This window comes from Pipistrellus kuhlii, unplaced genomic scaffold (assembly GCF_014108245.1).
Source record: "Pipistrellus kuhlii isolate mPipKuh1 unplaced genomic scaffold, mPipKuh1.p scaffold_m20_p_34, whole genome shotgun sequence".
In the NCBI taxonomy this organism is placed as follows: domain Eukaryota; kingdom Metazoa; phylum Chordata; class Mammalia; order Chiroptera; family Vespertilionidae; genus Pipistrellus; species Pipistrellus kuhlii.
This window is the reverse complement of record NW_023425534.1, coordinates 4,194,245-4,413,436: the sequence shown is the minus strand read 5'-3', so window position 1 is coordinate 4,413,436 and position 219,192 is coordinate 4,194,245. Positions and strand designations below refer to the sequence as shown.

General features: G+C 44.4%; 5 protein-coding genes, 1 long non-coding RNA gene, 2 other non-coding genes and 2 pseudogenes across 21 annotated transcripts in view; 3 read left to right on the top strand and 7 right to left on the bottom strand.

Annotated features, from left to right (window-relative positions):
* Positions 1-8,548, bottom strand: part of PEX14 (peroxisomal biogenesis factor 14) — a 128,955-nt gene extending 120,407 nt beyond the window's left edge. For 2 of the 4 annotated variants that reach the window (XM_036461075.2, XM_036461078.2), the window contains exon 1: positions 8,458-8,548. In XM_036461075.2, the coding sequence (XP_036316968.1) occupies positions 8,458-8,493 (36 nt within the window). In that variant the 5' untranslated portion in view covers positions 8,494-8,548. Of the gene's footprint in view, positions 1-7,451; positions 7,471-8,457 lie in introns of those variants that run through there. The other 2 variants (XM_036461077.2, XM_045570610.1) reach the window with 2 other exon arrangements.
* Positions 8,549-10,895: 2,347 nt separating this feature from the next.
* On the top strand, positions 10,896-22,429 carry DFFA (DNA fragmentation factor subunit alpha). The gene is made up of 6 exons (XM_036461082.2): positions 10,896-11,110; positions 13,184-13,345; positions 16,351-16,493; positions 20,002-20,191; positions 20,394-20,545; positions 21,171-22,429. The coding sequence occupies exons 1-6, from the start codon at positions 10,975-10,977 to the stop codon at positions 21,381-21,383; spliced, it is 996 nt and encodes a 331-aa protein (XP_036316975.1). The 5' UTR covers positions 10,896-10,974; the 3' UTR covers positions 21,384-22,429.
* A 4,661-nt stretch (positions 22,430-27,090) lies between these two features.
* On the bottom strand, positions 27,091-28,967 carry LOC118732069 (annotated as a pseudogene).
* Positions 28,968-31,325: 2,358 nt separating this feature from the next.
* Positions 31,326-40,779, bottom strand: LOC118732068 (centromere protein S-like). Its single transcript, XM_036461102.2, has 5 exons — positions 40,637-40,779; positions 37,426-37,549; positions 36,763-36,796; positions 33,261-33,327; positions 31,326-31,554 (listed from the first exon to the last, which is right to left on the bottom strand). Exons 1-5 carry the CDS (start codon positions 40,688-40,690, stop codon positions 31,414-31,416), a joined length of 420 nt encoding a protein of 139 aa, XP_036316995.1. The 5' UTR covers positions 40,691-40,779; the 3' UTR covers positions 31,326-31,413.
* Positions 31,554-32,118, top strand: LOC118732072. Its single transcript, XR_004992040.2, has 2 exons — positions 31,554-31,939; positions 32,043-32,118. It is a non-coding gene; the product is annotated as an uncharacterized LOC118732072 (long non-coding RNA).
* Positions 40,780-47,063: 6,284 nt separating the features above from the next.
* On the bottom strand, positions 47,064-61,139 carry PGD (phosphogluconate dehydrogenase). The gene is made up of 13 exons (XM_036461072.2): positions 61,020-61,139; positions 60,307-60,382; positions 58,907-59,086; positions 56,796-56,861; positions 56,086-56,204; positions 54,775-54,844; positions 52,511-52,645; positions 51,560-51,749; positions 49,168-49,298; positions 48,853-48,986; positions 47,955-48,054; positions 47,739-47,861; positions 47,064-47,543 (listed from the first exon to the last, which is right to left on the bottom strand). The coding sequence occupies exons 1-13, from the start codon at positions 61,025-61,027 to the stop codon at positions 47,424-47,426; spliced, it is 1,452 nt and encodes a 483-aa protein (XP_036316965.1). The 5' UTR covers positions 61,028-61,139; the 3' UTR covers positions 47,064-47,423.
* Positions 48,113-48,255, bottom strand: LOC118732095. The gene has a single exon (XR_004992049.1). It is a non-coding gene; the product is annotated as a small nucleolar RNA SNORA79 (small nucleolar RNA).
* A 9,040-nt stretch (positions 61,140-70,179) lies between the features above and the next one.
* Positions 70,180-201,596, bottom strand: KIF1B (kinesin family member 1B). 11 transcript variants are annotated; one of them, XM_045570604.1, is made up of 49 exons: positions 201,254-201,588; positions 186,740-186,920; positions 167,400-167,476; positions 166,460-166,639; positions 163,851-163,916; positions 159,984-160,162; positions 159,341-159,452; positions 155,882-155,959; positions 154,479-154,544; positions 153,783-153,800; positions 150,888-150,963; positions 150,203-150,281; positions 149,111-149,253; positions 147,925-147,966; positions 144,852-145,063; positions 138,053-138,132; positions 136,943-137,018; positions 133,552-133,631; positions 132,951-133,057; positions 132,093-132,176; positions 131,425-131,605; positions 131,223-131,295; positions 117,262-117,355; positions 116,156-116,304; positions 114,405-114,583; positions 112,865-113,002; positions 111,416-111,664; positions 106,095-106,213; positions 104,784-104,869; positions 104,085-104,214; positions 103,738-103,900; positions 100,902-100,992; positions 98,300-98,418; positions 97,649-97,704; positions 95,195-95,303; positions 93,815-93,881; positions 91,634-91,718; positions 90,352-90,457; positions 83,634-83,748; positions 82,643-82,776; positions 81,943-82,004; positions 79,875-80,020; positions 79,468-79,707; positions 78,585-78,656; positions 77,076-77,197; positions 75,569-75,718; positions 75,058-75,250; positions 74,758-74,876; positions 70,180-74,230 (listed from the first exon to the last, which is right to left on the bottom strand). In XM_045570604.1, the coding sequence occupies exons 2-49, from the start codon at positions 186,843-186,845 to the stop codon at positions 74,188-74,190; spliced, it is 5,451 nt and encodes a 1,816-aa protein (XP_045426560.1). In that variant the 5' UTR covers positions 186,846-186,920; positions 201,254-201,588; the 3' UTR covers positions 70,180-74,187. The 11 variants fall into 11 exon arrangements, with proteins under 11 accessions (XP_045426560.1, XP_045426561.1, XP_036316938.1 ...); XM_045570605.1 differs by having other exon boundaries at positions 97,649-97,701; XM_036461045.2 differs by having other exon boundaries at positions 144,852-144,985; positions 201,254-201,587.
* Positions 135,983-136,110, bottom strand: LOC118732091 (annotated as a pseudogene).
* Positions 169,683-169,787, top strand: LOC118732096. The gene has a single exon (XR_004992050.1). It is a non-coding gene; the product is annotated as a U6 spliceosomal RNA (small nuclear RNA).
* Positions 201,597-219,192: the final 17,596 nt, after the last annotated feature.

The window sequence follows — 219,192 nt, the reverse complement described above, 5'->3', positions numbered from 1 at the left end:
CTAAAGCTAAAACAATTCAGAAAATGAATCAGAAGACTTGACCTGATTTCAAGATTATTTAATTTGCATTAGGACAGACAAATGGAACAAAACAGAGTCCAGAACTTGATCTATGAGTACACAATGTTTTTACATTTTTGACAAAGGTGGCAGGATGATCCAATGCGGAAAGGGTAATCTGTTCAACAAATGATAATGAGCTGCTATCCATGCGGGGGAAAGGGACCTCAGCCTTTACCAACAAGCAGGAAAAGATGCTCAGCATTAGCCATCAGAGAAATGTAAACTCAAACCACAATGCCACCGCACACGCGCTAGAACAGCTAAAATTAAAGACGGACAACACCAAGTACTGGTGAGAATATGGAGAAAATGAAAACTAGCACAACTTTGCAAACTCTTAGGCAATTTATTATAAAACCAAACATGCAACTACATGACCCAGCAATTGCACTCATAGATATTTATCAAGAAAAATGAGAACATATATCCTCACAAACACTTACACATGAATATGTATCGTAGCCCCAAACCAGAAACAGGCATGTGGGAAGACTCTGATGGAAGGTGACTCTGATGATCCCACCTCCTGGCATTCATGGTTGGTTTTGTCCCCTTGAGTATGGGTGTACCTGTGACTTGCTTCTGGCAAAGACGACAGGATGCATGTAATTACATGTACATGGTTACGATGCGTATGACAGTAATGTCCAATTTGCTAAGAGATTCTGCCCCTTGAGGAAGCGAGTGGCCATGGTGGGAAGACCTCAGTCTGCAATCCACAAGGAACTGAGTCCACAACCACATGAGCTGGAAACAGATCCCTCCCCCGGCCAGACTCAGATTACAGCCCGCCCACACCTCCATGGCTGCCGTGAGACTCAGCTAATCTGTCCTGATCCTGACCCCGGGGATCGGAGACAATAGATACAGGCTGTTTTAAACTGCAGGTTTGTGGTAACGCCGTGATGCAGCAAAAGGTAATTAATATAACCCATCAGCTGATGAACAGGTCAACGAATGTTGGTTATCTGTGAAGGGAAACACCGCTCACTAATAAAAATTAATTACTGGCACGCACAACAATATAAATTTCACAAACATTAAGCAAAAGAAATGAAATAAAAGAATACATACATAAGTTTAATAGCCTTATGTCTACTTTAAAATACAATTAAATAACTTAAAACAAAAAAGAAATAAAACTATAAATCAATATCCCTCATAAACATAAATGTAAAAATCCTTAACAAAATATTGACAAAACAAATGCAGCAATATATAAAAAGGACAATAATACATTATGACCAAGTGGAACTTATCCAACAAATGCAAGATTGGTTTAACATTTGAAAAATCAATCAACATAAATTCCAAGAGAGGAAGGGAGAGGGAGAAATAGAAATGACATTTTTATTTTTTATGAAATTCTAGGAAAGACATTATAAACTACAGTGTTAAAAAGCAGTTCAGATTTCCTGAGAGGCCAAAGGCTGAAATTTCTAGGAAGCAGCATGAGGGAACATTTAGGAATACTGGAATTGTTTTGATTTAATTGTGGTGGTGGTTACACAGATATATAAATATACAGACAGTCCTCGGGTTAAGTCGAACGTACATCCTTTTGTGGTTATGTCAGCATCTCCCATCCGATCTAATAAAAGAGTAATATGCAGATTGACCATCACTCCAACACACAGGATGGCTACCCCCATGTGGACACAAAATGGCCACCACAAGATGGCCAGCAGGGGAGGGCAGTTGGGAGGCACCTGGTCTGCAAGGGAGAGCAGTTGAGAGGGATTTAGAGGGTGGTGGGATCGGGTCTAAACAGGCAGTTGAACACCCCTCGAGGGGTCCCAGATTGGAGAGGGTGCAGGCCGGGCTGGGGGACACTCCCCCACCCCGTGCACGGATTTCGTGCACCGGGCCTCTAGCTTTTTTTTTTTTTTTAGTTCCATCATTTTGACATCTGTACATATATGCTTTGTTTTTTATTATTTATTTACCACAAGTAAAGGTCAGAAATTGTTCTTTCAAATTATTTTTACTGTTTCACTTCATTACTGCTGTGTCTGTGCCCCATGTGAGTGACGTAGCTGCTTATGTAGTTGGGTTCTGACTTACGGCGAAAACTGCATTATGTCGTGCATAGGAAAGGATGTCTGACGTAACCCAAGGACCTACTGTGTGTGTGTGTGTGTGTGTGTGCACACATATGTATGTATGTATATTTATCAACACTCACTAAACTGACCACAACATACCTATTGAATTCCACAGTAAAGTTTTTGGCCACAAGAACTCTATAACTCAGTAAAATATCTGTATCTATAAATCTATATCTATATACAATTTGCCTAATATGCAAATTATTCCCTGGGGATTTCAACTGGGAGTTCAATCACTTGCTATGATGTGCGCTGACCACCAGGGAGCGGCATGGAATGAAGGAAGGCCCTGGCCAGCAACCTGAAGGAAGGCCCCTGGCTGGCAGCCAGAAGGTCTCAGTAAGCCCTGATCCCTGGCCAGACCCTACCCTATCCATTACGGATTGCGTGCACCTCGGTAATACAAGTATTACAAATATTAGCCAAGTGGCAAGGAAAGTGACTAGTTTAGAAAAAGTCATCTTCACAATGGAGAAATATGATAGACCACTCAACAAGCAATCAAACACACACTCAATAATGGGACAAACTGGTAGCATATGCCTCCTGATGTGACTCACTGAGGGCAGCTATACAGTATTCTCACAAAAAAATGTTTAACCTGGATCTAATTTTTTATTTTTTTAATATATTTTATTGATTTTTTACAGAGAGGAAGGGAGAGAGATAGAGAGCTAGAAACGTCGATGAGAGAGAAACATCGACCAGCTGCCTCTTGCACACCCCCCACCAGGGATGTGCCTGCAACCAAGGTACATGCCCTTGACCAGAATTGAACCCGGGACCTTTCAGTCCACAGGCCGACGCTCGAACACTGAGCCAAACCGCTTTCAGCTAACCTGGATGTAAACATGAGGAAACAAATCGGAGAAATCCAGATAGCAGACACTAAAGAACAAAGGTCCGGACTCTCCTCAGTCAGTATCATGGAATACAAAAAGGCAGATGAACTCACCAGAAATGCATACTATACCTTCACAAAAGGCATGTAACATTTTCACAGAAGCACTAACTGTAATAACCCAAAAGGCAAACAACCTACCTGACCATTAAGAGCAGAATGGTTAATAACAAATGGACAAGTATGTTCACACAATGTAAGAACTACATATAGCAGTAAAAATGAACTGTCCCTGTTCACAACATGGATAATCTTAGACATGTAATGAGTGAAAGCAGCCACTGAGCCAACGGATTTTAAGTCAGAATAGGGACAACCTTTGGGGGGAGGGACCCTGGGAGGACTTCTGAGGTCCTAGAAATGTCTGTATTACTGAGCTGGGTGCTGTTTACAATTCACCAAACTGGACACATAATTTGTGTGTTTTCTGGATATATGTTAAACTTCAGCAAAAGTTGTGGGGGTTTTTTTAATGTTAAAGGTTAGGGAATCATTCTATTGTACATTAAAGCAGACTACAGAGATAAATCAATAGAATCTCTGTTTCTTGATTGGATCCTGATATTTTTAACTGAAAAAAATTGAATTTTGACTGTATTAATATTTTGTCAATACTAAATTTTTTATGTGATAATATTGTAGTTGTGTAACCTTACTCTTATGAAAGACAAGGTGAAGTATTACAGGATGAATATTGTGATGCCTGTTACTATCAAAGCTTTTTAAAAAGATAAATAAGGGCCCTAGCTGGTTTGGCTCAGCCTGCGGACAGAGGGGTCCCAGGTTCGATTCCAGCCAAGGGCACATGCCCGGGTTTAGGGCTCGATCCCCAATAGGTGGTATGCAGGAGGCAACTGATCAATGATTCTCTCTCAACATTGATGTTTCTATCTCACTCTCACTCTCCCTTCCTCTCTAAAATCAATAAATATATATGTATTTTTAAAGATATATAAAGAGCCCTCATACCAGTTCGATTCCTGGTCAGGGGCACATGCCCAACTGCAGACTCAATCCCCAACCCCCAGTGTGGGACGTGCAGGAGGGGCCAATCAATGATTCTCTCTCATTATTGATGCTTCTATCTCACTCACTCTCTCTTCCTCCTAAAAATCAATTAAAAAAAAAAAGTTGAGGGGAAAAGCTCTTGTTTGCGATCATTCAAGAGTTCTTAGCCTTCTAAAGCTGCATGGGGAGACTTGGAGAAGAAAACTCATTGGGCACTCGGTATGCACAACATGTTTTTTTATTTCTATTATTATTTATTGACTTTAGTGAGGGGGAGGAAAGGAAAAGGAGGGAAACACTCATTTGTTGTTCCAATTATAAATGCATTCATTGGTTGAAATTTTTTTATTAATCCTCACCCAAGGATGTTTTTCCACTGATTTTTAGAAGAGTAGAAGAGAGAGGGGAAGACAGAGAGAAACATCGATGTGAGAGAAACACATCGACTGGTTGCCTTCTGCAACCAAGGTCCACGCCCTTGACCGGAAATGAACTCTGACCCTTTGGTCCGCAGGCTGATGCTCTATCCATTGAGCCAAACCAACTAGGGCCATTGGTTGAATCTTGTATGTAGCCTGGCCAAGAGATCAAAACCATTAACCTTAACGTATCCGGATGATGCTCTACACCACATGTGTCAAACACAAGGCCCGAGGGCCAAATCCGTCCCGCCAGGCCTTGCAATGTGGCCCGCACCGCGCTGTCATCACTGCACTCCGCTGCGTTTCCATCACAATGACAGTTTATGACTGTTCAGTAAACCATTCGGCCCGTGATTTAGGCTGGATTTTAGATTTTGGCCCCTTCTCTGATTGAGTTTGACACCCCTACTCTACACAGTGGTTGCTAACCTTTCAGATTCACGATCGCTGCTACAAAGGCTTCTTTAAACCGTCGGTTGCCAGCCTCTCAGACCTCACGGACCACCAGCTGGCGACCACTGCTCTAACTAACCAAGCCACCTGGCCAGGCCACGACATGCTCTTTACATCTGTGATTCCAGGGTAACTGCCATGACTCATTTCACGGAGGAGAAAACGGATGCTCGGAGAGGTGGAGGGACAAGTCCGGTAGTGAGACAGCGCTAGGGTTCACACCGGTGTGACAGACTCCGGTGTGACAGACACATTCCACTCCATGATGTCTTCCCTGGGCTCATCTCCTTTCCCTGCTTCTGTGTTTTTTCAATCCAAAATTTACTAGCCGCAAAATTCGAAATTTATGCTCTGTAATAATACTCAACATTCAATAACCTTCAGATTGAACTAGCCTCTCTCTCCACTGAAGACTGAAAAGCTGGTGGGAAAGTATGGAAACAGGGATAGAACTTCCTCTTCCTTTGGGCCATGGCATGTGACAGGCACAGACTAGACGGGACTTTGATCAGAGATCAGACAGTAACATGGGGAAAACAGAACAAGGAAATGAAGCAATAAATGCAATTCCAACAGACTATCTTGGAGACAGGCTAAAATGACTATGCTATTATGAAAAAGCAAGTTTGTCACTGAAATCTAAGTCACAAAGATAAGATAAACACCAGCATTTGGAGTGTGGCTTTAAATTCCAAGGAAATTACTTCAGAATAAATAAAAGAACTTTAGTGGACAACATGAAAAATCACACCCTAGCCAAAACCGGTTTGGCTCAGCGGTACAGCGTCGGTCTGCGGACTGAAAGGTCCCGGGTTCGATTCCGGTCAAGGGCATGTACATTGGTTGCGGGCACATCCCCAGTAGGGGGTGTGCAAGAGGCAGCTGGTCAATGTTTCTCTCTCATCGACGTTTCTAGCTCTCTATCTCTCTCCCTTTCTCTCTGTAAAAAATCAATAAAATATATATTAAATAAAAATAAAATCACACCCTAAAAGACATAATAGGGCTTGAGGAAAACTTTAGATCACTTGTGAATGAAAATGCAGTTTATTGAATGGAAAATAATAGATAAGAAACTAGGTCAGGCAGTGTTATAAAATAACTTACTTAATCCTCAAGGACAACCCATGCCATAGGCACTAGTTCATTCCCATTTTACAGATGGAGGATCTAAGGCCGGAAAAATTAAGTAAATTATCTGAGGTCACCCAGCTGCTAATTGTGGAGCTAAGATTCTAAGCCAGTGCGGACGGCTTCAGAGCTCACACTTTTAACCGCTGCTCTCCACTGCCTGTTCAGGAAGAAATAGTTGGTCCTTCACTCCTCTTCTTTCTAAATGAGATGCTGATTCCACAAAGACAAGTAACCAACTTTCTAGGAGACAAAACACTGGCTCCGCCCACAGGGGTAATGCCCCTCTGCCGGTGGACAGAGCAGTCCGAGGACAGAGCAGTCTGGGGGACTCCACACGTTCTTTCAATCGCACTGCTTTGACTAGAGAAAAAGAAAACAGGTTGATCAGGACTTAAAAACGAAATGGCGCCTGCAGCCTGGTCACTCACTGGGCGTGTCCCGGGCACCAAAGACTTGCTGGTTTGGTTCCGATCAGGGCTTTTGCCCAGAGTGAAGGCTTGGCCCCAGGTCATGAAGGAGGCAACTGCCAGGTGGTATGCTCTCACATCGAGGTTTCTCTCTTCTCTCTTCCTCTCTCTAATCAAATAAATGATTTAAAAAAAAAAAAAAGGTTGGTTCGCTTAAAAAGTGTGCTTTTGCAGCTTATTGTTGGTGAGAGAATTTGGCACGAAGAGTTCAAGTTTCTCTCCAGGCTGCCAGCACATTCTGATGCAACCCCAACTCTAGCGACTTTGGAAAAGAGGGCAAAGGAGAAGCAGAGCTGAAAACCAAACAAGCCGGGCCACGTGCCCTCACAGGACCTTAGCGCCCTCCCACGCGGACAGAGGGGCAATTTCCGAACCCAGGAAACCCGGGGCCCCACAACGGCTCCACGTGGCAAGAGCTTCAGTCACGCCGAAACCGGGTTGGCTCAGTGGATAGAGCGTCAGCCTGCGGACTGAAGGGTCCGGGCTCGATTCCGGTCAAGGGCATGTACCTTGGTTGCGGGCACATCCCCAGTAGGGAGAGTGCAGGAGGCAGCTGGTCGATGTATCTCTCTCATCGATGTTTCTAACTCTCTATCTCCCTCCCTTCCTCTCTGTAAAAAATCAATAAAATATATTTAAAATAAAAAGGAATTTCAGTCATGTTCACAGCTCTCGGAAACAGATGTTCAGGGCTGAAGGTACCCTTCCATGCCAGCCTGGGGGCACCCCTAACATGTAACAGTTCCGAGAAGCCCAGGTTCCGGGGAGCCTGGGCAGTTCAGTGAGCTGGATGGGGGAAGGTAAGGAGGGCCCGTCTCTCAGGACACGCCTCACACTTCCAGAATTCTGACCGTGAGAAAACCAGAACCAGCCTTCCTTACTTCCCATGTTTTACCATCCCGACATCTCTCTGACCACTCACTCCTCTCACGGGAGCGGGACGGGGAACCCTCAACTCCTTTAGGTGCAACTCCTATCGTCAACTTCTGGCGAAGAATAAAACTAAGAAACTCAGGGGTGTCGTTCTGCCTAGGAAGGAGCGGGATACCAGCAGGCTGCAGGGGAGTCCACAGGTGTTTGGAGGTGAGAGAGGAGTGAGTTCCGGGCTGAAACCGTTTCCTTCTTCCTCTAATTCCAACCACACTCACGCCGGGCTGTGTCCAGGCTCCATCAGGCAGGCGACAAGGTCCCGTTACTGACCCTGAGGCTCCCCTTCTGCAAGATGGTGGCGAACGGCCTGAACTTCATAGGGTTCTCATGACAGCGACCCCGGCATGGGCGCTGGCCCTCGGGGTCCCCTCCCGGGGGCCGTGTGGCCGGACCCTTGGCCGAACAGCCAGCCCGGAGCTCTGGGTGGAGAAACCAAAACTCCGGGAAGCGCGGCGGCGTCTGTTGTTGACATGGCGTCACCCCCTTCCCACCAACGCACCGACCGGGTCCGACCCCCCCAACTGGCGAGCGGAGCGCAAAGGCGGCTACGACGAAGCGGCGGCCGCGGGCCGCCCGGAGGCGGGGGCGGGGTGCGGGCCCTGAGGGCGGCGGGCGGCTCCCCCGGGACCAGCCGGGACCCCGCGCCTCTCCCTCCTCCGGCGGGAGTCCCCCGCCCGAGGCCGGGGCCGCCCGGGGGCCGCCACCGGCCCGCCCAGCGCAAGCGAGACCCCGGGGCCGGCAGGCGGGGGGGCACCTGCGGGCCCCGAGCCCGGCTCGGGATGGTGGTCACAGAGGGGTCACGGGGTAGGGGCCGGCGGCGAGGACCCGGGAGGGCGGGGAGGAGGGGGCCAGCGAGGTCTGCCCCCCGGTTTCCGAAGCGCGGGGTCCCCACCCGACTCCCAGCCGCACCCAGAGCGCCCCCCTCCAGCGGGGCCCCCGACACCACGGCCGGGCAGCCCCACTCCCCTCACCTGGCTCGGCTGCTCTGCCTGCTCCGAGGACGCCATCTTGCTGAGGCCTGACTAATCGATCGCCGCGGGGCGAGGCTTCTCCCAGGCGCCCTCGCTCTCGCTCTCCCGCCCAGACCAAAGCAGCCGAACCGAGCTTATCGATGGTGGCCACCCGGGGAGGAGGGGGAAGCTCCCACGTCGAATCACCTCGCACAATTTTCGTCAGGTTTCTGCTTTCCAGAAAGAGCCGACGTCTGTCCTTTTTTTTTTTTTTTTTAAGATTTTTTTTAAATATATTTTATTGATTTATTACAGAGAGGAAGGGAGAGGGATAGAGAGCTAGAAACATCGATGGGAGAGGAACATCGATCAGCTGCCTCCTGCACAGCCCCTACTGGGGATGTGCCTGCAACCAACGTACATGCCCCTGACCGGAATCGAACCCAGGACCTTCCAGTCCGCAGACCGACGCTCCATCCACTGACCCAAACTGGTTCCGGCCGACGTCTGTCCTTTTTGCATTCACGTATACATATTCATATATCTGCATATATATGGGTGTATGTAAGTATTATTCTTATTGAACTAAACCTCTGCCCATCCCCACAAGGGCATTGGACTCATGTAGGGTCTCGCTAAGTATTTAATAAATGAATGAATGAGAAGAAACTTGGAAATTAATGGGTCAGTTCAGTGCCATTTGTTGAGTGCCTGCTTTTGCCAGGCACTTTGGTAGGCACTAGAAATAAAAAGATCCAAGACTCAACCCCTACTCCAAAGTACAGGCCAAGCATGCGCGCGCGCGCGCACACACACACACACACACACACACACACATTACAGCATCTTGGAGGTGCGAGTCTGATGACATTGTGCAGATCTATTAGGACATCTATTAGGCTTCTTGGAGAGGAGAGTGTAAATGTAAAATTTACCTGAAATGGTGGCAGACATTGGAATTATCAGTTCATGTAGCTGTGCTTTATGTGTCGTGACATACTCCAATGCGTTGCCTCGTCATCCCGTACACTAAAAGGTTGAGTTTTTGATTCAGTCAGGGCACATTCCTGGTTTTCAGGTTTGATCCCGGTCCAGGTGCCTATGGGAGGCAACCGATAGATATGAGCCTCTCTCTCTCTCTCTCTCCCCCCTCTCCTCTCTTCTCTCTTCTCTCTTCTCTCTTCTCTCTTCTCTTTTCCTCTCTGAAAAAATCAATGAAAACATCCTCAGGTGAGGGTTTTTTTTAAAGTGTAGTCTCAATCAACAGTTCCTTCTAACAAACACTTTTAAATAGCTAACCTTATTAGATAATATTTCATTTTCCTTTCGTAAACAAAATATGAGACTGACCCTGAATAAATGAGCTAATAAGTACTTCTTGTTTACATAAAAGGACCCCTTTGTTGTTGTATAATAGTTGTTAATCCTCACTTTTTTTTCTATTGATCTTTTCTAGAGAGTGGAAGGGAGGGAGAGGGGGAACGAGAGGGGGGGGGGAGAAAAACATCACTGTGAGAGAGACACATCATTGGTTACCTCCAGCTTGCCCACTGGTGCCAGAAATTGAATGCAACCTAGGTACATGCCCTGTTTCGGGAATGGAATCCATGACCCTTTGGTGCACAGGCCAACGTTCTAACCACTGAGAAACACCAGCCCAGGCTAAAAGGACCCCTTTTAAGCAAGGAACAGTTTTTGATAAATCTTTATTATTTCCATCTTAAAGATTATGTTTTCGTGGGGGAAACACACAGACTTCCGTAAATAGCAGGATTAGAACCAGGACAAATATATTGTCAAGCAGCATCTGGACAATCTCAGTGCTGTGGCTGGTATTTCCACTTTCCTGTCTGATTTCATTTAGACCTTAATATTTACCTGTTTACTTTTTGTTATGAGTCCAACCCAACTTGCACAGCTGAAGTAGTGAGCTGAACAGAAATATGTGATTATCTTATGCTTCTCTGTTATGTTTTTCAGCAAAACTGAAACTGCCTCATCAATTTTATTTTTTTGCCTCATCAACTTTTAAATTTTACTTCCTTCAGATCAGCCTGAAAGATGGGGCATCTTCTAGAACTCTTCGGGTTAGAAAGGGAGAACAAATTAACACAGGGCAATGACAGACTCAAAGAATTCATATTATACATGTATACATGCAAATAGACGTGCTCTAACAATTCAAGGGAGTATGCGTGCGTATCGTCCATAATGCAAAACAAACCCCTGCTGACCTCTTCTGGATCGCGCGATTGCTACTACTAAATACTATAAGGCAGGAAAACACTCTTCCCAGGTCGAATTGGGAGACGTAACCGAGTGGGCTTTGCACCCAGGTACTACAGCTCCCGGCATGGCCCGGGCGCCGCACGCGATTAGCATCCATGAGAACTACATCTCCCGGCGTCCCTTTGGGCCCGTGCGTGGTTTGCTACAGAAAGAACTACAACTCCCGGCATGCCAGGGGAGTAGGTGGAGGACGCCGGTAACGAGCCTCAGCGACTTCCCGGAGTCTATCAGGTCCCGCTCCGGCCGAGGATGGAGGAGTCTTGGGGCGCCGGTGGCCCGGAGCCCGGCGATAATCAGGCTCTGAAGCCGTGTCTGCTGCGCCGCAACCACAGCCGCGAGCAGTACGGCGTGGCGGCCTCCTGCCTCGAGGATCTGCGGAGCAAAGGTGGGCGGGGACCGGGGACCGGGGGACCGGGGGCCGGGGGACCGGGGGCCGGGGGACCGGGGACCGGGGGCCGGGGGACCGGGGGCCGGGGACCGGGGACCGGGGGGCGAGGCCTGGGGGGCCGGGCTGAGGGAACCCGGGGTCGGGGAGGATGGCGGCGGGGGCCAGGCGGGGTGGAGAGGCGACTTGGGGTTCTTGAAGCTCTCGGAGGAGCCTGGAGACCGCAGTGACTCCCGTGGAAACAACGATTTACAAGTTTCGAAGCGTTTGCCGAAACCGGTTTGGCTCAATGGATAGAGCGTCGGCTTGGGGACGGAAAGTCCCGGGTTCGATTCCGGTCAAGGGCATGTACATTGGTTGCGGGCACATCCCCAGTGGAGGGTGTGCAAGAGGCAGCTGATCGATGACTCACTCTATCGATGTTTCTAACTCTATCTCTCTCCCTTCCTCTCTGTACAAAATCAATAAAGTATATTAAAAAAAAAAAAAGTTTTGAAGCGTTTACAAGCGCTTGAACTTACCCCGGGCGAAACTCATGGTGGTGGAAAGGTGGACGGGAAGCTTTGTGCAAGTTAAAACAGACCCGATTTAGGTACCGTGCCTAAAATCACTTGGATTTTGGACCGATCCCAGCCTCGTTCACTGGGCTCTCCAAGGTGAGCCCAGGGCGGGGCTGCGGGTTCCGCCCTGGCTCTGGCTGGCACCTGTGCGATAAGAGGGAGCTGCTCGCTACCATCGTTCTGGGCCCCAGACAGAAGCCGCAGGTTGTGATGAGTTGACAGAAGCCCTGAGCCCGGCCCCATGGTGTTACTAGCTGTTTGATCTTGCACGAACCCACCATCTCTGTACCCTCGGCTTTCTCGTTGGCAGTGGATATAATATTCCAGCCCTGCTTCCCGGCATTGTCAGGACTCTCAGAGGATACATGCAAATAACGTACAAGCCTTATTAGTCCGTAGGAATAAATGGTTTAAAGAAATTCTAGCAGCTAAATGTCTGAGTGGTCCCAGGCATGTAGTCCCCGTGTGTGCGGGGTTCAGTGCTTCCTCACCCCCATCCCACCCGGTGGTCATCCAGCCCCAGAGAAGGCAGGCCCCAGGAGCGGCCACGGTAGTATACATGCTTTAGTGGCGTGGCTTTTGCCATATGTCTTCACATGTATGTATTTACTTTTGGCGTTAGGGTAAAGCTCGGGGCCTTTCACTGCCTGGTGGCAGTTGGCACAGAGGCCCAGTAAGTGCTGTGTTCTCGGGAGCGTCCCCTCCACTGGGGAGGGAGACAGCATTGCCTTGAGGATATTTATAGTCTTGGCTACTTTTTGTCTTACTCGAGTTCATTAGCATCTTAGGCTACTGATACAAGTTCCTGCTGCTTTATACTCTTCCACAGGTTAAAAACGCTGCAAAGGAAGATTCTACAGAGAACAAAAAGCATAACTTTTACTTTTTTACATTTGACACGCAAGAATTTAAGATGATCACTGTGTAAATGAATGAAAGACTGCTTGTTTACAAGGAGTTGAGCCAGGTTCTGCCGGTGTAAATGCCAGTTCTGACATTTAATGTGTGGTCTTGGACAAGTTGCTTAACTTCTCCGAGCCTTGGGTTTTTGTTTCTTGTTTTTGTTTTTTAAATATATTTTATTGATTTTTTACAGAGAGGAAGGGAGAGGGATAGAACATTAGAAACATCCATCAGCTGCCTCCTGCACACCCCCCACTGGGGATGCGCCTGAACCAAGGTACATGCCCTTGACTGGAATCGAACCTGGGACCCTTGAGTCCACAGACTGACACTCTATCCACTGAGCCAAACCGGCAAGGGCTCCGAGCCTTGGGTTTGATGTCTGTAGAATGGCAGTGACAATAGTATCTACCTTCTAGGATTGTCATGAGATGCCAAGCACTTAGAACCGTCCCCGGCACACGAAATGCTGTATCCGTGCTACTGAAGCTGTAGTTATCGTAATTATCATTACCTACCAGGAATGCTGCTAGGCCCTAGGGGCATACAATTGGAGAATGAAAGGATACATGTCATTTCCTTATGTTAATCACCAAATGTTTCCTTTCAGCCTATGACGTCCTGGCCATTGATAAGTCCCTGGCACCCGTCACCTTGGTCCTGGCAGAGGACGGCACCATCGTGGATGACGGCGATTACTTCCTGTGTCTGCCTTCCAATACGAAGTTTGTGGCCTTGGCTGGTAATGAGAAGTGGGCGTACAACAACTCAGGTGAGAAATGCTGGCCGTGTGCAGGTGATCTGTGCAGCTCAGTTCCCATCCTGATTCATGTTCATGCCCAGGCTCCTGGCTACTGCTTGTCTGGCGGTCTAGGAATGCCGCATATGGTGCTGAGTCTGGGGGTGAAGATGGGCCCATTCTCAAGTGACTCACAGACCAGCAGCCACTGAAATGCAGTGTGGCAGAGCGGCCGGCGCCAAAGGAAGTCAGGCCGCCCCATCTGAATCCAGGCTCTGCCCTTCATTAGCCGTGTGACCTTGGCCAAATTACCTAACTCCCCCGCACCTAATTGAGGTGATAATTATGGTGCCTGTCTCCTAGAATTGTTTTAAGGAGAATAGGACACAGGACATGTCAAACCAGGGTTTCTCAATCCTACTACTGACCTTTGGGCTGGAGAATTCTTTGTTGTGGGGCTGTCCTGTGCGTTGTAGAAAGTCTGCCCTCTATATGCCAGCAGCACCTCCTCACCCCGGTCATGACCATCAAAAATGTCTCCTGGGGAGCAAAATCACTACCAGTTGATACCCTCTGACAGAAACCTGTTAGATCTTTTTTTTTTTTTTTTCAGAGAGAAAAAGAGAGGGATACAGAGTTAGAAACATCGATGAGAGAAAAAACATGGATCAGCTGCCTCCTGCGGGGATGTGCCCGCAACCAAGGTACATGCCCTTGACCGGAATCCAACCTGGGACCTTTCAGTCCGCAGGCCGACGCTCTATCCACTGAGCCAAACCGGTTTCGGCAAGCTGTTAGATCTTACCTGTCACACAGGAAGGGCTCCATAAACGTTACCTGTGGTGACGCAAAGGGAACTATTAGGTCTAGTAATAATTAATATTGTTTTCTAATACTTTTTAAATGGAATTTATTTAAACAATACAACAAAATTTAATCAACAATATAGTTGCCGTTGTTTTCTACTACTTGTGCCCAACGCTCAGGAAGCATTTTAATCCCTCTGTTGTAAAATTCTTGTGATTTTGATGCAAAAAATTAGGTCAATGCATTTTTGAGGCATTCTTCATTATTAAATTTTTTTCCAAGAAGAAAGTTTTGCAAAGAACGAAACAAATGGTAATCGGAAGGGGCGATATCAGGAGAATATGCAGGTTGAGGGAGAACTTCCCATTCCAACTGGCGCAGTTTTTCAGCAGTGATTCTTGCAGTATGCGGTCGTGCGTTATCGTGGTGAAGAATTACGCCCTTCCGATTAATCAGTGCGGGTTCTTTTCTCTTAAAGCTTGGGCTAACCTTTCCAATTGGGCACTATACACTGCACTTGTAATGGTTTGGTTAGATGGTAAAAGTTCATAATGAAGAATTCCTTTAAAATTCCACCAAACACACAACATCACTTTTTTCGCATGCAAGTCAGGTTTTGGCGTGGGCTGCGGAGCCTCATTTTTGTCCAACCATTGAGGCCGCCTTTTCAAATTAACATACAGCACACATTTTTCATCTCCGGTAACAATTTGCTCTAAAAACGGCAAACGGTTTTGACGAGAGAGGAGCGAACTGCAAATTGTGACTCTTTGATTACGGTTGTTGTCGTTGTCGGTCAACTCATGAGGAACCCATTTTCCAAACTTTTGGACTTTGCCAAGTGCACGCAATTGATTGGAAATTGTTTTCTGTGAACAATTTAAAGTTGTCGCAAGCTCTTGTTGGGTAATTTGAGGATTTTGCACCAAAAGAGCTTGAAGAGCTTCTTGATCAAAATTGGACACACGGCCTCGACCACTCTTGTCATCTAACGAAAAATTTCCCTCGCGAAATTTCTCAAACCAACGCTGGCATTTTCTGGCACTAACTGCATCTTGACCAAGAGCACTACAGATGTTTTTTGCAGCCTCACTTGCTTTTCTTCCTAATTGGAACTCGTAAAGCATGCAGTGCCGAATATGCTCTTCATCCGCCATCTTCTTAGCCCTAGTTTTGCAACAAAAACCAAACCAAACACAAACTTTTTCAAGCAAAACTTGTTAATTGCACTTCACACGTTCTGTAGATACCACGTGTTTGAAGGTTATGTCAATACAAGTCAACGCCAAGCAAGATTTTAAACGAATGTTAAAAACGACATTAATTATGACTAGACCCGATAACATGGATGAGCAAGGATCAAAGAGCTAGAGAAGCGCCTTAAGGAAAGTCCTCAGGCAACTGCATTGAGGAACTAACCTTCCGCAATGGCTCTACCAGCCAACTTTGTCCCCCAGGGACAGCAGTACCCACAGCTCCTCCGATCAGGGCAAGACCAGTCCACAAGCACAGGGAGAATGAATGTCTCGTGTACTCAGAGACACTAAACGAACCTAACGGGAAGTGTGGTAGGATCCTGAGTGTGCGTGAGCACATTTGGGAATGTAAGTAGCTACTTTCCATAAAAAAATAAAGGGCAGAAATAAAGTGAAGCCTGGCCCGTACGGCTCTGTGGTTGAGCATCTACCCTTGACCAAGAGGTCACTAGTTCAGTTCCCAGTCAGAGCTCATGCCTGGGTTTCAGGCTCGATCCTCAGAAGGGGGCATGCAGGAGGTAGTCAGTCAATGACTTTCTCTCATCATTGATGTTTCTCTCTCTCTCACCCTCTCCCTTCCTCTCTGAAATCAATTTAAAAAATTTTTAAATATGGAAGAAAAGGGAAAATTAGTTGGAGATTGGCTTTCCCATAACCTTGAGGAAAGGTGCTTTCTTCTGCATTGAAATTATTCTAAACTAGAGATCCAATGCACAAAATTTGTGCAAGGGACTTGGCCCCACCACCACCCCATCCCCATCCCCATCCCCATCCCACCACCACTGCTACCTCTGCCTCGGCCCTCACAGCTTCCGCTTCACCCAGAAGGTCTTCAGGTCTAATTAGCATATTACAATGTTATTATTGCAGATGGTCAGTCAGAAGGACGGGCAGACGTGCTGGAGGGCATGCTGGGGGGCAGGGTGAAACATCACTCTGTCATCTGACTGACTGGCCTTTCCCCCCACATGGCAGACGGAGGTACCGCTTGGATTTCCCAGGAGTCCGTGGAGGTAGATGAGACGGACAGCGGGGCAGAGCTGAAGTGGAAGAATGTGGCCAGGCGGCTGAAAGAAGACCTGGCCAGCATCGTCCTCCTGTCAGAGGAGGACCTCCAGGTAAGCCTCCTCCAAGCTCACTGCCATGCGTCTGGCCTCTGCTGCCCACAGCAATCTCTTAGTTTCCATGGGTCTTGCCATAATACTTTTATTATTTATTAATGAGGGAGAAAGGAAGAGGGGAAGAGATTCAGAAACATCGATTAGAAACATCACTGATCGGCTGCCTCCTGCACGCCCCCTGCTGGGGATTGAGCTGCATCCCAGGCATGTGCCCTGGCCGGGAATTGAACTGGTGACCTCTTGGTTCATGGGTCGATGCTCAGCCACTGAGCCACACCAGCTGGGCTTATTTATTTATTTAAATATATATATATGTATGTATAAAAACAACATTTATTTATTTATTTATTAAATATATTTTATTGATTTTACACAGAGAGGAATTGAGAGGGATAGAGAATTAGAAACGTCGATGAGAGAGAAACATCGACCGCTGCCTCATGTACACCCTCCCACTGGGGATGTGCCCGCAACCGAGGTACGTGCCCTTGACCGGAATCGAACCCAGGACCTTTCAGTCCGCAGGCCGAGGCTCTATCCACTGAGCCAAACCGGTTTCGGCTATTTAAATATATTTTTATAGATTTCAGAGAAGAAGGGAGAGAGAGAGGGAGAGAGAGAGAGAAATATCAGTGATGAGAAAGAATTATTGATAGGCTGCCTCCTGCACGCCCTGTATTGGAGATCAAGCCCAAAACTCAGGCCTGTGCCCTTGACTGGAATCGAACCTGAGATTTTTCAGTCTGCAGGCCGATACTCTATCCACTGAGCCAAACCAGCTAGGGCTGGGCTTATTTATTAATTTTTAAATATTTCTTAAATGACAACCAAGATTCTTCATTTTCTAACTTGCTCACCTAGAATAGGAATTTTTCAACCCTCACCCTGCATCAGAATTGCCTGTGGAACTTTTTAAAAATACCGATGCTCAGGCCCCACCCAGACCTATTAGGCCCACTCTGGGGCCTAGGATGTTCTGCTACAGAATGTAGAGGTGCAAAAGCTCGGTTAAAACAACTCCGTCACTGACTTGGAGCCAGTAACTTAGCTTCTCTGCCGGCATTACCTCCAGGAAAGTTGAGATAAAATTGTGTGTGTGAATTCAGAAAACTGTTGATTGAGCCCCTGCCCAGGGTCTGGCATGCCTCTGTATGCTGGCGTCCAGTAGTGAGCAAGGCAGCCACGGTCGCTGTTCTAACGGAACTTGAATTCTGGGGAAGGGAGGCAGACAAAACAAGAAATGAATGGTACGGGGTGACGTGCTGAGAATGAGGGGGTGACTCTAGATTGGGAGGTCAAGGAAGGCTGCCTTCCAGGAGGTGACCCTTGGTTAATTTGTAAACGTATATGTTTATTTTGAATAAATAATACGTTCACATGTTTAAAGACCCGAGGTATAGATGGATATCCAGGTGGCTAAAAAGGGACAAGAGCCCATGTCCTCCAGCTGATGAACAAGTAATTACGTGACATTCCCACCGGATGGAGCGTTCTTCAGCCATGAGAAGGAGTGTTGTCAATACACACCGCAACGCAGATAAATCCTGGAAACTCTGCTAAGGGAAAGAAGCCAGCCATGAGAGGCCACGTATTTTATGATAGCAATTATAAAGAAAAAGGATACACAAACCTGTAGCGACAGAAAGTAGGTTAGTGGTTGCCTAGGGCTGGGGTTGGTAGGGATCTTTGAGGAGAAATAGGGAGTGACCCCTAACAGGTATGGGGTTCCTTTTTGGGGGGAATGAAAATGTTCTAAAATGACTGTGCTGATGATTGCAGAATCCTGTGACTATTCCAAACCCCACTGAATTATACAATAGAGGGTGAATTGTATGGTGTGCAATGATCTCTCGGTAAAACTGCTGTGGGGAGAGGGGTGTACACCAGACAGTGTGGCTTCTGCCTCTGTGACCCAGACTTCGCTTCCTGGAGACAGCCAGCCTGTCAGCTTCCTCCGATCCCAGAGGCGTTTCACATACAGATTGTAGGGAGCGGCTGTATCCGAGACCTGACCCTGAGCCGCTCCCCACAACAAATAGATGCATTTTCTCCTCCTCCCCTATGTTACACAAACAGAAGCATATCTACTGTTTTTAAAGACTATTTGGAGAGTATCCAGATCAGCATATAAAAGGCACCATGTTCTTTTTACCACTGCAGTATTGTGTGTCACGCATGTACCGTGATTTGTTTAACGAGTCTCCCACTGTTGGACGTTCCGGTCGTTATCAGACAATGCTGCCAAAAACTCACACCAGCCACATTTTGCACGTTCCCACGCACGAACGTAGAAGCATAGTTGGTAAACGCTGGCAGGTTTCCAGGAACTGAGGACTAAATGAGAGCTGAAGGACAGGGTGGAGCCGCCGGGAAAGCTGGGGCCAGAGTGTTCCGGGCAGGTGGAAGGCAGGAGCAAGCTTGAGTTTGGTTTTTTTGTGGTTGTTGTTGTTTTTTAATATTTTTATTGATTTCAAAGAGGAAGGAAGAGGAAAAGATAGATGGAAAAATCAATGATGAAAAAGAACCACTGATCGCCGAAACCGGTTTGGCTCAGTGGATAGAGCGTCAGTCTGCGGACTGAAAGGTCCCAGGTTCAATTCCGGTCAAGGGCATGTACCTTGGTTGCGGGCACATCCCCTACTGGGGATGTGCAAGAGGCAGCTGGTCGATGTTTCTCTCTCATCGATGTTTCTAGCTCTCTATCTCTCTCCCTTGCTCCTCTCTGTAAAATATCAATAAAATATATTAAAAAAGAAAAAAAACCATTGATCAGCTGCCTCCTGCACGCCCCCTACTGGGGGTCCAGCCCATAACTCGGGCATTTGCCCTTGACCAGAATCGAACCTGGGACCTTTCAGTCCCCAGTCCTACGCTCTATCCACTGAGCCAAACCAGCTAGGGCTAAAATAGTCTTTTAAAGCCATGAACATGTTTAAGGTTTAAATGATTAGAAAAAGTTTTGCTTAAAACAACCCGAGATCGATTCATTATGTAAATAATCATATACCTCCTTTATATTCTGTACAATTGGGTTTTTTAATATCAGGATTTTATTTCTTTTTTCATGAGGCATTAGGGTGTCATTTTCTGAGTTTTTTCACCAGAGGAAAACTGCAAACATTGCATGCTTCTCTCTTGACCCCTAAGCAGCCATTAGGTAACTTTGGAAAACAGATTAAAAGAGTCTGTGAAACTGATGAATTTGAGAGAGCTAAGAGCATGCTTAGGAAGCACTTGTAGCCCCGTCCGGTGTGATTCAGTTGGCATCGTCTTTTGCACCAAAGGCTTGCCAGTTCGATTCCCAGCCAGGGTGCATGCCTCGGTGGCAGGCTGGATCCCTGGGGGAGGGCATGCAGGAGGCAGCTGATCAATGTTGCATTCTCACATCAATGTTTCTCTCTCCCTCTCCCCTCCCTCCCTCTCTCTCTAAAAAAGCAATCAACTATTCTTTTTAAAAAGAAAGGAAGTGCTTGTAGGTTTCTTAGAGTCTGTGTTTGTCTGTTAGGTGCTCATCGACGTTCCCTGTGCAGACCTGGCTCAGGAGCTGGGCCAAAGCTGCGTCACGGTCCAGGGGCTGCAGAACACCCTCCAGCAGGTGCTGGACCAGCGGGAGGAGGCCCGCCAGTCCAAGCAGCTCCTGGAGCTCTACCTCCAGGCTCTGGAGAAGGAGGGCATCATCCTGTCCAGGCAGCCAGGTGGGATCACCGCGGGGGAGTTACGCCGGGAGCTGGGTGCCGGGGCCTTTCCTGGAGAGAGAACCGATTGTGGCAGCCCCCGCAGGGAGCCCGTGGGAGCTGGCATCGTGAAACGTTTCCTTCCTGCCCTGATTCCTCTGGCTGGGGTTCGTGGGCTGCGCTCACGCACAGTGCTGATCTCCATCTCACATCTGCTTTGCAGGGTCCCACACTGGCTTCGGTGACGAGGGGGATGCCGTGGACACGGGTCTGAGCAGAGAGTGCTCCTCTGAAACTGCCCTTTCGAGCCAGGTCCTCACCACGCTGAAGGAGAAGCCTGCTCCCGAGCTGAGCTTGTCTAGCCAGGATTTGGAGGTGGGCGAGAAGCTGGGAGCCTGAACCGCAGGGCACGGCTCCCCCTGGAGGTGTAGTGTAGCCCTGCAGAGGCTTGTGGGGATGTTTTTCACCTCTGCAGACAGTCTTAGCTGCCTGTTTGCCTATTATATGCCAGGGCTTTTGCAAACATCGCATGTAATCCAAATCAGAATGGCTTGCACAAAATGGACGCCCTCCCACAGGTCATCAAACATGACTTTCTGACCCAAGGTGGGCAGTGAGGTGAGGAAGCCGGATGGGGGACAGCAGGGAACTGGAAGCTGGACGAGGAGAACCATCACGGGGGCTGCTGCTCACTCTCACCTTTGTCCCTGTCCCGCTACCTCCGCCTTGGAGCCGGAGGGGAGGAAGCGGGATTGGCTTGAACGTGGCTACATTTCCTGTGAGTGGGGGATTTTTGTAGTTGCTCCAAGTACGCTTTCCAAAGAGCCTTCCTGTTGGTGTTGTGGGAAGAGAAGGCCCGGGACAGCTGACTGAGAGGAGACCTGGCATTCCCGCAGGGACATGACCAACCCGAATCGCCCACCTGACCCCTAAAGCAGCCGTGGGAGCAGCAGGACGGGGCAGAGGGCGTGGCTCTCAGTGGCTCTTGTTCTTGCCGCAGCTGGTCACCAAGGAGGACCCCCAGGCCCTGGCTGTGGCTCTGCACTGGGACGTGAAGAAGACGGAAGCTGTGCAGCAGGCCTGCGAGCAGGAGCTGAGCCTGCGCCTCCAGCAGGTACAGAGCCTGCACTCCCTCAGGAGCCTTGCAGTGCGGAGGGACTCGCTGCCCGGGAACCCGCAGAATTCCAAACGAGCCAGGCAGGACCCCGCATAGTGTGCCGCACACACGCCCAAGAGAGCCGCGGACCTCGGTTTTGTTACCGGTAAATCCCTTCAGCCTTAACAGCGACCTGTGTCCCGCTCCCCCCGCCGTGGCACACCATCTCCTGGGAGAAGCTGGAAGACTGTTCCAGATCTCAGCGTCTGCCCTCCTGCCCGCTTTGATGTAGCTGCACCAGTATGCCCACCTCCTCAACACGTTCCTATGTCCTGTTTTAAGTGGCGAAGGACAGTGAAAAGAAACGGTCATACTTGGTTGTTTTTTTTAATTGTCATACTTCAGACTCATCATCCTGTTCTAAAGCTAGAAATGCAGAATTTAAACGAATAACGGTAAAGAAGGTGGCACAATAGTGTTGATGATGGCCACAAACTTGTTTCTCAAATTAATGAACTTCCTTGTTTGTTCAAAGGCACATATTAAGTCCGCAGACCTTGGGACACGGAGAGTCTCGTGATTTCTAATGTCCAGTTCAGTATTGTCTAGCCGTATCTGCAACCTCAGTTTTCCAATATGTTTTATCAGCGGGGGTGAGAGGTCATTGAGTCGATTTCCACGCGACATGACTGAGGCTGTCTGGGTGCAAAGCAGACTTTCACTCTTCAGGTTTTGTGCCTCTCCTTGCGGGGAAAGGTTATCAGGGATTTCATTTTTTTAAGCATGCTTAGAGGAAGTAGAATGCTGTTAGGAGATACAGTGGCTAGTTATTATTTTAGGCTAATTATTCAGTGACAAAATACAACAACGAGTCCGGGGCCTGGGTGGTGCGGCACACGCAGAACAGAGAGCCTCTCCCTCTGACCTCTGAGGAGGGCTCCGCTGCTCTCAGCACCTTCCCTGAGGCCTCACAGCCTGCTTCTCAGCCCCGTCGCCTTCTCGGTAGCACATTTGTTTTGCTTCCTTCATTGTCCTTAAATGACAGCCAGGGCTGATGGCCCGCCTACCTGTGTGCTTGCTACCGCACTGACAGCATACCCCAAATGTGATATTTCGTAAGAAACAAAAGCAGCGTTTCCAATAAAAAGACATGTGTCTCGGGATTCTGGTCTCTGTCTGGATGTGACTATACCGACGGCACACTGACACTGTGAGATGCTTGTCCTTCGACACTGGCTCACCGTGAACTTGACAGGCAGCCCGGCCTGGGTGTGGAGTGATTGTCAGCTCTAATACCACGAGCAGCATTGCCCTTTGTATTGGGACTTCCCCTGTCAGTGACCTTCTGAACAAACAACATCTGTTCTTTTCTTTTACAGGGTAGTTGCATGCTTGAAAGATCCAGGGAACATCAAAACTGGGGGAAATACTTTTACTTTCCATGTAAAACAGAATTCCATTTCAGGCTAGGATAATTTAGAACAGGTTTTCATCCATTGACTGCCCAGCATGGCGATCAGGTCACATGGACGTGGGACAATTCTCCATTGCGTGGAATTGTCCTATAACCTGCTGGAAGACCCACATCCCACCTCCCACCCCCACCCACTCGATGCCAGTAGCAATCTTCAGTTACTGAGATAACCAAAAGCTTCCCCACACGTTTTCCAAATGCCCCCAATGGGGCAGTAATGACAGCTGCACCTACCCCATTGGTGCCTCACCAAACTGCTGAGCTGAGCAAGGTGTGGCTGGGCGCCTCTCATTTCATGCGTGAGCAGAGCTGTGCTCAGAGAGGCTGACTGGCCTCATGTCACAGTCGGGGGGGCCGGGATTCAGAGGCAGGTCCTGTGGTTCTAATTCCCTTGCTCTTCCCACTTGCATTTTCTTTTAGGTCCACTCTTCAGTTCCACATCCAGGTCACTGGTTTGGCTCTCCTAACGTAGCAAGGCCCAAAATGTCTGCAACATAATTGCCAAAAGGTGTCTAGCTGTGGCCTGGGGAGGGTGGGATGAGTAGCGAAAGCTGAAGATGCCATCTCCTCACCAGCTCTACCAGCATCTCATTGTTGTCACATTCAGAGGAGCTTTGTCTGCAATTCTGTACTTCAAACAAAGTCACCAAGCATCTCAGCTGCACAGGATGAAGGAAAAAGTACTGGGGTTTGGAGTGAGACAAGCCCATGTTGAGTCTAACCTTCTGGGACCTTAGTTGCCAAAAATGTAAGGTTGGTATAAGGCCCCGAGACTGAAAGAGTTCAAAGATGTGTGAGGACGTGCAGTGTCTAGCAGTGGACTAGAGCGGCTCCCTCTCATTTCCCAGCGCAGAGATGGCGGGTGGAGCAGACAGGGCTTGTCTGACCTCAGGAGGCGCCCATCTATGGTTCTCTAGGGAAAGGGCCTCAGGCTGCAAGCTCGGGCCATGTGTAGGGAGAGCCCAGGTGTAGTGAGAGCGGTTGCCAACTTGTACTGCCCTGGTCACCATTTACCTTCGTGCACCTCTGTGCCCCCAGGCCTTCTCAATCAGAAACACAGTGGCACATCCGTCTCTCTAAAAATAGGAGGAAAGACATGGGAGGAGGGCGGAGGGGAAAGAATGTCAGCGAAAGCAGCTGGGGCTAAGAACTCATCAGCCATGTTCCGTTCTTTCCACCCCAGGCAAGTGTCGGTCCCCATTAGGCAACCGGCTTTGACAAGAGCTGTGCTAATTACCCTTACGAACCTTTCATTTCTGGGTAAAAGCAAAAAGAAAAAAACTAATGGATTTTTCATTTTCCAGAAAGGAATAAAATAGTTGTCTGAACAAAACACACACACACACACACACACACACAGTTCATACAAGAACTATTAATGTGCCTTTGCTAACCAGATTATTTAGCTGTTCAATTTTTTCTTTTTTTGCCTTCAGGGTTTTTCAACATTTGTAGGGTTTTGCCTTATTCTGGTTGTGTCTTTTACTATGTGAGGGTTTGAGGTTTAATTCTGTATTGTTTAAAGTATTACATGTCTCCTTCCCCCCACCCCATAGACCTCTCCCCGGCTGTTCCCACACCCACAACACATGCCCTCACCTGCCCCTACTATCTGGTCCATGGGTTCTGCTTATATGCAAGCTGAGGTTGGTCTGTTCGATGTTTCTATGTCGCTGGGTCTATTTTAGTTCCATTAGTTTATGTCCTTCTATTACCTGAGGGCTTTTAAGGACCTTGAAATGATCTAGTCTGAACACCAGCCACTGCCCCAGCCCCCTACACGGCTGATGGTGGGGCTTGTCCTGCGTGGAAGACACCATGGAGGGCCTGGACTCACTCCCCAGGAGGCCACTGGGTTTTCAGACTGCAGAATGTTGGGTATTTGCTTGAATAAAATTGCAACTTATGCAATTACAAGGAAGTAAACCAACAGGTTAAGGCAGATATTGACTGGGTTTTCCCTCAATATTTTCTAATACCATGTTACAAGAACTTCAACCAAAAAAATTCTAGCTTTTTTCCAGCTTGTAATTATTTTAATAAGACAAGCATATGTATTCTTGACCACTTAACTACTTAATTATAAAGGAAAAGGGTAAATCGGGGTTTTCATTAGGGTTCTGAGAAACAAAATAGTGGATTGCTCAGCTGTCCTTTGCCTCTTACTAGTTTAGAAACAGAAAACTTGTTTCTTTTCCTGCCTACATGACTTCTCCTCTCCTGGTTTGTTCAACAAGGAATCCGTATCTCACTGAAGCAGCTACTACGGTTAACACTTCGGTGACCCCGGCAGCAGGTGCTGTTAAGTCAAGCTAAGTGTCTCCCATGAGCTTACTGGCTTGAGCTCCCGAAAGCCTGGAAGGTTTGCTGTCAGCCCTGAAATGTGAGTAGTGGGAAGGGATTGCTGTCAAGTGCTTATGTCACAATTCCCACTCCGCCGTTAGGGATCTACTCTGTGATGAATGCTGGACAGAACGGAAGAGGATGAATGAGAAGTTGTGCAGGCGCTGATGATCCAACTACGGAAAGGTGGACTGTAGGAAAAGTCTACCAGAAACCTGAAGGCAGGAAATCACCCTAATTACCCATTTTACCCGACTTTATTAATCAAGAGCATATTAATCGAGTCTAACACGCAGTGGGTGCCAGCGCACATTTTATTAATCCCCCTGAAGTCAGGTAGGCCTGGGCTTGATGGATTGCCTGGCAGTCTCATTAGTTGAGCCTCATTATCCTTCAGGTATCACTTAGTTCAAAGTTAAAATCCCAATCTTAAGGACTGTGTGTGTATGACCTCAATTGAAACTGAAAAACAATGGCCATGCTTTCCTCCTGGAAAAACCTTCCCAGACAAAGCTCTGAAGGTTAGCCGGTCTTTCGGGCACACGCCGTCACCAGCGCTGACCCAGTTCCTGTCTCCTAAAGCTGCTGTGTTTGGAAATGCGGATGCCACTAAGGCTCTTCGATCACATTATACTTCTATCGGCGAGTAATTATGAATATGAGCTCAGCTCTGCGCAAAACAGAACAGAACGGTCAGCAGTCAGACCCCCGCGCACCTACCCCCCCTCCGGGTGTCAGAGGAGCTGGTGTTCTCCATTCAGCCTGTAGGCCCGACCCTCCGAAACGCCCTCCCTCCAGGGATGAATCTCTAAGGCTAGCGGTCAAGTTTAACATCTAAAAACCTCACCCTGGAAGCTTTCTTTAGAATCTGTGACTCAAGAGTTATAAATATGTATAATCAAGCGAGGATTTCAGAGCTGTGGGAAAATTAAAAATCTGATGAGGGTTTTGAAACTGAGCAACTTGTTTGTTTACACCTCACTTCTCTTGAGCCGACCACAATCCCAGTCCTCACGGGCTCAACGCTGCTCTGCGTTACATCCCAGAAAAGGAGTCGCCCTCCCTGAGCAACCATTCATGTCGCTTCTGCGGGAACCGCCAAGGAATGGGGCAATGTAACAATTATAATACATCCCAACACAGCACTGTCTCCAAACCAGGTCTGGGCCCTGGGACTGCCGGCCCTGCATTAGGAGTGAAGACGAGCAGGCTGCACCGACGGGCAGCAGCACGGCTCACTGTTTAGGGTTTGAAAAAAGCCAAAGCACTCATCCATGAAAAGAATATTCTAACAAATGATTTACTTACTCATTAAAACGAGTAAGTGTGCAACGGCAGGTTCCAATGTAACTTTTATGAACATGTCAGCATAATGTCTGTTTAATATCATGACATTTGTTTCTAAGTAAATTTTTCCTAAATCATGAATAATAACCATTTTGCTCTTTGAGCAGTGTTAAAAATTTGCTTTTAACATGAGGGCAATATTGTTTTTAATTAGACAATTTATTTCAATAGAAACTGAAATAAGGTATTATTCTGAACCCTTAATTTTTTGCCCTTAGCTATTTTATTTTTTAAAATATATATTTTATTGATTTTTTACAGAGAGGAAGGGAAAGAGACAGAGAGCCAGAAACGTCGATGAGCTGCCTCCTGCATACCCCCCACCGGGGATGTGCCCGCAACCAATGTACATGCCCTTGACAGGAATCGAACCTGGGACCCTTCAGTCCGCAGATCGACGCTCTACCACTGTGCCAAACCGGCTTCGGCTGCCCTTAGCTATTTTAAATCAAAGAGATAATGAAGGTGGAGGGAAAGGCCCGTGGCTGCACTGAGCACAATGCAGCAAACCCACAAAAATCTACCAGAAGTATTCACTTTGGGTTCCAGGTTACTCAAGACACTCAGAACTGGGCATCCCTAGAGTTTAAAGTAAAAATACTTTTCAAATTACCCAGAAACAAGATGACAACTGCATAAAGAAGAAAGGTCTTAGCTACTTAAAACATTTTATTGGGTCCACGGCTGCACTTCCTTGCAGAGTAACGGGAGGAGCTTTACTTGCAGGAGGAGAAGGTCTTCCAGAAGAAGTTCTTGCAGGGCACTGGCTCCGGGCGCGGGGCCTGCCGCGGGGGCGGGCCCTCCTGCCGCAGGGCCACCTCCCCGGGAGCCCCGCCCAGGAAGGGCGCGGCTCTGGCCTGGGAGGTCCCCGCGGACCACCACGCGAGGAAAGTCAGCAGGCTGCTCTTCTTCATGTCTGCCACCTCCTGCAGGTGCTTTAAAAGAAAGCAGAGGACAAAGGAAAATCAACCATCTGGCTCAGCCAGCAACTGAAGGTAAATACTGCCATTCTTCCTTCAAAAAAATAAAATTGCTCCAGAATAAATCACATATCCATTTAAAGGGTGAGGAAGTTGAGACCACCTTAGCAGCATTGCTCTCATTAAAGAAAAGGTAAAGTTGAGAATTCCCAATCATGCAAAGAAAAAAGACTGCTAGTTTCGCCCATAATCTTTGCTGAGGTCCTTAATTCGAAGAGGTCAGGAGATGTGCCATTTTCCGATAAGTGACTGGCAGCTAAGAAGCCCGAGGGGGGTCAGGTCATTAGAGGAGCAGGTTTTCCCTCTCTGGCCTCCCTCCTGGCTGTCCACAAATTGCTCTGCAAGACAGACCAGACTGAGATGCTGTATCCTGGTCCTTCAAACTCCCTAGAAAGCTTCCAGGAGTAATCCGATGATAAATGACTTGTCCGAGTCTCATCTGGTAATTTCAGAGAAAAATCCATTTTTAATGGTCAACTTTATGTACTCTCCTTGGAACTTTTTCAAAATGGAAAAGAGAGAAAAATAAATCACCCCATGAAGTTGCAAGTTCTCACAAGGAAGAATGTAACGATGTCAATTCATCTGAGCCAGTGAGAACATGTGCCGGTGTATGAATTAAGACTCTAGAGAGAGAGAGTGTGTGTGAGAGAGAGAGAGAGAGACTAACAGTGCGGTGAGCACCTGCTCGCCGTACAGCAGACTGGTCCAATCGCTGAGCCTGCAGACACCGCAGCGGGAGGCCGCTAGCATGAAGCATGAGGAAGCCCGCGGGCTTCAGAACTTCCCACCTGCCTCGGCTCCCTGGTCAGCGAGACTCCGTGGTCTGTGTGACATCACAGGACCCCAGGGCAGAGGGAGCACCATGAAGCTCAGCCCCTCGGCCTGTCCTACGCTCTCGGCCATGAGGATGCTGGGGAGTCACAGGCATGGCCAAACGGGCCAGGTAGCGAGACAGCCAGAACGGGGGCTAGCATGTGGCCAAGTCAGGGACTACTCACCCCACTGTCGCTGTGGTGGCCGGCAAGGCCGCCCTCCAGAGGCAGGGCCGCGGCGGCCGTGGGGAGCAGCAGCAGCAGCAGCAGCAGCAGGCAGAGGGGTGGCGGCATCCTGCAGGCTGACAGGCGATCCTTCCAGCTCTGTGGCTGCCCGTCTCTCTGGGCAGCCCTGAAACCGGTGTTTTGTGGACGTGGGTCTCTCTGAGACGGGGGGTATTTTTAGCTCAACCTGCAGCTGGTTTTTTGTGTACATACCTGTGCACAGCCTGCACCCTTCCTCCCGCACTCAGGCAGTGACGCATATGCCAGAGCAATCAGTGCCACGAAGGCGCTTCCGGATGGGACTGAACCCTTCATTAAAGACGCGGGTCTGCCGTGTTCAGAGCGGATTTGCTCTCGCTTTGCAATTCATGCACACTTCTTCTAAAGAAGTCCCCTAATCATGCCCACAGCAAGCAGGAGGCGGCGAGGACAAAACCAAGTCATTCGACACAGTATGCATTCGCCTTGGGCGAGGAGCCCACAGCCTGCGATTCTGCCCAGAGAGAAGGGCTGACTGCTGCGGGCAGAAGAAACAAGGAGCAATGAGGGCCCAGGGAGCTGCTTGGAGCATCTGCTCCCCGGCCAGCAGGCCAGACGCTGTCCTCCTGCCCAGGCCTTCTCACTGTGATGTGAACCCAAACCGCCTAAATGAAAATTAGAATGCAGATTCTGATGTTTTGCAAGGAGAAGCAAAAGTCCCACAATTCTAAGGAGCACCCGGGTGATGCTGACAGATGCAAGTGCAGTGTTTTTCAAACTGCTGCTGACCACCCATTAGCGGGTCATAAAATAGCATTTTTTTGAATGAACAGAAATGAGAGCGTATCACAGAGAGTAAGGGTAAATTGTTTCGTGTGTCAGGTGTAAAACATCTTCTACTGAATGACCTGCACTTGGGCTCCTGGGCTCACTCTCCGCCTGAGGACGGAGCCACCACGGAGAAGCGCAGGCTGGGAGGTCCTCTGTGCCACCCCCGGCTTTCCTCACTGTGAAGGCAGGAAACCCTGGGTAGAGCCAAGTAACCTAAGCCAGGGCTCCAACTTATCCCATGGCACATCCTGGGCCCCACGGAATCAGCCTCCACAGCGTGCCTACCGTGCCAGGCACCACACAAGCACCAAGCGGTCACGGTTCACCACCCAAAGTCTGCCTCCGGGCGGCTGATCATCCAATGTTTGATGCAAGAAGGTGTTTCTGAAAAGAGGAACGACGAGAACCTTGATGAACAGGAAAAACAAAGGCTGCTCATTCTAAAGGGTAGAACAGACCCAGAGAGGAGGAGGAAGAGGTGGGAGAGTTTTCTCATCAACAGAAGAACCTCGGAATTAGTGTCCAGTAAGAGAGGGCTCTCGTTGCTGGAGCTCAGCAGAGCCCGGGGAGCCACACCCCAGGAATGCTGTAGAAGGGTTCCCAGCTGGTGGGAAGAGGGACTAAGTGACCCTAGGGGTTCTTTCTGGACTCCAGTTCAGTAGAGGGAGCAGGCGTGTCCGGTTAACTCTTCCTGGACATCACTGCGTACGAGGCGGAGCGGCCCTCCCCGTTTCCTCTTCCGTCACACACACCTCCCTGCGAGGTGCTTCTAGCCCTGGTCACTGTTAAGAACAGTTTCAGAAAGTCATACAGCTACTGGCGTGGCAAAAGCAGGGTGCAAATCTAGGCTTGTCACCCTTTGGAAAGTCCATCGTACTTAGTCTCTAGATTCTCGCTGGTGAGGAGTTTTAAGAGAGTTTATCTGAAAATGAAACTAATACACAGATCTCTGGTGGGAGTGTCCTGTAAAGATGGAAGGCTCCTTGATTTCCTTTTCCTTCACTGATGTGACACACATGTGTTCCAATTAACATCTGAGATTAGTTATTTGAGGAGCCAAAACTAAAGTTTGAATTCAATGCTTTACTATGATCACAGCTTAGCATCTCTCTTTGATTGCTGGGCTTTGGGATGTCTTTTGCTAATCACATCTGGGCACGGATGGTAAAAATCCTTTCCAAAATGCATGCCCTTTTTTCTCTTGCCCCCTCAAATCTAACCCCAAATGTACGTAGTCTCTACTGGTCAGTAGCTGGTTAACCTCTCCACGCTTCAGCTTGCCCATCAGTAAAACGGGAATAACCAGATACACCCGAACAAGCTGTGAGGATCCAGTGAGGCACACCGGGAGCGCCCAGGGCGGGCCTGGCACACGGACAGGCTCGGTAAATGCCAGTCCCTTCTCTTGACCCTCCTGGCCCTGTAGGGGAAAGGCACAGCCTGGACCTCTAAGCACCCCCAAAAGAAGACAGAACGGGGGCTCCTGGAAGCATCACCTCACCAAAAAGACAGAGGACAACACACTGTGTTTGGAATCAGAGGCCAGGTTTTCCTCTCAAGCAAAACTTCTCCCCAGCAGAACCAGTTTAATTACAAAATAGCCCGAGGAAAATCACAAAAACTGTGTTTCTGGAGAAAATGACATTTAAAAGATAAAAAGGAACATTTCCCAAACCTTTTTACCTTGTGATCACAAGCGACATGGGTTTAAAACATGGGTAAGCAAAAGAACTACGTAAATATAGCTTATTCATTTTCAGGAATTGCCAGCCTAAAAAATTATGTAAAAGAATTAAGCAGTAACTATGATTTTTGCTTGAGAAAAATCAACCATATTGAACTGCCAACACAATTTTATTAATTGCAATAGACACCACTTCCCATATCCACCACGGAAAGACGAGCCTTGTCGTGTGCTTCAGGGAGACACGGAGGGAGCATTCTGCTGGAGTTTCTATTCTACTCCCCCGCTCCCCCATCCTCTTTAAAGTGCTGTTGCGTCACTGACTTGGAGAACACGGCACAAAAGGCTCCCTCGCCTCTTTTTTGTGTGTGTGTTTTAATCTCTCCTCCCTTTAAGTTCCCTTTGTGGCAATATACGTTTTCGGTGGCTCTCCCTGCTCAGGGCTGCTTTGTCCAAGTGGTGACAGAGTTTAATTCTCATTTCCCCCTCCGCCAGCCTCTGCTGGCTCCAACGAATCTTTGTTTTCATCCTCTGATTTCTTTTTCTTCTTTGTTTTTCGTTCTGCATTGGTCCGAGTGATCTCTTCACTTTTCTCTGTGATGTATTTTAGCTACAAAAAAATTTTTTTAGTTATATTTTTATCTGGTTGCAAAGCCATTTTGTAAGTCTAAGGGGATAAATCTACACCGTCTCCCCACCACTCCCACGGAAAGAATTCGGGTGGAAGAGCCGGGGTCACATTCCTCAGAGTCAGACAGAGCTTCACATTTTTCCTGTAGCCGGAATCAACTACAAGTCAACTCACTGCTGCTCTTTATGCTACCAAACAGGAAGGAGCTCCCTGAGTAATCAATGAATTAAAACTTGAAGCTTGCAGAAGGCATGCCAATCACAAATATACTTTACAAAACACAAATTTGGTCAACCCCCCTGCCAAATTTATCCAACTAAAATTGTTCAGCAACTACTAAGTACCACACACCAGGGATTCTACGGTGTTTCCCCGAAAATAAGACATCCCTGAAAATAAGACCTAGCGCAACTATGGGAGAAAAAATTAATATAAGACACTGTCTTATTTTCGGGGAAACAGGGTAGGTAAGTGCCTTTAAGGAGAATTTAATCAAATGCACAAACTTAGCTGCATGTCTTCATTAATAAGCTCTGTCAGATGGAAAAAATTAAGAGTCCAAAATCAAAACCGTATTCTGACATAAATAAGCAAGCAATAGCGAGTTATACTCTAAGAGGGCTTACACTGACCGTTCCTTTGCAAAAGACAGAAACTGCTCCCTGCAGTTGACCAAGTTAGTTAGGACTCAGAATTCATTTCCACTGGTTCACTTCACCTACTTTACCTGGAAATCATATCATCCTCAACCTTGACTTAAACTCTGGAGAAAGAATGTTAGAAGGGCAAAGCCAAAAAGAGCCCAGCAGAAACAGCACTATTCAGGTTAGAAAGTCAAGGTTCAGCTGTCACCAGAGAGTTTCCTATTGAACTGCGGAAAATTACCAACTCGTTGGCTGGCTTGTAAAATGGGCTAATGACTTGTGTTAACCCTCATAGGGTGGTTGTGAAGCTTAGAGGGTATGTTAAATATTTATTTCTTAAAAACCTATAAACAGTCAACTGCTGCAGAAATTCATTCAACAACTACTTATTGAGCACCTACTGTGTGCCCGTCTTTGTTTTTGGCACAGCAGATGGAGCAGAGAAGAAAGAGGCAGAAATCCCTGTCTCGTGGAGCTCACATTATGGGAGGAACAGAAAGCATTTTAACTGCGAAGATCAGACTGCAGTCAGGGACCCTCAGAGGGTGTCCTGGACCTGCGTCAGCACAGCCCCTGGGCTGGGATGATCACAGTCTCCCCTGGAAAACACGGACATGGTCAAGAGACTTAGGACTTCTCTGAAAAGACAGACTCTCCTGCCCATCCTGGCTAAACAGATCCTCCTTCCATACCTGGCCGCTCGGAAAACTGTGGGCACCATAAACTATCCCCATTCACTCCAGCCTGTGACCCATCTCTGACATCATGCTGTGAATGAAACATGGGACCAAAGTTTTGAGATATTACTAAAAGGCAAACTATGAAATCCAGAGAGTGCTGATTAGAAAATTTCAAATTGGCTTGGCAAGATCCATCTTAATGAAAAAAAGACTATAAATTACAGGCAGGTCTGAACGGTTCAACCGTCTCTCGTTTTTAATGCAAGGTGCCCTGGGGAATCACTTCATGGCTGCAAGTGATTAATTGGGAATAATGTATTCTGATGGGAAAGGGGAGTGAGGGAAGAAATTCATCTCTCACCAGTGAATTACTCCTCCTGGCTAAGAGCTTCACATCTTCCGTGTTAATTGTGCTTCTTTTCGCATGTCTGTAGAAAGGGCAGAAACAATTCACCAAAATGTTTGGTATTATCTAAAGTTTTGATGAAACACCAAAGTTCATGGTCAGACTTCAGGCTAGCAAGGATCTCTAAGTAGCCCATCTTTTCAGATTAAGGTCATTAAGCAACAGAGACACAAAATGAGTGAGGTGACCAGCCAAGATGCCAATTCAATAGAGACCAAGAGGAAGCACAGCCCATCTGCCCACCTCCCCTGCAGCCACGGTGCCTGAGGAACACAGCATGGCAAGGAGCCCCAGGCATCCCCCTTCCGAGGGGAGCTGGGTCACCATGGTCACAGAAAACAGCACAGGAAAAGCAAGGTCGCTGCGCACCCCCAGTGAACAGAGGGAACGGCAGTCTCACAACACAAAGGTCGCCTCTGCTCAGGAGACATTACTAGTGAACAGGAGCATCAAGAGAATTTCCGTAATAAAAAAAATTGGAGAGAGAGAGAGAGAGAGAGGGAGAGAGAGAGAGAGAGGAAATTTCCGTGAGAATCAAGATCTGGAAGCTCTTCTCCGAGGACTGACTGACAGCAAGAAGCCCGGGCAGTTGCCTCCTAACAACCATGCCCCCTCAAGGAGGTAAAGTGCTCGCTCCCTTGACAAGAGCTGGTCAGAAAAAAGATCATCCTTTAAATGGGGGTCTGTGTCTTGCTTATAACTTGGATTCAAATTCTCAACCCAGGCCCCTTATCTTTGCTTTGAAAGGTAACGTGAGCCTGGCCAGGTAACGCAGTAGGTTAGAACATCGTCCTGATGCGCCAAGGTGCAGGGTTCACACTGGGTGAGGGCACAGACAAGCAACCAGTGAGTGCACAATGGAGCAAACAGATGTCTCCTTCCCTCACGCCCGTTTCTCCCTCCCCCCCTCCCTCCCTCCCTCCCTCCCTCTCTCTCTCTCTCTCTCTGTCTAAAATCAATAAATTAAAAAAAGTTTAAGTAATTAGATAAGCTCTATGCAATAATTTATAACTCTACACCCTTTCTTGCCATTTCTAACTTCCTTCAAGAGCAAATAGGAACTTTGTACATAGGAAAAGACTGGAATCTTTGTACTCCTAAGTGGCCAGCAACCAATAATCAATACTAAATATCTGTTGAATTAAGATAAACCCACACAGAAATTATACTCCATAACTTGGCCAAATTATTCCTTCCCACCCTGCTAAATGTGAAAGCATTTCGTGTCATCTTCTCATGACGGACACTATCTGCCTGTCCTGAGGTAATGTCCATTTCGGGAGGTGACTGCCAATGAGCCACCTGCAAGGGCCACGACAGAGGGGAAAGTCAGCCAGGTGACACACACAGCCACTCCGTGTGAGGCCATCCACTGATGTCCTGGGTGAGGATGTCATGTGCCACGGACACAGTGTGGCCTCACCTCAATCACCCATCAGGCTGCTCTGTCAGTATTTTATTCTGGGTGAAGTGCAGTGAAAGGAAGCAGCACCCTGAACTAGTTACAGTTAGGTTAGTTTATCTCTTCACAAAGAATTGTTTAGGGGACCACGAAGGCCTCTCTACCACTCAGCTCACCGAATGTGTCTGCCACGTGTGGTGGTTTGATACTTTTCCTCTATGCCGGCCATTATACACCAGAGTCTCCTAATTCAAACCCCTGGCTCCAAAAAATTTCTAGGGAAAAGAACAAAGCCATTTTTCCTATAACACTTTTTAGGTTTTAAAGATTATCAAAACTAGAGGCCTGGTGCACAAAATCCGTGCACAGGTAGGTCCCTGGCTGGAGATCAGGGCCAACCGGGGCCTTCCTTCCTCTGGCTGCCAGCAGGCCAGGGCCTTCCTTCATTCAGCGCCACCCTCTGGTGGTCAGTGCACATCATAGCAAGTGGCTGAACTCTCAGTTGGTGGAACTCCCAAGGGGACAACTTGCATATCAGCCGTTAGTATATAAGATGTTCCTAGAATTTACTTACTATAGAGTATCTTCTTCAAAACATTTCATCTTTAAACACATGAACAATACTAGGTGACCAGAGATTTCAAAGCTAGATAAGAGAAATTCATAACTTAAATTGAGATGATTTTCCAACGTTATAGGTGAATTGACTATTTAGAATTTAAATGAATTTCTCATATAAACAATGGTTAGTTCCCATCCAGCCTACAAAGATTGCTGAATACTTGTAGAACACTCAGTGATTACAACGCTAAATATTTCTAGCTTCATTTTCATTTCTAATACTTTTGCAGAAGCATCTAAAAATGTGGGCACATGAGTGGCGGGCAACGGGCAGAGCCGCTAGTGCACACCCTCCAGTGCACGGCTGTCCCGCACCCAGCACTCGTGCTGTCCGAGGGCAGCGTGCTGTCCAAGGACACGTGCTGCAGTGGAGAAAGCTTCATGTGCAAATCAAATCTGCCTACTCGTTTAGACTTTCGTGTCTCCCTTTCAAATAAATAGTTTTATTTAAAAATTTTTTTAAAGGAGAGAAAAGAAATAGCAAGTAATGGTGTTAAGAGTATTGCGCGCGCGCGCGCGCGCACACACACACACACACACACACACACAGAGTATTGCACAGGAGACACAGGGTTGGGGATAATGGGCCACACATATGGGGCCACTGCCTGAATTAACAATGAATAAACCATAGGAGCTATCAGTATCCCATATCATCTTGTCCCTTTTGGCCAAGTTGAAGATGCTAAGCAGTTTTTAGGGACTCATATATACAGGAATAGGAAAGATTTAGAGCCTGCCCTCTGAGAACCTATGCTTTAATTCATTCAAAATACTCACCCGAGAAGCAAAGAGCTACTGGAGCAAGGTGAAAAGTATGGGGTGTGAGAGGCTGGCACCAAATCAGAAGTGGCAGCAAATTAGAAAGCTCTGGCCCTTTCAAGCCTTAGTCATTCAAATTGCTTCATAAAAGCAATTCGTTGCAATTGTTTTCAATTACTTGAGGTGCTAATTGAAGAGATGAGCATAAATCACCTGTAAAAGCTAAAGCTTTACCAGCTGAAAGCAAGTCACCCTCTTTTCAAGGAGCGTACAGCTCACTCGGAACAAACGTGGCAAATGCAGCCTGCGTGGCCGCGTGCCGTCACCATCCGGCCAGCTGCCAGCAATCACCGCCTGGCCTGGCGCAGGGACCGGACCCTCCTGCGGAAATGATTTTAAAAGCCCCGCACATTCAGAGTCCTAGAGACATCATTCATGCCTTTTTAACCTAGAACTGATCAAAACGTACTTGGAAAACTTCAAAAAAAAATGCAAAATCAAGCCTGAATGGACGTGATTAAAGCAGATGTTACATTCCTGTGGAATCGTGATTGGAGACCAGTCTCCACAAAATGCAACAACAAAAAAGCTCTCCTGAAATATACCACCAGCTGGAGAGTTTCAACAGTATGTAAACAAACACAGTAGCAGATAATCAAGCTCTGTACCCACCTTGCAAACATTTCAAGGTCTTTGGCAAAACTTTCTGAAAAAGAAAAAGAGATGCTTCAGCTACCCTTATCTCAATCTTATTTCGGGAGAAAAGGTGAAATCTCCCCACGTCTGCAGGAAGTACAGTCACTGACGACAAACCCCTCCAAGGCGAGAGGGACACTGCGGCAGCCCCACTGCACGGGCGCCGTCAGCCACTGGCTCATGACCTGTCCTTCGAGCACCTTGATTACCGGCTTCCTGGTAACTGTGGCTACACCCTCCATCCCTAGACACCATCCCTTAACCTTACATTTCGCTACAAGTTAGGGCTTGGGGGACATTAATTTCCTGTGAAGTCAAGCAAATACCTGTCAAATAAACTATGGGCGATATAAAAATGTTATAAAGCCAGGAAATAAAAGATTTAATGTCTAAAAAAAATTTAATGTTTAATGTTCCAGGCAGTTTAAAACACAGTAAAATCAAGGTGCTAATGCCCCAGTGTTAGTGTAATAGAAAAAAATAGTTCCTCCATAAACTATCTAATCTGACAGCTCCAGGTACAGTGTCAGCGATAAGGTGCCGTCGGGTGGTGACACCCTGGCACCCACCCACATGTTCTCCCGGCAAACCCCCCCGGGGGCCCCGGTACGCGTGCAGGGAGGCGGGAGGGCTCCGTACCGCACTGTCGGAAGGTCACCTCCGAAATCGCCGCGATGGTCTGCTTGCTGAGCTGCACCTCCTTGTCCGAGGCCACCTCCTCGCACAGACAGCCCACGGTGTAGTGGACCGCAGCCTTCAGCCTCTGAAGCAAAAACCAAACACCTCATGGCCGGCTGCAAACAAGACCTTTTCCACCTTAAAAATGAAGACCAGGAGGGGCCTGCTCGGCCAATTCCTGCAGCACGTCCCATGACGGCTCAGTGGCTTTCCGAGCGGACTAATAAATTAATGGGGGCCTCTGGGGTGTGACTTGTAGAAACATTACTTCCTGGTTAATGGCTCTGATTTAGGTCAAGTAAAGACAAGGAATCAATGGCAGGTCAGCGCGGAGAGAAGTCAGGTGGCACTTCAACGGATCTGGGTGACGACTCATCCACAAACACACGCCAGGTCCCCGCTGAGCGAGGCCCATGCTGGTGCTTGGGGACACAAAGGACACCAGGCGGGTTTCCTGGCCGGATGGGGGTGAATCACGTAAGGCAAAAGGACCCCCTCCCTCTGCTGCAAGTTTCCGCCCCCCACGCCTGCAGGTAATGAGGGAGGCATGATCAGGAAAACACCGGAAAGATTCCTGAGGGCACGTGACCCTCCTTTGAGTGTTGGTCTGCGAGCCCGCCCCGGCAGGATGCTCAGCTCCTGAGCAACCTTTCGGATGCTGGAGGACCCTCTTCCGCAGGCAGAGGAGGAGAGGACCAAACAAGCTGAGCCACGGCGCATCCTCCTGTCAACAAACTACGCTCCATCTCTGTGCTGGAGACAGTGACAGGACATGGTGACCGCTGCACCGACAGCAAGTGCTCACAGCAGAGGCAAGCCCAGCTAGCCGGTTTGGCTCAGTGGATGGATGCTGGCCTGCGGACTGAAGGGTCCCAGGTTCCATCCCAGTCAGGGCACATGCCTGGGTTACGGGCTTAATCCCTGGTGTGGGGCGTGCAGGAGGCAGCCGATCAATGACTCTCTCATCATTGATATTTCTCTCTCCCTCCCTCTCTGCAATCAAATAAATAAATAAATAGAACACAAGGCCGGACCGGAGAAGGGACAGGCAGTAGGCAAGGCGCCTGCCTTCCTTAGCGTTAGACTTTAAAGGCTGGTCGCTGAGGCTCCGGTCCAGGAGACAAAGGGGCCACAGCCAGAAGGAATACAGGCCCTCTCAGGCCATCTTTTTAAAGAACACGTGGGTGGGTCAGGGTGAGAGAACGGGCAGGGTCCTCGGATCCAGGCATGTTCTGGACCCTCCTCCTGGGCTGGGCTGAGCCCTCCGATGCCACAGACGCTGGAGGGCTAAGTCGCCGCACTCCCAGCGCCGGGGGCGGCCCCGCAGCTCGTTCTCCGAGCCAGGACGGCTGCGGGAACGAAGGGTGCTCGACACGCTCACTCACCCTGCACAGAGGACGAGGCTGCCTTCTCGGCCCAGAGAGATGGGGTGGGAAAGGGGTCACTTATGGTGACGGGAGATTTGAATTTGGGTGGCGGGCACACAACGCAACGTACAGATAAAGTACCATCTAATTCTACACTGAAACCTACATAATTTTATTAACCAATGTTAATAAAATAAAAACCATTTAGTTCCCAGCCCATCTGGGCAGCCTTCCTCATTGCATCAGCACGTGCTTGTTTACTGGAGGCCAGGCTGGGAACCAGGGGCTGAGAACACAAATGAAAAGGCAGCTCCTGCCGTCCCAGCGTTCACCTCCCACTACCCCTCCGCCAGGAATGGACTCTCCCTGACCATCAGGGTCAGGAAAGGGGCTGGAGAGGGGCTCCAGGGAAGACCAGAGGGACAGGACTCCTGAACTGAGGCATGATCCTCGCCGGGGGCCTGCAGGAAGGAACACGCCGCTGCCAGACACAGCTCTGGGACACTGGGGAGGTGTGACTATGGACTGAACATCATCTAACAACAACAGAACCTTATCGATATTAAACGTCCTGAGCGTAATAATTGAGATGCTGTGGTTGGGAGAGGCATGCTCAAGTATTAAAATGCCAAGGTAATGTGTCAAGCTATTTGCCATTAATTCTTTTTTAAAAAATTATTTTGTTGATTTTTTTACAGGGAGAGGGATAGAGAAACATCGATGAGAGAGAAACATCGATCAGCTGCCTCCTGCACACCGGATGGTTTCAGGGGATGTGCCTGAAACCAAGACACATGCCCTTGACGAGAATCGAACCTGGGACCCTCCAGTCCGCAGACCGACGTTCTATCCACTGAGCCAAACTGGTCAGGGCTGCCATTAATTCTTAAATAATTCAGAAGAAAAAAAAAGAGGAGGAAAAAGTTAACGGGCGAATGGAGGGGATGGGTATGTGGGTGTTGGGTACATGAATTCTGCAGCCTTTTCTGAAGGCTCCTCAGAAGAAAGGGGCCGGGAAACAGTTTCTGAACCCCCCCCCCACCCCCACTTCACAGGAGGGAACCGCGCATGCGCGGGCCCGGCCCGCAGGTGACCCTCCGAGGCTGTCCCTGCCGCTAACCGCGCATGCGCGGGCCCGGGTCCCAGGTGACCCTCCGAGGCCTCGGCCTCGCTGCTCGCCTCTCCCCGCGCCGCTCCGCTCCCAGCCTCCCCTCACCCTCACTCCCCGGCGATGGATGGACGGTGGACGGACGGGCTGGTCACCCGCCGCCGCCCCGCCGGGCGGGGCCCTGACCACCGTCTCCCCGTCAGGAGCCGGGGCCTGGCCAAGCCACCGCCGCCCTGGAGGAGCCGGCCGCGATGCGAGCGCACCCGGGCGGCGGCCTCTGCAACCCGACGGCGCGGGTTCGCGTCCAGCCCCGCGGCCGGCTCCTCCGCGGCGGGAGGGCGCGGGCGCCGCTCACGGGGCCAGCACGCAGGGCTCGACCTCTGCCCGGTCCCTTCGGCGCGCACAGCCCACCCTCCCGCCGCCGTCTGAGGAGGGAGCCCGAGGCCTCACGGCCCAGGCCCGCGCCCGCCGCCTCCCCCGGGGGCGCGCCGCCCACACTCCGCGTCCCCACGGAGACCGTCTCCCCGCGCCTTTCCCCGGGCAGCCCCGCAGGCCCCCGCGCCGCCGCCGGCCGGGCGAGCCCGGTCCCCGGAGGCGGACCCCGAGGCCGGGCCGGGCCGAGGCCTCCGAGGGCTTCTCGTCTCCAGAAAGCCCGCGCCGGCCCCCCCGGCCCAGCCGGGACGCGGCTCCCCTGTACCTGTCGGTAGAAGAGTCCCTGCTGCTCCTCGGCGCCCTCCCCCGCCTCCTCCATCACGGCGGCGGCCGGGCCGGCGCAGGGGGCGCCACGCCGGCGCAGTCGGATTTTCCCGCCGCGGCCCCGGCGACCGGCCGCGCGGAGGGACAAAGCGCGAAGCTCCGCGGCGCCGCGCGCGCGCCCCCTGGCGGCCGCTCCGGGAAGGGCCCTTCGCAGTTCATCCCCAGCCCCTCCTGGGCCGCCCGGCCAGGCTCCCTGTGCACCCCACACCAGCTCAGGGCCTGGCACCGTGGGTAACACCAGCGCTGGGAAAGCAAGTGAGTGTTTCCCCAACATTCCTTTTATAAGAGAGAGAAAGGGAGAGAGAGAGTGAGAAACGCCCATGTGAGACTGAGACACCCATCGGCCAGGGATGGAGCCCACTCCCTGGGCATGTGCCCTGACCCAGAATCAAACCAGCAAACTTTCAGGGATGATGCCAAACCCACTGGGAACACCGGCCAGGGCTGTTCCACAACTTTTTTTTTTATTATTTAAAGGAACCAGCCTTTCTGATATCTTTATTTTGAACTTCTGGTCTCCTGAACTGTGAGAGAATCAATTTCTGGTTTTCTTTTTTTTAAATATATTTTATTGCCGAAACCGGTTTGGCTCAGTGGTAGAGCATCGATCTGCGGACTGAAAGGTCCCTGGTTCGATTCCCGTCAGGGGCATGTACCTTGGTTGCGGGCACATCCCCGGTGGGGGGTGTGCAGGAGGCAGCTGGTCAGTTTCTCTCTCATCAACATTTCTGGCTCCCTGTCTCTCTCCCTTCCTCTCTGTAAAAAATTAATAAAATATATTTAAAAAATAAATAAAACATATTTTATTGATTTTTTACAGAGAGGAAGGGAGAGGAATAGAGAGTTAGAAACATCGATCAGGTGCCTCCTGCACACCTTCTACTGGGGATGTGCCCACAACCAAGGTACATGCCCTTGACCAGAATTGAACCCGAGACCCTTCAGTCTGCAGGCTGACCCTCTATCCACTGAGCCACACCAGTTAGGGAGTTCCGCAACATTCTTTACGGTAACTCGGTAACTACCATGCAGCTCTAACTTCCATGAGCCTTGCAAAATCCAATTTGTTTTTATAATTCAGCCACCAACAATAGTGTCAAAATCAGACCACGGATAAATGTTTGGTCACCAAACATTTATTTTCTCAATGTTTTGTGCTATTCACAGTGTAAAGGCTCCAGACAAGGTGCACTTTAACAGTCAACAACAAATCCAACTCTGATTTGTAGCACTTGCCGTTTTCCACGGTGTAAAAACTCATTGTCAATTCCAGACTCCTATGGCTCAGTAGTTAGAGCATTGTCCTGTCACCAAAAAGGTCTTGGGCTCAGTTCCCAGTCAGGGCACATGCATGGCCTGCAGATCCAACACAGGGCCCCTGGGGAGTGTGTGCAGGAGACAATCCATGTTTCTCTCTTTCTCCCCCCCTCTCTCCCTCCCTCCCTCTTTCTCTGAAATCCTTGAGGACAAAGATCCTCAGGTGATTTAAAAAAACAAAAACAAAGCAGAAATCGCACTGGGCTTCCATGCCGGCAGTTACCCCCATCCCGGCTGCATTGTAAGCAGCGGGGCTGAGGAGGCAGAGCTGCAACATACGGAGACATTAGGGTTGATTGGTCACTAACCTACGGGTGTTTCCTGCGGAATACTCTGTAGAGTAGGGGTGTCGAACTCAGAGAAGGGGCCAAAATCTAAAATCCAGCCTAAATCGCGGGCCGAATGGTTTACTGAACAGTCATAAACTGTCATTGTGATGGAAACGCAGCGGAGTGCAGTGATGACAGTGCGGTGCGGGCCACATTGCAAGGCCTGGCGGGACGGATTTGGCCCGCGGGCCTTGTGTTTGACACATGTGCTGTAGAGGGTTCTTGGAAACACAAGGCACTGATGCATGTAAATTGCCAGCTTTAGGATGACGTCCTCCATGACACTGAGCGAAAACAACTTGCAGACCGGTGTAACCAAATAATCTTATTTCTGTTTAAGGGAAAAAGCGTACAGATCTCGGGGGGGGGGGGGGGGGGGGTATTTGAAAGGAAGAAAAAAACAGCAGAAAGAATAGATGACCAACACAGTTAACTTCTGAACAGTGGGTCCAGAAGGCAGATAAGGGCTCTCAAATTTTTCACTTTATACATTTCTGTAATCTGCATTTTAAAACAAGCTCGGATTTCTTTTATAATTAAAGGTAAACACATAAGCCGCTCCTCATCCTCTTCATCCTCGTAAACCACCCTCCCCCCCCCCCCCAAGTGTGCAAAGGGCTGAAAACGAAAGAACCTCTTTCTGGAGGAATCAGCCTTCTGATTAATTTCCACTCCCTCTGAGAGGCGCCCCGCCCGTGGCCTCTCCCCCCACCACTCGCCGGGGAATCCCCTCTCCAGGGTCCTCAGTGCCACGGTGAGGGGGGGACACACACACACCTCTGGCAGGAGTTCCCTCATCCGTGCCCCTGCCTCAGCAGGCCCACTCTGCCCTCCCGTGGCCACCCTGCTCCCTCACCCTGAGCTGGGAGGACAGCAGGGGGCTGGGAGGACAGCAGGGGTGGGAGGACAGCAGGGGGTGGGAGGGGTGCAGTGAGGAGGCGGGAGGAGCTCCTGTCCTGGGGCCAGGCCTTGGGTCAGAGCCAGCGTCTTTCACCAGCTTTGTGACCCTGAGCAAGTCACTGACCTCTCCAGGCCTCCGTCCCCTCCTCCTGAGAGTGGGGGTCACAGTGCCAACCTCAGAGCGGCTGTGAGGTTGAAATTGCTCACGTAAGTGCTCAGCAAATATAACAACCTCTACCGGCCGTGTCTGTGCTTTGTGCCTTGCGTGTGATCTCGTTGTCAAGCAGTTGCTCTCCAGGGCAAAAGAGCAGCATTCCAGCGGCTCTGGGAGAGGAAGTGTCCAGGCACTTCAGACTGAAGAATGCCCAGGGCTGAGCCATCACATTGAGGGAAGGACCGGATTCGGTTGGAAGTCCGTCCTCTTCTTGGATGAAGAGTTCTGTATGCTGGCCACCAGGTGTCAGCACCGAACCGCACCATGAACAGGGCTCTGGTGAACTACCTGGCTTTGGAAGGCGCTCACTCTGGACCTCAGCTGCCTTCAGAAGAAGGTACCCTCACCCCCTTTTATATATGAGGGAGCCGGGCAGCCGGCGAAAGGCCTTGGCCGGAGGTAAAACTGCCAGGAAGCGGCAGAGCCCAAATCTGATTATGAGCAGTCTGGCTGGAGCCTCTGCTCTCACCATGAATAAGACAAAGGCATTGCGGCTTCCTGAATCCTTTTGGCTCATTAAAGAGGGACCACCACTCATTTTCCCTGACGCTGCTCTGCAAAGACGCCGCTTCCCTGGTCAATTTCCACGAGCTGTTCTCTGTGCTTTGTAAGCTCTGAAGTCAGAACTTCAGACGCTTCTTTCTCACCATCAGACAATGGCACCCAGCACAGTGTTTTGCTGGACAGGTAGTAGGTGCACAATAAAGATGTCGATGAATTTGCACACATTGAGCACGGGACCCTGGCACCAGACTGCCGGGTTCAAACACCAGTTCTCCAGGAGCTGCGTGACCTGGGACAAGTTGCTGAACACCCAGGTCTCCATCTGTACGTTGGGGATAATAATGACAGTACCTGTGTCCGAGGGTGTGGAATGAAATGAGTGAATTTAGAACAGTGCCTGGCATACACTTTGATAGATACTACATTCCTTTTTAGAAATATTTTTAATTGATCTTTTTAGAGAGAAAAATCGATGTGAGGACATTGATCAACTGCACACCCCTGACTGGGGATGAAGCCCACAACCTGGGCTTTGGTGCCCAGGATGACACGCAACCAACTGCACCACAACGGCCAGGGGCCACTATAGTCTTTTTATTGTTGATTTTTTAGAGATGAAGGGAGAGGGAGAGAGTTAGAAACATCAATGAGAGAGAAACATCAATCAGCTGCCTCCTGCACAACCCAGGTTGTGGGCTTCATCCCCAGTCAGGGGTGTTGTGCTGGCAACCAAGGTACATGCCCTTGACCGGATCAGAATCGAACCTGGAACCCTTGAGTCCGCAGGCCAACACTCTATCCACTGAGCCACACCGGTCAAAGCCAATGTAGTCTTATGTATGTTGTTCATACCGTCTGAGATCCTCAATGGGGCCAAGGTCCCCAACCTCCCCATTCAGCCAATTATCCTTTCCAAGGGAAGCGGATGTGGCAGGTTTAAAAAACAAACCAACCTAAAACAGCGTCTCCAATCCACTTCTCCTCCTCTAGAACCTTGCCAGCTCAGAGAGGAAGTCTAACCTCCTCGCCTTGAACCTGGGGCCTGTCCCCTGATGTAATGCGGCTGAAGCAACTCTGTGACCTCCCTGCCTGGGTCTTAAAGGGCAGTGTGTCCCCTTTGTCCGCTGGAACACACCCCTTCGGAGCCCTGAACCTCCGAGCTAGAAGCCTGCTGAGCCTGAGGCCACACGCACAGCGAGACTGACAGTCCTGAGCTCCCGGCCAACAGCCAGCAGGTGCCACCAGGTGAAGACAGACACTTCCAAGTGATCCGAGCCGCGGAATCGGGCCCAGCTTTCACAGCCAAGGCCCAGACATTGTGGGACAGAGATGAGCCCTCACCCTACTCCCTGCCCCTCACTATTCCTAACCTAGGTCTAGCCGGTGTGGCTCAGTGGATAGAGCGTGGGCCTGCAGACTGAAGGGTCCCGGTTTAGTTCCCGTCAAGGGCATGTACCTTGGTTGCAGGATCCTCCCCAGCCTGGGCCCTGGTTTATCTCACATCAATGTTTCTGTCTTCCCCTCTCACACTCTAAAAAAAAAAATCAATGGAAAAATATCCTCTGGTGAGGATTAACAACAAAAAATTCCTAACCCAGCCGAAACCGGTTTGGCTCAGTGGTAGAGCATCGGTTTGCGGACTGAAAGGTCCCAGGTTCGATTCCGGTCAGGGGCATGTACATTGGTTGCGGGCACATCCCCAGTAGGGGGTGTGCAAGAGGCAGCTGGTCGATATTTCTCTCTCATCGACGTTTCTAGCTCTCTCTCTCCCTTCCTCTCTGTAAAAAATCAATAAAATATATTTTAAAAAAAAATTCCTAACCCAGAGAATTAGAATATAGTGGCAGCTATATTATGCCACTGAGTTTGGTTATGTGCAAATAAGATTACTAGATTGTAAACATATCACATACTATTCACACATGTGCGCCACTTAGCCATGGGGATACATTCTGAGAAATGTGTTGTCAGGCGACCTCACTGCTGTGCGAACATCACAGAGGCCCTTCCACAAACTTGGTGGCACAGCCCCCACAGGGCATGTGGGGTACCACGGACATGCGGGCCGTCTGTCATCCACCCAGACGTCGCCATTACACGTGACTGTGTACACGTCCTGACTGTCTCTGTCCCTCCTGAAAGAACGGCTCCACGTCTGCCTCCAAGGATGTGAGCCCTGACTGGCTGAGATCAGCTGTGGTTCCCGGTGCGGGCACACCCCCAGGCTGGGTGCGGGCACACCCCCAGGCTGCGGGCTCGATCCCATGTTCAGCACGTGGGAGGAAGTCAGTGATTCTCTTAGCATTATGTTTCTCTCACCCTTCCTCTCTAAAATCATTTTTTTAAAGTGTATTTAAAAAAAGCTGATCATTTCCTGAAAAGAACTGTCTCCCAGGTCAGCCCCCGCCCTGCATCCCTGAGATCGGGGTCAGACGGACACCAGCGGCTGAAGTGCAGAAGCTGCTGCCGTCTCGGCCTCTGTGGCTCCAGCGCCCCAGGGAAGCTGCCCGGAGTGCAGCTGCGAGAAAAACCACCAAGTGGGCCCAGGCCAGCCAGCATGCTACCTTCCTGTGAGATGAGGGACTAGGCCTGATTGTAGGGCTGGCTTGGGCTGCTAAAAACCCCACCTCAGACCCCTGGGCCCATGAAGGATTGAACAGTCAGGCCTAGGAATGAGACTGAACCAGACCAAGCTGAGCCCATCACTTAAATGTCATCCTCCAAAATGTTCATCATGAGATATGATGGCATAAAAAATGTTACAATGAGCCCTCACTAGTTTGGCTCAGTGGATAGAGCGTCGGTCTGCAGACTGAAAGGTCCCAGGTTCGATTCCGGTCAAGGGCATGTACCTTGGTTGCGGGCACATCTCCAGTAGGGGGTGTGCAAAAGGCAGCTGGTGGATGTTTCTCTCTCATCAACGTTCCTAACTCTCTCTCCCTCTCTGTAAAAAACCAATAAAATACATTTAAAACAAAAACAAACAACAACAAAAAAACAAATCAAAGAGGAGACAAAGTTAGAAGAAAACAAACTGGATTCAAACATCAGGCAGCGGCCCCAGACCTTTCTGTATGTGGTGCGGTGTGGACAGCACAGAGTTAGAGAAAGAAGAGCTTTATTAAGGGGGGAAGGGAGCTCAGCTGCATGATACAAAGGTCCCAGCAGACCCCACAGGCCTCTTCCCTTCTGTGACCTGGCAGGGCACAGTCGGGCCTCGTGTGGACCACGTGGACAGTGACGGCATCAAGGGGCTGGCTCCTCCGGCCAAGCACGTGGCAACCCGTCAGCCCAGAGGGCAGGGGCAGGAGCAGGGGCGCGGCTGTTCCCACAGAACTACCCACCGGGAGCGGGTGGTTCCCTTTCAGGAGCCTCGTACGACACTTTATTAGAAGATCGGAGCGGAAGCAGTGTTGAGGCGAATGGAATGTGCCTGACTGGGGAGTCGGGTGGCAAGGGACTGGTTAGGCGTTGTACGAAGATGAGGACACGCTGCCGCCATGGCCGGTCCAGTTGGTGTGGATAAACTTCCCCGGGCTGGCTCGGAGTTCGTAGGTGTGGGCCCCAAAGTAATCCCGCTGAGCCTGGGAACGAGAAGCGAGGCTGTTTAGGACCACACGCAGCCCCGGACATCAGTTCCCGGCCCGCAACCCCAGCCCGCGGGCTCCGACACACAGGCCCCAACCCGCAGGTCCCAACCCCCAGGCCCGGCCCGCAGGCCCTGACACGCAGGCTCCGGCTCACAGGCCCGGCCGTGTGCTGCCCTCCCCCAGCCTCACCTGGATCAGGTTGGCCGGCAGCGTGTCGTGTCTGTAGCCGTCGTAGAAGGAGAGCGCGGTGGTGAAGCAGGGCAAGGGGATGCCAGCCTGGACCCCGGTGCTGATGGCCCGCCGCCAGGAGTCCTGCACGGGAGAGACCCAGCGCCCACGGACAGGTCACTGACGCCCAGAGCAAAGGCCCCGAACGGAACGCCCGAGCCCCCGCCCGCGGCCCACCTGGCAGCGCTCCACGGCTGACTGGAAGAAGTCGTCCAGCAGCAGGTTCTGGAGTCCCGGGTGCCGGTCAAACGCCTCTTTTATCTTTCCCAGGAACACGCTGAAATAATCGAGAGGTGAAGTCAATGAATCTTTTTTTCCTTCTTCTTTTTCCCCTTAAGTGTTTGATTCCGCAAAGTTCAGAGAACAAACAGATAATCCCATTATCCTGATATTCTCTGAGTGAAGAAAATCACTTTTAATTTCCGATGACCTGAAATCCCAGTGCCAGGCCTGCAGGCAGGAGGAGGAACGGTCATCGAGGTCTGAGTCTGAACCGCACAGACCGAGTGCCCAGCAGAGAGTGGGGAGGGAAGCTGGGGGCGGACACACACCCTGGAGGGGTGCAAAGGGACATTTCTCAGCCGGAGAACTAGCTGTCAGCTCCATGAAAACAGAGCAAAGTCCCAGGAGGAAGGCCAGAGGGCAGGACGGTGCTCACAGAACTATTTTAAAAAACGTAGTGTAGCCCGGCTGGTGTGGCTCAGCGGTTGAGCATCAACCTATGAACCAGGAGGTCACGGTTTGATTCCTGTCAAGGGCAAATGCCTAAGTTGTGGGCTCGATTCCCAGTAGGGGGCCTGCAGGAGGCAGCCAATCAATGATTCTCTCTCATCATCGATGTTTCTCTCTCTCTCCCTCTCCCTTCCTCTCTGAAATCAATAAAAACATATAACATATATAAGAAAAGGCATCGTGTGGACAACCTAGTTAGAACTGCCGTCCAGGAAAAAGTGACGTGACCATCTACACTGGTCTGTGGCCAGTGCCCCCGAGGGGACAAAGTGCCGGTTTCACGGACGCCGATCACAGCCAGACCTCCCTTCTCCGCCGGCAGCCGTGTCCCGCCCCCACGGACCTGCGGATGATGCAGCCGCCCCTCCACATCAGGGCGATGCCGCCGTAGTTGAGGGTCCAGCCGAATTCGGTGGCCGCCTGTCTCAGCAGCATGAAGCCTTGAGCGTAAGAGATGATCTTGGAGGCATAGAGGGCCTAGAGGACACGGAGGTCAGAGTTGCGATTAGCAAAGCAGCCACCTGCTGGCCTTCCCCAGAGCAGCGCAGGTCCCAGGACCAGCTGGACTGAGCCCACCCCCACCCCGTGGCCTCACTGAGTCTCCTCTCCCACACCCGCCTCCCGAGGGACAAACAGCCACTGCCAGGGACAGGCCCACCTTCCGAATGTCCTCCAGGAACGACTCCTTATCCCCGCTGAACTGGGTCTTCTGAGGGCCCTTCAGCTTTTTGCTGGCCTGAACCCGCTCGTCCTTCAGGGAGGACAGGCACCGGGCAAAGACTGCTTCTCCTGCGGGGGGGAGGGCACAGGGTCTGACCACGCCCGCCCCACCCGCGGACACAGGACCCAGAGGGGGAGCAAGAGTTTCAACTGTAACGAGCCGGAAGCCTCAACCTGAGGCCACAACGTATCAGCTGGATCAGAAAGAACTCTTACTAAAAGCTCCCAACAGTCCATTTCTTCAAAACCTCCAACTGGATCTTCCAACATAAATACAGTTTTCAACCACCAAGACCAACATGGAATTCAAAGGGGTGCTTTCAGGAGGAAAAAAGAGGTAAAACCATTATTATTCAAAATTACTGAGAATTGGTCCATGAGTAAAATTTCAATTTTACTTATATATATTGGACTTATATATATTCTTATTGATTTCAGAGAGAGGGAGGGGGAGAGAGAGAAATATCAGTGATGAGAGAGAATCATTGATTGGCTGCCTCCTGCACGCCCCACACTGGGGACGGAGCCCACAACTCAGGCCTGTATCCTGACCAGGAATCGAACTGTGACCTCCTGGTTCATAGTCAATGCTCTGCCACTGAGCCACGCCGGTCCGGGCAAGGACTTTAATTTTTAAATGCTCACCAAAGACTCTATTTTGAAGTACTAACTAACATCAGTTTGAAACAACTACGACTTTAAGAAGTAATTCTCAGACTCACCCTTTAAAAAACTCCGTTTTCTAATTCCTACACAGGCAGACCTCAGAGACCCCAGACGGCCGCAACGCGGCGAGCACTGCAATCAAGTGCGGCGGGATCTTTTTGCTGGGGAGGGTCTGCCGTCCATTTGTGAAAATGCAACCTCTGCCCGGGCCAGTGCTGCGGTTGTTTGCAGTGTTGTCCCGTGCACCAAAGGTTGCAGGTTCGATTCTCGGTCAGGGCATATATTTGAGTTGTGGTTAGGGCGCATATAGCAAGCAACCAATGGATGTTTCTCTCTCTCCCTTCCTTTCTCTCTAAGATCAATGAGCATATTCTCAGATGAGGATTAAAAACACACAACATCTGCCGAAACCGGTTTGGCTCAATGGATAGAGCATCGGCTTGGGGACTGAAAGGTCCTGGGTTCGATTCCGGTCAAGGGCATGTATCTTGGTTGCGGGCATATCCCCAGTAGGGGGTGTGCAAGAGGCAGCTGATCGATGACTCTCTCTCATTGATGTTTCTAACTCTCTATCTCTCTCCCTTCCTCTCTGTACAAAATCAATAAAATATATTTAAAATAAAAATAAAAAAACACAACATCTGAAGCGCAGTAAAAGGAGGTGTGCCTATAGTTCGGTGTATCCATGGTAACCACCAACGTTTCACAATGCTACTTCATTGGCCTGAGAAACGTTTCAAAATAGCATTTCAGTATTAAGACATTGAAAAGCTTCCAACATCAGCCCTTCTAAAAAACAACTTGCTCAACGGACAACTTATGCACACTGAGAGGAAGGTGTCCGCGCAGCTGCCCTGCAGTGCCACGATGAGCTGGCACTTGTGGGCGGAAGGAAGCTTTGTAAGAACTGGCACAAGGAGGCGAGTGTGGCGACACCCCTCAGGGAGCCCAGGGCTGGCGGAGGACCGGCGCCCCCTCAGGGATGGGCCCCAGCCTGCCTTCAACTGCAGGAGGTGCAGTCCCTACAGCGAGGAGGGTTCCTTCTGAGACCTAACACTCATACGTTTGAGTCAGCCATCACTAAACGGCTCCCAGCTACTGCCCTCTGAGTGTTCCCGCCTCTGGTGTCACTCAGAGGAGCTAAAAGCAGCCAACTTCCTCTTCCCTTTTTTAATACATTTTATTGTTTTTACAGAGGAAGGGAGAGGGACAGAGTTAGAAACATTCAGCTGCCTCCTGCACACCCCCTACGGGGGACCAAGCTCGCAACCAAGGTGCATGCCCTTGACCAGAATCAAACCCCGGGACCTTCAGTCCATGGGCCGACGCTCTACCCACTGGCCAAACCGGTTAGGGCTCCTCTTCCTTCAGTGCGGAGCGGAGCCGAGCAACCTGCATTCCTCCTTAACCGAGGGTCTAACCACCACACGGTGCGTGGTAACCAAGTGGGAAAAGCCGGGGAATCAAGAGGAAGGCGGTGAGCAGGGAGGGAAAGACAGCCGGTCCACCAGGTGTCTGCGCCCGTCCCTCCTCAGAAGCCATCCTGATCGCCCCATCCAGACTGGCCTTCATTCACACGCCGACATGCCGGCATGCTGGCACCGAGGCCCCCAGGGCCATCGCGTTACCAGGTGAGACCAGGGGCCGGGCGAAGGCGCACGTACCGATGAGGGTGACGGGCACGCCGTACTCCAGCGCCGAGATGGCGGTCCACTTCCCCGTGCCCTTCTGCCCCGCGCTGTCCCGGATCTTGGGCAGCAGGTGGGTGCCGTCGCTGTCTCGGAACTTGAGGATGTCGGCTGTGATTTCAATCAGGAACGAGTCCAGCTCTGTCTTATTCCACTTCTCAAACGCCTGGAGCAAGACGTGAGAGAAGAGAAGATCAGACGGGAGGCTCCCTGGCAGGTCATGCTTTCCCCAGGGCAGTACTGGCCGAGGCCCTCCACCTGCTCACAGGCTCCTGCATGGCTGGTGCGGCCCCACGCCTGCGCTCCCACTGAGGCGGGAGCTGACCTGTGATGCCACATTCTGCTCACCTGGTCCTCCCCTCGGAGCGAGTGCTCCCTCCTCTCGCTCAGGTGTCTGTACTGTCACCTCCTCAGAAGCCTTCCCTGGCTGCGCCTAGGCCTGCCTCTCCTTATCACACGCTCGGAGCTAGTCTACCGGTCCGAGGCTAACCATGCTGCCTGCCTGCCAGCTGCAGAGGGCAGGACCCATGTGGTTCTCTCACTGTCACACCCCAGCACTCAGCACAGCGCCTGGCGTACAGAGAGAACTCAGCACATATCCTGAAGGAACACTCTAATATGTAAGCCAATTAAATATGAGCATGAAAAGAAGAGCACTGTTTCTATGGAAACTAAGTTACATTGTTTTGGAAAGAATAGTAAGGCCAAGTCTGTGAGGGCGACACAAATTTAAAAATTAGATGTACCTCCCACCTGGGACAGCGGGAGGAGCAGGGAAACGGGCATGAAACAGCAGAGCTCCGGCTCAGGGAGAACACCTTGTTTTATAGCCCTTAACCCAGGGCTGCCCTTCAATCAGTCCAGCCAGGCCGCCAGGACCGGCGAGGAGCACAAGCACGCTGGCTGCCGGCGGAGCGGCGCACGCACCTCTGCCATCTCGCTGTGCTCCATGCCCAGGACGTCCTTCATCAGGTGGTAGGCCTCGCAGATCAGCTGCATGTCCCCGTACTCGATCCCGTTGTGCACCATCTTCACAAAGTGGCCAGCTCCCTCCTCTCCCACCTGCGGGGCCAAGCACCGGCCGTCAGAGACAGAGGACAGACCAGAAAAGCCAACATCCAGCTCTTCACAAGCCTCCCTCCCCTCACAGAGAACAAGTGGGAGCAAATATTTATGGCAGCCTACATCATAAAAGGCTAATATGCAAAGAGACCGAACAGCGGAATGACTGGCCGCTATGATACACACTGACCACCAGGGGGAGCACCGCTGTCAGTCGGACACCCCCTGAGGGCTCCCAGACTGTGAGGGTGCAGGCCGGACTGAGGGACCCCTCCCCCACAGTGTGTGCATCTTGTGCACGGGGCCTCTAGTTTAAAATAAGAATCAGTATATAACCACTCAATGCAAGCTTCAATCCAGTCCAATGCTAATGTAGACTGACTCCAAATTCATTCCTCTAAAGAGTTTTCAAAATCCCAAAATTCACTGAAAGCACCTCGAGCTCTTTAGCCTGCCTTTCTGTTCTTTCTCAACGTTATGAAAAGCAACCCCCGGCCCCCAGTCCTCCTTCCCCTGAGGTGACCACTCTCCTAACAGCTGGAGGCTACAACTTGGCCATGGAATCACGTACTTTTAAAAAAACACGTGCATGCACTGTAGCTGTTTCTAACGGCTGAGAGATAAAAACAACCATAGATCCCAGGTCTGGCCCTCGGCCTGTAAGCACAGGCGTGTGCTCCTGCCGGGGTCTCACAGCTGACAAGACAGGTTTTATAACAAAGCTGGGAAGAGGTGTAACATCACAACCCAGTCTCTGGATTTACGATGAGAACTTCAACTATGGTCCCCGTGGTCACCAGTGACAGCCCCATCCACACTCTGTCCCTGCAGACAAGCTACTGGGAAGCCCCATCACCAGAACTACTTAGTGGGCAAGGAACCAGACAGAGGGAGGGTCAGGGTCAAACACTGAACGGCTTACTCTGCCGCCGCACGCACCCATTGCCACGCCAGGCGGCCTGCCCCGGGACCAGGCGCCTGGGTGACCGAGCAGCCTCCGCTTGGAGGACTTCCGCTGTCTGGTTCCACTGCTGGCCTCCCCCTCTCATTTGGACACTTTGTGGCCGTGAAGCAACATGGCTGATAACACCTTGCTTCACCCCATCCTTCCTGTAACTTCAAAAGTGAAGGGGAGTCCCTGCCCGGTGTGCACACCCGCCGCCAACACCCTGAGGCTGAGCCACGGAATGAAGATCCGTGAGGGCAACTGCTGCTTTTTGTTCCTGATCTTCTGTGTCCAATGCAGTTACTGTCACTGCACTTGTATTGTGAGCACTCGCTCTGTGGCCAAGGAACGAAAGCTCCTTCCCAATCCTTCGCACTAAGGAGAAAACGAGTCAACACTCCAAATCGCAGCCCTGGCTCTCCCGCTCCTACTCAGAACGTGGTTACGTCCAATGAGCACTGGCTAGTCTGTGAGGACCAGTTCCGTGCTTGGCTGAGGTCACCGGCACGGCCGGCCCAGGGGTCAGATTTCCCTCCTTCCTCACCGGCCTCAGACCTCGTTCCGCCTCTACCTTCAGGCACATACAATAACCTATGCAGGGCCAGCGGGCTCAGTGGTTGCATGTCGACCTAGGAGCCAAGTGGTCACCGGTTCGATTCCTGATCAAGGCACATGCCCAGGTTGAGGGCTCGATCCCAGTGGGGAGAGCAGGAGGCAGCCGATTGATGATGTTTCTCTCGCTGGGGTCTCAGGCCTCCTGTTTCCTCATCCACATGGATGACACGCAGGAAGGGACACAGAGCACAGCCGGAGGGGAGGGGGGCGCCCAGCGCTGCACCCTTGGGGTGGAAGGCCGGCTGCTGCACAATGCAGAACACCCACAGGGCGAGCCCGCCTCGCTCTGATTTTGACACCTTTCCTCAGCCATGACGAAACACGGCTAAGAAATCTACTTCACCCCTTTCTTCCTGCCCTTTCTAAGGAACCGTCTCTGGGTGACTCGGGGAGGGCTGCTTGTATTATGACCTCAGGTTATGAATGGCCCGTGAGATACAAGGTCACGTGCAGCAGACATGCCTTCAGGCATCAGCTGTGCCAGCGGCTCAGGACCGGGCTTCCCCGCAAAGCCAGCCGCTGGGACCCCGGTGCCCAGGCCCGGCGGCGTGGAGGGACCCGCACTTGCCCAGTCACAGCAGGGCTCTCCGGTTCCCACTTTGGCGGCGATGCCCTGGAAGATGGTCTTGATGTGGGGCCTGTGGAGAGAGAGCGGGTCAGCTGCTGGGGAGGGGCTGAGGCCCACATTAAACACTCGAGGTGCGCCATCCCCACCCTCTCTCTCTCTACCGGGCGGTGGGAGCCCCCGAGAAAGGAACCGAGTGCCCAGCGCTCCAGGTAAACCGGCCGGAGGCTGCGGCCACAGGGGCTGCCCGGAGACCCTGTGAGGGTCAGGGGGCACAGGGACCCCGCGGTGTTCCCAGGAGCCTGTCACCCTTCGTCCAGGAAAGGCGGGGCTCCTCACGCCTCCCACGTCACCAGTCCGTTCCGCTCACCAGCGGCCGGCAAAGGGTTTGGCAAAGACACAAAGGGACAGGCGAGGACATTAACACCCGGGGTGAGAGGCGTGGGCCTCACTGATGGCTCCCCGTTGGAGGTGAAAGCGCCCTCTCTGCCCCGCCAGCGTGAGGTGGGCCTGCGCCGGGGCCTCTGCTGTCACGTGCCCTGCGTGCTGTCCTGTCTGCACCCCGATGGCCGCTGAGCCCAGAGAAGGGCGTTCAAGCTTCTGAGAAGCAGGAAGCCTCCGCGTCTAGATCTCACACAGAGAACCTGCGAGTTCCTGAGCCGAGAGGAACTTACAGACCATCGTCCCCGGAAAGCCTTCCCCTTAGTGCCTGGCACAGCTCTGGGGTCTCTGGACACAAACGAAGGCACATTCCGGTCTAAGGCACGTAGAATTGGTTACCGCACCGCTTCACACCGCCCCCACCCCATGTCTTAATCTCCCTTCTCTTCCGTCCCGAGATCCCCCCTTCGTGGCCGCCCCTACCTCTCCTACCCAGCTCAGTGAACAGCGTAAAACCTGTTTTTTCCGAGTCAGAGAAAACACTCCCACTCCATTCCCGGGGACAAGAGAGGCCCGGCAGATTTTTCCATCCCTCGCTATTATTAAATCAAGTTATTTTAGGAGCGTCCATCAGTTAAGGAGGCAGATCAGACCCTAAATCCATACAGTGCACAGGAATTCCACCTAGCGGCTTCCTTAAAGCCTCTGGCCCTTTAAGCCTACTTAGAACCTCACGGTCAGTCTTAGCGGGAATAACGGGGAGAAAAGGGCAAAGGAGGAATGTGCACACATGTTTTGTCAAAGCAACAGAATGTGTACACGAGGAATTGGCAGCATCTCCCAGCGCCGAGCGCGGTCCCCAGAGGGGCCAGGGCTCCGCAGGCCCCACGTCCAGCCCCCTGTATGGAACGCGGCCGGCGGCTGGGCACTCACCAGGCGTCTTTGTTCCCTCCGGGCATGAGCGAGGGGCCGTGCCGGGCGCCGTCCTCTCCGCCACTGACGCCGCTCCCCACAAACAGGATCCCCTTGGCCTTGAGCTGTTGGCATCGCCTCTAGATGAAAAACAACTTCTTACGCTTCCTTAGAGCGAGATTCTCCCGAAGAGGGAGAGGAGGGTGACAGGTAAGGAGACCCAGCATCTGACGTGAAATGACGCCCCGATCCGAGCATCACCTGGTCGTCAGAGAAAGGCGACCCACTCCGTTTGGGAATCAAAAGAAAACCCATGGAAGGGGACAGCTACCCTCTCCCCAAAGGGGGAACCAAGCCCGACACACGTTCATGGTCCTGGGAAATCCTGACAGGATCAGACCAGTCAAGCACTGGTTTAGGGCAAGCAGGACCAGGGCTGGGCGGACTGCGCCTGCACGGCATCAGCGCTGGTCCTCGCCCTCGCTCCATGATGGCGGTCACGTGCAGGATGGGGAGGGGGACGCTAACTGTGAACCCTGACCGGCTGCATCTAAGCAGCAGCATCGAGTGACACGTGTGGCCGAGGAGAGCCTCTGCCACCAAGCACGTCTGAGCAGAAACAGGCTGACGACGCACAGAGCCGGCACCCGGAGGACAGCTGCCCTCGGGGGCAGTGCTGGCACCTTTCCCAGAAGGCCCCGGGCCTGGGAGGCTGCACTGAGGGTACTTACCGTGGTGTCCCTGTATTCGGAGTTCCCCCCGTCGATGATGATGTCACCAGGGTCCAACAGCGGGACCTGTAACCAGGCACCAGCGTTAGGGGAACCACAGACAGGAAGACAAAAGCAGCAGGGCACCTTAGCCAACTCAAACCCGCCAGGACTTACCCCAATTCCCGCCTGAAAGTATGACTATTTACTCTCAATAACGCTCCTCTGGCTAGAGCCTGGTAAAAGCTGAGGGCTAGCCTAGCCGATTTGGCTCAGTGGATAGAGCCTGTGGACTGAAGGGTCCCCGGTTGGATTCAGGTCAAGGGCACATGCCCAGGTTGTGGCCTCAATCCCCAGTAGGGGGCGAGCAGGAGACAGCAGATTGATGATTCTCTCTCATCACTGATGTTTCTAACTCTCCCTCTCCCTTCCTCTCTGAAATCAATAAAAATATATTAAAAGAGAGAAGAAAAAAAGAAGCAGAGGGCAAGCAAACCTGCCAGAATTCCCTTGGCTTCCTCAGGGCTGTAACTGCAGAACTGGTTTTCAGTATCTGAATAAATTCTTCCACCAGTTTCCCTTCATCCGGGAGTTTTGAGGGAAAAGCAGGCTCTGGCAGGGCACTGGCAGTGAGGCTGTCTCCGTTTATTGTGGGAGGAAAACCCCCCTTAGTACAAGGTGCTCTTTTCCCAGAGGGGGGCTGAAGGAAGGAGCCCTGGGGGATCCCACAAACAGCTCAGAGACAGGGCTTCGAGCAAGAGCTGCTGGTGCCCCGTCAGCTCCTCTGCCACCGGCTCCAGGGAGGCAGCGGCCGTCAGTCCTTCGGGGGGAACAGCCAGCCAGCATGACACAGACGGTGATGACCAGCCACAGGTATGCCCACTTCCCAGCCCTGGGGGCGGGTGGAGGAAAGCCCCCATGAGGCATCAGATTAAGGTACCAGGCGTATCTGACACCCACCTCCTCGGCAGATGCCCAGGGACCAGAGCCAGAGCTGAGGCCTGCCTCCCGCCCCTGGGGCCTCAGCAAGAGGCAGCACCCACCTGCCTAGCACGGCCATCAGGCAGATGCAACCTGTTTTTCTCCAAAAAGGATACACTTCCTAGAGCTAACCAACTGTTTGTACAAAAATAAGAACCAAGGTGCAGTTCCTAGGACCCCAGGGGGTCTCCTGTCACTTACATTAAATCTTAATACAACAACTTAGAAACACGGAGAAACATAAAATCTAGTTCTAAATGTGGACACTAGGGCTTCTTGGTGAATAGCACTAAACATTCATAATACACAATCAAAACTAAGTGTTTTTGAATATCAAAGACAGAACCCAGCGCCATCACCACAGCCCGCACTGCACACTGCCACTTCGGTCAGACAGACTGCTTCCACTCCACATACATTACGGTGGTCCCATAAGATGATGACGGAGTGGAAAACGCCTGGTGATGTCGAAGCCGTCCTGACATCATACACAACTCGTTACTCACGTGTTTGTGCTGAAGCTGCTGTAAACAGATGTGGGCTGCGGCCGTATAAAAGTACAGCACATGCAATTATGGGTACAGTACATATTTGATAATGATAATGAGCGACTATGTTACTGGTGTGTATACTTATTGTACCACACTATCATTATTTTTATAGTTTACTCTTTCTACTTATTAAAAATGTTTGCTGTAAAAAAAAGAGTATGCTGTTACACCAGCAGCCTCAGTCCCTCCTGTCTCCGATGGCAGCCTGGTCTCTTGTGCTTGACTTAACCCCAGGCCTGGAGCTCGGAGCACGAGGCCGGCTCACAGCACTGCCGTGTGGTGGACTGCCCAGCTCGGTTTGTGAAAGCGCACTGTCATGTTTGCACAAGGATGAGACTGCCTAACGACGCATTTCTCAGAACGTGCCCCGTCGTGAAGTGGCACATGGCTGCATGCATGGCTTCTCTTGTCCATGGGCTTTATCCGTCTCTCGTCCTCAGAATTTTACATTCTTAGTGCCAATCAAGCTAACCAACACGGAGACGTTTAAGCAATCATTTGTCAGAACTGAGCAGCTCATAGTCAGAACCTGAACGGGGGTGGGGATCTCTTAAGTAAAACGTGAAGCCGCTAAAGGAAAGAGGGAGAGGCCGGCCTCACCAGTTTCTCAATGAAGTCGTCCACCGCCAGGCCGGCCTTCACCAGCATCAGGACCCGCCGCGGCTTCTTCAGTTTGGACACCATCTCCTCCAGGGAGTGCGCGCCGATCACCTTGGTTCCCTTCGCCTCTTTGGCCAGGAAGTCATCCACCTTGGAGACCGTCCTGTTAAACGCACACACCTGGGGGCACAAAAAGCTGATGAGGAGACCGAGGGCGGGCAAGGCCTGCGTTCAGAGCGGGGACCAAGTGACCCCGAGATCTCTATTCAGCCCGAGGTTCTGGGAAGCTGAGACCCCGCCTTTGCTTTTCCTTGCCCAAGTTCATCTCAGTGGATGGAATGGCAGAGACCTGAATACGGGTGTGGCAGAAGTAGGTTTATAGTTCTCCCTATGGAAAGTAATACAGTAATTAACAAAATAATAACACAAGAGTGTGGTGCACTCACAGCTGTAAACCTACTTTTGCCACACCCTGTACAAGTAAAAGTCAACCACTCATGGCATCTCAGGCTAGAGTCTAGCTCCGTGGTCGGCAAACTGTGGCTCTTGAGCCATATGCAGCTCTTTGGCCCCTTGAGTGTGGCTCTTCCACAAAATACCAACAGCCTGAGTGAGGCTATTTTGAAGAAGTGGTGTTAGAAGAAGCGTAAGTTTAAAAAATTGGGCTCTCTTGCCGAAACCGGTTTGGCTCAGTGGTAGAGCGTCGGTCTGTGGACTGAAGGGTCCCAGGTTCGATTCCGGTCAAGGGCATGTACATTGGTTGTGGGCACATCCCCGGTGGGGGGTGTACAAGAGGCAGCTGGTCGATGTTTCTCTCTCATCGACATTTCTAGCTCTCTATTGCTCTCCCTTCCTCTCTGTAAAAAATCAACAAAATATATATATTTTTAAAAATTGGCTCTCAAAAGAAATTTCAATCATTGTACTGTTGATATTTGGCTCTGTTGACTATTGAGTTTGCCCACCACTGGTCTAGCTGGTTAGAATGCAAATCTAAGAACCAGCTGGTTCCAGACTGACAGCTTTGGTCACTGATAATCCTTGTGATTAAGTCCGTTTAATATTTGCACCTGAACTTTTCACTATCCCGACCTCCTTAGGTGCCAAAGTTAGAGCTCTACACAGCCAGCAGGTTTCTCCTCCCTGAGACACTGGCAGGATTACCCGGGTTGCAAACCTTCCAGAACTGACGGAATCATTGCGCAGGACGGTTCTTCCTCAGGGACTAGGGGAACTGGCCCTCCCACACCCCCGTGTAAAGCGGTGCCTCCGCAGCCACAGAGCGGACAGAAGGAGAGACAGGCACCGGCTGCCAGGGGGCCTTTGCCATCGGCAGGTCCCCAGGGCTCAGGCTAATGCACACCCAGAACCCACAGGAGAGAGCGTCCCTGGTGGCTTACCACAAAGCCGTGGTCGTTCATGTTCAGAATGAGGTTCTGGCCCATGACGGCCAGTCCGATCAGTGCAATGTCCGCTCTGAAAGGCCAGGGGAAGGAACGAGAAAAATGTGTCAGCTCCACTCAACCCACTCCGACTCCGGGACCCCGAGATCTCAGCTCCGCTGTCCCCCAAGGAACTCCCTTTTGCACTTTAGAACCCGGGCGCGCAATGGGCCAGGAAGCCAGGCCACCACGCCCACCCCGGCTCAGCGAGGGGCCTCGGGTCCGCGGAGATCGCCCAACGGGGCACGGAGGAGGGTGCCAGCACGTGAGCCCCAGTCAGTCTGTAAGGGCCGCCCAGGGCCCCGCCTCCCAGAGGGAAGAGCCCCGCGAGCAGAGCCGCGGGCCGCCAGCCCCCTCGCTCCCCTCCGGCCGGGCCCCGGGCCCCGGGCCCCTCGGCCATGCCTGCCGCCCTCCGCCCCCTCTTCCAGCATCGCGGACCCTCCCGCGCCCGCGCCATGCCCAGGAGCGGAGCGCCGGGTCCGAGGGAAAGGCAGCTGCGGGGCGGGCCCGGGAGTTCGGGGCCCACACCGGAGGGCTGGGACCCCGGCGGCCTGGGCTCCGGGCGCCACGAGGCGGCCTCAGGCGACCCCCGGTGCCGAGGCGACGTCGGGGCGGCTCCGCCCGCCGAGCGGCTCCCGGCCCGCTCCCCGGCCCCCGGGCCCGCCACTCACTGAGCCATGGCGGCGCGGGCCCGCGGCGGAGAGGCGGGGAGAGCACAGGGACGTGCGGCTCCGGCGACCGAGTGAGCTCCGCAGGGGCTGCATCCCGAGGCTGCCTCCCGAGGCCAGGGCGCGGCTTCCGGAACTGGCCAATCGGAAGGAAGGGGCGGGGCTATACAGACACGCCATTGGCCCTCGCAGGCGCCTGTTACACCACCTGAGGCGGCGGCCACGCCCACTCCCGGGCAGACTCCGGAGAGCGCCGAGCGCATCGATGGCGCCCCGGGTGCGCCCCGCCGGGCAGAGGGCTGGGTGTGTCCGCAGGCGGGGGGCGGAAGGCGGTGTGGGGGGCTGGGCGCGGGCCGGGGTGAGGGTGCGGGGACAGGGCAGGTGGAGGGGCTGCGCGGAGCCGCCCGCGGTAGACAACAGCAGAGCCTGCGTGCAGGATGGTGGGTCAGGTTGGGCCGCGCTTTCCAGTGTCCCAGGCACTTGGACGCCTGTTGCCCGGATGTCCATCGCTCCTTCCTCCCATCGCTTATGCTTCCTATCGCTCACCTCCGGGCAGGGACCGAGGTCTCACTCACTGGGCTTTTGAGCCAGTGACATGGGTGCCAGGAAAGGCTGGTCCTGCCCGCAGCCCCTTTTGCAGGTGCGCAGAGCCTGCGGGGACGTGCTCGGTGGGGGTGATGGGCCAGGTCCTTGAACCAGAGGCCAGGGGAGGCGAGCAGCCAGCCCAGGGCATTGTGAAGACCACGTCCCGCAGGCCCTCTCACTAGTCCCCGGTGCCAGGCACCTTGACCCCAGCCCGGAACCGAAGGCCCCCAACTTCAGGCTTGGGAAGGAGGCTTGGCTCCACCAGTACTTTTTAGGGTTTTGTTTTTCTTCCTATCGCCTGACAGGTGCTTGCACAGGAGCGCTCAACGGATGTTTAATTGCAGAAGCCACACAGTTAGTTCAGGGCTGGTGAAGGGCCCCGTGGTGACTGACCGAGTAACCCGTGCAGTTGCTACTGTTTCCATCACACCAACGCACAGGCTGCTGTGTAATACAGGTTTTAACATGTACACGTTAGCAAATGTCACCACTTAGCAGTTTTGTCCTGTTGGAAGTCAGGGGGTGAAACACAGTAACAATATTTTTTAATACAATAATGGAATGTTATTCTGAGATTTTACGATGATACCACAATCTACCTTGTAAATATTTTACGTTCGATCTTCTTCACTAGAGATTCTTTACATAAGCTTGTTCTTTCCCTTGTGTTGCTTCCACATTTGCCTGTTTGGTACCAGCCACGCCTCACACTTCGTTTCTTTTTTATAACCCCTCCCCCATGTCCTGATTTGGGATCATGGACTGTGGTTGACTCACTGAAGGGACAGCCAAGGGGGCCAATGAGAGGGCAGAACTTCCTCCTGGGGGGGGAGGCGGGGGGGAGCAGTCCCTTTAGTTTGGGTCCTTTTCTTCATTCTGCTTGAATGAAGATTTTTACTGGATACAGAAATGGAGAGCTGTGAGCAAACCCAGAAATTATTTTTAAAGGTATATACAAGGCGCCTGGCTGCCCTGCGTGCTTCTCAGAGCGGCGAGAGGAGTGAACAGAAGATGGTGAACAGGTAAGAGCAGGTCAGCCAGGCAAACCGGCGGGAGGAGGCAGCTTCATCACTGCCCTGGTTCCTGGTCTTAAGCCCAGCTCTGCCACGACAGGTGCCAGTGCCCAGGCTCAGGTGAACCAGGCCGGCAGGAACCTAACTCTCCCAAACAGGCCCTAGCTCCAGTGTGCCAGGAAATGCCTCCAATGCGAACTCAGGTCTGGGACAAGCCAGGAGACGCACATGTTAGCAGGCCCCTCCGGTGTTAGTAGGCCCCTAGGGTGGTTCTGATTTGGGTGTCGATGTACCACCTTTTAAAACAGTTCTCCAAGGATGGTCTGGAACCCCTCTGAAGGTCCCTGAGACCCTTTTAGGGGGAAGAGGGGACAATGTTGTTTCCAGTTTTCATTCCTCTCTGCCTTTCTCCTTCCCGTTCCCTCACAAGTGCACAGGGTTCCCCAGAGACTCCGTGATCGGGAAGAGGTTAAATGTGGAGGCAGGTGTGGGAGCCCAGCCTACGTAAGCTCCGTGAAGCCGACATTCATTAGATTTGCAAAATTGTCAAAAATGCCACTGATCTCACTGAATTTCCCTTTGTTTTGGAAAACTTATTCAAAAGGGTATCGACCTGCAGAATGAAGGGTCCTAGGTTCAATTCTGGTCAAGGTCACTGTACCTCTCTCATTGATGTTTCTCTCTACTCCTTTCCCTTCCTCTCTGTTAAAAAATCAGTTTTGATTTTTTTAAATCAAAGCAACTGTTGATAGGTATAACTTACATAAGCAAAAGCCCTTTGGGCCGCAGCCATCTTTAAGTGCGTGCAGGGTGCTGAGCCGCACCCAGTGAGAGCGGCTGACCTAGGCCAGCGCTCGGTGTTAGAGCCGAGGAGACGGCTCTGTGGGCCGAGGCTTGCTGAGTCACAGGCTGAGACACCAGAACCGCCCTCCGGGACGGATTAGGTGCTGGCCAAAGTCCCTCTCAATAAAACGTGGGGTCCAGCCCGCCTCGGTGCTAGGGCAGCTGGTTATCGGAGTCGGATCAGATGGCTTCGCAAACGATCCAGAATGCCTTTCCCGGAAGCTGCCTGGTGGACAGGGAAGGGAGTGGGCTTTGCTGTGGCTCTGACAGCTGGCTCCAGCCTCATGTCTTTCTAGCTGTGCGGTTTGGGGCAAGTTATCGAATCTCAGTTTCCTGGTCTGTAAAACAGGAATGACAAACCTCACAGGGTAGCTCTGGGGTTCAAGGAAACAGAAACTTGCTTGGTACTTAGTACCCACATACTAGTTTCTGTCTTTAAATATATATATATATATATATATATATATATATATATATATATATATATATATGTATATTTTATTGACTTCAGAGATAGGGAGAGGGAGAGAGAGAAATATCAGTGATGAGAGAAAATTATGGATCGGCTGCTTCCTGCTCGGTCCCCACTCGGGATGGGGCCTGCAACCCAGCCATGTGCCCTGACCTTGTGGTTCATGGGTCAATGCTCAACTGCTGAGCCACACTGGCAGGACTAGTTTCTCTCTTTTTCATGGAAAGGAATCAGAAAGGAGAGACGTAACTGTGGTGGAAATTAGGATTGAACCCAATGGCTCCTAGGCTTCCCTGTGGAACCTGGAGGGGGACGAGGACTCTGCAGCCTCCTGCCCAGCCTGAGTGGTTACTATCATCCCCGCTAAGACTGGTGAGGAAAACGGCCCATGAATTGGATTGTTTGCTGTAGAAAATACTCCTATTTGACAATGACGTAGCCATGAATTTTGCTGTCTTTCTAATCCAAACACAATCATCCCATGTCTTATCCTCTTCCCCCTGGCCATTACCTTCTGTGCTGCACCCCTTCAGAGTGCCCTAAATGGGGGCACTAGCACATCCTATTAAAAATTGTACACTACCCCCCCCCCCCCTTCGCCCCCGTGCATTCAATACAATGTCTGCGAACATTCGCTTCAGTAGGAGCTTGAGTCCATGGAGGTTGCCCAGGTGTGAATTGTAGTATTTCTTGTAAGGCAGGTTTGCTAGCACTATTTCTCTCAATGTTTTTGTTTGTTTGTTTGTTTGTTTGTTTTTTGTTATTGTTGTAAATCAGGGAATGCCTTTATCTTGCCCTTGTTTCTGAAGTATGGTTTTGCTGGATAGAAAACCCCTTGGTTGACAGTTTTTTCTTTCAGCACCTTGTGTATCTCCTGTCAGTGGTGATGGCTTTCTGTTTCTGTTGAGTAGTCAACCAATTACACTGTCATTCTTTGATACGAGATGCATTGTTCTTCTCTTGCTGTTTTGGAAACTTTCCCTTTGGTTTCCAGCAGTTTCTGATGGCTGTGTCTAGGTGTGGATCTCTTTGTAGTTACCCTATTGGGATTCATAGAGTTAGAACTGTAATGTCCTGCAACCCATTTAGAAATTTTTAGCCATTAATTCTTCAAATAATTTTTCTGGCCTTTCTCTCCTCTTGAACGCCCACTTCACATGTTGGCACTCAGTTCAGACACTTTATTGTCATGTGTGTTTTTAGCTTGGCTTCCTGAGAGGTGCCTGGTGTCTCCTTAACTTAGCTGCCTCCGCCTGTGTCTGTGTGCGCTGGCAGCCGCACTCTCAGCTCCCCCACATGTCTGGTTCCCTGGCTGTCTTCCGGCTGCGCTTTCTGGAACATCCCAGGCACACGTAGTTTCCCGTCGGCCAGGAGAGCTCCTCGAGTCCTCCCGTGCTCTCTCGTTTCCAGTCTCCCTGTAAGATTTCTGACTAGTCTGCTGCTGGCCCAACTGAGACCCCAGGTGAGCAAGCTGGGGGGTTTCTTTTTTCTTTTTTTTAATATATTTTTATTGATTTCAGAGAGGAAGAGAGAGGGAGAGATAGAAACATCAATGATGAGAATCATGGATCGGTTGCCTCCTGCACACCCCCTACTGGGAATCGAGCCCATAACCCGGGCATGTGCCCTTGACTGGAATAGAACCCGGGACCCTTCAGTCTGCAGGCCAAAGCTCTATCCACTGAGCCACAGCGGTTAGGGCTACGCTTCTTTTTTGCAGCGAGCCTTCCCTATCCCCTTCCTACTGCCGTAGCCAGCACGCCCTCCCTGGCACCGTCCTTTTGTCTGCAATGAGGCCGTCAGTGCACCTGGGAGTGAGTGGTCAGAGGCTGGGGCTTCTCGGAAGGCACTGACCAGGGGCCACACAGACACAGATTCTGAGCTGGGGGCTGCCTCCTCTGGCACTGATTCCTCTTCCACAAGCCGATCCGGCACAGCCCATTAGCCAGTGAGAGGCCCGGAAGCAGACAGAGCAGGAGAAAGTTCAGGAAGGACAGGTGGATGGAACCACCCAAGCCCCGCCATTCTCTAGTCTAGAGGTAAGCCTGCAGGCTCCGTGATGCAGGGATTCCGCCTCCCTCCTTCCTCCCATCAAAAAGAGCTACCGCCTGTAAACTTCAGATTGCTGTATCATCCTGAGGTGTCACTATTCACATGACCTAAGGTGACAAGGAAACGCAGCTCGGGCAAGTCGACACTCCCAGCCGGTGAGCGGCAGCACCGAACTTGAACCCAGGTCTGCCAGGGCCAGCCCAGCACCTCCCAATCGGGTCAGCAGGCCCTGATCATGCATACTCAGGCGTGTTCCCCGTGAGGCTGGGGCCGGCGTACGTTAGATGTTTAGTTGGCTTTAAGTGGAAAGCGAACTGGAATGAACTCCCAATGACCAGCTTCGGAGAAGGAGCAGCCGTAGTGGAAATCTGACAGATTCAACCTGACACAATAGCTCCCTTCCAGAGGCCCGGGCCTCCCACGCCTCTCCACTCTGTGGCCAGGGCTTCCTCCCTCTGTGGGCTGGGTTACCAGGGAAGCCGACCAGCACATTTGTTGCAGAACGAGTTGATTGCTCTCGCCTGAGATTTGTCAAGGGAGAAGTTATGCTGAGTCAAGGTGACTAAACATCTGGACACACCCGAGTTCCTACTAATAGGCTTCTCTTACGGCGGACGTGTACGTCTCTCATCAAACAGCCCAGGGTTTTTGTTCTCTTTTTGCTGATGTTACACGCCACACAGTCTCTTCTTTCTTTGCTAACAACCGGCAGCAAATACAGCTTCCCAGGGTTGCTGGGAAACTACAGCAGCCTGGCCTGGCTCAGGGGAGCAGGGCCGGGACGGAGCAAGCCCCCCGCCCCCGCCCAGAGATGGACACGGGGAAGCCAAGGCTGGCTGGAGTGAGAGCTGACCTTGCAGGCTGACATTTAGTTTTTAGAAAATCCTCAAATGTTTGGCTGAGATGGATGCTTAAGAAGTCAACTCACATGACTGTTCACAATAACCACCTTTGGCCTCGCCTTCGCTCCCCAAGTCCCAACTCAAAGCAGAGGCAGGAATTCCACAGAAACAGCCCTCCTCTGCAAACACCCAGGGCTGGAGCCTTTGTTTGACTTACGTAAGAGGGTGTGGAACATACTAGTTGGGGCAGATTTGAAAATCCCGACTCCGCCACTCACTTGGTGTGTAAATCCTACGATTGAACTCCAATGCCTTGTTCCCATGCTAGGTAGAAAGAGCAACTTAGTAAAAACCCAGAGACCATAGATTCCAAAGCCAGGTAAGCATGTGTTGTGCTCAGGAAAGCTGAACAGTTCGGATTGTGCAGACACAAAGGAGGAGTTCCTGAGGGAAAGTGGGGAAACTCTGCCCAAGCTGAAGTGGCATGGCCAGGAAATCAGACAGGAAAGCAATGCATGGACTGGGCTCCGTTCCCTTCAACCTCCTAACATTCTACAGCATCAGTTTTGGGACATGGTGACTCACACAGAATGACCCTAAGTGAGGGACCAAACCTTTGTGACCCTGGATGGGGTCTAGCTATAGAGGACAAACAGCTTCATTAGAAACTAATTCAGTTTAGGCGCTGGCCAGGTAGGTTGGTTGGAGCATCTTCCCAATATGCCAAGGTTGCAGGTTCGATCCCCAGTCAGGGTACTAGCGAATCAACCAATGAATGAATACGTAAGTGGAACAACAAATTGATGGCTCTCTTTCTCTCTCCTTTCCTCTCTCTCTAAAAATCAATTAAAAAGAAACAGAACTGCCCTAACCGGTTTGGCTCAGTGAATAGAGCATCGGCCTGCAGAATGAAGGGTCCCAGGATCAATTCCGGTCAAGGGCATGTACCTCTCTCATCTATGTTTCTAACTCTCTATCCTTCTCCCTTCCTCTCAAAAAAATAAAAAAATAAAAAAATAAAAATAAAAAATATATATATATATATATATAAATGAAATATATATATATGTTTTTAAAAAGAAGAAACAGAACTTCAATTCGGTTTAAATGAAAAGCCCTCTAGTTCTGAGGTCCAGTGTTAGGAAATCCATTCATCCATACATATGAGCCAATTCTCCAATCACATTTTTTTGATTTTAAGAGAAGCAATATTTTCCCATTGATTTTTGTGATTTTAAGAATATTTTCCCATTGATTTTTAGAAAGAGTGGGAGAGAGAGGGAAATACAGAAATATCAACATGAGAGAAACACATCAACTGGTTGCTTCCTGCATGAGCCCAGACCAGGGCCTGGTCCAGGGAGGAGCCTGCAACCCAGGTATATGCCCTTGACCGGAATGGAACCCAGGACCCTTGGGTCTGCAGGCCAATGCTCTATCCAACTGGCTAGGACTCCACTCACATCATTAACAGTGAAAAAGGTGGTATTTTGATTTCCCACCTGCCTTGTCTCTGAATTTGGGTAAAGTGGTATTCACTGGCTCCCTCCAACTTCCTAGACCTCCCAGTCCTCCAAACCTGTGGTCAATGCTCTTATTTAAACTCTCGGTGCACTGGGCAGTACCACTTCCTCCACCTCCAAACACTTAACTGGTGCCCAAGTGTCATTCTCTCTTCACGGGTCACTCGTCTTCGCTGGACTGGCCTCTCTCCCTGACCCCTCCCAGTCGCAGTGCTCCCAGACACAACCCCTGGTCCTCACCAGCTACCCTCCCTCGCCGGGTCTACGCACCTGCTGCCTTCATGCTGACAACTCCCAATGTCTGCAGCCCCCCGAATCCTAGTATATATCCATTTGCCTCTCTGACTACAATGTGGCTGGAGATGTTGATCTCAAAGGGAACCTGACCCAAGTCAATTCTTAATTCCGTCCCACCCCTTCGGAGTCCTCCCCGGCTTCTCCACCTCGGGAGACGCCACATGGTCCCTCTGCTCAGCACACTCCCCGAGTCACCTGTCTTTCTCTCCGGCTCACAGGCAGCCCTCCGCCCACTGTTCGCTCTGACATGAAACGCATCCCGACTCCGCCCACTCCTCCCTGCCTCTGCGGCCTGCTCCCACTGGGTCCACGCTGCATCCTCTGTGGAACGTCGGAGTAACCATGTCCTACTTTGTTTCCCTTCTCCCACCTGTCCCCAGCCTCCTCCAGCCCCCCACCCCCCCAGAAGTTTTCCACTCTGCAGTCAGCATGGTCTTTCAGAAACATGCATGCAGTCATACACGGCACATGCAGGCCAATGACGGGCACATAGGACAGTGGTCGGCCACGCAGCTGGGTGTGCAGGGGCCGCACCATCGAGCTTGTGGAAGGCACACTACGAGGTTCGCACGATGGGATCGCCTGATGCCGCATTTCTCAGTCTGCATCCAGATTGTTAATCCACCCGAGACTGTAAGATCTTGTGGCTCCTTTTCTCAAAACCTTCACTGGCTTCCTACTGCTCTAAGGAAATGAGCTACCTGGGCCCTCCGCCACCCGAGCCCTGGCCCTTCTGCCGCTAGGACTCCCGCGCTCCCCCCACGCTGGCCTCCTGGCCACCAGGAACCCGCGGGCACTGCTGCCCACGGGCTTAGTGTCTCTGCTTGGAAACGTCTCCGCCGGGACTGTGCATGGCTTACCTGTTCCTTCCCTCTGGTCAGTGCGACGTCTTCTCCGGAGAAAGGCCTTCCCTGACCACACGACCTGAAAGGACCCTCCTCACACCCCCTCATCGCTTACTCAGCTTTATTCTGCTCTGTGACATGTACCACTTGCCAACGTGTGTCGTGGACGGCCTCCCGCTGGCACAGGAGGGGGCACGTCTGCACCGGGCAGCACGGGGACCGGTGGCTCGCGGATGTGTGCTGTGCGCATGGCGGCTTTTGCCTGGATGCTGCCGCTCCTCCCTTCTCGTTTCTCCCCCAACTCCTAGGACAGCGGCCCCCTGCTCGTGGTCTGCCCACAGAGGAAACTGTAAGTACACTAAGGTGACCTGCTGAAGTTTTCAGCCCTCTTCCTCCCCCAATACCACAAACACTACAGAATCACTGGCAGTGTATAGAGAGGCTTCGGGCTGAGGGAGGGGGGAGACACATTTACCTAAATCAGCCACCTGGGAGGGAGGTATTTTCAGAGAAACGGCACCTCCCTGGCTTTCCTGGTTACAAGAGGGCCGCTCTTCTGAATGACCAGAGAGGAACACCAAGGTCAGAGCATCGTGACTCCTGTCCTAGGAGAGCAGTGTCTTCGGGAGTCAGAAGTTTCTGTAAACACCACCCTGAGCGTGAACAACGAACGCACACGAGAGCCCTCTGGTGCACTGGGTGTACCTTTATTATGATCACTAATAGTTCCGTGATGCAAGGTTACCATACACAGTTAGATAATGTCTGCATTGCACACCTAAGGCTATACAGCAACAGAACCAGAATTAGTACAAATACAAGAACTATATTTACATTCTGTATACCCACGCTCCAAACATCAGATAGTATTTACATAATAAAACATGAACATGAACATCGGAAATTAATAATGTACATACATTGTTGCTGATGTGCTCAACTCCTTCACTGGGGAGAGATCAGTTTGCAAAGTCCGGTTCAGAAAGGCCACTTATGTTCATGGGTTTGTTTAATGCACAAGGAAGGTGACGTGAGGATTGAAATCTCAATGGACAGACACTTTGGAGCCACGAAGTCTAAGACGGTGCCTTCCACGTGAGAAGGCCGATGGAGCCCTCAGGCCAACGGATGCCAAACACGCAGCGTCAAATAACTCGGAGACATGAAAGGACACACGACAGCCAGGTTCGGCGAGACCAACCTCAGCTCGGACTTCCATCTGAGCACAGCGATCTGGCTGTGGGTTTTTAACATGAAATTTGTACCGACTCTAATTGCTTCCTTTAAATGATTTAGCAGCTTTCAGATTTTATGGGGCTCGAATAGGAATTTCATAAATGGCCTTTTGAACAACAAAAGCAGATCAGCTCTCAGACAACTCAGTGCATTCCTATCGCACGCAGTAAGGGTTTGGCCACGCACGTGGCTGAGTCACCCAGGGTGGGCGCTGCAGTCCACGCGTCAGAGTCCCGTTTCGAGTACAGTCAGCACGGCTTCTGAGAGCAGCAGCAGGATTAGAACTCTCTTTAAGGAGCAGGTTAACAATCACATTTAAAAAAGGACCCAAAGGAAAGATGAAGGACCCCCGTCAAACGAACCAACAACAAGCCCTGACACTGCCCAGGGGAACCGAGGGGCGTGCCACACGCGAGGTCAGCCTTTCTTTTCCAGTCCAATGTGCAATTAATTACAGCTGTATAAATATACAAATACCTTACAGAATTTAATTTAATTAAATAATTAGAGAACAAGCAGCAGGCAACCAAGTCTTTGCTTTGATATATGTGCCAGGAGAAGTCATTTTACTTTTAGATCCCAAAAGGCCTTTCGCAATGATTTATCTTTTCCTCTTAAAAGAGCTAGAAAATATCCAGCAAAACTATGAGTGTCTGTGTAAGTTCTGCAGAGCTGAAGGGAAAGAGATACATAAAGCAGGGGTTTCCTGGTTGGGAAGGTCATTGGTTAACGGTGTGCAGGAATTTGGGACCCGCCCAGCTGCCAGAGCCAGTCCTGGCCGTGTGTGTGCAGGGGCTGGCTGGCCCCGCACAGCCGGTCTGAGGGCTGGCTGACCCCCAGGCCGGCACAGGAGCACTGGCTTGGTGAGGGCTGGTTTGGTGCGGGCTGTGAGGCCGGATTTTGCTTTGGCAGGAGAGAGGATTGGGAACGCGGGGACCAGAGGGTTACTTTTAACTAGCATTCATGCTTCCTTCATTTGTGTAAGAGTTTTCTTTCTTGCCTTTTTTTTTTTTTTTGCTTGTTTCAAGGAGTGATTTGGAAAAAAAGAAATTAAAAACCCTCAAAAGGTGGTTTCCTTAAAAGGTCAAGTCCATTCCTCAACTTTCCTGGCCCCAGGCTTCAGCCAAGGCCTCAGAAGAGGTCCGGTCTGAAAGCCTCTCAGGACTTCAAAGTGGGGGAGAACCTTCTGGAAAGGGAACATCAACCCTGAAACGTCCAACTCGTTTGAAGATGGGCCCCAGAGAAAGGGGGGGTGCCAAAAGGGGCTGCTGTAACCGTCAGCCACGCCAGAGGCCCCGCGGACGGGAGCGCACAGGAGATGCCGCGCCCTCACGTGGGCACGTGACGAACAATCCGGTGCCGCCTGTTCTGAGAGCCGACACTCCAAAGCAGAGACTTTCCCACCAGTTGTGTTTGTTAGAAGGAGAAACCCGTCATTTCAGTGTCTCCCACGATTCCTCAGCCTCCCCACCTGCTGCCACACAGACGTGGGCCTTCCATCAACCTTCCTCCCGGCAGCAGCATCCATGATTTGATTCTAACAGTAACCTTCCAATGTCACTTCCCTGAAGTTGTGTTTAATTCCGGCCCAGGAAGCAGTCACACGGACAGATCCTAGGTCGGGGTATACGCCAGAAGGCCATGTTGTGTCCATTAGATAATGCCGAAACCTCTAACTACATTAAAAATGTCGCTTAGAAAAACTAGTAACATTAGTGTTAGTGACCTATGTTTTAAGGAGAAGTTTAAAAAATCGATAGTTTTACTGACCACTTTTCAGGTGAGGTCACAGCCTGCGGTTCTGTCCTTTCTCTTAGTACCTCTCCCTGCCTCACCACCGCCCCTTGGCAAGGCAATAGTCCCTGTTGTGAGATGAGCCCAAGCGGGGAGGGCGGAAGCAGGGGCTGAGCCTGCCAGCAGAGTGCGTGACCCCTGCCCTTGGCCACTGAGGCAAAGCCACCCAGTTCCCAGCACTGAGAGTGAGCAACCCCCAGGCTGAGACCCGACATCTCCACAAAGCGGGAACCAGCAGAGACTGTCCCGAGTGCCCACGGGGTGGTCAAGCAGAGAAGTCTGAGCAAGGGAGTGAAGGATGGGATAAACAACCCAAGCCGACCAATGGCGAAGCTGCTCAAGGAAGCGGGCCTTTCTCCCTCCAGGTCACTCTGAAACCCTGCAGGCCTCTGAGAAGAGCTGGCCCTGTCCCGTCAGGGCCTATCAGCTTCCTCCTTCCTCCTCTGGCACCGCCTCCATGCCCGATGGCGAAGCCAGGCGAGGTCACCCTGGGGTCTGGCTCAGGCGGGTCTTTCCTGCCCCCAGATGTCCTTTCGCTTTGTTCTTAGCAGTGGAGCGGCTGAATTTGATCCTGGGGTCCAGCACGCAGTCTGCCAGGCCTGCTTATTTATGAGGATAGGGACAGGCATCATTGACAGTCTTTCCAGTCCGACAGAGGTTACTGAAAACAACCACTGGTTCAGAGGAGACTTCCAGGTTCATACGTGAAAGCTACATTTCTTTGATAAACGGGAGCTACAATCACAAGGTCATTTACTCAGCATTACAAAGACCATCAGGTTCCTCATGAGAAAGCGAAGCACTCCCCCTGGTGGGACATCTGTGTATGACATCACAGACTCCAAACCCATCACCGCCAATGCCAAGAACAGAACAGAGAGGAGGCTCCCTCCCAGACCAGAAGCAAGTTCACAGGAACCCTACTGACCGTCCACCCACCCATGGCCCACCCCCACTCTACGCTCTTCCCTTCTGACAAGTCAGCAGCAGCCACTGCCTCGGGGGTTAGAGGCCCTCTCCTCTCTTCTCTTCCACTAACTGAAAACTGCATACCCATGTTCTAAGCAAGCCCGGCTTCAGAGAACATACCTGCCCCGTTGCTGAGCTCACCACAGCCTTCTCCCTGAATGGAAACGCAGGGACCAGTGAGGGAAGAAAGCAACAGAGGGAAAAAGGCAAGCTTTTCCCTCTCAGCTTCCCAAAAGGCCAATGTCTCCTTGCTTTGTCTCTAAGCCACCAAAGAAAAATTAAAGTGAGAGCACAAACAGAGAAAAGAAAAATGTAGTATGTTGTCTTCAAAAAAGACAGATATCCAAAGACAGCGGGACAGACATCAGGTAGTCACAGGGGGAGCTCTCATACAAAAGGAAGCCGAGATATACCAAAATAATCTGAGAGTCACTGGATTTCCCGCTCTGTGTTTTTGTTTGTTTTGTTGTATGTGTTTTCCCCCGTTTGTTAGGCCACATGCTACCAACAAGATTCTCAGCACAGGAAAAAAGAAAAAGGGTACAGAGCAATGGAGATGGGGAACAGGAGCTAGAGAAGTGCTGGACGAGAGGGAAAGTAGTTAAGCCACAGGATTACATACAAGAGCAACCGTCAAGAATCACAAAGAGAAACAGAGGTAACTTCTTCCTTTATCTCTGGGAAGGCAGGGGCGCAGCGCTCAGTACTTCGGCTGGCTTGAGCCTCTGCGGGAGAGCTTTGACCTGTGGGTGGCACACAGAGAGGCCTGTTAGGGAACCGCATCGGGCCTTTCTCCTCACAGGCCTCTTCTCCCACGGGCCCCTCCTTGGACTTCTTCCCAAACTGCTGCAGACCCAGGTCGCAGGCTCTCTGAGCAAGCAGGCTGGGCTGTGGGCTTCCCGCTAGGGGCCCCTGCAACACGGCCTCTCATGGGCTGGGAGGCGGGTCACAGTGCTGCATAATGACTGGCAGACTGCTAAGGGCCTCCCAATCTTCCCTTTGCTCAGCCCTGCAGACCTGGCTGCAGAGCCCTTGAGAAGAAAAAGTCAAAGCAGATCGGTTAAATGCAAACGTGACCAGCGCCTCCTTAGCTTCTCGGGACACCAGGGGATCGCTTCTGAGAAGCTGAGGCCTTGTCAGCACCCACAACCGCACTTACACCCCTGCCCTTCCCTATTTTAAGTCTGTCTGCAACAAGCCTTCCTTCCCTATTCATGCTGATGTTCCGGGGACCAAAAGCCAAGGAAGGGAACGCAGGACAGCTTCTCACCGTATTGTGCCAGCAAGGAGAGGATTGAAGGCATATAACCAGTCGCTCATGTCCTTGTCGTTGAGGGCCTGCAAAAGGACCCCACGGTGCTTCGTGCACACAGCGAAGATGTTAGGACTCTGAAAGAGATGCAGGCAGGCGAGAAAGTTACGTGGGCTGAGCAATGGAACACCGGCCATGTTCACAGGGCATACGGCACGTGGCACTGGCACTCCAGGAGCCAGATATGTCACACAACAGAACCCAGACCTCAGAGGGAAGGCATGCTTGGCGATGAGAAGCCGAGAGAGGGGGACTGACCTTCACCATGGCCTGCTGGTCCTCGCTGTATTCCACCTGCGCTGTGGACAGGTTAATGATGCCACGTTCCACCGGGTCCTTGTCACTGTTATAGATGAAGACGTAAGGGCGACGGACCACAACAAAATGCTTAGCCCAGTTGCTGGAAAATGGCTCCTTGAAATGCAGGTATCCTTTCTTGGAAACCACTGAGCTGAAAGGGACAATAAAGACAGCCTTGTTTCTCACAGAAAAAGAAAGTGATTATGAGCTGAAGACCATCAACATATGTCTCACCTAGGCCAAGTCCCTCGAGTGAACAAAGCAGGACAATGGTCTATTTGGCCTAGGACCTTATCTGCCAAAGCAATAAGCGAGAGGAGACAGCACCACAGCATGCTGAGCAGGTGGTGCGCGATGGCACAGCTGGGCGGAAACCCAGCCGGAGCTTCCACCCGGACCCATGTGCATCACACTGCAACAGAGACCACATGCTGCTTTAATACCCAGCACCTCTGGGGAGAGGACTCACCCTGGTCTAATTTCTTCAATATCTGGAACAAGGTTGAGAAATTCATTTTTCCCTGCTCGGGCCAAATACGGTGTTTCCACAGTTGGGACAATCTGAAACTGTTCAAATTCTGGGCAGGGACTAGAGGCCCGGGAATTGGCTTCTGGAGTCCTTTAAAAGAGAGGTGAGAGGTCAGGGATAACAAGAGCTTCAGTGAGGAACGTGGACGTGTACAACCATCCCACCAGCAGGAACGAGGCCTGTCCGCCCAGCAGGGCCCTGCAGACATCAGGCTCAGAGAGCGGCCTGGGTGGACAGGCTGGCCCGAACGGTCATCCCACAGGCCGCTGGCTCCTCCTCCAGAGGCCGACAGGAGGCTGCTCACCGATGAGCACATGTCACTCAGACCACCTCCTATCCTGAGGCCCTGATCAGAAGTGTCTGGAACATGACTCCATCCCTCTGTTTCAATTTAGTCCCACGGTCACCTAGCACAGCGGCTCTCACAGTGAGGACCCCTGCCCAGCAGCGTCGGCTGTTCCTGGAAACACGTTAGAAATTCAAATTCTCAGGCTCCAGCCCAGACCTAGAGGACCAGGAACTCCCTCTGGGTGGGTCTAGCCACGGGGGCTCGAACAAGCCTCCCTGGATGCACTGATGTCTGAGAACCACAGCCTGGGGGCCGAGAGAAAGCAGATCAATGGGGGAGGGGTGTCTCTGAATGCCCATGAGGTGCCCAGCGGCACCCGCCCCGGACCAGTCCCGGATGTCCGGGAGCGGTCACTGCTCTGCTCTGCAGGGAGAGTCCTCTTCGGACAGCAGCCTAGCCTAATTAACTGTACTTCACCCATTACAAAAAGCCCATCTGCAAATGCCTTCCCATCCCTCAAATTGGATGCGTCTTACACTCCACAGTGTGTCACATTTAGTTGGCAGTGCTTTGTCTTTCTTAGTGGCACATTAAATAAATGTCTGACGCCAATGCGGCCTAGAATTAATTAGACTGCTCTTTGTTATTTCCTCCAGCCACATTCAATTGTGCGAGTGCTGGTCCAGTCAGATAGACAGCTGGCTGATAATGAGGTGGGCTCTGACAGGGGAGCGGAATGAATGGAGACAGGGCAAAGGAGTTTGAGGTGTCCTGTACTGATGAGTTCACATTAAAGTTGTCTCCATCAGTCTTATCTATTCATTTTTTTTTATATCATTAAAATATTTTCCTCCAACTTCATTTTAAAATATTTTCCCCAAGATGGGGCTTCCTGTGTCGGATATGACTGAGGAGAGAAGCAGGGTGGGAGCGGAAGGACAAGTGAGCGGAACGGGACTAAGAGGAGCCAATGACTTGGTGCAGGAAGTTAGGGAGACGTGATATTGAAAGATGTCGGTAGCATCTTTCCAGACTTGTGACATCTAGAGAAGGCTTCCCATATTTCCGGGTGCTGCCTGGGGGGTGGCTGAGCTAGAGGAAGACTGGCACTTCCCCCAGTTCTTAGATTAGCTTCTCGCGGAAAAACCTGGCACCTACTTCTGATCCAGAGAGCTGCTCCTAGAGTCTACCAGAGAGGGGCAGGTGGAGGAGGGAGTGAGGGTCGAGCTGCTGAAACTGGACACAGAGGGATCCCGTCCAATCGGAGAGATGTCCGACAGCTGGAAGAAAAGAACAGGGCGAGTGAGATTCAGGTGGAAGAAACTGCCTGTGCAATGAGCAGCTTTGACAACCAGTGACCTCGCTTTAAAAAATATCCTGCTTCAGGTCATTAAAGAAAACAAGCCTTACAAATACCTATTTTATGGCCCTAGTGTCCTGGTAGGTATCATGACATTTACAAAAGAGGCAAGGCTGGCTTTTTCTTTCTTTTTTTTTTTTTTTTAAATATATTTTTTATTGATTTTATACAGAGAGGAAGGGAGAGAGATAGAGAGCCAGAAACATCGATGAGAGAGTCATCGATCAGCTGCCTCTTACATACCCCGCACTGGAGATATGCCCGCAACCAAGGTACATGCCCTTGACCGGAATCGAACCCGGGACCTTTCAGTCCCCAAGCCGACGCTCTATCCATTGAGCCAAACCGGTCCTGGTAGGTATCATGACATTTACAAAAGAGGCAAGGCTGGCTTTTTCTATTGCCACTGCCCTCCTGCATTCATGAAATGAGCCAAGCACCTAGCACAGCAGACAAAATTCTAAGAATATGGCAGAGGACCTGTCCTACTGCAACTTATACTCTAAGTGAAGAAGGTGGACAATAAGCCAGTCAACACACCCATCAGGCTCCGGCTGGTTGGAGCGTCACATACACCAAAGGGTGAGGGTTCAATTCCCAGTCAGGGAACATACCTAGGTTTCAGGTTCGATCCCAGGTCAGGGCATGTATGGGAAGCGACCAATCGGTTTTTTGTTTTTCTCTCCCTTCCTCTCTCTCTCAAATCAGTAAGAACATAGTCTCGGGTGAGGATTAGAAGAAATGTCAGCGAGTGGTAAGAGCAATAGCAAAATATGAGCCAGGGAAAGAGACGTTTCAGGGAGTTGTTGGCCTTACAATGTATGGTTTACAATATTTAAACTAAAAAGGAAACATCTGTGAGCCAATCTTGGAAACATCTGGAAGAAGACCATTCTGGGCAAAGGAATGGCAAAGGTGCAAAGACCCCGCTTGGCGGAATAAGCCAAAAAGGTCCTGACTAGAACTGAGCGAATGACCCAGAAGTTCTTTAACGTGTCCACCTCACTCTGTGTGGAAGGCAACAAAATCTCATGCCACCAAGAACCTCAGGCCTTCTGTGCCCTGTCACACATGACAAATCACCCCCTACAGAATATTCTCCAAGCGGTTCAGGGGAAAGCCAAAATAGTTCCCATGTGATAATCCCTCTAAGAGACACAGAGACATACTTTCACCTCAGAAGTCAGTACTGCGGGAAAATCAGAAACAAGAGCAGATATGTCATGCATCCTCAAATACTATGCTCTGCCCACGTCAAGCCACCTAAAAGCAGCATGAGCTGGGGACAGGAAATGGGAGCGGCTCACCTTACAGTCACTGATGCTGCTGTGCACCTGGCTGAACTCTCGGTTGAAAGTGTGGGTGAGAAGTTGCAGACACTAGGGAAAAGAAAGGGAGCATTAAATTTTTTTATTTTATTTTTTTATTTTTTAATGTGTTTTTTATTGATTTTTTTACAGAGTGGAAGGGAGAGCTAGAAATGTCGATGAGAGAGAAACATTGACCAGTTGCCTCTTGTACACCCCCTACCGGGGATGTGCCCGCAACCAAGGTACATGCCCTTGACCGGAATCGAACCCAGGACCTTTCAGTCTGCAGACCGACGTTCTACCACTGAGCCAAACTGATTTCGGCTAAATTTTTTTTTTTTTTTGAAATAATTCTTTATTGTTGACTCCCTCCAGCCCACCCCCACCCCCTCCACCCCAGGCCTTCAGCACCTATTGTCTGTGTCCATGGGTAATGCATATGTGTGTATACAAGGTCTTCGGCTGATTACCTCCCACCTACCTACACTCTCCCATCTTCCCTGAGATTTCGCACTCTGTTCCATACTTTGATGCCTCTGGATCCACTCTGTTCATCGCTTTATTTTGTAACTTAGATTCCACATGAGTGCGATCATGTGATACTGGTCTTTCTGACTGACTGACTTGCACCCTCCTAGGCCAGTTCATGATGCTCTCCAGTGGAGGCCTCACCTCTGGCTCCCACGGCACCTAGACATACACCTCTATTAAATGCTTGTCACCATGTGCATGGAAGCTAACTAAGAGTAGAACTGAGCCCTTTGTTTCTATTTCACAGTGTTGGTGCAGCCTGGAAACAGGCGCTCAAAGAAGGAAGATGGAACGGAAACTGACTGATTAGTCTCACGGCAAATGCCCAGCCGAGGGAAGGGAGTCACACCTTGGTGGCCAGCTCTTTCTCGCGGTCCACCAGGCTTTCAATGTCTGTGGAGTCGTAGCCACTGCTCTCGCTGGGCGTGATGGCACTTTCAAAGGTGGTGGTTGAGATCTGAGAGGAGATGCTGGTGGAGGTGCTGAGGGTGCCACTGCTCAGGCTGGGGGACAACGAGTCGCTCAGGGATTTGGGGGTGCTGTCACCAAGTCTCTCACGCAGAAGCAGGAAGTGGCGGGTTTTCTCCACCTAAGAAGAGCAAACACAAAGCTCATTATGATTTTAGTAAGTACAGTATAATGCCTCATGGTGATGGAACCTGGAGAGCCAGGATCACACAGAAGTGGTGACGGAGAGTCTCCGGCCCGAGCTTTCATCTGAGCACCTTCTCCTCCCCCCCACCCCCCATCCCATACCTCATGGATGAGCTCCAGCTTCTCCAGCTCCCACTGGTGCTCCAGGATGAGGCTGTCCCCACGGGGCCGCCAGCCAGCCAAGTTCTCCTCCCCCCGCACATAGGCCACTGATGTGTCCAAGACTTTTCTCCTCCTCCTCTGCATGCCTGAGGCAAGAGGAAATAACTCTTTTTGAGAAAAATCCCATTCCAACGTTACCTCAAAATGAATGGATAATTCATATACATGATGAACTGGTCTGTAGATACATGGGATTTTGTTAATAATTCAATCCCTTTGAATTCAAAGAACTCTTTAAATTCCTTTTAAAAGTGAGATTTATATTATTTGATAATTATAAAGACTGCAATGCAACTTGAGAAAAAGGTATTATGTTAAGTGAAAATATAGAGGTGATTACATAGTCTGTACATGATGGTCCCCAAAATATTAAAATACACCTGTACATACATACACCAACATTCAGTAGTTCAGATGACAGATGGCTTTACCCCATCATCTCCCATTAATTTTGTAAAACGTTAAACTGTTTTTATTATACATATAAAAGACATAAATTCATGTTAATTAGATAATCCTCAAGGAACTCTCTGGACACTATAATTAGCTGCTATTGGGTCTTAGAATCATAATCAAAGTCTTTTTTTTTTTTAAAATATATTTTATTGATATTTTTTTACAGAGAGGAAGGGAGAGAGATAGAGAGCTAGAAACGTCAATGAGAGAGAAACATCGACCAGCTGCCTCTTGCACACCCCTCACCGGGGATGTGCCCCGCAACCAATGTACGTGCCCTTGACCGGAATCGAACCTGGGACCTTTCAGTCTGCAGACCGACGCTCTACCACTGAGCCAAACCGGTATCGGCAAAGTCTTCTTTTTTTAAATCTAAATCTTACCTGTGAGCCCTGACCTCTTCCACATATGTTCTCTAAAATGATTCAGACTCATATTAACCAAATTTTTTTTTAAAAGTCCTGACTTTTATGCCTTGGTTGCAGGCTTGATCCCAGTAAGGGGGTAATGCAGGAAGCAGCCAATAGATGTTTTGCTCTCATATAGATGTTTCTCTTTCTCTCTAAAAATCAGTAAAAATATTTTTAAAAGAATGACTAATATTAAAAGCAAAAACCTTTTGTCTATGTTCCAGTTTACAAACATACAAATCCAAAGTGCTGCTTAAGACCACCGAGCTGAAGGATCAGAGCCCAATGAGACATCAAAAAGGACACAAACAAGTTCAATTAGATTTGTCTTCTCGAGCACAGGAAGTTCAAATTCTAGTTTGACAGAATTCATTCTAATACACTTGACTATTTTATTTTATTTTATTATTATTTTTATTTTATTTTTTTATTTTTTTAAAATATATTTTATTGATTTATTTTATTTTTTTTACAGAGAGGAAGGAAGAGGGATAGAGCGCTAGAAACATCAATGAGAGAGAAACATCGATCAGCTGCCTCCTGGGGATGTGCCCGCAACCAAGGTACATGCCCTCGACCGGAATGGAATCTGGGACCCTTCAGACCTCAGGCCAATGAAAGCTCTATACATTGAGCCAAACAGGTTAGGGCCACTTGACTATTTTATAATATTACATATCCTAGGAACATTTTGTTCGGTAAAGTTTTTGTTTGTTTGTTTTAAAATATATTTTATTGATTTTTCACAGAGAGGAAGGGAGAGGGATAGATAGCTAGAAACATCGATGAGAGAGAATCATCGACCAGCTGCCTCCTGCACAACCCCTACTGGGAATGTGCCTGCAACCAATGTACATGCCCTTGACTGGAATCGAACCTGGGACCTTTCAGTCTGCAGACCGACGCTCTATCCACTGAGCCAAACCAGCCTCAGCTCGGTAAAGTTTTTATAACTGTATTGCACGTCACAAAACAAAGTGATGTAACTGAGAAAAATATAGCACCAAAAACCTGGCTTGTAAAATATGCTTGGTTTCTAATAAAGTTTCTCTCTCTTCTACATGGGTAAGGTAGATTTTTTACATGATACACTCTAAACAGATGCAAAGACAACTATCACCTCCCCATCCATTAGCTCTTACCTGGACTACCTGTGTCTGCCATTTTGCATAAACTGAGTTCATAAATTCCAGTGACTCGATTGCTATTTAAATTAAAACAAACAATTACTTAATATCTTATATCACAGAAACAGGAAAATCTGAATTCTCTCTACTTAAAGCACTGTTTCCTCTGTAGGGACTGCAACCCACCCTCAGATATAAGTATCTTATTTCTTTTCCTATTCGGAACTTAATTTTTTCATACAAGGAATCTGTTTTCATTGCAATCTTTTGAACATTTTTATTTTAATAGGACGAATAAAGTTGAATGATAAAGTTTACAATATGAATATAAAAATTAAAAATGTGTCTTTTCTTATTGCAAGAGAGAAAAGTTGGAGGAAGTCTGACTAGAATGACCATCAAATTCTGGGGAGTGTGACTAGGGAGTGGTACTGACCCTTCTATTATATCTTATGCTGGGTGGTGATGCGTAAGATATATTTTTGTATATCTTAACTATGAACAAATCTTTAAAAGAGAAAAATTCCAATGGTACTCTGTTAGAATAATGTTGACACTTTATGCCAACATTCAAGTCACTGCATCCCAGGTGTCAGTACCATAATGGCTTCCAGGTTGTGAACTACCTTGAAACACCAAGCAAGGGCTACCTAGAGCTCTGCTGGTCCTGTACTGGGCAAAACAACTGGAAGCTAAACTTGTCTCAAAAACTTACGAGTCTGGTGACTTCGAGTAGCCGCTGCCAAAGAGGCTGCGCAGAGAGCGTGGGGGTGAGATCTTGGCGTCCCGAGAGTAGAAGACCATGCACACATCCTTGGTGATGACAGCGGGCTGGATGCAATGATCCAGCTGAAAGCAGACAGGAAGGGACCCATTAGATACAGACGGAGCATCTGCGACAGAGTCTGTGCCCTGCATTTAGAATGCTGGTCCCGGATGTGGGGCTGGAGGATTCCAGGTCTACCAACTATTTCAGCAGCAACCCAGCCCATAATATGTGGTGGTGTCCCTTGCAGATGCATTTATTTTCAAATAATGGCTAACATGTGTTGTTCTAAATCCTTTTATATAGCATCTTAACGTTCGGAGGTAAATGCTACTGTTCCAGCTTAAGAAAGGAGGAAGTCAAGGCACAGAGAGGTGAAGTCACTTGACCAGAGACATGCAGACAGCAGTGGCAGCACAGGGATTTAACTCAGACAGGCTGTTTCCAGAGTCTGCTGTTAGCCACCACTCGGCTCTGTCCATGACTGTAAAAGCAGGAGGCGAAGTTTTCTTAAAATCATACATTCTTTGAAGAATGATGATGAGGGTACTAATGCTGAAGCTATAAGAAAAATAGATTGATTAAATAGAGATTAGGAACAGAAACTAATATAATCAGAACAGTTAGCAAAGCATAATCAAATAAATAACTTGTCCTGGCCGGTGTAACTGTTTGCAGAGCAGCGACCTGTAAGATGTGTTCGATTCCCGGTCAGGACAAGTTTGGGAGGCAACCAATTGCGCTCGCTCGCGCTCTCTCCCTCTCTCTCCCTCTCTCTCAAATGAATGTTTTAAAAAGCTTATCTTTTAACAAAGCAATTAACTTCAGATGTGGAGGGAAAAAGGACCTTAGTGGAATCTTTCCTCCTCGTTTCCTTCTCTAGCCCGTCCACTGTTCCGGGCTGCCTGTTCATAGAAACTCAAGATTTGGGTCTCCTCACCTCTAGGTAGGCCGACAAGGTCATGTAGATCTTTTCCCCGTAGGGTGTCACTCGGTTGAGAAGGAGGGAGTTGTGGAGGGAGCTGTCCCACACGGCCTCAAAACGGTAGAAGGTCCTAAGGGCAGAAAGGCAAGAGAAAGTCATCTGACAGAAGCTGAAGTCACCTTAGCCCAGGCCTGTCCCTGTCATACATCACAGAACCCAGGCCAAGCAGCCCTCAGTTCACTGATGTCTAGCAGCAGAGTGGGACCTTCACTCCGGGAGGAAAGGTCAGGACTCCTTTGTCCCCGCCCACCATCAAGGGGCAGCTAGCTATACTCTTTTTTTAATTTTTATTTTGATGAGCCTGCTTCTCCTCTGCCTAAAACAGAAACAGTGAGATCAGCCACAGGGACTAAGATGAAAGGATAAGTGAGTATGGACAGAAAGAGAAAGAAGAAAGAAAGACTAAGCATGATCCTCTGCTGATCGAGAAAAGGAAGCAAATACTTGGTCATGTGTGGGCTGCAGTCTTCATGTCACAGCCCCCTTCTGCTGGCCTCACAGATGTCACAAACGTATCTGGGAGAATCACTGGAGGAAACAGTACAGAAAGCCTAGCTTTGAATAAAAGAACAAGAGGTTCTTCTTAGCTGATGTGTCAGTAAAATGATTTTTAACACCTGAGATAGCCAACTACTGTGTGTCAATTAAAAAACACACACAACTCACTTGAAAGTCAATCTTACATTTAATAACTAGAAGTGTGATTTAATGACTTTTTATTTATTTATTTATTTATTTAAAGAACATAGATTTGGCTCTTTGTTTGTTTGTTTGTTTGTTTATTTATTTATTTATTTAATTGATTTTTGCCAAAACCGGTGTGGCTCAGTGGATAGAGCGTCAGCCTGCGGACTGAAAGGTCCCGGGTTCGGTTCCGGTCAAGGGCATGTACCTTAGTTGTGGGCACATCCCCAGTAGGGGGTGTGCAGGAGGCAGCTGATCGATGTTTCTCATCAATGTTTCTAATTCTCTATCCCTATCCCTTCCTCTCTGTAAAGAAAAAAAAATCAAAAAAATATTAAAAAAATATATATATATATATTTTATTGGTTTTTTACACAGAGGAAGAGAGAGGGATAGAGAGTTAGAAACATCGACGAGAGAGAAACATCGATCAGCTGCCTCTTGCACACCCCCTACTGGGGATGTGCCCACAACTAAGGTACATGCCTTTGACCGGGAACCGAACCCGGGACCTTTCAGTCCGCAGGCTGACGCTCTATCCAATGAGTTAAACCGGTTTCGGCTGATTTAATGACTTTTTAAAAAAATTAAATTTATTGGGGTGACATTGGTCAGCATGAACATATAGGTTTCAGTTATAAGGTTTGTATATTGTACCATGTGGGAGGAGTAGGGGGTTCTAATATATGGTGACAGGAGATGTGACTTTGAGTGGGTGCCATGATTTTTTAAAAGTTGTTCTAGTACCGTTTCCCCGAAAATAAGATAGTGTCTTATATTAATTTTTGCTCCCAAAGATGCTCTAGGTCTTATTTTCAGGGGATGTCTTATTTTTCCATGAAGAAGAATACAGTACACATTTACTGTTAAATGAAAATAAAGGAAATTTATTACCTGTATACGATATGGTAGTATGGTAGTTGTCAACATAAACCAGACAAACTGTGAATCCTGCAGTATCAAGAATTTACTCATTTATTCAATGACAATCATGTCATCATCTTCTGGAACATCATCATAACAATCCAATTCCTGAATTTCCTGGTGAATTTCTTGTGACTCCATTTCTTTCAGAATCAGTGGACCAAATCTCTCATGTTTAGCCTAGGGGAGGCCTTATTTTCGGGGGGAAGCCTTATATTTCACTCAGAAGGAAACCTCTAAGTAGGTCTTATTTTCGGAGGATGTCTTATTTTTGGGGAAACACGGTAGCTTTCTTTTTCTACGGGTGAAACACCATAGACCCTAACTGGCATTAACCCTCCAGTCCAGCACGTCTCCTCTGAAGCACTGGACAGGAATGTAGTTACATAGCAGCTCCTAATGCTACGGCAGTCTCCCTTCTCAGACCCCATAACGAGCGTGCGGGAAGACACCCGTCTACCCAGCAGAGTGGATTTCCCTTGCCATTAGCTCTCTGCATGTGCAATACACCTCACCCGGCTCAACAGAAGTTTTTATTTTTAAAATTATATGTTCATTGATTTCAGAGAGGAAGGGAGAGGAAGAGAGAGATAGAAACATCAATGATGAGAATCATTGTTCAGCTGCCTCCTGCATGATCCCCACTGGAGATTGAGCCCCAAACCTGGGCATATGCCCTTGACCAGAATCGAACCCAGGACCCTTCAGTCCGCAGGCCGATGCTCTATCCACTGAGCCAAAACAGCCAGGGCTCAACGAAAGTTTTTAGACACTTTGTTCCCTGTCCAATACATTCCTCCTGCCTCCTTCCCCAATGGTGACCTCACTGTTGGTGGTATTCTTCTCTCTAAATATGTTCCCATGCTTCTTCCTTTAGAAACGACCACAGAGAAAACAAACACACTTCTGACAGCACTCCCTAACCACCCGTCCTCCAAGTGCCTGTCTTTTCCATTTGTAGCTTCTAGATCCAAGTCTTCTTTTCTTTCTTTCTTTTTTTTTTTAAATATATTTTTTAATTGATTTTTTACAAAGAGGAAGGGAGAGGATAGACAGAAACATCGATGCGAGAGAATCATCGATTGGCTGCCTCTTGCACACCCCCCACTGGGGATGTGCCTGCAACCAAGGTACATGCCCTTGACTGGAATCAAACCTGGGACCTTTCAGTCCGCAGGCTGATGCTCTATCCACTGAGCCAAACCGGCTTCGGCTCTTCTTTTCTTTTTTGATGGTTTCTTTTCTTTTCTTTATTGATTAAGGTATACATATGTGCCTTTATTCCTCAATTACCCCTGCCCACATCCCTACTCATGCCCTCACCCCCCTGGTGTCTGTGTCCATTGGTTAGGCTTATATGCATGCATACAAGTCCTTTGGCTGATCTCTCTCCCTTAACCTCACCCTCTCCTACCTTCCCTCTGATTTTTGACGGCCTGATCAATGCTTCTCTGTCTCTGGATCCTGTGTTTGTTCATCAGTTTATGTTGTTCATTATATTCCACAAATAAGTGAAATCATGTGATGTTTATCTTTCCCTGACTGGCTTATTTCGCTTAGCATAATACTTTCCATGCTATTGCAAATGGTAAGAATTCCTTCTTTTTTACAGTAGCATAGTATTCCATTCTGTAGATGTAACACATTTTTTTATCCACTCATTTGCTGATGGGCACTTAGGTTGTTTCCAAATCTTAGCTATGGTAAATTGTGCTGTTATGAACATAGGGGTGAATATATCCTTTCTGATTGGTGTTTCTAGTTTCTTGGGATATAGAAGTACTCCTTACTCTCTCACAAGCTAGTTAGTAGGATCAAGAAAAGTCTTTACAAGGCCACCAAAGGAATGTAGACACAATTAACAAGACAAAGACGGAGATAACAAGGAGACAAAAATAGGATGGAAGCCTGTGCCACTATTTGGGTTTCATGACTTTTTCAACAGAGGCTAAAGATTCCAATTTGTGTAAGAAAGCTTCTTCACATTTTTGTTTTCAGGTTGTTTTCATTTAACCTAAAGAGAACATTTCACTGGTAGCAACTTGGCTAACATAAAGGAATTTTTGACTCCACCTAAATCTTCGGGTATCGGGGAGGGTGGTTTTGGTGTGTAGGAGTTACTGCAGTACATTCTTTTGGAATACCCACCAGAGATGGCAGTTCTTGAGAGGTGGTGGTAAGAAATACAACCAACACTAGTAATGTCAACTGAATCAAGCTAATAAGAGAATTCAGAGTTAGAAACAAGGCTGAATCTTGAGACATATTTTCCTGTATGGCTCCTACAGTGGCTAGGAAATGATTTCAAGTGGATTTCCAGAAATGTCTGAATAAAGGCCTCGTGTGTGTGTGTGTGTGTGTGTGTGTGTGCGCGTGCGCGCGTCTCTTTTTTAAAAAAAACATTGAAACGTTTTAGGCTATACTGTCATGTATCATTTTTCTCTTCTCTAAATCAGAGAGAGAGAGAGAGAGAGAGAGAGAGAGAGAGAGAGAGAGAGAAAGAAAGGAAAAATTTCATTCACTATTGATTCAGGATTTTTTCTATTCCAAAAGAGAAAATAAACAGATGAGATAAGCAGCCCTGACAGGAGAAAGAGAAAAGTTTAAAAATAAACAAAATATTTCTCACAGACTCAGCTACCCAAATGGTTAAATAGACCTCTACCCCCACACAGGACAAACACAAAGAAAAAAGTGAACGATTATGCAAAGCTACACACAGAGCAGCAAACCTTTCAAGCTTCTAAGAGAGAGAAGACAAAGAGGAAAAACACAAAGCTTGAGGTTCTCTATGAAGTGAGGGGAGTGACATTCTATTCTGCAATGGAGGAGGGGACCTCGTGGGCATAAGAATAAAACGGACAGGCTTAATAAATGGAATAGAAAATAATGAAAGACTACACAGCGTTGAGGAAGCTGTATGTGGAAGTGCACACACATCAGAAAGCCCTGGGCAAGATAGGCAGCACAGTCTCTCTCTATTCCAGGTTTGCTTAGGTTTGGGTGGGGAAAACACAAAATTAAAATAGCAGTCAAAGCAACAGAAGACATCAAGCATCCTGATAAACTAGAATCTCTATGCGCAAAAAAGCAAACAGAAAATACCTAGGAATATCCTTATCAAGAAAGAGCCTGAAGAAACATAGGAAAAGCTTTTGTTAGTGCAGCAAAAGAAAAAGAAAAAAAAAGGGGTGAGGGGGAAAGGGGGAAAAAAAGGAGAGAAAAGCAGAAGAAAGAAAATAAATATATAAAAAAATAAAAAAGACAAATTTGCTGTTTAGCAAAGTGAATTCAAGTGGACAGACAATTAACAGAGAACTCCATGGGACACAATTTATAGAGGGGTTATAATGATACTAGGGGCCCGATGCACAAAATTTGTGCACTCAGGGTGGTACTCCATCAGTCTGGCCTATGCCCTCTCACAGTCCGGGAGCCCTCGGGGATGTCCGACTACTGCAGAGGGGGGAAGGCGTGCCAGCCATGAGCTCAGCTTATAGCTGAGTGGCACTCCCCCTGTGGAAGCACACTGACCACCAGGGGCAGCTCCTGCATTGAGCGTCTGGCCCCTGGTGGTCAGTGCACATTATAGCGACTGGTCATTCCCCTATTTGGTCAATTTGCATATTAACCTTTTATTATATAGAATGGGTCCCTCTCCCAGGCATTCCATTGCAGAAAATGCTGGGCAGAGGAGGGAATGTGGAGACTACCTCCATTAACACCCCTCTCGGAGGTGACTGAGTATAGGAATGGTAGGAGTTACTGTGGGAATCAAGTCAATTATGTAATAAATGTAGGACTTGAAAGGAAATGAGCCATGGCCTTTGTGAGTCACACTCCACTACCAATGTATCAGAAGAGCCCTCAAACGTGCACACATGATAACACCCAAATTGGAGTTCTGTAAGTTCAACTGTAAACATGAAATAGAAGCTCTTAACCAAACTCCATTTAGTAACTTACCGCATGACTTACATTTTCATGTCCCTAAAGTATAAAGACTGATGCCCTTTTCTCATTGACCATTTGAAACTAGAGATATCTCTCATCTGTCCAGACCACCTGCTCCAGAGAGGTGAGCTGCAAACTTATCAAATGTCAGTAATATCTGGTCCCAAACCTATTTATGTAGCTACCTTAATGTAATCATATAATTTAATCAATTGATAGGCAAATCAGTGAGACATTAGGACAAAGAGAATTTCTGTTTATTGTAAGTCAAAACTAAGTGTAAAAACTCAGTGGACTGTTTTGATAATGGTGAGTTGTGTAAAAAAACAGTTGTAAAATTAAGTGTGGGTGAGTTCAATGTGAAAGAGAGGGGAAATGACAAGATTTTACTGCTAAATGATAAAAAGTTTAAAAGATATGGCTCTTATATTTTCTTTATAGGTTTCTAGATCTTGCTCCACGAAAGTAAAAGTCACAGATGATGAATTATGGATATGGTTTTGCAAGAAAGACAACCAGACATCCAATAAATGATCCTACAACAAATGAAAAGGCTTTTGGCTTTATAGTAAGTGCTTGACAAATCAATGTACATTTATGTAGTTTAAAACAAAAATGTTTAAAGTGTGTATCTTTTCATTATTTTTGACTTCAGTCAACTTTTCAAGCTTCTATTGTGAAAGGTAAGCTGCTTGGACAAAACCTAATCCGTCTCCTCCAGCATCTGACTTGCTGCGGGGCCCTGTCTTCCCCACAGCCCCTGCCAGCGGCTCTCACAGGCAATAGCAGAGGCTGGTTTCCTTTTCTCCCTCCTATGCAAACTGCAGCTCAAGGAAACAATGGGAAATTAATTCTGGCCCAAACTTTTAATCCCACTTTTTCCTATTGTCTTATTTTCCTTCTCCCTCTTCTAACATAGCTGTGAGCAAGTTTTCCAGGAACACACAAACACAGAGAAATCCTCTGCTTATTTGGGGGGAGCAGGGTGGATAGGGGATGAAGTGAGAAGAGAATTAGTTTCTTCAGCTAAATAGAGTCACTAATGAATGAAGAATCTAACAGTGTACCACTCAGTCCCCCGGGGGACTCAGCACCCCCTGTAGGTGCCCACCTGCTGGAGTTGTGGGAAGACTTCAGGTACTTGGCAGAGATGATATTTAGGGAGAGGATGGCGTCAATCGCAGCTTCATCCACCTCAGCCTTATTCCTAATCCGCCCTAAAAGAAATAAAGACACCAGAGCATGGGTATATTTGAAAAAGAAAGCATCACTCTGTTCTATGTAATAATATTCCACAGAAAAATTAATTCTGAAAAAGCTTATCAACCACTGTCCCAGATAAGAGAGTATAATCTTCCTTCCAGGGGTTCTTAATCTCATCCACAGACACCAAAGGGGAGGGCCTATGAATAGAATTCAAAATGTCCATGAACTTCACCAGGGAAAAAATGACAATTTTATTTTCATGAACCTCTAACTGAAATTTGGGATTTTCTTCCATTATGAAGGGAGGGTACAAACCACAGAGGAATCAGCAGTACTATGAATTCACCCTCAGCAGAGATCACAGATGTTTTCATATCACACTAATGTAAAATATCTAGATATTCATCACTACTTTGGAATAGAAATTCAACCTGCTGCTTATTTAATGTATCAATAAAGAAGAGCTTAGGTTACACATTTTTTTTTAAGTAGTTTAACAACTGGATTTCAATATTATATAGTTCCCCTTGTAAGCCCAAGTACTTTCTACATTTAAAAACCTAATTCTGAGGCTTCACTACTGCCAATGGGTCTTAGGCAATAGAAGGCTCAGAACCCCTGCCATGCATTCTAAAATTCATACTATTTGGCGAGTTTTCCCTTCTCACTATACCTTAGTTCAGTTTCTCTCCTCTGCCTATGGGGTGCTGGCCATGTGCATATTACCCAGATTCCAGACTATCGTACTAAAATGTTTCCTTGTGTGGAAAACAGAACAAAGCCCCTCTAATCGCTCTGGAACCTATTCTAGCCCTCTCTCACAAAGCTAACCCAGCCCTCTCGGATTCTTGTGTTGTGAGCTCTCTTATCACTGTCTGTTCTCTTTTTGGCATTTATTTATTGAACTGCTTTGTACATTTATATGTTGTCTCTTCAAGTGAAGGGCAAGCTCACAATGAGCAGAGACTTCCGGCACAGAACCATTCCATGGTACCCGAGTAAAACAATGGTTAATCACGAATCCCTGGCGGTGGAGCTGAGAGAAAGAGTAGCTTCAGGGTCGAGGCGTCTGCATTCTCCGTGGGCCACACGCTGAGGCCAGCCTCCCACCCAGTCCCTGTGGGCCACCAGGAACGATGGGTCTCCACAAAGCCCGGCTCCGTCCCCAGCCAATGCAGCGTACTCACCTACCACCAGCTCACGCACATCTTTCCAGTGGAGCTCGCTTCCCTTCTCATGGACGATGGTCATTGTGATCCTTCGCTGGATGCCCTAGGGAATGGAGCAGGACTGGGATTTAGCTGGGACAAACTATTATTTCCTCCTGTTTCTGGAATGTTTGGTGTGGCAGAGGGCAGGAAGGAGAGGTACGGAGAAAGAATGGAAATGCTACCAACACAGTTATTCTATGATAAACAATGGGACACAGGTCAGGGACCCAGAAAGAGCCAGGTTCTGATATGGCTTTAAGAATAGATGCTTAGCCGAAACCGGTTTGGCTCAATGGATAGTGTCGGCTTGGGGACTGAAAGGTTCCGGGTTCGATTCCAGTCAAGGACATGTACCTTGGTTGCGGGCATATCCCCAGTGGGGGGTGTGCAAGAGGCAGCTGATCGATGACTCTTTCTCATCAATGTTTCTCTCTATCTCTCTCCCTTCCTCTCTGTACAAAATCAATAAAAAAAAAAATATTAAAAAAAAAAGATTGAAAAAAAAAGAAAAAAAAAAGAATAGATGCTTAGACCTAGTCAGTTTTGCTCAGTGGTTAGACAACCACTGTCTCTCTCTTCTTAAAAAATATATTTGTATTGATTTCAGAGAGGAAGAGAAACATCAATGATGAGAGAGAATCATTGATCAATTGCCCTTGCATGTCCCTTATTGAGGATTGAGACCACAACCTTGACAAACCTGGGACATTTTAGTCCGCAGGCTGATACTAACCACCGAGCCAAACCAGCTAGGGCAATGATTCTCTCTCATCACTGATGCTTCCCTCTCTCTTACCCTCTCCCTTCCTTTCTAAAATTAACATATATACACATACATATACATATACATATACATATACATATACATATACATACACACATATATAGAATGGATGCTTGGAATGTATGTCCCAAAATATGAGATTCCCAGCTCCTCTGCCCATAGGGGTCAACCTACATTTCATGGCCAGGTTTTTCTCTCACTGAAACCTTTATCCTCTATCTCCATTAAGAACTTTTCGCTGTTGCCGAAACCGGTTTGGCTCAGTGGTGGAGCGTCGGTCTGTGGACTGAAAGGTCCCAGGTTTGATTCCGGTCAAGGGCATGTACCTTGGTTGCGGGCACATCCCCGGTGGGGGGTGTGCAAGAGGCAGCTGGTCGATGTTTCTCTCTCATCGACGTTTCTAGCTCTCCATCTCTCTCCCTTCCTCTCTGTAAAATATCAAAATATATTTAAAAAAACAAAAAAACAAAAAAAACTTTTCGCTGTGGAAGCAGTTTCCAAACATCATGAAATAAAAATTGTATAAAATGACATTGATGTTGCATGAATTATAATAATTCAATGAAGCAAAATCTTTTAATAATATAGCTCTTCTATTATTTATTTATTTATTTATTTGAAGCCCAGTGCACAAAATTGTACGGGTGGGGTCCAGCTGGCAGGCCCAATGGGGCCAATTGAGCTGAGTCAGCTGGGGGAGGGGATGAGGGAGGTTAGCTGGCCAGCCAGCTCCCAATAGGTGGGGAGAGGCTGACTGGGTACAGGGCTGGCTAGGGGAGGGGCCGCAGGCAGCTGGTGAGCCAACCCCACTCTCTGGTTGAACTCCCCAGTAGAACTCCCTGTCAAGGGGACAATTTGCGTATTAACTTTTTATTATATAGGATTATTTTTTTTAATGTATTTTTATTTTTATTGATTTCAGAGAGGAAGGGAAAGGGAGAGAGAGAGAGTGCAACATCAGTGATGAGAGAGAACCACTGATTGGCTACATCCTGCACACCCGCAATGCAGGCATGTGTCCTTGACCAGAATTGAACCCAGGACCTTTCAGTACGCAGGCCGACACTCTATCCACTGAGTCAAACCGGCTAGGGTTGTATAATATATTTATATGTAAAAGCTTATATATATATATTTACAACCCTAGCCGGTTTGACTCAATGGATAGATATATATAAGCCAAAGTCTGAGGAAGAAATTAAAAAGCATATAAAAAAGAAAAATAAGAAAGAACAGGACAATGTCCTGCCACCTCCACATCCCTTAGAAATGGAGAGGAAAAGCAGAAAACCAGAGTTATGGTTCTTCTTCTAACTTTTATTTTGTGTGTGTGTGTGTTTCCTCCTAGGTCTCCTTTGCCCCCTCATTAGTACCTGGTGAAGCAGGAATGTCCCCTGGCAGGGCAAGCCTGCTGTGTGGTCCACCACAGCTGGGATATACCTGTAACAACAGAAACGCACGGCAAAGAGTGAGACAGACGCTCAAGCTGACGAGTGCTACTTCACCACAGGTCTTCCCTGGCTGCTGTCCCCTGCTGGTCTTTGCTTTACTAAACTCTGATCCATGTTTTCTCACCGTTCAGGCATTTAATCGCACGGTCATTCACATCCAATAAATGTTTCCACATGTCTACGTCTTTTTATCCTTACTAGACTTAAGTGCTCACAGGATAGTAATGTCTTTTGGCTCCATCCTAGCCCCTTGCATAACAGATATTCCATAAATAATGTATACTACAATAGGGAGTACAAGGAGAGAGGAGATCATTTCAGAGTCTACATCATGTTCCAAGAATCAGAAAGAAATTAACTCAGTCGAAAAAATTACTGTAACTACCTCTCCCTCACAATGCAAGCCATAATCACATGATGGATCTGTCTATGGGAAGTCACATTCCTTAAAGCGATGTCTCCACTGACAATTGCAAATAGAATCGACAGCTGCAGACCTCACACATAGTGGGAACTCAGTAACTGTTTCATGGAGATGAACATGATGGTGGTGGTACTCAGCATTACACACAGAGGGTCATCAGGACAGCATTCATCCCCTACCCTCTACATTAATAACACAGCCCCTTGCCTCTATTTCAGGAGGGGGATCTTTTTGGTGTGTTTTTCCAAAAGCATTTTAGAGAAAATGATAACTGGTACATTTACCACTTGCTCTAACAGCTCATACAGAGAAAGTAGGCTGATGCCCATCATTCTAACCTAGGACAATGGTCCTCAACTGGAGGTGGTTTTGGTCCCCCGGGGACGTTTGGCAATGTGCTACTGGCATTTAGTGGTTAGAAGCCAGGGTTGCGGCTAAATATCCTACAACACACAGGGCAGCCCCTGACATCAGAGAATTAACTGGCCCCAAATAGTGCCGTGGTTGAAAAATTCTGGTCTAGGGAAACACCGCCCTCACTCCCCTCGCTGAGATTATTAATGCAAGTCTTGACCATATCAGCAAAATGCTTCTCTCTTTGCTGCTGATAAAACTCACTATGTAGGCTGTCTTCCCTCCTAACTAAGTGCTAGGCGCTATGATCTTGCTGTTGCTAATAAGAAGGTAAGTTATTACACTAAGTAGTCAGTTCTCTGACAAACATTCGATTCAAAGGATAATAGCAAGACTACCAACATTCAATTCGATACTGGAATTTGAAAGTGATGATGATTCATGAACAGCAATAGAGACTCAAAATTACATTTTCTCATTTTGAAAAAAGTGACCTTATTTAAAGTTTAGAAAGTTGGACTTACTCTCCTGTAGGCTCCAGTTCGCTGATCTCAAACCAAACCAGAAGATCATACTTGCTCATGCTCTGGCCAAGGCTGGTTTTGCTCATGGTGTTTAACTTGGTGGCTGGAACTTTTAAAAAAGTTTTAGAAACAGTCAAAATCTGATCCAAGTCTACTTAGTAAAGTATAAGCTTCTCTAATGTCAGGCTTCAAGGACACACTTGGGAAGGGCAATAAGAGTCGGGATAGATTTCAATGTGGAAGACCCAGAAAAACGCCGACACCAACTATGTCAGGACCTCTAAATTCAGAGGACAAGGAAAGGAAGAGTCAGCATCTTTCTCCCTCTCAAATTATCCAACGATAAGAAAACAAGTTTCACCGAAACAGGTTTGGCTCAGTGGTAGAGCGTAGGTCTGCGGACTGAAAGGTCCCGGGTTCGATCCTGGTCAAGGGCATGTATGTTGGTTGTGGGCACATCCCCGGAAGGGGGTGTGCAAGAGGCAGCCAGTCGATGTTTCTCTCTCATCGACGTTTCTAGCTCTCTATCTCTCTCCCTTCCTCTCTGTAAAAAATCAATAAAATATATAAAAAAAAAAAAAAAAAAAAAAAGAAAAGAAAAGAAAGAAAACAAGTTTCGCCCTGGCTCGTCGCTCATTGGTTAGAACACTGGCCCTTGGACTGAAGGGTCAAGGGTTCAATTCTCCATCAAGGGCATGTACCTTGGCTGCAGGTTTAATCCCTGCCCCAGTAGGGGCATGAGTAGGAGGCAACCAATTGATGTTTCTCTCTTACCAAGACGCTTGTGCTTTGTGGCAGGCAGAGCAGCGGCATCACGGGAGACAGACCCATCCTCCAATGCAGTGGCTCCTGAACCTCCCTGTCCATGAGTCACCCGGGGTTCTCAAAGGTGCAGAGCCCAGGCCCCCCAGGCCATGGAAACCACTCTCTCTCGGGGCGGGACCCGGTCCTCTGAGAGGTTTGAAACTCCCCAGGTGATTACAATGTGCAGACAAGTTTGGGAAGCACTGGTCTGATCTCTAAACACAGGATTCTGTAACTCTCTTGTTACACATTTTCTTCAGATTTAAATTTCATACTCTTAATTATACTGATGAAATACATTAACCAAAATCCAGTATTTCCAAGAATTTTAGATTCTACATAATGGGCATTTTGAGACACTGTGTAGAAACTCTAAACTCTGGCCATACAAAGAGAGTCCTCTGCTCAGAACATGGGAGCACTGGAGTGAGAGTCCAGTGACTGGGGCTCGAATCATTGCCCAATCACTAAAGAGCCATGTGGCTGTGGCTGAGTCACTTAATCTCTGTGAGTCTGTCCCCTCATCTATAAAATGTAGATCAAAATATTCCGCCTGCTATCTCAGAAAGGCATTATGAGGATTCACGACAATGGATCAGAAGGGGCTTTCTGAGTAGCACAGCGCTGTTCATACAGGTAGCCTGTTGGCACTGTCCACCCCGTTGACTGAGTTGGTGACGTGAGTAAAGAGGAAAATAGGGTTAATGCTTCTGACAGTCATCCAAGGGTCAGGAAGCAAAACCAGAAGCATTAAAAATCCAACCCAAAAACATGTAGTAGTAAAAATCTTTACAAATACTCTCATTGCAAAGACACCAAACAAACAAATATAAGGAGCCCTACCCCTAGGGTGAAGTGAAAAAGGTACAAGTAGACAGGGTGCTTCCTGAAATCTCTCGTCAGTCAGTTCAAGTAGCAGAGAGGTCGGTGTCTCACACAGAAAGCCAGGCTCTAGGACAAGCCCCTGAGCTATTACATCTAGGCAGAGCTAATTTACCTACTAACCATCTTGTTTAGGTACCCTCTCGCTCTGGCAGCTGGGAACTGGCAGAAAGAGAAGAGGCGGCAGGGGGTCCGCCCCATCCTGGAAGGTGGCAGCAGCAGAGGAGGCAAGCACACTGGCGTGCTCAGAAAATGTGTCCAACGCATGCACATTCACATAGCCAGACACGAGAAATCGAATCAGCTCGATCTTTCTCTCATGGTCTGAAGGCAGGATGGAGATGAGGAGGACAGGGGAGGAGAATGAGCACAGGGAGGGGTGGGAATGTGGGCAATGAGGAAAAAAAATGAAAATAAACAAAGAAAAGTCAAAACATGATAAGTGAACATGCAAGATAAATTTAGTATGCAAATGCCCAGGCCCGACAGTTACGGGGAGTTACGTACAAAGCGGAGAGATTTGGGAACAGGGAGCTTATGAAAACTGACAATAAGACCAGAGAACTGGCAGGAATAGAGTCCTATTGTTTCTCACTGCTAATTTTAAGTCAGGAGCTAAGAATTCCAGTTCTGGCTAGATACAAGAATATGTAAGGATACACAGAAAAGGAGCAGGAATTTGAATCTGATCTTTGTCGGAGGAGTCATTCAGAGTAAGAGATGTACTCACACACAGAACATCATGCAGAGCACGCAGCTAGAGCTCACCTGGCTTGGAGAGCGGCATGGGCGGAGGGAAGAATCGTCGAGATGGCTGAGGAGGACTGTGAAAAAAGGAAGACCACATTCTTAAGATAAAAAGAGTCCCTTGTAGCTAATAATGGCATCTTTAAGTACCCTCTAGACACAGATGGCTTGTACTTTCAGCTCCAGCATAGTATCAGATACCACACATAACTCCACAGTGTAAACTGAGGCTAAGACATTTTAATAAAAGTCCCCTTCTAAGTCTTAGCTAATAAATGAAGCAGGGAAGTTGTTCTGTTACCACTGATACTCTGCCATCATCCTAGAGTCCCCATTTAGAACTTTTTGCTTCATAGAGTTTTGGGCCTTTAGGGACAATTATACACAATTTCATGGTATAGCCTGTCACGTCAACTTTCAGTCCTATTCAAATCTCTCCTACAAAAAGATGGTACTCAAGACCACCTGGGCAAAATTCAATGTGCTCTGCCTACAACTAGTGATTAGGTGGGTAGGGAAAAAGGTGGTGAAGTTTCTAAAAGAGAAAACATCAAGTAACATAAAACTGTTATTATCTTAACCCCTCAAAAGATTTCCTCCTTTCCAGCAAGTGATAACAACAACGATGATGATAATAATATCAACAGAAATATGTGCTCATCTGGCCCAAACCTGTTCAGATCCTGTCCTTGCAGGTGAAGTGGGTGCTGCTGATAATGCCCGAAGACTTCAAATACTATCGGCTTGGTTTTGATGTACTCCACAAACGACTCAGTGACCTCCACTGCAATCTAGTAAGGAAGAAAGCCAAACCAGGTTAGGGAAAGATTTGTTATAAGACGAGACATTTTGGCTGCAATCGGAACTTGAGCACTTTAGAGCTGGGTATGTGCTGCGTATCTCACTCTGCACGCTTCCCACAAGAGAAGCTGGGGCTCCTCTCTGTTTTCATTCTGGGGTAACTGTACTGAGCTGCAGGCATATGAGACCCTCCGCCATCTGCCTGAACCATCTCTGCCCCCGGCTGCTCTCCATACCCTTGTTTCCTCTTAATCCAACTCAACCGCTCTCTCCTGTTCCGCCCTTAGCTGGCCCGGCTGCAGCCCTGCCTGGAGGCCTCCCACACCTCCATGCCGCTAAGTCATTCCTAGACTTCGAGGCTCAGCCCAAACAGTGACAACAGGAAGGAAACAGGGCTGTTCCCCATGTGCCAGGTACAATGCCAAGTCTGACCCACCTTTCCTTTTTTATACTCCATTCTCCAGAAGTGCCCTCACCTCCTTTCCACACCCAAACATCCACACCCAACAAAAAAAGTAACTCCAAGTATCTCTCCGTTCATGGAAATAACTTTGCCTTCTCTGGACTCCACTGCATTTAGTAAGTGCCTTTCTGATGTCTCTAGATCGTGTTACTTAAATAAGCATCTATTTCCCTATCGGAATTGTGAGCTCTTCAGGAACGGCTCATCTGTGATTCTCCTGTGCATCCCCCAGAGTGCCAGGCACAGTCCTGTGCGCAGCAGCCAATGTTTACTGGATACATGCATGCTCATGTTCTACAGATAAACAAAAAAAGAAAAGTGTTTTGTGTTTGCTTGTTCCACTTCTGGAGCTGTTGTTTCCCTCCGTACTTTAGAAAGTAGGTATGCCAACAAGATAATGAGAGGCTGTCTCGTGTAGTAGTGAAGACCCTGGAGCCAGAGCAACGTTTCTGTGTGTTCAAACCCCATCTCCACCTCTCCCTAGCTTTGGAGCCTAGGTCAGCGTTTTTCAACCGCTGTTCCGCGGCACACTAGTGTGCCACGAGATGTTGCCTGGTGTGCCGTTGGTGCAGACAAGACAAGAATTTTATAATTTTTCACTATTTTGTTTACTTAATATTTCATAATAAAGTAATTATAAAATACTTTCTTTGTGTTTATTTGATTCCTATTCAAGAGAATTACTTTATATATAGTCAATATAGGCACAGAGTTAAATTTTTTAACATTTTCTAATGGTGGTGTGCCTCGTGATTTTTTTCATGAAACAAGTGTGCCTTTGCCCAAAAAAGGTTGAAAAACACTGGCCTAGGTGAGTGGCTTTAACTGCTCTGCGCCTCAGTTATCACAGCTCTAACACGGGGATTATGACCATCTATGGCAGAAAGGTGAGGATTAGGTGAATTAAGACATGAAAAAGCACTCTCAACAGAGACTGACACAAAATAAGCTCTCAAGGAATGCTGGCTATAATGAAGAGGATGATGCCTTGTGAACAGTTATAGTGAATCTTCCTAGAGGAGATGGAAGGTCTATTCTCTCTCTCTCTCTCTCTCTCTCTCTCTCTCTCTCTCTCTGTCTTTTAATTGCTCATTTTATTTTTAATTTTTAAAAATCTAATAAATCTTTATTATTCAGATTATTACAATTGTTCCTCTTTTTCCCCACACAGCTCCCCTCCACCCGGTTCCCACCCCACTCTCTGCCCTTACCCCCCACCCCAGTGTCCTCATCCATAGGTGTATGATTTTTGTGCAGTGAAGATCTATTCCCTTACTCCACATATGAAAGAGCTGTAAGGGGCATTAATGGATCATCACAGTATCAATTGCAAGGAATACAATCTGAATCTTAGTTACAAAGGTATTGAATAGTTTTTATCTTATTTGCAACTGAACAATGTTAAGTACCTTACAGTTTAAGGACAATAAATATATCAGCTTTAACAAAACTCATACTAAAATGCTTACTTTTCTATGAAAGAAACACTAAAAACTACATTCCCAGTGATGGAAGTTTTTTTTTTTTTTTTAATTTTTAAAAAAATATATATTTTATTGATTTTGTACAGAGAGGAAGGGAGAGAGAGCTAGAAACATCGATGGGAGAGAGTCATTGATCAGTTGCCTCTTGCACACCCCCTACTGGGGATATGCCCGCAACCAAGGTACATGCCCTTGACCGGAATCGAACCCGGGACCCTTCAGTCCCCAAGCTGATGCTCTATCCATTGAGCCAAACCGGTTTTGGCATGATGGATGGTTTTATTGGCAGATGAACCTGGGCAGGACTCCCGGCCCTCGGTAACTCTCAGAAGGCCAGCTGCTCCGTCCTGGAGGAGGGCTCACTGCACTGGCCACTCCCTCCACTGTCTATTCTCTCAGATTCCCTCGCACAGCCGCACAGCCGCTCTGAGAAAGCCCAAGGGAGCCCATACATGCCTGCCTCACACCAGCCAGTTCAAGGTACCACACACCCGCAATACATCTGGCAAAAAGTCACGTCACTTACATTCTGCACATGGTAAAAGCCCAGAGGACTTCCTCTGCCGTTGTTTTTGAGGGGTTCAGTGGAGAATGCTTCATCATGGCGATGCAAAAAGCTTAATGGAAAGATAAGAACGAGAATGTTTCATTAGTGGTTTCATCAGGATCTATGTGGTAACAGCTCGACTTGGATGGTATGGAAACAGCCTACTTAAGCAGAGTTTAAATTGAGCGAGTTATTTACATATCCTTGTCAGACATTTTCCATATCAATCAGATAATATTTTACACTTTATTTCAAAAATGATTAAAAATTATCTGACCCTGATCACGTAGCTAAGTGGATGCATATGCAAGAATGCATTAGAGAGCAGGGAGAGTGAATTCAGTGAACTCCTGTTCCTTTGTGGTTTTTCACTGAGAATAAAAATTATGAAGTTGTTTTGTGTAGAAAAGATTTGGCAGGTTGAAGCTTCTACATGGTAATACTACAGCCTGTGGAGGGCGTACTAGCCTAGGAGACTCTCTCAGACCAGCTATGAGTAGATGCAAATGCCACCTCTTGCAAAGAGTCTGTCCTGACTCATGGAAATAGTTCTGTGTCCCCACAGCACTAGAAATGTATGTTCTCAATAGTGATGATTTCACTGTTTGTAATAATGTATTGATATGCCTGTCTGCCCAAAAGACAGTGAGTGTCTCCCGCAGGGCTTGAGATATATAAGATACTCCTGAAATATCTGTTGAATCAGCAGGCTATGTTTATTTGTTCTCACAAATAGTGAGGTTTTATTTTTCTCTCTCCCTCCCTATTATAAGTCTGAAATAAAAATAGAAGAACTAAAGCATCCTCAATACAAGGATTTAGTGCGGGACAGAAATATGCATCAAAAGGACATCCCACATTGTCCTAGCCCAGCGGCTCACAAACCACAATTTGCCACTCTGCTGACTAATGAGTTTGCTGACCCCTGGGATAGGGGCTTAATCACAAGGAACAACAGCCTGTAATTAATGGAATCAAGAGTCGGTTTGGTTCAGAGGATAGAGCGTCGACCCATGGACTGAAGGATTTGGGGCTTAATTCCTCGGTTGCAGGCTTGATCCCCAGCTTTGGTGGGGGCTCATGTGGGAGGCAACCAGTCAAGGTGTCTCTCTCACTTTGATGCTTCTCTCTCTGTCTCGTGTCCTCCCTTCCACTCTCTCTAAAAATCAATGAAAAATATCCTCGAGTGAGGATTAGAGAAAAAAGAACATCTCACACTCTCCCAAGAAAAAAGGGAAAAAGAATGCTGTGAATAGGGGTAGAGAGAGGAGGACAAGGAACTCCTTGCTTCCCACATTAGTTCACTGAGCCTGAGGACTATGCATGGTACCCACCAGAGGTGGGTGACCTCTGATCTGTACTCATCCGCTGCTCTGCTTGGAGCAGGTGCAACCATCCTGGGGCTCCTCATGAGCGACAGGTGAAGCCCACAGCTGTGTCTTCCCTATGCAGCCAAGTGAGAGTTCATAGAAACTCAAAAAGGATCTGCGTCTTCTCTCAACGTGAGTTCATCTGCCCTTTCCCCCAGAGCTAACGCCAGGTGCACATGCTGCTCTTTCTAGTAGGTTTTAGGACAAAAGTCAACATTCCACTGTCATATCAGACATCCATTAACCAAGTAGGTTTTTTCCATAAAATACATCAGTTGCCTAATTAGAATAGTGAAAGTTCAAAAGAATTGATTCATGTAGGCAATGCCATCCTACTCCAAATTTGTGGCTGTTAGTGAAAATATGTTGTTAAGTGGGCAAAACCAATACTAGATGGATAATATTTTAAAGATTATTGGAGACTTAATATGTAGTAGCCACATTTAATCCAGGACTTGGCTAAATGCTATGTAAAAGCAATGCTTTGTAACTGCATCAGGGACCCTGGGAAGGCCACAGAATGCGGGATGGCAGGCTCTGAGGTGGCCTTTTGGTGGCACCTGGGCTTCATTCTCGAGTGGCCCTTCCACATACCGCAAAGATACATTGATGCTTTGCGATATTAAAACTTAAGATTCTCAAAAAAAGTGTTTTCCTAGGGAGGTTGTGAGAAGAAAGCACTTAGAATATAGACTTAAGAGGGTTAAGGAGAGAAAAAGCTTGTAAGTGGAAGAGAAATGAAACCTGTCACATTATCTCTACATACTATCTTTTCTTTTTCAATTGATGTAAAATATTACTGTTCATTATGTTACTTAAATTTTCTTTCCCCCAAATATTAAATAGGCATAATTGGTGACTAAATTATTCATTGCTTTAAGGGAGAGGGAATGGGGACAGAGAAAGGGAGGGACAGAGGCAGAAAGAGGAGAGAAACACTGATGTGAGAGAGACACATTTATTGGTTGCCTTCCACATGCATCCAGACCGTGGCCACGGATCAAACCTGCAATCCAGATATGTGCCCTTGACCAGGAATAGAACCTGTGACTCTCTGGTCCACAGTTCAACGCTGTAACCACCGAGCAATGCGGGTCAGGGTGAGATTTGTTTATTAATACATTTCAGCATGAAGAGCATTAAAAAGACTAACAAATAGGTGTGTCTGGATCAGACCCTATGTTCCTAGCAGAGAGCGATGGCCCACAATAGAATCTTTTAGCGGGAGGCGTGGCCACACCCCTTCCCACAATGAACTCTGTTTCATTCCATTGTAGGTTCCTGGTTCTTACTCCCATCTTGAGGGAAGCAAGCATTTTATTTCAGAGACCGGTAGTTGTCATTTCTCAGGAGTGTCAGGGTCTCACAAACGTAAAACAGTCTACAGAGCACAAAGGACGGCATCGGGTGGACAGCTGAGTAGGCAGAGCGAAGGGACGGCTTACTTGAACTGACAGAAGATGTCTGCGTACTCCGGGAGGATCCCGCTGGCCTGCAACACGGTCACACGGAAAGTGAAGGCACTGCCCAGTTTCAGGTGGTTGCCAATCTCTTCAGAAAACCCTTCCATGACCATCTTCCCATCCAGCAAAGTACTCGACTTCAAATCTAGAGGGTCAAACACACACATACCTGGCTCAAACAATGCACAGACCACCCTTCAATGAGGAGAGAGCAGGATATTCTTTCCATTCCTAGTGAATGACAGTGACTATCACATTGGTCAATGCAACTGTCAATATGTTCCCCTCTTTGAAAATGTCCCCAATCACAGTAAACTGTGTCTACATACCCAAGTCATTCATTCGATTGATTTCTTCTGGAGGACTGATGACCTCAGAACTCTGACCCTGTCCTTCCACAATCCTCAGCTCTTCCAAGGACAGGCCAGAACGAGTCATTGCAACGGAAGAAAAGTCACTCTGAAATCAAGGCAGGGGGGTTAGATGAAGTACTGCCATAATGCATTTCCCCCAGTTTCCTTTCTTTTGTTTATTTGCCTAATGACTAATAGTGACTGTAAAATTATGTGGATTAGAGCTGCCTTTATTTTATTTTATTTTTTAATATATTTTATTGATTTTTTACAGAGAGGAAGGGAGAGATATAGAGAGCTAGAAACGTCAATGAGAGAGAAACACCAACCAGCTGCCTCCCGCACACCCCCCACCGGGGACGTGCCCGCAACCCAGGCACATGCCCTTGACAGGAACCGAACCCAGGACCCTTCAGTCCGCAGACCAACGCTCTACCACTGAGCCAAACCAGTTTCGGCTAGAGCTGCCTTTAAAAAGGCAATATAAATATTGGGCCTTTACCCTTACCGTTGTAATTTTTAGACATGTCCCATATCCTAACAAACACCCTGTGGTTACCTATACTTTTTAGTTGTAGGTAAAAGAACTGCTCTTCTCCCATGCTGAACATCCTTTTTATAAACCTGACTACTTCTCCTTCCATTAGATTTTCCTCTTCCGGAAAGGTTTCTCACCTGATTAAAGTACTCGTTATCAAAAGATATTTTAGCAGTTCCTGACTGTCGAATTCCAGAGCCATAATCAGGAGCTTCTTCATCCGCTAGGTAGAGAAAAATAAAAAGAAAGAAAGAGAAAAGCAAAGACTACATATGAGGCAGAGGGGGACGACTCTTACTGGATTATAAAATAAATAATGAAGTAGTGGAGCCTTAGGTTCTGAGAACTTTGATATAAGAGGAGATGCCAAAGGACATGTCCTTTTGCTTAAGAAGGAGAAAATGAGACCTAAGCAGTAAAGTCACAAGGGCTGCTTCCAACTCTACTCAGGTAACCTTACCGATCCCCTTAGCTCAAATGAGCAAAAAATCAGCTTTATTCTTGGTATTGTTTACATGCCATATCTAAAATACTGATCTCTTCACTTGGCAAGGTTATATTCAATAATACTCAATACATATTTCAAAATACTACACTGTACTTGTCAAGACTTCAACAATAGTGAATATGTCACAGATTTCCACGGGTAAAGGTGAAAGGTCACAGCATAGCATTTAGAAATTAAAACAGAAAAATTACAAGAAATGGCCACATTCTTCCTCAGAAGGAAGGCTGGATCATGGAGAAGCATCAGATTTTCAATCCATGTCTCTCTATATATAAAAGCTTAAGCGATCAGTTGACTGGCCAACCACAAGGGGGCAGATGCTCAACATAGAAGTTGTTGAGTTGTGGTAACTTGGCAGCTGCGGTTCTTGAGTGATGCACCCAGAACCAGAGAGGAGGGAGCCCGATTTTGGGATGCGTTACCCAAGAGCTATCCTCTTGCTTTGGCACCCCTTTGGGGGATGTTGGAGGTGGTTTTGGCCCAATCCCTGCAGGCCAGGCCAAGGGACCCCACCAGTGCACGAATCCATGCACCGGGCCTCTAGTTACAAATAATAGCCGAAGGACAGAAAGGCCTAGAAGTACTCTTAGAGAAAATTAGGCAAAAAAAAAGTACTGAAAGTCCTTAGTTACTTCTGGGGCGGTTAATATACATTATTTAAATGCAAATGGCTTTTATAAAGTTAATCCAAGAGTTGTCTTTCATGTTAAAGAAAATCCCTTTATCCCATTATTCCAAAATAGCAGTAGCTCAGACTAAATAGAATCTATTTTTGATACTTAGTAACAACAGTTAGAAAGGAAGCAATAAAGGCTTTCTCCAAGACAAACAAAACCGCACTGCAGTCTGTATGTGCAGCTGCAGCGTGACCCTGCAGAACGGGCCTGCTCCATTTCCAAGCACAGAGTCCACAGCTCTGTTTCAGAAGAGGGTCACCTACCTGCAATGGCCTGGACCGCCACCCGCAGAAATCCCCGCACTTCACCCTTCTCGCTAACAATGGCCACCCTGTGGATCAGGGGCACGGGATACAGCAGATTGCTCAGGTATACAAATGCCCTAGAGAATGAAACCGGAGACACATCTGAGCATCCCACCGAGAGACAAGCTGGCTGTCAGATTTATTGAAAATACCTTTGTGAAACTGAGCTGGCTTTTAGGCTCTGTCTGAAGGGTACCTTTCTCTGCTCTGCATTCTCAGGCTACCTCTAATTCTTTCTTAGCACAGATAATACCTAAACCAATGCAAATGCTTGGTAACAGCTGACAGAGACCAATTTACACCAAATTAGTCAGGCCCTATAAAAATCACTACTGTAGGTAGAAGAGTAACAATTGGAAGCAGACTTTTAAGATACTAGTCTATCAATAGTGCTAAGGGTGGGGACAAGGGAGCCCAGTAAAGAGATAAGCCTTTTAATGTAAGGAATTATAAAGAGGTTTGTTTTGTTTTTCCTGATATAACAGAAACCAGGAGACGAAAAAGATAGAAGAATGTGACTGAAATACAGTTAATAGGTCTAAAATAGATTTCAAGTCACAGTGTTATGGGTCTTTATCTTTACTCTAAGAAATGACTGTTATCTTTAGGCAGGGTTACAACACATATGGGTGGAAAGGCTATGTAGCCAAAAGTTTTTGAGTAGCCAGCTTATAGGAAACTCTGAATGGGAATCAAGATAAATGGCCAGGTGGAAGGCAGCTAAAGGCTGCTTTTTTACTCCCAGGTCCAAAACCTAATTCAGAAATGCATATACAAAAGGTAAGTTACAGATCTAACATTTTCTATTTCAAAGAAACTGGCAAAGTCCGATTTGTATTCTTTTTCCTTTTTTCATCATTTTGTATCTACTGATTTTATTTTCATGTACTAAAAACTGGTGACCACAAAACTTGAGAGTGTTTATTTCCATTAGTGAATGGAAAATAGCATCTAGTTCCTACTGTTACTCCTGCCTTCCCACTTGGTACATGCTGATCTTTGAACATAAGACAAGACAAAGAGTAAACATTTGCATCAAGAAATGAAACAACTAAACGTGACACATATGTCTGCTTGCTTTTATTTCTGCTCTGAAAAATCTACTTTAAAACAAAGAGAAAAGGAAGATGAGTGTATTTGTGGGATTTCAACTCAAAGTAATGAAAACAATTCTGAAAATAGAAAAAATACAACACAGAAAAACAAATGTTAAAACTTTAAGAGCATAAATGAAATATGAATGAAAAGTATAACAAAATAACAGCAAGTGAACATTAAACCAGATCTAATGATGTCTACTTCCCTTTCAGTCTGCTCCAAAGGTGGGGGAGGGCAAAGCTAAGAAACAGAGGGTTAAAGCTTTGTTGCACAAAAAATTAAAAACTGAAGTCTTCTTAAAAAATTACAAACAAGACTCTCAAACATCAACTATGTGACAGAAATTAAAGACTAAGAATTTGGAATAAGGAACCATATAGACAGCTTCACTTCCAAGTCAGTGTACATACAGGATGATACTCATCATCTCTTAATGGCATTCCTGCCAGACGTGCCCACTCTCAAAGCCTTGGCCATAAAGAGCCATCGCATGTTCATCTCCTGCCTGAAGTCCTCTCTGAACTCCACTACCAACCTCATGCCTTTAATTCCACATCTGAGGTCTGATCTCAAATACCAGTCTCTCATGATAGGTCCCGCCAATGTTATATGATCTCAGTAACACATGATTCCACCATTGCTTAGGATTTACTTTTTTTTATGTATGTGATTATTTAACTTGTCTGTCTCATCCACCAGACTGTAGGAACCACGTCTGGTCTTGCTGGTCACTGGTGGGTGATCAAACATCTATCTAAATATATAATTAAATGGGAAGAGAAATTGTCCTGTTTTTAAGTACAGGTAGAAGATTTTCCAGAAAAATGGCTTCCACCAGAGAGAGAGAAGCAAAGCCATCCAACTTTATACCATGTTGATTTTTCCAAGCCTTACTCACAATGAACAATGACTACATAGAACATGTTTAGATTCTTAACTCAAGTTGTATGGTCATCTTTTTATACTTAAAAATAGCTACTCAAAAACAGTAACTCCTGTTTTTAATTTTAAAAATGCTTACCACTTGAAGGCACAGCATATCATGTTCACACACACGCATTATATAAAGTACGGTTTGAGCACACATTAAACATAGGACTCTCCTTTCTGCCTATGGCAATGGCTATCCCAAATGTGGAAGAATGGAAGCATTGTTATAGATGTCTCCTTTAGAGAAATCTGTAATTCTATGTGAGTGGCAGTCAGTATCAATGCTGTATAAAAACTCAATGAATATTTTGAACTGGTATTTTAATAATTACTCCATATTCTTGAGAGCCCTTATACTCTGACCTAGCAGACTGAAGGAGAACAGGAATGAAAGAGGGAAAGATAAAAGATATATTAGCAGAAAGTTCTATGAAGTTATATAAAAAAAGTAAACAAATTTTGTCAACATAAAGATAAGAAAACTCAACATGATTATGGTTCTAGTTACAGAAAGAATGTCAATTCAGGTAATTAGATCACAAAATAACCATCCTTTGCTCACTTTTAACTACATGTCATCCCAAATTATGATGGATGATTCATAATATCCAAGCATGCCATAAGAGAATAGGTAAAGGGACAAGCTCTTTTTATTTTTCATATAAAAATTTACTGGAGGCAGCCAAAGAACAAATGGAATTTCACAAGAAACTAGAAATTTCAAAAAGTGAATTGTATTTGCGATTACACGCCAATAGAGAAACCCAATCCTGAGTCACAGAGCAGGGAGAAGTTCCTCCCCATGCATGCACAATGACCGTTGTAAACTAGGGGATGTTGCACTTTATAAATGGTTTGCAGATGAGAAATGCAGGCAAGAGAGAAAATAAAGAACTATCCTTCACTTTACTGACTGCTGTGATTTCACTTCCTCCTCTAACAGCTTCTTGCAGGCCAAAGTTGGTTTTAAAGAGCCTTAAGGCCTTTACAGAGCCTCAAGTTTTAGGACCTGGGAACCCAAACAAGTGAGAGGTCCATTCTTGAGCCATAGCTCCATAGAGATTCCGTTTGAAAATCAAAGTAGACTTCACTGCTTTCTATCTTCACTTAAATCTGATATGATTAAAATGAATAAAACTATAGAAAAATACATAAATCTTAAGCCAGTAAATTTCACATTAAATGGGCTTGTGACTTGAGTTTTCTAAACAATTGGCTCACAATACAAATGCTTTTGGGTAGCACCCTTAACCAGGATTTTGCCAGTGTGGATGGCAGAATCTGAAAGAGCCCTAACTCTCGGGCTCTTTGAGAATCCAACAGGCCTCAGTCTAAGTAGCCTGTCCGAAGCTAGGACCCAAGCTCCTCCTGACAATCCAGTCAGTGTTCTTCCCATTCCTCACTGCGCAGCGGTGCAGAACTTAAGTGAGCGGAGTTAGAAGCTGAGCAACTGGCACCAGGACCGAGCTGCTTGTGGACAGAAACTTGGTTCTGTCCGAACTTCTGACCCTCTTAGTGGAGGAGGAAAATGTGTTGAAGGACACATGTAGCCATAAAGTACAGAAAGCATCCTGGTCCCATTATTGGTACACAGAATGGCCTTTCTCAGTCGTAAAACAGCTGAAACTGGTTTGGCTCAATGGATAGAGCATTGGCTTGGGGACTGAAGGGTCCAGGGTTCGATTCCGGTCACGGGCATGTACCTTGGTTGCGGGCATATCCCCAGTAGGGGGTGTGCAAGAGGCAGCTGATCGATGACTCTCTCTCATCGATGTTTCTCTCTATCTCTCTCCCTTCCTCTCTGTACAAAATCAATAAAATATATTTAAAAAAATAAAAGGGCTTCTCTGAAATTCTTAGCATCTATTCCTGGCAATTCGCCAGTAGAAAACAAGATTCATGACTACATAATCCCTTTATTCCTGGGTAAACTGAGTAAATGTCTCCTCAGTACTGTTAACCCCTGAGACTACCAACAGTCATAATTCAGACTTTCATTTCCATCAGAAAGCTTTCATTTTCCCTCTTTCCATAATAGGGATTATCTCCTATGCTATTTATTTAGCTCTCACCAACCAACCAATGCCACACTATGAACTAAATGATAGAACCTTATGTTTCTATTGGGTCAGGAGACTCATTTGTAGGTAACTGGTGCTTATCCATTTAACACTGACATAATTCCCTTATTCTGAAAGGGTTTAACAATACGTGGTTCTAATCAATCATTAAAGTTAAACTTATACCTTAAAACCTGGACATGCTTTTTGGCTAATCCAGTGTGTGCTGCTCTGTTGAGTTTGTGATTAAAATTACTTCAGCATGAAGACGGGATAGAGACAAAGACACCAGTATTAGGAGCAAGAGCAAGGGCTCTGCATCGCGGACAGATTGAGCCAGAGACAATGCCTCAGTTTGGTGAACTAAACTTAACACAAAGCAGTCTCATGTACTGGTGAACAAGTATCCATTGTTGATGGTGCCAACAGATAATTTTATGAGATTCGTCATCACAAAGCCTATAGGTGAAAGTTTGGCAGAAGCCAAAGATCTATAGATAGGCTCAGTGAAACTGGCCAAAGAAAGGCATCTGTTTTAGATGAAAGGAAATGTCGTGTTCTTGATTCCTTTTTGGACTCACAGACAAAGCAAAAAGTAGAACCTAGTACTACTCCTGTTTCATTTTTGTCCTCTTGATTCCTGCTGATGCCACAAGTCAGTTAGCCTAATGTTGGATTTCTCTGCTCTCTTTCTCAAGTTGTCACCTATGCTTCCTTACTTGCATTCCTACAAAAAAGGAAACATTACTAGATCACAGTATCATTCTTCAACCCTGCAACCTGGCTTTAATCACTTCCTCCTCTGGGATTTCCTCCTTCACAATATTACTGGGCAAGGGAAAATGAGGGGTCCTCCAGGGAGATCAGAGATGGGGACTCTTTCTCCTCCCAAGGGCCATTTGGATATTTATACCATCATTTGTGGGCCATTCAAAATTACCAAATTAGCCTGCTATCTTCGGTCAAACATTTATTAACCCACCCCTAATGCCTTGGCAAGGCCAGATCAAATGATTTCTTGGGCCTTATGTGGCCTGCTGCACCAAGTAGACCCAGTACCTTACAAACACTAGCCAGATCAGTATGTCATGAATTGAACTGGCTAAAGCAAGGTCATCCAAAATTGCACAAGGAGCCTCTTTAGAGCAAGAGCTGGTCCCTTTTTGCCTTTCTCACAGTAACCTCACCAACCTTCCCACTAAAATGAACCATGGGGATCGGTCGTAAAACGGGTCATGCCCGTCACTGAAGAGATCTGATCCCTCCTCCGTCCCTGCGTCAGAGCCGGTGTCATCCACGAACGCCTCATCATCAAAATCCTCCATCTCATCTTGCTGCTCGTCAGCCAGCTCAGTGATGTCGGAATCAGCCGTGGAAAAAGTGGGGGAGGGTGTGCGGTCGGCAAGGCGCTCATTCACACAGCCATGGAAAATGGGGGAGCTAGACACCAGGTAAGACGCGGATTGACACAGCCAAGGAGAGAGGAATAGTTGGTTAAATAGGAAGCTACAGGTGCCAACGGCACAGAACCCGCTGAGGAATCAACACAATAAAAGCAAGTGGAAAAGCAAAAGAATAAAATAGGCATAAGTCATCTGGCTCAGGTGAAAGGGAACAAGGACTGATCCTTAGAATAAGAAAGCAAAGGAAACACATGAGTAGAATATCCCAGGTCAATACTGTGCTCTGGAACGTTTTTATTCTCCGGTTACACAAAAGTTCAGCAAACAGGCCTCAAAAGAGCCACTCAATATTAGGCAGAATAATAAGGCCTAAATTTTTATTCCAATTCCGATGTCATCTGGGAGCAGAAAACAAAATGGATGAACTGTATATAGCAAAGCAAGGATGTGCCTTGCATGGGTAAACATTTGGCCAATTGGTCTCTTCAAAAACAGTCCACTATCAGAGTGGAGTAGAAAAGACCTCATCTTTTTCAAAATCCGATGACTGCAGCTCTTCCTTTTCATCAAGGTCCTTTAAAACTATCAGAAAGGTTTTGCAATCGAAAACAATTTAAATTCTGAAATCATTAAGTTCAAAACTTATATTTCTCTGCTTTTTAAATTCTAAACCTTGAAGAACTTGACTCAATATGGACTCACAGGGCACTATTTGTTTCCCTTAAACGTTGAAAGTATGTATATGATAAAGAGGTACAAGGGGACTACTAAGATGTGCAACCAATTCACCGTTGGCAAATACTACAGTGAGATGAATTGCTTTTTTTTTAAAAAGTGAGGACATTTCAGCTCATGGAGAGGGTGCAGTATGTTAATTTATCAGTCACATTACAATATTAAACTGTGGGATACAGATACAGGTTGTCTTTTTCTTTTAAATCAGTCTTGTTCAACTGTAAGTTATTTTGTGAATGAGCAGAGAGTCTGGGAAGACTGTCAATTACTTGGTTTGAAAGTCTGAGACTTACACAAACATACATGTTGAGAAAAAAATCTGAAGGGAAATATACCAAAGATACATACACAGAGTGGCTGTGTATGAGTGTATCAATTCTAAATGGGGCTGTTTTATACTCTTTTGCTTTTAACTTTCTCTAAAACATGCTGAAGTTTTATACAAGTAAAATAAAATAATCCATCACTTAAAAGGAAGACATCAAGTAAAACCACCGCTCACCTGCCGACAAGTCTGAACCAATGGAACCGATCATAAAACGGGTCGCTGCCCGTCATGGCGGTTTCGCTCTCGTCTTGGGCGCTGGAGGCCATCTCACCTGCCCTGTCGTACATCTCTCGCATCAAGTCCAGCCTCTGCCTACGCAGCAAACATAAAGAGCACCGGGTTAATACCACAGATGGCATCAAATAGTTTCACTTTGGAAGTAGGTTCCATGCAAAAAATTTAAAAAACCCTCCCACTATTTAATGATATTAAACAAAATGAAAGGCCAGAAGCACAGAAACCAAAACAGTAACCAAAGTGTCAGAGACTAGAGATAAGCCATCAAAAATCAAGAATGGCCACCTATGTTCATAGCAGCACAATCTACAATAGCCAGAATTTGGAAACAGCCTAGGTGCCCGTCAGCAGATGATTGGATCAAAAAACTATGGTACATCTACACAATGGAATACTATGCTGCCATAAAGAAGAAGGAATTCTCATCATTTGCAGCAACCTGGATGGAATTGGAGAACATCATGCTGAGTGAAATAAGCCAATCAATGAAAGAGAAACACCACATGACCTCACTCATTTGTGGATAATAAAGAGCATTATAAACTGATGAACCAAAAGATAGATATAGAGACAGTAAAGCAACAAGCAGATTGTCAAATTACAGCGGGGAGGGGAGGAGGATCTGGGGGAGATAATAGATCAACTGAAGGACTTGCATACATGCATATAAGTACAACCAATGGACATAAAACTATGGGGAGGGAGGGGATATGGGGGAGGGAGGGAAGGGGGCAAAAAAAAATCATTAAAATATGTAAAAAAAATAAATAAATAAATTAAAAAAAAAAAAAAAAAAAAAAAAAAAAAAAAAAGAATGGCCACCTGACCTCCACCGAGTCCTAGGAGAAATGTTTTTGTTTTTTTTAATATATTTTATTGATTTTTTACAGAGAGGAAGAGAGAGGGATAGAGAGTTAGAAACATTGATGATGAAAGAGAATCATCGATCAGCTGCCTCCTGCACACCCCCTCCTGGGGATGTGCCCGCAACCAAGGTACATGCCCTTGACCAGAATTGAACCCGGGACCTTTCAGTCCGCAGGCTGACGCTCTATCCACTGAGCTAAACCGGTTTCGGCAGAGAAATGTTTTTCAATGCTGTATGACATCTCAAATACTCTGAAATGGTGAAAAATACCTCATCATACTCAATGCTGAGAAAGCTATAACTTTCCTGTTTATTACTGGTCAACCTGAGCTCCAGGGCAGAGAAGATGAATACTTACTAGATCCAAGACATAAATAGGTACCATAAAATATAAGAGTATACATCTAAATCCCATCTACAAATGACAAAGGTGTTTGCTGAGTGGAAGAAAATGAATGAAGAGTAACATCACTGGCCAGTGACAGCATTTAGAGGTACAAAAAAGGAAGCAATAGCAGCATCTCAGAGAAGAGAGTCTGAAGGAGCCCACTTGAGCCCATTACTATTTCCTAAATAAAACAACTAGCTTTATGAATAACGTTTTCATACTTGAGTTTCTCCAACGACCAATAATGTGTTGCGCCATTCTTCAAATCCTGGACTTCTACTGCCACCACTGTCCGAGGGAAAGGCCGATCTTCATGAGTTTTTTCCGTGTCAGTGGGAAGTAATTCCGGAGGTAAAGGGGAGTACAATGTGTCAGTCAGCAGCACAAATTGGAACTGCACCTACATGGAAACAAGCAGCAGCCTTTGTTTTTAGCATGCAAGAGTCAGAGATGAGGTGATATAATCATGCCCAATGGAAAAGAAGTCAAACACATATCGCCGGCCAGCATGGCTCAGTGTTAAGCATTGACCCATGAACCGGTAGGCCACAGTTAAATTCCTGCTCAGGGCACATGCCCAGGTTTCAGGCTTGATTCCTAGGAGGGGGTGTGCAGGAGGCAGATGATAGATGTTTCTATCTCTCTCTCCTTTCCTCTCTCAATTAAAAATATATAAATAAAAAACAATATATATTATGTACTGAACAGTACATAGCTTGTGATCAACTGATAACACACACACGCACACATACACACACACACAAAAACAAAAAAAAACAAAAAAAAACACACCACAAACACAAAAACTGGCCAGTTATAAACTCACCCTAGACAATAATCCTAATGTCAAATTAAGCTATTTTAAGATTTTCTTTTCTCTCCTGGCAGTGTTTTTGCACAAATTAAATTCGCAATATGTAATTTGGTTGACTGAATAAAGACTTTTGTAGAACTTATCCAAAAGACCCAAGAATGCATCTCTATCTAGTCTCTCACTAATGGGTCAAGAGGAACATGTAACACTTTTCAATTTTAAATTCAGAGGATTACAACTATAACTCTTAAAAGTGTTTACTACATGGTTAGTGCTTTGCATGCACCATGTCTTTATCTTCATTCCCATCTTATTTTCACCAATAAATATTCAATTAAATGCTACCGTACAGCAGTAAGAAAAGAAAGACATAGCCCCTGCCTTCCTTTAGTCTACTTGAAGGAAGGAGTAATTAGTAAACAATTACACAATGAGATGGATGGCTGAGGTTATGAATGAAGACTCCTTATTCCCTTCCTTCAAACTAGAATATAGCCGCAGGAGACGACATGAATTTGCCCAGAGCCAGGCAGTCTGTGTTCTTACCTACTCCACAATATTGCCCCCTCTTGCCTGCCGGCAATCTTAGCAGTCAGGACACTGCTGAAGAGTAGGTCATACACTTTCCCATCCTCACATCCCCTGGGGGGCAGGCATTGTTGCCAAGGGAACATGTAGTTGAGGGAATGAACGTCAGGGCTGTTAGTATCCACACAACCAGGAGAGCTGGGACTGGAACCTAGCTGTCTGGGTGCAGAGCACATGCGCTTGTCCAATCCACAAAACTGCCTCTGAGGCCCTAGAATAAGAGGGGGCTCATGGGACTTAGGTGCAGACTTAATGGTAAAAACTAAAAGAAAATTGAAAATTTCAGAAACCCAGGAGAAGCATATTTCTACTAACATGCTTCTCTAGCTCTTGGCAGGAATACAGTCTCATTATTTATAAAATACCGTAAGCTAGAGAATGTGCTGTTTTTAAAATTTCATGTAATAATATAATTAGTACCTATTCTGTTCCGGGCACGTACATTAAATAAAGTCACATATAAATCTGTTTCAAAGCCAAAAGCAACTGAGTTCACCCAGAGAAAGGCTATTTCAAGATGAGCACCATGAACCCACAGGCTCAGTGTCGGCTGCCTCACTCCCTCCGTACCTTCTTCTTCAGTTCCACGCCGATGGCATTGGCCTCCTTCAGGTACACAGCATTGCCCCAGAGTAAGTCCCTTAAAGAAGTAAACTGGTGAGACTTCCACTTTCGGAAGGCCCACTGGGCCAGCTCAAATTCATGTTGTGTCCAAGGAACTGAAAGAGCAAAGGCAGGGTATTTATGGTGACCTCATAACCAGGTAGAAACTATATCCTCTCTACTCGTCACTTCTATCAAGGACAGTATTTTCCAGCTTTCCTCCAGCCAGCTGCTTTTGTTTTCTTACTTTTGGTAAAGCTTACTAGATTCTGTTGATATTGACAGCAGCATATACATTTCAGAAAACTTCTAAAAATCCTACTGTTTATTTTAAAACAACATATCAAAGAAATAGTTTTCTTTCTTTTTTAAAAAAGATATATCTCTAATGTGTAGATTATAATATAAAAAAAAAAACACCTTAGTATATTGTACAATGTCATATACATCTATTGTTCTTTCTGGTACAAGGGGAAATGGTCTTGTGTTTTACCTAGGTATTTAAAAACAAAGAATTTAGCACATAAATTAAGAGTTGCTTCAAAGTTCATTTGGAACCTGAAATCACTGAGAGGCTGAGTAGAGAAGTGAAATGTGACAAAAGTTTATACTGCAATATAAGGCTAATAAATTCTGGAAGAATTAAGAGAGGTACATTTAGTGTACATTGATATGTTCCTAAGTCCTCAATGGAAAATCCCTGACATAAATCATAAACCAGGAAATAGAACAGAACATATTAACAAAGATTAAACTCTGTTTATCTGCAATATATATGAACTTCACATGTTCAGTAATATCGGACAGAAGTACACTGCCCCAGAGGTTTATATGAAAACTACTCAGAAATCTTGTGTTCTAAGGATCATAGTCCCACCCCCATTTTATAGACTACAGCTTGGATTCTCAGCATTGAGCATCTTTAAAAAATCATCTTCAATTTGGCACAGTGAAATGTCAACAAATGGTATGGTCAACTATGGTCCAAACCAGCTTTGATCGCAGGTAAAGGACTAATTTGATAATTAGATCCAAAAGATATACACAGGAAAGTGTCAGTCTCTAGATTTCACCTTCTTCTTCCTCTTCTTCCTCTTCAGTTGTTTCTGCAGCCAGGGATCGAGTCTCCACCTGCTTCTGCAAGGCCTGCAATTTACTCTCATAGTCCTGAAGGAAGAGAAAGGAGACAACATGTAGGAGAGAGGAGATAAGTGAGAAGGAAACAGGAAGGAATATTGGGAAAAGTAAAGATAGCAGAGAGAGAGAGAGAGAGAGAGAGAGAGAGAGAGAGAGAGAGAGAGAGAGAGAGAGAGAGGTGAAATGTGACAAAAGTTTATACTGCAATATAAGGCTAATAAATTCTGGAAGAATTAAGAGAGAGAGAGAGAGAGGGAGGGAGGGAGGGAGGGAGGGAGGGAGGGAGGATAGAGGCAGAAAACAATGATAAAAAGACAGACATACATATAAATACTTAGAAGGAAAAACCCACAAAGCACACAACCTAGTTTGTAATGGGTAAATGCTACAAAAAGAAAATTTTAACTGCAATTTCTCTTTCCTCAGACTCAAGAGTTCTTTCTTTTTTAAAAAAATCCTCACTGAGGATATGTTTTTATTGATTTTGAGAGAGTGAGGAAGAAAGAAACATCGATGATAGAGAAAAACATTGATTGGCTGCCTCACACTCGCCCCGACCGGGGAACTGACCACACCTTTCGGTGTACGGGAAGATGCTACACCCAACCGAGCCACCCAGCCAGGGCTCAAGAGCTCTTTATTTGGGGTTGTGGTAGAGAAAGGAGGGGTTTTGAGGGGGAAAATGCAAGTGCCCCTTAAACGTTAAAATACATTTTAAGTAGTACCTTTACATATCAAACAATTCCAGAGAAAAACAATACTGAAAAAGATAAAATTTACCAGTATCAGCAACAATTCCAATTATCTAGCTGTTTAGATGAGAAAAAATTAGACTCTGAACTCCCTTCCCTGTGGGTGAAATATTACTAACTTTGCAGCTGGAGGATGAGTTTAGCCTTCGGGGAACCTAAAGATCACAGTATTGTCTAACGGCTGTGTCTCCCCCACAATTCTGTGAATTTCCCAAGGTCAGGGATCTGTCACTTACCACTGAATCCCCTGCATCTGGCACACAGCTGTCTCCCAGCTCAGATGCACTGTGATTATTTCTAGATTAGGGGTGGGCAAACTATGGCCAGGGCCAAACCCAGCCCACTGCCTGTTTTTGTAAAGTTTTATCGGAACACAATCACACCCATTCTTTTGCATGTTGTCCATGGCTGCTTTTCTGCATAGTTGCAAAAAAAAAAAAAAAAAAAAGTGCCCACAAAATCTAAACTATTTACCATCTATCTGGCCCTTCAAAAGCTTGCAAATTCCTGTTGCAGACTAATGATTCCCAAAGGTGAGTGCTGATCCAGCAGAATCCGCGTCACCTGGGAACTTGGGAACTACAGAAATGCGAATGATCAGGCTCCCCGGCACACCTCCCAAACCAGAAACTGTGGGGTGGGCCCCGCAAGTGTCTGCTTTACTTTCCAACCTTGATCCAAGCAAAAGCCTTCATCGATTTGTGGACTGTTATACACAGGGTTTACCTGACTGCAAGCTGATCTGTTTTCTTCCTGAAAATAATCTACCGGAGACTCCTTTCTCCCTGCCCTTGTTGGGAAAGAGCGGTTTCGCACTTAGTTCACCCTGCAACTTCCTAACTGGAGCAATGGCTCTCAACTTACCTCCTTCTGAAAAGTCTCCAGCCCAGTCTTCGGCTATTTCTAAATGAATCTAACGATGCAATCTCCCTGTAGACAACCATTTGGTAGCTTCCCAACACTTACGATAAAATCCCAACTCATGGATGAGAACGTGTGGGCTGTGAGCGGTGAACCTTTTCAGATAAAATACATCTAAAAGCTTATAGATCCGTAATAGATTACTGGGGAATAAACCTTCCTTTAATATGTAAAAATAAATAAATAGATAAATAAATAAAAGCTTGTAGAATAAGTGGGAAAGGAAATGCATGCTGAAAAGAGAAAATAGAATGCCCCAAAGGAGCTAAGCAGACTTGAAAGAATTCTTTTTTGTTGTTAAGTATTCTTAAAGTAGACTCCGATGTTTGTTTGTTTTTTAATATTTTTTCATTGATTTTTTTTAAGAGAGGAGGAGGAGGAGGGTGAGAGAGAGAGAAACAAACATTGATGTGAGAGCTGTACATCCATCGGCTGCCTTTCGCTCACCCCTACTACGAATAAAGCCTGCAACGTGGGCATATGCCCTGACCGGGAACCGAACCAACCACCTCTTGGTGCAGGGAATGAAGCACTACCAACTGAGCCATACCAGCCAGAGCGACACTGATGTTCCCATGAAAGATGTTCAAGAGATAGCAACTGTGGTCGTCCCCAAACATTTTCAAGAGAAAACCTAGTGTGTGGTGAAAGATAAAAAAGATGACATAAAAAATGAGTCTGATATTAAGAAGAACAGAAAGAATTTTCTAGGCCAGCATGGACAGTACCCCATACAGATGAACCAGAGGCAGAGAAAAACGCTGAAGGCAATCGAGAGAAAGGAAAGAGGAAAGCAAAGCAAAAGCAGTGAAGGCAGTTAAGGATCTGGCCTGGTACACTTTTTAAAATTTGAAAATGCTACCTGGGACAGATCTTTGATTAGAAGGTATACACTGATTTCAGCTTCCAGCAAATGAAAATTTTATTTCCTTTTTTTTAACAGGTTCTTTTTCTTCAATTCAAACCCAATATAGCTCCTCAAACTTGTTTTGTGAACTTGAATAAACTATTTTTTTTCTTTCATGAATAAAAGCTGTATGATATTTGAATTGGAAGCTGTCCGATAGGCAGGGGTTATCAGACATCAAAATTCTATCAAATATTAATGTGGCTGTTTTCGGTATTATTAAAAATAAATGATATTATACTAACTCAGATTTAAAGACACTGAGTGTTACTTTAAAATATAATATCAATGGAATTTATAAGCAGTGCTTGTTTGGAGTTTGATTTTGTGTAATTCATAATAAAAGATATTTTGTTTTTAAAAAAATCCCAACTCTTCAGCATGCCAGGATCCAGCCCTGTCCACCCAACTGCCCGCATCTCTCACCGTAACTCCCGGCACAGCGGGAATTCTCAGCACCTCGTTACCCCCAGTTCCCTGCCCTACTTCCTCACCCTCTCCCTGCCATTCTTCACTTGGATGAATTCCCAGTTGTACTCTGGCACTCAGCTCTTGGCTCAGGACTTACTCCTTCAAAAGCCAGTTCCCATTCTCCCCATTCTCACTCTGTGCACACAACCATATCTGTGCAGATCACACTGCATGGAATCCTGTGTAGCCCTCGCAGTGGTTCATGTTGGCAACTTTCCCCCAGTTTCTCCAACAGCAGAAAAATACAAAGTACCTGAAGGGAAAGAGTATGGGGCCTGAAGCCAATCAATCCAAGTTCCTCATTAAAAACCTCATGATACAATGTACGGTTGTGTTTTTCAATATAAACATGTCACATCTAAATTTTCAATAAGACTGATGGTTCACTCCAGAAAAATCTTCTACTCTGTTCTGTTTCACCGCTAGCAAAGCACCAATTCTCTGGGCGGAGAAAAGCAGTGGTTAAAGGAAAAAAAGAAAAACTACACAGTTACTCAGCAGCTTGTTAGAAATGTAGTTCCTATCCATATGAAATGAAGTATGCGGCTTCATTTATAAAACTTCAAATCAAGATTAATAAAAAAAACCTGAATACACAGTTAAAGGTGAACTTAAAGAAATCTGAAAGTGGTACTTGCTGTCCCCTCGTTCACCTTCTATAGGAAAGTTTAAAATAAAGTGTAGCATAAAGTAGAGGGTAAAGTTCCCATTTCAAATATAATTTTAATAAACATAAAAGCTTAAGCTAATCAAGTTCATGTACAAATTTGAAAAGAAGAAAAAAAGACTTGGTTTGCAACCACCTTCAAAAGCAAAAGCAATAAATAAAAGTCAAGATCAGGCCTATTACCATCACCCTGTCTCACTTTTCCCTCCTCCCACATCAGTGAGAAAGCACACTTTTAAAAGAAGATTTCAACTTTTATTGAATGAGGACTTTATTTTTTTTGAATATTACAAACTCTCCTTTTCTGATAAGGAAGATCTTACACTCAAAGACAATCTTCAACAATTAAAAAAAATTAAAGGAGAAATCCATAGTTCATGAACAGGAAGATTTTACAGTAACGATGGCAGGAAACCAATATATTTCACAACCTAGTGGTTCAAACTAAGTATCGAGAGCAGATTATAAAATCTGAAAGATGACATGAACTGGACAATTATGAAATCGCCTCAGAGGGCAGAACCGGGCTCTGAGAGTACAGAACAAATGCTCGCTTTGCATTGCGCCTCAGAAGGCATTTTCATTAGGTTCACCAGGCCATGGCAGCTTCCCCCCCTCCCAGTCTTTTGTACAAACCATTAAGGCAAGTCTACAAAGGACCAGTAAGGCACAGGGGTACAGCAGCTGACCGGAGGAAACCTATGTAACTTCCTGGAGTCTAGTATCTAGTAGCCTATAATGCAGACACTGGTATGGTAAACTGTGTTTTGTTTTATTTTTTATTTTTATTTTTTCAACATCAACCTGCACCCAAAGCACAAGAAATCATTTTTCAAGTCACTTCAGTGGAATAAGCATTTCTGGTAAAAGAAACAATTCACAGCACTACAAAGAATTAGAAGCAAAATTAAAAGAAAATCCCTCTAGTTTAGACTTATAAGCAGAATGTCTTTGACTCTCCAAGGAACACCATTTGGCTTATGAAATTATACCAACCAATTAAATATCCTCTACATTTCCATTATTGGCAGATCATTATATAATTTCAATAGCAAAATGCTTTTTCCCCTCACTTCACTATGATAATAGCTAAGAATACTTCAATAATACAACGGTTTAATGATGACCATTTCTCCTTGATCTTGTATTTAAGCTTAGAGAGAGAGAGACTGTCAAATTAAAAAACAAATGGCAATACAGGCTATACCAAAAGCTCACAGAAGCATGGCATTAGTTAGTTACTTAGTAAAAAAGAGTCAATGAAATAATTTTAAAACAAAAATTATTTCCTAAGACAAATGTGCTCTCAAATGCATGAATTCAGGGACATATGTGGCAGCCAGTCGAACCTTGGTTCATTTCTTCCTGGTCATCTGAAATTAAAGCCTCCTTTTGAAATCTAAACATCTCAGCAACATGAGGGCACCTGGCCCAGCCGCTGAAGCACAAACGCAAGCCTGGTTCTTTAGAATAACGGTTTGGATGTAGTGCTTATCACAACCCACATCCTCACATGAAAATATTATGTTACCCTTCATTCTACAGTGCCACCGGTCACCAGTAGATACACACTCCCATTGGTTAGTGGGAAAGGGAGGCCCATACTGAGATGAAAAGGCCACCATAAAAATGAACATTATAATTCCATGCAATGGACCTGTCATCATGTTATATCAAGTTAGGGAAATACGAGCCCACGTTAGCTCTAGAGGTGAAAGGCGAGTAATTATCATTATTACTAATATTAGAAAATAAATTTTTTGCAAGAAATGACTAGTTCATGAATCTATGTCTAAGAAGAATGAAGAAGGACAAAACTGGGGTTGAAGTGACTGATCTGAAGTAGCCTACTGAGTTCCTTCACATCACATGATACAGGAGATGGTCATCTCAATTAGTCAATCATGACAAACAGCATTCACCCATGCCTAATCTACCATGAAACCTCAACTGAAGACTAGGACTCTTCTAGCTACAAAAGCAAAAATAGCTCCCCAAAGTTAATTGGAAGCAACTTTCTGTGCATTAAGAAAGCATTTTCTTAGAAAGCAAAGAAAAAATATTATGATATTAAAAATAATATGTTCTAATAAAGCATAGTGCCCACACACAAAGAAAAAAAAACACCTATTAATATATAATCACAATCTTTAAGGCTTCCTTGAATGTTAATTCCTATCTTGGCTACAATTCTCACACCATCTGGAAGACAAGTGTTTGATAGATGGCTTAGTGTGACTTGGGAGTCTTCTCAACATGAAGTCAGGCAATTGCAGACATCGTGGCTCTTCACACTGCCTCTTAAGGAAGTTTCCGTCAAGAGATGTAGAAAACTATTTTTTTCTTCCCGTTAAAATCCATCCTGTTTTAGTGGATTCTCCAGTGAGGCAAACTGAGACCACAACACAGTAAATGAGGTATTGATACAATAAATGTTCAAAAGGACTTCTCTTTGCTTGTTTGAATGTCTGTGAGCAATACTACTGGTAATCAAAGAATGGTTCATTATACATTATCTCCTTTATTCTAAACCCAACCAGTTAACCTATTTCATTATTTCGAACTGTAAATACACAGCTGTATGGAGCCTTCTCCCCGTGTCTCACCTCTCTCCTCTCCCCACCCAATAATCTCCCTATAAACATATGTATACTGCTCAGAGTATACAAGTATTTTGCTGGTATTTCTGTTGGCATGATTTTGGTGAATAGTTCACTGTGTGTGAGAGAGAAATGCTAAGTTAGATTTTAAAATGCAAACCACAAACAGAAATCCAGAAATGGTGCCAATTTAAAGATTTCAGTATTTTGACAAATTTCATACATATACTGATACAGGGGGGAAAAACACACCATATTGAATCAGTTCTATGCAACATGTAGAAGAATAAGATGTCCAAGTTCTGTGAAGATGCAAAGCTATGTACTATAAAATATATCTGGAGACATTTAGTTTTGGCTTATGAAAAGTCCAATTATATTTTTTAAAAGGAACACATATGGATGAGAAATCCAAAGTTGTGTCCACATAGTTGCATGTTATTATTTTTAAACTACTGTTCTAGCACTTATGGGGAAATAATAGACATTTAATTCTACATATCAAATTCCCCCAACTGAAGACTAGGACTCTTCTAGCTACAAAAGCAAAGAAGTTGAATGTTTGCATAAACCAAGAGGCAGGTCTTTCTGGTTATCAGATCAATTTATAGGCATTATAAAAACATAATAAACTTACACCAAAAGACCAGTTTATGTAAGTATATTATCTAGGCACCAAGAAAAGAGCAAAGTCTCAGGAACAAAAGGGAGGTCTCAGTGTTTTGTCCAAAATTCCAGAAACTGCCCATTATGGTATACAAACAAAAGGGAGGTCTTGAAACATTTACAAAAAAAAAAAAAAAAAAAAAGAAGAAACATTTACCAGTGTTTTATGTTTTGACAATATTAAAATCAGTTATTATCTGTAGGAACACAACATTCGAATAATAATGTAAATTGTAGGAACTTGAGGCCAAGGCTAGAACCAACTCAAATTGGGCTACCATCGCCTGTTTCCTCCACCAGGATTTCAAGTTTGTCCAGTAATTTATACTGCGGTTTCTCGACCAGCTTTGAGATTGGGTGCAGAGAACTGTCGCCTCATCCGTGGAGGTGTTACAAACTGGCTACAGTGGTTGGGTTTATCAGTCTGCCTCTGATAAGAATTGGCTGCACTGCCCTCTAACTGACCTCCAGTGTTATAGTTACAGTAAGAATGACGGTGTTGATGCATATGGCGCTTCGCCTGGAAAGTCTGCACATCAGCAGTGGGGTGACCAGTGGGATGACCAGTGTGGGAGCTTAATGATTCCGAGGAGGCAGAGGCCTGGCAGCGCGTGCTTTTCGGTTGGCCGTTATTGAGAGAATTGCTTCTCCAGCGTAACTGAGGTGGCTGTGGTTGACTATTAATATGCTGCTTGCTAACTTGGATGTGATCTTGACTTCGCATGCCCTGAGAGCCCCATGGTAGCTGGGGATCCTTAGAAGCTGCTCTAACATCCTTTTCTTGGCTCTCGTCCTTGCTTCCTTTCCTTCCATCTTCATCTTTCGGAATTCTAAGCTCTATAACCTCATCCTCTGTTATGATGATATGTGTCCCAGGACTCCAAGAGTTTCTGTGTTTAGGGTTGCTCTTAAAGGGGAACCGGGGCTTCCGATTCTCAGGAGGGATGAACCTATGAGGTACGTTCTGCCGTCGAAGCTGCTTTGTTATCTCCTGCTGTTGCAGGTTCTTAAACCGGATTTGCTCTTGTCTCATCCAACGCAGACGTCCGCGTCTGAAAGCTGGGTCCCCGCTCATCAGCTGGGAAACACGTTCTTCTTTACCAAGTTCTCCATTGTCTCCTTTACTCACATCATTTTCAGAGTGGCTACTGACAGCAGCACCAGCAGGTTCTTTTGCTTTGTAGTTTCCTTGGGTTTTCTGTTCCTGAGATCCAATCAGTGGCAAGACCTTTTCCATTTTGAGCATTTTATTTCTTAAGATTTTTATCTCCTCATCTTTCATGTTATTTTGCTTTTTGACTTCTTGCAAAATGTCTTCCAGCTTGTCTATATGAACCTTGAGATCATCTACATCAGTTCCGCCTTTACCACTGGCCATCATTTCTTCGATCTTCTCATCCCCTACACCAACAGTGTCCCAGACGTCCCTGGCCACTGCCCTCCAGGAGTCCCTCTCATTGGGATCTTTCTTCCCGTACATGGCACAAAGCTCTTTCATCTTAACAATGGCCAAGGCCTCAATCTCCTGCCGACTGTGCCTAAAGTCGTTGAGGGCAACCTCATAGCAAATCTCTTTGACAGCCTGAATCTTAAGATCTGAGATGGTGACCCACTTGGAATCTTTACTCAGGCGCCTTCTCTGGGGTATCTGATACATTTTAATAGGTTCTCGTTTCTTCCCACTGCTAGGGAGGCCACATTTTTTAACAATGGTTTGCAACTTGCTGGGAGGTAGCTTTTCTCTCAGAGAAGTAATCAGTTTCCAGCTCTCTTCACAGGACCTCTTGTCAGAATCATCCCCGCTATCAGAATCCGCGTCCTTTGGAAAACAAAATCAAACAATGGCCCCAAAATAACCAAAATTAAAATGTAAAAAATGAAAATCAAATCGAAGAAAAAGCAAGCAAAAAAGCCTTAACCAAATATAAAAACAAAACAAACCCCTATAAAACAAAAATCTTAAATGATGTGCAAGTCTATTAAGACATATGCATATATAGATTGTTATTAATATAAAGATTAGTTGGTTTGTTTAGTAACACTAATCCAAATTTCACTTTCTGGCATACGTATGAAATATAGCAAGCAAATTTCTTAGGGAGACGGACACCGCGAGTGAGACTCTCACTCTGAGGTCATATGGAGTTATTAAGAAAAGGGTATAAAATAATACCTCCACCATCTCAAGAATATGAAGTAAAACCTACACCCCATTCATGCTAACACCCATGCAGCCACTTCCCCACATTTGCCTTGGTTATTGCTGTTGCTTCTTCCAGAAACTCTTTCCCCATGAGTGAGCACAGAGGCCATACAAGGTGTGACGAGCAGGCAGATTAACAAAGGTTAGTAAAGGCTGTAGGATGCCACGTTCTGTTTAGCTTTACTAAAGAGAGCAGCCCTAGAAAAAAGTTAGAAGATGAGAAAGTAGAAAAAGAAGCAAACAGGGATGATGTTAAAAATGCTAAGGATCTATTAGCAGACCATGTGAGTTCTCATCAACCAAATGGTTTTTCTAGAGGACAAGAGGGTTTTGAAACTAGTCTTTCCGTGAGCATATGTTGGATTTGCTATTTTCTTGTGTCATGTCTAATTGATCCTTTCACTTATACAATTAGAGGTGTTATCCAGAAAGCAAGAAAGCATAAGAGAGTCTTTAGAGTGGATCTGTTATTTTGTTTTCCACACTTGAATCAATAAATACCTCACCTCCAAAATTTTAAGAAACAAACTTCTAGAACATAAATCAAATCAGGCAAATAAACTTTTATTAACATCTTAAGATTCTCCAAGTAATATTTTAATAAATACAACTTAGAGATGTTTTCTGTAAAAACCCATGGGATTTCTAGCTATTTGAGAAATATCACTTTAAGTGATAATTCTTCATTATCAACATATAAAACAGGAAGCTTTTACTGTTTTTGTGAAATGGATCCACTTTAAAATGTTTTCTCTAACTTTCTTTCTGGCTATCTTTGCACCACTGACTCTTTTTCAAAACATTTTACTTAGACCTAAAACTGCAGCCTGATTTGGGATAATAACCGTCTAGACAATAACCAATTATTCTTAACTAACACAAGCAAATCTTGATAACATGGATCTAAATGAAAGCTATGTTGGATTTACAATTCCCTATGATGAACAGGATTAAAAAAGAATTTCTATTCAGGAAAAGACTACTGAGAAAAGACACTACTCACTGAATAATTCAAGCTGGCCGAGTAAATGAAAATATGCTTACTTATTAGTCTCTTTTATCTGGCTATAACTACCAAAATTATCTCTAGTAAAGGTTTTCAAAAATCAGAATTGATAAATAGTACATATCTTGCTTTCTATACCAAAATTTCCACGTATAGTTACTTTTTAGGGACAAAAAGTAACCTTTAACATGACAATAATTTGGCCCCTGAATTTGGAGTTGTTTTGACTGATTTATATTGGTCCATAAATGGGTACTAAACCAACATCTAAGCCCCACCTACTTAAAAATTTGGCAACAAAAAGCAGATAAAGTTAAACTGATAGATTCTAGACTACTTATTTTTCATTTTTAGTTTAAAAAACCAGAATGGTTAATCTTAAGTGATAAAAGATATTAGTATTAGAGAAAAAGTATGTCTGCCTCATAAAAAGGATTTCTTGCAAGTATATAGAAATGGAGTTTTACAAAACAAACTCTCTTTGATTCTTCCCACATAGTTGACAACTATCATTTTTTTCCTGACTCCATTTCTTTCTAAAATTGCTTAAGAACTAAGGGAATACTACCTAATTTAGGAAATAAATCATTGCTTTAGTAACCTGACTAAGAGATAAAACTCCAAAATAAAACATAAATAACTTAGAAAGCCTATATATTCAAAAGAACTCATATTAAATCAAATGGTTATAATTTAATTTTTAAAAAATATGGTCATATTGACTGTATACTATGTTCACCATATAGCTCAAATATACCCCTCACATACTGACCATCATATTAGAAAGTCTGTATGCAAAATTTATATGCCAAGATGTAAATTCTATCTCATGTCAGGAAAAGAAAAAAGATATTTAGATTCATTTATTAGAGAGTTGGAAAAACTACGCAGGTTTGGCCAGTTCACATGTCACTAAAGATCCTTCTGTTTTCCTTAAATACCAAATGTAAAGTAGGCCTCCTGAAAAGACTGCAAGAAGCTTTACAAATAGAAGAGAGAAAAGCAAGCATGAAAAGGACTAGGTGTACAACAGGGCACTAACTACAAGAGAATATAACAGTGTGACGCACCGTATGGGGAACTATGGTAACAGAAAACTCCGCTTTTTAATGCTGCTGTTATGCAAAAATGATAACATATAACAAATATTAAAGATATTTACTGAAAAATAATTCTTTTGTATCCTCTCGATGTTTATTTATAGGGCGCATTCAAAATATATCTGTTAGTTGACAAATATAGGAATTGTAAAAATAAATTTCCCATTCAAAACTATTACTACCAAAAAAACAAAAAAAAAACCTATTACTACCACATATATAATACCTTAATAAAAATAAAAACTAAAAAAACAAAAAAAAACCTATTACTACCAGATACTCTTCAGGCTAAAGCATTAGAAATCAGTTCCTCCTGAAGGCAAGACATGGAAATGGAATACAGAGTTGGACTTGTGGGAGGAAAGCAGCTCCTTGCTCTGAGGACCTGCTCTTGAAATCCTTGCTTTGAGATACACAGATCAAATGACAACCAGACCTGACTACCTGCAGAGTAAGTGTGCCCCTGGAAACTAAGCATGTCTTAGAGACATTTACTTCATCTTTGTGAATACACCCCTCCCCCCGAGCACAGAATGATCAGCAGCTCTTGGTTACAGAGAACACCAGCCATCGTTCTTTCCCCCTAGTTCCTCATCAGTTGGTCCCAGGACAAGGAGAATGGGCATCCCCGGGGAGCAGGTTACAAGTGCAGAATCTCAGGCCGCACCCAGACCTGCTGAATCAGCATCTGCTTTTTAACAAGACTCCTAGGTAGCTGATAAGTACTGCTTTACTGAACACAACAGTGAAGTAAGTCAGAAGACCCAAGTTTAAGCCTCAAACCCATTACTTAATAGGTTTTAAAGAGTGGGCAAGACAGTATTATTTAGCCTTGGTTTCCTCAACTGGAGGTGATATTACTTATGTATATACAAATCTACTAAAGAGAGTTGTTTCAGAAATAAAAAAAAGTGATGGACGTTAAAGCTCTCTGTAAATTATAAAGCACTATACAATTAATTATAAGGCACTATCTATAATACTAAACACAGCTTAATTATACCTGTCCTCGTTTGATTTCTGACAGACCATCAGAGGCATGTTATTAGATTACACTACATTATAAGGATAAAAGGCTCCTTTATGTGTTGTAAACCTTTCAAGTCCTTAATCACATTGTACCTAATCTTTCCATTTTTACTAAAAACTAAATGCTATCTAGGCCTCCTAAATAGACTCTCTATATGCAACACTGCTATTATCTTGCCTCAGACACTTGATTTATTCTTGCAATCCATTATGAGGGGGGCTTTATTATAACTTCCAAGCTAACAAATGAACTGGTTAACTACTGCCAAGCCTCCAAACTGAGTTGCCCTGGAAAAGGCTGCTTTTGCTTAAGCCCTTGGCTTTTCTGGCCCTTTTAGCAGTAGCCTCTCTTCTCCAAAGCAGAGCATGGCTAAAAGGCTGTAGTTTATATGCAACGTTTTAACATGCTGTAATTTATGCTAACCTTATATATTAACAGGCATTCAAGAATCTTAAAAACGGAAAAATTCCTAACTTGCACCCATAGTATCCAAAGGTTTCTATGCCTTTTCTTCACATATTAAGTGAATGCCAAGAAGTTTCTTATAACAAGGGTTTTATTCACCAAAACTGGATGGCTTTAAAAATGAAAATCTAATCCTGGCCAATGTGGCTCAGATGGTTGGTGCACATTGTTCTGTGCACCAAAAGGTTGCTGGTTCGGTTCTCGGTCAGGGCACATGACAGGTGGTGGGCTCGATCCCCAGCAGGGGGCATGCAGGAGGCTCTCGATGTTTTGCTGCCACGTCAATGTTTCTCTCTCCCTTTCCCTTCCTTTCTCTCTAAAAAGCAATACAAAGATATTTTTTAAAATTTCTAATGAAAATCTAACTAATGAATTAACTTATTTATTCATAAGATTCAGTTTCTATCAAACTTGGAAAACCAATTAACAGCATAAAAGGCTAAAGCCATTAGCATTATAAATTGCAACCTTACATCAACTTTCCAGCTGCTCACCCAGAGAAACCAGGCTTTCCTCCCCTATCTGTGTTGGCTGTATAGCCCCTGCTCCACTGTCATCCCACATGCCACAAGGTTCCTAATTGAGGATGCAGACTCCATGCAGGGGGACAGAAAAGGATTAACACATGCAACTGTGCAGCAACACTTTTAGACACAGTTTAACTAAAAAAAAAAAAAAAAGTGTCTGCCCAGCACAAGAACAACCCCTAGGTCAGCTCAAGAGCAGAGAATTAGTACTATCAGGTGATCAGAAACAAAACCAAGGCAAACACCCATCAAATTCAATATGAAAAGTAATTATCACTCAAAAAACTACCACTGATGCATACTCAAAAACCACTACTGAGAGGCAAAGGCTACGGAAAAGCTCCCACTATAGCACTTGGTGTTGACAGACTTGCTAAAAGGCACAAAAAGCACCTTAATGAACAGTTTGTTTAGCCTCAGCCAGGAGCTGTACGTTTGTTCTCCACTAAAGAAGCCAGAGAACGGAGTGTGCTCTCAGTGAGAGATGGATAAGCCATGTGGGCGAGAGCTCATCTGTGGGGCAGGGAAGGTGTGAGAACAAGCTGCCCTTTTCCTAACAGAGGATGCAGCATGAATTCCTACCAGTCTCTGCTGTTCCAAGAGAAGATCTGCTTCCTCCTTCTCCTTTTTGTATAGGATTTCCATTTCCTGTAACCTAGAAGAAAGAGAAAACCAAGAGGAGAAAGGAATAGATGGTGAAATCATTGAGCTGTTTTATCAATACTACTATTCTATGTTTAAAAGAAGTGACAGTCATTCGGGCCACATCACATTTGTACATTACCTTTTCTCCATTTCCTGTTTCATATCAATTCCTTGTTTTTCCAGAAGCTCTCTCTGGGCAAATGTCCAATCTACAGGCTCAGAGGGGGTCTCAGCAGAAGGAGTCTTTTCCCGCTCAGCCCGTGCTTGCTCAGGGTGGTTAAAACGAAACACATGGTTTTTACCCATGATGATACGGTTTCCTACCACAAAACAAAACGAAGTTAAGAAACCACTTTTTAAATGTATAATATCTAGGTTAATAACCTCACCCTCCTTTAATGCAAAAAGACAGCTTTTGAGATTTTACAAGAACATAAATCCTAATGCTACCACTACAACCTTTAAACAAAAATTCAGAATTTAAAGAGTTGCACTCTGGCTGTTGAGCTCAGTGGTGGGAGCATCGGCCCATACACTTAAGGGTCACGGGTTCCATTCCCAGGCAAGAGCAGATCCCTGGGTTGTGGGTTCGATTCTTAGCTCCAATAGAGACCCTTTCGGGAAGCAATCAATTGATGTTTCTCTCACATTGATGCTTCTCTCCCACCCCACCCTCCCTTCCATTCTCTCTGAAAATCAATGGAAAAAATATTCTAGGGTGAGAATTAAAAAAATAAATAAATTATAGAGTTGCTCACACAAGCCATGTGATCTTTGCTGAAAATTTCAAATCTGTCCCACTCTCACCTGAGCGCAGCTGGACAGGCTGGGCCACCCTCTTGCCATTTACGTAGGTTTCTGAGCGTTCACAAGGCTCCAGAGTCACGATAACTAAGAGGAATGCAAATAAATGTTAGCATCACAAACCACTGGGAAAAATAACGGAAAGTAGATGACTATGAGGATTTAGGGTAACTAGAATAGATTCCTGTAACCGACCAAGTGGCTGAGCATCATATAATAGTTTATTCTGGGGTGCCATAACCAGGGCTGTGGCTAAGATAGAAACATTTAAATTGACAAACCTCAGAAGATATAAAATCTGTTTTGGTAATATCTAATAGTTCAATCTATAAAATTGTAAACCATCAGAAATCTTAAGTATGAAATATAGATAATAGGAAACTTAAAATCAAAAGCTAATCTTTTGATTAAGGAATGAATGAATTACATAGCACAAAAATATGGTTAGATTACTGTTGTTTTGTTAATAACCTGTACAATATACAATACTGACTTCTTTCTTTTTAGATAAAGTTCTACTGATTAAGGCTAGAGGTCCTTCCAATCTCCTACTACCCAGAATATTTGTTCCCTTCTTACTTGCCTATCAAATAATTAACATTCAAGACCAAGCCTAATTGCCTATGTCCTGCTTAGCTCTTGGCGGTAACAAAGGGCTCCTTTTGTCCAAGCTATTTTCATGCAAAGTAGCTCTGTCCGTCCCTACATTTATACGCAGCCCAGGTTTCTCCATTTTCAAATATTGGATTATATGAGGAAGTATCACTGAGAGAGACAGGGAATAAGCACCAGGTCTTGTGCATGGATTTCCCATAATGTGGAAAGGAAAGCTGTTGGGAAAGCTAAGCCAAGGACTCTCACCATCCCCGCTGTTGTTTCTCTCGCTCCGGAAGATACAATGCTCCTCTTTAATGTGAGCCCCGCTCAGCACGATGTCCTGGCGCCGCTCAGCATCTGCTTGGCCAACTCTGAACACAAGAGAAAGTGTTTCCCAGGGAAATTCAGACATAAAGGGCACTGCAAACAATAAACTGCTTTCTCCCAAAGAATATTCTTTGGTACATACAAAAAAGGTACCACTTTTTTTTTATCAGAGGCTTTCAACTGCAAATTCTATTTTCAAATTTGGTCAACTTCCCTACATCAGAATAAGAAACCAAGGAACAATGATTTACCAATGTATCTCACAAGCACTATACAAAGACATGAGTGAACTAATCTACTTAATGAATTTATGTAAGATGTAAAGAGGAAAATTTTTACTTCGGGTCTTTTAGGGGAAAACCACATGCTAACTAGTTCAGCTGGCTAAAACACATAATTTGGGAAGCGTAGAAAGGATAGTTTGTAACTATTTCAGATGGGAAAATCAGCAAATCATTACAACAAATCTTCAACAACTTCCTTTTATTCAATCTAAGAGAGAAGAAAACATTAAAGTGACCAACAGAAACAAACCTACCTTGTAATTCCATCTTTGATGTAATAAAGCAGGCATTCCGACATCAGTGGGTCCTCATTGAGGTTAACAAGATGTGGGGTCTGAAAAAGGTTACAGATAAGCTGGAGCAAGTGCCCTGAGAAAGTTGTGACAACAGGAGGCTGAGGTTTCCTGGGTTACCCGCAGGCGCTGGCAAAGAGACTGCCTTCCTTCCAAGTTGCAGTTCCATCGCACAAAGAAAATACTCTCTCCAGGCCACCAAACTGCACTAACACACTCTCTAAGAACATGAGTTCTGAGATGAAGAACAAGAGCCAGTTCTTGATAAGGTCAAAACATTAAGAGCACAAAAGAAAAATTAGGACAGGATGATTCTCTGGATGGGTAATCATAATTTTGTAAACGCTTGGACAAAAATCTTGAAGGGTAGCAGAATATGCCACCCCAATACATGCCACTTTAAGTATTTTGAGCTGTGGGCACTTGAAAAGCAGCCAATGCAGAGAAAGGCTTTCTCTGACCTCCCATATCTGTCTCAACACAGATCCTCCTACCTACCAGAGCTCAACAGTCATAAATCCTCAGGAGTTTCATTAAAGGGAAGGTGGACTCTTACCGCAGGAGAGGAAGCCAGAAGTCAACATCACACCCAGACTGACTGTCACACACTGGCTACCACACATCCCATCAACTCTTCTAAGGATCCTAAAATCCATTTCCTCTCCCAAAGAGGTCTATCTTCCCTCTTCCTTCCCTACTAATATCTACTAGTACGTCTGAACTCTAAGCCACATCAAGGCGTTAGTCAATTTCCCCTGGGTATCTCCCATATATACATAAGGCAGACATGTTAATAAACTTCTATTTGTTTTTCTCTTGTTAATCTATTTGTCTTTTATTACGGGGCTTTCAGCCAAGAAGTCAGAAGGATAGAGGAAAAATTATTTTCCCTCCCCTACAATCCCAATAAATATTTAATTTTTCATTTGCTTTATAAAAATGTCCCCCACCACCAATCTGTTCTCTGTATTGATAAGTTTAGTGTGTGTTTTTTTCAGATTCCACATATAAGTAAGATCACATGGAATAAACAGTCCCCGCATTCCCATCATCTCCCTCTGGAATTTTCAGCAGTTCTTCATGGTCTGTTATTATCTTTAGTTTATTAATTAGTCTATACTTTAAAGAAGAAATTAAAATTACTAACATTCAAATAATACACAAATCATGTAAAAATTCTCATCTAACTCTATATTTCTAAAATCTTTTATTTATTTATTTAAAATATATTTTATTGATTTTTGTACAGAGAGGAAAGGAGATAGATAGTTAGAAACATCGATGAGAGAGAGTCATCGATCAGCTGCCTCTTGCACACCCCCTACTGGGGATATGCCCGCAACCAAGGTACATGCCCTTGACCGGAATCGAACCCCGGGGCCCTTCAGTCCCCAAGCCGACACTCTATCCATTGAGCCAAACCGGTCCCAGCTATATTTCTAAAATCTTTTAAAAACCAACCTTCTTTGGTGAAAATATCTCATTGGGATCCAAAAATAAGTCACAAGGTGTTGGGGTCAAAATCTACCCAAGAGAGTATCAGCAAATGTGAAAAAATGAAAGAAGAGTCAGAGGAGAGGGTTAAGAAAGGAACTGGAAAAGACGATTAAAAATAAATTAGAAAACCCTCTACATCTTCTCAGCTAGATGTTCCGCTGCAATTTGGAAGCTCGCTGGTTTGAGAGAGTCAAGGGCCTCTTTAGGCGGAACTCCAGGGCTCATCGTGACACTGGTCTAAGAAAAAAGGAAATCTCTGAAATAGGTTTTCCTTTTTTTCTTTTCTTGTCTTAAAGGAATTCCTCCCAGTTTTACTGAGGTATGACTGACAGGTAATAATTGTATTTATTTAGTTGAATGTGATTTTTAAAAGGTGTACAATGTGTCAATTTTATAAATGCACACATTGAGTAATGATTACCACAATCACGTTAACACATCAGAAACAGGTTCTGACACTGAATTTGGATATGGACAGTGTCCTGAGGAAGTCCAGAAAGCTAAAGCAGGATGGGTAAAAGTAAAGTAAGAAAAAGGTTTTAAAACAGAGCTGCCAGTTTGGAATTCTATGCTGTTTATATCACAAAACTTAAGTTATTTATGATTTGTGTTAAATACCATATATTTACAAGATGTTATATAATCACAGTTCTTTTTTTAAAAAAAAAATACATATTTTATTGATTTTTTTACAGAGAGGGACAGAGAGCTAAAAACATTGATGAGAGAGAAACATCGATCAGCTAGGTACCTCCTGCACACCCCATACTGGGGGTCCAGCCCACAACTCGGGCACATGCCCTTGACTGGAATGGAACCTGGGACCCCTCAGTCCGCAGGCCAATGCTCTATCCACTGAGCCAAACAGGTATCAGCTATAATCACCGTTCTTTTTTTATGTCTATAGCCAAATTTATCCCTGAGGCCCAGGAAAGAGGATCAGGGCCCATGAGCCACAGTGTTTCTGTGGCAGCCTTCTGGGCCAGTGCTTGTCATGGGTGGATAATCACAGTTCTTAATGTTAAAAGATATAAAATATCCTTAAATACCTACATGTGTTGTGTATATAAAGATATAGAGAGATGAAAGGCACACTCTAAATACTAGCGAACCTATAACTGCTAACCTCTATAATCCTAAGTATCATATCTGAATAAATAATGTCTTACTGAAGGAAAAACCTGTAAGCTGAAAATCACTGACCTTAGGCAATACAAACAACAACTAAGAAGCAACTTGGTAAAAACAACAACAAACAACACACCTTACTATTTTAATTAACTAAAAGGTATCTACTACTTCATAACTATGATTATGGAAGTAGGAAGGTAATTACTGGAGTCCTTTTTTGTAACTGGTAAAGGAGCAGAGGCTAGAAGGACGAGGACAGGAATTGCTTTGCTCAGTACACTGTTATCTATAACACAAACTGTAGAAGCTCACTAAAGCGGTTATTTTTCTAAACAAACCTGAACAGCTGGAATTGCTTCTAGAGAGTTATAAATAAGGGTTGCCAGCATCTGTGGGAAAAATCTACACAGAAAGAGTAGCCAACAGAAGCAAGGGGTGCTATGTTAGGCTGGGCCTTTAAGAGAAAGCAGCAATAAGGAAGATTAAACATGCTGAATCTTGACCAAAAGGTACAGATTTATTGCCTTGAGTTTTATTTTGTAAACCATAAACATAATAGATTGTAAGATGAAATTAGAAATATCTGAAATTAAGCAAGCCAAGTCTCAAGATTAAAAAAAAGGAGTGGGCGCTTTGAGGGGCCAGCCCAAAAGACATGAAGCACCCGGGTGAGTAGACAAACAAAAAATTTCTGTTGGTTGAGTTTCACAACAGTATTTCCTACCTTTTTAGGTGAGAAAACCCCCAGAGTTCCTCCATCTTCCCGAATGGCAACTCCCATCTCAGCCAACAAGGCCTCTCTAGAAAAAACAAAATCACATCAGAATTCTAATACCAAAATGCCAATTAAATCACTTTAATATGAACTGGAAAATAAAGCAAAGCAAAAACAATTGTCCCTGTTTAAAGTCAGTAATACATGTGAAAAAATCTGCTTATCTCATCATTAGAGAAATTATTTTTCAGAGAAAGAGCACATACTAAATAAATTATATTTTTCTATTAGATAAAGTTATCTTCACCTAAATAAGAACTCTGTCTCATTTCACATTAGAGGTAGACAATAATTCATAATGTTTATTTGTATAAAAAAGAAAGAGATATTCCTTTAGGCTCAACATAAGACTCAACCACTTCTTCAAAATCTAGGAAAGCAATCAGAAAGAAACTTTGATAGATGGAGTATTGTCTATGAACTTGATTTTTCTTGAATGGTATGTTGCCATGTTCAAAATGATATTGGTTCAATAATTCTAGCTTAAAATTTCTATATTAAGTAAGAAAGTTCTAATTGATACATTTACTGTATCGATACATTAAAACTTACTTCTGCCTAATTTCTATGATGAGAAAAGACAAACATTTAAAAAATGTATATTTATTACAATACCAAAAGTATTATTTTGGGTAATGTTCACATCCAGGTTAGAGATAGAATAGGGAATTTAAAAGTTTGCAAGTTAAACTCCTTCATTTCTTACCAAGAGTTTCTATAAAACTTTGAAAGACAATAATCAGAATAGCTTTATAAATCTGGGCAATCTCCTTGCAAATTAAAAACTTTATTCCCCAATATCTTCCATTTTTATATGGATACCCAGTAACATGCAGTAAGATAACTACTAAAGCACCATGATTTCCTAGAGAACATTTAAACATGTGAATTTTATTTCAAAGTATAAATTCAACTGGCCATACGTCCCCAGCCAAATTTATTTTTTGTTTTAGGATAGAAAGTTCTTTGTTTTTAACTTCTATTTTGTTTTTTCTTATTATAAAAGTAATCAAAATTCCTTAGAAAATTTAGACACTTCCCAGAATTTAACCTCCTGACCTTTCCATTCTGATGGCCTCTGTTTTACGCAGCTTCTCTTCCCACGTTTCATTCAACTCAGCAATGATCTTCTCTGATTCCTACAGGAGGAAGTCCACAGTTAAAGTGGCAGTCTCATAATTTAGCATAGCATGTGTAGGAAGGACAGCAAGAAGCAGATGATGTCCTTTGAGAACATGAGGCAGAATCTAATATAACACTTTTTCCTTTCTAAATATATATTTAAAAAAAAGAATCATAAAGACCAGACTTAACACTAAATCAGTCCCAGATATACGAATTTTTTTAAATCCTAATAAAAATACCTTAATAGTGTGCGTGTGTGTGTGTGTGTGTGTGTGTGTGTAGAGGAAAGAGTAATAGTAACACCCCAATATGAAAGGCACTATTTCTGAGATAGCTTCTACAAAAGAATAAAGTTCCCAAAGGTATTAATTGCTTTTGTTTCACTATTTTGCCATAACACTGATGGGGTTCAGAACATGCTCCCCAAAAACATGGCGTCTTGGCATACTAATTATTGTGAGCTGAAGTAATGTGAAAAAATGGTGTATGGAGGAAAGACTCTGATATCCTGAAGCAGATTCTAGAGCTTCCTCGAGGAAAGGAGCACCACGCTTCCAGAGACAGAGGAACGCCAAGAGGAATCTGAACAAACAGTCCTTGATAAGTTTCCCCGTTTCCTAGTTTTAGCTCACACCCCTTTGCCCTATCACATTTCCCCACAACTTTTCACTTTTCATCAAACTTAATGCTTTGGTTTAACACTTCTTATGAAGACTCCTGTGTCATGTCAAACTTTTGTTAAATAAATTGTATGCTTTTCTCTTATTAACCTGCCTTTTGTTACAGGGCCCACATTAGAAGGAAAAACATTTTTCCTCCCCCACCACACAATATCTTCTGAATACAAACCAATGGCCAATATATAAAGGCTTAGTATTAATTGCAACTGAAAGCATTTTGCCGCTGAGTGACAACTTCCTAATTTCTTGCTGAGTGTTTTGTATACGCAAAAAAATAAGAAATAAAACAACTTTCCTGCTCTTAAGGAGTTTACTGTATACCAAGGAAAAGGAGAGAAGTAACTAATGATGAGTTCATTCAGTAAATATGTATAACCCCACTTAATGCCAAGCCCTATTCTAGACAACTAGGGGTATGGAAGGGAACAAAATCCCTCCCTGCTTTATGAGACTTTCATTTTAATAATGAGATTGAAACAATCAATTATAGCCAATAAGTCAAATATAATCATACAGCAGACTGTAGTAAGTGCTTTGGAGAAAAACAAAGCCAGGAAGGGAAAGAATGTCGGGGAGGGGTAGTGAGGGAGCAGTGTGGAGTGGGCTTGTCAGGACAGGACTCATTGACAAGATCCTATGTGAGCAGGAGCTGCCAAATGCATATATGAGGGAACAGGTGGGAAATGCCTGGAATTTTCCAGGAACAACAGCGTGGCTAGAGCAGCATGTTCAAGGACTGTGAATGCGTATGGACAAGAGAACAACAGAGCTGTGTGTTAAGTGCTGGAACAGAAGTGCTGAGTGGGTGAGGCAAGGCTGAGTGATGCTCGTATCAATGAATGAAGGACAGTAGGAATGACTAAAGGAGGAAGAGCAAGTACGAAAATGGGAGATGAGCATAAGTAGAAGACGGAGAAAATGCTATCATGGGGACAAGATGAGCAAGTTAGATGATGAGGATAATAATGATAAGATAATGACACTGTGATGATAATAGTGATAGTGATTAAGGATAAAAAGTCTTAATAGTTCACAAAATAGTATGATTCATTTAATAGGCTATTATAAGAAGCCTCTGGGATCCCAAAACGTAATTACACAGAAAGAAACTGTGAATATGTAATACAATATACCCCAGGTGTCTGGCATTTGCACGTGGCCAGGTAAAACAGCCAAGATTAAAGAATCAAGGCAGCAGCTGAAAAAGCAAAGGAGAGCAGGAGTCAGGAGAAATGAACTGGAGAGCACAATGGAGATGATGATTGTGATGATGATGATGATGATGATGATGATGATGATGATGGAGAAGGAGAAGAAAAAGAAGGACAATAACAACTGCTACAACTAGCTAAGCTAGGCAAAGAGCAAAACTGGTAACACTCAGAACTGGCGTGGGCATCAGTAAGGTTGATACACAGGGGGCCACGTAGGAGGTGCACTTTCGGGAAAGAAAAGAGTCAGTTCAGTTAGAACAAGTCTGCAGGGAGCCGGGAGGGCCTGAAGAAAAGAGACAAAGCCATCCAATTGGCTCTCAATAACCCTCCACACATGCATAGGCTGAGAACCACCTGAACGGCTTCTCTACACAGTTCTCTAACAGGAATGGCTAATACTGCAATGCATGTGTCAATCCAAAGCTAAGTGAGGAAGAACCAACACGCCACGATAGAGGGCCAGCAACTAAGAAAAAAAACATACAATTCTGGCAAGTAATAAGATAGCCAGGAAAGGATGCCAGGTAGCAAGCGGTCAACAGTGTGTCTATAAAGCATCACAAAAGCTATTCTACAACTCTAACCGGGTAGTGTTAAATGCTTCTGCAAATGACTGCAAAAGGGCAAGTACAAGACAAGCTGGCACCTATCTGTATGACATTAAGGTTTATTAACGATAGCAGGTAAAAGCGATTACATTCTCACACTGACAACTTAAACAAAGCAGAATATGATGCCCCTGACCAAACCAGAGCACTTCCACTAGTGCTCAGTATACACCGCGTGGCCCATGAGCACTGATGTTTGCTGTGGAATAAAAAGTGACCCATGAAACAGTTTGTTTTCCTAGTTGATTTTCAAAAAAGATCATGTCAGAGCAGAGGTTTTTCTGGCTATATTTTGGGGCAACTGTAAACTCACCCTAAGGAAGCAAAATTATTGTCTAGAAATCCTCTTACTATCATTTTGCTGCCAACTCTAAAGTGACCTCTCTAATTTTACTTCCCACCTGGAGGGTAAATCAAAAGATGATCTCTATGTAGAAAAAGATGTAATGAGTAAGCTGAGGAAGGTACTACTTTATTTTTCAATACAGCTTCAAGTTGTATTGTTTATATTGTTTAGAATGCTATTTTTTTAAACTCTGAAAAAAGATTACAGAAAATGCTATTGAGTATCATATTAACAAAACTTCAGTGCTAGGAAACCATTTTTTTCCAGAATCATTCTAAGGATAAAGAAACTGAGGATCAAAGAAACTAAACAATTAACTGGAGGACGCAATTCTTCCTGAGCCAGGTCCAAGGCAGAATCGATAGACTTTAAATAAAATATTCTAACAATGCCCACTATAAATTATTTAATAAAGGGTGAAGGATATCCTTTCTTCAAGCCTGAGTAACAAACAGTATGAATAAAATAGAGATGCCCACAGGAAGACAGCTTTCAGTCTCTGAGTCATCAACTCACTCTACAGGCAGGCCTGGCACACTGGTGTCCAGTCTGCCCACAACCCACTCTAGAAGTCTAATTTAAGATTAAACTGAGGATTCACAGCTAAGCAATGAGGAGCTGAGAAGACAAATCTTTAAAAGGTCCTTCCTTCCTACAGGTACTACACATAAAGAAATGCCGAAAAGCAGAGTGACATCAGGAACTTTTTTTAAGTTCCAAGGAATGCTGGGCTTAGGTGTCATTCAACTTTACTGTCACATCACATATGTCTAGCTATGTGTACAGCACTGGTTAATAATTATGTTTATATGGCTCAATACAAATTTTTTTTGTTTTGTTTTGTCAATCCTCACCCGAGAATATTTTTCCATTGATTTTTTTTTTTAAGAGACTGGAAGGGAAGGCAGAGAGAGAGAGAGAGAGAGAGAGAGAGAGAGAGAGAGAGAGAGAGAGAGAGAGAGAGAGAGAGAGAGAGAGAGAAGCATCTATGTGAGAAAGACACATGGATTAGTTGCCTCCCGTATACACCCTGATAGTTGGGGATGGAACTTGCAACCCAGGTACGTGCCCTTGATCTGGAATCAAATCCACGGTCCTCCAGGTGCATGGACTGACGCTCTAACCACGGAGAAACACCGGCCAAGGCTGGCTAAACACAATTTAATCTCCTCACCATGATTCAGTTATGGTGGCAGAGAAATCCATCAAGTCAGAAAGATTTCCATGGAAAAAAACTAGCTTGAATTCTGACATTTAAAAGTTTAGTGCTTATCCATGAAACATTCCTTGAAGCCATCAGATGCTGAGGTTTCACTGTACTGAACACAGCATGCTTCATAAGTGAGTTCCAAGTATGGGCCTTGGGCTGCCTAGCACAGCATTAGCCCTTGCATGCTTCTGTAATGGATATTTGCTGATATTTATAGTCTAAGCCTAAGCAATGGCACTCACTCTGATGTCAGACTAATAAATAAACGCCATTGTCACCACACAATGACTATGGCTACATCTTTGAAAATTTTCTGAATAGGAATTAAATCGAGATTACGTACATTTCAACTCAGTTTCAACTAAAAACTGAAAGCAACTACATGCCTTTCTGTTTTGCCAGAGACATTTATGAAGGGCTCAGGTGTTTATGATGGCGTAACATGGACAGACCTCTCCATATGAAAACAGACTATTCAATGAACAATGCAGTAGCAACATGATCATGTTTTTTAAGAAGCAAAGGGAAATAGAATGTTGGGAAAATGAATTGACCCCTCTATTACTGTTTCCCATTACAGTATTTTTATTCTACAGTGTCATGTCTTAGGAACGCAGCTCCTTCACACTCAACAATGAAATAACCCAAAAATGAGGAATTCTCAAGCATTTCTATCATACAAACACTGCCTTCTGTGGATGCAAGAAGTAATCTGCCTACAGCATTGAAATGCAGGTCTGCCAGAATGGAATGCTCCCCATTCACAGAACAAGAGCAGAATTCAGGCACTTAGCTTCAGTGAACTACCACGCTACATTAAAAACTCAAGATGGAATGCAAAGAAGCTACTTCCTAAAGGTAGGGAAGATGGAAGATTTCGTTTATGTTGGCTTACAGGATCATTACAACGAAGAATGCAGTTTTGTTTTGTTTTGTTTTGTTTTTGGTGGGAAGTAGGGAGGTTGGGGGGAAGGTTCCCAGAATAATGGCAGTGTTATTCCTTATAAACTATTTGGAAAACACTGGACGATCTAATTCTCAGAGTCTGACATTCAACATTATTTTCAGTTGGACCCACTTGGCAGTTAGGAAGAATTTCTTCTTTTACACCAAGATGTACGTTCAAGGAAGGTGTAATCTCATCAGTGCACTAAGGCTTTCATAAGCAAATAGTAAGGCTCAAAAATCCCAAATAAAAAGCACATTTTATATTCAATAGTAAGTGGGAGACTTCCCTCTGCCCTCCCACAGACCCCACAATCCCACGGTGGCCCTGCACAGCCCCTGTCCCTGAGGCCTACGCGATAAAATTACACAAAAAGACACGTGAGGAAAGCCTTCTTCCCAGGGCTTTGCTCCAGACCTCAGTAACATGTCAAAGTCAATTTCACAACAGCAGAAATTACTCTTCACTTGGCAACATGAAAAGACTTCTCACTCCCTCTCCCTCTGCCACTTTCCACTAACATGCTCTCAAGGAAGATACAAGATCATTACTTTGGTTTCCAAAGCACATTATTTTAGGAGTAAAATGGCCAGGGGGAAGGTAGGCTGATTAAGAAGCAGAAGGCCATTCTTTATGTTAAATCTTTCTCAGCCTCACCTGAAAACCGAAAAGGAAGCATTTGACATCTTCAATTATCAAGCTTAATTCCTCTTAGCGGTGAAAATGTGAGCAAACCTTTTCAATCGTTAATCTGTCAGTGTCACTGCTCTCCCGGTCCTTGAATGGGCAGCAGTGGTGGATGCAGAGGACTATTATTAGCTGGCAGCATGAGGGCAACTTCCCAGCTCCTTAACCAGTTTCTTCACACTCCTGGTTTTCCCTACCCTGGCACTTCTGAACACAAAGGCCAAAAGATATGAATCAAACCATGATCCTGGGGGTGACAAGCAAGGAAAGAAAACGCATCTGTGATGCTGTCACAGTGATTTGAAGGGTGGCACCACAGGGGACAACTGTCTGCTCTCACTGTAGGCACTGAGGGGGGAGGAGGAACCCATGGTCAGAAGACTGCTGCTCCTCACTTCCACATTCATGGAGAGAGGCAAGCAAGACCTGACCGAGCCAGCAATAGACTGGGAAAGTAAGCTGAGTGCCAGGGCAGGACCTGCACAGGAAAGTGGCAGAGGGAGAGGGAGTGAGTGCACAGGAGGTGGCAGCCTTCCACAGCAGTGACCACCAGGTTTCCAGACTTTCTATGGACTTCCAAAAGATGCCACTTCATGTGTCTCTGACTAAACCTGATACATACCTACTCCAATGTGCAAACTTTCTTTTGATTGAATATTTGTTTTACTAAATAAATGCATGGCTCCACATCAAATTGTTTTCAACCAATTAATTAGTCTCCAACTAAATTTCTAACTAAACAAGTTCATTGACTTACAAACTACCTCAGAACTAATGGTCATACCTATGTACTTATCAGTTACTTTGCATGGCCAGCCTACGATCTGCCCTTGAATCTCTCCACTCTGCCTGGCCAGGTCAGAGCCAAGCATTCTGGTGAACAGAAATTAATTATCCTACAAAGTAGCAAATTCCATTTTCAGGATATCTGAAAAAGTTAAAGTTCTCCCACATGCTGAACCAAAATCTCAGTGGTTTTCAATTCCAATTCGGCCTTGTGGAACTACATAAATATTTTCATTTAGCCTAAATGGTTACTCACCTTTAGACGTTCGATGGCTTCTTCCCCTCCAGGGGTAGACATGATCCTCTCCTGAATGCTGGTCACAGATGTTAAGCCCACCTGACTACTGAGTGAGCAGGAAGATGAAGATGAAGTAAGGGACCCCATGGATGCTGTGGAAAAATTGCCAGGGCGTTGATTCTCAGAGGCTAGCAAATATCTATGCTTATTGTTCTGAAAATCTTTCAGATCTGGGAGACAGACAGAAGGGAAGGCAGAAAAAGTAGAAGAAAGGGAAAGGAACAGAGAAAGAGGAAAAAAACAAAAACAGGAAGGAACACCCGTGTAAGAAAGGAAAGCATTAAAGTGCCAAGACAAAGACATGTTATCATACAAAAACAAGTTGCACCTGTTCTAGATGGCAGTTCTAAAACATGTCTGTCTTTACACTGGTATCCTAAACGTTAAGAACCAATTCTGAATTTGGAAACTAAAAAATTACAGCATGGTTAATGTTGTATCAGGTTGGGACTCAAAGGATAATGCTTAGGCATTCTCCTTTCTATTCCTTCTGTGGCTCCAAATCTGCAATGCCTCACATTTACACTACCTGTAAATCCCAATAGTTTGTCACAGTAAGGGAAAAGAGATGATCACTTGTTTATCAATAATGCATATCAGCCAGGCTCAGTTCTTTATAGCATTCAGCAAAAATTCCCCCAAAAATGTCACAGTTAAAACAAAAATATGAATACTTATAGTGTCCGTTGTTTAGGAACATTTCAATATGCTAAAAAGAATTTTTTAAATACATCATTTTTTAAAAATAGGAGAGGTAATTGTAGAAATGACAGGAATTTTGTCTAAGTCCTGGTTAAGAACTTAAGGCTGATTGCTTGCCTTAACAAGGAAGAGCAATTAGTATGTGTACATTAATCTATTAGAGCACGCAAAAATTACGTCTGAGTGTATGCTAAGTAAGACTCTCACTTTTCCTAAAAGTATGACCATGAGTCATTCATTGTAAGCCAAGTTCCCAGTATGAAATGCAAGTTTTAGGGACACACTTTAATTTACTAAAGTTTTCAATAGAGCTAGAGATTTTGCTTTTAAACTTAGTTTTGGCAAATGAGCCACAAACAACTAAGTTCAATAATTTGCTGGTTGTACTTTTCTTTATTAATCATCCTTCTCAAATAGACACCAGAAAAAAAATCATAGGTATTGTTGCATTCCAATTTTAAATTAGCTCATTTTTAAATTTGAGAAAATCTACATTGCTTAAAATTCATATAAAAACTAAGTTTTCCTTAAAGAATATGAGTTAAGCCAAAACCGGTTTGGCTCAATGGATAGAGCGTCGGCTTGGGGACTGAAAGGTCCCAGGTTCGATTCCGGTCAGAGGCATGTACCTTGGTTGCGGGCCTATCCCTAGTAGGGGGTGTGCAAGAGGCAGCTGATAGATGACTCTCTCTCTCATCGATGTTTCTAACTCTCTCTCTCTCCCTTCCTCTCTGTACAAAAATCAAAAAATATATATATATATAAAAAAAAGAATATGAGTTAATACAAAGAGTTAAAAAAAAACAAGTTCTTTCTGGCCTATTCATGTCTAATTAATCAAATTAGATTGAAACGCCTTAAAACTAGCAGTTGCTTCAAGACAGTTTGAAAACCACCATCTGCAAATATAGAGCACAGGAAAACAAGCAAGTTTTAAAAGGATAGGAACCGCAGCGAAAGAATTAGCCATCAGGTGATGGCAGCAAGGTGGGGAAGAGGAAGGGCGGGGTTAGAAAGTCCTTGGACACATGCAGGCCCTAAAAGGAATTAAGTGTAGTAGATGGAAATGGAAATTCAGAAGTGGTCAGGCTGCTTTCCTGCACGGTACGGAATTAGAATTTAAGTCATGCACAGTTTTCAGGGAGAAGCCACAGCTGCTCAGGAAAAGCGAGGCCACAAGCTGGCAGCACCTCGGGAGCACAAGAGCGAGAACAAGAGGTGTTTTTCCCACACCGTGTCGGTCAGCTTGGAAATCTCAGACAGAGCCGTCCAGTCCAAGAGCCACTCTGAATCAGAACATCTAGTGTCCTCAAGGCCTAACTTTGTCACAGCGGCCAGGGCTACATGTGGTTTCTCTTATGGGTTTCCTCACTGACTGTCAAGCCAACAAATCAATAAACTTGATAAACTATCTTAAAAGGGTAAGAAATTATTTCCTCACCAATTTATAACACATATGGGAAGATTAATCTGCAATCCTTTAAAAAATATCCTCATTTCATCACAAATTTCATTCACATAAGTTTTTAAAATTTAATTTGCAATTCATGAAAAAGAAAATAAAAGAATTTACCTAACTATCAAGCAAGCTGAGGCCCAAGATAGGGAGGAAGCCAATTTAGCCTAATCCAGGGTGAATGCTAATCCAACAGTCACAGAGCTGCTCAATCACAGAGACTTCCCAACTGGAAGCGACTATTTTCAATTAATTATATAAACACTAAACCTAACAATTACACAGCTAAGTAAAAAGGATTTTCCTATTAAATAATCAGATTTGAAGGATATTAAGAGCAAAAAGGTGTAATAATGATTAAAAGCAAGGGCTCTGAGTTACACTACCCAACCTGACCACACAGAAACCATCGGATCTGAACAGCCAACAAACCACTCCGGGTAACAGTGTCCTCATTGGTACAATGGACATAATGGGACCTTTTAAGTTATTGACAGGATTGAGATAATATATCCAAGGTACCAGAACAGGGCCTGACACATTATATACACTTCATAAGCGTGAGCTGCTGTCACTACTATTATCATCTATGACTCTGGATTCAGTTTAATTACATAAGTAGAAACACTGAAGGGTAGAAGCAACATGAGATTCTTTAGCCTCTCAACTTTATTCAAGACACAAAATGAAATGCAGCAGAGATTGCTTTGCTAAATGTAGAAGGGCAAAACTGGATCATTTCTGGATCTACGCACAGTACGCTCTGTCTGGGATTTCACTGTTAGAACTGCTGGCATGCAAAGCTCATTTTAGGTTAATCCAGCAGAAGCAGCTAGCAGAGTACTGGGAATGACCAATACATGAAATACACACATTTGCCTCCACTTCCAGTGTAATCATCGATCAATGGATCAACTGAAGGTAAGCAGGAGGGAAAATACAAGAAGGATCAAAGTTCAGGTTCAGCAGTGACACAGAGAGGGAACAGAGCAGTATTTTGGCATTTGGGGAGATGAAAATATTAACACAGAATTATATTATCACTTTACAAACTATATTCATCTAAAATTACATGCTAATCAGGCTAATCAGTAAGACAAACTAAACTAGAAAATCAGAAGAGGCCTTGAAAAATCTTATTAGAATTCCAAATAATGTAATATTAATTTTACACTAAAAAACACACACCATAAATATGCTCTATTAAATAAAACCAAATGCTATTCACCCTGAATAATCCAGTTAACTCACTCAAGAGAACTTCTGATTAGGCATAATGCCTAATCAGACATAAGTAGATTCATTTTAAGACCAATGAATTACATTAAAATTAGATTCATTTTAAGACAATACTGTAAGACAACATTCTCTGGAAGTCTAATTCTTGAACTTGAGAGCAATTAAATATTTTCCCCTTCATATGTTCATAGGGAATAGAGTGGGGAGCATTCATACATATGTCACTGCTATTATATTAACCCAGAGAAACCTGTAACACAAAAACAAAAATTTCAAGTAATATTTTTATGAATTAGTTTCTCAGTGAGAATAGCTTTATGTTTCAAATAAATCCCATTGCTGATCTAAAACAGAAACCTAACAAAAATACAAGCAGTGATATATTCATGAAAAATTAATTTCATGAGTTCAAATGGATATCCTGGTACATACTATATAAAAAACTTCTGAGATAATTTTCATTGTTTTTTTTTTGTTTTTTTTAAAGAAGTTAAGGAAAAAACAGTCTGGCTGGTGGGCTCAGCAGTTGAGTGTTGACCCAGGACCCAAGAGTTCGATTCCTGGTCAGGACACATGCCTGGGGTCTTGGGATTGATCCCCAGGAGGGGGCATGCAGGAGGTAGCAGATCTTTGATCCTTTTCATTGATGTTTCTTTCTATCTCTCCCTTCCCTCCCTTCCTCTCTTTCTAAAAATCAATAAACACATAAAAAAAAAGAAAAACAAAAAACAAAAAAACCTTTCCCTACCATCTAGCTCCATCAAGTTCCTTTAAGAGCCCTGAAGAGAAAAGGATTAGATTGGGTCCTGAATTCACTTACTATCAATGATATCACCCAGTCCCTGAGCACGAAGAAGGTCCTTAAGTCGTGTCACCTCCTCCTTTAATTCACGGACGAGCTTGGCATTGGGGTCTTCATTGATAACAGCATTGCATTTAATTTGTTTTGCACGATCTGCATATCTAGATCCAAAAAGACTCATTTTTACCATTCTTCAAATGCTCTACTTTTCATAACATACCTTTCTTTCTTTCTTTTTTTCTTTTTTAACATACCATTATAAAGTTTTATAATACCTTATAAAGAAGAAGAAAAAGGCTCAGATAAATTTAAGTGATTTTCTCAAGATCACAAAAGAAATAAATACCAGAGAAAGGACTCAAAACTGATTAGTCAGACTGTAAGTGTTCCTTTTCATTATATCAGTGTGTTTAATGACAGAAGAGTAGGAAGTTTGGGATTAAAATAATGAAACTTATTCATATTTAGAAATACTCTATTAGTAAACATTCTTCCACTAATTTTTTAAATGGTACATGTAGTCTTAACTATATTACTTTTTTAAACTTAAGCATTTCTATAATGACAAAAACCACAAGGGACACTTCTTTTTATGAATATGAATATTATTTAAAAACTTTCACTATTATCTAATAGTTATCCAAAAATCTAATTTGAACAATATTAATATTTTTCCTATGAAAATGTTTTTCCTTTCTCAATGAAACCGAAAACCATAAACCATAGGTCAATTCTATTATAATAAGAGTCTCCTTCTCTTCACATTTTCCCTATTATGAGAAGGCTGGATCATCACGTACATAAATGACTACCTATAAGAATATGCATGGCCTAACAAAATGTCTTAATGTGGCAGTGTGTTCTTCTAAGCCAGTGGTCGGCAAACTGCGGCTCGCAAGCCACATGAGGCTCTTTGGCCCCTTGAGTGTAGCTCTTCCACAAAATACCATGGCCTGGCAAGTCTATTTTGAAGAAGTGGCGTTAGAAGTTTAAGTTTAAAAAATATGGCTCTCAAAAGAAATTTCAATCGTTGTACTGTTAATATTTGGCTCTGTTGACTAATGAGTTTGCCGACCACTATTCTAAGCTATTGGGATCAAATTGGAGTACCTCAGAGTGCTCAAAGTTTCATCATAGTTGATATCTGCTGGGCTCAGAGCAGCAACCATTGCAGTCCGAGAATTGCCACCTAAAAAGATGAATCATGATTATCTTAAATCACTCTCATTTTAGAAAAATTTTATTGAATGTATCAGATCAGACAGCAAAACCTTAGATCCTAAGATTTAATCAAAAGTCAATAAACTTGTTGAATGTCCCCCTGTCAGGCACTGTACTCAAATCTTGGTGTCTGGATCTACTATGTCTACCTTCCCTCTTCCCACACCGATCAAGACCTCAGCCAGTTCACCAAAGTTGCTCTTGGCGATGTGAATGTTACTGGTGACGTGGACGGCCCAAAAGGCCATTCTCAGCCTCTTCCTTCTATCAGCATTGCTTGGTACAGCTGATTTCTCTCTCCTCCTCATCAAGGAGGGAAAAGGGCTAAAGAAACAGTGACTGAAGGTCCTAAGACATCAACAAAAACGAGTAAGGGTTGGTTATATCTCACTGTGTATACCTCAAAGGAACATGAAGCTTTCAAAGAGGAAGAGGAGTAATATTTTGAAGCAGGTGTGCAGAGAAGAAGACAACTACTTCACAGTTTATTACTGGAAGTCAATGATTCAGGGGAGAAAACCCTGGTTTAAATAAAGGTGTGCAAATCCAACCAGCTTACCAGTGTTCAACATACCTAGATTTTCTCGAAGGAGCCAAGTAAGCACAGAATCCCTGTAGGGAATAAAATCAGTTTTCTTCTTCTTCTTACTCTATTAAACAGAAAGAAATGGTTTTAGTGTTGCTAAGGAGGAAAACATCACATGAAAGACAAACCGCCTAAAATTCCCAAGTAAATCAAATTACAGTAGAACCCTCACTGTAGAAATTTAACACTTCACAGCTTCAATTCTTCACAATACCCCAAAGCTCATGTAATAAAGTAATTGTTTCTTTCTATATTTTATTTTGAAAAATGTGTAACATACACAACAGTTTAAAGAGTAATACGAGTTATCATATATTCATCATGCAGCTCTTAACCATTTTCAATATTTTGAAATTACCCCTCAAACACTATTCTACACTTTTTACTCCTGAAATATTTTGGAGTAAATTGCATCATGCCCTTTTTATACCTAAGCCCTTAGCCGATAAGGTCTTTTACAGTTCAAAGACCAAATTAAGGAAATTAAACATCAACATACTACTACTATCAATTATCCTGTCCATGTCATGTCTTTTATAGCTGGTAATGTTTTAAAGGAAGTCCAACATTTCACCTATAAATACTTCAGGTACAAATCTCAAACAGAGAAAGATTAAAAAAACATAACTGCATGACCATTACACACTTAACAAAATTAACAGTAACTCCTTAATATTATCTAATACCCAATCTCAAATATTACTTTTTACTTTTTTTTTTTTTTTTTTTTTAATATATTTTATTGATTTTGTACAGAGAGGAAGGGAGAGAGATAGAGAGTTAGAAACATCGATGAGAGAGAGTCATCGATCAGCTGCCTCTTGCACACCCCCTACTGGGGATATGCCCGCAACCAAGGTACATGCCCTTGACCGGAATCGAACCCGGGACCCTTCAGTCCCCAAGCCGACGCTCTATCCATTGAGCCAAACCGGTCTCGGCACTTTTTACTTTTGCTGAGGGTTGAATGTAAATCCTGTACATTTCAGGCCAAATGTGTAGGAGCCAGTCATTTAGTTAATGCATTTACTTGTCCAACCACCAGATCATCAAGTGGACTGTTACATATCTAGTAACTCTTGTAGAGCAATACAATTTGGTTTCTTTAGATGGAAATTATGCCCAAAATAAATGCAATCAGTAGAGTTAGAGTATTAGATCTAAGGAAATAATATAATTTGCTAATCTTGAACTTGTGAAGACTAAAAAATGCATTTTCTATATATGAAGTGTTTATTATACTGTTCTCTCCATTACCCTTCTCATTAGTACAGAATGAAGCAAAAAGCACCAATGTAAAGCCAGTGCTGCAAAGGAGGAAGTTATATCCTTTGAAAAGAAACGTTTTTGTAGATAAAAGCTACTTTAGTATCTGCTGGCTGACTAATGACCTGTGATAAGTTAAGCTACTAAGGAGAATGCCAGGGTTCGCTGATATACATCTCCCCAGCAATGAGCAGTTTTATAATCCATCCCAGGTATAGTGAGTTAAATTACACTAAGGATGATCTAGTTCTTGTAAAAACACAGGTATTCAGAAAAGGCAAACTAAGGAGCTAACCTCTGGTTTGTTGAGGAGGAAAGAAAGTAGGCAAGCAGTACTTTAATTCCACATCTTATAAAAAATATCCCCTCCATCTCATCCCACCCTCACTGACACACATTCCAACAATTAGAAAGTCATTTCCAATAGCAGATTTTAAATTATACAGACCTGAAGGGAGACTGAAACCCCCTCAGTCATTCACAACCTAATGGAACTTTCACTCCACTACAAAATTCTTGAGGCCCGAGACCTCTCACTCCACTTTGCCTATGGTTAGTACTGAAAATGCTGCAAGATTTAAAGCGAGGCAGTTACAATGACTGCAAACAATACTTAAAAATAAGCAGGCTCACTTTGCCTAAAATATTCTATTTTTAGCTATTCCTTAATTTAATATAAAGTTAAATTAAGGAATAGCTAAATGAATATGCATAAATAGAACTTCAATCTTTTCTATTTGAAAATACCCTGGAATTTTAGCCATTTCTTCTCTACTTGCTGTCTTATACATATAAATGTCATCTGTCTTACACCCATAATTTAAAAAAATCAGTGCTTCAGTAGTTACATTAAGAAGTTTTATTCATGCCGAAACCGGTTTGGCTCAGTGGTTGAGCGTTGGTCTGCGGACTGAAAGGTCCCAGGAATGATTCTGGTCAGGGGCATGTACGTTGGTTGTGGGCACATCCCCAGTGTGGGATGTGCAGGAGGCAGCTGGTCGATGTTTCTCTCATCGACGTTTCTAGCTCTCTATCTCTCTCCCTTCCTCTCTGTAAAAAATCAATAAAATATATATATATTTTTTAAATATACAAATAATTCCAAGAAGCCAGCTATGTTTTAGAATGGCACCCTTAAGAAATTTCTTTCATCATCTGCTTGAGAGGTTAATAGATCTCTTCAAGAGACAGTCCATTAGATCAGCAGACACCAACCTTTTGGACCTCACGGACCACCAGTTGGCGACTGCTGTTCCAAAGGTTTCCTTAAACCAGTGGAAACCAAACTTGGACCTCACAGACCACCAGTGGTTCATGGACCACCAGTTGGCAACCACTGCTTTAGATCACTAGAAGAGATATTGCAAGATAACACAATGTAGAAACTTCCTCAACTTTCTTTCCCCTTATTCTGAATTCCTTCTTCAAAGTACATCATGTTCCCTAAATTAATTTTGCTGTGAAGCAATTCTAAATTCCAGAGCCATGAAACAAAAAACAAAAACTTTTTCTGAAAGTGCCATTCCTACTTATGTGCCATACACCCTGCTGAGGATTCAAAATCATCACAACTGATTCCACAGCTATTAGTTCATTTTTACCAGCCTCCCACCATACCTTGCTGGTGCAGTTATCCTACAGATGAAAGCATTAAAAAAGAGAATGAGAACACAGGATAAGCCTCCGTACAGAAAACAGTGTGTAATTTTTAAGTCATAAATTGAATATGACTTCTCAGATAAGCAAAAAGGCATTTAATTCTTTTTTAAGGACTCAAAGAAGATACTAAATTAGAACACACATGACTAACATTTTCTTAGCTTCTAACATAAATAACAAAGCCTTTTATAAAAAAATTGTTTCAGTTTTAGTGTTCCGCTGTTAAGGAATAATAAAATAAACTTTTAGAAATACATTACTGGCCCCCAAATCAACAGTATTTATTATGGCAAACTGTTCAAAATACTCCAAAGTACTGCACCCTACTTAGAAAAGATTGTACAGTAAAAGAAGATACAACAAATACTTATGGTTTTTATGAGATATGAAATAAGGCTCAAAAAATAGCCAAACCTTAGGTCTTTGTAAAAACCTAGCCCTTCCTTTTGCTTACACAGCTCTGTTTGCTTTCATTCTCCTATATCTCTTTTACTTTTAGTGCAAAGTGTATTCTACCTCTTATCAAAAAGCTCTAAAGGAAGGAAGGTATTATATAAGAGGGCCAAAAAAGGGCAACCGTCATAAACAATCAAAATATCTGTCAAATACATTTGCTGAACAGACAAATTCTCTTTACAATGAAGTAACACTTACCACTTCCGCCAAGGCTGAAATGACTTTGCCCAGAGTTGTAAGAGACTTATTAATATTTGCTCCTTCCTAAAATCAATTCCAAACATAAAAGAATTAAGAATTTCTACAACTGCCACATCATATATAATATATAGAATACAATTAGACATAGGTTAGCATTATGTTTCTTTATGATCACAAATTCTAAAAACCTCCTTTAATTCTCAATCTTCCCTCCTCTCCACTTGATAACATGCCAAGACCACATGCCTAATTGCACACTTCTAAAGTATCTTTAAGATGTTTATGCTCCAAAAATTTACAGATGCAGCCTTTTTCCCACAATTCACCAACATGAAATTTTTGCTCTTGTTAGGCATATCTCTAGAGGAGTTCATGCTTGGTTTCACATCTGGATCTTGTGTATCCTTTTTTCCCACTACTGTCCCTTACTTTCATTTGTTCCTCAAAATACAATTCAACTCTCACCATGAAGTCCTCCTTAATTATTATGCTATACTAGAGGCCTGGCACACAAAATTCATGCACAGGTGCAGTCCCTAGGCCTGGCCAGCAATCAGGGCTGAGCCGATCAGGGCCTGCCAGCTGGGGGGAAGGGCAGGACACAGGAAGTTGGCTATTGGCCACGAGGATGGAGCCGGCCCTCAGCCCCCTGGGAAAGGGGCCACGTCCACCACCACCCACCACCAGTTCCCTGTCCCAGCCCAGGGCCCAAAAGCCTTGGTGGGGTCGGGAGAGGAGGCAATGGTAACCAGGCCGGGCACAGAAGGAATGGACGCCCTACCACCATGTGGTTCCCTGCCTCTCCCCCTCCTGCTCCTTTTGCCGCCAAGCCACCACCACAGCGTGCGGGCAGCAGGCCAATCAGGGCCTGCTGGACAAGGGGAGGGACAGGGTGCAGGAGGCTGGCCATCAGTCCTTGGTCTCCCTGGGAAAGGGGCTGCATCCACCACCATTCACCCGGTTCCGTCCCAGCCCAGAGCCTAGCTCCAACGGGGGGCGGGGGGGCGAGGCACCATGGAAGGTTGGCCAGCCAGGAGAGGTTGGCCGTGGGAACACACTGACCTCCAGGGGACAGCTCCTGTGTTGAGCATCTGCCCCTGGAGATCAGTGCATGTTAGGAACCAGTCATTCTGGTCGCTTAGGCTTTTATATACACAGATAATCTTTCTTTGAAGTTATAGAGCAGAATAGGCAACATTTTTCTTAAAGGTATTGTGGTCTCTGTCACAACTTCTCAACCCTACCATTGTAGCATGAAAGCAGCCACACAGATAATATGTAAATAGATGTCACTGTGCTCTAATAAAATCTTATTTATAAAAACAGTCAGTGGGCCAGATATGGCTACCCGTGTTATAGAACAATTATTGATGAGGCCATTTGTTTGACAAGAAAAATACCTTTAATCGAGTCCCTTTGGCACCAGTTGAATCAGCTCGTTCACTCCCTGCTAGATCCACCAAGCTGATTTTACTGACCTGGTAGAGAACAATAACATTGCGGCAATTCAAAAATAAGCCAAGTCCAAGTTAAAAACATTTAGAAGCAGAAAACTGAAAGATTAAGGCAAGGAGAAGAGTAAAAATATTGATTAGGACTTATATATGTATATATGACATAAGACGACAAAGTCAATATATAGTTTTTATCAATTTAACGGGCACACAGAAAGATCACAGCAATTATCTATATTTTACAATGATGTCATAAAAATATGTAAAACTCTGCAGCCACTATGGAAAACATTATGGAAGGTCCTCAAAAAAATTAAAAACAGAACTGCCACATGATCCCAGAAATTCCAGTTCTGCATATTTATCCAAAGAAAATGAAAACACTAACTCAAAAAGATATATGCAACCCCAATATTCATTGCAGCATTATATACAATACAATAGCCAAGATAAGGAAACAACCTAAGTATCCATTGATAGATGAAAAAATACAGACAGGGTGGTACATACATAAAATGGTATATTATCCAATCATAAAAAAGAATGAAATCTTGCCATCTGCTACAACATGGATGGACCCTGAGGGCATTATGTTAAGTTAAATAAGTTCAACCAAGAAAGAGAAATACCGCATGATCTCACTTATATTTGGAATTTGGGGGGTGGAGGGTGGCGAGTGGGGGGTGGAACTCACAGATACAGAGAACAAGACAGGTGATTGCCAGAAGCAAGGAGTTGGGGGTTAGGGAAGAATACGAAAAATGGGCTAAGGGAATCAAAAGGTAAAACTTCCAGTTATTAAAGAAATAAGTCATGGGATGCAATGTAATAGTATGGTGACTACAGTTAATAATACTGTATTGCATGTTTGAAAGTTACTAAGAGTAAATTTTAAAAGTTCTCAGCGTAAGAAAAAAATTCTGTAGCTATATAGTGAAGGAAATTAATTAGACTTATTGTGAGGATCATTTCACAATATATACGAATACCAACTGATTATTTTGTACACCTGAAATATAATGTATATCAATTATGTTATACCTCAATAAAATTTTAAAAGCAGAAAAATATATAAAACTCATTGACCCATTAAATGGCATTAAAATGAAGCTTCCAGCCCTGGCCTGGTGGCTGTGAACCAATGGGGGAGGTTAGATTCCCATTCCAGGCACATACCTAGGTTTTAGGTTCAATCCCCAGGGGGGTGAGTATGGGAGGCAGCCAATCCATTTCTCCTTCACATCAATGTTTGTGTTTTTTTCTCTCTCTCTCAAATCAATTTAAAAAAACAAAAACCTGTCCTTGCCTTTCCAGCATGGCTCAGTGGTTGAGCATCAACCTATGAACCAAGAGGTCACAGTTCAATTCCTGGTCAGGGCACACACCCAGGTTGTGGGCTCAATTTCCAGTGTGGGTCATGCAAGAGGCAGCCGATCAATGATTCTCTCTCATTATTGATGTTTCCATTTCTTACTCCCTTCTCCCTTCCTCTCTGAAGTCAATAAAAAAATATATTACAAAACAAACAAACACATCCTAGAGTTAGGATTTTAAAAATTAAATAAATAAAAATTTAAAAATGAAGCTTCCAGAAACTGGAACTGTCAAATACTGATGGTGGGAACATAAATGATATTGTTGCACTGTATCATTTTACAATGAAAGACGTAAAACCGTTAGCAGGTTCTTAAGAAGCTCACCATACACTTATAAGATTCAATCATTCTACTTCAAGGTATAAACCAAGAGAAACAAAAACAAATACACACACAAAGACTTGTACACACATGTGAACAGCATCTTCATTTGTAAGATCAAAAACCGGACACAATTTAAATGCCTATCAACAGGTGAATTACTGAGCAAACTGTGATACGTCATCTGTATAATGGAATAGTAATCAGCATGAAAGAGTGAACTACAGATACACACAACATAGATGTGTCTCAAAATCGTTATGTTAAGGAAAGAAGCCAGACAAAAAATACTATGTTATTCCTGGAAACTGTAAATTCATTTATAGTGACAGAAAGTAGGTCATGGATTACCTGAGGATGGGGGTGAAAGGAGGGATGTAGTTAGATTACAAAGGAGAATGAAGCAACTTTTCGGGGTACTAGATAAGATACCTAGTTGTAGTATTGCTTTCATAGGTGTATACATATGTGATCCAGATTTATACTTTAAATATATGTTTTACTGTACTTCAATAATACATAAAGTTTTTTTAAAATGCTTCAGGAAAGTTCAGACAAAAGTATCTAAAATTGATTATCATGGAAGCTATGGTTATGGGATTAACATTACTATTTTTGTAGATTTGACATCATATAAAAGAAAAGAAAATGCTTTCCTGTAAGATATTCCTTGTGCCAATCAGATGAATACTGACTACTATGTGGCATTAATATTGTAACCGCTGGCTAAGCAGTGTCAACTTATTTGATAATCCATATGAAAGATTATATTCTTAAAAATAATTTTCACTAAAAACAAAGAGGTTATCAGGTAAAAGTTAATTCTAGTTTTTAGTGATACTAGTTCCATAAGGTACTAAGTTTATAAACAAAGGATCTTTTATAATTGCTAGTACAATAACTCTAACTTCAGATAAAAATTCCAGCTATATGCTATGTAGGAATATAAGCAGAGAATTCAACATAAACTTATTATTACCAATAAGACAATAAAATTAACATTTATTAAGTGGTTACTCTGTGCCAAGCACTATTATGTGTGCTTAACCTATAATACTACTTAATCCCTTTTAACGATCCTATGAGGCTGGGGAAACTGAGGCACAAAGAGATTAAGTAACTTGCCCAAGGCAACACTGCTGAAAAATGGCAGTGCCAGGATCTAAAGCAAGCAGCTTAATTCCAAAGTCTATATATTTAACCACTGTAGAAAATGAGAAATTAACAAGCAAAGGTATCTGAAGAACATCAGAACTGCTGTACACATTATTTACTTTCCAAAAAAAAAAAAAAACAAACCATCTTGTCTGCTTTATGGTTTGCTTAAACATTAATCCTGCAGTAACATTATCAGAGCTTTAAAAAATGAAATACACATACAAAGAAGCTAATAAGATAATTAAGAGCTTCCAGTCAGGAAAAAGAAAAGGGAGGATTTTCTTCCCTCAGAACTATACTTAATTCCCTTGCATAGAGAAGTTTTTGAGAACCAAAGTCTTGGATTGTTTTTCCTTTACCCTATTTTCTCTTTTGCAATTTCACTCATGAATCCATACTCAAAACTGGTTTAGAGAGGGGAAAAAATGATAAGCGAAAGGTATAAAATACCCTCCATTAAGTAAAAATCCCACAAAATGCAGAGGCTTGCAAGGACTTCTGAAAATCCCCGCTGTGCACAACTCAAGCCCAGAGACCGAAGTTCTCCTACCTTCTCAGTGGAGAGGTTGGTCTCGGTATCGTGTTTCTTCTGGGTGAAAACAATTGTAAACACAGCATGGGAACGGCTACTTGTTTCATTCATGTTGGTAGCTGCCACTGTCCTAAATACACATAAAGGCGACCACGGGACAATGGAATTTTTAGATGCAAGTTAAAAGGGACATCAGGTTCCACATGACAAGAATTAACAATCACAAGCAACAACTTAAATTCACAGAGTGCAAGACTATCACACAAAATGCTCTCAATACACTCTACTTACGAGTTTATCAAGTTACCCTCCAAAGGTACGCCCTCAAAGTCATGTTTCATACTCCAGTTGCCCCTTTTGGAAACCACCATTTAATTTTTATTAGGCGTTCATTTATTCCGGATCAATTACTACCATAGGCATGTGGTAAGCAGCATTTTAGCATAACTTGACCAAAACCCAATAGTAAAACTTAGCCGCAGTTCTCTTGTGCCCCAGCAGTGCATTGTTTTGATAGGAAGATAGATACTAAATATGCTGAAGCCCTCACTTCTCAGCACAACCAAAGGATCAGAAGATCCACAATGACAACACTTTCCTAACTACAAAGGGCCTGAAAATGTGCCAAAGGCTTCAGCCATCAGTCTCTTCCCTGCCATACCTGGCTTTGTTCCCAGCATCCATGAGGTCAGCAATGTCTGTGTAGGAAGTGACTGCCAGCTTTGACAGATCCTCCACATATGGGCCAAGAAGTGGGTGTTCGCGTACACGCAAATTACCCTTGTTTTTTGGATTCAGCAAATCTCGAACTCTTTCACAGTAAATTTCCATGTAGCTCACCTAGAAACAAATTATTAATGAATGAGAACTCAGGGGGGAAAATCCTCTAATTAAAAAATTTTTTTAAACTTATTAAAAGTAATTAGGATTAGCAACTTTTACTAAGTGAAATGCCGTAGTTCCAGTCCCTTTTCTTCTATTAACATATTATATGCACAGATACCACTGCGTAGGTTAGGACCAGCCTTCTGACTTTCTGGGGGGGGGGGGGGGGGGGGGCTGTAAATAAGCTATCTTAGCACACAGTGACTACCACCTGTGTTTAGCAGAAAAAAATAACATTTTTAATAGCAACTTATCAGTTGTCAATATTTTTTAAAATGTTTGCCATTCTCCAAAAGCTTGGAAACAATATTTCTATTAGTGTTAAAACCAAGGAACTGTATCAATATTCCAGAGAAGTTAAGACAAGAGCCCAGCCTCTCTAATACCAGTACTTAAAAGACTGGCCACAATGTGACTGATTATGGGCCAAAATGTATCTATCAGAAGGGATAAGGACTGGTCAGCACAGAATCCAATTGTACGGCAGGACCTATCCAAGTCTCACAGGCGAAGAAGCCACAGACAATGTGCTGTCATGGAGATGAATGTGTTAGGCTATCATTTCTTCACCCGAAGCAATTAAGCATTTATCTAATAAACTCCTCTCCCTCTAACTTCATGCTCACCAAAAACCACCAACAGAGGTCCGCCCAATAATATACCAATCACAAGTGTCTGGTCTGGGTAACAGTTAATCACAAGTGTCTGGTCTGGGTAACAGGAAAATAATAAACCAATCTGCTAGTTTCTTAACATCAATCAAATGAGCTTCATTCAAGAGTCTGCCTTAGAAATGATGGGTTGATCCTAATGAACCTATAAGCTCAGATTTCTAAGCAACAACGTTCTGAAGTTGGGTGAATTCACCAGTGAGCCTAATCATACGGCTTCCCTAGGAATCGGACACTTCTGTATCACTGAGCTACTCAAGCATACAATGTAACTTCTGCATTTTTCAACTTCAAATTTCTACAGACACATTTTCAGAGTATCTAAATGGAACCTTATCTCTAGTTCTATTGGCTTTTTCTTTTTTCCAGTCTCAGATCTGTATTTTTATACTGTTTTTCAAAATCAATTAAAAAAAACTGAAGATGGTGAAAGATAAAGTAATTGATCTATTACAAGAGTAAAACAACAGGACAACAGATAATCTTTCTAAAAGATGTTTTCCAAGAGAGTGAGATGGTACTTCAATCATTCTCATGTACTTAAACCTGTACATACAATCCTGAATCCCAGGAAGCTATCATATGTTCTTAGAAAACCTGTCCCTTTTCACACATGTATAAGGCTAAGAGCTCCCCAATAACCTGGTAAAGGTTGATGTGCCCCATTACTTATTTTCTAATGTGCAAATCCACTAAGCCACCACTATTTATTTTACTTCTAAATGAACCAACATTATAGACCCCCACTTAGAAAATTCAATTCATTAAGCACCAGGCATTTTCAGATCTTTTTAGGTACTTGATATATATCAGTTAATAAAGCAGACAAAGACCCCTTCCCTAGTGAGCTTATGACGCTAGAAAGGGAGACTGAAAATAAACAACAAACATAAAAAAAAATAAGTAAAATCATAAAATAGGTTAGACTATGGCAAGTACTATGGGGAAGGAGAGGGGAAGGACAGGGAAAGGGAGACCAGGAGCGCTGGGTGGAAGGCAAGTTGCAGTATTATAAAAGACTAAGGCTCAGTGCACAAAATTCGTGCACTCGGGGAGGGTGTGTGTGTGTGTGTGTCCCTCAGCCTGGCCTGCGCCTTCTCACAGCCTGGGAACCCTCGAGGGATGTCCAACTGCCTGCTTAGGCCCACTCCCCGTGGGCAGTCAGACATCCTTAGCACTGCTGCAAAGGTGGAAAAGGTTCCTGCCACCACCTCTGCGTTTGCCAGCCATGAGCCCAGCACAAGGCTTCTGGCTGAGCCGCGCTCCCCTATGGGAGCCCACTAACCACCAGAGGACAGCTCCTGTGTTGAGTGTCTGCTCCCTAGCGGTCAGTGTGCGTCATATAGATTAATCATTCTGCCATTTGGTCAATTTGCATATTAGCCTTTTATTATATAGGCTGGTCAAGGTAAGCCTCAAAGAAACAGTAAGTATGAACAAAAGACCTGGAGGTGGTGGAAAACTTAGCCAAAAGATATCCAGGAAAAGACAATTTCAGGCAGAAAGGCCTTGTATTATAGTTAGGAACATTCCTGGTATATTCCAGAAGCAGCACAAAAATCCAGTGTGGCTGCAGCAGAATAAGTAAGAGAAAGCAAGAAAGGAGGCAGAGGACCATAAATTTAAGAAACCACTGTATCAACTGGGGATCTACACTGCAGTCCAAATAAGCCTATGAATGCAGACTAATATGAAAGAAAAGGGCTTATTTTTTATCACCCACAAGCTCAAAAAATTCTGTCATATGATTCAAAACAGAATAGTTATAGGATGAGACAAGAGAATTCAATTTAACAAAAAATATTTTTAGAGCAGCACATTCCCCTTTTGGTGTATAATGGTCACAGGCAGAATCCTTTAAAACTTATCAATTTATGCAACACTTTATAGGTAAAGAAAACAAACAAACAAACCAAAGCATCTAAGTAGATTAACTGGACATTGTATAAGTCCTATGGATAATCAAACATATACATTTTTTTAAATATAAAAACTAGAGTTTGCTTTAAAAGCAGCTTAATTTCTCAGAACAGGCTCATGTTAACAGAACACTATGCTATGTGTCAGACAGCAGTCTAGTTTCATTCTTTTCCATGTGGCTGTCCAGTTTTCCCAACACCATTTATTAAGAGACTTTCCTTTCTCCATTGTTGTTTTTGGCTCCTTTATAGAAAATTAGTTGCCCATACATGTAGTAGGGTCAGAACATTTTAATAATAGTAATGACTATAAAATCAACTACCAAAAAATGGAGAGGGTGTAAAATAATAGCTCTTAAAGCACATACAAAAAAGTGGAAACGTTTATCAAATAAATTAATATATATATAAAATAATTCTATAAACCTCTTCTTAAAAGGAAATCCATTGTCAGGTATACAATGGATGGAGACTAACTTTTCCAAGCTTATAAGCAACTGTAAAGGGAAAGAAGGAGAAGAGATTTGATTATATATACCTGCAAAAAATCATTATTAATAATATTGAAGAGAAAGAGTTCACACAAATAGTAAGAATAAGAAAAACATTGCAAACCCAACATGTAAACCGACACAGGCGTCATTTACAAGATGTCCAACCACACTAATAATCAAAGTAATTCAAATTTAAATAAGAGTGAGGCATTTTCCCTTATCAAATTGGCAAAGTTTAAAATGTGAAAATACTCAATGTTCGCAAAGACAGATTTGGATGCTTACACTCCCTGATGGGGCTTCTTTCTGAAATTCAAATGCATTTTTTGGCATTCAACATATATATAAAGGAAATCAATGAAATTAAAGCCAGTCTTATAAATAAGGATTTAATTAGAGCATTATTCATTATAACAAAAACTTAGAAATAGCCTAAAAGTACAAAACTGGGGAGTGGTTAAGTGATCTATAGTACGGTGATAATTTGGAGCAATTTAAAAGCAACAGTTGAAGCAATGGAGTATGGAGGCCTCTGGTTTTAACCAGCATCTGTACTCACCTCTACAGAGTAGGACATTTCTTCATTACAGTTGTCATTGATTTTCTCAAATAGTTCTTCACATAACTACAGAGACAGGATGAGAAAGAGATGAAGAGCATAAATCAAAGAAGCACCAAGTTACCCAGGACTGTTACACAAATTAGTAATATCCTTTTTCTCTTTCCCCCCCAAAATTAATGGCATCAACAACAAAGGTGAATTCTCTGAGTGAAATAAAAGACAGTTTTAAATACATTTTTCCTATCCATATAATCACTCAACAACAGCATCTCAACAATGTTTCCTTAGAAAGAAAGCCACATTTAGAGAAAGGGGAGAAAATTATGTCTCTTATAGTGTTATGTCATTGGCACATTTAATTTATGTAAACTCAACTCTTCATACTATAATACAGTAACAGTAATTTTACCATCAGAATTATTGTAGCAATAAAACTATTCAACTATATTTTACACACACATTTCTTACTGTGATATATACATTTTATTATTATAAATTGTCAGTTACTACATATATTATAAATACATACATACCTACACACACATATACAGAGAGAGAATACATACTATGGGTAAGGGATAAATTAAGGCATTTTCAAGAATCATTTTGACTAAAACTTTTTCCTTTATCTGTCTTAAGACTCTAAACCTTTTACAAAAGGCTACTCTACCAGGCAGTGACATTTTTAACAGAAAACATTAATTTTTATAGATCAGAAAAATTATAAAATTTCATTATCCTTACCCCTTGAATTTATTTATAATGTGGTAAGTTTTTAAAAGAATTAACAAAAATCATGTAGGAGGCAGCCAATCGGTGATTCTCTCTCATCATTGATGTTTCTATCTCTCTCTCCCTCTTCCTTCCTCTCTAAAAATCAATAAAATATACTTTAAAAATAAAAAATAAAATATTCTACAATTCTATCAGAAAAGATGTAATTTACAAGAATTTTAGTAACAAACAAATTAAAGGAAAAAGGAGAAACTCAGTGTGGTAATAGATAAATAAATATGACTATTTAGTATAACTTGGCATAATTGTAATCTATAATTATTTTATTGCCCAGAAAGTATTACATAGCAGTAAAAATAGAGACTCCAAAGCTACCTTTCCTACATTCGGATTCTGAACAAGTGACATGACCACATGCCTCAGTTTCCCCATCTGTAAAATGAGGGTAACAATAGGACCTACCTCTTAAGGCCAAATTAGGAGAATTAGATGAGTTAGTATTTGTCAAGCACTTGACCTGTGTTTGGCACATAGGGAGTGCTTCAGAATGTTTTCTCTAATAAGCACTGTAACTGTTGCTATTACTATAAACAGAGAAGGACAATTCCCAAATATACAGGATGTGGCAAAAGTAGGTTTACAGTCGTGAGAATGTGAAAGTTTTTTCTTGTATTATTATTAATTATTGTATTATTTTTCACACAAACTACTGTAAACCTACTTTTACCCCATTCTGTATGTCTTAATAAATGTTTTTACAGAAAAAAAGATATGTTAGTATGTCCCATTTTTTCTAAAGTTTTTCTTATCTTTGTTACTAATTAAACATTTCAATTACATAGCTGAATTCAAAATTACAGTCCACTAATTTGTCAGAAAAAGTAGTGATTGCTTCTGTATTTTATACTCAAAATATAGAGATGGTCATACTAGGCCTATAGTAAAAAACAGCAACAAACAAACAAAACAAAAAAAAACACTTAAAAATTAATTCCAAATATCTTTAACAAAAGCCATATTCCTGTTATTTAAAAATAAGTTCCTTCTAAATACTGATGTCACAACTCCTCTCCATTTCCAAACAATATAAAATCAAGACTAAAAGCTCTTAAAAAAATTTTTCACTGTTCAAACTTAAAGTGATAGTATTAAACTAATACAATAAAAGGAAATTAACTCTAAACAAGGTGATCAATAACAATCAGATTCTTGCCTAATCAGTTTGGCTCAGTGGACAGAGCACTGGCCTTTGGAATGAAGTATCCCCAGGTTCAATTCTGGTCCAAGGGCATGTACCTTGGTTGCAGGTACATCCCCAGTAGGGGGTGTGCAAGAGGCAGCTGATCGATGTTTCTAACTATCCCTCTCCCTTCCTCTCTGTTTAAAAAAAAAAAAAAAAAAAAAAAAAAAAAAAAAAAAATCAATAAAATATATTTTAAAAATAAAGCTTTTTAAAAATCGGATTCTTAAGGGGTGATCTATATCTTGGGGTGATCTATGGAACTTTAAAAAAAAAAAAGTCAGAGCAACAACATTCATTAAGTATTTCCAGAATTCAGAACAGAGCTTGTTACATACTATCTCTTTTTGAAGAAGCCGGTGACACTGTTCAAAAGATAAAACACCAACATAACATTGGATATATAGCAAAACCTTTACAAAAAAATCAGCTTTCCCACCTTTAAAGTAGACATGTATATATGTCAATCTCTTCCACTAGCTGTTAGCTCCTCTGGGGGAAAGGGAGAGGTGATTTATCCTCATGCCTAGTATGTCAGTCCGTGAATAAACATTTGCTAAATAAAAATAATTGTTACAGCCATTGAAGACTAAGAGTGATGAGGAACAGAGGTTTTTTTGTTGTTTTTTACCTGTGGAATGATGCCAGCCTGGCTTTCTTCTTGTTTACCCATCATTGTGTACGATTTCCCAGCACCAGTCTGCCCATAGGCAAAAATACAGACATTATAGCCCTCAAAGGCATGTAAGAGCATTTCCTTTCCAATGTCATTGTACACACGGTTTTGAGATGCGAAACAGGGATCTTCAGGCTATAAAGATTAAAAGAAGAAATGACATTTTATTCATATTCTTTCCTATGCTTATTTGATTACTGCTCTAATAAGTACAAGTGCTTTGAATCAGATTAATCACCTAAAATATTTATTTTTTTAAGTTTCCCCTACACGTTGTTTATTTTTCTCATTTTATATGCATGCATGCACCACTAGAGTTATCTATTATCCAGGTCAGCCATACGTAAAAATATCTACATGAAGTTATCTAACAGGATTACATTTTATTTTCCATAACTTTACAAATATCACTCTTCCATTCACAGGGAGCTCCAATAAACTTTTCTTAAGAGGAAATGGGACTAAAAGATCAAAGGTCAAGTCCACATATAAAAATACTTTTTGAACTTGTTACCAGTAGTACGGCTATATCTCAACACAGCTTTCAGTGAAGAATGTTTCCAACCCCTTGCCTAGACCCTTCCCTTGCCAACTAGGCTTTATCAATGAGGTCCTACAGGTTGTCGACCGCTGGTTTAAAACATCTCCTTTTCCAACACAAATCAGGAAAAATAAAGAACTAAAGAATAACAAGGAGTTGCAGAAGCAAACTCTAGTTTAGGAAAAAGCCCTAGAAGCTAATAAGACTGAGGGTTCTATGCTGAGTAAGGATACTGCGAAGGGCCCCACTCTCCATTTTGCTAGGTTGGTAACCTCTGCTTTTCTTGCTGGACCTGAAGGCTCTTGGAAACACATTAAAAAAGCCCTGCTCCTCTGAGCACATGAGCACACTCACCGAGGTGTGAGACCAGTAGGAATAGTCGAAGCTGAAGGACTTTGGAGCTTCCTTGGGGTTCTTTGGGTTAACAATACCTAGAGAATGAAAATGTTTTGATTTTTAAGTCACTCAGTTACACGTTCTTTATCTTTAGTTCAACATGATGCTCTATGGTAAATTCAAAACATCCAAATCAGTAAATTACTGCTGAATCAAAAACAAAAATAATCTCATTTTAATAGATGATCTACATATGTAATTTGAAAATACTAATCAGGATTCAGAGCAGAGCCTGGTAGACAGTAGGTGCTCATTAAATAGTTTATGACGGAATCTGAGGTAAGAAAGCAGCCAAGATCTGGAAATGGACCATATTACTATTCCAGGTGCTTCATAAGGCTTCAAATATTTCAACACATCAGAAATAAAAATTAGAAATTACTGAATCAATCTAGCCACTATTTGAAACAAACTCTTTTTAAAAGCTCTATCTACTTCAGAAAAGCTTTTGTAATAAAGCATTCATTGAAAAGATAATCTTATTTCTGAAATCCACAGCTGATACGTAAATGATCATGTATGTATGTGTGTACATTTGTGTATGAGTGTGTACAGTAGAATCACAGACCACTAAATCTTCTGTAGAATGTTTTTACAGCAAAATTACGTTTTGACTGAAAAGCAGCAAGTCTCACTGCCCACATTAACAGTGATTTGTAATGTGATTAATCTTGCCCCAGTTCACTTCAGGGACTGACTGCTGAGGCTTAGCCTTTGTCCCTTTCTCATACACTGAAGCGCTGGCTCCTCAGATTTCACATGGAATAGAATCCTTGTAACATGTGTTCATGAAACCTCCTCAAAGACCAGACATCTAGACCAACCTACTTCTCTAAAGCAGGGCCACATCCCGGGGTATCAGTGAGATCAGGATTAAAAAATAAATCTGACCAGAGCAGCTGCTGCTCGGGACACAAATAGCAACAGTTGCTACGGTGCTTAGTTCTCTCTCTTGCTCTTGCTGGATTCCACTGGGTACGGCCACGGACTTAAGTTCCAACCCCAAATGCTGAGAGAGTATTACTAAGGCTCACACTGCACAGTCATGTGACAGAGACATGGTTCTAGAAAGAACATCTCCTCCCACACAAATGGTAACTTAAACAAAGAAGAAGTTTCTAAACAAAAGACATTACGTATAATATTTAAGTAACAGCCAACATTCATGGAGCACTTCCTCCAAGCTGTAAGTACTTTCTATGTACTAACTTATTTAATCTCCCAACCATTCAATAAGGCAGATGCTTAATTATCCCCATTTAATAGATAAACCATCACAAAGAGGTTTAAATAACTTACCCAAGGCTACAGAACTAGCTAATGCCAATCCAGGATGCGAACATAGAGAGTTTGGCTCCAGAGGCCACTCTGAGCCAAAATACTCATCATTGAAATGCTTATTCCCTATGCAGCCACTGCCAGTAAGGCAGGCATCTTGAATGAATATGCACACATATATGTATGTGTATGCACATATATTATGACTACCCCCAAAAGTATACCGCAGGCATTAATACTCTTCTTACCCACTTAAAACTAGGAACTTAATGATTATAGTTCCTAAAACATGAAAGGCCACACACAAACTCTACCAAGCGAAGAGGAAGATGGTGCCATGCTGCATGAGCCACACTCCAGGCTGCAGTGGCTCAGCAATAAGGACAATGATGAGATGAGACATAGGATATAACTTCTGTAGTCTTCCCATTAAAAAAAACATGGTTAAAACAAACACTTCTAACCTTTGGAAAATTTGCTATTATAAATCTTTTAAGCATGTTTCATTAAGTATTGTGTGTGTTTTTCAAGTGAGTTCAAATGCATTTTATTTTTAGACGACCTACATGATAGATTATTCTTTCTTTTTCTTTTTTTTTTAATTCATTCATTTCTTTCTTTTTTTTCTTCTTCTCTGTTGATTTCAGAGAGGAAGGAAGAGGGAAGAGAGAGACAGAAACATCAACGATGAGAGAAAATCATTGATCGGCTGCCTCCTATATGCCCCCCACTGGGGATCAAGCCCACATCCTGGGCATGTGCCCTTGGCCAGAATCGAATCCAGAACCCCTCAGTCCGCAGGCCAATGCTCCATCCACTGAGCAAAATCGGCCAGGGCATGACATGTTATTCTAAAAACAATGCCTCTGCTCCAAATATATCAAGGTCAAAATAAATAGAGCTCAAGATAACATCAGTCCTATTGTCCTAGTCCTCAAGTGTAGATGGAAAGCAGCAGCCAGGTGCTTGCTTCGGCAGCACATAACTAAGATTGGAATGATACAGAGAAGATTAGCATGTCCCCTGCACACAGACGACATGCAATTTCATGAAGCATTTCATAGTTTTTTAAAAGAAAAACAGCAGCCAGTTACAATGACAGGTGATAGATCCAAATTGCCAAATTTGTGAACATTTTCCCATTTCTAAGCCATCCTTAAAGAAAATCCTATTTGCGTCACACCACCCTCACGGAAGTGCTGCAGAGCAGCCATGCCATCTGTTTTCACCAATGAAGAACTGGGAGGTTCTGAAATTAGCAAGGATGTGCTTGATTCATTCTGCAGCCCATCATAAAAGGATTTACTCTTTCATAAAAGGCTGTACTCTTTCTGGTCTCTGTTCTTCAAGTTTCCCTTTGATTGATTTCATGTCATCTTTGACATACTTCTTGTAGGCTTCCTTTGTGAACCTGGTTTCCTGCACGTGATGGCTCATGCAACTATCAACCAGTCATTACTGTGCTTTCAGTACCTTTGCCCTCAGTAGTCATCATGTTTAATAAAACCTTCTTCCCAGACCCCATTGAATGGTGTCTCATTCTCCAAGGTTGCCCACTCTCACTTCTCAAGTCGTACTATCGCTTTAAAAACTTTACTGTGCTTTGTTAAATCCTCTGTAACACTCTTAATCCTTTCTTGTCTTGTGACAAGAAACTGGATCGGGTTGAGGCCTCCCTTGACCTCCCCGGGTGCTGCCCAGCATAAAAATGACCTCTTTCCCTACAAGGAATATACTTTAAAAATATATATATATTTTATTGATTTTTTTACAGAAAGGAAGGGAGAGAGATAGAGAGCTAGAAACACTGATGACAGAGAAACATCAACCAGCTGCCTCTTGCACACCCCCTACCGGGGATGTGCCCGCAACCAAGGTACATGCACTTGACCGGAAACGAACCTGGGACCTTTCAGTCCGCAGACCAATGCTCTACCACTGAGCCAAACCGGCTTCGGCAAGGAATACACTTTTTGAGGACTGAGTCAGAACATACCGTATTTTTCGGACCATAAGATGCACCAGTTTTTAGAGAAGGGAAATGAAGAAAAAAAGATTCTGAAACAAATAGTGTCCTAAAATATTTTATGTGCATTAAAACCCAACATCACAGTCATAAACACATGTAATCAACCCTGTAAAGTAAACAGCAGCATTTAGAACCATTTTAGAGCCAGGCAAGCACACAGAGACCACACAGAGCCGGGCAAGTAAAAAAACTTTTTTTTAAAAGTATATGTGTAGGCTATATTTGGACCATAAGACGCAGGGACTTTTTCCCCCCACTTCTGGGGGGAAAAAAGTGCGTCTTATGGTCCGAAAAATACGGTAACTCTTATTTTAAGTGCTATATACTTCATATTGCTTTCTTTCCTATAAAATCACCTTTTCATACCACTTTTCAAGGTCCCTTTTAAACTCCTCTGCACCTGAGGTTTCTTTTCCAATCAAGATTTCTCTTACATTCCAGACCTGGATTCACCTCCACAAGCAACTTTTCACAGATGACCTTGGAGTCGTATTTGACTTTTTCTCTCACCTTCCACCTCTGATCTGTCCTGTCAGCTCCAATTTCAAATGTATCCAGAATCCCACGGCTTCTTACCATTACCATTTTATCACCCTGGGCCAAGCCACCCTCTCTCTCACCAGGATGACTGCAATGCATCCTGACTGGGTTCCCCGCCCAGGGCCCTGGAGGAGTCTAATCGCCACATTGCGGGCAGTGAGCTTTCTCAGACGTCCTTGTCAAGGTTCAAGTGAAAACTTTTCAATGGCTTCCCCTCATACATGGAATAAAACCCCAAGAGGCTTTATAATGGCTCCATCTCCCACTCCCTCCAAAGATTCACCAGTCAGCCCAGGTCCATTGCCTTCTTATTAAAGACACAGTGTAATTATGGCTCAGGGACTCCATTTACTGCTCTACCAGGAATGCTATTCTCCCAGTAATAGCCCACTCCCTCACTTCATGCAGGTCTGAGACTGCAGTGGCGCTGGGAAAGGATGTAACAGGCATTACTCAGTCCAGTGCTTCAGAGGAGCTGTGCTGGACTGGAAGGTTAATGTCAGTTAGGGTCTATGCTGTTTGACCCACAGGAAAAAAAAAGCTATTAGTTCTAATAATTAGAACTTTAAAAAAAAAAATCAAACACCTACTCAAAGTCAAATCTTCTCCTGTCACCATATATTAGAATCCCCTACACCTCTCACCCTCTGGGTGATGGGCACACGGTGCAAATATACAAATATTGTAAAATAGAAACCCACACCTGAATGTATATGTTCAGATTGACCAATGTCACCCCAATCAATTTAATTAATAAACATTAAAACAAACAAAAATACTACATTACAATGGCATCCAACTAGACAAGTCCATTTTCCTGATCTTCTGCCTGGTTGTCAATAGCCCCTGTGCCTTTGTTGCCTGTGCTTTTAACTCAGTGTGCTCAACTCTCCAAGTATCCCAAGACTGAGGTGGCTTCCATGCAAATAATCTTTCTAAAGAAATGGCGGTTGTAAAAAAAACAAAACAAAACTCAAGATCCTATTTTAAGAAAGGAAAAGTTAAACAGCACTTTCATTCATTGAACACAGTCACTGAGCACATTTATTAAGCATAAACTATGCACCAGGCACTGTGCTGGGGAGATAATGGCAAGCAAGAGTTATTTCCATCCTACTGGAGTGTATAGCCCATGGAGGAGACAGAACTATAATCACACAAAATACAGTTAGGAGATAAAAGGAGAGTGCAGGTTTGGTTATTTCTAATAAGAATAAGCAGGCTCATATAAGTACAACCAATGGACATAAAACTATGGGGAGGGAGGGGATATGGGGGAGGGAGGGGGGCAAAAAAAAATCATTAAAATATGTAAAAAAAATAAATAAATTAAAAAAAAAAAAAAAAAAAAAAGAATAAGCAGGCTGTCACCTCTGAGAAGGTGATATTTAAGCAGGGATCTGAATGACATTTGAGGAACAGGTATGACCACCAGTGTAATCAGAGGGGTAGACATTGACAAGATGTGAAATCACATAGCTAGCCAGAGGCCAAATTCCTTGTGGCCAGTATGAGGGTTGAGTTTGTTTTTGTTTTTGTTTTTTTCATTCTAAAAGTGATAGAAGCCAAGGAAGGACTTTAAGCAGAGAGAGTGACATAATCTAATTTACTTTTCCAAACTATGACTGGCTACTGCACAGGAACAAGAGCAGGAAGAGAGAAACAGGAAACTACTGGGTATTGACTTAGATAAGAGTGAAAATGATAAAAAGTAACTGGATCCAAGATAGCTTGTGAAGGCAGAGATGACAGGACTTACTGATGAATTACAGGTGGCCTGTAAGAAAGAGAGGGAGGCAAAAGGGACCCCAAATTAAAAGAATGAGTAAGAATGAAGGAAGAACCACTTGAGGTGTGTAGGGAGGCAAAATAAATATTTATGTTGATATACTTCTTAGGCTTTCAGAGTTAAGTTAGCAGCTGGGCAGACAAGCCTAAAGTTCTATAGAGAGATTCAGACTAGAGGAATGGATTTGGTCGTCACCACCCTCAATGACACTTAAAGCCTTGAGCCTAGGTAAAATCACTTAGGGAGTCTGTCTTCTCTAGAGACAGATAATAGCTAAAAGAGAAGAGACAAAGTCCTGGTTCACAGAGGAAGGCGAGGAAGAATGGAGAATGGCCTGTGAGTAAGGAAGGCAATCAGGAGAGCACGGGTACTGAGAGCGAAGAGGCGGAAATGTTTCAAGGATGAAGTCAAGCTGTATTGGCTGCTAGTATTACAATGCTTACTACCCTCACCATCCTCTGGATTCCCTAGGGGAAGGAGTCTTTGTTCAGGCTACATCCTGACTTCCCCCAAAACTCGCTCTGCTCACCCTCACCTCTGGGCTTGGCTCCCTAACACTATTGAGACCTTGTCTAGTTTCAATGCTGTTTTCTTACGTTTCCCTTCATATATCAGAAAGAACTGAAGATCTTTTGTATCTTTCCCCAAGTCCAAAGGGAAGATGATGCCCCCTTTATCCTCTCCCTACATCTTGCACAGCTTTTCCTTTCCATCTTCAAAGGTTTTACTCCTCATGCTGTGGCTGGCATTTCCTCAGGAGAGCTGAGGAGACCAGGACAGCGTCTTCCATGGAAAGGCTTGCTTGCAGACCCTCAGCCGGGAGAACTGGGAATGCCTTTAAAGAACTGTCATAAATGTTCCTTAGGTTTGCATTTTCTGATGAACCACATCTCTTTTGTGGAGTCCCTTCAAGTCAAAATTAGCCTTACACAATTCATTAAGTCCCTTAATTTTACCCTTTCTTCTTTGCCTTCTTTCCGACTGTGTTACTTCAGCATACAGATGCAGAAATAATGTTTTAATTACTAACCATTAAAGAACAAGGCAGTCAAAACAAAATGTGTACTTAAAAGCCGTTTATTCTCCAGAATAATTTTGTTTATCTAAATCTCAAAGTCTCTATGTAGCAATTATACTGTTGTTGGCAAACTACTAAAGAATTTGCCTACAACTACAATTAACATATCAGTGTGGTAACACTGTAACTTTATATTAACTTTTCTATCACAGCATGTGTGGGGTTTGTTAAAAATCCTAGTGACATCCTCAGCAAACTTTCTCTTCCAAAATCTTCCCATAACCAAAATTAAGAAAAATGGCACACAATAGGAGTATTTTGTACACCATTTATATTCCAAAACCATAAAACCAAAACCCATAAGCAGCCCCCTCCCTACTCAGAATAATGTATTTCCAGAAATATAATAAAGTGGTCAAGCATACTGCCATAAGGAGAATTTGAGCAAAAGACCTATAATTATAAAATTTCTTAGTTATTTAAAATAACAAACTTAGCCGAAACCGGTTTGGCTCAGTGGTAGAGCGTCGGTCTGCGGACTGAAAGGTCCCAGGGGTCAGGGGCATGTACGTTGGTTGCGGGCACATCCCCGATAGGGGGTGTGCAGGAGGCGGCTGGTCGATGTTTCTCTCTCATCGAAGTTTCTAGCTCTCTATCTCTCTCCCTTCTTCTCTGTAAAAAATCAATAAAATATATTAAAAAATAAATAAATAAATAAAATAACAAACTTAGATTCCAAATCTTATAATCAGGATTAATGTACTCTATGTTCATGATATACTCAATCCCTTCGTATTAAAAATAAGCATACAATAAGAAGAAAAACTACCAGCTCTATTAGTGTCATAATTTTATTAACTGGGTATAAAATAAATATGCCAATTATAATAAATATTAAACAGACTCTCACGTTAACAATCATTCTACTCTTCCTTAGCAAATGTTTGTTAATTTTTATTTATTGATTTGAGGGAGAGACATCAATTTGTTGTTCCACTTATTTAGGCATTCCTTGGTTACTTATTGTATGTGCTCTGACCAAGGGTTGAACCTGAAACCTTGGCATATTGCAGGGGTACAGAACCTTTTTTCTGCCAAGGGCCATTTGGGTATTCATAACATATTCGTGGGCCATACAAAATTATCAACTTAAAAATTAGCCTGTATATTTGGTCAAACATTTAATTAACTCATCCCTAAGGTCTTTGCAAGGCCAGGCCAAATGATTCACTTGCCTTATGTGGCCCTCCAGCCAGAGGTTCCCAACCCCTGGGTGTGTCTGGATGATGCTCTAACCCCATGGACAGCAAACTGCGGCTTGCGAGCCACATGTGGCTCTTTGGCCCCTTGAGTGTGGCACTTCAACAAAATACCACGGCCTGGGCAAGTCTATTTTGAAGAAGTGGTGTTAGAAGAAGTTTAAGTTTAAAAAATCTGGCTCTCGCCGGGACCGGTTTAGCTCAGTGGATAGAGCGTCAGCTTGGGGACTGAAGGGACCCGGGTTCGATTCCGGTCAAGGGCATGTACCTTGGTTGCGGGCATATCCCCAGTAGGGGGTGTGCAAGAGGCAACTGATCGATGACTCTCTCTCATCAATGTTTCTAACTCTCTATCTCTCTCCCTTCCTCTCTGTACAAAATCAATAAAATATATTTTTAAAAAAAATAATAATAAATAAATAAATAAAAAATCTGGCTCTCAAAAGAAATTTCAACCATACTGTTGATATTTGGCTCTGTTGACTAATGAGTTAGCCGACTGCTGGTCTAACCAAATGAGCTACCCGACCAGGGACTAAGAAAATGTTGAATGATTTTGACGGGATATCATTTGGAGGCCTTGGTTAGCTTTCACTCAATCTAAATGGAACAAAGCTGTCTGAGCTAATATTAATATCCTTTTTATTCATAATTTCCCTACATCAGGGAAAGGACACTAAAATAAACTTTAATCTGCCTTAGCTGGTTTGGCGCAGTAGATAGAGCGTCGGTCTACAGACTGAAAGGTCCCGGGTTCAATTCCAGACAAGGGTACATGCCTGGGTTGCAGGCTCAATCCCTAGTGTAGGGCATGCAGGAGGCAGCCAGTCAATGATTCTCTCTCATCATTGATGTTTCCATCTCTCTCACCCTCTACCTTTCTCTCTAAAATCAATAAAAATATACTTTAAAAAAACTTTTTAAAAAGGAAAAAATAATAAACTTTAATCTAACAGTTAAATTCAAGTTAGACGTAGACATTCAGTATTTACACAGAATAGAAAACAATATAAATATTTTGAGAGGCAACATGTATAGCACCGAGGTTAAGAGTGAGGGCTCTGGAGCCAGACAGCATTTTCTAGTTTTTCCAATACCTACATGTGCAATTCCAGGCATGTTAGCCAGTAACTATCCCCCTGCCTATGAACGGGGCAAATAGAAGTATGGCCTGGGTCATGGGGCTCAGTGGTTAAGTGTCCACCCATGAACCAGGAGGTCACAGTTCAATTCCTGGTCAGGGCACAAGCCCAGGTTGGGGGCTCAATCCCCAGTAGGTAGCATGCAAGAGGCAGCCAATCCATGACTCTCATCAATGATGTTTCTCTCTCTCTTCCTCTCCCTTCCTCTCTCTGAAATCAATAAAAACTTTTTCCCCCCAAAAAAAGTAAGTATCTGCTACAGAACTATTGTGAAGATTAAATGACTTAAAATCTGTAAGTGCCTGACATGGCTTAAGTCTTCATTACTATTATTAATTACCAATCAAGCTCCCCTCACCCCACTAAAAGGCAAAAGAGTACAAAAAAACACACACAAAAATAACAAATAAAATCTGCTTTTGTTTTTCCCTTCATCCATTTTTGCCTACTCAAGTTTATTCCGTCACAAAAGGAATTCTTAGGCATCAGCCCAGAACAATGTCATAAGGAGAAACTAACCGTAGTTAAATCATTTCCTCACGCAGGCAGCTTTTGCTAATTCTGGCCATGTTGTTTTCGGTTCTGCCAAAACAAAAAAGGCTTTCCAGACATTCCTACCTTTCCTGGCCCTATCCCTCAGTTATTTAGATGTTTTTCCTCAATGCTTTCATTAACAGTCATCACACGGCTTTTATTATTTATCTCTAAGACAAGACTAAAAACCCTCTCAGTAGTATGCACCCTCCCAGCCTATCCTTGCTGAATAACAAAAGCCTAATGTCCTACAGATGCTCTCAAAAACCTAATTTCATATTTCTACCAACTCTACTTATACATCAATCATCCACAAATAGAAATGTTTTCATAAAATAAGCACAATTCTTGATATACTACGAAAATTAAGTTATGCATACCTACACTTCGCTTATCATGTGACCAAAGTAATGGGTCCTTTGTAGTCGGCTTTCCTAGCTCCCATTACAGCACTTCACACCACTTTGGGCAACTAACAAAAGCAATCAGCATATGTTGGTGGCATGAACTTTATAAAAAATGAACTCCAAAACATCTCTTGAGAATTGCAAATGTCATACACCTGAAAGTATTGTAATATAATGTTACTAGAGGCCCGGTGCATGAAAATTCATGCACTGGAGGTGGGGGGTCCCTCAGCCGGGCCTGCCCCTCTCAGAGTCCAGGAGCCCTCAGAGGCAGTAGGCAACCCAGCGATCCCGGGAAGGCGACACCCCCATCACACCTCTGCCGCTGCCACTGCCTGCAGCACAAGCCTCTGCTGGCCCTGGTTATCTGAGCCTCAGGCAGCCCTGGGAGGCTGGAGGGCAAAGGGGACTGGATGCCTCCATCTTGTGGTTATGAGTGCCACCATCTTTGAGAATGTGATGATTAATTAGCATAGTCCCTCTTTAATAGATAGGATAGCAAATGTCTCTATATACTGTAAAAACGCCTAAGCAACCATTACGACTGAATGACTGGCTGGTAGCTACGATGTGCACTGACTCAGATCTTGCTGCTGGGGCTCTGACAGCCCGAACCTGGTTCACCCGCACCCGGACCCAGGCAGGAGGGGAGGAGGGAGCCTAATTCCTCCTGGAATCAGCTGTGCCTTAGCTTGCTGCTGGGGCCAACCTCTCTCGTTCCCTCCCCCTGGCAGGCCAGCCGCCCCAATTAGCCCTGATAACTGGCCAGGCCAAGGAACCTCACCCATGCATGAATCTGTGTACCTAGCCTCTAGTATTTCAGTAAAAAATAAATTAGTCTGGCCTGCATGGCTCAGTGGTTGAGCATCAACCTATAAACCAGGAGGTCACTGTTCAATTCCTGGTCAGAGTATATGACTAAGGTGAAGGCTTGATCCCCAGGGTAGGGCATGCAGGAGGCAGCCAATCAATGATTCTCTTTCATCATTGATGATTTTCTCTCTCTCTCTCTCTCTCTCTCTCTCTCTCTCTCTCTCTCTCCCTCCCTCCCTCCCTCCCTCCCTCCCTCCCTCTCCCTCCCTTCCTCTCTGAAATCAACAAAAAATTATTAAAAATAAAATAAATGGGACATGGCTACTTTCTCCTAGGGAAAAAACAACAACAAATGCAAATATAAAGGCCACATTGCAGTACAGTTTGGATTTTAATTAAGGCAACCTCAAAAGTCTAGAACAATAAGATGCAAAGCAGCAAAGAGAGACTAGGCTTCCTACATTTTACCCAGTCTTTTCTCTTTGCTGTTTTAGGATCTAGATGTGAAAACAACTTACTTAGGTTATTGAAGAAGTTTAAATTATACCCTGTAATAAAAAGCAGTTGCAAACACACAATATCAAAGGCCTCCTCCAATTTAGTGATAGCTTCTGAATGAAACAATTTGGGTACCAAAACTAACCGGAAAGAAAAAAAAATTTAACAAGTATTTTTCAAACACCACTCTATACGGTATACCTCGTTCTGAGAGAGGCTAGGAAGCCAAGACAAGTGGAATCGAGAAACTTAGACAAATAGTTAAATAGCAGTTTGCAGCCATCTTATATAGATACAAAATGACCCAATATGTAACATGTTTTATTTAATATGTGAAAGTGCAAGGAAAAGATAAGAGAAATATCCAACAAAATGTTAATAATAATTCTCTCTCAGTGGTAAGACTTTGCTTTCTGCTTTGTGAGTGTTCAATTTGTCAACTGCGTTTGTTTTGAAAACTAAGGACATTCTGTGTTCTTTAAATGTTAGAGGTGATTGGTTTATAATAATTATAAATATACTGAATAAATATGTTAAATACATTTTTCTAAAATGGGGCAATAAAGATAAAACCTGCACTAAGAGAGCTAACAAATTATCTTCCTTTAGTATTTTTTTCCCCCTAAGTAAAGGTATTAAACTAGGATGAAAGTCGGTGACATAAAACTATCAGCAAGAACACCAGAGGATAACGCCTCAGCAAGAGTTAGAAAGGTTGTCAGTGAGAAGGATAGTAATATGCTATTTGCTACAAAAAAAAAAGGGGGGGGGGGCGCCAGAGGGGTTATGCCAGGCATTCCTGAGATTCCAAGCTTCATTTTGCTCTAAAAGAAAACAAGCATTTAAACAAATGATTATTTTGTATATATTTCAAAGATATTTGGGGGGGAAAGATATAATGAGAAGAAAAATTACATATAGCAGATGAGAGAAGTCATCACCAATTTACTGAATATCTATGAGCCACCAATTGCGTAAGGTGATTAGGGATATAAAATATAGTCTTAAAATGTTCTCTTTTTTCCATTGGGTTGTCTTTCTTATGAAATATTTTACAAGGCGAGAAACTTCCTGAAGTAAGGCAATAAGAAGGATCCACAGCCAGACAAAAGAACCACTCAAGAAAAAATAATGTGCTACTTACTCGAACTTGTTGGGAAAAGAATAAATAGCCCAGAATAATTACAGAGTAATTTTTCCCCAAATACCACTTCAATATTTTCCAAATATAAAGAAAACAATGACAAGAAATGACAGGTAAGTCCAAAGGATTCTCTATTGTTTAACGCAGTAACCAGAAGACACATAATCCTTAGTTGTTCTCAGATTCAGAGCTATAAATATAAGCTCCACAGCAGGTACTTGTGAAAAATTACAAAATCTGCAAAAAATCACACTTTCAACACCAACAGGCCATTAACTTTTTTTCATACAATTAACCAACCCATTACTGACAAATGCTGAAAGTCATCTGCATTTTGGGAGTCAAGCAAGATGGGAAGCAGAAGAGTTTAGATGATCTGCTTGGAACTCAGCAAACACATTTTATTTTTATCACATACTAAAATGCCTTGTTCACACACTCCAAAGTAATCAAATGCAATAGAAGTTTAAAAACACTGGAAAACACCTAACATCGCAGGGGCAGAAGGATCCCCATGTAAAAAGGTCCGCAGCACAGGCAGTGGCCAGCAGGCAGGCCGGTGCTACAGAAGGGGCAGTAAGGTGATGGGCTTCCCCAACCCTGGCGCTGAGGGACCACCTCCCTAAAGGAGAGAAGGCAACTGACAGTGCGAGACCCTCCCTTTTCACACCCATTCCCAAAGTCCCTCTACAGGACAAAAGTGGTCTCAGCCAACTCCAACTGAGTAAATGTATCGATAGTATCATTTCACAGGCAACTTTACTTCCCACCCCAACACACACACACACACACACACACAAACACACACACACACACACACACACACAGCTATAGCTCCAAATCTTGATACTAAGTGCCGCTGGTACTCAAGCTGATCTCAATATATTTTACTGACTTATTCCTTTGCTGAATAAGCCTCTATCATCTTATTGTATACCATCTTACAATCCAGTAACTGAGTGTCATTTAATCAATATGGACATGTAACGTAAAAAGCAAGCATTCCTGTCTTTGGGAAAAGGGGGGGGAAAGTGGCGAGAAGGCTTCAGAAAGAGGGAGCAGGAGGCAAATTTCATGGACTTGTGCCTGTTCCTGCTATAGACAGGCACTGGAACACTCATCTCTATTTGTAAGATTAAGACTGTGTGTGTTTTTCTTTGCTTTTATAGTACATTTTAAATTAAGTAGTTAGTAGATATGTAGCAGATATATTTATGAAATATATGTAGAGTTTAAACAATAACAAAACAAAAGCCCGGGTACTCCCCAGCCAGTTACAAAACATGACTCTCACCCTGCAGTTCCACTGATGACCCTCCCAGATCTCTGCCCACCATCCCCCCTCTGAAGCATGCTGAATTTTGTCATTATTACCTTACTTTTCTTCACAGTTTTACCCCATACATGTGTTTATACGGAGTAAGGAATACAGAACACAGCTTTGCATGTTTTGAAATTTATATTAATGCTAGAGGCCCAGTGCACAAATTTGTACACAGATAAGGTTTCTAGGCCTGTCTGGCGATCAGGGCCAACCTGTGGGGCAACCGGTGGGGTGATGGGGGTGGGGGGCGTGCCCTGCTGGCACCCGCCTTGGCTGGCCTGAGGGCAGCTCCAGCATTGAGTATCTGGCCTCTGGTGGTCAGTGTGTGTCACTCCACCGATCATTCCACCATTCGGTCGATTTGCATATTAGACTTCTATTATATAGGAAAATACATGAGCCTTCTTTGCAACTTGTGAGGCTATAATTTATGTATGATTTCTGTGTGTGTGTGTGTGTGTGTGTAGTGCATTAATTCTCTTCTTTGCTGTATTCTATAATATGTATGTACCATGGAGTTCTGGTAAGATGGCAAAGTAGCCGAAACCGGTTTGGCTCAGTGGTAGAGCGTCGGTCTGCGGACTGAAAGGTCCTGGGTTCGATTCCGGTCAAAGGCATGTACATTGGTTGTGGGCACATCCCCGGTAGGGGGTGTGCAAGAGGCAGCTGGTCGATGTTTCTCTCATCGACGTTTCTAGCTCTCTATCCCTCTCCCTTCCTCCTCTCTGTAAAATATCAATAAAATATATTTAAAAAAAAAAAAAAGATGGCAAAGTAGGTAAACACTGTGCTCGACTCCTCCCAGAACCACAGTTGTAGTTGTAACAATTGCAACTAAAATCTAGAACAAACAATGTGGAGAACCCTCTGAAGACTAGCTGAACAGAAGTCTTAAACTAAGGAGTAAGAAAGAAGCCACATTGAGACTGAATAAATAAATAAAATACAACAAGATTAATTTATCTAGTCCCTTGCTGATGGATAATAGGTTGTTGCTGTTGTTGTTTTGTTTGTTTGTTTTGCTCTAAGAAAAATGGGTGCTGTTAGGAGTTTAAATGCCCAAATCGTCAGCGGTTGTAGTGACTCCCAGAAGAATGCACTACTTGGTAGAGGCTGTAAAGAGAAATATGATTGAGCATGAGTGAGATACACAGCTCACAGAATGAATCCCGACAAAGGACAGGTTAAAAGAAGGTAGACATCCCATCTTGCAAGTCAGAGCTCATGGTTAGAGGTGGACAAGTAGTAGATGAAGAGCTGGTTTATCCTACTTCTCCAGCCACTCTGTGAAGCACTTTGGGTGCTATGTTATGAAATTCACCTTAGTCTGATCTAACTATAATTAGCCCTGGCTTATCCCAGAAAAGACTTAAGGAGATCTCATTCTGATTCAAGGCTAGTGCCTCTTAACCCTTTTGGGGGACATAGATCTCTAAAAATGTAATGGAAGCGATTACTCCCTCCCAAAGAAAACACATAAGACATTTATTTTTATTTTTGTTTTGCATATAATTTCAAGGGACCATCTTGACAGACACTCAGAAGTCTATGCACAGGTCCCAAGAAAAGAAACCAAACTAAGATGCAAGTGAGAATTAGGTAATACTAATGGGAGAAAAAATATCTAAAGACTTAAAGACTAGAATACTAAAATTCTAACCATTTAACCAAATAGAAACAATTAAAGTTCATCAAAATGCAGCAGGCGACTGTGGTAAGGCGTTAACTAGACAATAAAAAATGCTGCCTAAGTGGGAGAAACTTGGAATATAATAGGATATTATACAAAGCCATTTGTGTATGCACTTGGGTCTCAAAAATGTCAAGGCAGTAACATTTATCTGTGCCATGGAAAATATTTCCTCTGAGACCAAAAAGTGCTTAAATAAAACTGCTGCTACTCAGTTTTCAGATCTGGCACATTCCCTAAAATACCCTTCACCCTCTTCTACTTTTTCATAAGATATCTTCTGGCAGGGACATTCCATCTGCAATCAGCTATAATCCCTGTAAGCAGCAGTTCAGGCCAGCTTGCGAGCATAGAATTCTTTTAATGCAGCGAACACATGTGGCTATAGCAAATTCATTTCATTTTTTCAACAATTCTAGGTTCAAAATGCATGCTCTCTCCCAACCTTAAGTCCAATGTTTCCTTTTTTAAAAGCCATTAATATTTTCTAAAAATAGCAAGTGGCTCACTTAAAACCTCTCATTTAAAAAGCATCTGGATTACATATTAGTCAAATTACTAATAAATAGCCACATTAAAAAAAAAAAGATGAAATAGAAAATGTTAGTAGAAAACCAAAAATGCCAAAAATCCTAGAGGAAAAGGATTCTGATACAGATAACTAGCTTTCCAAGAACAATCACCTTTCAAGGAACCACAATTACTCCAAGCCCTGGGCCATGACAAAGTAAGTATTTAGCTAGAAAACTAGCCCTACTTTTTCCAAGGCCAATTCAGCGAAAGAGCATATTTGTTCCAGTAGATTAAGGGTAATTTAAAAGTCAAATTTCTCCTGCTGAACACTTACATGCAAGAAGCAATCTACTATAGCCAGATGAAGGTGAGGAGTACCACAAGTTCTAATAAGCTGCAATTCTGAAAATTTCCCTAAACATATTGGATGTTTAGTTTACAATTCTATTTATTTCTCAAGGTCTAGCTAAAATGTCCTATCATCTATGAATCTTACATTAGTCCTTTGCCAAACTCACATTTGCACTTTTTAAAAATCCTTTTTTATGGCAATTATCACTTTCATCACCTTTACTTTGTATTAAGGTTATTTTATTATATCTTATCTCTCCTACCTAGAACTAAAAACTCCTTGAGGGCAAAGTCCTATGGTACAGACAATTCTGTAATCCCTACAGGCACTCATTATAGTAGACTATCAAAGAGGAAGGGAAAGACAGAAAGAGCAGGGCAGCCTGGTAGTCTAGAAAAGTTTTGGACAAAATATGATGGAAAAACCATTGGTAGTTCAGCACCTCTATAGACTGGTTTACATAGGACTAGTACAATATATCCAGACCTACTTTAACCAAATTATTAATTACTTTTAATAATAAAAACCAGCCTAGCCGGTTTGGCTCAGTAGATAGAGCATCAGCTTGCAGATAGAAGGTCCTGGGTTCGATTCCAGGTTGTGGGTTCGATCCCCTGTAGGGGACATGCAAGAGGCAGCCAATCAATGATTCTCTCTCATCATTGATGTTACTATCTCTCTCTCTCTTTCTCTCTCTCTCCCTCTCCCTTCCTCTCTGAAATCAATAAAAATATTTAAAATAATAATAATAAAAACCAGGCATTTCTTCTTTAATGTTTTATCAAAAGACATATCAAGCCCTAGCCTGTTTGGCTTGGTGGATAGAGCATCAGCCTGTGGACTAAAGTATCCAGGGTTCAATTCCTCCAGTCAAGGCACATGCCCGGGTTGTGGGCTTGATCCCCAATGTAGGACATTGATGTTTCTATTTCTTTCTCTCTCTCTGAAATCAATAAAGATACATTAAAAAAAAAAAAAAAAAGAAAAGGAAAATAAAGACATCAATATTTTCAGTGGTTCTGGAAAGATTTTTTACAGGTTATAAGCAAGAATGGGTACATAAGACATAGCCTCACAAATTCTAAATTTTTATGGCCCTATCCTAAAAAAGTGGTCAACCAGAAATCTTATTTTCTTCTCTAGTTTGTTATCTACCACAAATGAAAACATCTGAAATCTTTCATCAACAGTAAATAACATATTTGGATAATTTTACTTTTTCACCCTAAACTGACATTGTTTTCTATACAATCAAAATAAGGTAAAAAAGAGAGCTATGTATCTTTAAAAAATAAGATCTAAGACCTTTTTTTTAAAATTAGCCATCAATAATCTCTTAATGAGCTTTTAATCCATCTGATTAAAAAAAAACAGCAGTCAGAAAGTCAAGCAGACCCAGACCATTTCCCATAACTACCAAGAACTAAAGAAATTTTACCACATACTCTAATGATTTTATTCTCCTGGACAGTCAATGGATTACTGTTCTTTTATATTCTACTAGAGGCCCAGTGCATGGGGGGGGGCCTCAGCCCGGCCTGAACCCTCTCTAATCTGGGACCCCTTAAGGAATGTCCAACTGCCCATTTAAGCTCAATCCCAGTCAGACATCCCTCTCACAATCCAGGACTGCTGGCTTCCAACTGCTCCCCTGCTGGCCCGATTGCCCCTAACTGTCCTCCCCTGCTATCCTGCTCTCCCCCAACTGTCCTCCCCTGCAGGCCTGGTTTCCCCAAACTGCCCTCTGCTGCAGGCCTAGTCCTCCCAACCGCCCTTCCCTGCAGGACTGGTCCCCCCAACTGCAATCCCCTGAAGGCCTGGTTGCTCCCAACTGCCCTACCCTGCTGGCCTGGTCACCCCTAACTGCCTTCCCCTGTTGGCCTGGATCCCCCCCAGCTGTCCTCCCCTGCAGGCCTGATCACCCCCAACTGTCCTCCTGCAGGTCTGATCGCCCACAACTGCCCTCCCCAGCTGGCCTGATCACCCACAACTGCCCTCCCCTGCTGGCCATCTTGTGTCCACATGGGGGCGGCCATCTTGTGTGTTGGAGTGATGGTCAATTTGCATATTACCTCTTTATTATATAGGATAGTCTTTCATGCTAAAGTCACTCATATGTGGAATCTAACGAACAAAATAAACTGATGAACAAAATAGATCCAGAGACACAGAAGTATAGAACAGATTGCAGTCTCTGAGGGAAAGCAGGGGAAGAGAGGGGGGTTGGGGAGGGTATAATGATCAACCAAAGAACTTGTCTATGCTAAAGAGAAACGACATGCAAATTGACCATCACTTCACAATGACCAACAACCAATCAGGAGTGAGTATGCAAATTAACCCAACAAAGATGGCAGTGGCCCCGCCCTCCAGCCACTCTGGGCCTCTGGGCAGCAGGCATGCAGGCACCAAGCAGCCGGGTGGGGTGGAATGTAATGCCTGCTAGGAGGAGTTGGGCGGGGGGCAGGGGAGCTACAGGAGCGGTGCTCCGGCTGCAGCAAAAACTGAAGGCTCTGATCAGAGTGAAGACTGAAGGCAGCGGCCAGAGCGAAGGCCTGGGTCCCAGTGCCAGAGGAAAACTGGTGCCAGCAGCCAGGGGAAGAAAAGCCTATTGCACGAATCTTTGTGCAACAGGCCTCCAGTATGCATATACGTATGCATAACCCACAGACAGAGACGAGAGAGTGGTAAAAGCCTGGGCTGGTAGGCAGGGGCAGAGTAGAAGGGTCAATGTAGGGAAAAAAGGAGAACATACAGTCTATAATACTTTCAACAATAAAGATTTTTTTAAAAAGAAATCAGTATAATAATTAATAAATAATAATACAATTATTAAATTAAAATAACAGTATAGTATAGAGTGGTAAGTGGTAATACCCAAATACTCATGTATTCTGATCACAGCAAGAAGGGACGGAGGAAGAGTAGAAAAGTGAAATATAACTGATAGAAAACAACATGTACTTACTAGTCGAGTTGCCTTGCATCTGAATGATGCACTTGGACTCTTTGCTGGTCTCTCGAGAATTGAAAGGCCGCACTCGCACAGCCACCTTCACTGAGGCTCCCGACATCCTGATGGTCTTGTTATATAATTGCAGTCCAGAAATAAAGAATCAAATCTTCTTTTGAAGTTATGTCCAAGTTTCCTTTGAAAATAAAAAAGTTCCATAGAAGGCAGTCAGAATTAAAGAAAGCTTGGGCTAATTTGCGCATATGAGCTACTTACTATTTCAATATCTTATATCTTAGGGCTATTTTTGTTTCCATTTCTAAAAACCCCATTTCCGCCGAAACCGGTTTGGCTCAGTGGTAGAGCGTCGGTCTGCGGACTGAAAGGTCCCAGGTTCGATTCCGGTCAGGGGCATGTACGTTGGTTGCGGGCACATCCCCGGTGGGGGGTGTGCAGGAGGCAGCTGATCGATGTTTCTCTCTCATCGATGTTTCTAGCTCTTTATCTCTCTCCCTTCCTCTCTGTAAAAAATCAATAAAAATATATTTTAAAAAATAAATAAATAAAAACAAAAAAAATAAAAACCCCATTCCCTGTCTTATATTCTCAATAGTAAATTATCAATAAGAAAATTAAGACTGAAATTTGTTTTCCTACTCACTTCATTATCTCTTTACCATACCTAAAAAGTCCCTAATCTTAATTTAATTTTTAAAAATGTAACTGCAAAATAACATGTAACTAGCTTAATCTGTTTTTCTTACACAAGTATATTCTCATCTGCAAAAATGACATTACTTTAAAGAAATGCACTGAACTTTCTGTATACTTTAATTCCAGCTTGAAACATTCAGTTATATGATGTATAATAAAACAGCAAAGGACAGAGTTCCAGCTCACTCCTTTAACTTCTATGTATTCAGATTTTTCTTTAACTTAGATGGACCCTTTAATATGTATGTCATTTGACCCTCACGACTATCCTGTACAATAAGCAGAGAAGGCTCCAAGAGACGGAGGTTCTATCCTCTGACATGCCACTGACTCATGGCAGAATCAAATCACTACATTTTATTACTGAATGAAGCCACAGGAAAAAATGTGAACATTTTTCAGAGGAATAGTTTCCCTCTCAACAAAACAAAACAAAACTTATATGAAAAGAATCCATATAAGTAGTTTCCACAAGAAAAACCAAATCTCAATCTGTACTCTATCTTGTTAATTTTCTATATATATAAAAGACTAATGGGCAAATTGTCCCCTTGGGAGTTCAACCAGGACAGCGGGAGTTTGATCACTTGCTATGACGTGCACTGATCACCAGGGAGGGGCTCGGTATGAAGGAAGGCACCAGCTGGCAGCCGGCAGCTGGCAACCGGGGAAGGAAGGGCTGGCTGGCAGCCAAAAGGAAGGCCCTGACAGGCAGCCGGAAGGGCCCAATCAGCCCTGATCACCAGCCAGGCCCAGGGCCCCTACCCGTGCAGGAATTTTGTGCACCAGACCTCTAGTATAAACATACTGAAAAACCAACCGAAAAAAGAAAAATACTTTTGTGTGCAATTAGCAGGGAACCACAACTTAATTTAAATCTGACCAGTTTTTCTCCACATCACTAAGTAGGAATGCTAACCTCAGTTGCACAACTGCAAAACTTTTTCACAAGAAAAAGGCATTAAAAAAATTACCTATCTTATTTTCTCAACAGCATCATTACTATTTGGAAGTCATGTTTTTTGAAGCATGTCTATTGTCCATCTCTCTCACACCACCATCAGAATGTTCACAGATCTTATTCACTAGCACTTAGAACAGTACCCAATGAAAGAACTAAGTAAATGTTTGTTGTAAGAATGAGTTAATGAATTTCCCACTTGTAAAAGTTGTCTGTTTAAGTACTTTGCCTGGTTTACTGACTTTTGTTTTTGTTCCAAATACAGTATTTATTAATATTGGTCTTTTCATATTTGCTGAAGTGCCTTTTCCAATCCCTTCCTATTTTATTTTACATTAAACAGATAGTTCTTTTAAAAAAAAAATTATTGATTTCAGAGACAAAGGGAGAGTGAGAAATAGAAACAAAATGATGAGAATTATTGACCAGCTACCTCCTGTACATACCACACTGCGGGTCAAGCCAGCAACCCAGGCATATGCTTTGACCAGGAATCAAACCATAACCACCTGTTTCATAGGTCGATGTTCAACCACTGAGCCATACCAGCCAGGCAGATAGTTCTTTTTTAATATATTGAATATTTATTGTAATCACACTTTTCAACTTAGTTTTTAACCCTCCTAATCAATTTGGCATGATCTAAGTTAACTATAGTACTTTGCCAAGAGAGAATGAATGAAGTGGTGAGAAAAAGACAGGACATTTTGATACAAGGCCATCTTCTCAACATTTAACTTGTCCCATTACTTTCTCCCCCAAACTAGCAATCTCTGCCAATCTTCCTATTTATAGCTGGCCCATACCATAAATCTTAAGAGTCATCTTTGTTCCCCTCTCTTTGAATTCTTTTATTAGTGTTAACATTATTAATGAAATGCCATGTGAAAACTTTATAAACTAATTTGCATTTTCTATCTCTTTCTTTCTCTCATTCCCATTGCCATTTCCCCAATCTATGTTCTTACTACCTCATGCTTAGCATACTTGGAATAGCAGAACTGATCTTTGAGCTTTTAGGGGTTTCGTGTGTGTGTGTGTGTGTGTGTGTGTGTGTGTGTGTGTGTGTGTTGTTTGTTTTGTTTGTTTGTTTTGTTTGTTTGTTTGTTTCCAGAGAGAAGAAGAAAGGAGGGGTAGAAACATCAATGATGAAAGGCACTGACCAGCTTCCCCCTGCACGCTCCAACTGAGGATCGAGCCTGCAACCCAGGCATGTGCCCTGACCAGGAAACAAACCCAGACCTCCTGGGTCAACATTCAACCACTAAGCCACACCAGTCAGGCAAGCTTTTAGTTTTAATTAGAGTTGGTAAAACAGAATTGTACGAAGGTCTTTTGAAACAGATATGATGAGAGAAACTAGACTTTGGGTGATGAACATACATATGTAATATTATAAAGTTACATACCTGAAACTTATGTGTTATTACCAATGTTACCACAATAAATGTAATAATAAAAAAAAAGCAAATGAGCCTAAACTCCCCAGCCTGGTATTGGACAGTATTGAGATAGGCCCCAGGTACGGGTTGTTTAATTTCTCAAAGATTATGTTGCAAATCTCCAGCTGAGAACCCTGCTTTATGCAACTGTTTAACCCTGCTGTAATATTACTCTTTCCAAAGCATGACTTGCAAGTTCACTTCCAAACTCAAGAACTTTCTCTCGTTTCCCAGTGCTTACAAAATGAAGATCAAAGTCAAGGTACTCTTGTGTTCTAGTCAAGCTTCTTTCCTATGCTACCCATTATTTTCTTTCAATTCTCCTAACGATTTCTCCTACAATGGGCATATGAATTTTCATTTTTGCCTCTATTTGACAGTTTAGCTCCAGTCTTACCTCTTCCAAAATGGCTGCCCAAATGTTCCAGGAATCTGGTATTTCCTGCAGCATTTATAACGCCCAACACATTGTGAGAACACTATCATTTTACATGACTGCATTCTATCTTGTATCGTTCTTTAAGAGCTTCCCAAAGTAAAAACCCTATTTTCTCAAAAATCTCTTTCAACTTGGGCTTCTTGAAAAAAATGGCTATTTCCAAGTCTAGGCAAGAAATTTTAAGATGATCCTGTAACATGTCAGTATGATCATAAGCAAGAAATCTATCAAAGATGAATAAGGTGGCAAAGGGATACAAATGCCAACTTAAAGGAACTCCAAAGATGGGATAATTAAGATATAAAAATACATACATAGTACAAATAGAGTGAAAAACATCAAATATATAAATTCATGAGTTTATAATACCTTAAAAAACATCATTATTCTACAGACCTGCAAATAGCACAAAAGAACTGGGCACATATCCAATTTGTATATCCTGTATAAACTACCTCAATATATTCCAGCCAGGCCGGTGTGGCTCAGTGGTTGAGCATTGACCTATGACCCAGGAGGTCACGGTTCAATTGCCCGTCAGGGCACATGCCTGGTTGTGGGCTTGATCCCCAGTGTGGGGTGTGCAGCAGGCAGCTGATCAATGATCCTCTTTCATCATTGATGTTTCCATCTCTCTCTCCCTCTCCCTTCCTCTCTGAAATCAATAAAAATATATTTTTTATAAAACAAAACTATATTCCAGAATAGCCAGAGTCAATGTGGGCAAGTTCTTCTTCAAAGAAAAATTCCAGCTAATAAATGCAAAAGAAATGACAGAATTAGAATGTCACCACTTTCCAACCTTACTGATAAAAAGGCTCTCCACCACCATCATCACTAGCAGCTAAAAAGCCTTAGAGGAAAGCCTGGTGATGTGGGAACATTACAGTGTGTGGATCAGGCGATGACATCCGAATCAAACTGAAGACTAATAAAAGTGGGACACCTAGGTGGGTTATGCCCTATGTGCTACAACAGGAAACCCAGCAAAACCTAGTAAGTACTTTTATCCCAAACCCTTAAAAAAAAAAAGCTGAATAGAATCAAGCTTCAGATCTAACCACCAGCTTAAAGGGCATAAAGGAAGCAAAGAAGCAATTTAAATGACACCTAAAGGATACAATCAGCCAAACCCAGAATATGGAAAAATCTACAGGTCAAGTCACTCAGTTTCTTCAAATAAATGGGAGAGGAGGCATAATTAAAGAGACTTATGTTAGTTGTCAACCAAATGCAGTGATTTTTTAATCAAGAAAATCTGTAAAAAGATACATTTTATATAATCATAGGAGTCTAGACATAGACTGGATATCAGGTGATATTAAGGAATTGCAAATAAACAAAGGCTGAAACCTCCTTGCTGGGTTTCAGATATAGAGTACATATTCATTTGCAACCAGAAAGCAAAACACTAAGATATATAATATTCTAATGTCCCTATACGTATACTTCTCAAAATACTGTGCCTCCTCTTTCTAGCGTTCCTGCCAGCATTCCATTCATCATAACAACCAAAGACAAAGTATCTCTCCACCTCCCATGAACACCACAGGCTCTTCCATTTCTTTTCTTTTACTGTCCTTACCATCCTCTCGTGCCCACACAGGTCAAACAGCTGTTTCCTCTATTTAATCAACTGCCAAATCACCTGACTTCTACCTTTAAAATCGTATTTCTTCCACCACTTGCCCTTTTAGGGCCTTCAATACTTCTCACCCAAGACTGCTAACCTTCTTAACCACTTTCTTTCTTACTCCTACCCAACCGTACTGCACAATACTGCCATTTCATTGACTCCATCTACACAATATTGCTAGATTCATCTTCCTACAGTACAAGTCTGTTCATATAAAGGCCCACTTAAAGATCTCAAAGCTTCTCTACTGTCTACCAAGCAATGATGGAACCGCCCGCAGTGGCATTCAATGTGTTCTGCAACATAAACCACCTATTTTCCTAGCCCACAAAACACTGCCTTCCATCCACACTCCCTTAACCACCACCCACCAGAGTGCTTCCTAAAATGTGTCCCTATGACTTTGGTCCAACATTCCCTTTATCCACTTTGTGCTTCCTCTTCAGTTCTTCTCAAAATCCTGTTTATTTTTCTGGGACCTTCTCATATGCTACATCTCTAAAGCCCTCATAGATTCTCCCCACTCCTCAACCAAATGCAAATGGTTCTCCATTTAATATTGTTCAATTCATTGATCCTACCCAGGGCGGAATAAGTTACTTTTCTTATCTCTTCTGTAGATTTTAAGTTACTTGAGGACAAGAACAGAATCTTAGTCATGCTTCTAATCCCCCTTATCACAGGGTCTTGAATGTGTAGAAGTTAAAATATTTTTTTAAAATATATTTTATTGATTTTGTACAGAGAGTAAGGGAGAGAGATAGAAAGCTAGAAACATTGATGAGAGAGAGTCATCAATCAGCTGCCTCCTGCACACCCCCCCACTGGGGATATGCCCGCAACCAAGGTACATGCCCCCAACCGGAATCGAACCCGGGTCCCTTCAGTCCCCAAGCCGATGCTCTATCCATTGAGCCAAACCGGTCTCGGCTAGAAGTTAAAATATTTTAGTTGAATTCCTAGTCACTGTGTGTCAACAGGGTGATGGAATAAAAAAAGTTCCAAAACACAGACAGGAAAAAGGATAAACTTAATTTCAAATTTCTTCCTAATTAAAAAAGTTAACAGTCATTCTTTTTTGAAAATGATATGTACATTTCGCCGGGACCGGTTTGGCTCAATGGATAGAGCATCGGCTTGGGGACTGAAGGGTCCCGGGTTCGATTCCGGTCAAGGGCATGTACCTTGGTTGCGGGCATATCCCCAGTAGGGGGTGTGCAAGAGGCAGCTGATCGATGACTCTCTCTCATCAATGTTTCTGGCTCTCTATCTCTCTCCCTTCCTCTCTGTACAAAATCAATAAAAAAGAAAATGATATGTACATTTTAAAATTACTTTCCCTAAACCTGAACCTACATATTTTTTTCTGCTTTAAAACTGTCTTGTAATAAAACTTCAACCATGTCCTCAGTGAGTTAAAACTTCATTCAGTAATAAGAAACTACAGTTAAGTGGACAATTGAAAGTGTTACTCTGTTACCATTATAAACAGTATCTCTTTTAACGGAGATGTCCATCAAAGCATTACAGCTTCAAAACTCCCTGATCCTTTTATAAAAATGGTTTATTATATAAATCTGCAACCGAGTTTAAATTCCAATGACAAACAATAAGTACAGACTATTTTAAAGAAATTATATAAAAACAATAAAAAGTAACCTAAAAATACATTTTCCAAATTTTGGAAAGCCAAAAGAAGAAAGACAGGTAGGAAAGGCAGCCATACATACTCTGAATCACTTACACAGCCTCAGTTCTAGACTGTTCCTCTGACCACTTTTCCTTCCTTATGACATACAAATAGAAGCCTTAAGAAAGTGGAATGGAGCAAAAATTCCAGGAGCATTCACTAACAATAAAGGAATAAACATTTAAAAAAACAAAAACGTTTAGAGCTGTTTCATTTTAAGTTTCCTAAATATTTGCCCAATTGCTTAATTTTGATCTTGTGCAATTCTCACTTGTCCTCAGAGGTACCCTGGATTACAAGGAACCTAAGAAGACTAATTCTCAAACTGCCCTTCCAGCAAAGTGAACAAGAACAAAATAATATAAGCCTTTTGTAAGCCATAAGCATCTACAGGCACAAGCGGTGGGCCTTTTTTAATTAAATTCAAAATATCGTGGCAGTTAACTGGCTAGCTTTAGTTGGTTTGTCTTTGTGATACCCCTTTTCTATAGAAAACAGCCAGGATTATATTCCTAAAACAGAGGCCTGTTCACGTTCAATTGGTTCCCACAGCCTCAGAACATAAACTAAAAATCTAAGGGCCTCCACAATTCACCCTCCTTTCCCAGTCTCAGTTCTCACTGCCCAATTTTAGCCTTCTTCTCCACCATACACTCTCTTACCACACCAAACATTCCATTTGTGGAAGCCCAATCTCCCTTCTTACCTATTATAAATCCTTTGAGGACAATGTCAAATGTCGCCATAAGTCAGGAAGCATTAATTCATGCATTTTAGTGTCCGCCTTTCTGAGCCAAAAGTCATATCTTCTTTTCTCTCTGCTCCCAAAAAACGCTGTGCTGATACCTCATTTTTCTAGGTATTTCATTTTCCCTGTGATTCAGTCAGTAGTTCACTTAACTGTTCTACACTGATACTTTATTCAGAACATGTTTTTCACAAGTGAAAATAAAATTTAACTGAGACATAGTCTTTTAAAATCAATATTCGTACAATTTGCTGCACAAGCAAGCCTATTTAAAAGATAATATTTTCCACTAAATTACATTTCAAAGAATGTATTATAACTTGAATGGGTGCCCAAAAGTATTGGTAGGTAGTGAGTCCATTTTGAGATGCTATGAATATTTCCTTGTTGTTAAAGTTTTACATCTCTCCATCTAATATTTTCCATGAAGACGAAGCATGTTTTAGGATCCAATAATACTATGTCACTGACCATGGCTATACTGATAAAATGGCCCCTTTCAAAATGTAAAAATTTATTTTTGTATATGAATTACCTGTCTATTCTTGGTTTCTGACTCTACAGACAAAAAACAGCCATGAGCCAAGCTGTGAAAGCTTAAAAGAGACCACGTTAAAAAACTTCTTTCTGCCTCCCAACCCAATGCTAGGAATCAGACTGCGCCGGATGAGTCACCTGGCGGGTTGGATTTTCAGTCTCAAATGGGGCTACAATTAAGATGTCAAGGATCCTCCTTCGCACTGATAACACGGTTTTATTCTCATAAACCAAAAGGCGCTCAAGAAAACAATAGCTCCTGTGGCTTAAAACAAACTATTCTAAGTGAGAGTGATTTTTTTCTTTTCTCTTCAAAGTTGGGTTAGTTAGTTCATCCTAGTCTCTGATGCTACATCCTATCATTTTATTCTGGCCGATCCACAGGGAACTCTGCTACTCAAACCCAACAGAGGAGTTCTCTATTGTTCAAAGTGGATGACAACATGTACTCCAGGCTACAATGAGCTAAAATTGGGCATGAGTCAAGAATTCTTGTGAAATCTGCCCCTGACTACACCTATCTATATCTGGGCAAGAATGCAGGTCAAACTTTTCTCTGTGTCAACAATGGGTCGATCTTGCCACAGGATAAACCGGTACCCAAAGGTTAATAGATTTGTTTTTGTTTAGGTGACAACATACAGTAGAATACAAGTACTCCTGGCTCTGCAGGGATGCTCAGATTTATCTTTATAGTAGGTTTTACACCTGAACCGCATTAGTCACATCTTTCACAGAAAAGACTTGTTATATCTTATTGCTGTATTCTCAGTTTGGAAAGTGAGTGGATTACTTTTTTTTACAAAGGTCTTTGAAGAACATTTTTTCCTTTTACTTAATGACCCATTAAAAACACTTAGTATATACATGCTTGTATCAAGATGATTATAACACTTCTTTTAGAAAGTCTTTAGAATTATCAGAAAAAATGTTTTCTTGACAAACCATTAGGTTTCTTTTACCAAAATGAAAATTGTATAATTTATCTTTCCCTTTTACCTTGAATTCCTAAGTTTCACAACTAATTACAATAACCATTTTAGACAAATTGCTGCAGTTGGTATATATTTACTTTTTCCTCCTGTTCCACAGATTGTTTCTTATCCATATTTTAACAGCCTCCTTGAATATATGGTATTTGCGGTAGGCTGCTCAAATCCTTTTTAGATGCAGTTAAGTTCTATAAATTATAAATAAAGAGAACTCTCCTGTAACAGCCCCGTCTGCTATGTAACATTAGAAATATGGTATGTATTCAAAATTCTGGTTCCTAAAAACAAAGTTATACAAAAATCTGTGTTGAAAGACTGTGATAGCCATGTGAGTGGCCAGAACAGCAGGAAGCCCAAGAGACTGAAACTAGCCCCACCCAAACACCAGCAGACAAAAGCAACCAGGAGTGAAGTGAGCAATACTTTCAATCCCACAGGTGTGAAGGGCGCCCTGTTCTCAGTGATAAAGACCTGGAAACCTGAGCAAAGGCAGGGGCAGTGAAGTGGAGCTAGTCTGGGTGGCCTTGGGGGTAATTAGGAGGCAAAGAAGTAGAAATGCAAGTATCCTTGCAGCTTCTAGAACCTGGTTGCAGGAGGCAGGAGAGAGAATTAGGAGCATACAGAAACAAAGGAGGGACTTCTCTTCCCTCACCCCCCTTTTTTCAAGTTAAGAAAACCGTGAATGTGTCTATACTTTATATATTAGGTGCCTACAATGTGCCAGGCAGTCCCAGCAGTCTGTGATAAATCAATGAACAAAACAGATAAACATCCTTGCCATGGAGGAGCTTATTTTCTAGTAGGGCGAAAGAGGGCATTAATGACTTATGCCCAGCCGGTATGGCTCAGTGGTTGAGCACTGACCCATGCACCGAGAGATGACCAGTTGGATTCCCGTCAGGGCACAAGCCCGGGTTGCGGACTCAATCCCCATTAGGGGGCATGCAGGAGGCATGGTGTTTTGTTTTTTTCTCTCTCTCTCCTTCTCCCTTCTTCTCTAAAATCAATAAAAAATATATATATTTTAAAATAAGTTATAGAGAATGTCAGTGATAACATTCCTGAAAAGCATTATGAGGGAGTACAGCAAAGTCAGGAGGTATGGAGTGTAGTGGGGAGGAGTGTGCAGGTGCATAAATGAGGTCAGGGTAGGCGTGAAGAGGGGGTGAGACTTGAAGGAAGGGAAGGACTCAGCCAACCAGATTTCAGGGAAGAGTGTTCCAAGCAAAAGAGTTAGAGCAACGGCCATAAGGTGGGAATGTACCTGCTGTATTCAAAGAACTGTGGGGACCGTCTGACAGGGGGAAACAAGAATAACCTATGCATAAGGCCCTAAAATTAGAAGGCAGTGTATCCAGGATACAGGCCAAGGGATTAGCTGAAGTTAGGGAGGATAAGAAAGAAGGCAGAGAAGTTTGTAAGCAGAGGGAGAGGAAGCTGAGGGAGTTCATGTTTGTTTGTTTTTTCCCTATGCGGCGGCAGGTAAGGTTTTATGTGAGCATGGAGCAGTGGGAAGATTTTAGAAAAGTCACTGTGGAGAACCGGGAAAGGAACTGAGCAGAACTGCTAGAAAAGATACCAGAGGGAGACCTAAGACAATACACATTGTGGTACTAATCCAGGACAACGTGAAGTTTCTCCATGACACAGAGTAAAAACAGGGTATGGAGGGGAGAAATGATGCAGGCCGGCATCTGCACAGTGGGTCTTGCAGAATAATAAAGAATAATTTAAAACTTCACAGCAAGAAAACAGCTGAAGCAATGCACCCAGAAATCACAGTATAGAAAAGGAAGACAAAGAATATAGCAGAGGCTGATGGTCCAGGAGACTTGAGTTGGGAGAACACACAGAGAGGTTGTGAAAAAGAGAGCTATAAATTATCAGAGTTTAAGATCTGACAGCAAATTTGATATCTTTAGTAGATCTGAGGGTGACGATGTGTTGGAAGATGTGGTCACAATTCTGAGTTACTAGAACAGAATGAAACCAGCATTTGCTTGAGCTGAAATCAGGGAATTTTAAGGTTAAGGGTAGTTAGTTACAAAGTAAGCTCAGTATGATGGTTATTTACTACTTCTAGTGACCCGAGGAAGTCATTTAATCTCTGTTTCAGTTTACTCATCTATAAAATGGGAATAATAGTATCTATCTCATATGGTTGTTGTAAGGATAAAATTAGTGAATAAGTGCAAAGTGCTTAGAAAAGAGTCAGGCATATATCTGTAGAAAGAGCCTTATATGATTATTATTGTTGCTGGGATGATGTCAGAAATTCAGATGGGCCCTAGCCAGTTTGGCTCAGTGGATAGAGCATCAGCCTGTGAACTGAAGGGTCCTGGGTTCGATTCTGGTCAAGGGCACATACCAGGTTGCAGGCTTGGTCCCCAGTGGGGACATGCAAGAGGCAGCCATTAATGATTTTTTCTCATCATTGATGTTTCTTTCTCTCCCTCTCCCTTCCTCTCTGAAATCAATAAAAACTTTTTTTTTTTTTAAAGAAAAATTCTGGTGGACAAGAGAAATACATTAAATATCAGTCATCAAATACAGCAATGGTTAAGGATGCATAGTTGAATAATATGCTTTGGCGTAAAAAATGTGATATTATTTAAAATATTTTAAAACCCATCATTTACATATGACAAACCATATTCATGAAAGCCATAAAAGTATTACTTAAGTCTTTGAGTCTTATATGGGAGAAAGGCTCTGACAGAAAACCATGGAAACCACCATAGCCTGGGCAGCAGGAGCACACTCAATTGTATTACAACAGAAAAGAGGTGGAATTACCTTACTTTACCATATCTTTTCTAATGGCAAAAGTAAGTCCCTAGAAGGTAAAGAATTAAATCTCTGTATGCACTCTCAATTAATTAGCAATGACTGTCATAACAGTGAGCATAAACGAGTCACTGGACCATTAACCAAAAAGTCAGAGAAATAACAACACCTTTTTCAGGTTTTTCTATCACAGTCACATGTTTCATTTATCTCCTATACTAATGAGCTGCCAGGAAAGAGTTCCAAAGGCATTTATATTCACACCCTGTTGGGGACTCCCACAACGAGGGACTCCACCAGTATCTGTTCCAACAAGGCCATCTTTCAAAGAGAACCACATGAAGTAGACATGCTATACCTTTCACGTGGAGCCTTGTGAAACTATATCCTCTCAGCTGACAAGACCAAGCCGCTATGCTTATGCCTGGAAAAGACCTGCTGTGATTAGTGACCTGCCAAGGGGCTTACAAAAAGAAGGCAGGGTCCATTGTTGTCCTTGACTTTGTAGCCTGGACAAGACCATAGCAGGGAAGTGGCTAGAAAGCTTTGGCTGTTGGCACTCTTCTTGGGAGTTTATTCCCTGCACAAACTCAAAGAGGAAAGACAGTAAAAAGAAAAACGGCATTCATATCTGGTCTTGAAAAGCAAAAACAGTCTGTTCTAAGCCTTAGAAGCTGTACTTTATGGGACAAATTTTAGAAAAACATTCATCAGGGCAGAGTGGCACAGACTCATAAAATCTTGCCTCCAATCAGATCCACAATCAGATCTGATTTTTACCAAATGCTGAAATTATGTAAAACCACAATTTTTCAGATTTTCTTTTTTTACACTAATAAAGTCACTGTAAAAACTTAAAAATGTGTATTTCTTAATTGGGGCATGAAATTTTAAAACAGATATTCTGTACTCCTCTCATATTAATGTAATGCAAGAAAAACACAAAAAACCACTAGTTTCTGTTGAAGCCACTTTTGATTCAACCAAGTTTTAAAAGGAAATCTTAATAATAAAAAGGAAGTGTTTCAACTTTTCTTAGAAAACCTTATCCAAAATGTTTTAGTTTTTCAACTTAGGTTATAGGAAGATATTCATTAAGAAATGGAGTTTGAATGAAAGCAAAGGACATAAGGGAGGTGGGCCTCTCCCGGCCTGTCCACATCCAGGAGGTGGGAAAAGACATCACAGGTTCCCGCTGAATTGCGTTAGCGATCACTGCCACATCTGCTCTCCGATGCCAACAGGCGTGCCACCTTCGTATCCCATCCTTAAACAGCGTGCACAACCCCTCTGGCCTCCTAACCCGGCAGCCACACCACGTTCATCAGAAAGCATCCCCGCACTTCTTAAAGAACTCCAGCCGAGATCATGTCATGACTAAGCGGCGCTGACAACACGCCAGCCTTTAAGTGAAGCATCCGCCCTGATGCCACTTCTGAAGAGCTATTCCAGCCCAACCACCAGAACCTTCCTGGCTCAGACAGACCCATCTGTGGCACAAAGCCACGCGTTCAATGTCAGGAGAACAGCTGCCTGGAGCAGGGAGCAAGGGATCTGTCGACGCTCTAATTTCAGCTCCTCCAGATTCCACAAAGATGACAGGCAGACAGACAACCTGCGGCCCCTCCCGCGGGCCGCACTCCCAGCCACTAACCCTCCCTGCACGCGAGCTGCCGCGAATCCCACCCCCCGGGCACGGCCGAGGCCTGCTCCCCGGCACCGGCCTCGCGATCCCGCCCTCGGCCCCGGGCGGGGAAGGGCCGGGGAAGAGGAAGATGGAAGCAGCGGCATTTCCCCGGAGCCTTGCAGACCCTTGGCCTGGGCGGCGCGGGGAGCGGCCCACCGGGGAGAGGGAGGGAGCGGCTCCGGGGCCCGGTTCTGGGTGCAGGGCCGGGGCCGGGGCCGCCCGAACAATGCCGCCCGCCGGCGCGGCCGCCCCGCCCCCACGGCGCGCTCGGGCCGGGCTCGGGCCGGGGCTGCCAGGGCTGTCAGCCGGTGCTTCAGCCGCAGGACTTGGCTCCAGAGCTCCTGTCGGCTCATCCTCCCAACATGGCTGCCCCCGTCCTCCCGGCTGCGGGCGCCGACCGCACCGCCCGCCGCGCTGGCCGGCCGCCAGCGACCCCCTCCCGCCCCCGCCCGGCCCCGGCGCCAGCGGCCTCCCGCCACCGAGGCCGGCCCGCACCGTCTGACACGGGCGCAGCCACACGCCATGGGGCCCGGGGCCGGCCGTGGAGGGCCGGGGCGGGGGCTCGGACCCGGAGCGGCGCGGCCCCGGAGCTGCAGTGCGCGCAGCGCCGGGCGGGCCAGAGCCGCGGGCAGCCGGGGGGACGGAGGGCGGTGCGGGCGCCGCGGGGCCGCAGGCCGCTGCACCCGAACCCGGGCTCGCCGGCCCCGGAGGCCCCCACGCCCCAGGGCGGTGCCCCCGCCCCACCCGGGCCTCGGTCTTCGGGGAAGCGCCCTGGGTGCCCGCCGCTCCCGCCCCGCCCGGCGCTGCCTCCTCCGACGCCGCCCGGACCCCGGCCCGGCGCCCCTCCCCCCGGACGGGCCCTCCCGCCCCGGGGCCGCGGCGCCCCGTCCTCTCACCTCAGCCGCGCTGCGGACCGGCGGGCGGGCGGGCGGGCGGGTCAGCAGCCGCCGCGGCGCGCGGAGGTGCGGGGGGCCGAGCACGGACGCTCCTCAGCGCGAGCAGCGGCCGCCGCGAGCCGCAGGGCGCCTCCTCTCAGCCCCATCACGCAGCGGCCGGGTCCCGCAACGAGGGCCGCGGAGGGCGGGACAGCAGGGGGGAGGGAGGCCGGGGCGCAACGACGAGCCGGCGGCGGCGGCGGCGGCTGCGGAGCAGCTCGGACTCGCGCGGGCGCCTGCGAGGACCGCCGCCGTCTGAGCGCCCGCGTCCGTCCTCCGAGGCTCCGCCCGCAGCCGCCCGCGCGGGACACCGCCCCGAGCCCGGCCGCCGCGCGTCACCGCGGCCCGCCCCGCGCACGCGACTGGCAAGCACAACGGCCAATCGGAGCGCAGGACTCGAGGCGGCCGGCCAATCGCAGGGAGAGCTGAAGGGTGGGGGCGGGGAGAGCTGCAGAGACGCCGGTGCGCCCCCTGGTGGCCCAGACGCCCGCTCGGGTGCGGGGGCGCGGGGTGGGCGAAGGCGGCGGGCAGAGTTCCCTCCCCGGTGACCCCAGAAGGGCGTTAGTCGCCGCGCCCGACCAACCGGATGATCCGCCTTGGGGACAAAGCCTGGCGGCGCGGGGCGGGGCGGGGCAGGTGGGTGCGGGGGGAGGCGGGCGCCCGCGGAGCAGCTGGGATGGATGTGGGAGGCGGCCGAGCGTGCGATGGCTGTCAGTTTGGGAAACGTCTCTCCCAGCGCGGAGCAGCGGGAGCTGAAACACGCACGGGGCTGCGTGTCTCCTCCCGCAGAAAGCTCCCGGCCTGTTCTCGCCGCGCCCGATCGCACCTCCCACACGCCGCCCTGGGAAGAAAGGCGGGATGAGTAATGGAAAACCGTGGCTTAGCGCGCATTCAGCTCGTCTCCGTGGGAGCCAGGGCGCCGGGAGGGCCGGGAAGAAAGGAAGAAGACGCTTTGTGTGGCCCCCGAGTGAATGAGCCGCGCCCCGCCCTGGGAGACGGATGCCCTTGAGGGAGGATTGTTGGAATTCACAAAGCGGGAGGACACCGAGAGCTCCGGGAGCGACGTTTAAAAATCAGATTTAGATTCAGCTCAAAAGAAAAGGCCCGCAACTGTTCGGGAGCGGTCCGATTCGGTGCTTAATAAAATGTAATATTCAGCCGTAATGTGTGCAATTAGCATGCCAAGCACCCCTTACTATTTTATAAGATTGTGAGATGCTTTTTTTGTTTACTAGCAGAAGCCAAAAATAAAATTGGAATCTCTCTTGTCCCCTTCCTCCCCTCACCTCCCCCAATGCAATAGAGTATTGGGTGTGAGAAAGCCTTAAGTATAAGCATAGACCAGAAAATTTCAACCGGTGTGCTGCAAGAATTTTAAAAATATGCCATACCTGACTGTAGTCAGGGGCACTGACCTCTTTTCCTTTAGATTGTCAAATAAAAGAATGACAACAGGCAACACAACAATAGCCATTTGATGTGAACAAATCAAAAGTTATACCTGTGTTATTGTTTTGTCAGATCAGCAAAGAAATATATTTTTTTGGTGTGTTGCAGAATGTTAGTAAGTAGTTTATGTGTGCCAGGAGATGAGAAAGGTTGAAAATTGCTGGCATAGAAACTAAAACATCAAAAACAATTTTCTACACTAATGATTTTGGAAAACTGCCATTCAGACTTAAAGTTCTCATACTCTGCATCTCATCAATATTTATTGAACATTTATTTTATTTAGACTTGAAACTCCATCTTGCAGATTTGACATAGCTTACACTGCGGAATACAAACGATAAAACGGTACAGTATTAAAATAGGAGCAAACTACTATATATATAAAAGGCTAACCAACCAGCCAACCGACTGTTAGGTATGATGTGCACTGACCACCAGGGGGCAGATGCTCATGCAGGAGCAGCCGAGATGCAGTGACTTGGCAGCAGCAGTTCTTGGGGGACTCACCCTGGAGCCAGAGAGGAGGGAGCCTGATTCCTCACAGGGCTACATGATTCCATCTTCAGCCATGTTGGTGGTGGGGCACTGTGGGCCCTGAACCTGGTTTACTGCACACCTGTGTTTGTGTCCCACACCCTGTATGACAGCAGCTTTGCAGAGTGCCCCCTCATTCCGGGACCCCTCCAGGGATGTCAGAGAGCTGGTTTCAGACTGATCCCCACAGGCCAGGCCAAGGGACCCCACCTGCTGGAGGGACCCCCACTCATTCCGCAGACACCCTTTGAGCCACGGCCCCGCCCCAGGTGTCGCCAGCAGGGGAGGGACCTCAGGAAGTTGCCTCCAGGGTGTGTCTGGCCTGTCTTGCCCAGTCCCGCCCCACCGGACAGCTTCTAATTAATTTCCTTTCAGTGTGCATGAACCCATGCACCAGGCCACTAGTCCTAGATAATAAAGCCTACTATGCAAATCAACGGAACAGCAGAACAACCAGTGGAACAACCAGTTGCTATGACACTCACTGACCACCAGGGGGCAGACACTCAACGCAGGAGCTGCCACCAGTCCACAGGCCTCAAGTCAGCCAAGGCAAGTGTGAGTGGGAGGTGCCCCAGTCACCCCGCAGATCAGCCCTTATCACTGGCCTGGCCTAGGGACCCTGACCCATGTTCAAATTTTGTGCACTGGGCCTCTAGTAATATAATAAAAGGCTGTATGTAGGAAGCCTGTATGAATAATAAGGGAAGTAGGCAAGCCCTGGCCAGTGTGATTCAATTGGATGGCATGTCATCCCATATACAGGAATGTTTCGGGTTAATTCCTGTACGGTGGGGGCACAAACCCAGGTTGCACGTTTGATCCCTGCTTGGGGCACATGAAGGAGGCAACTGATGGATGTTTCTTTCTTACATTGATGTCTTCCCCCCCATCCCACCTTTCTCTCTCTAAGGCCAATAAAAATTATAATTTAAAAAAGAGAGTCAAGGGAATGTGCTACCATTGACAACAAAACTCAGCTCTTAGCTTCCAGAAGGCCAAGACAAAACTGAAACTACAATGTGAATAAACAGAAGCTCGTCAATCATCAGCAGATACCAACTTGTCCTAGCTAGAAGCTCTTTGCGTAAGTACTGTGATAAGCACCATGGAGAGTTACACAAACCCGCAGGGCACTTAATATTGTTTGCGCTCTCAATGAAGCTCAAATTAAAAAGAATCTAAAATAGTAAAGGGAGCCGAAACCGGTTTGGCTCAGTGGATAGAGCCTCAGCCTGCGACTGAAGAGTCCCAGGTTCGATTCAGGTCAAGGGCATGTTCCTTGGTTAGGAGCGCATTCCCATGGGGGGTGTGCAGGAGACAGTTGATCGATGTTTCTGACTTTCTATCCCTCTCTCTTCCTCTCTGTAAAAAGTCAATAAAATATATTTAAAAATACTAAAATAGTGAAGGGAATCAGGACAAGAGCACACATAGAGGGTCCAGTATAAGCAGCTAAGGCTGTTGTAGGTTCCAAGGCCGAAACAGCCTGCTCTCTCTCCATAAGCCTCTTGCCCTTCTATCAGATGAAGTCACATGGCAGAGCCATTACAGTTCTCAGATAACAGGTTTTGTATAAAGGCACCCCTTAAAAGTCGTCAAGTTCTAGAAAATTGAATTTAGCCATGGCCTGGTAGACTTATCCCTGGAATACAAGGAAAAAAACACATGAGGAGGTCTGTTAATGTGATGCCCACAGCCACATCACTACAACTAATAAGGTTTCCGGACACAAGATCAATATACAAAAATCCAAAGTGTTCATTTTAAAAGATCCCATTAAAAATAGAAATAAAACTATTAAATATTTAAGGATAAACTGTCAAGAGATGAGCAAGACCAATATGGGGAAAAAATTATACAACTGTATTGATGAAACACATTAAAGAAGACCTAAGTACATGGAGAGATTTCCTTTATTTTAGGACAAAAAGAAATGTTATAAATGTGTCAGTTCTTTTCAAGTTAACCTGTAAATTTAATGTATGTTCAATTAATATTTCAATACGATGGATTTTCCATGGAATTTGACAAGGGGATGGTAAAATTGAAATGATAAGTCTATTCCATGTGCATTTAAAAAAATTCACTTGCTAGCACAAAGCCAAGAATATCCATGGCTATTTTGCAAAGTGAGGTATGGAACTTGCCCATAATTTAGCAAAATTCTCTGTAACGTGATACTAATTAGAACACTGTTGAGTTGGCACAAGAATATATAAATCAGAAATGGAACAGAACAGAGTCCAGAACAGATCACATGCATATGGAAATGTAACATATGATAGAAATGGCATTATAAATCAGTGGGAAAGTGATAAACAATAAATGAGGCTGGAATAATTGCTTAACTGGTTAAAAAAAAATGTAATCCTTACACCACACCATTAAAAAAATAAATTTCAGGTGAACTGAAAACCTAAATCAGAAAAGTAAAGCTTTCAGTATTTTAGTAGAAAATATACAACATTTTCGTGACCTGGAGATAAAGAAAAATACCTTAAGAGAAAAACAAACAAAACAAAACAAAAAAAACTACTAGCTGCAAAAGTAGATTAATTTGTCTACACTTTTTTTTTAATTAAAAAAAAAAAGCCCATCTCTACACTACAAAAGAAATTATAAGACAAAACAAACAAATTGGCATAGATTGGACAAATACATTTGCAACACATATAACCAGAGAATTATTCAGACTATATAAGGGCATCTGATCAACTCACAATAATACAAATAATATGAAAAAATACAAATAATCTCATTTAAAAAGTGTGCAAAAGAATATAAGTAGGCAGTTCACAGAGGGAGGTATGGAAAGACACTTAACCCACTGGAAATAAGATACCATGCCGCATCCATCAAATTGCCAGAAATGAGAAGTGCAACAATACCAAGCGATGTAAGGGAGTGAAATGGCACAACTAGTTTGGAAAATGTGTCAGAAAGTAGGCAATGGACGATGAGCACAGCCTCTAACCCAGCAAGCCCCCTCCAGTACACACCCAGGGGAACTCTCACGCAGGTACGTACGGTAAAGGTACCAGAATGATCTTCCCAGTATTGTTTGTAATCAGAAATAATTGAAAAGCCCATCAACAAAGGATGGGTGAATAATGGTGATATAGTGATATGATGGAATACTATGCAGCCATTAAAAATGAGTGATCCAGCCCTAACTGGTTTGGCTCAATGGATAGAGCGTCAGCCTGTGGACTGAAGTGTCCTGGGTTTGATTCCAGGCAAGGGCATATTCCCAGGTTGCAGGCTTGATCCCCTGTCATCATTGATGTTTCTATCTCTCCCTCTTCCTTCTTATTTGAAATCAATAATATATATATATAGCTGAAACTGGTTTGGCTCAGTGGTAGAACGTCGGTCTACGGACTGAAGGGTCCCAGGTTCGATTCTGGTCAAAGGCATGTACATTGGTTGCGGGCACATCCCCAGTAGGGGGTGTGCAAGAGGCAGCTGGTCGATGTTTCTCTCTCATTGACGTTTCTAGCTCTCTAGCTCTCTCCCTTCCTCTCTGTAAAAAATCAATAAAATGTATTTTAAAAAATAAAAGAAAAGAAAAAAAGAAAAAAGTACCAAAAGAAGGGAAAGAGCAAAAATGAAAGAAAAACCAAGACTTCTCCCATCATCTCAATACCTCCTACTGGCAGGGCTACAGGAAACCAACTGGCAAAGTAGCTTGAGAAAGACAGACAATAGATGGAAGGGTGGGTCCGGGGCTGAGGAACAGCAGGTAAATAACTAAGACAGTATGGTATAGTAATGCCTCTTTATACATAAAGGTGAAAACGAGCAGACGGACATGACACTGTTTAGGGTGACATTCGTGTGTAGTCAAATACAACAACTTACGTGGAATGACAGTCATCACGTTCAGGATAGAGGTTACCCCAGGAGAGAGAAAAGAAATGAATCAGGAAGCAGGACTCAGGAAACATCAACTCTGTCTGTAATATTTTATTTATTGGGGAAAGGGAGAATGATAGAGGGTGGAAGTGTTGATAGAGTTGGGTGGGCGGGTACATGAGTTGGTGCCATTATGTTAGTCTCTTTATTTTACTGCCTGTTCACAAATATCTCCTGTTTTTTTCTTTTTTTAATCCTCACCTGAAAGTATTTTTCCATTGATTTTTTAGAGAGTGGAAGACGGGAGGGAGAGAAACATCAGTATGAGAGAGACACATTGATTGGTTGCCTCCCGCACACACCCCAACCAGGGCCCAGGCTGGGGAAGGAGCCTGCAACCGAGGTACATGCCCCTGACCAGAATCAAACCCAGGACCATTCTGTCCGCAGGCCAACGCTCTATCCACTGAGCCAAACCAGATACGGCTAAATATCTCATCATCTTTAAGTGATATTTGTGTGTAGGCATGCCATCTAGGATCTGACCCTGAATAACCTTCTGCAGGCTCAGTCAGCAGCTGGATCAGAAGCCCTGGGCAGAGCTTGAAGGACTGAGTGCGTGAGAGGTCACCTGCCATAATCCTCCCTCTGATCTGGTTTTAAGATACACTGGTCTCGCCAAAACCGGTTTGGTTCAGTGGTAGAGCGTCAGTCTGTGGACTGAAAGGTCCCAGGTTCGATTCCGGTCAAGGGCATGTACATTGGTTGTGGGTACATCCCCGGTAGGGGGTGTGCAAGAGGCAGCTGGTCGATGTTTCTCTCTCATCGACATCTCTAGCTCTCTATCTCTCTCCCTTTCTCCCTCTGTAAAATATCAATAGAATATATTAAATAAAAAAATAAAAAAAAAGATACACTGGTCTCAGCCTGCACTGGAAAAGGCCACCCAGCCTTGGCCAAACCATTGGCCTTCCTGACTCAGGGCCCATATTCACTCAAAACTGCCACCTGTCGCTACTGGCACTGACCAAAAATGTAGGAAAAGCCCATTTTTATTTCCAGGAGAATTAAGTCTGCCTAAAGAGAATTTGATTTTCCAGTTGTTCTAACCAAGGCAGGTAACACATGTTCTTAAGTCCTGGATTGCGGTGCACATTTAAAAATAGGAACCGAGGAGAGGAGAGGCTGCCATGTTGAAGCTAGAAAGTGTCCGGGTGGTTTGTTTTTTTTCATACAAAGTCCTTGTAAATCGAGGTTAATTAATGTCTATTTGCTATAACTTCGTGTGCACAGGTTGTATTAAACACTGTATTAAATTACAATACAGAGCTTGGGACAAACCAATAAGTGCCCTGGTTTTTCAGTGAGTAAACAGGAAGCGATTTGGCTTCACTCATTAGTGTTAATATTGGGGGACACCACTTACTCGGAGGTTGCTTGGAGTCAGAGAACCAAAGCCGGAAGCTACTTTAGAACTCATTAGCCGGCCCCATCGGAAAAGCGATGAGCACAGCAAGCCTCCAGTGTGCTGAGAAACGGTTTTTATTTGGTGGCTGCAATGACGCCGAATGCAGAGGAAGGAAAAGAAAATCAGCCCATAGAGATGTTACCAAACTCATGCATCTTACTCACTGGGAAGTTCCTCAACTCTGCAGTCAGTGTCTCTTGGCTTATATTTCACCACGAATTCTAGCAAGCTCAATTGCCTGAATTTTTTTTTTTATATGCCCTTCTAAAAAGGCCTTTTTGGAATAAAGATTACTTTGAATTGGATATATATTGATTTTTTACAGAGAGGAAGGGAGAAGAATAGAGAGCTAGAAACATTGATGAGAGAGGAACATCAACCACTTGCCTCCTGCACACACCCCCACCGGGGATGTGCCCACAACCAAGGTACATGCCCTTGACCGGAATCGAACCTGGGACCCTTCAGTCTCCAAGCCAACACTCTATCCACTGAGCCAAACCGGTTTTCGACGATTTGGGGCTATTTTTAAAAAAACAAGTTAATACAAAAAGTGAATTCTGATACAGCTGGAATAGTCAAGATCAGGCTGCAGGATATAAGCACAATTTTAGGAGAGTCAACTAACATGCTGAGTCAAGGATAAAGGTTACACCTTTGAAAACACGTTTCTAGTCTTTTAAACCGATTGGAAAAGAAAACGAAGTCTCGGCCTGGGCCTTTTTGCTAAAAGCCCCTCAACTAACGGCAGAAGCTAAGTCAATTGGTGCCGTTTTCTTTTTCCTCAAGAATCCTATCCAATAAAGAGGGAATATGGCCCTGACCGGTTTGGCTCAGTGGATAGAGCGTCGGCCTGTGGAATGAAAGGTCCCAGGTTCGATTCTGGTCAAGGCCATGTATAATACTTTGGTTGTGGGCGCATCCCCAGTAGGAGGTGTGCAAGAGGCAGTTGATTGATGTTTCTAACTCTCTATTCCTCTCCCTTCCTCTCTGTAAAAAAACAATAAAAGATATATTTAAAGAGAGAGAGAGAGAGAAAGAGAGAGAGATGGAATATGCTAATTGACCCTCACACCCTCATAAAGAATGAAATACCCACAGCCAATGAGAAGGGAATATGCTAATTGACTGTCACACCCTCAAAGATGGTGGTGTCCATGGTCACAAGCGCCTGCTTCCAGAGTCCTCCAGTCCCCGTAGCCCCCCAGTCGCCCAGAGCCGACCTGAGGCACAGGCAAGGCTTGGATGGGCAGCTCAGGGCTGGCTTGAGGTGCAGGCAAGGCTCAGATGGCAGCTGCCCAGCTTCCCAGGGCCGCCTGGGGCTCAGGTAACCAGGGCTGGCCAAGGCTTGCACTGCCAGCAGTGGTAGCAGCAGAGGTGTGATGGGTGTGTTGCCTTTCCCTGATCACCAGGTCACCTCCCAACCCTGAGGGCTCCAAGACTGTAAGAGGGGGCAGGCCAGGCTGAGGGACGCTTCTCCAGTGCATGAATTTTCATGCTGCTAGTATGTAAATAAACATCAGTTTAACAAGTAATATAGATACCACACTGTAAGTTAGCACAATGGCGGAGATCACCCCAGGTCTGAGGACCACCGTACGGACCACATGATCCGTGCAGAAGTAACAAACCTAGGACCACACACTGATATGTCTGTAAAGACGGAATGGATGGGAAATATTCACTTGCTGTGTTCTCCGAGGTCCCGATGGCTGGAGCAAGAGTTTGTTATAATCAGCTGCTGGCTCTTTCCAAACAAGGCCAGCCGTCCCCAGCATGCTGGGCTGCTTCCGGTGGAGTCAGGAATCTATCATTTTGGCCAGATAAGAACACTCCACGTAGATCCCCCGCTTCCGCACTGCAGTTTACACGGCAGTTTTCTGTAACGGGCATTTTTGGGTAATTAGGAACACCCATGTATCAATTAACTTTGGTCTTCAAGCCATGATTAAAGAAGCCAAATTGTCATGTCTGGGGGCTGATGTGCCCGTGACAGGTGGCCCCGGACACCTGAGCAGAAGATGCCTGAAACGGGCTTCTCAGAGCAGCCCGGAGGGGTTCCTGGGACATGGGATGGGGGCATTCTAGGCCAAACGGAGAGCTCGGAGCACACGGCCACAGCTGAACGGTGCTCAGCAGAGTCACCACATCTCAGTTGACTCCATGGTTTCCAGCATCCTGAGCCCCCAGTTCGAGGAGACAGCTCTCGACCCACAGCCCCAGCCCCAAGTGTCTCATGGCAACTGCGCTTCGTGGCTCTTGCTCAGAGCACAATCTCTTGCGATGAATAAATAATTCATGCAGAGAGAAAGCATCTACAGGGAAGAGGGAATTGAGGGGGGTGGAGAGCGCTTGGCTTTTACAATCGGAAGAAGCCAGAAACGATTCCTCCCCTAGAGCTTCAGAAGGAAGGAGCACAGCCTGGTCAACACTCTGATTTTTCAGTTCAGTGATATTTCTTTTTTTGTTTGTTTATTTCTTTTTATGATATCTATTTTTAGAATTCTGGTCTCCATAAAATGAGATTAATAAAATTCTGTTGGCCAAAACCAGTTTGGCACAGTGGATAGAGCGTCGGACTGCGAACTGAAGGGTCCCAGGTTCGATTCCGGTCAGAGGCATGTACCTTGGTTGCGGGCACATCCCCAGTAGGGGGTGTGTAGGAGGCAGCTGGTCGATGTTTCTCTCTGTAAAAAAAATCAATAAAATATATTTTAAAATAAGATAAAATTCTGTTGTTCTCCATCACCCAGTTTGTGGTCATTTGCTATGGCGGCCACAGGAAAGTCACCCCGAGGTCAAATAATTTCGTGCTGGTCACTGTCAGTAAGTGGTGTGGGGCCAGGATCCAGACCCAGGAATAACTGGCTTCCAACCCCACGCTCGCAGCATAGCACCATATGCCCCTTATAACACGTAAAACACAGAAACGGGTTGAATATTAACCAACAAAAAAGAAAGAAGCGGGGGAAAGCATTTGAAATGTTACCAATAGCAAGGCAGCATCGTAAGTGGTTGACTCAACCAAAATCATCCCCCTGCGGTCCCATCCCAGCGGGAGAGACGGCTTTGAAAGTTCCACTGACAGTAGGTCCTACCTGCATCACACCAAGAATGCGAGCACTTCATGAGAAGATACAATGGTGAAGAAGAAGAAGAAGAAGAAGAAGAAGAAGAAGAAGAAGAAGAAGAAGAAGAAGAAGAAGAAGAAGAAGAAGAAGAAGAAGGAGAAGAAGGAGAAGAAGGAGAAGAAGAAGAAAAGAAAGAAAAGAAAAGACATCTATTGACTTTACAGCTAAAGAGGTTCCTTGGCAGCCACTCCAGGCTCTCGGTCCACGCTTGGCAATCAGAGAAATAGGAGCTGCTCATCTTTTAAAAAGGTTTGCTTTCTTCTTTTCTCCCCCCGTTCAAATGAGACTCTATCTTCCATTTTCTCAAAAGGAAAACGAGGGGGGACTAAGAACTTGATTTTTATTCCCCTCACTCGCCAGCTCCCTGACGGGGTTCCCAGGCAGGCCGGCTCATGAGAAGCCTGGGCCTTGAGGCTCGCACTGAATCCTAATCTACAGATGAGCTCACATTTGTCTCCGGAGGAACGGGACCTTCAGTTCAAATTCTTTATTAAAAAATATATACATTTTTATTTATTTTTTTACAGAGGGGATGGGAGAGGGATAGTTAGAGACATCGATCAGCTGCCTCCCGCATGCCCTCTGCTGGGGATCTCGCCCACAACCAAGGCATATGCCCTATGACGGGAATTGAACCTGGGACCCTTCAGTCCATGGGCCAATAATGTTCTATCCACTGAGCCAAACTGGTTAAGGCAGTGGTCTGCAAACTCATTAGTCAACAGAGCCAAATATCAACAGGACAATGATTGAAATTTCTTTTGAGAGCCACATTTTTTTAAACTTAAACTTCTTCTAATGCCACTTCTTCAAAATAGACTCGCCCAGGTCGTGGTATTTTGTGGAAGAGCCACACTCAAGGGGCCAAAGAGCCGCATGTGGCTCGTGAGCTGCAGTTTGCCAACTACTGGGTTAGGGCTTCAGTTCCAACTCTTACCTGTCATTCAGTCTGGCCTCTACAGCCATCAGTGTCCCCCAGTCCACTGACGGCTCATCTCATCCCCGCTCCCCCTGTAACTGGCTCTGCACAGCATCGGAGATGAATGGCCTTAATAACAAGGTCTGCAGAGCTCTGAACTAACGTTTTGATCCCGACTGATGGCACCGAGCAGGAAGCCAGAGAGAACCGGGGATGAGGAGGCCCCGTGGCTGCCACCGTGTTTGGAGATCACTCTGGAGCCAACTGGGAAAGAGCGCGTTGGGCTGCGGCCTCGGGGGGCTGTGGTCTGCAGGGACCACAAAGCACAGCGTCTAAGGAGGCGGCAGGACCAAGCGCAGGATTCGGGTCGATAATATTCCTATAAATAGCTGACTGTGTTTGCAGCTAAGAATTAAGCCCATTTATTTTTAATGTGCTTTTCTGCATCCGAGCTCAGCGTTGCTTCATCAGAAAAGCCAATACATCAGCAATTTCCATCCACCCATGCATTGTTGACAGGCAACGTGCATGCTCCCTCTACAAATGACTGAAGGTACGGAAATGATCTGCAGTGATGTGAGCAGACAATATCTGACAACCATATCTCTCTCTCTTTCCCTCATATACACATACACCCTATATGAAAAGAACTTCAAGATATTACAGCGTGGAAATTTGGGAGATAATTTTTTTTTTTTTTTTTTTTTTTTTTTTAGCACAACCCAGTCTGCCTGTTAACTTTCTACGTTTCAGTCAGTGGCAATGAATTCAACATGCTTAGCTTTCAACAAAACAGTATAAATAATTTAAACTGCCATAAAAAGCAATACAGCATACAAGAGGACAGAGTCTGTTTTCTGGAAATCAGCACCACCACCACAAGACTTGGAAACAACTGAAGCAAAGCTTTGGCCCACATTCCTTTTCTTTTCTTCTTTTTTAAAAATAAAATATATTTGTATTGATTTCAGAGAGGAAGGGAGAGGAGGAGAGAGAGAGAAACATCAACGATGAGAGAGAATCACTGATCGGCTGCCTCCTGCACGCCCCTGCTGGGGATCGAGCCTGAAACCCGGGCATGTGCCTTGACCAGGAATCTAACTGTGACCTGGTTCATAGGTCAACGCTCAACCACTGAGCATACCGACCGGTCTCTTTATCCTGAGTCAACATTCTCCAAAGAGCACTTACCGATGATGGGCAGGGAGACTTTTCAATTAGCAGCTGCGCAGGCCCTGACCAGGTAGCTCAGTGAGAGCATCATCCTGATATGCCAAAGTTGTGGGTTCAATACCTGGTCAGTCAGGGCTCACAGAAGAGTCACCCAATGAATGTATAAATAACTGGAACAACCAATCGATGTCTCTCTCTCCCCCACTAAAAAATAAAAATAATAGCTCACCAACCAATCAATAAAATATCTCTGTGTAATTGCAAGCAAGTCACGGAACCCGTCTGAATCTCAGCTTCTTCGTCTGTAGAATGAGATGGATGATTTTATCTACCACAGACGTTCTTGGGAGAATGAGATGAGGCTGTAATCTGTGCCACTGAACCCAGCCACGGAGAGGCCAGAGAGAGAGGGAGGAGGATGAGATGCAAACTCTGTAAAGCTGAGAAATGCATGAGGGGAGAGGGGAGAGGAGGTGCTTGGTGTCTGGGGAGGAGCCATGGCAATCTGGAGCAGACAGGGTGTGCGGTAGGTGGGAGGGAGGCCAGGGAGGAGCTCTGGGGTTAGTCACACACACACACACACACACACACACCCGCCACTCCACGTTGACCACTACCTGGCCCTGCAGCGTGGGGCGCAGGAGCAGTCTTGGGGGCACAGAGGCCTGGCTGCGGGGAGGAGCCGACAGCCTCACTCCAAGTGCTCCCTTCTCTTCCCATCCCCTAAGGGCCAGGCGATTACAGCCAAGGAAAAGGACTCTTGTGAAAGAGCCGCGCGTCCGGGGAGAGGGAGGGTGAAGGGCAGGGTGACCTGTGAGGTGGCAGATGTGACATAGGAGATTGTGATTTAGTGCCAGCAACTCTGCCTCTTACACTCCGAAGAGACAGAAATGACTGTAAGTCAGAAACAATCAAGTAAACGCCTTAGAGCACATGTGTCAAACACATGGCCCGTGGGTCAAATCCGTCCCGCCAGGCCTTGCAATGTGGCCCGCACCGCGCTGTCATCACTGCACTCCGCTGCGTTTCCATCACAATGACAGTTTATGACTGTTCAGTAAACCATTCGGCCCGCGATTTAGGCTGGATTTTAGATTTTGGCCCCTTCTCTGATTGAGTTCGACACCCCTACCTTAGAGGAAGCAGAAGGAATGGACTAGACACAACAAGCATTTCAAATAAGCATAACAAACATCTTCAAAGAGACACTGTTAGGAACAAGTACAGATGCAGCAGTTATTGAGAAAAAGTAACTGGGAATACAGGGTTGAATAGGAAAATGCACACAAAGAAGTAATTAGTGAACTGAGGACCTGATTGAGAACTCCACCAGAAGACACCAAGGGGAGACAAATATATGTGTGCGTGACAAATATATACATTCACACACATATATTTCTTTAGACATTTTTCTAAAGAAATATATATGTGTGTGTATATATAGATATAGATATGTATAGATATATATAGAGAAATGGCATCATCCTATCTAATAAGGAGGAAATATGCTAATTTACCATTACACCCTCACAACAATGGCAGTGCCCACAGCCAATAAGAGGGAAATATACTAATTGACCATCACACTCTCACAAAATGGTGGCACCCACAACCAATAAGGAGGAAATATGCTAATAGACAGCCACAACCTCAAAGATGGTAGTGCCCAGCCCCCTCAGCCCTGCCCTGGTGGCAGGCGTGTGACATGGCTGGGACCATCTCCAGGCGGGTCCAGCTGCTCTGTGCACCTGCCTCTACAGAGCTCCCAGTCCCCTCAGCCTCCCAGCCACCCAGGACCGGCCCCAGGTGCAGGCAAGCCTTGGATGTTGACTGCCCAGCCGCCCAGAGCTAGCCCGAGGCTCAGGTAACCAGGGCCAGCTAAGGCTTGCGCTGCTGGCAGTGGCAGCAGCAGAGGTATGATGGGGCATTGCCTTCCCCTGATTGCCAGGTCACCTTCAACCCCTGAGGGCTCCCAGACTGTGAGAGGGGGCAGGCTAGGCTGAGGGAACCCCCCTCCAGTGCATGAATTTTCATGCATCAGGCTTCTAGTAGGTTATAATGCTGAATCACTGAATTATGCAATGTAGTGACTTTAAAATTTGGCATCTCAAATGCAGAATAAAAGTAGAAAGGTTACTAAAACTAGAAAAAAATGTTATAAGAAATGAAAACCAGAAACCAATGTCCCTTATAATGCAAATGTTAGATATAAATAGATGCAAATATTCTTAACAAAATTTTAGCAGATTGACTCAAACCATATATAAAGAGGATAACATGTGATGTCCTAATGGGATTTCTCCCAGGACTGTTTAAAATTCCAAATTTAATCAGTGCAATTCACCATATTTACAGCCTAAAATAAAAATAAAAAAAATATATTAAGATCTCAATAGACGCCCTGGCAGAGTGGCTCAGTCATTTGATATGCCAAGGTTGCAGGTTTGATCCTCAGGCAGGGCACATATAAGAATCAACCAATGAATGCATACGTAAGTGGAACAACAAACTGATATTTTTCTCTCTCTCAAATCAGTCAATCAATAAGAAATGAAACAATATCAATAGATACATAAGTTTTATGCATTTTTATGAATGTATGATATTTCATAATAAAAAGGTAGGAGGAAAACAAGGAAAAATATATACTAGTCAAATATCAACCAAAATAACATCAGAGCATTTTAATATTAAAGTGGGAATTCATACAACAAACTTCATAAGAGACAATAAGACAGTAAAAGGAAAGATAATCAAGAAAATATAATTGTGAGTATATCTTCCTTATAACATAGCCTCAAAAGATATGAAGCGATTACTGATAAAACCACAGAAATAGACAAGTCAACAATTGGAATAGAGATTTTTATCATATAGGCATAAAAATCAGACAAAATAGTGAGCGAAAATAGAGATTTCAATAACACAATAAACAAGCTAGCTAGTAGTCAATGAATACTTGTAGAATTTTACACCTGATAAACCAAGGCTACACCACGAGATGCCTGGAACAGTTACAAAGCTTAATCATGTTCAAGGCCACAAGGAAGCCTTGATCGATTCCCAAGAATTATTATCATTTCGGCAACTATTCTCAGAGCACAATGCAATAAAATGAGAAAGTAATTTCAAATTGATTCAAATATAACTCTAGATGTGTGTTCAGATGTTTTAAAAAATCCTATTAACACTTGAAAATAAAATCAGAAAAGGTAACACGAAAGACATATAAATGAGTAACAATGGAAACACCACACATCAACATTGGTGGAATATTGTTAAAAAGGTACTATTGGAACATTTATAACTTTAAATAACACTTACCAGAAAATATATAAGATACTGTTAAACTCAAGAGAAACTAGAAAAAGAACAAAAGTAAGCCCCAAGAACAAAAGGAGAAGAAATAAAAAGGTTAAGAACAAAGAATACAAAAAAAAACCCCAAAATGAAGCAAATCAAAAGTTCATTTTGGTCAGGATTGTGGTAACTCTCGGGGTCTTGGGGGGAAATGGTAACTGGAAGAGGGCAGGAGAGGACTCTGGGTGCAGGTTATGTTGTTTCTTTAATGGCATGAGGGGTCCAGGAAAGGCCGAGGTGTACCCTTAGGATGTGTGCACTTGTCTGAATGTATAATATGCTTCAGTAAGAAATACAATAGCTGGTTCTTTGAAAAAAAAAATCTAGAAACATCTGACAAGAATAAAAAAGATGTAAATAAACATGATTCGTAATGAAAAAGAGAAAACAACCACAGAGGTAAATATAACAAAAAGGAATATTGTGTTCAAGTTCTTTGTCTCAATAACCAGCAGAGAAAGTGCAGTGTCCCTATTGCCCCTAACTGTATTCCACACCAAAAGGTCACAGGGTAGATTGTTTTCTGAGTGCCCATGGTCTCCCAATCAGCGATAAGTGGTTTCAGAAAAAGGGGAAAGAGCAAATGTCATCTTCTCTCTGGGTCTTCTGTGTCCCCCCTAAACAAAACTGAGTTCCACTTACTCTCCTCTTCCTTTTTACTTCTTCTCTTTGCCATTTACCACCATTCATCACACTGTTATTTTAATTGATTGTTTATTATCTGTCTTCTCTCAATAGAATATACATTCCATGATGAGAGGATTTTTGTATACCAGCCCCTAGAATAATGTTTGGCACATAGTGGTTCTCCATTAATATATTTATCCAATGAATTAAATATTCTCAACTAATTCGATAAAACTAATAAAATCTTTAATTCCAAAACTGGATAAGAATGAAATGTAGAAAAGGAAATCATAGATTCATTTTACCTTTGCTCATGAGAGCAAAAATCCTAAATAAAATATTAACTAGCTGAAACCAATAATGTAGGAATGCAAGAATGATTTAAGATGAAAAAGTTTCAGTGTAAATCTCAGCACTAATAGTCTAAGGGTGAAAAAGACACGAATTTAAGAAAGAAAGAAAAAACCTTGGTAATTTAATGTATACATTTTCTTTAAAATAAAAAATAGAAGGGAACTGCATAACTTATAAAGATGGTTTCCCAAAAACCTACCACTATCACATGTTTTAGAAAAACTTCATATGTATTCCCATTTATTTCTGGAACAAGGCAAAGATACCTCGTATGACTTTTTATTTTATTTTATATTTTATTGATTTTTCACAGAGAGGAAGAGAAAGGGATAGAGAGTTAGAAACATCGATGAGAGAAAATCATTGATCAGCTGCCCCTTGCACACCCTCCACCGGGGATGTGCCCGCAACCAAGGTACATGCCCTTGCCCGGAATTGAACCCGGGACCTTTCAGTCCACAGGCCGATGCTCTATCCACTGAGCCAAACCGGTCCCGGCTCGTATGACTTTTTTTCTGTTAAACAGAATACTGAAAAATGTAAAAGTACTTGCCAATGTAACAAGAGAGAAAAATAAATGGTATAAAAATTGAAAAAGAAGAGGCAAAACCATCTTTATTCACAGAGAATACATTTATCTACATAGAAAACCCATTTGAGCTCGCAAATTAATATAAATAATATTTCTGAAAGATTGCTGGATACAACATAAACTTCAAAAAACACCTCTACCGCAATTATATCTAACTAGAGCATATAATAGAAAAGTTATCTTTTCTAATAGCTATACACACTGTAAAGTAATCAGGAAATAACCTAACACATACACAAAACCATTACAAAGAAAAATTTAAACCTTTATAGTAGAATATTAAAAACAACATTTTAAAAGTTACTATGTTCACAGATAAAACAATTTAGCCATTGTGAAGTATAGGAATGATTCTCAAATTATTCTCTCTAATGCAGATCTCTGCCATAAACTCCATGCTCAAATATCCAATTGCCTTCTTGAGAAGGCCCA

Coding starts and splice junctions, on each gene's coding strand:
- KIF1B (XM_045570604.1), bottom strand. CDS start 186,845: ATGTCGGGAGCCTCAGTGAAGGTGGCTGTGCGAGTGCGGCCTTTCAAT. Junction 133,058..133,551: donor ATCAAAGATGGAATTACAAG/GTAGGTTTGTTT, acceptor TCTTGTGTTCAG/AGTTGGCCAAGCAGATGCTG. Junction 98,419..100,901: donor GCTTTTACCATGTGCAGAAT/GTAAGTGACGTG, acceptor CTTCCTTACTAG/ATTGCAGTGGAGGTCACTGA.
- PGD (XM_036461072.2), bottom strand. Junction 56,862..58,906: donor ACGACTTCATTGAGAAACTG/GTGAGGCCGGCC, acceptor GCCTGGTTACAG/GTCCCGCTGTTGGACCCTGG. Junction 52,646..54,774: donor GAGAGCCCTGCTGTGACTGG/GCAAGTGCGGGT, acceptor TTGGCCCCGCAG/GTGGGAGAGGAGGGAGCTGG.
- DFFA (XM_036461082.2), top strand. CDS start 10,975: ATGGAGGAGTCTTGGGGCGCCGGTGGCCCGGAGCCCGGCGATAATCAG. Junction 11,111..13,183: donor CGAGGATCTGCGGAGCAAAG/GTGGGCGGGGAC, acceptor GTTTCCTTTCAG/CCTATGACGTCCTGGCCATT. Junction 20,546..21,170: donor TGTCTAGCCAGGATTTGGAG/GTGGGCGAGAAG, acceptor TTCTTGCCGCAG/CTGGTCACCAAGGAGGACCC.
- LOC118732068 (XM_036461102.2), bottom strand. CDS start 40,690: ATGGAGGAGGCGGGGGAGGGCGCCGAGGAGCAGCAGGGACTCTTCTAC. Junction 36,797..37,425: donor GGTGACCTTCCGACAGTGCG/GTACGGAGCCCT, acceptor TTTCTTTTTCAG/AAAGTTTTGCCAAAGACCTT. Junction 31,555..33,260: donor CCAGGAGGAGTAATTCACTG/GTGAGAGATGAA, acceptor ATTTTTTTGTAG/CTAAAATACATCACAGAGAA.